The 225614-nt window shown below is 47.4% G+C and overlaps 13 protein-coding genes, 1 long non-coding RNA gene and 4 other non-coding genes across 49 annotated transcripts; 10 read left to right on the forward strand and 8 right to left on the reverse strand.

The window, feature by feature from the left end:
* Positions 1 to 2382: 2382 nt before the first annotated feature.
* On the reverse strand, positions 2383 to 5958 carry ALDOC (aldolase, fructose-bisphosphate C). Its single transcript, XM_055395997.2, has 9 exons — positions 5823 to 5958; positions 4679 to 4800; positions 4378 to 4589; positions 4210 to 4264; positions 3955 to 4115; positions 3750 to 3833; positions 3342 to 3516; positions 3010 to 3209; positions 2383 to 2880 (listed from the first exon to the last, which is right to left on the reverse strand). The coding sequence occupies exons 2-9, from the start codon at positions 4788 to 4790 to the stop codon at positions 2785 to 2787; spliced, it is 1095 nt and encodes a 364-aa protein (XP_055251972.1). The 5' UTR covers positions 4791 to 4800; positions 5823 to 5958; the 3' UTR covers positions 2383 to 2784.
* Positions 5959 to 6587: 629 nt separating this feature from the next.
* SPAG5 (sperm associated antigen 5) lies at positions 6588 to 24721 on the reverse strand. Its single transcript, XM_055401965.2, has 24 exons — positions 24601 to 24721; positions 24238 to 24357; positions 19917 to 21007; positions 19640 to 19814; positions 15001 to 15075; positions 14522 to 14614; positions 14292 to 14426; positions 13963 to 14082; positions 13757 to 13849; positions 13541 to 13654; positions 13129 to 13222; positions 12831 to 12978; positions 12649 to 12751; positions 12317 to 12450; positions 11765 to 11903; positions 9023 to 9134; positions 8769 to 8855; positions 8385 to 8505; positions 8154 to 8265; positions 7683 to 7763; positions 7367 to 7522; positions 7212 to 7286; positions 7001 to 7081; positions 6588 to 6777 (listed from the first exon to the last, which is right to left on the reverse strand). Exons 1-24 carry the CDS (start codon positions 24643 to 24645, stop codon positions 6706 to 6708), a joined length of 3576 nt encoding a protein of 1191 aa, XP_055257940.2. The 5' UTR covers positions 24646 to 24721; the 3' UTR covers positions 6588 to 6705.
* A 113-nt stretch (positions 24722 to 24834) lies between these two features.
* LOC129540707 (uncharacterized) lies at positions 24835 to 28934 on the forward strand. The gene is made up of 3 exons (XR_008682701.2): positions 24835 to 25124; positions 25453 to 25557; positions 28802 to 28934. It is a non-coding gene; the product is annotated as an uncharacterized LOC129540707 (long non-coding RNA).
* Positions 26510 to 59634, reverse strand: BLTP2 (bridge-like lipid transfer protein family member 2). 12 transcript variants are annotated; one of them, XM_088828710.1, is made up of 48 exons: positions 59462 to 59634; positions 58464 to 58587; positions 57889 to 57938; positions 57449 to 57593; positions 57147 to 57265; positions 56848 to 56908; positions 56474 to 56663; positions 55374 to 55497; positions 55087 to 55211; positions 54799 to 54866; positions 54551 to 54696; positions 53750 to 53868; positions 53478 to 53641; positions 53084 to 53342; positions 52342 to 52547; positions 49652 to 50744; positions 49028 to 49219; positions 48684 to 48886; positions 48419 to 48537; positions 48091 to 48311; positions 46928 to 47118; positions 46704 to 46803; positions 46368 to 46570; positions 44975 to 45269; positions 41892 to 42049; positions 41394 to 41600; positions 38362 to 38461; positions 37701 to 37883; positions 37094 to 37215; positions 36478 to 36633; positions 36269 to 36390; positions 35523 to 35703; positions 34691 to 34777; positions 34380 to 34490; positions 34110 to 34245; positions 33876 to 34006; positions 33590 to 33691; positions 33170 to 33304; positions 30652 to 31077; positions 30461 to 30529; positions 30039 to 30108; positions 29699 to 29926; positions 29493 to 29533; positions 29222 to 29249; positions 29025 to 29114; positions 28849 to 28937; positions 28612 to 28722; positions 26510 to 28172 (listed from the first exon to the last, which is right to left on the reverse strand). In XM_088828710.1, exons 1-48 carry the CDS (start codon positions 59527 to 59529, stop codon positions 27948 to 27950), a joined length of 7893 nt encoding a protein of 2630 aa, XP_088684836.1. In that variant the 5' UTR covers positions 59530 to 59634; the 3' UTR covers positions 26510 to 27947. The 12 variants fall into 12 exon arrangements, 11 of the variants coding, with proteins under 11 accessions (XP_088684836.1, XP_088684838.1, XP_088684835.1 ...); XM_088828712.1 differs by lacking the exon at positions 59462 to 59634 and having other exon boundaries at positions 29699 to 29803; positions 30652 to 30735; positions 30829 to 31077; positions 58464 to 59274; XM_088828709.1 differs by lacking the exon at positions 59462 to 59634 and having other exon boundaries at positions 30652 to 30735; positions 30829 to 31077; positions 58464 to 59274.
* Positions 59635 to 62027: 2393 nt separating this feature from the next.
* SDF2 (stromal cell derived factor 2) lies at positions 62028 to 69846 on the reverse strand. The gene is made up of 3 exons (XM_055402091.2): positions 69504 to 69846; positions 65498 to 65694; positions 62028 to 62706 (listed from the first exon to the last, which is right to left on the reverse strand). Exons 1-3 carry the CDS (start codon positions 69652 to 69654, stop codon positions 62419 to 62421), a joined length of 636 nt encoding a protein of 211 aa, XP_055258066.2. The 5' UTR covers positions 69655 to 69846; the 3' UTR covers positions 62028 to 62418.
* Positions 69847 to 69957: 111 nt separating this feature from the next.
* On the forward strand, positions 69958 to 100785 carry SUPT6H (SPT6 homolog, histone chaperone and transcription elongation factor). 2 transcript variants are annotated; one of them, XM_055402042.2, is made up of 37 exons: positions 69958 to 70124; positions 78370 to 78511; positions 79291 to 79449; positions 79545 to 79621; positions 79947 to 80139; positions 80357 to 80441; positions 81069 to 81342; positions 81812 to 81913; positions 82148 to 82264; positions 82589 to 82678; positions 82885 to 83027; positions 83693 to 83841; positions 83918 to 84016; positions 84434 to 84563; positions 84649 to 84799; positions 84965 to 85119; positions 85310 to 85505; positions 86210 to 86349; positions 86472 to 86589; positions 87379 to 87455; positions 87673 to 87808; positions 88099 to 88236; positions 88315 to 88482; positions 89106 to 89233; positions 90359 to 90566; positions 91359 to 91506; positions 91942 to 92084; positions 92995 to 93135; positions 94408 to 94603; positions 95001 to 95239; positions 96176 to 96289; positions 96464 to 96588; positions 98249 to 98361; positions 98789 to 98866; positions 98958 to 99124; positions 99574 to 99761; positions 100010 to 100785. In XM_055402042.2, the coding sequence occupies exons 2-37, from the start codon at positions 78403 to 78405 to the stop codon at positions 100194 to 100196; spliced, it is 5181 nt and encodes a 1726-aa protein (XP_055258017.1). In that variant the 5' UTR covers positions 69958 to 70124; positions 78370 to 78402; the 3' UTR covers positions 100197 to 100785. The 2 variants fall into 2 exon arrangements, with proteins under 2 accessions (XP_055258017.1, XP_055258025.1); XM_055402050.2 differs by having other exon boundaries at positions 69958 to 70120.
* A 1109-nt stretch (positions 100786 to 101894) lies between these two features.
* On the reverse strand, positions 101895 to 109734 carry PROCA1 (protein interacting with cyclin A1). 3 transcript variants are annotated; one of them, XM_055402073.2, is made up of 6 exons: positions 109278 to 109733; positions 108606 to 108707; positions 105527 to 105613; positions 103417 to 103552; positions 102993 to 103148; positions 101895 to 102914 (listed from the first exon to the last, which is right to left on the reverse strand). In XM_055402073.2, exons 2-6 carry the CDS (start codon positions 108616 to 108618, stop codon positions 102242 to 102244), a joined length of 1065 nt encoding a protein of 354 aa, XP_055258048.2. In that variant the 5' UTR covers positions 108619 to 108707; positions 109278 to 109733; the 3' UTR covers positions 101895 to 102241. The 3 variants fall into 3 exon arrangements, with proteins under 3 accessions (XP_055258048.2, XP_055258040.2, XP_055258055.2); XM_055402065.2 differs by lacking the exon at positions 108606 to 108707; XM_055402080.2 differs by lacking the exons at positions 105527 to 105613; positions 108606 to 108707 and having other exon boundaries at positions 109278 to 109734.
* Positions 109735 to 111449: 1715 nt separating this feature from the next.
* On the reverse strand, positions 111450 to 115652 carry RAB34 (RAB34, member RAS oncogene family). 8 transcript variants are annotated; one of them, XM_088828723.1, is made up of 11 exons: positions 115417 to 115652; positions 114616 to 114688; positions 114306 to 114397; positions 113180 to 113248; positions 112991 to 113092; positions 112809 to 112873; positions 112630 to 112681; positions 112370 to 112451; positions 112195 to 112285; positions 111962 to 112069; positions 111450 to 111880 (listed from the first exon to the last, which is right to left on the reverse strand). In XM_088828723.1, exons 1-11 carry the CDS (start codon positions 115635 to 115637, stop codon positions 111813 to 111815), a joined length of 1023 nt encoding a protein of 340 aa, XP_088684849.1. In that variant the 5' UTR covers positions 115638 to 115652; the 3' UTR covers positions 111450 to 111812. The 8 variants fall into 8 exon arrangements, with proteins under 8 accessions (XP_088684849.1, XP_088684848.1, XP_088684847.1 ...); XM_088828722.1 differs by having other exon boundaries at positions 113180 to 113245; positions 115405 to 115652; XM_088828721.1 differs by having other exon boundaries at positions 115405 to 115652.
* Positions 115653 to 116984: 1332 nt separating this feature from the next.
* On the forward strand, positions 116985 to 120006 carry RPL23A (ribosomal protein L23a). Its single transcript, XM_055402219.2, has 5 exons — positions 116985 to 117120; positions 117687 to 117870; positions 119032 to 119208; positions 119620 to 119689; positions 119888 to 120006. The coding sequence occupies exons 1-5, from the start codon at positions 117090 to 117092 to the stop codon at positions 119900 to 119902; spliced, it is 477 nt and encodes a 158-aa protein (XP_055258194.1). The 5' UTR covers positions 116985 to 117089; the 3' UTR covers positions 119903 to 120006.
* Positions 117538 to 117604, forward strand: LOC129544814 (small nucleolar RNA SNORD42). The gene has a single exon (XR_008683561.1). It is a non-coding gene; the product is annotated as a small nucleolar RNA SNORD42 (small nucleolar RNA).
* Positions 118876 to 118945, forward strand: LOC129544825 (small nucleolar RNA Z17). The gene has a single exon (XR_008683569.1). It is a non-coding gene; the product is annotated as a small nucleolar RNA Z17 (small nucleolar RNA).
* On the reverse strand, positions 119123 to 122223 carry TLCD1 (TLC domain containing 1). Its single transcript, XM_055402208.2, has 4 exons — positions 121853 to 122223; positions 121459 to 121541; positions 121282 to 121364; positions 119123 to 120920 (listed from the first exon to the last, which is right to left on the reverse strand). Exons 1-4 carry the CDS (start codon positions 122044 to 122046, stop codon positions 120537 to 120539), a joined length of 744 nt encoding a protein of 247 aa, XP_055258183.1. The 5' UTR covers positions 122047 to 122223; the 3' UTR covers positions 119123 to 120536.
* LOC129544815 (small nucleolar RNA SNORD42) lies at positions 119463 to 119538 on the forward strand. The gene has a single exon (XR_008683562.2). It is a non-coding gene; the product is annotated as a small nucleolar RNA SNORD42 (small nucleolar RNA).
* LOC129544826 (small nucleolar RNA Z17) lies at positions 119734 to 119804 on the forward strand. Its single transcript, XR_008683570.1, has one exon. It is a non-coding gene; the product is annotated as a small nucleolar RNA Z17 (small nucleolar RNA).
* Positions 122224 to 124371: 2148 nt separating the features above from the next.
* Positions 124372 to 133399, forward strand: NEK8 (NIMA related kinase 8). Of its 4 annotated transcripts, none has more exons than XM_055402117.2 (15): positions 124372 to 124501; positions 126585 to 126790; positions 127037 to 127269; positions 127506 to 127637; positions 128092 to 128300; positions 128463 to 128542; positions 128636 to 128817; positions 128913 to 129063; positions 129455 to 129531; positions 129869 to 129986; positions 130653 to 130803; positions 131099 to 131262; positions 131352 to 131510; positions 131695 to 131853; positions 132097 to 133399. In XM_055402117.2, exons 1-15 carry the CDS (start codon positions 124455 to 124457, stop codon positions 132276 to 132278), a joined length of 2250 nt encoding a protein of 749 aa, XP_055258092.2. In that variant the 5' UTR covers positions 124372 to 124454; the 3' UTR covers positions 132279 to 133399. The 4 variants fall into 4 exon arrangements, with proteins under 4 accessions (XP_055258092.2, XP_055258117.2, XP_055258108.2 ...); XM_055402142.2 differs by having other exon boundaries at positions 132250 to 133395; XM_055402133.2 differs by having other exon boundaries at positions 124406 to 124501; positions 126610 to 126790.
* Positions 133400 to 133768: 369 nt separating this feature from the next.
* TRAF4 (TNF receptor associated factor 4) lies at positions 133769 to 139802 on the forward strand. The gene is made up of 7 exons (XM_055402153.2): positions 133769 to 134056; positions 136954 to 137005; positions 137590 to 137694; positions 137776 to 137937; positions 138022 to 138183; positions 138275 to 138430; positions 138676 to 139802. Exons 1-7 carry the CDS (start codon positions 133914 to 133916, stop codon positions 139306 to 139308), a joined length of 1413 nt encoding a protein of 470 aa, XP_055258128.2. The 5' UTR covers positions 133769 to 133913; the 3' UTR covers positions 139309 to 139802.
* A 2541-nt stretch (positions 139803 to 142343) lies between these two features.
* Positions 142344 to 203751, reverse strand: FAM222B (family with sequence similarity 222 member B). Of its 5 annotated transcripts, XR_008682716.2 has the most exons (4): positions 202695 to 203750; positions 152760 to 152881; positions 143410 to 146267; positions 142344 to 143000 (listed from the first exon to the last, which is right to left on the reverse strand). XR_008682716.2 is itself a non-coding variant. In XM_055402166.2 (3 exons), exons 2-3 carry the CDS (start codon positions 152839 to 152841, stop codon positions 144658 to 144660), a joined length of 1692 nt encoding a protein of 563 aa, XP_055258141.2. In that variant the 5' UTR covers positions 152842 to 152881; positions 202695 to 203750; the 3' UTR covers positions 142344 to 144657. The 5 variants fall into 5 exon arrangements, 4 of the variants coding, with proteins under 4 accessions (XP_055258141.2, XP_088684846.1, XP_055258153.2 ...); XM_055402166.2 differs by having other exon boundaries at positions 142344 to 146267; XM_088828720.1 differs by having other exon boundaries at positions 142344 to 146155; positions 202695 to 202712.
* A 4257-nt stretch (positions 203752 to 208008) lies between these two features.
* On the forward strand, positions 208009 to 212923 carry ERAL1 (Era like 12S mitochondrial rRNA chaperone 1). 4 transcript variants are annotated; one of them, XM_055402230.2, is made up of 11 exons: positions 208009 to 208307; positions 210146 to 210273; positions 210392 to 210469; positions 210887 to 210933; positions 211077 to 211138; positions 211307 to 211419; positions 211505 to 211753; positions 211873 to 212022; positions 212132 to 212212; positions 212319 to 212369; positions 212466 to 212923. In XM_055402230.2, exons 1-11 carry the CDS (start codon positions 208025 to 208027, stop codon positions 212862 to 212864), a joined length of 1641 nt encoding a protein of 546 aa, XP_055258205.1. In that variant the 5' UTR covers positions 208009 to 208024; the 3' UTR covers positions 212865 to 212923. The 4 variants fall into 4 exon arrangements, with proteins under 4 accessions (XP_055258205.1, XP_088684855.1, XP_055258213.1 ...); XM_088828729.1 differs by having other exon boundaries at positions 212322 to 212369; XM_055402238.2 differs by lacking the exon at positions 211505 to 211753.
* Positions 212924 to 225614: the final 12691 nt, after the last annotated feature.

The following is a 225614-nucleotide window of genomic DNA, read 5'->3' on the forward strand; positions in this document are numbered from 1 at the left end:
AGGGGTCCGCAAAGAACCTCTCCTGGAATTTGAAAGGTGGCTGCCCCGGCGTCAACGGGTGGTTGAGAAACTGTGCGGGTTTCGGTTTTGCTGGAAGACACCCTCCGATTCCATGTGGAACCTACTCCTAGCCCCAGGGATTAAGAGCGTAAACTCTGCAGTCGTTAAATACTAGCTGGGCGACCACGGGAAGCTCTAAGTCTCAGTTTTCTCGACTGAAAAATGGAGATACTGACTAAAATGAGGTCATTTATAAAGAGCACACGGAAAGTCACCTATCACGGTCATTGTTTATCATCCTTATTATAGAGCTCCTCTTCCTGAGTAGTTCTTGTTTTAGCATATTCAGCTCATTTAATAGTTTTAAAATTCATTTGGATTCGTTCCTAACTTGTTAAAGTCTGAATACTTCACTAAAATTCTTACAAATACATGAGCACAGACTCTGGATCTTTCTTGTTCAAATTCGGTTCAAATCTCAGTTTCACCACTTCACCTGAGCGATCTTGAGAAGCGATCTTGTTTCTTCATATTAAAATAGGGATAGGAGGGAATTCCCTGGTGGTCCAGTGGTTAAGAATTTGCAGGAGCATGGATTCGATCCCTGGTTAGGGAACTAAGATCCTGCAGGCATGTAGCTCAGCCAAAAGGAATAAAATTGTTTTTTAAAATAAATAGGAATTGCAATAGTATCTACTTTATATAGAATTGTTGTAGTACGTGAGTTAATAACTGTAAAGGCCTGGCAGGAGACTGCTATATAAGTGTTGCTGCTGCTGCTGCTAAGTCACTTCAGTCGTGTCCGACTCTGTGTGACCCCATAGACGGAAGCCCACCAGGCTCCCCCGTCCCTGGGATTCTCCAGGCAAGAACACTGGAGTGGGTTGCCATTTCCTTCTCCAATGTGTGGAAGTGAAAAGTGAAAGTAAAGTCGCTCAGTTGTGTCCGACCCTTAGCGACCCCACGGACTGCAGCCTACCAGGCTGCTCCATCCACGGGATTTTCTAGGCAAGAGTACTGGAGTGGCTTGCCATTGCCTTCTCCGATAGCTATTTTTATTTATATAAGATCAGGCCACAATATTCCCATATTGCAATAATTAAGTTGGGAGAAGCATTGGCTGTGAACGTTATATAGAGCAAGGCCTCTGCAGTTTACACAGAACACACCCAGCAGGCTCTCTCGTCTTTTCATCTGCTCAGATAGACCCAGAGTCTCAACCTATTCCCAACGCCCAGGCCAAGAAGTCAAAGTTCAGCATGAGACCTCACCAGGTCACTCTTGCCCAGACCCTAAAACTGGCTCCCTCTGTGCCCCTATCTGTCTTAGATAGGAATGAGCAACAGCCCTTGGCAACCTCAGATAATGTGCTGGGTCTGGCAGTGCTTCAGTTCAGTTCAGTCGCTCAGTCGTGTCCCACTCTCCGCGACCCCATGAATCACAGCACGCCAGGCCTCCCTGTCCATCACCAACTCCCGGAGTACACTCAAACTCATGTCCACAGAGTCGGTGATGCCATCCAGCCATCTCATTCTCCGTCGTCCCCTTCTCCTCCCGCCCCCAACCTTTCCCAGCATCAGAGTCTTTTCCAGTGAGTCAACTCGTCGCATGAGGTGGCCAAAGTATTGGAGTTTCAGCTTTAGCATCAGTCCCTCCAATGAACATCCAGGATTGATCTCCTTTTAGAATGGACTGGTTGGATCTCCTTGCAGTGCTTAGGTTGGGGATTTTCCTGTTGGGCAAGAACCCAGGTGCTGCTCCTGTAGTGGCTCCCCCTGGTGGAATGTATCAACACAGCTGAAAGGTGAGAGACCCATTGCCTCTTTGCCCAGTCTGGGGCCATGCACAAAAGCTGCCGTCAGAAGTTGCTTGGATCTAGCCTCACTCTGGGCCTCCCTAGTGGCTCAGATGGTAAAGAATCCACCCACAATGCAGGAGACCTGGGTTTGATCCCTGGATTAGGAAGATCCCCTGGAGGAGGCATGGCAAACCTACTCCAGTATTCTTGCCTGGAGAATCCCCATGGACAACAGAGGAGCCTGGCAGGGTACATTCCATGGGGGTTGCCAAGAGTTGGACACGACTGAGTGACTAAGCACAGCACAGCCTCACTCCATCCTTCTGCAGCTGCAGTCAAGCACCTCTGAAGTGGCAATTCCTGAAAGACTCACAGCCCTCCATACCTCCTCGCTCCAGCCTCAGACATCAACAAGAGCCTGAGCAGAGAATGGTGACTAGATGTGCCCCTCCCCCTAAACTTAATGCCCAGTAAAACAAAATCGACCCTTTCCACCTCCACAGTCCAAGATGGCTCAGAGACACTACAGAGATCAGAAACTGGGAGGTGAAATTATATATGTAAAAAATGCAGACAAAGTAGCATGTTTTGCTACCATTTATTTGCTATGTGGTATGTACACAAAGCATGAGTCAGCTCTGCCGCCCTACCCTCTGACCCCAGGAAAGAGGGCGGGCAAGGAGAGCCTAAGGAGAAGCAATCCCATCATGGGAAAATTGTGGGGGGTTGCAGAGGCTGGGGGGAGACCCAGGCATCCTGCTCTGACTTCTAGCAAGTTCTCCTACCCTCAGTCATGAGGGCTCCCTATCCTCCCATCCAATGGTCCCAGGTGCAGCAATCTGAGAGGGGAGGGGAGAAGAACAAAGGAAGACAACTCAGTGCTGGATGGAGGCATCTCTGCTCTGCATGGCTACTTGGCCCTGGCCATAACTACAGGCAAAATTGGGTCAGGTGGTTGGGCCAAGGGCTGTGGTGTGGAGGGGTACTCAGTAGGCGTGGTTGGCAATGTAGAGGGACTGCACTGCCGCTCCACCATCTTCTCCGCTGCCTTCATACTTGCCCTGGGCTGCAAGCCCGTTCACCTGCAAAAGGAGGGAAGTAAGCAGGCTGACCCAGTCCACAGGTTCCTGACCCAGTCCAGGCTAGAGCCTCGGGGCTGCCGCCTGCCTAGCTACACCCCACCTCGCCACCCACCACCTTTAGCTCCCAACCTCAGCCCGCTTGATGAACTCCTCAGTGGCGGCCCCAGCATTGTCCTGTTGCCCTCGCCAGGCATTGAGTGCAGAGGCCTGCAGGGCACGCCCATAGGAGAAGGTGAGGGCCCACGGCCGGGGAAGGGGGCATCGGTTGATAGCATTGAGGTTGAGAGATGCCTCTTCTTCACTCTGACCCCCAGACAGGAAGGTCACTCCTAGGACAGAGAAGCGGAGACAAACCGATTGATTGCTCCTTATTTTTCCAGGGTAAGGAACTTCTGGAGGCCACAAGAAGAACCTGAGAATGGGTCTTAGGGATAGGAACAGCTTTGGAATCAGGGTGGTACCTGGTACAGCCGGGGGCACAGTGCGACGCAGGGCAGTGACAGTTGCCATGGCGATCTCCTCTGGGCTATACTTAATGGGGCAGGCATGGCCAGGGGTCACCATGTTGGGCTTGAGCAGGGTGCCCTCCAGGTACACGTGATGGTCACTCAGGGCCTTGTACACAGCAGCCAGGACCTGGGATCAGAGGAGGTTGACTAAGGTTCTGGGCCCCTGCCATTATGTTCCCTGCCTAGGGGTAAGTGGGTATGACTATGAGACTGGATACAGGTCAGACTCACAGGTATGTTCTGGGGTCAAGTAAAAATGTGCTTGAGGAAAGTGCCCGCATCTGAGCCAGGGATTGTGGAGCACAGGGTCCCTGTCAGGTTCTCCCTGTGGTGTATGTCTGTGCCCAGGTGCGGACTCACCTTCTCTGTAACGTACTGGCAACGTTTGAGGTCATGGTCTCCATCAGGCAGAATCTCAGGTTCCACAATAGGCACAATCCCATTCTGCAGGTAAGAGCAGAGTAGCTGAGGAGGGGCAGGAGGTAGGATGAAAGAAAGCCATGTAACCCTCTCGCCACCAGGCACAGAACACCCATCTGACCACCTCACACACACATAGGCACACCTGCTGGCAGATGCTGGCATAGCGGGCCAGCACATTGGCATTCTCCAGAATGGCAAGTGCTGAGGGTGTGCGCTCACTGATTTTCAGCACGCAGCGCCACTTGGCGAAGTCAGCGCCATCCTTCTTGTACTGGGCACAGCGCTCCGAGAGCCCATCCAGCCCTGTAGGTAGAGTGCCAACCTCATTATTCTGTTCCTCTTTGCCAGCAGCAGCCACCCAACAACTCTGTGGTCCTGAAGCCTACCCCTCCTATACCTTGAGTGGTGGTTTCTCCATCAGTTCCAGCTAGAGGCACCACACCCTTGTCAACCTGAAGGGGAAAAACAGGCACAGAACTGAACCCAGGCAGGACCCTGTTTGTCACCCCGCACACGCACACACCTATTTCCATGTTCAGCCCCCATCTAGGGCCAGTGGCTGCACCTTGATGCCCACGACAATCCCCTTATCCTGGATGGTGCGGACAAAGGGGACACCATTATCATCTTTCTGATAGAGTGTCTCATGGAAGAAGATGACACCGCCGATGCACTTCTTCACACGGTCATCGGCACTGAACAGAACCTGGCGGTACAGCCGGCGGTTCTCCTCAGTGTTCTCCACCCCGATTTGGCTCAGTCGCTTGGCCATGCTGCCTGGGGAGGGGCAAACAAAGTAGGGTGGCAAGGTCATCCCCAAGCTCCTTGGCCACCTCTTCCCCACCTGACCGCAGGGCCCCACCTACCTACAGACTCATCTGCGGCCAGAATGCCTTTGCCTGGGGCCACAATCCGCAGGGCAATATCAGACAACTCCTTTTTCTGCTCAGCAGAAAGGGCTGGGTACGAATGGGGCATGGTGACAGTTCTGTGGAATGGAGACAGGTATAAATGCTAGAGCCCACCCATCCTACCTCCTCTGCTTCCTCTCCTGTCCATGTGGGTCAAATGGCCTTTTCCTTCCACCCCAACAAGCAACGGTTGGGAACAGAGCGGCAGTCCTTGGCGCAAGTCCTGGACATCAACATGGCACCAGTCTCTCGGGCAGCTAACAGGCTCGGGGGCCCCAGTTCCCACATCTCCTTTTGTCCCTGACGGGCACCCTTCCCAGCCCCAGGGTGGGGGTGGGGAGGTGAACAGCCCCAAAGCTACAGGTCTTCTTATGAAACTACTGCCTCAATAAAGATGCCAGTCTTTCTTTCACTGAATTTGGCCCCTTCTTCAGGTAGGCAAAAGCCCTGGTCATTCCAATTTCCCTTCTCTCATCCTCACTCAGCAGGGCCCCGAGGGAAGGGGCACTTACTTCCGAGGCTTCAGAATGAGGCAAAAGTACCCATCATCCCTCTTCCCTCAGCTTCTGGAGGAAAAGGGTGGGGGTAGGGAGTAGCAGTGGTTAAAAAAAACAAAACAAAAAACGACGGGCACAGGCTTCCATAACCTCTTCTCCATTCCTTAACGGGAATGGGAGCAGAGGCTCTGGATTGAAAGGGAGGAAGAGATACAGGATAAAGAGGGAGGAGACCTATGTGGAGATGATGGTGAGACAGGCTAACTAGTCAGGGAGACTAGCTCAGGGGGACCGTGAAGGCAGGAGAACTGGAGAGGGAACTCAGCCTAGGAGAGGAAGCAGGCTGAGGTTAAAACGGTTTGGGTGGAAGAGGTTAACACCAAGGAAAAGTCCAAGGAAAGCCGGCAGAGGAAGATTTGGAATCGGAAAAGCTGCATCAGAGTTAAAAGGAAGGGGTGCTGTGGGAGAAGCTGAGCCGTGGAGTGGACAGAAAGGAGAGAGTCGAGAACGCAAATCCAGTGCCCCGCAGGAGCAGGGCAAGGATGGCAGAGGGAAGAGTCAGGGAGAGGAAGCGGAGATGCTGAGCAACTCCCGGGGCTCACCTGTCCGCAGCGAGGTAGCTGCGCAGCCACAGGAACAGCTCGCGTTCAGATCCGCGACAGCTGCGGCTCCAGCCCCGGCTTCTGTAAATGAGGCTGCGGCTGCCGCAGAGCTACGTGACTCCCCCCGGAGGGCGGGGCCTCCCCCTCCCCGCCCTGGCCACGCCCCTCCCCCGGAATGGAGTGCGCGGCGAGGCCACGCCCACTGAGGCGGGGCGATGAGGTGGAGTGACTGACTGACGGGATCTCGGAAGTGGTTGTAGACTGTCCTCGCGGACAGAGCCCAGACAACAGGGGAAAGGCCACCTTGGCAGGAAATGGCCTTGTTCTGATTCCTACCACGGTGGCCTTGTGCAGAGGACTGTGCTGGCTGTTGGGGATGAATCCTGGTCTGGTGAAGGAGAGTCACCGTAAACAATTACCATAGATAGGGTAGGTGGAACACAGGCAGCAACAGTGTGCGAGTCCAGGGCAGAGGGTTCTGTCCTCACCCCCTTATTTACCACGGCTACCCCAGAGGGGGATGGAGAAGGTAAGAGAATGAAGCCTTGTCTGTTTCCCACCAGGCAGTGAGCCAGGGAACAAGTAGTCCAGTGCCCAGAGTATTTGAGGAAGCAAGAAAAGGAGTCAGGAGCTGGCTGTGGCTCTGGATGCATTGGGAGGGGTGTGTGGAGGCAGGGAGCCCAGGCAAAAGGACCAAGCTGCCTCCCCCTGAGCTCATCTACCCACCTCCCACCCAAGAAATAAGATTCAGTGAGCCTGAAGAAATACATTAAATATACTTTATTTTATAAACAGAGCTGGCTCTAAGCCAATTGGTCCTGATGTTGGGGTAAGGGAGTGTTGCAGGTAAAAAGGGGTGAAACAGACTCCAGCTTTCAGTTTCTTAGCTCAGAAATTGCAGCAATCCCTGTAGCTCCTTGCAACCCTTCACGACATCTGGGATGGACAGCAGAGTCTGGGAAGAGATTCAGAAAAGGCAGTTCAGGGTCACAGGCCAGGAAGCACCAGGCCTAAGAAGCACCCTCTTAGAGGGGAGAAAATGGAAGCCACAGAGAAGCCCACAACAGTGAATCAGGGCCCAGCTCTCAGCACAGACTGGGAACCAGAGCTAGGCTCATCAGTACCCCCAGCCAGGCCTTATGCCAAGTACCTAAGTTGCATCAATGCCCTCCCTCTACCTCGTAAATATGCTGAACAGTGTCATCTAGTTTCTTTAACTCCTCATCAGAGCGCCGCAGATTCTCTTCCAGGATGTTTCTCTAAAAAGCAAATAGACTGCATAAGTTCTATCCTTAAAAGAATGACATAGCTTGTGGTGAAAGGTAAACATGGCAGGGAACTTGCTAGGGGAGATGGGAAACAGCCCTGGAATGGCATGGCAATCCTTACGTGGCTCTGGAACTTGACTGTGAGTTTTGCCTTCTCATTTTTCATCTCCAGGAACATCACCCTCAGTTTGTCCACCTATAGATAGGTACAGATGAGTAGGGGCACAGCCTAAGGTTCCCACCAGTTGCTCAGCTCTTTGATTAACTCTGAGTCACCTCCTGGGAGAGCCACACTTTCTCCTGGATCCAGTTCGTGTCCATGGGCTGACAGTCGGGGTTCTGCTGGCCTGCCAGGGTCTCTTGGAGCACTTTAGTCTCTGTCTCTGCACGCCGAAGGGAGCGGGTAAGTTGGGTCACCTCCTCTCTCAGCCTCTGGGGATGAGAATGGAGAGGTATCTAGTAGTGCTCAAAGGTCCTCTCCATCCTTAGCCAATGTGGTGAGCAAGGGTAGACCAGGGGACCCAATTCCCACATCTGGGACCCTAGCTACAGTGACACAGAAGGCAGAGGCCAGGCATCATGACGAACGTACTATGAGCTCGCCGCTCTTGTCTATCTGCTCCAGGATCTTCTCATTCTGCTGCTGTATCACTTCCTGGAGTTCCTTTTCATTCTGTGAGAGAAAAGGAGGTGAGAAGGCAGTGGGAGAGCAGGGTTCTTTGCAGCCCTTGCCAAGAGATAAGATTTCATGCCTGACTCATGCTCAGTCCAGGTGATACCAATTACCAACACTCCAATTCCTCCTCTAGGGCTAGGTCAGGCCAGGCACATTTCCCTGTAGAGAGAGCTCTGCTGGAGTTCCTGACTTCTAGGTCAGCCTGGAAGATGGGTCAGCCTATAGCTGGTTCCCAAATATGTGAATTGTCTGACCCCAGGAAAGGCAAAACTAGGGCAATGATTGGAAAATCCCCACCACCCAGATTCCTGGAGAGACAGCAGCTCCCAGTGGGCCCGCACAGCTGTCCCAGTTCTTCATGGCTTCACTTCCAGGCCCCTCCTCCACCTTGTAGCGCAAGCACAAGGTCTGGTTCAGCTTCTCTATGTCTGCTTCCTTTGCCTTCTGGGCTTCCTGATGCTGTTCTTCCTGGGCCTGCAGCTGAGCCTGCAAGTCACATCTAAGGGAGGGAAGAATTCAGTATTATTCTTGCCCCCCATCAGGGGCTGGCTGGGCCCTTGACATTAAGGGGCTGCTCACATGACCTGCCCTCTCTCACTAAGACTGCACTCCACTTACATCTTTCGCTGCAGAGTCCTGACAGCCTCTTCTTTAGACTCCTGCAGCAGGGAACACAGGCTCTGAAGTTCCAGAGTCTTAGTACCCATTTCTGTCAGGCTCTTCTCGATGCCTGGGGTTTCTGAAAGAGAAAGTACTAGATAAGAGGCAAAGCCCTTTAGCTCTGGAAGGAAGGAGTACATAGCCATCACTTCTTCCACTCTTATCCATGTTCCCCACCCATAGGATTTGAATATCCGGAACATTACCGATCCCCCAAAGGCAGAACTGAAATAAGCCCAAATAGAATTGAGGTTTTTAGAGCAAAGCACTTCTCACTGCTTTAGTCTTTATCATCACAACCAGATCTAGAAATGAGGCAGGATCCCTGGAGCCCATCCTAACCTGTAGGCTGAAGGGAAACTGTTGATGCTACTCTGGTGAAAGCACTCTTGTCACTTCCAAGCAAGGGCACAGGAGTGAATTCTGGGTCTGAAACAAAAACCAACCACGGCAGAGGGCCCCTCTGGTGACCCCGTCAAGGATCTGCCACCACAGAAACCAGGGAGAGACAGGGTCTGTTGGCAGCATCTTCAACAGCTGAAGATAACAGGAGCAGGGTCCCAACTTTCCCACCCTTCAATTCCAGGGCCTTTAACCTTCATCTGCCTCTGCCGTCTGGGTACTTCCCAAGAAGGTGCTGTCACTGGGCTGAGGGTGTTCCTGGGAAAGAGCACTGGCTGTGCTTATCGGGAGGGTCTCTGGTTCAGCCTGAGGGCAAAGGAGAAAATACGTCAGCTGCTTTTCGGGATTAATGAGTTCCCTGAACTTACAGGTGCTCACTAGCCATCTCCGTGGGAATGCTGTTCTATCACCTCTCTTCTCTATCTTCAACTTTTCCATTAGTTCCTCTCCCTGAACTTCTCTCACTAGAACAAGAATGTTTTTTAAAAAGCCTTCTTTTTACCTTAAGTACCCTTTTAGCTACTGCCTTTTCTCCTTCCCTTCAATTTAAAAAAAAGAAAGAAAAGCCTACATTTCTTGTCTAAAATTCTCACCATCTATGGAATCCCTGGCCCACTACACACAGGATTCTGCCCCACCATGCCACCGTTACTGTAACACCAATGGCAACCTCATTATTTCATGTTCCAAGGGCATCCGTACTTTCAAATGCAGTGGACTCCTTTCAGATCTTATTTTACCTGACCTATGTAATAACCAATGACCATGTTCTATTAGAAATTTCATTTTCTTAGCTTTTGTGACGTGACTCTGCTTCACAGGTAGGACTCATACCTTTCTGGTTATTTCTTCTCTCTGTGAGGAGGTCTGTCTTTAACTGTGGGCTCCTTTTGGTTCATACTTGATCCCCTTTACACTCTAATCCATTCCCCACATGGCTTCACCTCAGAAGCTCCACAGAAACATCCACTTCTACATTGATGACCCTTCAATCTGTCTCTCTCAATTGGACTTTTTCCCAATCTCCTGGTCCAAAGGCTCAACTGCCTGTGAAAAATCTACCAGATTGCTCCACGGTTCACCTGAAATTTACTATGTATAAAGCTGAGCTAACCATTTTTCCTGTCCAACCCCACCAAAAATCTGTTCCTCCACTTGTAATTTAAGATCCCAGAACAGGGGGGCAGCAAATTACAGCCTGCGGTTTAAATCTGGCCTGCCACCTGTCTTTGTAAATAAAGTTTTATTGAAACATTGCCACATCCATTTATTTACATACTCTCTATGGCTGCTTCTGAGCTACAAAGGCAAAGTTGAGTAGTTGAGACAGAGATCACATACCTCACAAAGCTGAAAATATTTATCATATTGCACATTACAGGAAAAGTCTGCCAACCTCAGTTCTAGAGAGTGTTGCCATCTTTCCAGCAAAAAAGATCATCATTCACTCTTTCACCTTACTCCTATATCAAACTGGTCACCATATTCTATTACCTTCTGTTGTTATGTAATTGCTAAGTCATGTCCGATTCTTTTATGACCCCATAGACTGTTGCCCTCCAGGCTCCACTGTCTATGGGATTTCTCAGGTAATAATACAGGAGTGGATTGCCTATTTCCTTCTCCAGGGGATCTTCCCAACCCAAGGATCTAAACCACGTCTCCTGCATTGCAGGCAGATTCTTTACTGCTGAGCCACCAGAGAAGTCCTCTATTACCTTTACTTCCTAAATATGTACTGAATTCATTCAATCCATCCCCTCCTCCATATCCCATCTATAATCGCCATTAGTTCAAGCCTTCAAAAATCTGGCCTCCTGCCTACTTCTCCAGCCTCTTCCCCTTGTCATCCCTGCCCCGCATAGCTTCTATAATCCACTCATAAAGGACTACTTCCCAGGCCCCAAACTCACCACATTCCATATGAGCAGAGCCTTGGCCTTATTCACCTGGTTAATCCCAGCACCTAACCCAGGTCTTGTCACAGAGTAGACACTACAAAAAGTACCCCTAATGCCTCTATGACTTTCATATGCTGTTCCCTCTGCCTGGTGGGCCTTCCTGTATATCCACCCCTGTTCTACAAACTTCTAACCTACCTTCTATCACAATCACAAGTCAAAATGATAAATTTACATCTGTCTGTCTTCCCAAGACTAGATTTCTGTGCTTATCACACGCTGGGGAATGGGGTCAGCTCATAAGCAATTTGATTTCAGGATTCTGGCTCTGCCCTTAACTGTTGAAGAAGCTAATTAACTCTGCAGTCTGAAAGATATCCACCATTTACTCTGCGGTGTGCACTGTGGGGAAGCCAAAGAAGCAATGCTAAACTTCTGCTTGCTATAAACACAGTCTAGCTGAAGAGACCAAACATCCAAGGAAAATTAATACAAGTGCAAAAGGAGAGTAAGCTCATGAGAAATATAGCAGGAGATCACTGAGTCCACTGATGTTTGGGAACATTTAAAAGAAGGTGAACCAGGGAGGATTTTAATAGGAAGGAAAAGACATTTCCAGTTTGAAGATCTCTAGCGAATGAACATGGTAACAGCCTGCATCCTGGTAAGAATGGAAATGAGATGTGTGTGTAGTGTGTAAAGTCTAGTGGGAGTAGAGTTCCTAATAGAAAAGAAGGAGACAGACGACAGGCTGAAGATATCCTGTAGGCAACTGAAAGTCACTGAAGGTCACAGAGATGGAACAGTAGTTTAGGAAGACCATTCTATACAATAAAGATACAACTGGAAAAACCCTCAGTAAACCAGGATTAGAGGGGAACTTCCTCAACGTGCATCTTTTCAGCATTGTAGGGGAAGTTCTAGCTAATGCAGTAAGAAAGGGAATAGAAGGTTTACAGACAGGGAAGGAAGAAATAAAACTGTCTTTATTTGAAGATATGATTGTAAGGAAGAGAAGGAAACCCCATATCCTACCTTCTCCTTTAGTTTCGTCTGTAGGAAGAGGGTCAGGCTATGGAGTTGCTCCGTCAGCACCCCCAGCTCTTGGGAATACTGGCGCATCTTCTCTAGGTCTTGCTGCTGTGTTTCTGCTACGATGCTGGCTAGTTTAACCCTGAAATAAGGAAGTACATAAGGAAGTTTAGCCTTGAATAAGGAAGGGCTTCCCATAAAGCTCCATGGTAAAGAATCCTCCTGCAATGCAGGAGAGGCAGGTTCAATCCCTGGGTCGGGAAATCCCCTGGACAGAGGAGCCTAGCGGACTACCATCCATGGGGTCAAAAAGAATCAGACACAACTTAGCAACTAAACAACAATAAGAAAGGAACAGAGAAAATAGCCAAACACCTTCAGATGGTAACCTTCTCTGCCAACACCTCCCCAAACGCCCCCACAGAGCTGCATTCAAAGCGAGAAACAAGAGGCTCTCAGACCCTGGTACAATTCCCTTCTTGGAGACTTCCACTTCCAGAAGTGGGCCTGGGAAAGAAGTCCTCAGGGGGAAGCACAGAGAGGTAGAGATCTTACTTCAGGTTCTCCACGGTGTCCTTGAGGCCCTCACACTGCATGCTGCGCTCCCGGAGCACTTCCAGCGTGGTTTTCAACTGATACTCAACCTGTCCCAGCTCCAGGTGAGCAACCTGATTCTCCTGTTCAGCAAACTGGGGAGACAAGAGAAAGAAGGAAGGCAAGGAGTGGGGGCGGGGGGTGCAGGGTGGGGAAATGCATCCAAGTGGGACACTTTACAGAGTCCTGGGATCAGAGGCTTCTTCCAGTCCACAGTCTCAAACCTCACATTGGTACCATCAGGGAAGAGTCACACTCCTGCCAGCCCCCCTGCCCCAGGCTACCTTTCTTACCTCCAGGGTCTCCTTCAGGTCCTGCACCTCCTTGGAGAGGACCGCCTGTTGCTGCTGCAGCTTTGCCTGCACGTGTTTTAGCGCCATTTCTTCCTTTTGCCATCTGCCAGAGACCTTATGTGAGATTCCACTGGTCCCCTGTTCTGGGTGCTTACCGCCACCACAGCCCAAGAGGAACTCACTGAGCAGCCTGCTCCTCGCTGCTCTGGGTGAGCTGGCAGAGCAACTCATCCTTCGTGGCCAGGTCCTGGGTACAGTGGGCATGCTGACTCTGTAGCACTTTTAACTGACTCTCTGTGCTGGCCAGAATCTGCAGCTGAGCCCGGAGATCTAGGCCAAAAGGATCCTAATGACGACATGTGGTCAGCAGGCCCAAACCTCCCCACACCTCTGCTCCAAAACAAGTGCTCTAGAGCAGCTGGTTGCTCCGCTGCCACACCCCAAGCCTTAGCAGGGTACAACTGCTTGACCCAGGCACACCTGCTGCCAGGCGACTGTTTTCCAACTCTAGTCGTTCTAACTGGCTTTTGCAGTCCTCTAAATGGGAAGAGACTTGTTCCAGCTCCCTGGAAACCTAGGAGAAAAAGATAGTTTTCTTCCCACAGTTCCTCCTGGATCAGGAATCCCAAGACTTAGTCCAGTTTTTCTTTCCAGGCAGGACAGCCAATCTCCTTGTTCACTGCAGCAAATAAGTCTAATCCTCAGGAAAAAGCAGAAACAGGAGAAAAGCTGATGAAGAAGGCATGGAAGGCCATCTAACAGCAAAGGGACTGGCTGGTCTCCAAACCCACAGATGGAAAGAAGACAGGTCAAGGGGAAGAGGCTCATTAGAAAGGCCTTCTGTGGAGAAGGAGGAGGAAACCAGGCCTAAGCAGTTCCCTCTCCTGTGTACCTGCTGCTTTTCCTCAATTGCAGCATCACGTTCCTGCAGGGTCTGCCGGCTCTTGGCTGTAAATTTCTCCGTGAGTTGTCGAAACCGGCTCAGCAGAGCTGTCCATGTTACATACTACCGGGGAAGGCAAATAGGTCAAGAGAGCACGCTTGAAAAAAGACTTCTAACAGGGCTGGCTGTGAGCAGAGGAGCAGTATAATGCCCGCCGATACTCACATCCAGTTGCATGGCTATCCAGTCCTGTTGCAAGGCTGAAGTAAGACTCGCTGTCTGCTGAGCCAACTCTTCTTGCTCAGTGTGAAGCCCTACCTACATGAGAAGGATTGCCAATGGAGGTGCCCCTTCCCATTGGATACAGGGAAGCACGACCCCCCTCCCAGTGTGTCAACATGGATCCCAAGAAAGAAGATGCCCTCAATTACCAGTTGGGTCTGGGTCTCCTTCAAAAGGCCTCTGAATTCCGCCATGGATGCCAGGTCCCATTGCAGTTGGCTGATGCGCTGGCTGGCGTGTGCACAGAAGACCTCTAGCACTGTCTCTGCCTGTTTAAATAAGAGGCTGTGAGGACATCGTGCACAGAAGGAAACAGCACAAAAAACCGTAACTACTCATCACACCAGTAGCTGAGTTCATTACTCCCCAGGGAAGGCAGTTCTCAGGCCACCCATCTGTGACTCTAGTCAATTTGTATTCCTGCAGGAACCTTAGGAAGAGACCTCTCTCATCCAGGAACCAAAGCCTGACACCTTACCGCATCCTTGCCTTTGAGGGCCAGTTCCTCTCTGTGCTTTGCCTCCTCCCTTTCTGCTTTGAGGCTCTGAAGCCTGGCCTTCAATTTCTTCAACACATCAAAACAGCAGGACACCAAGGTTTCCGCACGCCGAGTCTACAAGATAAGAATCAGATACTGTGTCTGGTTTCTTTCTTTGGCTGAATTTCAGTCCCACCACAGGCCTCTGCCTCCATCTTCATGCTGCTTACCTCCTGACTCAGAGCAGTCTTATCTTCATCTAAGTGCAGCAGAGACAGGTGAAGCAAGGATATCAGCTCTCTAGAGAGGAGCACCCATGATTGCTGTAGAGGGAGAGGAGGTTGAAGTGAAGTGAAGTGAAGTCGCTCAGTTGTGTCCGACTCTTTGCGACCCCATGGACTATAGCCTACCAGGCTCCCCTGCCCATGGGGATTCTCCAGGCAAGAATACTGGAGTGGGTTGCCATTTCCTTCTCCAGGAGAGGGAGAGGAGGTTAGGCTAGATCAAATAAAGTCATTAAGCAGGGAGTAAGCAGGGACACCGGAGGAAAGCCACTGGCCCCAATTTCAAGCTCCCAATCAGGAAGAGATGTCCTTAACAAAAGGAAACCTCCCTTCACTTCCACGTTTGAGTATTATCATCTGCTTACCAGTCCATTCTTGATCTTCACAGGAGACCCAGCAATGGTCTAAGGTCAGTCAACACTTACCATGACATTCCTGGCCTGCTGCAGAGCCTGTCCAACCTCCTGGTTCTCCTGAAGATGCTGAGGTTTCTTACCCATCTAGCCAGAGAAACAGGGTTGTTCCTTTTGCAGAAATGATATGCACTGCCAGCACCTTGTTCGCCCTCCCACCCACTGATATACAGGAGCCCTTCCCATTAAAAGCAGGAGCAAAGCTCACAGCTTGATGAAGCCAAACTAGAAAAAAATCCAGGGGTAGGTTAAAAACAAAATTACTTTTTTAATTAAAAGTAATCTAAAAATTACTTTAAAAAATATTTTTGGGAGCTTCCCTGGTGGCTCAGTGGTAATGAATCCACCTGCCAATGCAGGAGACATGGGTTTGATCCCTAATCCGGGAAGATACCACTTGTCACAGAGCAACAAAGCTCCTGTGCCACAACTATTGAACCTGTGCTCTGGAGTCTAGGGGCTGAAACTACTGAGCCCATGCATCACAACTACTGAAGCCCTCATGCCTAGAGCCTGTGCTCTGTAACAAGAGAAGCCACCGCAGTGAAAAGCCCATGCACCACAACTTGAGAGCAGCCCCTACTTGCTGCAACTAGAGAAAGCCCGTGTAGTAACGAAGACTCAGTCCAGCCAAAACTGAACAAATAAGTAAAATTTAAAATAACTTTCTCCTGATTATGTGTTAACTATAAAATTTTATAAATGGACAAGTGAACAGAATGGAAAAAGATTCATTATTAGTTTCACCACTGAGAGCCGGGATTCTCAACCAACAGTACAGCATTCACCACATGAGATTTCAACATACTTCCACACCAGATTTCCTTGCTGTAGGGATTAGCTGTAACTGATGAGTCTATTACCTCCCTCAGGTGTCAGGGTGAAAAAAGTTGTAGACTATGGATTTAGAAGGAAATTACCGTATTCAGTAAATTCTAAGATGACTGTCTTTTTACATTTTAACACCAATGACATTGGTATGCTTTTAAAATTGATAGTGTCTTAGATTTGATGAAAGACAGTAATGCTTAAGAAAAAACACAATTGGTTTTGAGATTGAGATATATAAATAAAATTGGGGTCCTGCTTTTCTTACTTAATTTTATTCACTAATGTCATTTAGCTCTGAGTTTATGTTCACTCTCCTCATTGAGAGCCTGAGACTAGGAAGTACTTCAGGAAGACCTATCAAAGTGGAGTATCACTCATTTTTAACTTCTGCTGATATTTTACTTCACCCCAAAACCTCTGAGAGGTGAACCATGATTTCCTTTTACCATGAACTTACATTAAACTTATTTTTCCATGCTATTAAAAACTCTTCAGGGCACCTCCCTGGCAGTCCAGTGGCTAGGACTCTGTGTTTTCACTGCAGGGAGTACAGTTTGATCCCTGGTCAGGGAACTAACATCTTGCATGCAGCAAGGCATGGCAAAAAACAAACAAAAACAAAAAAACTCCTCATGAACATATTTTTAAATAACTGTAGAATATCTACATCTTATGGATGTGCCATTATTTTCTTTTTCATGTTTTTAAAGTTATCATCTGTATGTGGAGTTTTTTCCCCCTTAGGATATACACATAGAAGTGGAGTTATTGGGTCAAAAAGTGTGAACTGCTTTAAGCAGCTTAAACTGCCCTTAGAAAGGCTGAACCCATTTAAAGGCATAATGTTCAAACAAGAGAAAAAAAAAATGCTTAAGTAATAATAATGTTAAGTATAACTTATAAAGCATTAAAAAAATGATTTAACGAATTTATGTCTTACTGATAATGGGACAATATTTATCAGCACTATCTATTTGCTATTTCGTCAGAAGAAAATAGCATTTCATGTGTAATTTGCATTTATCTGATTATCAAAAATAGTAACCTCAAATATTTATTTACCAGTCATCTTAATTTTCCTAATCTCTAAGGTCTGTGCACTATCTTAGAGCAGACGAAAATCTTGGTGTGCTATGTGAAGTAGATAACTGTAATCTCAAAGGCAGCAAAGCCACAGAGAAACTTCAAAGTTCCAAGAGAAAAGTGGGAAGCCTTCATTACCACTGCAAGACATACATCGCCTAGGGAAAAGCCTAGTGCTGGAGCAGCAGTGCTGAGTCACGACACTGCAGCAGTCTGGATATAAGGAAGCAGATCTCCTGGAGTCCATCACTCCCGGCCCCAGCAAAGCAGGCCTCCCTCCTACTGTGTTTTACGGTAAGGACATGGAGTGCCCCACTGAGCCCTGGAACAGGGCACGCATACTGCTTAGGGCTGGGCAGTCAGGCCAGTGATGAGATTAGCGTCAATGAGGCAGCCAAGCGGCAAAGACATGAAACTGTGATGGAGAATGGCTGAAGGTACTGTCATTTCCTCTCTTTGGTTCTGCTTCAGTGGTCTCTCAAAGGATTTGGCAAGCTTCAAGGTACAGACAGTCAACTTGGGGCAGGGGAGAACAAGGTCAAGGACCAGAGGAAAGGATACAAAAATAAGAAAACACAGGAGAGAAACTGAGCAGCTAGAAGAATGATGAGCCTGTGGTTTCCAGGATTTCAGCAAAAGGTAAAGTCATTATTTGAGGATATTTTAAACCCAAAGAAGACTTTTGTTTGTTTGTTTTTTGCCAAGCTGAGTGGCTTGTGGGATCTCAGTTCCCCAACCAGGGACTGAAGCCCAGCCTTCAGCAGTGAGAGCACAGAGTCCTAACCACTGGACTGCCAGGGAATTTCTGAGACCATCTCTTCTTAGCAGCAGCCCCTATTATCTCAACAGCCATAATACGGAGGGTCTCAGTTCCTTCCCTGACACATTACCTTACATCCTCAACCTATGCTGTCACAGCAAGAATCCTCAAGGACGATGGTCTTTAACTGTTATCCTCTGATATCTCCTACAATAATTTTGAAAGATGGAGTACTCTGATGTTTAAATTGTTCAAAGGCTATAATTTCTATCACCTTATAAATGCTGACAGTTTGAAATAAAACTGTTACATCACCCTCAAATATACCCAATGGTATAAATATTACAAATACCATGATTTGATATCTGTTTGATATTTTTAAAAAATACACACACAAGCACTTTAACAGTCAGAAATTTTATATCATCCTTTTTTCTCCTTGAACCTCAATTTTTACTCCTCTCAGAATTTTATCCTAATATTTTTACACTTTAAATCAAGATCTCTGCAACAACAACAAAAGTTCACCTAAATTGAGATAAATTTAAAACATTTTCTAATTCCTCTGACTGTAAGACTTTACATGAAAAAACTCTTGGATGGACAAATATTTTCATCAGTTGTATATGAATCACTATTATAATTAAAATCATAAACATACCTAGTAAAATTTTACTGGAGATCATTCACTGATACTAATGAAATGGATAAACCAGCCCACCCCAGTTTGTGTCTGTGGATTACTATAATTTCTACTGTAAGACATAGTTCAACAACAATTCTATGCTTGATGAAAGTGAAAGAGGAGAGTGAAAAAGTTGCCGTAAACCTCAACATTCAGAAAACTAAGATCATGGCATCTGGTCCCATCACTTCATGGCAAATAGATGGGGAAACAATGGAAACAGTGACAGACTTTATTTTGGGGGGTTCCAAAGTCACTGAAGACGGTGACTGCAGTCATGAAATTAAAAGATGTTACTCCTTGGAAGGAAAGTTATGACCAACCTAGACAGCATATTGAAAAGCAGAAACATTACTTTACCAACAAAGGTCTGTCTAGTCAAGGCTATGGTTTTTCCAGTGGTCATGTATGGATGTGAGAGTTGAGAAAAGAAAGCTGAGCACAGAAGAATTGATGCTTTTGAACTGTGTTGTTGGAGAGGACTCTTGAGAGTCCCTTGGACTGCAAGGAGATCCAACCAGCCCATCCTAAAGGAGACCAGTCCTGGGTGCTCACTGGAAGGACTGATGTTGAAGCTGAAACTCCAATACTTTGGCCACCTGATGTGAAGAGTTGACTCATTTGAAAAGTGATGCTGGGAAAGATTGAAGGCAGGAGGAGAAGGGGACGACAGAGGATGAGATGGTTGGATGGCATCGACTCAATGGACATGAGTTTGGGTAAACTCCGGGAGTTGGTAACGGACAGGGCGGCCTGGCGTGCTGAAGTCCATGGGGTCACAAAGAAAAGGACACAGCTGAGCAACTGAACTGAACCGAACTGAAGCCTATTTTCCATTCTTATAGGTACAAGATTTATGTGAGGGAATTCCCTGGCGTTCCAGTGGTTACGACTCCAGGCTCCCAGTGCAGGGGGTATGGGTTCAAACCCTGGTCAGGGGAATAAGATTCCTCAAGATGCATGGCATGGCCAAAAAAAAAAAAAACCTGGCAACAGTGCATTTGGAAGATGAAGATCTAGAAAACAATTCCTTTAAAACTTCCCTTGCTGTTGATGTATGGCAGAAACCAAAGCAATATTGTAAAGCAATTAAAATAGATGATTAAAAATTTTTTCAATTAAAAAAAAAAACCACCTTCCTTGCTTACCTTCCCTTGGAAAATCTTGATGTATCCCAGGGGTATAGTGTGTACCCACAGCTCTAAGGGATCTTCTAGACCCTCAGCTTTCATACTTACTTTAGGGAAGAGGGCCCACTGAGATCCTCCACACTTCGCGAGGAACTATCTTACCTCACTGGGAAAGGTGTCAGTCTGTGTGCTGCTGTCCCGAACTTCGGGGTGAGGGCCGCTCTGCTGACTCTTCCAGTCCCGCAGCTGGCGGGAGAGAACCTCCAGGATGACGAGAGAATTCACCAGGTTATCTTCTAGGTCATGTCGAGACAAGGCAGTCAGATCTGGAGAACGGCTGTGGTGGGAAGAGAAGAACATGGGAAGAAGAGAGGGAGAGGGATGGGAGTGATGGATCCAGCAGATGAAGCCCCGGAGCACAGAGATCCAGGACGCTTACCCCCACAGGAGGCGCTCTGTCTCAGAGGCGCTGTCCTTGGTGCCCACCAGGCCTGTCTGGGATGTGTTTGTACTTCTTTCCTGTTGTGCTGGGGGAGTAAACCAAGTCCCCACCGAGCAAGTGGAGAAAGGGGTAGTGCCGATTGCAGCATTCTGAAATGCAGAGGGAAGGGATAAGCTCTGGCGGAGATTTTCTAGCATGACTGAGGTATTGACACCTTTTTCCAGCCAGGCCAGTGGTGACATCCAAGGCCCTACACCACAGCCAGGAATGCCACTGGAATCTTTTCCTGCTGACCCAGGAGCCACCTGTGATTCCATTTCTCCAGGATTTGGGCTTGGGCATGTGGATGGAATATCGTCTGTATTTGACACAAGTGCTTGATGTCCCAATTCAGCCTCCTCGGGGAGTGTAGGAAAGCGCATTTCCCTCTCCTCTGTAGCTCTGTGCTCTAAAATATCCCTTTCTGGGTCCACATGACTGACAGGACAATCTGCCGCTAAGGCAGTTGAAGGGGAAAGCCAGAGCAGGGAGGAAGACAACAAGGCGTTACTTTCAGAAGGAACCAAGTCCTCAGGCTCAGCCTCAGTGCTCCTGTCCTTCAGGCTTTTCTTGGAGCAGTGTAGCTGCTGCTCAGAACAGGGATTTGGTGGGGACTCCAAGAGCTGGGATAGAGGACCCTGAAATGTAGGTATCTCAGGCATACCAGGAACAGTTTCTGAAAAGCTGTCTTCCGTACAGAAGGCCACCCCCTTTCTCAGCAGATCTCCTGGCCTCAGAGGCTCATCTAGAGAGAAGCTGTTTCCCTCTGCCATGGTATCTAGACGGTCCGCAAGTGTAATGTCTTGCTGCTGCCTCCCTGGAGAAGGTACAAAGACCATGGTTTTAACCACATTGTTGTCCAGTGGGTCTACTCCTTTCTCACAGGTTTTGGGAGTAGAGTTGGTTTGGGGAATCAGATTTAGGGGCTGCTCATCTGATTCGTGTTGATAAGCTTCTAGCCCCTTTGAGGGATGGCCGAACTGTTCTGAAGGGGAGTCTGTCTTCTTAGCATTGACAAAATCTGGTGAAGATGAGTTGTTGCTGCCTTCCTGCCAAAGAAAACAAAAGCAGTTGACTAAGACAGTCAATTCTAGTTCTCAATATACAATTATGGGCTCGGGATACTGTCTGAACTCAGAAAAGGAAGAGTTCTCATTACCTTGGCCTAGGTAAGAACTTGGCTAAGCCTTGCTGCTTACTAAACAGACCCAGTAGAAAAGTTGGGAAGACATTCTGGGTCCTTCCAAGTGAACCAGGTTACAGTATAAACAAAGTTAAGATATTCTGTCCATGTCATGTGGAGATGGTAGCTTGAAAATGACCCTCCTCTTCTCCAATCCTAACTCCAACCTAATTCTAGGGCAGGAGGGATCCCTGGCTCAAGTTCTAGAGTTGGTATAAGATTTTCTTCTTTTTGGAACAGATGAGAAATTGGGGACTAGAATTAGAGAGCACTTGGCCCACAGAGATCCATGTATCCTTGGGAGAAAAGGCAACATTAACCTATGCTAGTGACTTAGTCTCCCTGGGTGCAAGCGCTGAGGTTATCCTGAACACATGAGTTGAAGCCATTCAGGGATTTGGTGGGGACTCCAAGAGCTCTGAAGAGCTCTAGACTTTGTAGCAGAGGAGAATGAAGGGCAGAAAGACTTCTTCCTGGTGCACCGATAAGGGACTGACAACCTCTCAGTTGGCGGTTCACACGGATAGAGACCACTGCACTTTCTACCACTTGCAGGACTGCTGGGTTTGAGATTCAATGAACAACAAAAGGAAAATATAAATATACTTACGTGGATCTAGTAGCCAGAAAAAGGACAAACTCTGAGATAGTTAAGAAAGGTAGACCCTACCAAAACACAGCTGATGGAAGAAAGAAATGACAATTTGCACCAAAAAAAATTTATGAATATATAAGAAAATCTGAGTACAACTCACACACACAAAGACACTACATAAATATTACTTGTATTTATTTATATTTAAATTATTTTCTTTGTTTTGTTTTGGCTGCATGGCAAGTGAGATATTAGTTCCCTTAACAAGGATCAAACTTGTACCCCTGCAGTGGAAGTGCAGCGTCCTAGACACTGGATCACCAGGGAATTCCCATGGAAATAATAAATATTACTTTTAAAGGAAAAATTTCAGTAATATGAATTGAAAGACGATGATCAGGCTTAAGACAGGAATTGCCGGCCCGAACAATCAAGTGGAAGAAAAACCTTTAAAGATACAAAGAAATGTAAATCTGAGGGAAAAGCTAAGAGAATTGGAAGATAAATCTAGTAAACCTAAAATGTGAATAAAAGAATCTCCAGGAGAAAAGAGAACACCCATTGGTGTGGCACTGATTAAGAAGTATTAGAAGAAAATTTCTCTGAGGTAAAGAAAGATTTGCGTTTGCAAATTAAAATAGCTCACCAAGCTCTAAGCAGAATTGATAGGAAATGAAAAAATTTCTAAACTACCAGAACAACAAGATATTTTAGAAGCTTTAGATATAAAGACTAATTTTGTATTTACAAAAAAGAGAAAAAAGAAAAAGAGTTAGACTCATATGAAATTTCTCATTTACAGCAGTGGATGACTCATAAGAATGACCTAAAAAAAAGGCTTCTGATATTCTAGCAGTGTCCTTGGGTATTGGTTACAATGATGTGTGCTTTACACAAACTTGTTGGGCTCCATGTTTTATGTACTTTCAAGTATTTTATTTCAAAATTCTAAGTTTTTATTTCAAAGTGCTTAAGAAAAAGTAGAAAATAAAGGGATGGCAAAGAGATATCAGGCAAAAACAAAGCGAGCAGAGGCAGCAATGATCAGTATCAGACAAGGTAGAATGTAAAGTTACAGCACTACTGTGACAAGACAAAATTAAAGCTATATGACAAAAAAGAAAATCAGTCTGCACTACATAGCCCAAAAGCTAAATACAAACCAAACACTTTTAGAAATGTAAAAATGCACCTTCAAGCTTTTGCTATGTTTATTAAGTTCCTATTTATTCCTTAAGGAGTAGACATTTGCAAATCATATATCTGAAAAGGGGTTAATATCCAGAATATATAAAGGACTCCTACAACTCAACAACAACAAAAATAATCCAATTTAAAAATGGGTAAAGGACTTAAATAGATATTTCTCCAAAGAAAATATATGAATGACAACTAAGCATATGAAAGTGTTAGTCACTCAGTTGTGTCCTACTCTTTAAGACCCCATAGACTGCAGTCTGCCAGGCTCCTCTGTCCATGGGATTCTCCAGGCAACAATACTGGAATGGGTTGCCATTTCCTTCTCCAAGCATATGAAGAGATGCTCAAAAACTTCCAGAAATGTCCAGGACCAGATCATTTCACAGGTTGAATTTTACCAATCATTCAAAGAAGACGTAATAACCATTTGTCTCAAGCTCCTCCAAAAAATTTAAAAGAACACTTCCTAACCCATTTTACAAGGCCAAAATTACACTGATACCAAATTTGAACAAGGACAACACAAAACTCAACAGATCTGGCAGACTGAAAAACCAGCAAGGACAGGGTAATTAACTATCTGCTTATGGATATAACAGAATGCGACATTCTTTGAATAGTAAATATGCTTTTTTTCATATGTTCATGGAACACTAAGAAAAAATTCACTCTATATTTGCCTAAAAAGACAACAGATTACAGTCTGATCATATGTAAGAAAATAAATTTAAAAGGTGACACAAAATGGCTTGTAAGCACTTGGAAATCAAGAATCCCTCCTAGATAACCCCAGGATTAAAGGTAAAAATCAAAAGAAAGTTATAAACTAGCTAAAAAGCATGACAAAGTATGACTGTAATATAAGAACACTTAGAAAATAATGAAAAAGAGATAACAACCCAATAGAAAAATAAGCAAATAATATAAATAAGCGTTTGACTACCTCTCCGAACGGATGGATATTGGCTCGTTATTGCAGCTGACTGATTTCTCCATAAGTGAGCCCTTATTAAGAGGAGACCACTAATCAAAGTGATAGTATTTCTGAGACGTTTGGATAAGACTGAACGGGGGAGGAGGTGATAAAAACTAACACCTAAATAGAGATGTGGGCTCTCAGTGGATTTCCTTTAACGACCCCAGGGCACCTCTCTGTTGGCCTCAATAGATGTAAATGGATGTCGCCTAGGTAGAAAACTTCATTATCGTTATTAATTACGTCCCAGCCCTGGCCCTCTGCTCCTCTGAGCTCTCGGCCTCGGCAAAGAGCCCAGTCGAGAGACTGGCCAGGCGAATCTCACCTGCAGCCCCAGTTTACACTGTGATGGGGTCGGCGAGTGTGGGGGCCCTTTTCCAGAGTTGGTGGGGGCGTCGGGCTGCAAGGCAAGTTCTCGAAGAGGCGTTCTCATAGCTGCTATTCCCTAAGAAAGACGAGACCATGAAAGTAAGCCTTGGCTCTGCCAACCCGCTCTCCTCCCTTCCTCACAAGCTCACGAGCAATAAACAAGAGTAGGCTCCAACCCCAGTGCTCCGAACATCAGGACCGGAAAACTCCACACGCCCCCCGCCTCAGGCTCGGCTCTGCTTTCCAAGACTGTCGGCACAGCCAGCGACCCCCGAAACCCCGGTCTAGGTCTCTCGCTCCATGAGGCCTTTCGGCTCACCTGCTGGGGCGAAGGCGACAGGCTGAGTTTTTTCACCCGCCACATCTTCAACACAGAACGCGGGGTAAACCCCTCCCACACGTAAGAGACGACGCCATGTCTACCCGCCGTCTTTATTTGAACCTGCTGCGCGCTTCCCGATTGGCTGCGACGCCTCGGTGCGTCAGGCAGGCGCGTCCGCTCCGGACTCGGGCCCGGCGGGCAGGGGCGGGGCTTGCGTCGGCCCCGCCCGGCCGTGCCCACGGTGGGCGCGCGCGCGTGTGCCCTGCGGTCTGGTACCCAGCATCAACCCTCGATGCGGGCGGCGGGCTCAACGCCCAAGGCCAGTCTTTCGGCCTCATCTCCGAGAGCGTAACGGGTAGCTGGACGGTCGAGGAATCCATCCCTCTAGCTTCGAGAAGGCCACTCTCACTCCCAGTCAAAAAAGTTGTCCCCGTGGCCTGGCCTGAGAAGTCTCTCCCCCAGGTTTCCCAGTTATTTTAGCCGTGACCGACAGGAGATGGCCGAGGGGTCTAGAAGGGAAGGTGAGTGGAGTGGTTTTTTTACTTAGGTTGCTCGGTCCGCGAACAGGTCCTGCGTCCGTGATGGCCTCAAACAGCCTGCGCCGTCATTTAACCTCTCCAGAATTTCTGGTGTTTTCTTGGGATTTACCTCAGAGCCCGCAACAAGTTTACTGGAATAGTCATAGTTCACAAGTATTTGGACATTTATTAGGCACCTGGTACTCTTCCAGATGCCTTTTATATCTCCTTTAATTCTGAAAACAGCTATGAAATAGGTGCTGTAAATATCCCCGTTTTACAGACATAGGAACTGAGTCACACGGAATGTCTTTTGTCCAATGCCCCGCAGGTACAGATTGCCACCCACACTACCAACTATATTCTACTGTCGCTTGAGACCCGTGTGGGAAACTAGCTACTGGAAGTGGGATTGATTTTGGAAAACAGCCTAAAGGTAAGTATTTGGAGTTACAGTTTATTATAAAGTATGTTCGGTTGAACACTCACAGGCATTTTATTGACACTTCGAAGTCATAATCAATTTGAAAAGGCAGTAACCCAGGGAGGAAGAACCATAATGTTAAGAACTTTAGGGTTCTCAGGGGATGGACTCTTCTGTATTATCCAGTAGCAGAGCCACTAGCCACATGTGGCTACTGAGCACTTCAGATGTGGCGAGTCCAAACTGAGACTGTAGGAGTAAAACACAAACTGAATTTTGAGGACTTTGTATGGAAAAAAAGAATACCACCTTATTTTAAAATGTTGATTACATGTTGTAAAAGTCGCTCAGTTGTGTCCAACTCTTTGTGACCCCCATGGACTATATAGTCCATGGAATTCTCCAGGGCAGAACACTGGAGTGGGTAGCCTTTCCCTTCTCAGGGATTGAACTCAGGTCTTCTGCATTGCAGGCAGATTCTTTACCAGCTGAGCCACAAGGGAAGCCCAAGAATACTGGAGTGGGTAGCCTATCCCTTCTCCAGCAGATCTTCCCAACCTAGGAATTGAACCGGGAGGACTGCAGGTGGATTCTTTATCAACTGAGCTATGTTGAGATATTTTTAGATATATTGGGTTAAATAAAATGCAGTACCACAGATAGGATGGCTTAAACCACAGAAATTTATTTTTTCACAATACTGGAGCCAGCCTAGAAGTCGGATCAAGGTGTCAGCAGGGTTGGCTTCTTCTGAGGCCTCTTACACTGAGATGTTTGTTGGTAGATCAAGTCACCAGGTCTCCTAAATTCCAGTCTAGTACTCTTTACTATTTTAGAAGCCATTAGTTTCTATTTCTAGTATTGGTTTTTTATGCAATGTGAAATTCTGGTCATGACAACTTTAGAAATATGTAATAAAGCTTAAAAAGTCTCTAAAGAGAAACAAATGAGATAGTCAAAAGGCTTACGGATACATTATTTATTTATATCTCAACCTAATTCTAAAAGGCTTACAAAGATGGAGATAATCTACTAAGATTTTTAAAAAACGATTAAAACAGAAAAATGAAAATAAGAAAAGTAAAGGCAGAAAAGGAGGCTGGAACCAGCGCATGGCTAGCATACAAAACATAAGATGAGGTCCTAAACACTTCCTGGAAGTGGACCACAAACTGGGCTCTCAGTGGTCTAGCATCATATGAAAAGAAAAATAGACTCAGTTGAATATAAATTGTTTTTAAGGTAAAAACCAACCAGCAATTGAAGAAAAGCACAATTGGGTTCAGAGAAAATTTTCTCACATACATCCTTATATAGAACATTATGATCTATAAACACCCTTTACAGTATCCACAGCAATTAAATTTCATAGGGATTTTCATATGGATTGTCAAAGTATAATTCAGAAAAAGCAGTTCTGCAGAGGTCAATAAAATGCCAGCTATGTACACGGAAAATCTGGCTTAAACCAGGGACAAAATTAATAAATAGTACTCAGAGTACTTCCCAGACTCTCTTTACATATGACTGAAGAATAATGAAAGTGAAGCTTTTAGAAAGTTAGAGAAAAATGAAAAGAAGTCATGAAGGCCAGAAATGTATACAAATTTAAGGTTCAGATGATTGTCCTGAAGGAAAAGGTTCTTGAGTTACATCTCTTATCTTAAATCTCAAAGTTGATGTCATGCCTCTTAATCCATTGGTTTGCCCATCACAAACTTAAACCCTTGGCCATCTAGGGAAGAGATCAGTTTAAGAATACTTATGTCTTTCAAAGAGGTTTTGTTTTGGAAAAAATGTGGATAGTTATTCCAGTTACCCCTAAAGAAGACATGTAACCCACCCATGTTTCATTTCTTATTCTCTTCCTCACAGTATGCTATTAGATTAACTTTTTACATTTTTAAAAAACAGACTGACTCTGGGCCCTAAATCATGTGTTTTACCTGTATATTTAGGGGTTGAAATAAATGCTAGCTTTTGAGACCTCTGAAAAACATTCATACTGCTTCTGACAAGCCTGTTAAACACATAAATAGCACCTTGGGAACCCATGAAATGTTATTGCTCATGAAAGGAAACATGGCACAGAAACAAGGAGGAAAAGCGGAATAAACTTCTGGCTAAAAACTGCAGGGTATAAGCACCGGAGAACTGAAATAAAGGTAAAGGTCCACACTCTGATCTGAGACTGAGAGATAGGTTGTATGAGGAGGCAAGGACGAGGGCATCGTGGCTGCCAACAGCAGAACACCCAGTCTGAACTCTGGTTCAACACCTAGAGGAACAGATGATAAAGAGGCTACAAAGTGAAAACAAACTGATCATCAGGTGGTCACAGTGAGCAGGCAGTGGAGGAAGTCCTCAGGTTCTCGGATGGGCCCCAACTCCAGTAGAGGAGCTCAAGCCAGCCTCGGGTGGAACAGGAAGGACTCCAAATTACAGTCAAAGTCCTTGAAGAACATGGACTCCGATGATGGACTAGACTGGGTAGCTTGTGTCTCCAAGACAAAGTTCACTGGATGCTTCTGTAGGAGCTCTGGGTCAAAGGCCACACCCCGGAAGAAAGGGTGGACCTGGAAGTGATGCAAATAACGGAGACGGTGAAGGGGATTCTGGTGTAAGAGCTGAAGGAAAACAGAGCATGAAGGATGAGATACTAGGATATGAAAGGGACGGAACAGAAAAGCTGGAAAAGGAGAAAGAAGTTCATGGATCTGTGGAGGGCAGGGAGAAGAACCCAAAAGAACAGAGGATATATAAAAGTGGGAGAAATAGGCTAATTTGGGGGCAGCAGTAGGAATAAAGGAGCTGTATTGATAAGAGAGCAACACTCCCTCAGAAGTGACCTGCTATGGATGGGGACGAGCTTTGGAGGATCAGGAACTCAGGTATAAAGTCTGAAGTGCTAGTTAGAAGGCAAGTAGTGAGGTAATTCTTGATCAAGTTGGAACAGGCCCCATACCTGCCCACCACCAATAACTAATCAGAGGAATGGGGACATATCACTTCAGTGATAGGGAAAGAAGTGAAAGGTTTTTGTAGTTAAGTCGTGCTCGCTCTTACCTCTTGGAGCAGGAGTGAGAGCCCCTGGTTAAGAGAAGATGGGATCTCAAAGTCATAGTGGGTCACACTTGCCAACATGTCCACATGATCTCTCTCTGCTGGCACCGGGAACTGAGTTAAGGGGTGGGAAGGTGTCATTGCTTAGTAAGAATAAGGGAAGTTTTCTTAACATCTTCTTTCTTCCCACCAGAAAGCAACTCCTCTCTTCTTTGCCCAACATCACTACCATTCTCTCACCTTTCCAGTCGACAGAGAGAAAAGCAAGACACCCACGGACCACCAGTCAGCAGCATGGTTGTAAGGCCCTCCACTCAGGACCTCGGGCGCTACAGATTTGAAAGATACTTGTCACTGACATCTGTTGGCTTTCCTCCTGCCTACTGCTTACCCATCAGCTTTAGCCTCTCCCTCACCCATGTACTGAAGAGTGCCACAGATAGTATAGGCTCGGGCTCCTTGGGGCAGGTGGCGGGACAAACCAAAGTCTGTCAGTTTCAGATGGCCTGTGAAAAACAAGGCATCAGCACAACTCTGTTCCAACCCTCATCAGTCATGACTTGTTTCCAAACTGGTGCCTCTTATTCTGGAACTAAAAAAAAAAATGACTTACCTCGTTCATCCAGAAGGATATTCTCCATCTGAAAAACCACAGGTGAGACGTTATTATTCATTCTCTTCCTTTCACCCCTTTTTCATCATGTGTATCCTCAGCTGAAGACCTTGCTCAGCAGCCAAGTCTGTACTTGGAAGGCCCTTGCCCAAATCCGTAACACCCACGCAGGTCCCAAGGTCAACTGTTCTCAGCAGCTCCTCCCACCTTCTTGGACCTATTGGAACGTCTTACTGAAGTCCCTCCTGACAAAAACAAAACATTTAATTACCTTCACATCTCGATGGATGATGCCCAAGTCATGGAGATAGCCTGTGGATGACAGCAAGCATGAGGGTTACTGAAGCTCTTTGTCTATTCCAATTTCCCTGATAGCTCCCACCCCATTTCTACTCCTGTTGACTTCAGTTCTCTCCTGCCTCCTCCCTCCCTCCTTAATTCCTTCCTCATTTCCATTACCACTCCTGTTTCACTTACACAGCACCAGGATCAGCTCAGCAGCAAAGAGGCGGATGGAAGCCTCAGTCAAGCGGCCAACAGCAGACCACAGGGAGTACAGATCTGTGCTGCAGTAGCTGCACACTGCAAAGCACCAGAAGTCTGGGCAATATTTGGGGCCTACTATGCCTGGGCGCAAGGCATTGTATGCCTCCTGCCCAAACCGATGCCACCTGCTGTCCCCTCTGCCTCTGGGAGAGAGTAGTACTACAAGAAGGGGAACAGAGAAAAGGCAGAACAAGCCAAAGGGATGGGTAATCTCAGATGGGGAGTACAGCAAAAGTACCCTTGGGAATGAGGAGAGAAGCCAGTTACTCACTAATGAAGAGGTGTCGTTTTCCCTGCCAGCTGTCCCCCATACTGTGTACAAAAGGATGGTTGATCTGTCGCTATGGACGAAGAAGACAGGAAGTGAGGAACATTGAGGGTCATTGAGGATCAAGGGAGCCAGAAATCAGGCTTTACCTAGTTGTGCAGAAAGGAAGCTGCTGCCCCACCTCTCAGTTCAGGCTGCCTGCCTGGTACCCCACTACTAAGGAACACACTGGATGTGCCAGAGAGTTTTCCCTCAGGACCTAGAATCATTCTACTGATAGCTACATTTCCTGAGATCTTCTGGTTACAGCAGAGGGAGGGGTCAGAGTCAGGAAAAGCAAGCTAGTTGGACAAAAAAGGTGCTTTCTCCACCTGTAGTTTGGTTCTTCCGAGGAGCCTTTCCAGAGCTGTGTGTATACTGCATACCTGGATGCTGACCTCCTCTTTGCACTGCCTCAGGATGTCCCTCTGTAGGACCTTTGCCTTGGGTACCACCTATAAAAGGAGAGGAGTGATGCTAGAGGGGAACAGTGTTATTATAGTTTATTCCTCCCAACCTCTCTGGAATCAAGGCTGGAGGCAGGGACTAGAGAATGTGGGAGTATCTAGGTCCCTACCTTCACTGCAAATACTGCTTTCTGGCCACAATCTAGCACCTTGAGGACTGTTCCAAAGGAGCCTTTAGCCACAAGGCCTAAAATCTGTACAGAGAAGTGGAGAACAGGGCAGTTGAGACTCTGTTTCTTGATTTCTCCCTGTGACTGAGACCCTTTCCAGGGATTCCACTGACCTACCTTTAGCTGCTGATGTCCCCTACGGGGCCTAATAGGAAACTCCGGCAGAAAGAGGTTGATGAGCTGAGGCACTGGCCATTCAGGCAGCGGCTTCTCTACTAGCAGTGGGGCTGGCTCCAGGGGCTCCCGGTGCAGGGACTGATGCCCCCGTAGTCCCCACAGTTCTTTCACACCTGACCTTGTGGTCCCCACACCTGACCAGAGGCTCTTCCAGCCTTGGACCCAGGGGCCCCGGATGTTGCCACCCTGCTGAGAACCAAAGGAGCCACTAAACCTTCTGTCCCTGAGGCATTACAGGTTCTGCCCATCTTAGCAGGCACTCCCTCAAATCTCAACCCTAAAGACAGATTTGGCCCAGGCAAGACGGCCACTGCCCTTGCATCAAGCCAAGGTCTGGATTTCCTGGACACAGTTAAAATCCTCTAGGAAAGCAATATTTGGACATTTCCCCCATATGGCATCAGAAATTCAGCCTACACCTCTCAGTATGGGGCTGGGATAGCTACTCTGATAGTAAAGCCTCCCTGCCCCACCCCCACAGTGGACAATACTGTCACCACCAGTCAATGCCCAGGCCTCAAGCCCATGCCTCTTTCACCTCCCCTAAAGAAGCTGCCAGAGGCCCCACACCCTACCTTATGAGAAGCAGCCATCTGGGCATGGTGCCCCTGCCGGCAGCTCACTGCTCCCATCCCCAGCTTCTGCTTCCTCTCTCCTGCTAAATCTGCTGCCCCAGTTACATAAGCAGTTCCTCCCCCAGTGCTGTTACACACAAGCCCCGCCTCTTTTCCTTGCTGTTCAAGACTAGAGATGCAAATGATGCAGTCAAACCTCACCCTTATCCCCAAATCCTATCGCCCTGGAGAAGAATAGCTTAGAGCCAGGACTAAACTATGCACAGATCTGTCAGCATGGGGCCCATGTCATATAAGAGCTGGGAAATATCTGTGATACAGCTGCAGGCAGGAGGGAAGAAGCCACCCTCAGAGTGGCAGCTAGGATTGATAGTTTCTTGGATTGATGGAGAGAAAAGGATACAGGCTGAAACCATACACTCAATACAATTAGAAAAAAAAACCAGCATCAAATTTAAAATATATTTTTTCTCTTTAAATCACTTTTTTTTTTTTTTACCATTCTTCAGGGGATACCCCAGGGAGAGAGATCCATGGCCAGCCCTGTCTCCTACTGCCATTCTCCAAAGTGAGCTTGGCACAGTTTGGGGAGGGGCTGATCCCCCCAGAACACTAATACCTCTTTCATACAGGGTGGTGGGATGAGGGACAGATGATCAGCCCCTCCCCTCCACTTTCTGGCACATAGGGAGACCAGTTACACTTACAAATATATATATATATATGTATTTTTTATATATTCCTATTTATAAAAATTTATCACACTTGATCAGAACTGTCCCCCCTGCCCACCCTTTCAGTTGATCCCAAGGGAACCAGATTCTGGCCTTGGAGCCGTTCCCTGGGTCTTGCTCTCTTGATGCCTCTCTGGCCCTGGACCTGCTGATCAGTGTGAGGTAGAACTCAGCATTATCCATCATGGTCTGCAAGGAACCAGCCAGCTGTTAAAGGGCAGAGCCTCTCTCCACAGCACCCTATGGGCTCCTGACCCCCACAAATCCTAAAGGATGAAGGGAAACACCTCCCACCCCACATGTCCCTGGGGCCTGAGTCAGAGTCAGATCCTGTACTGCAGCCTCTCTTGGATTGCCGGATCACTTGCGCCTGCCAAAGATGGACTTCTTCCCAGGATTCTTGTTGCCCACACTTAAACCGATAAGGAGCCGGGCCTTCTCCTCCTCTTCCTGCTGTTGCATGTTGAGGTCTGATTTAGTTTCTAGTTTTCCCCGGACCTCAGACCCTGTTGCAGGCTTCAGCCTTAGCTTCTCTTTGATTACCTGATAGGTTAGAGAGGAGTAAAAGGGAAGGTAAATATTAATGGGACAGGCAGAGTAAGTTAAGTGGACCAAGTCAATATTTATTAAACTTACATGGACACATAATGGAGGCAATTCAGATTATTAAACGATCTCTGCTCTCAAGAAGCTTACAGTGTAGTAGAACCCATTCTAAACATGAACTTATGTCAGTCCTCACTTCCCTAAAAATCAACAGTAGTTAACATATATGAAACACTCAGTAGACAATTTAATTCAATTTAACCACCTGAGCAAAGTCATGGAGAGGATAGGAATAAAAATCACTCTATTCACCTGCCCTCTTCCCATGGCTGCCTGCTAACACATACATGTTATAACAAAATGCCCCTGAGCAGAGGATCTGCTTGCCAGCCTCTGCTAACCAAACAGCCATGTTTGCCGGGATACCTGGGCAACCAGGGCTTTGCGGCTGTCCCTCTTGACAGCCATGGCAAAGTCTAGCCACGTCCATGTGTTGTTGTGGTATTCCAGACAGGGCAGCACCAGGTTAAGGTCACCCCAGTCCACGCTGTTCTTCTCACCCTGCAAGAGAAAGAGTGGGAGGGAAGAAAAGAGAAAAAAAATATATCAGCTGCCATTTTTAGTCCAAGCCAGTACTTGAGTCCACATCTGGTATCTTTCTGCAGCAGCAACCTACAGATACTGATACTGATTTCTCCCTATCTCAGTCTGGTACTGATTCCTAAAAGAATCCAGAGGGAACAGCACATTACCCCCAGACCACCTTCACTATCTCTGTTTTTAATCTCTGATCTTATCTGGTACCCTTCCCATACTGTTCTAAGAAAGCTCTGGGAAAGAGCAGACCTTGTAGCTGACGCACAGTGGAACCTGTGGGATCTTTATATAGATGAAGGAGTTGTTCATGGCAGCTCGCTCTTTCATCTTGTCAATATCATCGACAGGGTGCTAGGAAAGGAAGGAAAGAAGTATGTACCCCTCACGCCATCACAAGAAATTCAGGACCCCAAACATCTCCAACTCCTTTCATCCCTGGAGTAGGCTCAAAAAGAAACACAGAAATCCCCAGCCAGGCCAAACAGAGTACCCCAGGACGCTCCCATTTTCCTATTATCAGGGGCATGTCTGGTACCTCAGGTGCTTTGCGAAATGACCTTCTGACCCCTGAACTCCGATTCAAGCCCTGTGCCACACCCTTCCCAGGGCCCAGTGGTGCTGTATCATCTGTTGCAATCAGCTGCCGAGGCTTCACCACTGGTATTCCTACGAAAAAGCAAGTACATTAGCTGTTGTCCTCCTTTGGAAGCTTCAGCCATCTCTGGGGCTGTGACCCCAGTCCTCTGGAGCTCCCCGTTAAAGTTCTCACCAGTAGTCACCAGTTTGGACTTATCTTCTTCATCACCAACCTCATCATCTTCCACACTTCGGCCAGGAAAGAAAAAACCCATTATTCTATGGAAGAACTGGTGTGTCAGCTGGATGGTGAGAGGCACCACATTTACCTAAAGAGGAAAAAGGCTGAAGAAGCAATTAAGCTCAGACATCATCCCTCAGTTTACCTACCCCTAATGTATCAACGCACAGTTAGGTTTTAACTGCCTTTTGTTCCTGGGTCCCCAAAGGAGTGTTTACTAACCTCAAAGTGCTCCTTAACAGAAATACCCCCAACTGGGGGCCGGACTTTGCTAAAGAGGCGAAGGGCCAGTTGTCGCCCAGACTGGCAGGAACTCTGGGGCCGCAGGACTACCTGTAGGATAGACAGTGATAAATCAATCCACAAATCCTCTGCAGACTGAGAGAAGCAGCAATGGTCTTGCTAAGCAAGGCAAGTTTCCATCTCACATCACCACATTGTTTCCCATAGTTGGGTTTATGTGGAAGTGTCATTGCAAATGCCCAGTGTTAGGAAGCCTGTAAATGGGCTAGGAATAGGGAATTAACACTTACCTTATAGACAGCATTAGGGAGGAGATTGTTCATAGTGAACCAGCCCAACTCCAGAAGATGTTCTGCTGTGTCATCAGATTTATTCACCTATAAAGACAGATCCCAACCCCCCAATACACTATAATAAGCCTTTCTCAGGAGCTTGTGAGAGGACTGCTACATGTATCATTTGTTTTCAGGTTCTACATATGCTTTTGCTATGTCTTTCAATCTTTTAATGCACCCTTTAATCCAGTATTTCTAATGGGCACTGATGGCCAGGGCACTAAGTGCCAGCAATACTTTCCAGTTCCTATGACATTAAAAAATGGTCTCAACACGTTTCCAAACACCTCTAGGGGAGATGGAAGAATAATGAAGAACGTCCTGTCCTCCATGCCATGGGTAACTGCTGCTGTTGCTGCTGCTAAGTCACTTCAGTCGTGTCCGACTCTGTGTGACCCCATAGACGGCAGCCCACCAGGCTCCCCCGTCCCTGGGATTCTCCAGGCAAGAACACTGGAGTGGGTTGCCATTTCCAAAGATGTATGCCAGTATAGAATTAATGATTCTATTCTAAGCTGGACTTAGAAGACTACTTTCCTCTGGCCATATAGAATAATTATCTTCTTCAATGAGGGAAGCATTCGATCAAGCTCATCTGTATCTCTACAATTTACTATCACAAATAAATGTGTATGAGGGGTACTCTCTCTGCTCATGTTTCTATCATTATTAATAACCCCTCATACCACCATTAACAATCAAATAATAGTCTCTGTGAGTCAGACTCCTGAGAAAGGTCAATGCCTCTCAATACAGCTGTCTTTGTGTGACTGTATATACTGGATACCTTGCTGTAGAGGAACCGCTGCAGCTCCAGTTCAGCAATTCCTAGCTGTCCATCTTCCTCGGTCAAGCGCCATCGTGCCTGAGCAAAGTAGAATTCGGTGCGGCGGACCACACTCACATCCTCTTGCTGCTTTCGCAGCTCCATCTTGTTGGCCTGCTGTAACTGGAAATCCTTAAAACACCTATAAAAGGATAGGAAGGTCAAAGCCAATACAGACAACAGCATTTGGGTTAGAGATGGGGTGGAATGCCCTAGAATGATGCAGGAGGTAAACCCAGAAATGGATCTATTCTAGAACAACTATTCCCTAAGTATTTTCATTGGATTCATTGTTTCTCACACGTTGCCATGTGAGCACAAATGCCATCTTCAGTTCTACAGCTTCTTGAAGTAAGCTGTTCCTACTAATAACCCCTTCGATTGTATCTGCAATTGTTTTCCCTACTGATCAACTTCATTTTATTTTTAGTTCAGTTATACAGCATCATGGCCACAAAAATTATCTTTCTGAACTACTTGTTTTTCTCCTTTTCCCTGAGGTACTCTAGTAAGGATCCTAAAATAGGGCTCTCCTGTTCTCAACCTGTTGGCCAAGTCTAACAAGGCTCATTCAGGAAAAGGTGCCTGAATCTACTACATCAGCCTTTGATAACATACGCTAGACCTAAAGACTATCAGAATGCAGGCAAAAGAAACTGACTTTATCTTGGGCACTGGAAAAGGGCATGGGGAGAATGCTGTGGCACCTGATGAGGATATTAAGCTCTTCACTTTCCAGCTGTAGGTTGGCCTTCTCTTGGTTTAGTTGCAGCTGAAGCTTTAGGTTCAGGTCAAGCAGGTTCTCATTCTTGCTATCATCCTGCAAAGACTAGGGAGCCAAAACAGGAGAAACTGAGAGATTTCCTATGTCTTAGGAGACCTCCCTACCCTCAGACTCCCTACCCCAGGAGACTACCTTCATGATAGAATACATCTGCTTTTCCAGCTGCCGTATCTGCGCCACATGCTGCCGCACTGCCTCCTGCAGATGTAATATGCTACTGCGCTGCTCCTCAGGATTGCTAGAGATCTCGAGCTGGAACCTGACCCGCTGCTTCTTCTCACTGTGCTCCTAAAGGAACAGAAAAGGAAATGAACAAGAGACAAGCCTTGCAGTAAAGTAAAATATAGAGAGGAACAAGAAATGATGACCTCTTCCAAAATGTTTACCTTCATCTGTCACCGTTAGTAGCAAGAGTAAGGAGTAGGCCAATGCAGAATATTTGGCAATGTGGATTTCACAATAAGCCAGTTCCACAGGGGAGGGACAGAGGTGGAAGTGGGGAGCAATTTGGTGTTTTTCGAGGTAAGTGACTGAGTAAAGAAAAGATTGACTAAGAAATACAAGGGACATTCAGACCTTTCCTAGATAACTAAAATTTCAACTGCTGCTGTAACTAAAAGAGGATGTATCATCCACCAGGCCCTTTTTCAGTCTGAAGCATGGCTTTTCTTACTGGACCCCAAATAAAACCACAAGGTCTGGGGGTTCCTCTGAGGCTAACTGGCATTCTATAACAGATCCTACTCACCTTCCGCTTGGGTTCTACATGGAGCAGCAGGTTATTGACGATGTCCAGGATCATAGCATATTGAGCTGGGTTGGTGGAGATTTCCAGCTCATGATGGATGAGGGTAAAGGTATCCACAGCCCCTAAATAATTGTTTGCAGCTGAATAAGAGACTCAGTTTCTCCCTAAATTTCTATCCCATCTCCTAATCCATATCTTAAACCACGTCTGTTAATTAACCCCATAAAAGGGCTTGGTGAGATATGTTCATGGGTAGAAACACTGGATTATTTCAGAATCAAACAGTATGCATTTATTCCAGTTAATTTGTATTTTTTTTGGCTGAGAATCCCTGCATGTGGGATCTTAGTGCCCCACGCAGGGATCGAACGTGTGCCCCCTGCAGTGGAAGTGCAAAGTCTTAACTATGGGAGCACCAGACAGGTCCCCCATTTATTCCAATTCTGTTCTTTCCTAGCAGAACTTAAAAAATAAAAAGCAAAGTGAAATGCTAATGCCCTGTGCACAGTGGGACTCTTAATAACACTACTGCCTCAAAAACACCAAGGAAATAACTACTTTCACAAGGTTCCTAATGCCCCCCAAAAGCCTTTCAAACACTGAATACCTTCTTGCTTCTTCAGGAGATCTTCCTTTTCCTGGTTCTCAGGAACCTCAGGTGGCTTAATCTGTGTTGCCAGCTCAGGATCAATGTCATGGCTGTAACTAATATAGTACATTCTGCAGTTGCAGCGTGAAATGATCCTCTGGATTTGCTGGGCTTGCTGTGCCTCGGCTGGCTGGTTCCAATCTGGCAAGAAGTAGGAAAGAGATAAGAGGAAGACATTCTCAAAAGAGGTATTGTAAGAGCCTCCCACTATGTGTGATGTCTAGGTAACTCCAGACACATGCTTTCAATATAGCCTAACACAAAAATGGTCCTAATCTACATATATTAATCTTGCGTGTCTGCATGCATGCATACTCAGTCGCTCAGTCACATCTGACTCTCTTGTGACCCCACAGACTGTAGCCCACCAGACTCCTCTGTCCATGGGATTTTCCAGGCAAGAATACTAGAGCAAGTTGCCATTTCCTGCTACAGGGGAATCTTTCTGACCCAGGAATTGAACCCATGTCTCCTGCACCTCCTACACTGGCAGGCCGACTCTTTACCACTGAATCACCTGGGAAGCCCATATTAATCTTAAGAATAAGTAGAGAAATGAGACCCCTTCAGGATGCATGTCTGCTCCTCACCACATGATGGGGAAGAGGTGAGAACTGACCTGTGGTGGTGGTAACCATGCCTCCCACTGCCTGCCCACTCTCCATCAGCTCCTGCACAGAGTCCAGACTACGCTGCCGGTGCTCCTCAATATTCTTTACCTGAAGACAGAGATATAGGCATCTTTAACTCCTGGGGGACCAGTAGCTTGTCCTGCCCAACTGGGTCATATATCTCCATAATGCAAGTGTAACACTACTGAGACTTTCACTGCCTAGAACTGATGAATCTCCCAAGGTAAAGGACAAATGTCCCTCTCTCCTGGCTCAAACTACCCAATCTCTCCAAACCCAACTTGAGTTACATTCACGTTTTGCCAGGATTCAGGCCAGAAAAATACGAGCTAGGTAAAAACCGAATCATGTCCAATCTCACACCCATAAGGATGGCTACCATAAAAAAATGAGAAAATAAGGCAAGGATGTGCAAAAACTGGAACTCTGTGTACTGTTCATGGGAAATAAAATGTTACGGCCAGTATGGAAAACAGTATGGCAGTTCTGCAAAAAATGAAAAACAAGGTCTTCTCTGGTGGTCCAGTGGTTAAGACTCCCTGTTTCCAATGCAGGAGGCATGGGTTCAATCCCTGGTTAGGGAACTAGATCCCACATGCCACACAGTGCAGCCAAAAATTAAAAACAAACAAACAAAATTAACAGAATTACTCTATAATCCAGCAATTCTACTTCTGAATATATACCCAAAAGAATTAAAGGCAAGGTCTTGAAGAGAAATGTGTACTCCCATATTCTTAATAGTGTTATTCACAATAGCTAAAATATGGACGTCACCCAAGTGTTCATCAATGGATGAATGGAGAAGCAAAATGTGGTATATACATACAATAGAATTCAGGTTTAAAAGGAGGGAGAGTCTAACACATGCTACAATATGGATGAACCTTGAAGACAATATAGTAAGTGAAATAAGTCAGTTGGTCACAAAAAGACAAATATATATGATTCCACTTACATGACATACCTAAAACATTATATATACATATATATAAGAGATATTTAAGAGCAATCAAAATCATAGAGATAGAAAAGAGAATGGTGGGTGCCAGGACCTGGGGTAAGCGAAATGGGGAGTTACTGTTTAATGGGTATAGTTTCAGTTTTACAAAATGCAAAGAGTTTGGGACATGGATGGTGGTGATGGTTGTAAAATGTTATGAATGTACTTAATACAATTAAACTATACATTTAAAATCGTTATGATGATAAATTTTATATAATGTTATCAATTTTTTTTGGCCATGATACACTGCATGGAGCTCTTTGAACCTGCACCCCTGCAGTGGTTTGCAGAGTCTTAACCACTGGACTGTCAGGGAAGTCCTTTTTATCTTTTTTATGTTTATAAGTTTTACATTATGTATATTTTAATCACAATTTTTAAAAATGGAAAAAAATTCACGTCATGGGCAAAACAAATTCATCAAAACAAATGACTTCCCACCCATTTTGGGATTCGTGTGCTTGTGTTCTTGCTGTTTTCTTTCTTCAGACTGTTCTGACACTGTTGCCATGGGGGAAGGGAACTGAATTCTTTGGACTGTCTCTGCCAAGCTGAAGTCAAAGTGAATAGAATGAGTGATACAAGAAGAACACAGACAACCTGCCAAGTCACAAAAAAATTCGTATAGGAATGGCAATATCAAAGTCCTTCCCACCTCAGCCAAGGACATTCTACTCTAAAGCTAATACCACAGTCTGAGAAAAAAGAATTCCCTTGCAAAAGAAGGCATGCCTAAAAGAACCAGAGGTCCAGAAAATGCCAGAAAGGGAGATCTTGCATAGTTCATCCTGCCTACCTCTGCATGAGTAGTTTTTCTCTGCCTGTCTCCTGAGACTACTGGTAAACAGTACTGCTTGCCTGAACTACAGCTGTAATATATCAGCATGACCTTTCACATTATCATCAACCTGACCCTGATTCAATGCTTATTACCTCTTATATAATTTATACTTGGGGTTGAGCCTTAAGATCATTGGAGTAATAAGTACCAGTCAGGGAAGAGGGAAGAGGGGTTAGCTTTGTCTCCAATGAGTAGAATGAAAAATGAAATCATCAAATTGGCCCCAATCAGATGTAGCTGGATCCAATAACTCATCTGAATGGACTATACCCAGCACAATGTGGACATTTAAAACCTGTTAAGTAATCACAATGCAGAACAGTGGCTAGGTACATCTCATAACCATTAGAGCTCCCAATAAATTTGATGATAGTATATCCTAGAAATTACAGTGCAAACTTAGTTTTACCAACATGCTGAAAATTTATAGCTTAGTCCCTGCCAGCTGCTCACAATCTCACCTAACAAAAAAAATTATCTTAATATACAACTAAGACCTCCCCAAACATACTAACTTAAATAAGACTTTACTTCCATCTGAATGAAGCTTTGTATTTTTCAAAGTACTTTCTATTTGATCCTTTCAACAACCTTGTGTGAGTGAAATATTAATTCAGTTTCACAAATAAAGGTGCCTTGCCCAAGGGCTCATGGCTACTAAAATGGCAAAACTGAAATCGTATCTCACATAATAACCTGCCTCCCAGACAAGAAGTCTTTCTATTCAACCTTACCGATTTTCTGAAACAACTAATCAACCATCTTCATGAGAGATCAGAGAAAGGGCAGCTAGAGAGCTTATTGAAAATTCCCAGACTTACTGCCTGGTTTTTTTGGCTGCCTGCTGATAAGTATGATCTTATTAACAGTGGTCAGCAATCTCAAGTTAAAAAGTTGCAATTCATTTTACTCTCATGTTGGGAAATGAGAATTTCTCTTGCAATGAAATAGAATAAATAGTATGAGATCTAAAAAAAAGAAAAAGCACTGTGTGTTCCCAGATCACAGGCCAGAGACTGCATGGAGTTTCTATATTCAAGTGTTACGAGCCTCATTATTCTATAACCTGCTAGCAAAAGGTATTATCAAGGACCTTGCAAGCCATTTTGGTGGAAGTTGCCAACTATGGAGAACTGGAGAGATATCAGGCCTTCCCAGTCCTGCCGACTAACCTCTAACCAGAGCTGTCGGCCATCCTGCTCAGTGGGGCTGCTTTCAGTGGTGGCAAAGTACTGCATGCCATCTAGGATGCAGGTCCAGGAGGTCTTTTGCTTCAGTGTGTCACCATACCAGGCTGGATGGTGTTGGCACTGCAGCAACTGGGCTTTGGCAGCTGACACAATGACACAGCCTTCTGTCTCTGCTCCACGAAGAACCATCTATGCCAGAAACAGAAGCAGAGTCACAGCACAAGGGCCGCGAAGAAGATGGAAGGTTAGTGAAAGGACTGTACCAGTGACTGCAGGTGGGTCTAATTCTGGCTTACTGAGTGAGCTCTGCTGGCTTCTACTAATGGAAGCAATTATCCAAGATACCTGTTATTAATAAAAAGGATAGTGTTTTGGAGCTCTACCCACCTATTCTTATGTAGAGGTGGCGGGGGTGGGGGGAGGTAAACACACGATTATCATCTAGCCCTATCTTGGGGTACTCTAGTACAGAGAAGGTACCTGGCAGTTGACCAGTTCAATAAGGCAGTTTCGGTTATATATGTCATCAGTCTGGCAGGCAGCAATGCCACACAACTGGTCACTCACACCTGACTCTTCTTCTGTGAACACTACAAACCTATCTGTCTCTTCAATCAGCTTCTTCAACATGTAGGCACCTGGCAGAGAAATAAGAAGTGGGGGACAAGCCACAGAGTCAAAGGAAAAAGAACATATCCAGGGCCAAACTCACCTTCTCTCAATTTCTCTAGAACATATTCTCCCCATCCTCCAACTCCAGCTCAGCCCTCTCCACCCCTTTTGGTAACAGTTGTCATTTCATTTTCCTTCAATTTTAATAAAAGTAACAGATTCCCAAGAGAAACTTAGAAACGCTATGTAAACACTAGCATTTCTTTATCTTAGGCATATCCACCTCTGAGTTACTCTAGGATCTTTTTCCCTTCCATCGTGTTCCTTCTATTTTTCATTTTATATATTTTTTAAATTTTTAATTTATTTTTTAAATTGAAGGATAATTGCTCTACAGAATTGTGCTAGTTTTTGTCAAACATCAACATGAATCAGCCACAGGTATACGTATGTCCCCTCCCTCTCGACTTCAAATGTTTTAAATGCTGTTTGTTGACCACTCGTTTCCACATAAATCATTCCCTTGCCATCAGTGTCACTGTGTTCTAGCTCTGCTGCTTTCTCTGAGTATTCCTTTAGATCCTCCACCTTCTCCTAGGTCTTAGAGATAATCTATCTCTTAAGGTTTCTCTTTCTTCTAGAGTTTGTCCAACAATGGCAGGTTGAGAGCACTGTCTCCAGAATTAGACTAGCATGCCTATGTTCAAGATCCTATCTCTGCCAATTACTTTGATGGTAACCTTTGACAGCTTCAACCTGTTTCCTTGTGTATAAAATAACAGTAACTATCTAATATGGTTTTTGAGAGAATTAAATGGAATAATATATAAAGTATTTCACAGGATACCTGCCACACAATTAAGCATTATCTCCTAGGCATTAACTCTTAGCTCTATGCTAAAACCCCCAATCTCTAACTCTAAGCCCTAAGCTTTTAGATCCTCATTTCTACCTGTTTTTTAGACATTATCTAGATGTACTACTTGCACGACAAACTCAGCATGTCCAATTTGAACTCAACAATCCTACACCTCCACAAACCTGTTTAGCCTCTGGCTCTCCTATTTCTGATATTATTGTTACTAACAAGTCATTAGGCTCAAAGCGTCAGTCAATTGTTATCTCTTTCTCCATGTTCTAACTCCCTCTTCCAACCAGCTGCTAAATCTTACATATGTACATAACATTTCTGTTCATCCCCTCATCTCCATTCCCACTGCCTCTGCCTAGCTCAGGCACTGCTGGCCTCTTGTTAAAACACCAGAATAGTTTCCTCATTTGTCTCCTCCGCCTCTAGTTACTTTCTCTCCAGTCCTCCCCCAACACCACCACAAGATTTACCTTCCTGAAAGTAAAATTCTAATGATGACACACCCCTATTCAAATCCTTCAGCAGTTCACCACTGTTTACTGAATAAGGAACAAAAACTCCCTAGCCTTGTATGAAAGACCTTTGATGGTCTACCTGCAGCTTTCCTTTCCAGCATCTTCACCCTCAGCTATACCTTGTGCCAACCCAGACTGTTCAGTCTCCTCTGAACATACTGAGCTTGACCAGCTCCACTCCTGTTCAAGATACTCCCTTTGCTTTCAATGCCCTTTCTCCTCATTTCCACATGCTTAAACCATACTAAACCTTTAAAGTCCAGCTCAAATGCTACTTCCTCAATAAACCCTTCCCTGACCATAGGACCTCCTTCACTACAGTCAAGAACTCACTAGAATTTCTCCCCAGTGGCACTCAGCATTTTTCACCTTGTCTTTAAACTCACCATGAACCTGCACTCCTCTGTACTTGTTATTCCCTCTCCCTAAAATGCCCTCTTTTCTTTCTTTGCCTGTTAAACCTCTCAAGTCATGTCCGACTCTTCTGCAACCCCATGGGCTGCAGCCCAACAGGCTCCCCTGTCCATGGGATTTCCCAGGCAAGAATACTGGAATGGGTTGCTATTTCCTTTTCCAGGGGATCTTCCTGATCCAGGAATCGAACCTGCCATCTTCTGCACTGCAGGTGCATTCTTTATCACTGAGTCACTGGGGAAGCCCCTTATCAGTCTTACTCTCTTTTAAGACCCATCTCAATTATATTAAGAAGCCTTTCTAGACTTCCCTATGCTCACTTAAATACTTTCTTCTTAAACATTCCTACAAAGCATTTTCATGACTTATTTTTTTGGCTGCACTGCACTGCACGCAGGATTTCAATTCCTTGACCTGTCAAATCCACGCCTCCTGCAGTGGAAGCATGGAGTCTTAACCACTGGACCCCCGGGGAAGTTCCTCACGACTCTCAGTTTCAGAGCGTCCCCTCATCTTTACAATTCTAATGTCTAGGGTCACATGTCTAGTACATTATAACCCCTCAGTAAAGCCAAAAAGTGAATCAGTGAATGAATGAGTGACTGATTCAGTGAGTGAATGAACTAATCTTAGCTCAAAGATAAGAAACTTGTTGAGGCAAGTAGAATGTCATATATATCTCTCACTAAATCCAGTACACTGCTTTGTGCCTATGAGGTATTCAAAAAATATTTATTGACTGAACAAATTCATCAAAACACAAAATAATTCTCTAATTCTTTGTTTCTTCTCCTTAGTCATTCTGACTAAGTCATCACTCCTTCCTGAGCCTCTTCTCCCAGCCAAAGGACCAGACCCTTTTTTCTTTTTTGCCAGAATCTTAAGTTTCCTGACCAGGGATCGAACCCATGCCCCCTGCAATGGAAGCATGGAGTCTTAACCACTGGACCACCAGGGAAGTCCCATAAACCAGACCCTTTAATGGTCACCTGGCACTGCTATGTAAGACTTAGGTGGCCTAATATGGAAAAATAACAGTTTCATCTCTACACACAGAGTGAACCACCCAGAATTAGTCCTTCTCAAACTCCCATTCAAGCCCACATACATATTCTAAACCTAATCCTTCAGAGTCTTCTCCCCCAGCTTACCTCCTGAAGACCCCTTATCAGGCTGTCCACTGAAGCTGGGAGTGCTGACAGGAGGTGGGGCTGGGGCACTGGAAGGAACACTCTGCTTTGGCTTTTTGGCTGGCAGGTGGGGATCAATCTTTAACCCCTTCAGCGCCTCAGTAGAGAGGTTACGTTTGAGCACAGCCGCCTTTTTGTAGCCATCATATAAACCAAAGGCAATGTCCCGATTGGTGGTTGTCCAGGAAGCCCGTAAATCTACCAAGTGCAACTGATGCGTGTGAAAGGCAGAATCCCCAACTCGAGTAGTGGGCTCCTAGGAAACAGGGAAAGGACCTCAGACTTGCATGGAAATTCCCACCATTCCTCCTGGACCACAAATGCAAAGATAACAAACATGCTTGCTGAATAACAGACCTCTTCTGAGGGACACAAGACGACTAAGTGAAAGAAAAACTACGTGGGCTTAGTGTGTGTACTATATTACACTCTGACTATATCCACTGTATTTTAAACACAGTTTTTGTTTGTTTTTAGTCACTAAGTTGTGTCCAACTCTTTTTAGACCCCCATGTGCTATATAGCCCACCAGGCTCCGCTATCCACGGGATTTCCCAAGCAAGAATACTGGAATGGGTTTCCATTTCCTTCTTCAGGGGATCTTCCCGACCTAGGGATTGAACCTGCGTCTCCTGCACTGCAGGCAGATTCTCTGCCACTGAGCCACTGGGGAAGCTCTATCCACTGTATTTTAAATGACTCAAAAGAATTTCATCTTAAAATCCTTCCTTAATTGGGGGCAGGGGAGGGACCACCAAAGAAAGCACTAGGAAAAAAAAGTTTACTCTATTGCCTGAAAAGCAAGAGACTATCTTTAGAAAGAGGGGAAAAAAGAAACTTTCAGAAAGAGGGATGCACATACTAGTGAATATATCATAAACTAACAACATATATAATTAGAATATCGTTAGGAACATTACCCGGGACTTAACCTAAAGCCTACCGCTATGAACTGAATTGTATTCTCACACCAAATTTGTATGTTAAGGCCATAATCCCCAATGTAATGTAATGGGACTTACAAAGATGGGGCCTTTAGGAGGTAATTAGGTTTAGATGGGGTCCTAATTAGGGTGGGGCCCTCATGACAGGATTAGTGTCATCACAAGAAGAGCCATCAGAGAGCTTCCTTCTTTTCCTGCCAGGTAAGGTTACAGTGAGAAGGCAGCCATTTGCAAGCCAGTAAGACAGCCCTCACCAGAACCTGACCATGCTGCCCAGCCTCCAGCAGTGAGACAAATTTCTGCTGTTTAAATAAGCCCCTCTGCTTACAGTATTCTGTTATGGCAGCCTGAGCAGACTTTGACACCTACTGATACAAGCAAGGCAGTAGAGTGAACGTGTCAGGTGGTACCTCCTCAGCTGTGCGATTGCTGTGCCGTTGGTAGGTAAGGGAGGACAGGCTCAGTAGGTGGGTCTTTGTTACCAAGGGATCAAGGCAGTGGTCAGCATTCTCTTCAGTGGGCGAAGCCATCAGGTGAACAGTCACCTGACTTAAGTCACTAACCATCTGGGTCACACTCCAGTCAGAGATGAGGCGCCGCATCACTGTGCCCGCTGAGGAGAGGAGGCATACAGGGCCCATGCAAACCAGTACAGACCAATGTGGGACAGAAAGAGAGGCTGGGGAGGGAACTGAGAAACAGGACGAGAAACAGGCGTGGAGAAACAAAGGCGCCTCTGATCTTACCTTGAGGTATAAGTCGCTGAGTTCCCCGAGTGAAGACGTGGCCCTGACTGCACTCAATTTGAATGCCACGCTGCTGGGCGAATGAGGCCCAGTAATGCACCTGGCAACAAGAGAACATAACACTGAACCAAGGACAGCATCAGGGAGGTGACTCAGAGACCCAGTGAGGGAAAACAAGAAAACGAGAAAAGTGGACAGATGTCAGCAGCGCCATCAGAGCTGACCTGCAGCTGGGGAAAGAGCGCAGTATAGGAAAGTTGCTTGTAGTGCTGGCCGAGTTTCTTCTTGCTGGGTTTCAGGTTGTTGAAGAGCTTTCCCCTACAAATAGGCCTCGTGATACTAGTCCAAGTTGCCCAGAAGTTCTGCATCCAGCGCAGGGTGCTACTATACAGCAGAATCCGGGGCTGGGATATCGCTGCAAAAGAAACGATAGACATTTCCCAGCTGTGGTTAAAACAGATGAAAGGACTACCCTGGTGGTCCAGTGGCTAAGACTGCGCTTCCAATGCAGGGGGTCTTGGATCAATCTCTGGTCAGGGAACTAGATCCCATATGCTGCAACTAAGAGTTTGCATGCCGCAGGCCTCAGCTAAAAAATTTCACAGGCCATAATGAAGATTCTACGTGCCAACTAAGACCTGGCACAACCAAATAAATTAAAAAAATAAAAAATAAAAAAAACACAGATGAAGCTAAATCCTTTCCTAGCTTCATGGTTTTGCTTTTAACTCACTTGTTGAAGGGCTTCCTAGGTGGCACTAGTAGTAAAGACCCTGACTGCCAATGCAGCAAACTTGAGAGATGTGGGTTCAATCCCTGGGTTGAGAAGAGTCCCTGGAGAAGGAAATGGGAACCCACTCCAGTATTCTTGCCTGGGAAATTCCATGGATAGAGGGGCCGAGCAGGCTGTATTCCTTGGGGTGGCAAAGAGTGGGACACGACTGAGCACACCACACACTGTCGAAGCACTAGCTCCCAAGACTTTATTTCTTTTTTCATTTTGGCTATGATGGGCCTTCATTGCAGCACAGGGGCTTCACTGCCCCGGCATGTGGGATCTTAGTCCCCTGGTTAGGGATCACACCCATGTCCCCTGTATTGGAAGGCAGATTGACAACCACTGCACCACCAGGGAAGGCCCCCCAAGCTTCAGATTTTAGAGGTTTAAAAACCCCAATGGCACTCAAGCCTCACACTCTCCAACACTCTCTCCTTTTCAAAGACCCAAGAACTCTTCCTTTACCAATCCTGTTCCAAAAAAGATCCTAACCCCAAAGCTCCCTTGCTCTTTTCTGATCCCCTCTCCAGAGGGTCAAGCTGAAGTCCTCGGTGTCTAAGCTCATCCTCCCAAGCCCTTCCTCCCTGCTGCCCCAGACCCAAGCCTCACTTCCACTGTGCTGAGTCAAATCCATCTTGATGGAGAGATTGAGGTTCTCGGAGCGAAAGGCCCGGTAGGAGTCATGGAACTGGCCCAAGGGCACCTCAGGCAGGAACTCTGGGGCCCGCAAAGTGACACCATGGTGATCGTGGGGGTTTCCGTGGCATAGCCACTGCAGGTCCAGGGTCATGCAGAGGTCAGGCAGGTGAAGGAAGCAGCAGTCGTCATACCTGGCTCACAACATAGCCCTGGTCACCAGCAGCCCCTTGGCTCTCCCCATCTCCCCCAACCCTGAGTCCCACACCCTGCCTGAGGCTCCATCCATTACTCCACTCACTTAGAGGCTGTTCTCACGTTGATATCCAAGTCACCCTTGAACACAAACTGACCAGGTTTCCAGTGAAAAGACAGGTGGTTCCATTCCCAGTGCATATTTTCAGTTGTGTTGTATGGATCCTATAACCACCCCAAAACTTGGTGAGATATAACTAAGCGTTATCACCTTCTCCTCCCAAGTCAGTGCCTTTCTCTCTTCCCCCATATGCTGTACAAGCCCCAGCCACACCATCCTCAGAAGAAAACAGCTCCTCTGGACCCCTCACCTCAGTGGCCAGCTGGTGCAGGTTGGCCTGTTCAATGTCCATGTGCCAGTCCCCATGGAACAGAAGACGGCTCTTGTCCCACCAGGGCAGGGGTGGACTGGGGTCAGCTGAGGGCTTGGTCAAGAGGTCCACACACTGGCCAATCAGTGTCCATGCTGGATCCCAGCACGGGCCCCATACCACAGTGTACTGGAAGATTTCCGCTGGGGCAGAGGAGCACAGGATGCAGCCTGTTACACACCTTCACCCTTCTCTTTGGCCTTTACTCCAGAAAGGCCTCGGCTCATCTCCCACCCCAGCCATCACCACCATCTCAGTCAAATCATCTGCCCTCCCCTACTCACAGTGGAAGTCATGATAGAACTTGAGTGGGGGCATGTTCCTCTCGACAGCCACATTACCCCAAGGAAGCCCCAATGGCAGGATCTGACGCCGACGAGAGCAGGGCTGACCGCTCTGCTCAGTGCCCACCAGTCGACCCATCAGTCTCCAGTCACGGATCTCAAACAAGTACCGGGGATAGTCTCTTATCCGCACTGTTAACACAGGGAGGACACACAGTGGCTACCCAGGAAACTGAGCACTTGCTGGCCCTTCTTCCCCCTGCCACTATTTTACATCTATTTCACAAGGTCAACTGAGAGAATAAGAGCTGGCAGTTGGCAGCAAAGCCAAAAAAAGGGCACGGAGACCTTGAGCAGAAGAGTGAGGGGGATAACGCTGAGATCCAAGAGCCGCACTAACCCTGAAGATGACTGTGTTAGCTGTGCCCTTGTGTTCAGCCAAGTAGTTTCAGGGTGAAATTCAGGAACAGAGAAAAGGAAGAGGAGTCCACCCATCCCACTCCACCCACGCCCAAAACAGCCACATTTCCCAATATAACTGAGCTCCTCTGTAATTGCTCAAAGAGCTCCCTGGAGCTCCAAGGGCAAAACCCTGGGCTCTGCAAATAAAAAAGTGTTACTTACCCAGAAATGTCTTGATGCTGCACTTGAGCATCCTACACCACTGAATGACAAGATCTATTCCCTCAACAGGGAAAGGGCTGCCTGGATCAAGCTCTCGAACCTGCTCTAGTACACGCTCAGGCCCATGGAAGGAGGCGTCTGCCAGAGCCACCAGTTCGAGCCCTGCCAGGCTCCAAGTGAGCAGTGCCCGGCGCATGGGTGTGTTGCCATAGAGACGACGGGAGCGCTGGATGTAGATTTCAATGTTTTTATGTTCCAAAGAGGCATACAGCTCCTCGATTTTGCGGGCAGGCAGTAACTCCCCATGCTGCTTCCGCAGGGCAGCCACTTTGGCATCCAGCAACTGCAGTCTTTTGGCACTCTCCTTACTTTCATCCTTCATCAGCTCATAGTTATCACGAAGCTTCACCTCAAAAATGTCATCCAGGAAAACCCATGAGAAGTGTTGGACCTTCAGGAGTATATCAGGTGGGAGCGGGGCAGAGCTGGGAGAAGCCTGAGAGCGAGACCCTCCGTGCAGGCCCTTCAGCCACTTCTGAACTCCCACGGCCTCGTCCAGAGTCCGTGAGAAATCATACTGATAAGGAAACTCCACGGAGACTGAACCCAGGGAGAGGAGCCACACGCGGTTCCGAAGCGTCTGCAGTCCAGGGAAGGGGTTCCGGTGAAGGATCATCTCCTCCAGCTCGGGGAGCAGCTGCACCTCCACCTCCTTGAAGCTGAAGATACTGTTGCCATCGAAGCCTGCGGCCAGCTCTGGGCAGTAAGCCTGCAGTGAACCCCCGTGCCGGCTCAGGGACACACTCTCGGCAGCCAGGGTAATGAACTTGTCCTCAGCTACAAAAGCCGTCAGCTTGGCTGTGCTCACTTCCAGCGTCAGGTTCAGCAGCCGCTTTGGCGGGGACGACTCGGGGGGACAGGCTTCTGGCTCAGAGGGGGTCGCTGGAGTCTCTAGCTCAACAAGGGGAACAGTCTCAGGAAAAAGAGTGGTTCTTAGTAGGTCTCGGCACTGCAGGGTGGCCAGCACATGCTGGTACAGGTACATGTGATCTGGGGGGCTCCAGAGTAAGGTCAGCCCTGCGCCACACTGAACCTTTACAGAATAAGAGGAAAGGATTGATCAATTACCATATCCTAGAACATGAGAGATGCAGGAACTATTATACATGCACAAGAACCATCTCCGCTCAGAAGTCTGTCCTGAGCAACCATATTAATGACCCCCTTGCTTTGCTCCTCTTTGCACTAGCATGCTAACAGTCCCTACTTATAAGCACTTACTCTTTTTTAAGTTCTCCTCAACCAGATTCTAAATTGTCTGAGAGTAAAAGCCATTTAATTCTCTGGTATCTACCAGAGAATATCCAGTATTTAGATGTACTCGATAAGTCATTTGGCTTTTACGTTTCTGCTCATGAGTTACCTTTCATAACGAACACCTTCTGTATAATAACCACTGCAAGAATCAATTGGAAAATGTTTCATGCACTGATTGTACCTTGATTTAATTCTTAAAAAGCACTGGTCACAAGTTCATGTAGCAACTGACTTATGGGAAAGTATGCCTCAAAGAAGGGATTAGAGGAACTCTGTTAGCCAGAAAAACAAAGTCAATTCTCCAAACAAAGTTAAGGAGACAGAGGAAATTTAAATTCCAAGATCAAAAAACTCCTCTGAGTTCCAATCTCTGTAAAGGAAACTCTTTGGTTTCCAAAGGAAGCTGAAGTCTGATGAACAGGGAAATATCTCACTCTCCTCCCAAGAGGACCCCATGTCCAACCGAAATGATACCCTGAGAAGAAAGGTACTGGGAAGCCTCTCAAAACTTTCCAGTGCCTCCATCTTCAGGTCTCTTCTAGCCTGTTTATGAGCTGAGTGCTTCAGTAAAATGCCACCAGATCATGACCTTTAAGAGCCCTTTACTTATATATAATGTGTTCAGTTCAGTTCAGTTCAGTTCAGTCGCTCGTCGTGTCCGACTCTCCGCGACCCCATGAATCACAGCATGCCAGGCCTCCCTGTCCATCACCAACTCCCGGAGTTCACTCAAACTCATGTCCACAGAGTCGGTGATGCCATCCAGCCATCTCATTCTCGGTCGTCCCCTTCTCCTCCCGCCCCCAACCCCTCCCAGCATCAGAGTCTTTTCTAGTGAGTCAACTCGTCGCATGACGTGGCCAAAGTATTGCAGTTTCAGCTTTAGCATCAGTCCTTCCAATGAACACCCAGGATCGATCTCCCTCAGAATGGACTGGTTGGATCTCCTTGCAGTACAAGGGACTCTCAAGAGTCTTCTCCAACACCACAGTTCAAAAGCATATATCCGTATATCAGATACACGCACTGAAATCTTTACAGTTGAAATTATATGTCTGATATCTGCTTCAAAATAATCCCATAGTAGAAGGCAGGCGTGACTGCTCACAGTTAAGCTAAATGAGGTTGGTCCTAAGTTGGTAATTATTGAGGTCAGGTATGGTTGCATGAAAGTTCATATACTCTCTGGTTTTATATGTATTTTAAGTTCCACATTAAAAGATAAAAATGTACAAAACAAGCCAGGGCAAAAAGACCAACCACTAGGTGTTGTTTCTCACAGGTGAGTTTCACAACATGACTCAGACTGGAAAATGCTCTAAGCCAAGGAAAAACCAACCCAACCCCACCTCTAGAGGTAATGGAAACATTACCTCTAGAGAGCGGATGCTGCTGTGATAGGTGATGGAGAGCATGGAGAAGCTGAGCACTGGAGTGGGGATGTCAGGAGCCTTACAACAGGGCTGCATCTTCTCTGTGACCGACTTCACCAGCGCAAGCACAAGTCCTTGAACACCCACAGTGGAGGTCTCAGCACTTCCCAGGACAGTCAGGGTGTCCAGCCGGATCTCAGAAGCACCTAACATCCAGAAACCATGTCAGGGTTGGTGCTTGGCTCTCACACGCCAACTTCAGTCCTCGCTCTCCTTCCTTCCTTATTCCCTTCACTCTGGCTATCCTTATTCCCCACACTTTCCTAACCTAATTCCTCATGTTTTAGGGAAGTTTTTCCTTTCCCATTTTAACCTAACTACAAGCTGGCAGGGCCAAAGAAGTACCCAAACTCCCACCATTTTCCCAGAAATACATCAGTTTCTCTCTAGAACTAAATACACAAAGAAAACAGAAAACTAACTGCATCTCCTTCTCCTGATCAGATATCAAAGCTGTTTGTTCTTATACACTTTGCTATCTGTAAGCCTTTAAGAAATATCAAGAAGCCCAACAGTTACCCAAGACCTTTTAACATTTCCTGCCTGACTTAGAAAATTTTCAAATAACTGATTTTATTACATGAGGAGCAGCAGCATAATCTGCTTAGGTTACAAACTACCCACTTCAGTACAGTACACTGTATACTATACTATATAACGATCCACTTCCTGTCCCACTTACCAACCAGGGCAGAAAGGGTGAATAAGTTCATGTCCTCCACCTTCAAGTCCACCTTCCACAGTAATGACACAGATTCCCCAAATGAGGATTCCCTAGAGACAGCTGACTTTCCAGACTGTGGACCCATTAAGGAGAAGATCCGAGAAAGACACTGAGCACAGGTATCTGATGCCTCCACCTGCAGTCCTCGGATGGTACAATCAAGAAAGAGGGTATCTGACTGAGTGCTGGACAGGCCCAGAGGCTGGTTATAGCTACCCTAAAAAAGAAACAAAGGGACTTCATCAGAAGCATGCCAACACACAGTTCTGTAAATGCACTGGTGCTCAGTGCTCCAGAGCATGGCAGGATGAGCAAACTCTATAGGCTGCTGTTCACCAAAGTCCCCACCTACCTGTAGTGTGAAGGAGTCCAGGACAAGCGCCTCACCCCAAACGTGCATATTGGGTGGGTGGGGTGCTCTCTGAATATGGGAGTCACTGCCCACCCGCCAGCAGAGGTGGTCCACACTTAGGACACCCCGCTGATGGATACTCTGTGGTCTCAAGTGCTGGTAATCTAAACACAGAAGGTGGGAGAGAGGACTTCTTTGGAGCCACAGTGGCCATCACCTGGGCCCAGCTCCACTAATGAATAAATTGTTCCTTTTCCATCGCAGAGCCTTACCCAGAGAGATGGAATTGAACCCCAAGGCAAAGGGCGGTGTATCTCCCAGCTGAATGGAAACATTGACGTTGGAGATGGAGGTGCTAAAGATGATAGGTGCCAGGATTTGAGGAAAGGCTCTGTACGGGGACAAGACTTCATTGTTTGACAAGGAAAGAACTGCAACTTCCTATCATGTTACAGATTTCAGAAGCTCTCAAAAGGCAGGATGAGTTTTGTTGTGATTCTTAGGAAAGGATGCAACTAGAAAAAGATTGAACTCATCAGCTTCCTCCTACTCCCAGTGATAATCCATAGAGACTTATGAGGTTGAACCAGATGAAATTGCTATTTTCATGTATCAAATAATATATATCAAAAATGGTCAATATCAGTATATCTTATGATTCAACTTAATACCACCAAGAAGCATCACTTACAAACCACTGACCTCCTCTATGGGACAAAATGCAAGTACCACACACAGAGACATGGCACTACTGACATGGCAAGTACCTTATAATCTAAGGCAGACGAGATATTGATTATTTAAGTTCAGTTCAAGAAATGTTCATTTTATATAATAAGGAATTGTGCTAAGCACTGAGGACAAAAAAACAAAGAAATTTTTCATTCATTCTACTGCCAGAGTCTCATCTAACAGAAAATATAAAGCATGTTTGCTGTTAAGACTAGGCTGTTAAAACTGAGATTTAAAAAAGATCAAACAACCAAATACATGTTTAACACAAGATGCCACTTTAGACCAAAAAATCCAAGGATCCATCTGATAAGAAGGTGGCTGAAAAAGATGACACTGACCTGTTCTTCCTCTGCTGAGGAAGAGATGAACTGGACTCTTGGGTTTCCAGTGCTAGCATGTGTAGCCAGTGAGAGAACTCCTGGTGCCGGTAATGAATAATACAAGTGTTCAGAACCAGGGAGGCTGAGAGGTCAATGGTGGTCACCTGGAAACGAGGACCCCAGAACTGTGGGTTCAGGTTTTATTTGCTCACGACTCAATGGCATAGGGGGAGAGCAGAAAAAGGAATGATTCTTGGTCAACAGACCTGCACGTTAGCCTTGAGGGAGTTGAGGCAGACAATGCGCTGGCGGCTCTGGGACAGCAACAACCCATCTGTAAGGGCAAAGGGCAGATGAGAGGAAAGACTAGAAGAGGGTCAGGGGCGGGCGAGGAGATGAAAAGAATGTCACCAACACTCGTTAGTTTCAGTATGTTCCCAACTCCCCCTCCTCTGCTTTACTGATATTGAGTTAAGAAGACCAAGTAAGGCACTGAGGAAGTGTGAGACTGGTCCTCCTGTTCTCTCTCAGTACCACTGACCCCACCCATGAACCTTTCAGAAGGAGTTCGGTGCTCATCTGTGCCACATCAGAATTCGCCGTGAAGCTTCGCAGGGGCAGCTGATCCTCATCACGGTGGTACAGGAAATGCAGCAGCTTCAATGTCCAATTCAGGTGCCTGGACCAGAGACAGAGTCTGGCTTAGAAATATGTGGGATGCTAGTCTTACTCCCTTTCCCCCTTCACACAAGCTCAGTGCAGCTACTGGGCTGCTTATGGAGACCCCAGCACACAGCTCCAACTATCACTCTCCACACTTCTGTGTCAGGAGAAACCTCACCTCTTTTGACTATTCATGGACAACACCACACTTGTGATCTCCATCTTCACCTTGACCTGGTCCGGCAGCTGCTGAAGGAGGTATAGGCCAGGCAGAGTTGGTTCAGCCAAGTCCTCTGTCACCTCTGAAAACACCAATAAATAATACAAAAACCATCAACTCTTAACACTCAAGTCTCTCAATATGCCATGCCCTCTTCAGCCAAACGTTCCCACATAAAGTAGGCTAGGCAAACGTCCAAACTTAGGCAATAAGGCCAAGATCCCAGGGATCCAGGCACCTACTGTACTTCCTTCCTCAGGGTCTAAAAAACAGTCTGGAGGACTACCCTGGTGGTGCAATGGATAAGAATCTGCCTGCCAATGCAGGGGCACAGGTTCAACCCCTGGTCCAAGAAGATCCCACATGCCACAGAGCAACTAAGCCTGTGAGCCACAACTATTGATCCTGTACTATAGAGCCTGTGAGCCGCAACTAATGAGCCTGTGTGATACAACAAGTGAAGTCCAAGTGCCTAGAGCCTGTGCTCAACAACAAGAAAGGCCACCACAATGAGAAGCCTGTGCACTGTAATAAGAGAGTAGACGCAGCTCTCTGCAACTAGATAGCTGGCACGTAGCAACAAAGACCAGCGTGGATAGAAATAAAATAAGTAAATGTAACAGTGTATACATGTCAAAATAAACAACTGAAAAATAGTATGGAGAGCAGGTTATTATAATGAAAAGAATACGGACTTTCGGGCCAAATAATTCAAACCCCATTTTTACCACTGACTACCCATGTGATCTCAGTCAAGTTACCTAATCTTACCAGGCACTTTAGTGTCCTCATTTGTGAAACGCTAAGGATTTAGTAAGGGAATATGTACAAAACACGAAGTTCAGGCCTCATTTATGATAATCACCCACTAAATGTTCTTTCATGTACCACAAGCAAATGCCCTCTTTCAAAGGCATTTAATCCTCAAAGACCAGGATTAAAGACCATGGCAAATAACAAATCACACCTAAATGAGCGGTGAGACCACTATTTTTTTTTCCTACTTCCAAAAGAATGCCCAACAGAGAAGCTAAGAAGCTCACTGACTGGGACTTTACCTGAACAGGGAAGAGACTTGGGGGCCAGGCCGGCGCCCTGGCGCAGCAGCTGACTGTGAAAGAGGCCCTCATGCAGTTCAGCATGGAGTGTCCACACATCCACCGTGATCGCCTTCAGCTGCCCGCCACTGATGCCCACCTCAAGACACAGCTTTAGGGCAAGTGAGAGCTCCGCTAGACAGGTGTCCTCCTACAGGGAAGATAAGCCTCTAAGGTGTGACTGTGTCGGGAGCTTGCGGTCAAAATGCTGTGGTCTGGAACACATGCCTGAGGGAACCCCATACCACACATAAATCTAGAGTGTAAGCCCCGAGCACCTTCGTATTTTATGCCCAGAAGAAAAACAAGGCATCGAATGACTGTGACATACTCACCAACTGGCCACTCTTTAGAACTTTGCTGTTGATCTGACTTAGGCTCACCTCACATTTCAGCCTGGGAAAGGAAAAAAAAAAAAGAGCACCTGGCCCCTTTCCTCATTATTTGTAATTCAATCAAGCTTTGTTGGCTGGAAGGCACAAGGCAAGCAGAAGTCCTTAATCTTACTCTCTTCTCAAATTACACAGAATGAGAGAACTTGACACCTTGATAAGAAAGCCCTGATATCCACCCAGCCTGAAACAACTGTAAGGCAACAACACAGTTACCAAACCTTCTTCTACCCAGTGCTTACCTCTTCCCATCACCATCCAAAAGAAAACTGCTTTCTCTGATCTGAATATGCCACAAGGACTCAGAAGTAGCCACCTTGAGGACCATAATGTTTATAGAATCTACATGAATTGAAAACAGCTAAAAGGAAAATACAAAGATGAATGATAATTAATATCAAGGCAGTGTTGTTCCTTTAAATTAAATGCCAATGGAAAAATAATGAGGCACCTCTTAGCATTATGCCTTAAGTACATTAGAAAAAGCCACCATGACTTCAAAGCCAGCCATTCCTACTTCAGGGAAGTGGAAAAGAAGCCTCACCTGGCAGATTTTCAGTAAGGATGGGCTGAAGGCCAGCTCCTTTTGGTGCGCCCCAGTACTCTGGGAGAACGGGGCAAACAGGCTAGAAACCTTCTGGAGGTCAGTTCTGATACGTACTTCTCCAAAGCACAAGGCCACATAGTGTCTGTCCAGGAGAAAAATCTCAGTGCCATCAGGTCCAAACCCCTTCCATACCAGTCTTTTTCCCTCCCTCATACCCATTTTCCCATCCTCCCTAAAAACATAGCTTCAATCATGGAAGAGTCTCAGAGTACTTATCAATATCTGTCTCACAAAACAACAGCTTCTAGGCTAACCCAGAGACACCACCAAGAACCCGCTTCCCTCCTTGGACTGTGGGGCCTCTGTAAACAAATCTCAATCTGCAAACCACAATCCCAAAATATTCCCCAAGAGGAAAGTGAAGAGAGGGTACTCACGGCAGATCATGGCTAAGGAGTTTGCTGGAAATCCATAGGCTATCGATTTCCTAAAACAGTGTGGGAGGAAGCTTTGTACACTAGCTGTTAGGTAAGCCCAGAGCAGTTTGACAGGACAAGAAAGGGTATAAGAAGAGGAGGAAGTGCGAGAGCCCTTCCACTATTCTCCATTCCATTTCCCCCAGCCTTTCTCCTCAGCACTATATCTTGTTCATCTCAGTGACATTGGTTAGACTTTAATATTTCTCTTTCATGGATTTTTGCCATTTCCCCTCTTACATTAGAATGGTAGTCTTCGTTATCTTTGTTCTCTGCGTTACTTCTGTATTTTTGTTCTGTACTTTACTTCCCTATCCTTTTTACATGCCTTGGACACCCTGCGCCTCAAAAGCATTTTAAAAAGAATAACTTGCATCAGTTCCAGTATTCCCAAATAGGCTCTAAAATCATCTTGGTTGGGATGGCAAGGCTGGGTTAACTAGGAAAGCCACCAGGAGTTTTTAAAAAGGAAATTAAAAGTTGAAATTCAGCTAGATCAACCCACATACATTCCCCAGAAGTTTCCTAGGACTCACCACTGTTTGCTGGTGCTGCTGAAACTTAAGACTGACATTCTGAATCCAAAAAAAGGAGCCAATCTTTAATTCCGCTTGCAGCTTCTGCTGACACCACTTGGTGGCCAACCGGACCACAAGCCACCTGCAGAAAAATCCTTGTAGGTTCACAGGACCCTCTCCCAAAGGGTGGCCACCCTCACCCTCTGCAGGTCTCAGAAAGCCTGGCAAAGGATCATGAACTAGAGGTGGATCTTCTGGGCAATTCTCCTGTCTCCCCCACCTGCCATATACATTCTGCCATATACACCACTCTTCCATATACATTCAGCCACGCTGATCAGGACCCTAGTCCCAGAGTGTCCCCTCCACCCAAATGAAATCAGACGAACTAAGCGCCACCGTTTAAGTTGAAGACAAAGAAAGCAATCCCTCAAATCCTTAGGAACCTCAGAGGCAGAGAGAAGAGGTCCCAACAGGAGCTGAAGTCCAGGCATCCGTGTCAGGTGTGCCATCACACAACCCCCTAAAGGTCTCCTTCTCCGCCCTCCAGACAGGTGTCTGCGAGAAGGCAGTGTGGGGTCACATCCGGCCGGCTCCAAAGCCGCTCTCCCTGGGCAGCCAGACCTGTTCCGGCTTTCCAGGGCGAGGCTGCAGGTGCCCTTCGCACCCGGGGAAGGGGACATTCACGGGCATGCGGATGGGGAAAGAAAAACCACTATGCCGGGCCCCCTCCTCATTCACACCCCTATCCACCACCCAGTCTCAGCATCTTCTCAGGCCTCGGCCGCTCGCTCTATCTCCCGGCTCTCGCGGTTCCCACCAGCCAGCTCCACTCTTACGCCCCCGCTCGACCCCTCCCCTCGTCGCGCGCCTCCTCCCCGGCCCCTCCCCCTCCGCCGCCCGCGCAACTCCCCCAACCCCCTCCCGCGCGCCTCTTTCCAGTGCGCCCCCTCCTCAGTCTCTCTTCCTTCCCTTCCCACCCTCTCCACCACCCGCCGTGGCCGGGATCCCCTCACCGGCCTAGGAAGAGGGCGCCGAGCCCTAACAAAAGCAAGGCCAACAGCGCGGAGAAGAACAGGGGCATTCCGGCCCCGGCCCGGCCTGGCTCCGGCCCCCGCCCTGCCGGGGTGCCACCACCCCCCCGCGCCCGCCCCGCCGGCTCCGAGCTGCGCCGCCGCGGGCCGACAAGCTGCACGCGCAGGGACGACGCTGGGCGAGGAAGCGTTGGCGCGCCTGCGCTCCGCCCCCCGCAGCCAGCCAGCCAGCCAGCCAGCCAGCCGTCTCCCTGCCCTGCCCCGCCCGGCGCCCGCGATCCAGCGGGGCCGACTGGCTGCTTGCGCGAAGTGAAGGCGTGGCTTCGGAAGGAGAGCGCAAGGTAGCGGCCCACGACTGACACACAAGCCCCGCCCCCGGGCGCACCGTTCTGAACCCGGAAAAGCGGAGCCGGGGGTTTGCCACCGGCCTGCGGCTCTCCTTGCTGGCTGGCAATGGTCTTCATGGGTAGTTTCGGCCGCGGAGAGTTCCACTTTCAAAGCAGTTTCCCTGAGTAGTTGTAGTCTGCTTGGCTACTTAGGGCTCGTACTGAGGCTACCGCGGAAGTTATACTTCTGAGTCACACAAACTAGTTGTCTTAACTCATTCTTGTCTGAACATCAGTAAGGACGAAACCAAAGGTAATTAAAAGGCCTCAAAAATCCCACCTCATTCCATCCACAAAGGAATGAGTTGCACCATTCTGGACTCTTCACTGCAATTTTCAGTTACTACTGAGAATAGCACCATTTAGGCACTGGGCTAGGAGGAGGATATTACTGAAGTAGAGAATATTATTCTTGCATTTTAGCAACAATTTACCTGGGGAGCAAGCATAATTACATGAAATAGATAATTCAGAGTCAACTTTGCCTGTTTCCTTCTCTGTAAAATGAAGGCGCTGGACAGTTTCTGTCCAACTCTAGTACAGTGATATCAATACAAGCTAAAGAAATTTAGCTTTAGCTTCTTTGACATACTTATTTCAAAATAAGTACTTCATATCCCTTTGCTCTGACATCCTAACCTCCTAAACATCTTCCAGGCTTTCTCTTGGAGACTTTTTTCACTCCTACAGATAAATTACCATTTCAGCTTTCACCTAGGTTTTCACCCAGAGGTGCTTTTACCCCTCCAATTGGTTTTCCTTCACATCTAGTCCTCTTATCGGTCATTTCACATCTCCCCAAGGCTCCAGCACTTTTTTTTTTCTAAGTTCATACTTATTTCCAGTGCTAGAGGTCCTCCATCCACCTTGTAACCTGCAGCCCCAAAGTATATTCTTTCTTTCCTGACTTTCAGGAAGGGCCCAACCACTGAGTAAAAACACTGACCAAGCCACGGAGAGATACTTGCAACACAACTCCCTACTCTTACATTATGAAGTTACTCTTTACTCAACTGTTTCCTATCACTTCTTTTCTCCCCAGACTGTTAACCACTCTACTCCCAACCATCTCAATAGCATGAAATGTTGATTTTGTCATTTGTCTACTTCTTTTTGGAAAGATTTCAAGCAAGCAATGCAAATAAAATGGAAAAAGAGGAGAGAAGGCAGAGATGGAGTTCCTCAAGTAGTTCCTGGCCTCATCTTACTGAGACAAGTCCTTGTAAAAGAGATCAATCCTTTTAATGTTATGGGCCACATCTGGCACAGATCTGGTATCCCCAAATGTTCAACATTAACTCCCTAAAGCAAGTAAGGAAAAAATCCAGGTTTCTAAAAATAAAAAGGGCCTGCTAAGTCACGACATTCCAGCAGATGGCAGTCACTTCTGTTTATCGTTAACTTCCTTGAAGGACAGAGGAGCAAACTTCCTGAATCTACCCAGAAGAGAAAAGAAATGAGGTAAACAGAGGACAAAAGATCTCTAACCCCTTTTCAAAGAGAGATATTTATATTTGTCCAAAAAGTATAGCTATCTCCCGAGAGCTAAATACAGTTGTACTGCAGTAAAAAGAATATATGGCAGACACAGTTGGATTCCTATATTCAAATTAATTACTAGCTTTAAGAATTCAGGCAATAACTATTTGTTCCGCATTGGTAAAATTGTAGTATCTACCTGGTAATGTATTTGTGAGGATTAAATGAGGTGAGATCTATAATATGGTGCCTAGTATTTAGCAAACAGTAAATAAATGTTGGTCCCACTTTCTACCTCTACCCCTTTTGCTCAAGTGCAGTAACATATCCAAAGTAAAACATTTTACTGGCTATTTATTATGGGTCTTTAACCATAGTTAGTCAAAAATCTAATAAAGATGAGGTGCTGAGGGAAAAGAGAAAGACAAAAAAGTCGGATGCAAGTAAGGCTCTCAAAAGGGTCCACACCATACATGTATATGCATGGCTGAATCTCTCCGCTGTTCACCTGAAACTATCACAACATTGTTAACTGGCTATACACCAATACCAAATAAAGTTTTTTTTAAAACAAGGATCTACATCAAAGGTTCCCATCATCTCAAACCTTAGCAATGACTTTTAGGACTCAAGGATTAATAAGATTGTGAAATAGCACACCTAATAAATGACAACACAGTGACTAAGAATGAAATTCTTTTATCGTTTTAAAGAAAGTGGAAGACAAATCACACACATTAATAATCCATGATGCCAAATTTCTGAGGAATAAAAATCTCCTAGCTAGGAGGGATGCCTCCTTCAGTTTTTGTCCTATTACTATGAATAAAAAGCTTCTGCTCCTTCACCAACCAGTCTTGTACTCAGAAAGAACTGACCCAAGTCTGGGAGAGCCACCCACTCGAGTGTGAAGGGCTGAAGCTTCCAAACACAGCCACGGCTTCCTGTCATGCATCTTCACCGCAGTGGTGACACAGTCGACGCCCAGGGAACCCGTGGCAGGGATCCCAAGGGTGAGGGAGCAGCGGACGTCTAAGAACACTGTGTGGTGACAGTGGCTCACAGCCTCCAGACTCATAGCTCTGTGTGGTGGCTGTCTGCCTTCAGCATCTCACTGGGCTTCATGAAGATGCCTTCCATGGCTTTCCAGTAGTTGTTCTGGCTTGGCTGGGCCATGCCATGTACCTCTTTTTGCCCACTGATGGGTCGACCATATTGTTCTCCTGTGACAGAGAGCAGAACCTCGGTGGAAGAATGCTTGAACCGCACCTCACCGTCCCTCACCCAGTAGGGCCCATTACAGAGCACTGTCCAGTCATCCAGATAATCGCCTTCACCTTCCTCACCAAAAGCACTCACTTCCTGGAAGACACAGATAGGTAGCAATATTAGAATAGCTGACACACAGGCTTGAAAAGGGGAGGGAGGCAATGGGAAGAAAATGAGGTTATTCAAGAGTGAAAAATAAAAGGCTCTCCAGTGTTGTTTAAAAATAAATTACTTTGCAAATAATCCTCTACTTATATTTTCTATTATAGTCTGAAAACACTTTACCTCTTATTATTTGACTTTAAATATTCCTACCTCATTCCCTTAACTAGATATTAAGTGACCTGATGAGAAACACAAGTTAGAAATGGGATGGGCTCTGGAGACAGGCAAAACTTGAATGTCAGCTTTGTCCCTTCCTGTGTAACTCCTCTGCGCTTTCATTTTCTCTTCTATAAAGTGATGATGATAATACCTTACAAAATAATTGTGAGAATTAAATAATAAATATTAATTGAGCAAAGTATAGCAAATTCTATCTCCCACTTGTATTCTAATCCCATTCCCCACAAGGTCAAAAATTCAGAGTTTCTATAACTGTTTTAAAAGTTGCTGATATTTCACATATATATAATTTTTTTTAATTGAAGTATAACTGACCTACAACACTATGTTACTTCCAGGTACACAACATACTGACTCAATATTTCCGTACATTACAAAATGATCACTACCAAACACATGTAACTTAAATATACACTTACAGCTATAAAATTTTAGATGATAAAAAAATCAGTCAATTGGAAATAAAGACTAAAGGCAAAAGAAACTACATGTAATTAATAATCCTACTACTATACTTGTATACTGGAACTGAACAAGTAAGTAAATGGATGACATTGTTGGGAGCCAGATGTCTCACTGTTAAGAGTGGGAATTCACAAATAAGCAGAGAAGAGGCTAAAATGATCTATATGGCAATGCATTAGAGTTGGAGATATTAATAAGAACTCATGTTTAACTTATAGATACAGACAATTACATATATGATCACTCAGAGACATGTATATGTACACATACAGGCATGTTATTTCTTTGCTCTGGCAGGTGAGAGGGTCTCAAAGAAACAAAACCCCAGTAGCAGTGAGTTCATGCAAGGCCTAGATCTTGGTTTCTAAGAATACTCTTCTCCAATAAACGGAAGCAGGACTCCGTAGGGAAATAGCTGAATCTAGGACTAGGGAAAGAAATAGACAAGATAAGCCCATAATAATTTAGTGCCATAAAGTAAAGAAGTGTTAAAAACACAGCCACACTCAAACACAATGATGAGAGCATGTCAAATGGATACAGGAGGCAACTGAAACAGTTCCCAACAGCCAAAGTTGGAATAATGTGAGCAACGTAATAAAGATAGTGGTATTGGATAATAATTCAAAGTACATATTAAAAAAAAAATCCAGGAATCCATATCAAGAAGTCCATATCAATGAAAATAAATGATTGAATAAATACAGAGAAAACAAATCTCCCATGCAGAAGAATTTCAAATAAATTATGTAACTATTCCACCCTAGAGGAAGAGGGCTGTGCGCAGTGACACACGAGTCAGAGTTCTTTGTCCGAAGAGTACAGTATGTAAAGGCAAAAGATGACAAGAATAACTTTACCAAACAAACCTGAAAAATGCTACTTCAGCCAGGTCATCGATATCAACAATCATAAGATACTATGTAGCCTTGAAAGAGACGAAAATGGTACTTTACCTCTGTGGTCTACCTCCCAAAAACCTTCATAAATCTGGTCTAATCATAAGAAAAAGATCAGACAAATTCCAACAGAGGAGCACCCTATCGTACACCTGATTGGCACTTCTCAAAACTGCCAAGGTCAACAAAAACAAGGAGGATCTAAGAAACTGTCACAGCCAAGAGTAGCATAAGGGACAACTAAATGTAATGTGGATGGGATCCTGGAACAGAAAAAGAACATCAGGTAAAAACTAAGGAAATCAGAAGGAGCTACAGACTTTAGCTGATAACGATGTATCAGCACTGTTTTGTTATCTGTAACAAATTTACCATACTAATGTTAAAAATGTTAACAGGGTAAACTATGTACAGAGTGGAGGTGAGAAGAAAGCACTTATTAAGGATCAGTCAGTTCAGTTCAGTTCAGTCGCTCAGTCGTGTCCGACTCTCCACGACCCCATCAATCACAGCATGCCAGGCCTCCCTGTCCATCACCAACTCCCAGAGTTCACTCAAACTCACGTCCACAGTCGGTGATGCCATCCAGCCATCTCATTCTCTGTCGTCCCCTTCTCCTCCCGCCCCCAACCTTTCCCAGCATCAGAGTCTTTTCCAGTGAGTCAACTCGTCGCATGAGGTGGCCAAAGTATTGCAGTTTCAGTTTTAGCATCAGTCCTTCTTTCTTTTTAAAGCCTTGAACTTTTAAGGATACGCATCCTCAAAAGTTCAAGGCTTCAAAAAAAAAGGGAGCACAATTACTGCATAGAGTCGGACATGACTGAGCGACGGAACGGAACGGAACGGAATGTGGTTAGTTGGTATCATTAGAAAATAATAATACTTTTTATCCCAAGTTTGGAAAACAATGGGTTTCTTTACTGCAAGATTTACCAGGATAACTTATGATACACTAACATATACCTAGCCTCTCTTTCTGCCTCATCTCTTGATCAAGATGTAATCTCTATTTTGACCAGAAACAATTTCCTTCTCCTTATGAGATAGGCAGTTCTTCAGGTCTGCACAGAAGAGATTTGTACCTGGAAGAGAAAGGGCGAAGAACCAAGATATCAAACAACTCAACTGAGTAAATCCTCTGTTGAGCAGCAGTGACCCGTAGAACGCCACCTCACCTGGTTTCCAGAAAGAGGTGAGGTGAAGTGGTGACTATGGAGGTTCCGGCCGGTGTTGACGTGGGTCAGCCGGATAGGCTGGCCACATCTGATGGGAGTTCCCCTCTCACACACTGTGGCTGTCTTTCCTCGTATCCTCCAGTAACTGTTGCTGTCATCCACAGAGGTTACACCTGTCACCGACTGCTGCCCACTCCCTGCAGTCAAAAAAATACATAAAGGACCAGTCAGAATGACCATCATCAAAAACTCTACAAATAATATATGCCAGAGAGGATGCAGAGAAAAGGGAACCCTCTTGCACTGTTGGTGGGAATGTAAATTGATACAGCCACTATGGAAGATAGTATGGAGATTTCTTAAAAAACTAGGAATAAAACTATCACATGACCCAACAATCCCACTACTGGGCATACAGCCTGAGAAAACTGTAACTGAAAAGGACACATGTACCACAGTTTTCATTGCAGCACTATTTACAATAGATAGGACATGGAAGCAACCTAGATGTTCACTGACAGATGAATGGATACAGAAGCTGTGGTACATATATACAATGAAATATTACTCAGTCATAGAAAGGAACACATTTGAGTCAGTGCTAATGAAGGAGATGAACCTAGAGCCTATTATACAGAGTAAAATCAGAAAGAGAAAAACAAGCATCACATACTAATGCATACACATGGAATCCAGAAAGATGGTACCGATAACCTATTTGCAGGGCAGCAATGGAGACACAGACATAGACAATAGACTTATGGGCCCGGAGCCGGGGGCAGCGGAGGGCGGTTGGAGGGATGGAAGGAGCGGGTGGGATCAATGGAGAGAGTAGCGTGGGAAAATGTACCATATGTAAAATGGATAGCCTGTGGGAATTTGCTGTGTGACTTGGGAATTTAAACGGGCTCTGTTTCAACCTAAAGGAGTAGGATGTGGTGGGTGGTAGGAGGCAGGTTCAAGAGGGAAGGGATGTGTATACTTATTACTGATTCATGTTGGTGTATGGCAGAAACCAGCACAATACTATAAAGCAATTACCCTTCAATTAAAAATAACTACATTTTTAAAAAATTTATTAAGTTACAGATTCTTCTCTTCTAAACTTTATCAATAAAGGGTTTCTATATACAAGGGAAAAAAAAAGGAAAAGAGGGTGAGTTCAACCTGACTCCTCTCTTTCCTATGGCTAATAATGTGCCCTGTGTCACTGAAAAGGTTTGGAGGAGTGGGAAGGAAACCCTATGTTTCATAATATTTTTTTCTTCTACAACATTAAAACATGTATGAGAAACACAACGTATTTATATAGTATTAGTTACTGTATAATGAACTATATTTAAGGGTGTACCGTGTCAGAATAGTCCAAAAATGTACATCAAAGGGCACTAAATAAATGAACATATGTGGTTTTCTTGAAGCACAGGCAGTGTTTAACCTGTATACAGTAGCCTGGATATCCCCCAGTATATGTCAGTTATCTAATCATATTTTTAATTGTTTGTAACATCATTCAGTGTTCACTATGTATTACAATCTACTACCTGCAGTCAAAAAAAAATCCAAAATTTTTATTACAATCCAAAATTTTTTTATCATATTTCACAATGAAAATGAGACCAGTCTTTGCTGTCAACTTAATTCAACAAGCCATTACAGTTATCCAATTCCTGTAAGTAAAGTATCAACATGTTACAAAAGTATTCTTAAGTCATTTAAATTTAGTTCATAATGATTACAGATGGTGTGACTTTGCAGGTTAAAAGGTTATCTTACCTCTAAAAAGGTTAACCTTTACCATCTGAGCCACCAGGGAAGTCCATTTGAGCACTTACCAGGTGTCAGATACCAACTCAAGCCTTTTACTTGAATATTCTTATTTGATACACTTGTCTACCTAACCTAATGATAGGTTTTACTATCATTGCCCCCCATTTTATACTGGAGTGTTAAAAAAGATGAATAATATGTCCAAGATTACACAATCCCAAGAGACAGTGCAGGGCTTGAACCTAGCTGGCCCGACTCTACAACTCTTAACCACTTGACCACTTGGCTTCCCACAAAGCTTTATTTACTGTCAAGCTCTCCCAAACAGCCCACTCATATAAACTCCAGGGACAGTCTCTTCTCTAGGCCTCATTCAGTACTCAATTCTTTGAAGGTACTACATATTTCCTAGATGCTCTCCTCAGTCACTCTTGCCTGTTCCTCCTAGCTTTCCCTGCAGTCCCCTAGCCCTGTCAGACAATAACCTTTCAATGACACTTTTTGTTTACCACTTAACACACAGTGTTGATAGACCACAGTTATCTGGGTGAATGTTTATGACTAAACTACCACTTTCTCTCTAGTTTCTTCTACTCAAGCCGATGATTTTGTACAGTTTTTTAAGGGTAAACCAACTCTCCCTCCTTAATTCCGGTTACTGCCGTAACAGTTCTCTTGGTCCTCATTGCTATACTTCACTAAATCGCAGTCCTCACTTTTTGTCTCTTACTTTTTCACTTTCTGTTCAACCCTCCACTTCCTCTCCCATTCTTAAATTTAGGGATTACCCAGAGTTCCATCCCTGGCCTTAGACATTTTAAATAATGGTTGGGGATCAGGACAAAAGCATTTACATGTGCTTCAGTGAGCTTTTCAAATGATTCAAACTGACACCAGATTGCAAACCACAGTTCATCCTGGGCAATTTTATTTACTCTTCCCACATCTTCAGTCACCAAGACAATGATGTTGTACTTAACTCTCTCAACTTTACTCAGCACAAATCTCTCTTCTTAGCTCCAGACTTGAACCTGGTTCTCAAATCTGGCTACCCATCAGGAGCATGTGAAGAGCTTCCTAAACCTATAGATTCCTACTGGCAGGCCTCTCTCCACCCACATTCTGACTCGATTTAGTAGATCCAAAGTAGAAAACCAGATCAAATTAAAATACAATAAACCTGACATATAGTAGGTATTCACTTAATAATCACTAAGATTATTAAGACATCCCAACAATGACAATTCAATTCCTCTTCTAGTCTTAACTGGTCAGACAGGTTTTGGGTATCATGAACCACAGACCCATCATTACAGACCTATATCCATCTATGAGAACTCTTTCCTCTCTCAGCTAATAGCATCATCAGTTATCAAAGACAGAAATCTAGCAGTCATCTTAGACACCTCTCACATCTCACTAGCTGAACTTTTTTCTCTTCTTTCTGTTTTTGTTTTCCTGTAACATGCTGACTACCACACTACTGTATTTCCTGTATCTACAACCACCTTAGGCACATAATAGTTGCTCACTAAATCTACACTGAATGACTGAACCCACAAATAACTGCTGACTTATAGATGAACCCACAAGCTAAGCATTTTAATTTCATACGTTAAAAAGCCCTCTAAACAGTTTCCTCTTCAATTCCAGTTGAGTCCTTTAGTTTTTCTTTACAAGAAGGGCAAGGTTTGAGTGAAAAGAGGCCAAAGGAAGAGTTGAAGAGCAAGTGTAAGATGGAAAAGAGCTAAACAGGGGGTTATATCTTTAAAGAGTGAGGTCTTGGAAGACTTCAGCCATGTAACAGCACTTACTGTAATTTTCTATATGTCTGTCCCTCCTGCACTGACTACTGCCAGCCTGCAGGAGCTGAAAGCAGGCTTTGAACCCCGTCACTGTCATTCACTAGCTGCCAAGGCCTTGAGTATGCGATTTATTTGAGTCTGTTTCCTCATCTGTAAAATGAGGATAATAATAGTCTATACCTCGCAGTAACGTTGTAGTCTTTAAAAGTAACTATGTAACATGCCTGGCACGAAGTGCACCAGATAGAAACTAGGATTACGATGAAGATGCCTGAAGACCACTTAATTTTCGGACTCGGCCTCCAGACCTCAGAAACCTCCCCCGGGTTCCCCTAACCTTCCGAGACCACACCCCTCAGAGTTTCTCCAGGCCCCGCCCCCTCCGGAGCCTACCAGGCCTTCCCAGCCCACCCGAACCCCGGTGGCCGTACCTGACCCGTAGCGCACGTCGTGTGAGTGCAGTCGCACGTTGTGGCGCGTATTGAGCAGCTTCACCACAGAACCGCACGTAACGACAGCCAGATTGGACGATCCCACAGCACTCCACAAGCCCCCGAACAACAGCAGCGACACCACAGCCATCCTGGCTGTAGCGCGGAACCCCTAATCTCCGAAGAAACTCCGCCCCTGCCCGGAAGCGGAAGCTGCAGGCGGAACCACAGAGAAGAGAAAAGGGAGAAGCCCTAGCCTGGTCTTTATGGTTCCTTGCTAGAGCGGCCTGAGGGACAAGCTAGGCCTGGTTGCTTCCGACCCGCTTAGTTGTTTCCCGGAGCCCTGTGACAACTGCCTTCCTGAACCGCTTCAGCCAGACAACCCGCTCGTCCTCTGACGAACCCCAAAAAGCCAAGCGGGAGAAGAGAGCACAAACTGGCCCGCCCACTCCCAGTGACAGGGCGCCGGAAGTGACGTAGCACGTTGACGCAGCAGCGGCGGCGGTGGCGGCGGAGGGGCCGTGCGGTGGGTCCGTACTATCCTTTCCCAGTCTCGGTTCGACGACTCCATTTTCCTCGGTGGGGGCTTATAGCAACAGAGAAGCGGCGGGCCTCAGGCAGGTAAAGTTTGGACCAGAAAGCGTGTCCCTCGAATGAGTCAGGTAGGGAGCCAGGCTCCTAGGGCCTGGTCCCGTAAGGGACGAGGCACTGGGGAGCCGTATGAGGGAAGAAGGGGGGCCTCCGGCCTTCCCGACCCTGTAAGGGAGGACGAAAAGGATAGCGGGGTAGTTGCTCAGAGTCTCAAGGTTCTTCCCAACCCTGTGCCACCCAGAACCCATGAATTGGGTGGCCTGTTGTGTCAACAGACTTCCTGGGATGCCGTCCTTCTCTCGCAGCTTCTGAAAACTGGGCCACGCTTTAGGGCTGGGAATGGAAGGGACCTGGGGCTTCCGAATCAGGATCAGGTGATCGAATTGTTTGTCCTGGGGATGTGAAACCTACGGAGGTTTCAGCAACTCGGTCATCAGGCTAGAGGGCGATGCCAAATTCCGTGTTTTTTCATGTTGTTGAATAATACAGTTAGAACTTTTTGTAGATGGCTACATTCCCTGTGGTTCAGCGGTAAAGAATCCGCCAGCATTGCAGGAGGCACAGGAGATGCGGGTTCGATCCCTGAGTCAGGAAGACCCTCCTGGAGGAGGAAATGGCAACTCACTCCAGTATTGCCGAAAATCCCAGGGACAGAAGAGAAGAGCCTGGCAGGCTACAGGCCATGAGGTCGGAAAGAGTCAGACACGACTAAGCGACACACAGGCACACACATCTATCCATCCTTCAAACCCCTTCATACACATCAGATTGGACTGTTAAGTCAAAAGTTTATTTTCTTCCAGTTTCTGCCTTTCTCATCAAGGACTCCCTTGAACCAGCCGGAGCAGTTCATTTCCCTTATTTGTTGCAAGTACTGATGCTTATTTTTCTGTTATCTCTCCAGAAATAACTTCTGTAGAAATTCACTGTAATATCAGAAATAACAAGGGAGTATTAGGTTACAGTGCTGCTATTAATGAACATGAAGAGTGTAAAGAATTTTGAATTTGATTTCTTTGGAGGAAAAAATTTCAATATGATCTTTTTAAGTTCAACTGTTTATCTGAAAATTGCTGATTTTTGTCTTCTGTGTATTGATTACAAAAGTATGATTGCTCCCTCATCAGTTGTGAATTTAGAGCTCTTTTATATGACTTGCCCTCCAGCCAGTAGAAGTCTGAAACATTTGAAAGCTTGTTTAGTTGGTTTGGGTGGCTGCTAGATCAGATTAGCATGGTATTGCTACCATGATTTAAAGAGGTTTAAATCTCATCCCAGGACTAATCACATCAGGAAGTGGTACAGTCACATTTTGCAGTTGAATTTCCTTCAGAGTTTGATGCTGAGTTTTCTGCATGCTTCCTTCAGATGATCCAGTCCTGTGGCTTTAAGTACCATCTGAAAGCAGGCCTCTCCCATGTTTAATCTCTAGCCCTGCCTTCTCTCCTCTGTGTATAAGAATCACACAAGATACCTGTTTAACAGCTTCATCTGAAAGTTTCTTAAACATCCCAAACCTGGCGTAAGAAAAAGAAACTTTTTTTTTTCTCCATCATTCCAAACCTGGTCTTCCCTACCTCACTGAGTGGTACGTGGATGAGAGTACCGAAGCCAGACCTCTTTCTAACTAACGACTTAGGTCTTTCATTAAGTCTTGTCACTTCTACCTTCAAAATGTATTTCAAACCTCTCTTCTCCGTTTCCTCCTGTTCCAAGCCACCATCATCTTTTGCCCAAGCTCCCACGATAGTATCTTCAGTTTCCTCTCCTTCCACCTAGAACCTCCCCCAGTCCATAGCAGGATCAGATCAGATCATGTCATTTCCCTTTCCAGTGGCTCTCTGTAGCCTTCACAGCCCAGCTTGAGCAGGTCCCTTCTCCCTCTCACATTCTTCTGCCTTCACCATTCTTTGGTCACATGACCTTGGGATATGGCCTGTTATGTTCCAAGTTCTTGCCCACCTTTTCTGCCAGAAACCCCTACTTCTGGCTCTGCACACCGCAGCCTACCCATGCTTCACGTCTCAGTCTAAACTAAGACTCTCGGAGGTGAGAGTGTTTATATCCTTCCTATCATTTATAGCCAGCTTTATTTTGTTTGTGGTCTGTCTCCTGGACCAGAATATAGTTATCCTAGGGGCAGGGATTTTGCCTTGTATGTGCCTGGCGTGTAGTAGGCACTCATTAAATAAGTACTTACTGAATTAGCAAGTAAACTACTAAGTCAGTTCTTGGTTTAAAATCCTGTAGGACCGTCTCAGCACCTTTCAGTTAGAATCCAAAATCCTTAAGAAGATCCTTGTGACCTCACCTCTGACTCATTATGGACTCTCTCCAGTCAAACCAGCCCTCACTGTTCCCACCTCAGCATGTTCTGAGCCTTGTGCCAGAGCTCTTTTCTCCAATAGTGCCACTCCTTGAACCACCTCCAAAGAAGTCAGCTCCTCTACTTAGTTAATTCCATTTTCCTTAAAAAAAAAAAAATTCCACCTTACTCTTAAGGTCTTTCAAGCCACTTGTTCAAAATCAGGTTAGAATTGTCTATTACAGGCTCCCATGGTACCTTTACCATCATTTCTTTAAGGATCTTCCATACTTGTAGATTAGGGGTTACCAAACTGCTGCTGCTGCTGCTGCTAAGTCACTTCAGTCGTGTCCGACTCTGTGTGACCCCACAGACGGAAGCCCACCAGGCTCCCCCGTCCCTGGGATTCTCCAGGCAAGAACACTGGAGTGGGTTGCCATTTCCTTCTCCAATGTGTGAAAGTGGAAAGTGAAGGCTCCAAAATAAATGGGGCAAATTAGGCCACTCCCATTCATTTACATACTGTGTCTGCTCTTGTACTGCAAGGGCAGATCTACCCCTTGGTGTTAGAACAGGAACTATCTGCTCCCAACCCCCTCTCCATGTTGCACAGGATTCAGTAACTTGGAGGGATTCTGAATCTGGTTACATATTGTTGTTTCTGCTCCTCTTTTATTTTTTCCTTGTCCCCAAAAGAAACATGAAAAGAAAAAAATTAATTAGTTATTATGTTAACCATTATTAACAGTAGTGGCATTGAAAAGATTCTAATACGGTTATTTCTTATAAATAATGGTGTGCATGTTAAAATGATTATAGGTAAAATTCTAGTGACTTGATATGATTAAGATTTTTCATGGCATAGTTCTGAATCCCAAATTTAATAAAAGAACTTGACTTAAGTGGATTCTGAATACTTTTGTCTATTAAGCTCTTAGGTGTTTGGATTCCAAATTGGGTAGTCATTTGTGAGCATCATTGGAATAGTCCTAGGCTCTTGCTCATCAAATGCAGAATGTCTTATAGTTTCAACTCCACACCAGACTTCTGGGGCTATTCTTCAGACCACTGGGCCCTTGCAGACCTTTTGCTCATAAGGTTTTGCTCATGCTGCTTTTTTCTGACTCTTCTTAACTCCTCTCAACTCAGGCATCACCTTTTGTGAGGCGTTCTCTGACGACCTCTGTCTTCATATTGCTTTCATAGTTCTCGAATGTAACTGCTGTAAAACATTTATTATGCTTTGTCATAACTTCATTTACAAGTTTTTTGTGAGGTGAATGTGAACACGAGGGTCAAAAGCATATTTTACTTATGTTTATATACCCAAGGCCCAGCACAGAGCTGTACCCTAATAAAACAAAACTGTAAATGTTAATTGAAGCTGCCAGTGGAGGGAATTAACAGACATCTTTTTGCTCTGGCCTCCTTTTAATTGCCTCCCTCACCATCTTGTTCAAAGGGAGGGACTGCAGAGGGCCTCCCCTGTGGCAATCTGATCCCAGCTCCATTCCTCTTCCAGAGAATGTCATGGTAACCGACAGCCTCTCCCTTTGAGCCACATCTTCTACTGCAGCTGTGCTTCCGCCTGGAGAAACCTCCTTTCACTACCCCACTGCCATTCTGGATCTGTTTCAGTAGTGAGTTTAAGTTTAGAGTCTGAATATGGGAAAAATTCAAGAGCCTCAGTCCTAAATACAAACTCCAGACAACCTCAGAGTCTTCTCAGATGGCATTTATTAATGATAATCGTAGACTAATCAGCGGTGTTTTTGTCCTGGAATAGTTGCTGCTTGCCAACCTCAGCCTGCAGTGCTGCTGCAGCGCCCTCAGCACATCCTGCTCCCCCAGGTTGCAGCAAATCAGGATTGCTTCTGGCACAACCTTTTTTAACTAGAAGTCTTGGCAGTGAGCTAGATTGGGGGCCTTCCCCAGCTATATAGCACAGCATGTACTTCATTGTTAACCTAGGGGATGGGAGGAAAGCTGCATGCAGCACAGAGCACCAGCTGCCCCCAGAACAGAGGAAAGCTCTTGCTTTCATTAGGTAGACTGACTGTTTCTCTCTGCTAAGTAGGCTGTAGGGCATCTGGTCTGGAGGAGCTAGCATCTAGTGTGAAGATGTTGAGGCCTTAGAAGACTGAATTTGTGGATCTGATAGCCTAGTTAAAGCAAGTGGTGTGTGGGGGCTGCTGTACCCAAATCTATTTTTAATGACTCAGCTTAGGGTGAGGGGGAGCCATGTTAAAATTAGAGCACCACATTTAATTGGCAGAAGTTTTAAATACTCAATTCTCACTTTTGGCTGTACTCAGGATAATGACCTTAAGGAAACAGATCTCGGGGGGGTGGGGGGCATCAATCTAACCAAGGCTTCCAATATCACCATCCTGTGGGACCTAAACGTGGTTTAGTATAGGGGCTCCCATACTTTTTGATCTCAAGACCGCTTTATACTCTTAAAGGTAATATAAGGTTACAAAGACATTTTATGTGCGTTACATCTATGGATGTTTATGAGATTTATACGTATAAGTATTTACCAGATTTAGAAGTTAAAACTAGTAGATAAATGTTAATGGATTTTAACCTAATAATAAGCCTGTTTGCAATATACGAGTATATCAAATCAACACATTATGTACCTAACTTTTTACAGCATTATGTGTTAATTATAGTTGACACGTGGACAACAGGGAGCTGAGTTGCTGACACCCCCATACACACACAATGTGCATACTGCTATCTCTGCCTCAACAACAGAGGAATTGATGAATGCCTCACCCAAGGGCAGGAAGCTGAAACATTTTGAATGGAATCAAAACTCAAACCTGGATTCTTTTGATTCCACATATTGATGATCTCTAACAGAACACAAACTTTCTCCCACACTTAATTTTAAGATATGTACAATGAAAATACAGATATTACTCTATTTACTGGGGGGAAAAAATCCACATACAAGTGAACCCACACACTTCAAACCCATGTTGTTCAAGGGCCAATTGTTTGTCAGTAAAACTGAGAAAGGTTGGGGGTGGGAGGAGAAGGGGACGACAGAGAATGAGATGGCTGGATGGCATTACCGACTCTGTGGACATGAGTTTGAGTGAATTCTGGGAGTTGGTGATGGACAGGAAGGCCTGGCGTGCTGTGATTCATGGGGTCGCGCAGAGTCGGACACGACTGAGCGACTGAACTGAACTGAACTGAAAACTGAGAAAATAAGCCTTCTGCATTTTAACATTTTATGGAAAACAAGTATAATCTTCAAAATAAAATGTAGTAAGAAGAGTAGCATCATTTTGTTTGTTTGGAGGTTTGTGAGGTGGTTGTTGGGTTGTTTGTTGTTGCATTTTTGGCAAATTTTTTTTAATGTTTATTTCATTTATTCATCTTGGCTGCCTCAGGGGTTAGTTGTGGCACATGGGCTTAGTTGCTCTGCAGCATGTGGGATCTTCGTTCCCAGACCAGGGATTGAACCTGCATCCCCTGCATTGCAAGACAGATTCTTAACCACTGGACCACCAGGGAAGTCCCATTGGCAAATCTTTTTAATGTGTGCTTTAATACAGTAATGTGGATTCTCACACCTGCTTCTGCATTCAGCCCATTGTGATACTATGTATTGTATAACCTCTGGAAGACTTCACTCTACACATGAAAGAAAAGAGAGGGTTATCCCTGGACCACACTTTGAGAGCTTCTGATATGATAGAAACAACTGTTCCTTTGGAGTCAGACAGACCTTAACTCTCAGGTCTTACAGCTGAAAGTTGTATCACCTTGAACGAGTGACTTCATCTCTGAGTATATTTTTTCCTCTGTTGAAAGGACAGAGAAATGTGCTATAACTCATAGGACAATGTTGGGCTTAATAGGTTATTTATTAAGTGTCTGGAACTTGTTAAGTGTGCAGTAGACCAGGGAAGGCCTCCATTTGTTTTATTTACTTATTTTTGGCTATGCTGGGTCTTTGTCGCTGTGCGTGAGCATTCTCTAATTGCCGCACATGGGGGATACTCTTTGTTGTGGTGTGTGGGCTTCTCATTGCGGTGGCTTCTCTTGTTACAGAGCAGGGGCTCTAGGACGGGGAGCTTCAGTAGTTGTAGCACAGAAGCTCAGTAGTTGCAGCATGTGGACTTAGTTGAGCCGCAGCATGTGGAATCTTCCCAGACCAGTGCTCAAACTCGTGTCCCTTGCACTGGCAGGCAGATTCTTAACCGCTGGACCACCAAGGAAGTCCCTTGATGGTCCTTTTTTGGCCCTCTACTAGAAGTCAGCTTCTTGGAAACATGCAATCCTATTTCTCTTCAAATTCCCACCTCCTAGCAGAGTGTTTGTACTTGGTAGACATTCAGTACAGTTTAAAAAGAATGGCATCTGAAACTTCAGTCTAAAATTGAACATAAGACCTTTTTCAATGATTCTCCCTTTCCACCAGAATTTGTACCTTCAGTTTGGTTTTCTTGAGTTCAGTTCATCTTTACTTGGTTATCAGTTGATATCAGTAAGGGTAATTTTCAGGAGAATTAGAGCCACAGCGCTTAAGGCTCCTTCTAGAGCTTAGACCACTTGAGATAGCCATTAGCCACCCTCCTCCCTCTCCAGGCCCACTGCCATCTTTAACTGGGAAGACATGAATTAGTAATCTGTTTAACAGATACTTAGCAGTTTCTGTTCTGTATAGAGCACCTAGTGGATACAGCTTATCCGCGACAATAAAAATGCAGTGTAGTGCCTCCTTATATTGCTGTTTATGTCTTTGTGATTTTTTTTTCAGTCCTTTAATTGGATATTGTCTCTGACTTCCAGAAGCTTGTAGTCTAAGTGGAAAAAATGGACATAGACAGTGGACCATAATTCAGGACAGCATGAGGAGTGGTGCTGAGTGGAAAAGCAGCCAGCTTCAGGATTCCAGAATGGAATTTTGATGCTCTGATTTGTGTGATGTATGCTGCATTTTAAAGCCCAGGAAAGTCCATGTCATGGTTCTGTGGTTCTCCACTGCCATTTCTAGGTTTTGGATGCATCTAACAGCAGGGAGGTAGAAGACAAAAGTTGAGATTGATTGGTACTGAATTATAGAATGCTGGAAATTAGACCTAGGATTCAGTTAACATTTTTTTAAATAGTAAACTAGACTCTTCCCCCTATTATCATGTTATATTCACAACTACCCTGCATGGTAGGTAGTGCTGTTGCCTTTTTTCAAATGAAGACGTTGATATTCAAGCACATTCAGTAATATGCTTACCTTTAAGACCTAGTAGACGATGGGACCAGGATTTGATTTCTACTCTTAAACCCAGCAGTGTTTGTATTTAACCATGTTGCATGTAATTTGTAGGCCATGGAAGTCTCTTTCAAAGTGTTTTTTGGTTTGTTTGTTTTGCTTGAGGAGGTAAATGCTCACAATAGAGTTGTGGTCCTAATGTTTCTGAAGAGGCCCCCTTTCTACCCAAATGCTCCCAACCAGTACTCACACAAGTGGACTCAGGTTCATGAAATGATGTTTAATCTGTTGAAAAAGATTTTCTTTTTGACTCTGCCAATAGCTCAGCTACAGTTCCTATCATTAAGTTGGCATTTAATTGGTGTTTCCCAGACTTACGAGTGAGTCATATAATCTCACTACTGCTGTATCCCTACCTATGTAATTATTCCTGCATTAATTTCTTTCTTCATCTGCCCATTTCTATCCCCAAATGGTAAGTGAGATACACCTCTTTGGACAAGCCATGTGGCTTTTACAGAGATGTCCAGTGTAGTTGCTTTTTAAAGGCACACATGAGAGGGGCATTGGTGGGAGGAGTGGATGACAGAAGAAACGGAGCCTTCTTATTCTTACTCTCTCCTCCCAGATGGCAGTGACTGGACAGAGCAGTGGCACACAGCTGAAGGCTGTTTGTGGAAATGTGTAAGAGTCCTCTCTCTCATTTTTGATCCCCATCTCCCTTTCTTCCCTAGTCTTCTTCAGGCAGGCCGTGAGAAGCTGCACCAATGTCTGATTTTGTGGAAAGCGAGGCCGAGGAGTCCGAGGAAGAGTACAATGATGAAGGCGAGGTGGTGCCCCGGGTCAACAAGAAATTTGTAGAAGAGGAGGATGACGGTGAGGAAGCCCCAGCCTCAAGCTTCTCCCCACTATTACTAAGCTTTGGATAGTTGGATTCTTGCTGATGAGAGGCTCAGGGTGAGCACAGAAGTTATCACACATGAGAGGTACCAACTTGAGTAATTTTCAGTCATTCATAGAAAATATTTACTAAGTATCTGTCTGCTATATGCCAGGTACTGTACCTAGAACTAGGAATACAAAATAAAGACCTGTCTCCCATGGAGCTCACATTAGTGGGATGAGACAGCCAGTAAACTGAGAAATCCATAGGGGATGTTTCTCTCTTAGAGACCTAGCAGTGTTGGTATTTATGCACCCAGTTTCCAGTTTTTCTGTCCAAACCCAACCATTAGGATCATTAGCAGAATAGAACCATGAAAACAACTTTAGAGACAGTAAGGAAAATGGAATTTTTATCAAAAGCTTTACAGATGAAAGAAGGAATATAGCTACCGAGTTTATAAAGTGAGGAGAAACCAAAGTTATTGGTGGCTGTAAAACCTCTAGTCAAGAATTTGACCATCCAGGGTAATTAGGAAGCTCATCTTGCCGAAAGACAGATAGAGAATGTAGACAAGAGTTTCCTTTCCAGAGGCTACTGCTCTGAGTCAGTGGTCATGTTTTTCGTCTTTGGATTGGATGAGGCAGAAGAGTTCACATGGCATCCAGGTCTTTTGGTTCAGAGCAGATAAGAAATTAAATTAAGCAGGTGGTCCTACCCCAGTGCCAGCCCCTTTCCCAAACTGCATGCCTCAAACATGCATGTTTTCCAGATGAGGAGGAGGAGGAGGAGAACCTGGATGATCAGGATGAACAAGGAAACCTGAAAGGCTTCATCAATGATGATGACGATGAAGAGGAAGGGGAGGAGGATGAGGGTAGTGACTCCGGAGATTCAGAAGATGAAGTCAGCCACAAGAAGAGAAAACGCAGTGAGTAGTCCCTCCCCGGGTCAGGTGAGGCTGGGGTGGGAGCCAGTGGACGAGGGGCCTCCCGGTCACAACCAGCAACACTCTGTCTCCTCTAGCATCTTTTGACGACCGCCTGGAGGACGATGATTTTGATCTCATTGAGGAGAATTTGGGTGTCAAAGTCAAAAGAGGAGTAAGTGCCTTTTTTGTCTCTGTCCTTGAGCATGAAGGAAGAAGCCCTTGGAGTTCAGTGGCTCTGGGAGGTGGTGGGGAGGCACATCCAGAACCGTCTGGGGAACTTCAGCAAGGAGAAGGTGGCTCAGTATCGTTGTACTGTGGAGCCCAGATCTGGGTGCCTGTCAGAGTTTCAGGAGTGGGCCTTGGGGCGTCACTTGATGTGCTCTTTCCCATCTCCCTCATCAGTGTAACTGTGGTGGGAAAATAGAAGTGAGATTGGAGGACAGGCATCCTTATGCCAGTTCCCTCAGACCCTGACTAGGCAGGCTTTCCACCTCTAGCAAAAATACCGACGTGTCAAAAAAGTCTCAGACGATGAGGACGACGAGGAGGAGGAATATGGCAAGGAGGAACATGAAAAAGAAGCTATCGCAGAGGAGATCTTTCAGGATGGGGAAGGGGAAGAAGGGCAGGAGGCCGTGGAGGCCCACATGGCTCCTCCAGAAGAGGAGGAGGAAGATGATGAAGAGTCAGGTATGTAGCACCAGGCAGGGAAGCCAGTTTGGGGCAGGGGATTGGGATTTCCTGCCTCAAGAAATGGGATGGGAAATCGTTTTTCAGCTACTGGCCTCCAGCATTTGATAGGAGTTCCTTTCCAAAGGCTCTCTTCTCTTCACTGGCCACTCATACAGTAGGAACTAAAGCCATTCAGTCCTGTCTCTGGGCACTAACCCCTCCCTTCCCTACCTAGACATTGACGACTTTATCGTGGATGATGATGGACAACCTCTGAAAAAACCTAAGTGGCGGAAAAAGCTTCCTGGATACACTGATGCGTGAGTGGAGTCTGGGACAAGGTGGTCATAAGGGCATCTGAGTGGACCCAGGCAGGAAGGAAGAGGTCAGAGGCCTTGGCTAAAGATGGAATAGTCAGCTCTCAGCCACTTTGCCTCCCTGCCTCTGATAACCTTCACCAGGCAGTGATGTCAGACTTGAAGCCCTGAAAGCTCTCTCTGCATCCTAACGCCAGGGTGGGATGAAGGGGGAGGCACATGTCAGCAGAGACCTAGCCTTTCTCTAATATCTGCAGCTCTGTATTCACTTGTTCATGCATCAGTCTTCTAAATATAATTTTGTCAGAGGAAATTGTTTGCTCTGAGAGAATACTGTAACATCTTAGCAAAGGATGGATCCACTGAACATGATTTGAACCCATCTGTCCTGTTACTTTTTGATCCTGGTCACGGACATGTGCCAAAGATGGGTTTTCATCTCAGTAAATGAGTTTCCCCAGAAATAGCCACCAGCTAAGCCTTTATTCCACGGTGAATATGCTTTTTTTTTTGTTCAGATTTCCCTCAGCCTTTCTAGTTCCCTCGGGGCAGGTAAAAGATCTCTGCAGGGGCCGCATCTGTCTCCTCTCACCGGAACCTGGGCCACCTGCCTTTCGCTCTCACCTGCAGGGCTCTGCAGGAAGCCCAGGAGATTTTTGGTGTGGACTTTGACTACGATGAATTTGAGAAATACAATGAGTACGATGAAGAACTGGAGGAAGAGTATGAGTACGAGGATGATGAGGCTGAGGGCGAGATCCGAGTGCGCCCCAAGAAGACCACCAAGAAACGTGTGAGCCGCAGGAGCATCTTCGAGATGTATGAGCCCAGTGAGCTGGAAAGCAGCCACCTCACTGATCAGGACAATGAAATCCGAGCCACTGACTTGCCTGAGAGGTTCCAGGTAAGGAAGCACCAGCCTCTGTCCTTCTGCTGAACTGTCATGAACTGCCCTGAGCCACCTTGGTACAAGGGTTATAGCAGAGATCAATCTAATAGTAGTTTATAGGGGGACTTCCCTGGCAGTCCAATGGCGAAGACTCCATACTTCCACTGCAGAGGGCACGGGTTCAATCCCTAGTCAGGGTGGCGCAACCAAAAACAAAAATAATATATAGGAACTTGAATCCTAATCTGACCAGGGGTATAGGAAGTCTAGCTCAACATAGACTCTCGTGTGTCTTATGGTTCTTGAAACGGCTCTCTTTCTTTAGCAAATATACGACATGCCTACTTCTTGCCAGACAATACTTTTCCAGGTATTGAAAACATGTACCTCTGAAGCACGTATTTTTGTCCAGAAGAAGTGTGTGTTCTTGCTGCATGAGATACAAGATAAAATCAGTCTAATGCTGCTGTGTTATCCCCTGCAGCTCCGTTCCATCCCCGTCAAGGGGGCTGAAGATGATGAACTGGAAGAAGAGGCGGACTGGATCTACAGGAATGCCTTTGCCACACCAACCATTTCTCTGCAGGTACCCCCACAAAAAAGAGCCTATGTTTTGACACGAACCAGAAGTCACCTCATCAGGATGAGTAGCTGCTTCTCCTTTGCCCCAAACATCTGTGGGCGTGTGTGTACGGGTGTATGAGGAGATTTTTCTAGAATTCCTCTGAGAAGGTCGTCCTGTGACAAGAAGCAGTTTTGTATGTGGCGAGACAAAGCAAGTAATGGTGTTGTTGCTCTTTCTTTTTTCTTCCTACCTTAGGAAAGCTGTGATTACCTAGACCGAGGGCAGCCAACCAGCAGCTTCAGTCGAAAAGGGCCCAGCACAATTCAGAAGATTAAAGAGGCCCTGGGCTTCATGCGAAATCAGCATTTTGAGGTAGCATCTCAGGCTCTAGTGGTCCAGTGGTTAGAACGTCAACTAGGGGTGAGGGAAAAGTTGGCCACCTAGGTTAGGTAGGAACCCCCCCATCTCCTGTCCTCAGCAGTGGTCCCTTGACCAAGAAATGTGAGGACTTAAGTGATCAAAAGAAACCACTACCCCTTCTGCAGCATTATGTTCCCCTATGGCGGGGCAAGCATGTGCCCTGGATGGGCCAGGGTTCCCAGTGCTGAACTTGATGAATCTGTTTATCCCTCTAGCAGAGGGGTTCCTTGCAGATCTTTCCTTTCTGGCTGACTTTCCATCTCTTTGCCACCCTAGGTGCCTTTCATTGCTTTCTACCGGAAGGAGTATGTGGAGCCTGAATTGCATATCAACGACCTGTGGAGGGTGTGGCAGTGGGATGAAAAGGTAACAAAGGGATCTGTGTCCCTCAGAGCTGAGGGCTGCACTGGGTACTGCTACTACTGGGGCCCAGGTTTTCCTGCGCATCCCAGGAGAAGGCCCAAACCCCCAGGCCTGTCAGGCTTCCCCCAGGGACTCTTGGTAAGGAACTGCCTGGCCTTGGGTCTCCAAGGCTAAATACCAGCCCTTACCCCTGCCCTGCCTTGTCCTAGTGGACCCAGCTGAGGATTCGTAAGGAGAACCTAACACGGCTGTTTGAGAAGATGCAGGCTTATCAGTACGAGCAAATCTCTGCTGATCCTGACAAGCCCCTTGCTGATGGCATCCGGGCTCTGGACACCACGGACATGGAGAGGTAGCATATGCGGGTTTCATTCCTTTAGAGGGAGCCCTCACGCCAATGGCAGGTGCACCCCACCCCTGCCCCACCCACCCACCCTCCAGAGCAGCATAATCTTGTGAAATTCGCAGCAAGGCACCTATCCCTTAGAAAGCCAACTTACCAACACACCAGAAGTGCTCTTTTTGACAGGCAAATTCCTGTTACTTACCCATATTGGTATAAAATGTTAAGAGGATCAGATCATCATGTTTGTTTATTTATGTTACCTGTATGAAAAGCCACATGGGAAACCAAACTACAGCCAGAAAGTGGCTTGGTGAGCCTGAAATTAGAGGGTTATGGGAGAGAAGCAGGTGATGTTAATGGCCAGTGGCACAAACCTGGAAAGGAAGGACAAAGACTGTCTCAAGGACTCTGAACTGGAGACATGCTTCCTCATCTGTCTCTTTCTTTTTGTTGCCATATGTAACAACCACCGATTGACACATTCCTTCTTGAAAGTAGCTTGATTGCAATTAAGTCATGGTTTAGGGCCATTGTGTGTCCCTGATAATTGGAGAACACAGGCATCCATCCTAGTTGGGATCTTGCCACATGGAAATTATACCTCTTGTAGCAAACCCGGGGTATACCCTTCCTCCATGACAAATTTGAGGTCTTATGTCCCTTCCCTCCAGGCTCAAGGATGTTCAATCAATGGATGAACTGAAAGATGTCTACAATCATTTCCTGCTCTATTACGGTCGTGACATCCCTAAGATGCAGAATGCTGCCAAGGCCAGCCGCAAGAAGCTAAAGCGTGTAAGGGAAGAGGGAGATGAGGAAGGTGAGTTTTGGAATCCATGTGTCAGGTCCTTGGAAGTGACTGGAAGCCAGAAGACTAACTCATGTTTTCTTGCCAGGTGATGGTGAGGAGGCAGAAGATGAAGAGCAGAGAGGGCCAGAGCTCAAACAGGCTTCTCGCCGAGACATGTACACCATCTGCCAGAGCGCCGGGCTAGGTAAAAGCTAATTGTATAAGTTCCCCGATAGTCACTGGGAGGTAGGATGAGGACTTAAAGGACAGCTGAGTGAATCACCAGTCCACTTCTAACACTTGCTCCCATGACCCAAACCCATGCCACAGGAATGGTCCGGCTTTCCCTGTAATTCCTGAAGGAGTGGGAAACACATGATCAGAGTTCATCCTATCTTTGGGAAGTTCTTTTGCTGAACTGTAACTTCCACAGAAAATTTCTATTTTTTCTGCTTCTGTTTAAAGCCAGCATTTTCATTGTTCATTGTGAGGCATCCTGCTCCTGCTCATTGGTGATCCTTTATAAATTTACTGCCCAGAATTTTCAGTTTTAGACTGAAAACCAAGAAGTTATTCAGTCCTGTGCTGTTGTCTTAGCTTTATCTCTCCTGATTTGCTTTAGATGGCCTGGCCAAAAAGTTTGGGCTTACTCCTGAGCAATTTGGGGAAAACCTTCGGGACAGCTACCAGCGGCATGAGACAGAGCAGTTTCCAGCAGAGCCCTTGGAGCTGGCGAAGGATTATGTTTGCAGGTGGGCATGTAGTAGCTGGCTGGTGAGAGGAGGAACCTATGGGCAAAGGTGTCCTCATCCTGCAGCTCCTCCATTTTCCCTGCAGCCAGTTCCCTACCCCGGAAGCCGTGCTGGAAGGTGCCCGCTACATGGTAGCCCTACAGATTGCCCGAGAGCCCCTGGTCCGGCAGGTGCTGAGACAGACCTTCCAGGAAAGGGCCAAGCTCAATATAAGCCCCACTAAGAAAGGTAGAAAGGTAAGCCAGTTGAAGGGCTTTGATCCAGCTTATGGTCCAGCTCTGTTTGAACTGAGTTTCATGCCTTCACGCTTAGCTGAGCTGTCTGCCTGAGTGCAGAGGCGGGCCTTTCCCAGGGTCCAGCCCAGTCTTTCTGTCGACTCATGGTTCCCTCTTGTTGTGCAGGATGTGGATGAGGCCCACTATGCTTACTCCTTCAAGTACTTGAAGAACAAGCCTGTTAAGGAACTGAGAGATGACCAGTTCCTCAAGATCTGCCTGGCTGAAGATGAAGGGCTGCTCACCATTGATATCAGCATCGATATGAAGGGAGTGGAAGGGTAAGCAGAGCTCTGGCCTGGGGTTATTTTGGGAAAGCCTGATCGGGAATCTGTTGGGGGGAGGGGTCCCTCAGGAATGTGATCCACACTTTCAGAACTGAGCAAGCCAGTGTCTCTGGCTCACTCTGTTTGTAGGCATTCAGGCACCACCTCTTCTCTGTCCTTGATACCAAATGTTATATCCCCTCAGCTATGGCAGTGACCAGACGTATTTTGAAGAAATCAAACAATTTTACTACCGAGATGAGTTCAGCCATCAGGTGCAGGAGTGGAACCGGCAGCGCACCATGGCCATCGAACGAGCTTTACAGCAATTTCTGTATGTGCAGATGGCCAAAGAGCTCAAGAACAAGCTGCTGGCCGAAGCCAAAGAGTATGTCATAAAGGTGAGGACAGGGACTCGACCTTTCAGTTGAGTTCAGTCGCTGAGTGGTGTCCAACTCTTTACGACCCCATGGACAGCAGCACAACGTTCAGTCATGTGATTTCCCCAGGCTAGAGCTGAAAATGAAGGCACCCCTTAATAGCTGTCCAATGGCAAGCCACTCCAGTACTCTTGCCTAGAAAATCCCATGGACGGAGGATCCTGGTAGGCTGCAGTCCGTGGGGTCGCTACGAGTCAGACATGACTGAGCGACTTCACTTTCACACATTGGAGAATGAAATGGCAACCCACTCCAGTGTTCTTACCTGGAGAATCCCAGGGACGGGGGAGCCTGGTGGGCTTCCGTCTACGGGGTCACACAGAGTCGGACACGACTGAAGTGACTTAGCAGCAGCAGCAGCAGCTAATGGAAACTCCCGGGCATAACCTGAGAGGGAGTGCGCACAAGGTCATGGGTCACTCTAAGCCCTCCCCTTGAAAAGCCTCTTCCCTCCCTCCCCCACCCTGTACACATATTCTTCATATATGTGACTGGCCTCTGTACTCTGCTGTTGTTAAGAATAAGGTGTGCCTTCAGGTTGTAAGCCTGCCAAGGGCTAGAAACATGTGCACATATAAATATGATCTTTGCAAATATGTGTCTGCCCGTTTCTCTAACACTTGGCAAGCCTGATGACCATAGTGACTGGTGTGTCTCCTCCCCAGACCTGTAGTCGAAAGCTCTACAACTGGTTGAGGGTGGCGCCCTACCGGCCAGATCAACAAGTAGAAGAAGACGATGACTTTATGGATGAGAATCAAGGGAAGGGCATCCGGGTCCTAGGCATTGCTTTCTCCTCTGCCAGGTAACTTCCTGTTCCTGCGTGCCTGGCATCACCCCTTACCTGTCTCCCTAATCTTGTTCTTCTCTCACTCATATTGTTATAGTCCTGATTATCACATGGTTCTTTTTCTGTCGGGCTGGCAGAGATCACCCTGTATTCTGCGCTTTGGTCAATGGTGAAGGAGAAGTGACAGACTTCCTCCGGCTGCCTCATTTTACCAAACGGCGAACTGCATGGAGAGAGGAAGAGCGGGAGAAGAAGGCAAGTGGCTGGGGCTGTTTATCAAGTGTACATCTTCAACATGTCTTATCGTTCAGTGGGGAGTATGCATTCATGGTCTAAGCAATATCCCATGCAAGATCTCTGACCTGTTCACTAACCTCTTAAGTCCTGGGATAAGTGTCACTTTCATAGGCAGTAGATGGCACTCAAGATCTGGAACAGAATTTGCTTCTTGACTTGAAGCCAGTTCCTAGGCCTTGTGCTTCTGGGAGCTGCCATTACTGCCTCTGTTCTTACCGCATCTGGGTCAGCTTGTTCCAGGAGCTGAAAGCCACTGAGGCATTAAGCCAACCTTTTCCCTGCTTCCAGCATTTGTGTTTCTCCCATGGAAGGAGAAATTTGAATTCATCTCGTGTGTATCCTTCTGATTTTTTCTTTAACGTAACAGTATCTTTCAATTTTATTGACAAGAGTTCCATTCTAAAACAATTTTCAGCAAACAACTCTTTTAAAAAAGAAAGAAAAAACTTAAAGTGGAGATCAGAATAGTCTTGACTGCCAGGCAGTGGTTCGTGTTAAAGGAAAGACCTGAGTGTGTTAACCACAGCTCACTTGTAAGCCAGATATGCAGTAATCGTAGGAAAGATTAACAGATGTTTAATTTTCAACTAGAGCTCCTAGTCACCTTGTTTTGTGTTCCAGTTAGACAACACAAGATGCATCATTCTTCTCTGTTCTTGTAAGGTCTCAGGCTACTTAAGGAGAGAAAAGCGCTAGAAAGCTCCCCTGTCCTCAGAGCCATTTAGCTCCAATTTTCTTTCACTCCAGGCTCAAGACATTGAAACTCTGAAGAAATTCCTTCTGAACAAAAAGCCTCACGTGGTGACAGTTGCAGGAGAGAACAGGTAGGGAGGGACAACAGGCGATTGGGCCAGGCCTAGCTAAAGTCACTCATCCTATATTATTGAAAACACATGATACCCTCCACTTCCAGGGGGTATCCCTGGAATATTGTACCCCTTTGTTTTCAAAGCTCCCTCCTCCCCGCTCCCAGCCCTGAGATAGTTCATCCCCGAGAAACTATCCAGAAATATCCCTGACCAGCACCCCTCCTTCTTCCAGGGATGCCCAGATGTTGATTGAGGATGTGAAGCGCATTGTGCATGAGCTGGACCAGGGTCAGCAGCTGTCCTCTATTGGGGTGGAGCTGATTGACAACGAGTTGGCCATCCTCTATATGAACAGCAAGAAATCGGAGGTAAGGCAGGAGCCCACCCTTAGGCTTCACACGGGCAAGAGCTATCAGCCCCAGGGAGATAAGGAGGCAAAGATTGTCAGGAGCACAGGATTGCACCTGTTCTCTTACCTGTGCATAAAATCTCCCATCATGCCAATCATAGTTCAGGTTGGGAGCCCCAGAGATTAAATTGGTCCCAAGAAAAATGGTCCCAGAATTGGTCCCTGACATCAAGCCAGGCAGTTTGGATTTCCTCTGACTGTTAGAGCTGAGGGGACTTTGTGGCACTTCTGAGCCTCATCTGACCTTAGGCAGAGTTCCGGGATTACCCTCCTGTGCTGAGACAGGCCGTCTCCCTGGCCCGGCGCATCCAGGACCCTCTGATTGAGTTTGCCCAGGTGTGCAGCTCGGATGAAGACATCCTGTGCCTCAAGTTTCACCCGTTGCAGGTGAGTAGGATTTGACAAGTAGGCCAAGGTGGACAGAGTGGCACAGTAACCTTATTCCTGCCTACTGTGTGTTGACAGGAGCATGTAGTGAAAGAAGAGCTGCTCAACGCCCTGTACTGTGAATTCATCAACCGAGTCAATGAGGTTGGAGTTGATGTCAACCGTGCCATTGCCCACCCCTACAGCCAGGCCTTGATTCAGTATGTCTGTGGCCTGGGACCTCGAAAAGGGACTCATCTCCTGAAGGTAGGATTGGGTTGAATCAGGAAAAAAAAGGAAAGTTCTTATTTCATTGAACCTTTACTTTCCCAGCATGGTTTGACAAGGGCAAGGTCAGAGAGGTAAAGACACTCACCTAGAGTCATGCAGCTGGTGAGAGTTGGGGCCAGACTTCGGCCTAGGTGGCCACAGTCCTGATCGTCACTGCTGCATTCTGGTGGCTCATGGAGAAGATAGCCTAAGCCATGATTTAGAGGAAGGTGAGAGTACGCTAGACACAGACCTCAGGATAGTGCGTTTTCTTCCCCCAGAGGAAAGAAAGGATTTCAATACAGAGAGGGGCATGTAGCAACCTTCTAGAGTATTTGTGGTAATTTTTTTCATAATGTAAGATGGGTACTTAAGTGTATATTTTACATCAACTTTGAAGCTGTACATTAGCTGTGTGTTGTCTTTGCTCGGCACAGTGTAGTTCTTTAGAATTAATTTTTTTAGTAGCAGTTAGTATGTTGTGCTAACTGCTCAGTGCTCAGTTAGCTCTCGGGGTGCTGGGGCAGCATCCCATTGTGGAAGGTTTCCCAGAGACCTGGAAACAGACCAGGAGGTGGGGCCTGTCTGCTGCTCCTGCTCACTCCAGGCTTCTCTTTCAGATTCTAAAACAGAACAACACCAGGCTCGAGAGCCGGACTCAGCTGGTCACCATGTGCCACATGGGTCCCAAAGTCTTCATGAATTGTGCTGGCTTCCTCAAGATTGACACCGCCTCCCTGGGGGACAGGTGATGCCCTCTGCCTGGGTGGGCCAAGAGGAGTTCTCTTGGGCTTTGCTTTGGGGTTTCGGGGATTAGGGCTATCAAAGGGCCACAGACTATTTAAATTAGGAAACGTTTTAAAGCCAAGAGTCTTTATTTAGTCAAGAGCCTCTGACCTATGGAAAAGATCAGTTCAATTATGTGAAGCTTTTCTGTGAGAGAAACATCAAAAGAACCAACTTAGTTTATCAACTGAGGACAGAAAACATAAGATTTGGTTCAGTAAACACAAACTTGTTCTGTTGTTATGATTTTTTGTGGCTCGATAAGGGTGGGAATAGTTGGGACAATGGAAGAGGAGTGTGGGGGTCTGAGGAGATAAGGAAGGGGGAGAGAGATTTGGTATGTTCTGAGATGATGTTATTGAGAGAAAGTTCTCTATTCACTTGGACTTTGGACTTCACTATTGACCTCTTCCTCTCCAGAAGTTATCAACTCAGTCTTTGGAGGATCTTTTCCACGGGCACATAGCTCCTCATTCAGTAATGGAAATCAGTGGGGAAATAGGCTTCAAGTTCTAAAACTTCATTTTCCACCCAGCTTTGCTGTAACACTCCACGAATAACATAGGTCCATGTGAGTGCACGGGCAAGACCAGCCTGGGAAGGCTTTATGGGGGAAAGTAGCTGTCAGCAAATTCTCAAAGGTCATCTTCCCCCTTCTTGTTTTATTTATAAGACTTGTATATATAATTTCATCATATAAAATTCAATAACATATAGAAATATTATGCAGAAAGTGGAAGTCCCCCATAATCCCACCCCCCAGAGATAACTGCCATAACAAGTTGATGTATACTACAACTTTTCTAAATTTTATTTTTGCTATGCATTTACTAATTACCCATTTACTACAAAAATGGGATCATATGGTTCATAGTGTTTTGCAGTGCATTTTTCACGTTATCAATATATCGTGGCCATCTTTCATGTCAGCACACACAGATCTACCTCATTCTTTGTAATGGATGTATAGTATTCCATTGTATGGAGGTACCCTAATTTATTTAACCAGTTCCCCATTGGTGGACATCTGGGTTGTTACTAGAAGCTTTTTGTTATATATCCTGCTCCTCTTCTGCCTCTCCTTCAGCACTGACTCATATATTGAAGTCCTTGATGGTTCCCGAGTTCACCCTGAGACTTATGAGTGGGCCAGGAAGATGGCAGTGGATGCTCTGGAATATGATGAATCAGCTGAGGATGCCAACCCTGCGGGAGCCCTTGAAGAAATCTTGGAAAACCCAGAGCGACTCAAGGACCTAGACCTTGATGCCTTTGCAGAAGAACTGGAGAGGCAGGTGGGTGACAGAGTGGAAGGCCTGGCCTAGATGAGAAGAGACTCAGGAAGCACATCCTCAGAGAAGCCCCAATACTATTAGTGTAAGAGACTTGATCCTCTCCCTCCCCATGCAGTACTGGGTTTACTCAAAAAAGTTTTCAGTCTGCTTATTAAGGAGCCAAGGACGTCTCAGAGACTGCTGTAGTCATTGTGGGGGGCATGTTTTGGGGGAGCTGGGAGTGAGGGGGTAGTAGTTTGCTTCTGGGGCCTCTTTCCTCCTTTCCAACTGTGCAGTTTTGCATTTGTTTCACACATTGTGATTCCATGAGGGTTTTTTTTTTTTTTTTGGCTGCACTTTGAGTCTTCATTGCTGTGCTCAGGCTTTCTTGAGTTGGGACGAGTTATGGCAAGTGGGGGCAGCTCTCGCGCCGACGCCCAGGCTTCTCATTGTGGTGACCTCTCTTGTTGCAGAGCATAGACTCTAGGGCCTCCAGGCACAGTAGTTGTGGTGCAAGGGCTCAGTTGCCCTACAGCAAGTGGGATCTTCCCAGACCAGGAATCAAACCTGTGTCCCCCACTTTGGCAGGCAGGTTCTTAACCCCTGGACCATCAGGGAGGTCCCCGTGAAGCATTTTTATTGTAGAACAGTGTTCCATGGCTAAGGAAAAGTTTGAAAAGCTGCTTTAGTAAATGTTGAGGGGAAAGAAAAGAAACCCTGACAGGAGCCAACTGGCTACTCCTTTCGTTGAAACCCCTGGTAGCTCAGGTTGGGGAGCAGTTGCAAGACTCTTAATGGGGGCTTCTTCCCCAGGGCTATGGTGACAAACACATCACGCTGTATGATATCCGAGCAGAGCTGAGCTGTCGGTATAAGGACCTCCGGACAGCCTACCGCTCTCCCAACACAGAGGAAATCTTCAATATGTTAACCAAAGAGACACCGGAGACCTTCTACATTGGTAAATCCTGGGTCTGTTTTCTTTAGTTGGAGGAGGATAAAAAGGGGTTGATGGGATAGTGTTTACTGTGTATGTTCAAGTCAGACTATAATTCCAACAGAATAAGGCCAGTTTGTACTGTGAGTGGGAAAGACCAGGGAAGCTTTTAAGAAGATTATAGAGCCCTAAACTGGAAGTCAAATTAGAGTTCAAGGTCAGATCATGCTTTTTAACCTGCTTTTGTGAGGTGTTCATGGGTCAGTCTTGTGGCTTCATTTTCCTGTCATCAAATGAAGGGAAGATCTCCCTCTTCGAGGATATGAAGGAAATCAAGGGAGATACTCGAGGACAGATGTTCTGTCACTAAACAGTTGGCGGGGAGGAGTTACCTCTCCAGTTCTCTCAGCCTTCTCCCCGTTCTCTTCCCTTCCTTCTCCTCCTCTCCCCTTCCTGCAGGAAAGCTCATTATCTGCAACGTCACCGGCATCGCCCATAGACGTCCACAGGGCGAGAGCTACGACCAGGCAATCCGCAATGATGAGACGGGGCTGTGGCAGTGCCCTTTCTGTCAACAAGACAATTTCCCGGAATTAAGCGAGGTATGTGCTACAGTGTTGTTGTGGTCCCTGAATGTTTGTGATTGCGTGATCTCAGTGCTCTAGAAAGGCGGTGAGAATGGGAGTAGTTTAGGTGACACTTTACCGTGGCAACACACAAAAAGGGAAGAGATCTGGAATGGACACAGGCCTAACTTAAAGTCCCTCCATGGCTGCTAGTCAGAAATCCATGTGCTCTTATTCTGTTCTCTACTCAGCCCTTAATCCTTGTTTCCCGTTGTCTGAGGATCGTGCTCAACCAGTTAAAGACGTGAGGAAGTGTAAGCATTTCTTACATACAGGGTGGGCACGGTGTGCCTATGCTTGTTAGAAGGTATCTGTAGACTCCCTTCAGTGTTTTCATCCTCCATACACATCTTAGTTTTTCCCACAGTCTTCTCGACATCATCTGCTCTTTTCATGGTTAGAGCTCATAAAAGCCATCCTGAAGCTTTTTTTGGATCTTCATATGTTACTTAGGCAGATAGTAAAATAGACCATTTCTCAACTTTACCCAGTAAAAGAAACTGGTGAGATTTGTTAAGGATGTAAAAGAGCCATGATGTGCTGGTTCACTGAAATGAGTTGTTCTTAGGTAACAAACAGATATTTCTTAAGCTCACAAGGTCAGGACAGAATGGGAGAGAGGGGTTTCAGTTGAAGCTGGAGGGACATATACAGTAAATTAACATAAAAGATTGATCTGCTGGCCAGTGGTGCCAAACATGAGTTACACATCAGGGAACCTAGGGGATATTCAAATTCTGTGTTGCTGGGTGGCTGAGTCATCATGTTCTCACATCGTGATGCCAGTGTCAGTGGTAAGATGGATTACAGCATTCCTGCCAGCTCTTTCCTGACTTTGGTCTCCAGAATCGTAATGATCAAGCTCTTCTCCTGATGCCGTCTTTAGGTCTGGAACCATTTTGACAGCGGTTCATGCCCAGGCCAGGCCATCGGTGTCAAAACACGGCTAGACAATGGTGTCACTGGCTTCATCCCCACCAAATTCCTCAGTGACAAAGTGGTAAAGCGGCCAGAGGAACGAGTGAAGGTAGGTGAATGACAGGGCTAAGGCATCTGGCGCTGTTTTCAGCAGCCCAAATCAGGCTGGCTTTGGGCTGTGCCCACCAGGAGTTAGGCTCTGTTCCCAGGGGCTCCTGGTGGGGAACATTTCGGAAGGATTTATAACCAGTTGAGTGAAGTCAGGGTAAGAAACATCTACCCAAATGAGGAGCAGTTTTTGTTCACTGCCTTTGTGAAACTTCATCAAGTTGCCAGCCCTTCCTGTGTGGGAAGCCGTGGTTTAGTCTGGCGGGCAGGAAGCAAGGCCCGGCATTCCATGCTGTGACGCAGAAAGGCTGAGCTCCCCTTCTGTTCTAATTTCTCTTGTCAGAACTGCTGTTTATTATGCACACACTGGATTCCAGCCCTTGATATTTACATATGTTGTCTCAAATCTGCTAGTCCAATGGAGAAGGGAATATTTATCTCCTGGTCTCAGAGAAGTTTTGAGTGCCATTTCCAGGATCATCCAGTTAGTGACATCTGCTAGTGGTACCAGATCTGCCAGATCTCTGGTTCTAAGTGTTGTTAACCCCTGAGAACCATGGACTTAGAAAGGCTGGGGAAAGACATTCCTAACACAGGCATCCCTCGTTCTATTGCACTTTACAGATACTATAATCTTTTAAAGATATTTAGCTTTTTTAAAGCATAACAGTGTTTAAAAAAAAAAGTGTTGCACACTTAATAGACTATAGTGTGACCATAACTCTTACATGTCCTAGGAAACTAAAAAACTCTAGTGACTCACTTTATTATGATGTTTGCTTTATTGGGGTGGTCTGGAACTGAACTTGAAATGTCTCCGAGGTATACCTGTAAATGGAGCTAGGGCAGTTTCCAAGAGAGCTGTGCAAATTGACTGGGTTTTGTCACTCTTTAAACAGAAGGGCTCAAATCAGGTTGAAAGTATAGAAAAACTGTTACTTTGCTTTTCCTCCTTAAAGGGCAGCCAGACTTGGCACACACCCTAGGAACAGTAGTTGGGCAGCTTTATGGGGAAAGAGAATAGTGCTGGTGACAAATCTCAGGAGACTCCTGTTGGTATTTCTGCCTAGAGCAGGAGGCATCAGTACTTGGCACAAACTAGTCTGCAGACCGAACTCAGCCCGGAACTCCTGCTATCCTGACACTCAGTGGCCGGCTGGCTCTGGACAGTCTGTCCACCTTTCTGCCTGTACTTTGCTGTCCTCACATGTAAAACGGGGCATCGGGCTAGACCGTCTCTGTCCCTTCCAGCTCAAATGTTCTGTGGATCTAGGTGGGAATGACTGTTCACTGCCGCATCATGAAGATTGACATCGAGAAGTTTAGTGCAGACCTGACCTGCCGCACCTCAGACCTCATGGACAGGAACAACGAGTGGAAACTGCCCAAGGACACCTACTATGACTTTGACGCCGAAGCAGCAGACCACAAGCAGGAGGAAGACATGAAGCGGAAGCAGCAACGGACCAGTGAGTACTCCCAGCCATGCCTATGCACCTCGAGTCCTGGCAGCCCTCCCTCCCCAGTATGTGTGTGCTGACTGCTCAGCTTCCCAGTGGGAGTGAGTGCTCAGCTCTGAGGCACTGAGGCCCAGAGGCAGCAGGAAAGGGAATCATAGGCCGGCCTGGGTGCCGGGGTCTTCTTGGGTCACATTTTCTTTGCTAATGCACTGGAACTACTAAAGTTTCATTCTCCCAGCACCCTAGGAGCCCAGGTTAACACATCCCTCACATCTGAGAATCCAGGCCCAGAGAGAGTGAAAGTCTCAGAATTTAGTATTGGATCAGAAATTTAGCCATGGCTTGTCTCATTGGGCTGGCTCCCCATCCCATCTCCTGACCTATGCTTCTTTCCTGCCCTCTTCAGCGTATATCAAGCGAGTGATTGCGCACCCATCCTTCCATAATATAAATTTTAAGCAAGCAGAAAAAATGATGGAAACCATGGACCAGGGTGACGTGATCATCCGACCGAGCAGCAAGGGCGAGAATCACCTGACAGTGACCTGGAAGGTCAGTGACGGCATCTATCAGCACGTGGATGTGCGGGAAGAAGGCAAGGAAAATGCCTTCAGCCTGGGAGCCACCCTATGGATCAACAGTGAGGTAAGAGGCAGCCCCTTCACATGCTAGCATCCCCACTCCTGCTTCCAGAAGCAAGCCCCTTCCACTGTAGTCACTTGTGTGCATTGTATGTATTCTAGCTACTCAGGACAGCAAAACTCAGGGCCCTTATGAAATGAGTAATTTGACAGCAATTTTGTATATATCGTGTTTCTTTCTCTGTCCTCCAAATTCTAAAATAGACTATCTAGAGAACCACTGGAGGAAGAGGAGAAATGCACATGCAAGTGCTTGTGTCCTCAAGCAGACACAGGCCAAATTTCTCTGTTCAGTGGAGAGAAATTTTATGAAAGCCCTTACTGTTCCCAAGCACTAAGGGAGAACTAAAGTTATGATTTAAGGGCTTTTGTGGACTTCCCTGGTGGCTCAGCAGGTAAAGGATCCACCTGCAATGCTGGAGACCTGGGTTGGGAAGATCCGCTGGAGAAGGGAACGACTACCCACCTCCAGTATTCTGGCCTGGAGAATTCCATGGACTGTATGGTCCATGTGGTCACAAAGAGTCAAACATAACTGAGAGACTTTCACGTCACTGGTGGCCCAGTGGTTAAGAATCTGCCTTACAATGCGGGGATATGATTTCGATCCCTGGTTGAAGAATTAAGATCCTATACGCCTCAGAGCAACTAAACCTGCCCACAGCAACTACTGAGCAGGTGCACTTGTGCCTCAATAACAAAGACCCAATGCAGCCAAATAAATTTTTTAACAATGTAAGGGATTTTGTGTCTTGAAAGCTAATAAAATTAGACCCAACTCACACTGGTGGGTAAGTTGAAGGGACTTTGCAGCAGAATGAGGCTACAGCAGGAGGGCTGGGGGAGTTCCTCCCCTCCCCTTGTTCTCTTCCAAGTGGACTTGAAAGGCTGGATCTCAGTTCAGAATGTGACACTCGGGGCTTTCACCTTCTTCCCACAGGAGTTTGAAGACTTGGATGAGATTGTTGCCCGCTATGTTCAGCCTATGGCATCCTTTGCCCGGGACCTTCTAAACCACAAGTATTATCAGGACTGCAGCGGTGGGGACCGTAAGGTGAGCCCAGGGCCCTGCGAGGGATGACCCCTCCCAGTCACTTAAGGATGTCTGGTTTCCCTTCAGTGTAGGGGATTGCTGCACTGGTGAAGGAGGTGTACATGGTGTGTGAGGCCAGACACTGTGTACCAAGCATGCTGCTATCCCAACCTCTCCCCCTCATTCTACCCCCAGAAATTAGAGGAGCTGCTCATCAAAACTAAGAAGGAGAAGCCCACCTTCATTCCCTATTTCATCTGTGCCTGCAAGGAACTGCCCGGCAAGTTCCTACTGGGATACCAGCCCCGGGGTAAACCCAGGTGAGCACTGGTGCTGAGAAGGTGCTGCCGCTGGGGTCCACAGACAGGCTCACAGGCCCCAAACAGTACTCTCTCTGGTTCTGCTTGACTGCCTTTCCCCTCTTACCTGTTTCGAGTGGAGGTTGGAGGTGGGGACAGAGGGTGATGATTTAGAGGCAAAAGGCAAAGACTGAATAAGAAAGGCGCTTTAATCAACCGGGTGAAAAAGGAGGTCCCTTCACCTCTTCTCCCTCCCAGGGAGTGATGGAAGCCACCAGACACTCTCTCCACCTGACTGGCAGAGATGGGGGCCAGCACGCTGATCTGTCCTCCGCTTCACCCTCACCAGGGCCTTTACCCTCACGCACTGGCTCCCTGCTGCTGTTGTGAACGTGTGCTAAAGGTGGAGTAGGTCTGGAGAGCATCTCTTCTTCCAGTCGCCAGCCTGCTCTGCTCCCTTCTGTGTGTGACAGCCAGGCTGGCCTCCCTCAGTATTCCGATATCTACATCTCTCCAGCACTCACACTGCACCAGACCAAGTCCTGTCTCCCTTAACCTCCTTTCTTGTGTCTGTTACTCAGACTGATGGCCAGACTTGCCTTCTCCACTCCCGCGTCCTCCTGCGATCCTTAGCCTCAGTCTGTGCCTCTCTGCTCTTAGTCCTGTACCACGTGCTTGCACATGGTGGGCTCCGTTAGGAGGTGCTCAGAGTACCAGCAGCTGTGGACCCTGCACCCTCGTGGGCACTTCTGGAATATCGTGATTGTTTCTGATTCACCAGCATGCTTCCGGAAGATGGCAGCCAGGACCACGTGGGGGTTGGAAACTGTTCCATGAGGAGCAGTTGAACAAACAGGGGACTGTAACCAGGAACAGAGGCCACGTGATAGCTTCCCATGGAAAGGGGCACAGACTCCATATGGTGCAAGAAGCAGTGTTGATCATACTCTGAGAACATTGACATGCTTAGCACTGGCTGTTGACAGCTGTGCTTTATTGAGCACAGTCCATTTTCGGTATTGTGATGAGTGCTTTAGACACTCTGTCCTGTTTATTCCTTGTAGGTTAAATGCTATGATTTCAGTGCTATCATCCTCTTCACAAATGAGGCTGAGATTCACCTTCAGTAACTTGGTACAAAAGTAACTTGGTATCGAGTAACTTGGTACAAAACCATATAGGTAGTGAGTTGGCAGAGCCAAAACTGGAACTGGATCTGAACCCAGAGCCTCTTATCCACTCTCTGCTCTGGGAAAGTGTTAAATGAGGACAGACCAGCCGCCTTCAAGAGGCACTTCAGATTTGGCTCATGGAGCACTGTGCTTTGCTGCCTGGGGAGGCCCCCCCAACCCCAACACTGTGATCTCTGTATCCCCCTCGACGGCTGTGTGGTGCCATCACATGGCAGCCCAGAATGGTGACCCAGCCCCCAGCAAGCCTTCTGGTGGCCTGTAGAGAGCACATCTAGGGCTGCTGACTCCAGGCCTTGTCTGGGCTTCTCTGTGCCCTCCTCACCTCACCAGAGTGCAGCCTCCTTTTCCAGGGTCAGGGACTGGCTCTTTTATCTCTCCTCCCCCTAGCACCCAGTGTGGCTACTTCACATGGTGGAGATCTGCTCTGGCCACTCGCTCACAACTGGCCACAAGTGGGATCTGATGCATATTTCCTTCCAAAATCCCAGGATAGAATATGTAACTGTGACTCCAGAAGGATTCCGGTACCGGGGCCAAGTCTTCCCCACTGTGAATGGCCTTTTCAGATGGTTTAAGGATCACTATCAGGATCCTGTACCAGGTGAGCTCTACTCTCTATGACTTCCAGAGTGTAGTTGAAGGGACACTTGAGCACAGAGTGAAGACAGACACTAACTCTTTATAGCAGAGGCTGAGACCTAGGCTGTCACTGTAGCTCTCAGTTCTATTCCCTTCTCCTAACATCAGGAAGGTCCTCCATCCTCTTTGCCTATGCAGCTTCCCTTTTTTTTTTTTTCAACTTATGTATTTATTTGGCCACACTGTGCAGCTGTGGGATCTTAGTTCCCTGATCAGAGATTGAACCCAGGCTCTCAGCAGTGAAAAGGCAGAGTTCTAACCACGGGACTGCCCGGGAATTCCCCCAGCTGCCCTTATTTCTACCCACCTCGGTACCTCTCCCAGCTCCCTGAGTTGTAAAAGTGGAAGTAGGTTTCTGGAGAGCTTCTCACTCGGGCTGTCTCTTATAGGCATCACCCCCAGTAGCAGCAGCAGGACCCGAACACCTGCTTCTATCAATGCCACCCCAGCCAACATCAACCTTGCAGGTGAGGAGCCCATGCCAGGCCTGGGGGTGAGAGGGATGGAGCTGGAAGGGCCGTTCCCTAATGTGCCCATCTCCACCTCTTGTGCTTACAGATCTGACGCGGGCTGTGAACGCCCTGCCCCAGAACATGACCTCACAGATGTTCAATGCCATTGCTGCCGTGACGGGCCAGGGCCAGAACCCTAATGCCACCCCAGCGCAGTGGGCCTCCAGCCAGTATGGCTACGGCGGCAGCGGAGGGGGCAGCAGCGCTTACCACGTACGTGGCCTGGGGAGGAAAGGCCCTGCAGAAGGTGGGGAAGGGTGAAAGGGGACAGTTATCCTTTACCAGCCTGTCCATAGACTGGACTCTGCAGGGCCCACCACGAGGGCCGCCTCAGGCAGGTGGGACTGCCACAGCATTAGGAGATGTCTCCAACAGATGTTCCTTGTTCTCAAGCCAACTGAGGGAAAGGGGAGTAAGAGTTCTGCCATTCCACAGAGTCTTTTGGGATCTTTGGAACCCAAACCCTCAAGCCTCTAGACTCAAGTGGTCAAGTGGTGGGCCCTGCTGTTGGCCTGCTTCTGCTGCTCAGAATCACACCCTGCTTAGGGGAGGGTCAGCTGGAAGGCTTTGTGCAGAGCCCAGATTGTCAGCTTGTCAGAAATTTACCAGAAGAGCAAATAAGCACAAAGCCCAGCCTAAACTCAACTGTCACCCTTCTCCAGGTATTCCCAACACCAGCCCAGCAGCCAGTGGCCACACCACTAATGACCCCCAGCTACTCCTACACAACGCCCAGCCAACCCATCACCACGCCACAGTACCACCAGCTGCAGGCCAGCACCACCCCACAGTCTGCCCAGGCCCAGCCCCAGCCCTCCTCCAGCTCCCGGCAACGGCAGCAGCAGCCAAAGTGAGTACACTGACAGTAGACAGGTCGTTAGTTGAGGTGGGTGCTCTGGATCTCCTGACAGCCATAAACCAGGTGGTGTTCCCTGGAGGACTGGTCTCTGGGAGAAGCCAGAATAATACTGCTGTCCATAGATGCGAGATCCATCTCTGCGAGAATGGAGGCCCCCAGGGTCTGCGGGGTGGGCTTTCTTCTGGCGAGCCGCAGGCTGAGTCGAGTCCTTGTATCACACACCCTGGTTCTCCCTCCAGGTCCAACAGCCATGCAGCCATCGACTGGGGCAAGATGGCAGAGCAGTGGCTGCAGGAGAAGGAGGCGGAGCGGCGGAAACAGAAGCAGCGGCTGACCCCTCGGCCCTCCCCCAGCCCTATGATCGAAAGCACCCCCATGTCTATTGCTGGCGATGCCACCCCACTCCTGGATGAGATGGATCGGTAGGGCACCTGCTCCTAGGACTCTGGTTACCTCTGAGGCTGGGAGAGACCTGGCTGCCCACTGCCTCACTCCCTGCCCCTCCTATTCTGTCCATAAAGTGGCGTGAATTGACGTTCTCTTTGGTGGTCAGCCTGGATGGGTGGCAGCCTGGATGGCCTTGCGAACTTGAGCTCAGTGTGCGTTAGGCAACAATCCTCCCCTCCAGGCCCTCACTGACCACCTGTCCTGGGACCAGGCTGGGAGCGGCATGTGGCAGGGAGGAAGAAGAGGAAGAAGGTGAGAGTGGAGTTTTGTGCTCTGCTCCCTACAAGCCATTTTGAGCTTCTGCCCTCCCTTGACTCTGGGCTGTGGCGGGGCCAAGTTCAGCACGCGAGTCTCCCCCACACTTGTCGGGGGAGGGATGCTATTTATTCAGTTTGGGACAGGAGAGTGAGTACTTCCACCCCGGTGCCAACAGCGGGGTGGCTGTCGAAGCAGGATGACGAGGGATGTAGGGGAGCAGTGCTGACCTGCCCAGCCCCCACCTGGCTGCCCTCACCCCTTGCTGCCACCGCTTCCTGCCTGTCATTTGAATAAACAGTGTTTCTACAGAGCACCTGACAAAGCCTCTCTCTCCCAAGTCTCCGGCTCTTGAGGGGGAGCTTTCAAAGCCATGTTGGGAGCTCTGCAGGCTCCCCTGACCCCAGACCTTCAGAGAGGCAGTGACTCACAGAGAAGCAGGTGGCTTCTGCATCAGACCCCCTAGGGTCACAGCGCTGTGACCTTGAGCAAGCTTTCTTGTCTGTAACACAGGATACCCACCTCAGCAGGCCAGCTGTGAGGACTGAGATAAAAGGTGTGATGGGTCAGTCCAGGGGCTGGGACCTCATCACACCTCAGTAAACGTTTGCACAGCTGTTGCTGCTCACACACGGCCACCCCATCCACTACCTTCTGGTCTTCTCTGCCATGCCAGGAAAAGGCCAAAAGTCAACCTGGGTTTCTCCACTTGAGCCTTGCACCTCTCCCCACTTTTAGCTGACTGGGCCTTGGGAGCTGACCTCTACATGAGTTGCCCCAGGACAGGCCCTACACTCACCCGGTCCCGCCCACGCAGCCCTGGCAAGGGTCCCTTCGTCTAGCTCGCTGCCTCTTTAGTTCTGAATTGATCTTCCTGTATTCCTTCGCGTTTTGTCTCACAGCCCTGAGAAAGCAAGGCTTTCCCCTCCCTTTTCTCTGTCTGAGGACTACTGCCCATACTTGGTGGGCTTCCCACCTGACATCTTCATTCAAGATCCCTTTGAAAAAAAAAAAGATCCCTTGGGCTGTTTCTTGGCAGGAGTTGGGTGGAGGGGCTTGCCTTTTGACAGGAATTCAGTTCCTTTCCTTTCAGCACAAAAGGTTTCTAGAAGGGGGACTTGCCTGATGCCTGCCGATGCGGGGGACACGGGTTCGATCCCTGGTCTGGCAAGATCCCACTGAGCCCATGCTCCGCAACCAGAGAAGCCACCACAATGAGAAGCCCAAGCACAGCACCAAAGAGCCAGTGCAGCCAAAAAAAAAATTATATAACTCTTTTAAAGAAGGGGGGTGGGGACAGTTTAGAAGGGCTGAGCGGGACCAGGGCCAACCAGCTGGGAAGATCGTGTTCCCTTTGATGCCACCAGCACCTTCCCCGGGGCCACTTAAGAGTAGGGAAAGGCCAGGCACGGTGGCACAGAGTTGGTTAAAAGGTTCAATTTATTACGGGTATCACTGCACACAGTACTGCCCATCACCAGATGGGTTTCACACAGACCTGTCTCCTGGTCGACAGGAAGTCGCCTTCCCACCCAGTTGTGCCTGGACCTAGGATGTTACAGAGAAATGGGCCTTCCCTGCCCACCCACCTACCTTCTCTGGACTTATCTTGAAAGACGGACTGCCCTTCAGAAACCCCCACAGCCCCTTAGCCCTTTGGCTCCGGCCATGCCCAGAGCCCACCGCCTGCCCCCACAAGTAGGTTGGAGGGAGAGAGAAGCAGGGGTCAGCTACAGGCTTGATCTCATTTATTCTTCACCTTGGTCGCCTCAACTGAGATTGGGGTTTGATGCTGGGGGAGATCTCCTCTTGTTGACCTTCTTGACTGGCGAGGTCTTCAAGCCGGGCTTCTTGACCTGGACCCCGTTCTTCTCTCTCTTCCTGGGTGATGAAGACTCCACAATATCCTCGCTGGAGGGTTCCTCCCGCCCAGGGCCGTTGTAACTGTCCTCACTCTCCAGATCCTGCCGGCTGTCTGGGCTGGACTCTGACATCCTGGCCAACTCTCTTGGGCTTAACGATCTGCTTAAGTCCGGAGGTGATTCCGATTTAACTGGGCTTTTCTTCTTCGTCAACTTGCCCTTCTTGACTTTTTTCTTCACCTTTGCCTTTTCCTTTTCATCCGTCTCCTCCTCCTTGTCTTTCTCTTTTTTTTTCTTTATCTTCTTGATCACCCTGTTGCCCTGGGACTTCCCAGTGGGGCTTTCAGAACGCCAGATGGTGATGGGAGCTGCTGAGTCAGGGGCACCCGTGATCATGCTCATGCCTGTGTCGGTGGGGGTGGGGGTGGGCCCCACCTGGGTCGGGATGGGAGGCTTGCTTTCCTCCTCCTCCTCCTCCTCCTCTTCCTCCTCCTCCTCCTGGTTTAGGTCATCTGCCCCACACTCATGGTGGATGGGATGGTGGATCACTGCCACGGAGACAGGCCTGTAGCTCTTGCACCTGTGAGGGAGGAGGGCAGGGCAAGATGACTGACAGAATGTGGGGGCCAGTGCCCCCTTTCCACCTGCCAGAACTCACCAGCCGTACCAGAACCGCTCCACACATTCTTCCTCTGGGATGAGCTCAAAGCATGGGGACTGGATAATGTCAAAACAGGTTGAGTCCACGTCTCGGGAGCAGGTTGGGCCCACATCTCCAGAGCTGCTATTCGTCTTCTCTGAGCAGTCCTTCAGCCTGCCACACAGGGGACTCAGCCTGGCTCCCATGCCTCCATGGCTCCCCAAGGGCCCAGAGTGAGAAGCCTAAGGGACAGCGGGCTTCCACTGTGCTCAGCCCAGGCTGCCAGAAGACCACCCGCCCCACAGCCCCTGGAGCAGAGCCGGGCTTACAAAGCTGGGGCCTGGAGGGCAGCGCTGGCGTGGGGAGCCACAATGGACATTTTGGACCTGGGTCTGTCCAGGAGTCTGCCCTGGGCTGCGGGTCCCCCGAGGAGCGGCCTTACCTCGAGTCGCAGTCACAGTGGCTGAGAGAGTGCAGGTGCACGTCGTGGTGGACACAGTCAGAGGAGAAGGGGTGGGCGATGTGCCCGGCACACTTGCTGTGTTTCCAGCAGCACCTGTCAGTGTTCTTGAATTCACCTGGTGGGTAAGAGCCTGGGTCACACAGCGGCCACGGCGGCACACCTGGCTCTCCCCTCCCACAGCTCAACCTAAAGGTTTCATCTGCCACCACCTTCCCTCCCCCACAGTTGTGTTTTGTTTTTGGCCTCACTGTGCAGCTTGTGGGATCTTAGTTCCCCTGACGAGGGATTGAACCTGAGGGCTCCAGCATTGAAAGCACTGAATCCTAACCCTTCTGGACTGCCAGGGACATCCACGCGCACACAGCTGTCTTTACTGCTTGGTAGTAGTCGCTCGGCCCAACAGTACCTAGGTCTCAGCCTCTCCTCTCCCCAGCCCATTTCATGTGAATCTGCCTGCCCCTCGCAGACTACCAGGACAGTGTCTCACCAAGGTCCCCACCAGTCCCATGCTGTCTGGTAACACCTGCCTCTTCCCCTCCCCTGCCTTCTATGGGAGCCCCACCTGCCCAGGGCCCTCCACTGACTCCCACCTGCCCCTCATCCATTGCTCAGAGCTGTCAGCTGACCCCATGCGCAGAGTAACTCAGGGAGGAGAGGGTCAAGAGGAGCCAGTTCCGATTAGTACAGACCAGAGGGGAGACCGGTGTCCCACCCCTCCCAGCCTTTGAAGCGGCTCTAGCTCCAGGTCCCGCTATAGCAGGACGGCTCAAGCCAGGGAGGAGCCTGCCTGAGTGCCAACCCCCCCACCCCCGCATCATGCCCCTGGGCTTGTCTCTTCTCCTTCCTCCTCTCTTCTCTAAGCCTCTTCTCCCTCTGATGCCTGTCTCACCCTCACTTGTCTCCCCTTTCCCTGCTCCCTCCTTATCAAGTTCCCATTCCCCATCCATTCTCTCCCCAGTCCTTAGAGCCACAAACTTGAACAACCCACCCTTGTAGATGGCACAGGGGAGAAGCTGCCAAGAGATGACTGGAAATAGGGGAGGCCCCCGAGGAAAGATGCCTACCTCTTTAGCTAGGATGCATCAAGCCTGTATGCACACTGGTCTCGCCCAGCCTCCACTCCCACTGCCTCACCTCTGACCCCGCCTAAGGCCCCGGTGACTTTCCCCTTGGGTCACCATCTACAACATAAGCCCTTGAAGGGACAGGGCACCTTCCTGCAGGTTCCCCCTGAACCTCGGCTCCAGGTGCTCATGAGTTCCAGTTCCATATGGCTTGGGGTGCTGTGGCTGGCTGACTCCCTCAGAACAGGCCAGGAGGACTGTGCCTTTATCCAGCCCCTACACGGGGTGGAACTGGAGCAAGACTTCACACTGGCCTCCAGCCAGCAGTTAACTCAGGCTGGCCTTAAAGTTACTCCAGATGACCTTAAAGGACTTAAGAGGTGAGACAGAAGCTTGGTCTGAGCCTTCCTCACCTTCCTCATCCCTTCCCTTCCCCCCACCAGGCTGTGGGGGGCCTGGGTCCCCCATACACCCCGATCCATTTAGTGGCCTCCCTTTGTGCTTCCTTTCCTCCCACACCCCTTCTCCAACTGTGGGGGAATAAGAGTCGTGCATGGGAAGGCAGGACCTTGGAACACCATCACCACTGCCTCAGGGTTTCTCCAGCACTGCTCTGCTGCAGCAAAGGGCAGCAGAGTGGCAACTGCCCCGAACTTGTAGTCAGGCCTGAGTCCAAGTTGAGTTGGGTGACCTAGGGGCAAGTTACTTTACTTCTCTGAGCCTTCATTTCCTTACTCACAAAACAGGAATGATGGTAATACCTCTTTGCAGTGTTGTTGAGAGGCCTCAGTTCACACATGTCAAAGATATTTGTGCGCCATAAAGGGCCGTACAAAGGAAGGAGGTGACTGCGGCCTCCAAGAAGGGGTGGCCCTCTCTGCGGGGCACGAGAAGGGGCTGGGGTAGGGCAGCTCGGTGACCCTTTCAGGACCAAACACCTCCCTCCCTCCTGCCTACCACCAGGTGAGGGGACCCCTGGGGCCAGAGATTTCCACACACCCCGCCCCCCTTGGAGGAGGACCCACCTTCAGAGGATAAAGTAGAAGCATCTGTGCTGGACGCCACACTAGCCAGCAGATGTCCTCTCCCCCAGCTGGGCAACCTGTTTATATCTGAGAGAGTACACAGAGGTAGCAGCAGCCGCCCCTCCCCACGCCATTCACTCAGAAAACAGTTCCTAAGAAGCTCCAGGGACAGCCCCCAGGAGATGCAGAGATTAAAAGACAATAGTCCCTGCTCTCAACAGGGGCTGGGGGACAACAGGGGCTGGGGAGGGGGTGAGGAGACACAGTCTGTGTGACAGTACGGGACAGTGGTGTGAGGCAGGCCCTGATAGGGACAGGGTGGGGAGGAAGGCCTGTGGGAGCAAGGACACCCACTGAAATGGGGGCACGAGGCTTCTTGGAAGAAGCATAATAGAAGTATAATCTTGAGGGAAGAATAGGGTGAGCCAGAGTCTAGGTAAGAGGGGACAGTTTCAGGGAAGAGATCGTCCCAGGGTGTCCCCAAACAAAACTCCAAATGACAGCAGCTCCATCAGCAACCACAGAGTAGAGTCTGCACTTCCTTTTCCTTCCTACAGTTAGTTTTGTCCTTTGAGGGTACTGGACTTAGTTCTGCTTAAGAAAAGGAGATGACTGCTTTGGGACTTCAGCTGGGCCTTCAGTGATACTTGGTCATCATCCTATAGGTCTCTGGTCAGCTCTGTCTGTTTTCCATACACAGGAAGTACTCAAGTGAATGAAACTCTGAACGCTTCCCTGGAAATTTGTACCCCGCGACTGTTGCTCTCAACGCATCATTTTGTGGGCTTCATCTGTGGCTGCTCCTACCCCCATCGACTTCTAGCCTCCTTCCTCCTTGTCCAAGCACCTGAACTCTAGGTCCCAGACAGAATTCTCACCTGCCTCTTTCATGTTTGTTTTTCTTCTTACAGGCTATGAACATCTTTAAACAAAACATTCTGTGAACCCTATTTCTCCTTATGTCACTGCATAGCCACCCTTCTTCCTTTTCAATCCAGGTTTATTCACTCCCTCATTTAACAGATGTATTGAACAGCTTCACTGCTGCTGCTGCTGCTGCTGCTGCTAAGTCGCTTTAGTCGTGTCCGACTCTGTGCAACCCCATAGACGGCAGCCGACCAGGCTCCGCCGTCCCTGGGATTCTCCAGGCAAGAACACTGGAGTGGGTTGCCATTTCCTTCTCCAATGTATGAAAGTGAAAAGTGAAAGTGAAGTCGCTCAGTCGTGTCCGACTAGTAGCGACCCCATGGACTGCAGCCCACCAGGCTCCTCTGTCCATGCGATTTTCTAGGCAAGAGTACTGGAGTGGCTTGCCATTGCCTTCTCCGGAACAGCTTCACTAGGTACCAGCAAAGGAGGCCCAGTCCCTACCTTCAGTGAGCCAAGTCTTGACCTTTGTCTTCTCCAGCCACCTATAGCATGGCAGCCATCCCTGCCCTTCTATCAGAAGAGCCCAAGCAAAGGCCACCAGTGATCTAATAGCCAAACCCAGTGACCTTCTTGACTCATCTCACTGACCCTGTTGATCAATCAACCTCTTTCTTCTGCAGACTCTTCCTTTGGCTCTCATGACACACCTCTCTCATCTCTTTCTTCCTTCCTAGCTTTTAATTCTTTCCTAACTTCTTTTCTGGCCTGTACTCCTTAAATTGGTGATGACCAGGGTTCTTTTGCTGGCCTCCTTCTCAGAAGACTCTACAGACTTGTCTTGGATAATGTTATCCATTTCCATGGTTTCAACATCCACTAATAAAATGACACAAATCTCAATCTCCAATGCATACTGCTTTCCTGAGCACATAGCCTATGTCATCTAGAACATTCTCAAAACATCAGACCAGCACATGTCATATGAACCCACCATCTTCCCCTACCCTTCATTGAAACACTGTCTCTTGTAACTTCCATTTCAGAGAGCAACAGACACCTCAGCTAGAAATCTAGAGATCATCCTTTGCCTCACTTCTCACCAACTCAATGACCAAGTCTTGCCATGCCTACTTGTCCCTACATCTGACTCTGATTCACACCTATCAATTATCTCTGACACAGACAGCTGGAGTAGTCTCCCACATGGCCTCCCTAACTTCTGTCTTACTCCTTACATCCACTCCTCACAATGCAGCCAAACTGGTTCACCACGTTCCTCCTCTTTAACAGCACTGCACTACCTTCAGGATGAGGTGCAAACTCTTCATCATGACATAACTGGTCCCCCAACTGATTGACATGAGCAGAAGAGAATAAAGCCCTATTGGTGCCACAAGAAGCTGTGGCATTGGAGATTCTGTTCAGGGTTCAAATCTGGGGACTTTTCTGGGGAAAGAAAATTGACCTTCAATGAGCATTTTCCCAGGGTCAGGCAATGTGCTGGGCTTTTATAATATGCCATTGATTCTAAATCCTCACCAAAGCACATTTTACGGATGGGGACACAGAGACTTACAATAAATAACTTGTCCAAAGAAGCAAGTTAATTGATGACAGAGGTAGGATTCAAATCCAAATATTCTTGGCTCCACAGTCTAAGCCCTTTCAGTCTGTCTACTTGTGGTTCCTTTTCAAAACCTGTCCTGCCAGCTATCACTTCTCACTACAACTGCTTTTCACCTCTAACACAGCCAATTCCTCACCCTCTGGTTTTACTCAATCCTGACTCCACAACCTCCTTTATCCATCCTGGACCCTAAAGGTCAGGCCAGAGGGACCTGAGCCAGGATCAGGATTCAAACTCTGCTTGGTCTCTCCAGAGTCACCATGGAAGAGGCTTATATGCAGGGTCCACTGACTAACCGCCCCTCCCCCCATATCCCCAAGAAGCCTTGACGGTCATAACTATAATGCCAAGGGGAGGGATTTAATAACTCTTCTCAGATCTGAGGAAGACAACCTGCTCTAGTTTCCAGCTGAAGCAGCAATCTGAAGCTCCTGCAGCAGAAGTGATTGAAGATGGCCATAGGGGAGACCCCATAATGAATGAGTGACACTGAATGAGAGAGCTTAAAAGGAAGAGGGACACTTGAGGTCTCTTTCTCAGTAGGACGTTAATCGAGGTTCAGGGACCTAACTCAAAACTCACAGGTGATGCTCATTTGTACAGTCCTCCCAGTCTTGCGAGCTGAGGAGCTGCCCCTGCCCTTGCGGCACAAGGGTTAGGGTTCCAGGTCGGGCGCCCGAGCAGCTGAACGGGGGAGGGAGGTAGGGAGGGGGGAAGGAGGAAGGAAGGGAGGGAAAAACCAAGGAAGGGAAGGAGGGAAGAGGAGGGAGCTAGGCAGGGCAGCTCCGGTTTCCTTGGAAATGCCGCCCCGGCCCCGCCCACCTCTGGAGACGATTGTGATGTCACGCGTGGAACTTCCAGCTTTTTTCCTGCCCTAAAGTCAATGGAACCGCCGGCCCCAACCCCAGCGACTGGACCATGGGTTCCAGCCAAACACCTCACTTCCTGCCTAGCGGCTGAGGCACAGCAATGCCTTCCAACCCGACAACCAGAGATCGTAGCTCTGGCTCCAACCAGACGACCCCCGTCCAACCCGCAAGCGGTTCTCCAGCTCTCCTGTCCCTATTGCTCGATCATTGGTCCAAGGCTCGAGTGAGCCCGCCCCCAGGCCCTAACTCCGCCCCAGTCAGCCTTTGGCCCCGCCTCCTTCGTCGGGCTCTCGGGTTCCACCCCCTCCTCGGATTCTCAGGCCAGTCCCCCGTGCCACGCCCCAAGCTGGAAGCCCACCCCTAATCTGCCACGCCCCCTCTTTACCGGTGCTGCTCTCGTCCCACGAGCTGGCATCGTCCTCAGTTTTTTCCTTAGTCCACCTTTCAATCCTCAGTGTCGTCCTGACCCACATATCTCTCCGTCTAGTTCTTCGTCTCTACAAGACTCTCCCACGCAGAAGTCCAACCCTGAACCTCAGCTTGGCCGAGCCCACTGTAAACCCCAGTCTCAGCTTCGCCCCAGGCCAGGTCTTAACTCCGCCGCATGCTTGCCCAGTCTCCCGTCTCCCTCTGCTCTAGGTTGCGTTGTCTTAGCCCAAGTCTGAGCTTCAGCGGCGCTCTTCATCCGGGGCCTCCTAGCTCCTTCCGGGCCCCTCCCTCTTTGCTCCACTGTAACCTTAGCACCTCCCCCGTATCTCAGGCCTAAACTTTAGCTCGGCCGCTCAGGCCCTGCCCTCAGTCCCATCCCTAGTTCCTCTCCAGATCTGCTCCCGGCTTAGTCCTACCCCCAGAACCTAGCCCCGCCCCGACTCCGTTCTTAGCCCCGCCCCAGCCATTCTCTCAATCTCCCGGCCCCTCCCAATCCTTCCGAACCCAACCGCAGCCCTTAGCCCCGCCCCCAATCTACGCTCGGGGCCTTGCGCGTCCGCCTGGGGAGCTGCTCCCACCAATCTCCAACCCTCCATCCAGGATTTCAGGGCCTCTCCTTCCCTGGCGGAAGGACGGGCTCGCTCTTTCTCTTCCCCAGCAGGGCCCTCCACCGGAGCCCAGCGAAAGAAGACGTTATACCGGATCCCAGCCCCGCGACGGCCCCCACCCCAAGCTACCCCTCCTACTTCTATGGGACTCCCTGTCCCAGTGACAATACTGCCCAATATAGATGTCAACATGGAGTCGGAGGAGCGGGGAAGGGGAAGGGCGAGTGTGCAGAAAAGCCAACTCTTCCAGAATAGCGTAGCAGGTAAGAACGGTAGCAAAGGACAGAGGGGTTGCTTACTGGGAACTAGGATTGAGGTTCCTGTCTTGGCCTCTTAGGATGATGACACCAGGCCACAGGTGTCCTTCCTTTCGTGGCCCGAATATCTGAGACACTTCCAGCTAATCTCTGGCTCTGGGTCAGATGTCAATGGGGAGCTCTTCACCCAAATTGTTATTTTAATAGTTAAGGTTTTTAAGCTCTTCCTATGTATGTATTGGAGCGTCCCAGTTGGCACAAGTAGTAAAGAACCTGTCCCTGGGTTGGGAAGATCCCCTGGAGGAGAGCATGGCAATCCACTCCAGTCTTCTTGCTTGGAGAATCCTATGGACAGAGGAAGCTGGCAGGCTACAGTCCACGGGGTCGCTAAGCGTCAGACACGACTGAGGCGACTTAGCATGCATACATGCATGTATGTATTAGTGCTTTATCTTATTTCATCCATGAAATGAATGATGAACGTGCTCCTCCTTTACAGAGGAGGCAACTGGGAGTTCCCTGGTTGCCTAGTTAGGATTCCAGTCTTTCACTGCCATGGCCTGGATTCAATCTCTGGTCAGGGAACTGAGATTTCATAAACTCAGCACACATTCCCCCCAAAAGAAAATAATAACAATAGAGATGAAGAAACTAAGGCACAGAGGAGAAGTGACTTGTCTGAGTGTCCCAAGATGTACAGCAAGGTTTCAAATGCAGATACTCCTGCTTAGAGCACATTTTTTTTTTTTTGAAAGTGGGAAAAATGTCTTATTTTTAATCCAATTTAGTTTTTAACTGTTTTAAAATATAAAAATGTGCTACTCATAATTTTATGTTTATATCACTAATATAGTTAGATGTTATCAGCACATCTAAGAGCCCTGCCTTTACCTTCCTGGGCCTTCTGGTCAACCCAACAAGCACCCAAAACTCACTTCTGTGTTCCATACTATAAAAAATACTTCTTTTTTTTTAAAGGCAGGAAGAAGGTGAAAAAAATATTATCCAATGGTGGACTTACATATAAGCACCAAGTGGCAGGAGACATTTGGGGGGAAGGGACCAAAGGAAAGGAGCTCTTAAAGATCTCAAAGGTTGCTCAGATGTCATCCAGTGAGGGCCAAGTGCATCCCTCTACATGTGGTCCCTGAGTTCCCAGCCTGCCTGAGCCATGCCCAGAGGAATGGCCAGAATGGCAGCAGAAGGCTCCAGTCCTAAGATCACCATATAGCTCTGCCCATTCCACATCCCTGATCTCGCCACAAAGGACTCCAGACCCTAACCTGCTAATAACAGAAATTTTAATGCATAAGGCATAGTGTGAGACAAGGACCATTAAGCATCCTGAAACCTAGAGGGCCCAGCAGCTGAGTAACAGCAGCAGGGCCCTCTTACCTCCCCCTACTGGGCACCTTGGAGAGAGAGGGGCATCCAGGTTTTGACATAGTGCCTGGGGGCAGGAAGTGACTAGCATGGTCCCAAGTACCCCTTCATGGATACTGCCACCGAGAGGCAGCTCTTTGGTCTGGAAAAACAGTCAGTGCAAATGTCCTGGGTTTGAGTTCTGGGGGAGTCAAGGTGGCGCAGTGCCCCAGGGCAGGCAGTCTCTGGACAGTCCCCTACCCATCATGGGCAACACGTGGGCTTCTTCTTGCTGGCAGTTAGGTAGAGGTTGCTGTCATCACTGTTGATGCCTGAAGAAGGGTGAGAAATAAGTGAGGCAAGGATGGAGGGTCCCTGTGCTCTCTGCCACCCTTGTCCAGGCGGGCACTCACGGACAACATCCCCTATGCGCCGGGATCCCGATTTCTCCAGTTCAGCCAGCACGTTAACCTCAAAGGTCAGCGCCGCCACACGAAAGAAGAACTCCCGGACATTTTCACCTGACACAGGGAGCAGACAGGAGCTCAGGGGTGATTCCAGGCCAACGGGCACAGCTGGAGGTGTAGGAATGAGAGGCAAGGCAGGCAGGAAGGCCAGAGCAGAAGGCCAGGTGCCTCTGACTCACCAGTGAGAGATGAGACTGCCCAATACTCAGCCTTCATCTCTTGGGCCACCTTGAGTGCATCTTTCTCTATCAGTATATACTGAGCAGGAGTCTGAGGGAAAGTCAGAGTCAGACGCTGGGCATGGGGTTTCCCTCGTCGAGATGGGAAGTCCTCCCCCCTCACTGGCCCACTCACACTCAGGTCCTTCTTGGAACCCACGAGGAAGAGAAGGACGCTGGAAGGGTCGTTCTCCTTGAGCGCATCAGCTAGCCACTGCCTGCCATAGACAGTGGACAGCAAGGGATGAGGGAGCCAGACAGGTTCCCCCCACTCCTGTGCCCAGTGACCCTCCCTCTGGTCCTGGATGCACTCTTCTCCTTCCCTTCCGTACTCCTGACCCGCCTCTTTTTGAACCTTCTCTTCTCAGAGCCCCCATTATAGTTCAGCATGCTTACTTAGTATGCTCCAAGGAGGCCACATCATTCAGGTTGAAGACAATGATGATGGCTGGAAGAGTGGCAGAAAACGGCTGCAGATTGTTGGGGAATATGCTACTGGCTCATTTCCACAATCCCACCAGCCCTAGGCTAGAGGCCAGGTGTACCCGCCTACCTCACTTCACCCTGGTGCTTACCTTGAGCTCCTCGGTAGTAGGTTGATGCGATGCACTTGAACCTCTCCTGTCCAGCGGTGTCCCAGCTGGGAGGAAGGTGGGGGGAACACAGGTATGTGCAGGGCAGGGTGGTGCTGGGAGCCAAGGTGGGGAACAGGTGCTGGGAGAAGCAAGGGTGGGAAGGAGTGGGGGAAAGAACTCACAGCTGCAGACTGAATGGGACGCCCAACACCTCAAATCGTTCCATCTCAAAGTCCACTCCGATGGTGGCCTTGTAGTTTTTGTCAAAGGTGTCTTTGCAGAACCTGAAGGGGCACCAGATGCTCTGGTCCTGAGCCCAATCTGCCTGGCTAGGCTTGGGCCCACCCCCCTCAGCTCCAGCACCCTCTTACCTATTAATGAGACAAGTCTTCCCCACTGACAGGTCTCCCACCACAATGACCTTGGAGATCTTAAATCTGCTGGACACAAGAGTGGGTGGGAAGAGTGAGCTCTAGCTGCTTCGCTCAGAGGAGTCCCAGTGCTCCCGGGCAGGTCCACAAAGGGAGCTGCACCTGGGCTGAGGTTACCATAGACACCAGACCTGAACAGATGTGCTAGGGAGGAGTGTTTCTGCTTCAGTGTCAGAGAGACTTGATTTTGCATCCCAGCTCTCACTTACTAGCTGTGTAACTCAGGACAAGTTTCTTAGCTTCTCTAAGCCTGTTTCAACATCTGTTAAGTGGGGATTTAACACACATTTTATTGGGTTGTTGTGAAGGTTAAAATGAAATAAATGTCCTATATTCTGGACTGGTTAAGTGGCTCAGTGCCAAAGAATCTGCCTGCCAAGCAGGAGACCCAGGTTTGATCCCTGGGTCGAGAAGATCCTCTGGAGAAGGATATGGCAGCCCACTCCAGTATTCTTGCCTGGGAAATCCCAGGGACAGAGGAACCATGGGGTCACAAAGAGTTGGACACCACCAAGCAACTAAACAACAACCCAACAACCCCCTCCCCCTCAACACACACACACATCTCTCCCCCCTCCCCCAGGATACAACTTAAAAGTGGTATTTTCCATTTAATAAAAGACAATAATTATATCCAACACACTGCCTGGTACACAGTACATGCTCAATTAATGGTGGCAACTGTTAATAGTATTATCTCTTTTTTTTTTTTTTAACCCACAACGGGACTTTTCTCTCTAGGACAGCTCACTGTCCTGGAGGTCAAATAGATGGAGTGTGGGAAGCTAAGCTGGTGACCACAGCCTTAAGTTGGACCCCTTCCCTGTGTCAGGAATTAAACTGCCACATTCCTATCCCAATTGGCAGATAGGAACTGCCAAGTTCCTATCTCTTAGGACTTCCCATACCCCAGCTGGAAGGAAGGTGAGCACAGGGGCACGCTAAGGGGAAACAACAGTGTGGCTGGTAGGGACCGAAATGGAGCCTGCCGCTCTTAGCTTTGCACCCTTGCTTTGACTGCAGGTTTCCTGGGACTCTTTCTTCCTTCCGGGTGTCTCTAACTCACCCCACGGTGCCTGTCCTGTGCTCCTGGCAGGCGCAGGTGACGCGGGGCTGGAAGTCTTTGTGCACGTGCAAAGCGGCCTCCTTCCTCAGGCACTGGGTGGAGTGGAAGAGAATGGGACTCACCCATTCCTGGCCCTCTGCCCGCCACCAAGCAGCCCCGGGCAGGGCGGGAGGGTGGGGGTGGGGAGCGGACCACCCAGAAGCAGCTGGCCTAGCTGGGCCGCAGGCTTGGGCCCAAGCCCGGTCCGGTGCCGCCTCCTCCCGGCCCACACCCACCGCCGCCCGAAGCCCGACGTGGCCCTGGCGCCTACCTGGGGCAGCTCCGTCAGGACGCGGTCCCTCCGCACCGGCGCCAGAATGTTCATCTCGTCCTTGCGGGGCGCCCTGAGAAGGCGCGGAGGCCTGATGCGCCCCGGCGACCCGGGCCCGTGGAGACCCGACAATCACCCGCGACCGAGGGGTCCCGACTATAACTCGGGGCCACGGGGAGCCTACGGGAGCCCGTGGCCTCCGGGACGCTACGACCACCGCGGGCCACGGGGATGAGACAATCACCGGGGGCCGGGGCGAACCCACAATCACCCGGGCCCGGGGCGTCCCTAGGACGACTCGGGGCCTGGGAGACCCCTCGGCCTCCAAGTGAGGGCGGGGAGTCCCGTCTGGGGGGACCCGAGTCCGCGCAGACCCTACAATAACTCGGGGTCGGATAGTTCCTACGATAACTCGAGGCCGTGGAGACCCGACGACAACTCGGGGTTGAGGCGGCCCTACCATAACAGAGCAGCCGGAGGGGCGCTGAGCGGCCCCGCCACACGGGGTCAGTGTGTGCAGGCACCCCACTGTGCGGCCGGGGGACTGCTGCAGGAGGGGGCGAGGAGCCCAGTCCGCCGAAGGGCCTCGCGTCCCACTCGGCTCTCCCTCCGCCAGCGCTGTAACTTGATCCCCGGAAATTCCTGGAAAAGGGCCTCCCCCCGCCCCTCTCCCGGCAACTCCCGGCCTCGCTTTCCGCCCCGGCCTCCCCCTCTTCTCTTCCCCGAGTGTTGCCCCAGGTCAGGCTCCCCTGCCAGACTGACTCGCCAGGGCTCCGCGCCCGCCCTCACCCAGGTTGCAACCTGCCGAGAGCGGGATCCCCCGAGTCTCTCTCCCAGCATCTCCTGTGCGGGGAGGAGCCTCCAAGGGGACCCTTACCCCGCCGAACTGGTGAAGGGGAATCGGCGATCGCTGCGCAGCATCTGGCTGCGCCAGGAACCAGAGGGAGGAGAAAGGGGGAGAGAAGGGGCCCTAGGAGAGGCGGCGCTTCCCTCATCAACTGCAGGCCCAGGACATGACTCATAGGGTCTGCTCCCGCTCGCCCTTCTGCCCTGGGAGGTGGCGATGCCAGGGTAGGAACGAGGTACCCACCGAGGACAGAGGTGTCCGAATCTGGTGCCTATTCCTCCAACGCTGCCGTGTAGATTGGAGGCCTGGGGGCTGAATATCAAGCTACCTCCCTTGATGGAGGATAAAGGAGGTCTAGGGGATCGAGAATTTCCTCCTCTGGGGTGGGGGGGGTCACCGATCTGGGACATGGGGGCTCTCCTTTGGCACGGGCCTTCTTCGCTCCGATCCCAATGGAATCTACCCCCGCTCCCCCAGGACTTCTTTTTGCAGTCTGCAGGCTAGAAGAGGGGGTAGCACACGGTAACTCTCACCTTCAAAGGGACTCTCTGATTCCGAGAGAGGTGCGAGAGGGCATAAAGGCGATGTGATGGGGCGGGTAAGCAGTCCCTCAATGAAGCTAAAACCTGAGCGTTTACTAAACCTTGCCAAGTGTCAGGAACTTAATTTGGAGATGCAAAGATAAGCAAGGAAAGGAAAACTATTTAAAGGGAGGGGACTGTGAATGAGATCATTCCCAAGAAGAACGAGCGTATCCTGGAGAAATCTGAGCGCTGAGTGTTTGGAATATTGGTAGAGTGTCTTCGAAAAGATTCCCGGGAAGACACATGAAGGCTGTCACAGGTAAAGAGGGAAAATGTGACCACCTCCTCTGACACTTTGCTCCTCCCTTCTGCCTGGCTCAACCAAGTGATCACCCTGTTATAAATAAGTCCTCTCCCCTCTCTCGACCTCAATTTCCACTGATGTTATCTAACAAAGTTGGACTGGACAAATCCTGCTCTAACATTCTAGAATTTTGCTTCACTCTACTGAGTCAGTCTAACTACAGTATTAATTCCAGTTTGCAGTAGAACTGCAATCCTTCATTCTAGGTGGCGCTAGTGGTAAAGAACCCTCCTGCCGATGCAGGCAAACCTAAGAGACTCAGGTTCGATCCCTGGGTCGGGACGATCTCCTGGAGGAGGGCATGGCAACCCACTCCAGTATTTTTGCCTGGAGAATCCCGTGAACAGAGGAGCCTGACGGGCTACAATCCAAGCGGTCGCCAAGAGTCGGACACGACTGAAGCGACTTAATCGCTTCAGGCACACAGGCACACAATCCTCCTCCCTAAAGTTGCTCACTGCGAAGCGCTCAGATCAGCGCAGCCGCAGGTTATACCACTGAAAATAAACGCGTGTCTCCAAAAAACTACAACCCCCATGAAGCTTTAGGGTCTGACAAGCGGCGGGGTGGCGTTAGCTTAGTCTCTCTCGCGAGGAAATTTAAAAAAAAAATCTAACTACCATTCCCGGCGGGCGCAGCGCTGCAGATTGTCCAATCAGCTTTAAGTAGAAAGTATCGCGAGTCTTCGGTGAGAGTTGGCTCTATAAGCCCGTGGTAACAAGTCTCGGAGACCCTTTTCATGAAGATGGCGCCGAAGGCGAAGAAGGAAGGTGTGTGCTGGGGCTGGGGATCAACAGCTGACTGGCCGAGGGTCCCGGCAGAGTGAATGAACCGGGAGGACGATGGCTGGGCCAACCCTTGCGGTGTCTGCTCCGGAGCAGCTTCTCGCGTTTCGGCAACGCTAAGGAGCGCGTACGCCTAGCCGCATGGTTGGGGCTCTAGTGAAGGGGGTTGGGCAGGCAAGCCTGGCCTGTACCGCCTGCCAGGAACAGCCGGGTCGTCGGCTCTGGGAAGCCCCATGTTTCCTAGACCTGTAAGGAATCAATACTCTCAACTGTTTGACCCCACGTTAAGTGGGTAGCTGTGCGATGGTATATATAAAACTACTAGTTCATATTCTAGCAAGTGCCAAGCGTTCGTTCATTGCTAGTTTCTTCCTCATCTTATCCCAAGTTCGTCCTAGAATCGTGCATATGATGGAAAAATTTTAATCTCCTGAGACTTGTGATGTCTTCAAAGGAACCACTGATGCACGTGTGGCCTGGGACGCCCACTACCGGTCTTGAGGCCGGAAGTGATTTCTAAATTCCTCACCCTCGTTTTCTTTCCTTTTCAGCCCCTGCCCCTCCTAAAGCTGAAGCCAAAGCAAAGGCTTTGAAGGCCAAGAAAGCAGTGTTGAAAGGTGTCCACAGCCACAAGAAAAAGAAGATCCGGACGTCACCCACCTTCCGGCGGCCCAAAACACTGCGGCTCAGGAGGCAGCCCAAATATCCTCGGAAGAGCGCCCCTAGGAGAAACAAGTCAGTACTGCCCCTTGTTCATGAAAAGATCCTCCATTGGTAATTGAGGAATTTACCAAACCGGAGTATGGCTTCCCAAAATCATGTTGGTACCTAGTGTGCTTGTCTAACGGGAGTGTGAGATTAATGCCATATTTAAAATAACCCAGAGTCATTGTCAAGGTTAGTCAGTTGTTAGATTGTTTCATATGTGGTTTACTTTCTGGTGAGTATAAAGTGGGACTGGAAAAGTTCCAAGTTTGGGATCTATATTGGACAGTGAAGGCCTGCAGCAGTACGTAGCAGCTTCTTTTCGTTTACTTTCCCAAATGTTTACACTGAAGTAATGATTAGGGGGAGTGGGCAAAAGGTTAGGGTATGTGAATGTTTTGGTGTCACACTACTGGTGACAACCTTAAGGAGCACAGTTGAGAGTAGAGCCATGGTCGTGGTTACCACCAAAGGTAATTTAACCATTGTTTCCTACGAAAAAGGCAGGAGTGTAGATTGTGTCCACAGAGAAAAGGACTTTTACCCCCATTTGGACCTAGAATTTAGTGTGATGAGAGGTTGAGACCTGATCTCTATCTTCAAAAGAGAACAGTATACCCAGGCAAACAAAGCTTTGCTTCTCTAAATTTCAGAGGGAAAGCTGTGTCCTGAGGGGCTATTGTAACTTTAAACTAAGGTATAAATAAAAAGTTGCTCTCAAGAATTGATGGCTTGTCAGCCAGTTTTCAGTAACTGAAACAGGGAAAAACAGTCAGTTCAGCCTCATAGTGAAGCAGCAACATTCTTTGGAACCCTAGCCTGGATTTCGAGATTTCATAGTCTTAACTTTGCTCTTGGGTTTGGTTTTCTAACCTCTTGAGTCTCAAGTTTCTTTTAGAAATTTGCTCCTTAGGAATGTTGAGTTCAGGTAAAGAATGAAGAGGGTTGGAACTCAAAGATGATTGTTTAATCTCTTAAAAGGATGAAAGCCCTTGAAATGTCACTAAGCCAAGGCTCCAGGTCCCCAAGTTTCAGGGTGCGTGTGATGACACTGTTCAGCGACCAAAGTCTGACAGAAATGATTGCTCTCATTGTCTGATGCACCTGGGCTCTTTGGGCCTTGGGCTCCAATAAAGGGCCCATCCTTTTACTGGACCCATGCCAGGTGACCTCATTTTACCTTTCTCCCAGACTTGACCACTATGCCATCATCAAATTCCCCCTCACCACCGAGTCAGCCATGAAGAAGATAGAAGACAACAACACACTGGTGTTCATCGTGGATGTTAAGGCCAACAAGCACCAAATTAAACAGGCTGTGAAGAAGCTCTATGACATTGACGTGGCTAAGGTCAATACTCTGATCAGGTAGGTGAGTGGGACCCTGTGGGATGGGAAGGAGGCCAGGGCCTCTGTCACCTAAATGGCATGAAATTCCTTGATGCTGCTTTTGGGGTCCGAAGTAGGCTTCCCAGAACGTCCGCTGTCCTGTCTCTAGGACTTAGGGGTTAGTGCTCATTTTCCTGATCCCTGTCTCAGGGCAAAAGCAGGCCCTAGAGTAAGGTACAGTTAATGTCAGGATACCTGTGGTTTGTGGCTTAGCGGCTTCCCTGACTCCCTCTGTGCAAATGATAGAAAAAAAAAATCACTGTTTGTAAGGGGAAAAAAATGACATGAACAAAGGAACCACTGATGCACCAGAAGTCTGGGTGGAAGAGAGGGTAGGGTACGGGGGCACTGAGGGGGCAGCAAGGATTAAGGCTTCCTTTACCACCCTAGGCCTGATGGAGAGAAGAAGGCATATGTTCGACTGGCTCCTGACTATGATGCTTTAGATGTTGCCAACAAAGTAAGCTTCCTTTGCTACAAACTCCTTAACATTCTCCCTTCCTGGGTGCAAATGATGTGTCTGTTAGTGACCAAAGCCTGACTTTGGTGATTAGTCTTAACTGGCTGAGTGCACCTCTGTCTTTTAAAAATACTGTGACATTCCCTCTCAATCTTCACATTTTAAATCCCAGTAACAAAGTTCCCTTTTGTTTTTCAGATTGGAATCATCTAAACTGAGTCCAGCTGGCTAATTCCAAATATAAAAGTTTTCACTATGTATATGCTTGTCTTTATGTTGATTTTTTGGGTGAGGGGCCATACTGTGGTACATACACACTTAAGTAACCAGACTTGGTTGGGCAAGATTTTTGGTCTACTTACCCTGTTGGAACACTCAGCCATATCACTTCACCATACTTGCAGCAGAGATTTATGACCCAGATTAGACTTGGTTGTCCTAGGACAACTACAACTTGACCTCCATCCTGGAGGTAAGAGACCAAGCAAGAAGCTTTACAAGAACGCCTTCCTTTATCTGGAAGAGGCTTGGTATGAGACCAATATCCAGAGGTTCCATTAGTATCCATTTCAGGGCTGTGTGGCTTGGCTGGCTTTGCAGTAGCACCTTACCCCACACCCATCTACTGCGTCCAACCGGTCTGTCTGCTTCCCTCACCCCTTGCCCAAGAAAGGACAAGGACTTCAGAGGCATTCTTTCATTAGTGTTTTAAATAGTAGGAGCAGGCTTGGTGGAGAGGCTGGCCCCAAGGGAACACCTCAGGCGAGGGGCTAAGTCTCTTCTCCATTCCTGTGAGGCTGTTCTTGGCGGTATTTGCTGTCCATGCCACAAATCCCTAACTGCTTTTTCACTCAGTCAAGAATTTGTCTTTGTGTTGGTGGCTGGGGACTCGCTGGGGGCAGAAGTCGGAGCGGAGGAGGCGGGAAAAGTAGACAAGGATCATTACATCCAGCATGAGCAGGATGGCCAGCAAAAAGGTTCCCAGGGTCCTCTGGTCAGCGTAACCCAGGAAGAGATGGGTGAGGTAGGCCTGAGGGGCCAGGCGGAAGAGGAAGTACATGACCAAGTTGATATATTTGTTGACCTGATAGAGGAGGAGATGCTGGGCATTATTGATCTTCATCATCATGCGTATCGTGAGGAAGATGTTGCTGACCTCCACCAGCAGTGTTAGGACACCTCCACCAACAAATCTGCTCCAAAAGATGCCTGAAAAGAAGGCACCCATAGCCTACAAGGCAAGGGAGAGAATGAGTTAGGGCCTGGATACCATGGTTTTCTTGGAAGTTAGTGGGAATATCCAGGGTATCAGAAGGAGGGATAAGAAATCCTTTAAGAGCTTCACTCTGAAACAAAGCTTACAGTGGATTCAACAGTAGTAAATCTTGATCTCTGCCCACACTCTGGCTGGAAGGCCATTGCTGGCCTTAAGTAGTGAACCAAGGGCTTGTTCTGCTAGCCCTCAGCACTGTAGCATGAGATGGGGGAGACGGTGGGGATGGGATTTAGAAAAGATGGTCTTTACCTTCCAGGTTCAGGCACTTCCAGGTATAGGCACCAGGCCTATATCACACCCCCAGCTTCTCACTTACCATGACGTGGTGGACGAGGTATTCCCAAGAAGCTCTTGACTGATGGCTAATCACGATATCCACCGTGTCGTGGATGAAATACCCTAGTGGAAGGATGAGGGAGAGGTTGTAAAGGGTACCGAATTAGAAGTTTATCCCTGTCTCCCCACCCATTTAATGCCTCCCGATAAGGTCTACCTGCGGAGAAGCAAACAAGCAGGTAGCCAGAAAGCGACCATGCTTTCTCAATCTCCACCAGCATCTCAGGGGTCTGCCATATACTGAAAGAGAGGGAAGAAAGCAAGCTCATCATTTCAGTATCCCAAAGGTCCCACAAATCCCCCTATTACCCTAGCCAGTCCGCTATTGGCTGAAGGGGGATCGAGGAGGGGCTTGGCTGAAACCCAGGTGTGTCCCGTTTCCCAGGTGAGAAAACCCCCCCACCCCTACCCCCGCCTCCTGGGGCTGCCGCTGCTCCTGGTTGGACAGCACTCCAAGCCGAGAATCAGGTGAGACTCTGGGCCATAGCCCGCCGGTGAGTGATGGAAAGAGGAATCCCCAGCCACCTTCACTCCCCCAGTCCTTAACTCACCACAGCAGTGCCCAGATCCCTGACACAATGGAATGCGCGAAGGAGACAAGCAGGTTGTGCCAGCGCCAAGTCCGCAGGGGGTCGGCCCGCACGTGCGCGGGCAGGGGCAGGCGACAGAGCGCGTGCCGGATTGCCCGGAAGGTCAGCGTGGCGCCCAGGAGAAGCGGCAGGGCGGGGACCAGCATTGGGGGCATGCTGGCCCTCCCTGCCTCTGTCCGCCCTCTAGGTGGCTTCCTCCGGCTGTTTGGGGACGGGGCTCCCTCGCGGACCAGTCCACCCTGGATCCCTGTCCTGCCAGCCGCCGACTTCACACACAGGGTTTCGGCAGAGCCCTGTAGGCCCCTTCGCTCCTCCCGTCCCCTCCCCGCCGGCCTCTGCCCCCGCCCCCAGCCGCCCGCGCCCCCGCCCCGCCCCGCCCCGCCCTTCCCGCCTGTCCCCGCCCCTCCGGCGCCTCTGCGGCGCAGAGGGCACTAGCCCCATTTCCCCAGGGCCCCCCGGGTCCGCCAGGCTTCCGCGGACTTCGGTCAAAAGGAGCTGTCCTGGGGGCGCCGCCGCCGAGCCACCCCTAGCTGGCGCCTCCCGACGGCCGACGGAGTCCCACTTCGCTCGCTTGACCTCGTTAACCAGCAGCCACCCTTTCCCCAGGCGTTCCGGCTCTCCAGCCTAGGCGCTTACTGAGAGAACTTTCTCTCCGCCTTCAACTCTTTGGTGGGCAGAGTGGAGCGGAGCGAGACCCGTCACAATCCACGTTCTTAATCCTTGGTCCCAGGGACCAGTCGGTACCCAGCTTCGGACGGTGATCTCCGCCCGGACTTTGTTCCACTGGATCACTAGTTTCTCGGGGCCCAAGACGTACACGTTTACCTGCCTCTACCTCGTCCCGCACCGAATCGGTGCTTAGAAACTGTCGACTAACCCGTCAGCACCCCTCCTCCCAGCCGGCTCTTGGGCTCCTGGGGCTGCGCGGCACTCACAGTCCTCCCTCACAGTCCCAGCTCGCTTCTCCCCGCTCCCTAGAGGCTGGGGCGGGGAAGACGGCCGATTTGCCCAGGCCGCTGGGGTGACTCTGCAGGCCAGTGGACTGGAGCCGATGCAGCTCGCGACCACAAGGTGTCAGCCTATCCTCACCATGGCTCGGGATCCCCTCCCACCGCCAAAGAAAAGAGGTGATTGTTTTGGGTGGAGAGTTAGCCAGACTCCGCAAACAGAAGGGCGGTGGAGAGCTGGGGGTGGGGCGGAGGGGGCGGAGGTGCTGTGAGTGGGAAGAAATATCAGAAGCCTTGAGGCGCCAAGAGGTTTGGGTGTTTGCTCTGCTTCCCCTGCTGACTCCAAGGTTACACATTAACCCCTCTGGGGCTCCTTGGTCAACCCAGGCCTGATCGGTTTCTAGGTGAGAGCACGGAGTGTCCCGGCTGAGCGGTTTTCCCCCTTGCGCTCCACTTTGCTCTCAGGGCAGCTTTGTCCGCCAGCCACACCAGCCTGAGCCAAACGGGGATTGGGGCGGGGGAAGGGGGCGGGGTGCCTCATGAGGGGCCCTTCTAGTGGTCATCCCGCGTGGATAAGTTTGGGCACCCTTTCAAGGAGCAGAGTAGGAGCTGAAGATAAACACCCCTTTTCTCACATTCCTCGCCCACTCAGAAATACAGACGCTGTCCCTTAGCTCATCACCATCCTTCCTGCTTCCTTAACTGAGCTTTTATGGAGCTATGGAGCTCGTGAAGAGCAGGAGGCCCCATGGAGAGACCTGAAATTAAACACACTTCTGATCAAGACCTTAAACAATTGTACTAACCAGCCTCCTACCTCTGGGCAGAACCCTTGAACTCATATCAGCCGAACAACTATCTTTCTCCCTCTTCCCGATTCTTTCAGGTAGCAGTCCACTTCCCTCCCATCTTCTCCCAAGGAGGTCCTCTTTAGTTGAGTGTTGAAGTCAGATTACTCTGCTGCAGCGGCAAGGGTTGTATGTGTGCTCTGGGGAATTGAGAGTGTTGACGATCGCAGAGCTCACCAGTCGGGACAGCCCAGAAACCGTGTCGAGTCCTCCATAGGTGAATCAACTTACACAGCTCAGGGTTTCCCCGGTCCGTCCCTAGGCAAACACGAAACTAGCCTTGCACCCTGCCCACAGACCGAGAGCGCTGACGGTTCAGTTTTGGTAGTTGATCGTTTGCGTGGTAATGAGAATCTGCCCTGTACTTCGAAAACAGCGTGATTAGTCGGCAAAGAGTGGAGCAAAGAGAGATCCGTCTTTTCTTCCCACCCTCTCTTGGCCTGCCCGTGGAACCCCCCCGGTCTAAGGAAGAACTGCAAGGGCCGGATGCGGCCACGTGTATAGGCAATGGCTGGTACAGTGCTGACCTTTGTGGGGCGTGCCAAGAAGTGGCATATGGCCCTATCCCTTGGACCCTAGAAGGCCGACTGCGGACCTGGACTGCAGAAAGTGGACAAATCAGCGGAGACGAATAAGAGGCTGAACCAACACCTAGCTCCGCCCCGTAATTATCTTGAACGGCAGTGGGCGTGGTTCTAGAGAGGGCGGGTCCGCGCACGCGCCGCCTTTGGGTTTGGGGGTTCCGGAATTGTGACTCTGAGAAATGAGATGGAGAAGTACGAGCGGATCCGAGTGGTGGGCAGAGGTGCCTTCGGGTGAGCCAGGGCTCTGGGGGAGGAAAGCGCTTGGGGAGAGGGAAAATCAGCCCCCCAATTCTGACCTCAAAATACCCGCCCGTGTAGCCCCGCCCCGAGGCGTGAGTGCCCACTCCGGGAAGCCCCTCCCAGGCTTCCGGTTCTAGTCCTGTTTGGGAAACTCCGCCTCCAAGGAGGTCACGCCCCCGGCCGGCCTTCGCGGCCCCAGCAGAGTTTGTTCTTTAATCCTGACTCATTCATTCAACAAATGCTGAGCGGCTGCTATAGTCGTCAGGCTTTCGGTGCTGGGTATACAGTTAAGACCAAAACAGGCGTGGTCTTCTCCCTCTTGGAGCTTACATACTACCGGAAAATTATACTATAAACAGGACATTGTTAAAGCAGTGATTAACAAACTGGGAGAATAGAGTACAACACGAGGGAGCGTTCATTTGGGATGGTTAAGTAAAAGTTCTCTGAGAGGTGAAATTTAAAATCAAAACTTGAGGAATGAGGACCGATACGTAGTGGAAAAAAAGCAAAGCTTCTCAGGCGAAGGAAACAACTTTTGCTAACGTCCTCCTGTGGGAAAGAATTCAGAGTATTCAAAGAACTGAGAAGAAGACTAATGTCATTGGAATGTAATGGGCAAGGTAAAGAATGGAATAAAATGTGATTGTCACAGAGGGCGGGAACCAGATTATGGCCTTGTGTGTTTGTGCATGCCAAGTCACTTTAGTTGTGTTCCACCCTGTGCGATTCCATGGACTGTGGCCCACCAGGCTCCTCTGTTCATGGATTCTCCAAGCAAGAATACTGGAGTGGGTTGCCATGCCCTCCTTCAGGGTATCTTCCAGACCCAGGGATCCCACCCGCAGCTAAATCCTGCATCTCCTGCATTGCAGGCAGATTCTTTACTGCTGAGCCACCTGGGAAGCCCCTATGGCCTTGTAGGCAGAGGTAAAGAAGTTGAATTTATTTACTTAGGGTGTCAAGGAAAAGAGAGTTAAGCAAAGGAATGGTCTTGATTTGATTTGCATTTTTACAATGTCACTGACTCTGCCAGTGGAATTTAGATTTGAAGTGACAACCGTGGAAAGGACCATTTGAAGTCTAGTGTAGTATTTTAGGCAGGAAATGATGATTTGGTCAAGGGTTATAGCAGAAGACACAGAAGAATGGATGGGTTCACAATATTTTGGAGGTAGTAGAAACAGGGTTTACAGATATGTCAGTGTGAAATAGAAGAAAAATTCTGGCATGATTTTTGGGTGTCTGACTTTAATAACTAGTGGATGGTGGTATTTACTGAGACAGGAGGAACTGAGGAAGGAAATGTTTTGAGGTCAGCAATCAAGAGTTTTGTATTTGTTACATTTTAGAATGCTTGTGGGCCATTCAGGTAGAGATACAAAACAGGTAGTTGAATATGTAAGTCTGAGGCTCAGAGGAGAGGTCTGAGCTGGAGACAGACATTTGATACTTAGATAATCCATCATTCAGCAGAAACTTGTAGAGCTCTTACTAAGTGCTGGGGTATGCACTAGGCTATGCACTGGGGCTATAGTGGTGAAGAAGAAAGAACAAAACCCTGCTTTTATGAACACTGACTACAGAGTTGGAAGAAAATAGTATAATGAATGGCTCCTGCTCATTGAGTATTTTTGATGTGCCAGGCAGTGTGCTAAATGCAGAACTTGCATTTTCTCATTTGATCCTCTCAACTACCTTGTGAGATCAACCCTATTTTTCCAGAACCTGATGTCACATAATTTAAGACCAGATAATTTGTAAGAGGAGGAGCCAAGATTTGAACGCAGGCAGTTAACTCCAGAGTCTGTGGACTTACTGAGACCAAGACTAACTCTACTTCATTGAGCCTATGGTGAAACTGAGTCCCAGATAAGTTAAAAGACTTGCCAAAGGCCTCGCACAGTTTGTGGTTTGTTCTCCCTACTCCTCACTCATGCTCTGTGCACTTACTTAGATGCCCTGTTAGTGTAGGTGCTTACTCCCCCGTCCTAAGAAACATCCAGTCACCAGTCTGACCTGCTTGATATGTGGCTGGAGGCTCAGTCCCTACTCCTGTACTCCGTGTCCTCAGGATTGTTCATCTGTGCTTGCGCAAGGCTGACCAGAAGCTGGTGATCATCAAGCAGATCCCCGTGGAGCAGATGACCAAGGAAGAGCGGCAGGCAGCCCAGAACGAGTGCCAGGTCCTCAAGCTGCTCAACCATCCCAACGTCATTGAGTACTACGAGAACTTCCTGGAGGACAAGGCTCTCATGATCGCCATGGAGTATGCACCAGGTGGGACAACCTTCTTGCATTGGCCTGAGGGCCTCTTGCCACTGGGACAACCCCGATTCCCTCTTTGGAATGGGCCTGGCTGAGGGTCCGAAGTATATACAGTTCTGACCCCAGGGGTGTGACACCCCAGGGGTGTGACACCAGCAGACCTTCCTTGCCCTGTCTGGGCCTTTAGTTTCATAAAAGGAAAGACTCAGGCACGGAGAAGGAGAAGCCTGGGTGTTGACGAGTTCCCTGTGGCTGCAGGGGGCACCCTGGCAGAGTTCATCCAGAAGCGCTGTAACTCCCTGCTGGAGGAGGAGACCATCCTGCACTTCTTCGTGCAGATCCTGCTGGCTCTGCATCACGTCCACAGCCACCTCATCCTGCACCGGGACCTCAAAACCCAAAACATCCTTCTCGATAAACACCGCATGGTCGTCAAGATTGGTGACTTCGGCATCTCCAAGATCCTTAGCAGCAAGAGCAAGGCCTACACGGTGCCTGGCGCGGAGGGGCCCTCAAGGGTGCTGGAGGTTTTGGGGGGCCAGGTCTACTTGGCATCTCTGTCTCCATCCCTGCACCCCTAAGACCTCGGCCCCTGGGTCCCTGGCTGGGTGGTCCCGCGGGAGGAAACACTTTGGCCTGCTTTGGAGGGACGCTGTCTCTAAGTGGGCTTTGGGGCCAGAGCCTTGGTCCTCCCACCCTGGCTGTTATAGCAGCTCCCCTCCTGCAGGTGGTGGGTACTCCCTGCTACATTTCCCCTGAACTGTGTGAGGGCAAGCCCTACAACCAGAAGAGTGACATCTGGGCCCTGGGCTGTGTCCTTTATGAGCTGGCCAGCCTCAAAAGGGCCTTCGAGGCTGCGGTGAGTAAGTCCCCCGAAGGGGAACAGCTGGGAAATCCCTTCCTCTGTCTCCTGAAGTCCCTGGCCCCAGGCACCATTATGTCTCTCTCTTCAAGCTGGTTGATTACTCCAGGCCAGGGCTGCGCCTCCCCTCACACTGTGGGTTCCTGAGGGTAGGGCATGTGTCCTCCCTTAAACTGGAGACTCCTGAGGGTGGGACTCTCCCATCAGATTAGGGACTCTCCTAAGGGCAGGACTTGAGTTTTCCCCAACAGGCAGCCAGCGGACAGGGCTGCAGCTCCCCATCAGAGGTTCTTGAAAGCTGGGTTTGGTTCCCCTATCCTCTTAGGAGTCCCCTTATGGCACCCAAGGCTTCCAAGTGAGTGCAGGGCTGCGACCACCCCACCAGGCTAGGGGCTGGAGCTGGGGGTGCTGCTGTTTTAAGAGCCTGGCTGAGGCTCCGCTGCCTTCACAGAACCTGCCAGCGCTGGTACTAAAGATCATGAGCGGTACCTTCGCGCCCATCTCTGACCGGTACAGCCCGGAGCTGCGCCAGCTGGTTCTGAGTCTGCTCAGCCTGGAGCCCGCCCAGCGGCCGCCGCTCAGCCACATCATGGCGCAGCCCCTCTGCATTCGGGCGCTCCTCAACCTTCACACGGACCTGGGCAGTGTCCGCATGCGGAGGCCGGTGCAGCGACGGGGCGGGAGGGGGCCCTGGGAAGCAGGGGTTGGGGGGCACCCAGGAGAGGTCTGGGCAGTGGGGTGCTCTGGGCCAGTCCTCTCTGCCTTAGTCTGGGATTGTCAGGGAGGGTCCTTGTCCTGACGCCCCCCGCATCTGTCCCGCAGGGCAGAGAAGCCCTTGGCCACTGGGCCACCCATGGCCCCGGGCAGCACAGGAAGCAGGACCACCAGCGCCCGGTGCAGAGGTAAGTCGGGCGGGCGGGCGGGGCGACCGCCGGGTTGCCTGCGGTCTACGTAAAGGGCACCTATGTAACGGGCCTGATGAGCTTCCCCCGCAGGCGTCCCCCGGGGACCTGCACGGCCGGCCATCCCGCCACCGCTGTCGTCGGTGTACACGTGGGGCGGCGGGCTCAGCGCGCCGCTCAGGCTGCCCATGCTCAACACGGAGGTGGTCCAGGTGGCAGCCGGGCGCACGCAGAAGGCCGGCGTCACTCGCTCTGGACGCCTCATCCTTTGGGAGGTGAGCAGCCGGCAGGGGTGGGTCAGAACCGAGGGGCCGCGGGGGCCGCAGCTGAGCGCTCAGGCCCCGCCCACGCCGTCCCCGCCCCCTCGCAGGCCCCGCCCCTTGGCGCCGGAGGAGGGTCCCTCCTGCCCGGAGCGGTGGAGCAGCAGCAGCCCCAGTTCATCTCCCGTTTCCTGGAGGGTCAGTCGGGCGTGACTATCAAGCACGTGGCTTGCGGGGACCTCTTCACCGCCTGCCTGACTGGTGAGCTGGTCAGAGCCCTCCCCTGTGGGGACTCGGCTTTAAGAAGGCCCCCAGAGCAATTTCCATCAATTGCTTCTCATTTGCTAATCACGCTTTAATCTTCCAGGAGGTGCTTTACTTACAGATCTCCCTTAACCTTCCTAGTGGACCTGGCAAGGCAGTTAGACTCCCATTTGACAGATCTGGGAACTAAGGCTCAGCAGCTGTCACTTACCCAGCGTCACACACTTGGGGGAGAAAGAACCCTATCCTTGTCTCCCCTCACCCAGTTCTTCCAGCCCTAGCTGCCAACTAACTTTTTCTCGCTCCTCTGATCCAAGGTTGCACTGGTCTGTCTGGAAGAACAGCTTAAACAGTCTCCTTTTCCTTCCCTCACTGCCCCCTTCCCCAGACCGAGGCATCATCATGACCTTTGGCAGTGGTAGCAACGGGTGCCTAGGCCATGGGGGCCTCAATGACATCAGCCAGGTGGGTTCTGCCTGCACCCTGGGGAGGAGGAAGTGGGGAGATGGCAAGGAGCCCACATCTGAGAGCTGACGCCCAGGTTGGGGGCAGGGGAATCCCCAGCAACCACGGTCCCAGTAGCTTCCAGGCTGCACCTGTTCTGGGCAACGTCGGGGAAGTACAGAAAGACCAGGCTTCCCCAGTGGGTGTAGTACATGTGGGGGGTAGTTAAAGAGACAGCCACCTCACGAGAACTTGCAGCCTCCACCTTCATCCTTACAGGAGATGCTGAGGCCTGGTGGCTAACCAGGCCCCTTGCCCAGTCTGCCCTTGCTTCCTCTCTCTCTCTCTGTCTCTCTAGCCCACCATCGTGGAGGCCCTGCTGGGCTATGAGATGGTGCAGGTGGCTTGTGGGGCCTCTCATGTGCTGGCCTTGTCCACTGAGCGAGAACTATTTGCTTGGGGCCGCGGAGATGGTGGTAAGCTTTCACTCTGTTCCAGCCTTTGGAACCCCCCCAGCCATGGTTTCATAGCCATGAACGCCCTTCATAGCCATCTTCTATCCCATGGGCTGTTCTCTTGCCCTTCTTTTCTCTCCGATTCATTTGCTCACTCCACAAACCTTCATTGTGCACCCACTATGCACCCACCTTGTCCGGACTGCTGGACAAGACGACAAGTAAGATGTCGATTCCTTCGGGTGCTCATGATGTCACGAGAGAGAGTTCATTTCTCTAGCCATATTTGTTGTGGTCCTCTCTGGGTCAGGCATCAGGCTAGGCATTGAAACTAGAGACAGACGGGGTCCCTGTCCTCCTAGGGGACTCAGTCTAAGTGGAGGAGGGATCACAGAGAATATATTTCCAGCATGATAGAGGACAGACAGCTGCAGGGCTCCCCCCAAGGTCCAGAGGTGTGGGAACCCAAGGAATGGCAAGAGGCTCCACTTGGAGAAGACAGATATGGCATCTGAACAGGGCCTTAAAGAGGAATAGGATTTTGACCCACAAAGGGACCAAGGATGGGCATTTCAGTCTGGGGAACAGCCTTTATTCATGCCATCACCTCCTCTCCATGGGTCCTCTTTATCCTAGTATCATCAGTCCCAAAGCTCAGACAAGCCCCGTCCTGGTTTCTCCTTATAGGTCGGCTGGGACTAGGCACCAGGGAGTCCCACAGCTGCCCCCAGCAGGTACCCATGCCCCCAGGACAGGAAGCCCAGAGGGTTATATGTGGCATTGACTCCTCCATGATCCTCACGGTGCCTGGCCAAGCCCTGGCCTGTGGGAGCAACAGGTAAGGGAGAGCAGCAGGTAATTAGGTGCACTACGATGACTAGCCTGCCCCCCACGCCTCCCACCCCACCTTAGCTGCCAGGGTTCCATCTGTCACTGCCTACCTCCCACCAAGGATTAGAAGTGAGGAGGGCTTGAGTTCAATCCAGGGTGGGACCTGTTCAACTCAACCTGCTATGAGTTCAGCCCAGGGTGGGGCCTGTCCCCTGATGCACCAGCTCCTGCCCAGAGAGGTGAGGGGGAGGACAGTCTATATAAAGTGTGTCAGTTGAACTGGCTCCTGGCTCTGTCCTCAGGTTCAACAAGCTGGGCCTGGACCACCTCTCCCTAGGGGAGGAGCCTGCCCCACACCAGCAAGTGGAGGATGCCCTGAACTTCACTCCATTAGGTTCTGCACCCCTGGACCGGGAGCCCCTGCTGAGTGTGGACTTGGGCACTGCTCATTCAGCTGCTGTAACTGGTAAGCAAGACCTGGACACAGGGGGCTGAAGGCGGACTCTCTTGGCTTCCTTGGGCCCTTTTCTTCCTTACCTCTCTCTTCCCCTACAGCCTCTGGTGACTGCTACACTTTTGGCAGCAATCAACATGGGCAGCTGGGTACCAGTGCCCGCCGGGTCAGCCGGGCACCCTGTCAAGTCCAGGGCCTCCAGGGCATGAAGATAGCAATGGTGGCCTGTGGGGATGCCTTTACTGTCGCCATTGGGGCAGGTGATCAGTGGACATTATGGGGACACATGAGGGTGTGGGCAGACCCTTGGGCAGTGGGGGGCTTATGCTTAGGGCTGCTGAATTCAGCAACCCCATGTGGGGGCCGGTAGGGCAATCTAGGAGGCTAGCTGCTTGCTAAACTCTGTCCTTGTCCCATTGCTTTCCTTGGGATTCTCTTTGGCAGAAGGTGAAGTGTACTCCTGGGGTAAAGGGGCCCGAGGTCGCCTGGGAAGGAGAGATGAGGACGCTGCACTCCCTCGGCCAGTGCAGCTGGATGAGACCCTCCCCTACACGGTGACCTCTGTGTCCTGTTGCCATGGCAACACTCTCCTGGCTATCCGCCGTGAGTTATAACTTCACCCTCACCCACACAAGGGTTAACCCAGCTGGCTCCAGCCCATACTGGCATCCCCAGCGGTCACACCCCAAAATTGCTAAAAGCATCTTTAGCTCCCAGATAAATGAAAGCAGAAGCTGCAGGGCCAAAGTGAGCTCCCAGGGTGGGCAAGGGTAGGCACTTCTTGGGCCTCACTGAAGGGCTGCCCCCTCTGCTCCCTGGGGACCAAATGCATTCTTTCTCCTCCAGCCCTCAAGTCCAGTTTCCGTTTGAACCTCTGTTTCTGGGCCTGGCAGGGTCCAGAGTCCAGAGCCCCGTGTGGGAGAGAGTGGAGGGAGCTGAGGCTTGCTGGAGGCACCGCTCTCTGGGAGGCTGCAGGGATTTCTCTTTTGTGCTCCCCAGCGGTCACGGATGAGCCAGTCCCCCCTTGACACACCTGGATACACTGCTGGGCTACCCTGATATTGCTTCTCCTGTGAATGTTCTTGAAAAGTGCAGGCGCCACACTGGATTGTATCATCAATGGGGCATAAGGACCAGTAAAACCCCTGCTCTGCTTTTGGCTCTGGATATGGGCCTTCCCTGGTGGCTTGGTTCGATCCCTGGGTCGGGGAGGTCTCCTGAGTAGGAAATGGCAACCCACTCCAGTATTTTTGCCAGGAAAATCCCCTGGACAGGAGCCTGGCGAGCTCCTACAGGGCTACAGTCCATGGGATCACAAAGAATTGGGACACAACTTAGTGACTGCTGCTGCTAAGTCACTTCAGTCGTGTCCAACTCTGTGTGACCCCAGAGACGGCAGCCACTAGACAACAACAAATGTAAAACTCAACCCACCCAATTCCCCCAAAATCCTAGTTTCCCCTCCCCACTCCTTCTTATCTTTAGTTAATGTCCCCAGGGTTCAGCCTGGCTAGAGTTGGAGGCCAGAATAACTTTTGGAAGCAGGGTGGTCTCTGGAGCCTCTGCAGAAAAAGGCTGGAGGTGGCTGTGTGGCTCTACCCAGATTCTGCCCCTTCCCCCATTTAGAAAATAAGTCTCTGGTGTCTACTGGGAGAGCAGTGCGGTGCTTTGGAGTAGGACAAGCTGGGGCCTGCCTGGACTGGCCATTCCAGCGACCTAGCCCCTGCATCGCCCGGGGCAGGGAGGTCCCAGGAGTGCTGCCTCCCGCCCCCACTCCTATATCCAGAGGCAGGGGTGTACATAGTTTTTGAGTGCCTCCCTTCCCCTGCGGGAGTGCATGGGCTCCAGTACACTCAGAAGGTGGCCTCTCACTCCATGCCATTCCCCCAAAGCAGGTTGGGAGAAGGGGTAGCTGGCTGGACCAGACTAGTTTCCCAGATGACTGGGAGGTAGCGCCAATTAAAAAAAAAAAAAAACAGCTGCCTGCCTAGAGTGTGGTCTCTTTAGGGGTGGGGGCGGCCACCCCAGGGCTGGGCTGGGCTGGGCTGGGCTCGATCTGGGCAGCAGAGCCGCGGTCCAGGGAGGAATGTGGGCGCAGCCTGAGGCTGGGGCCGAGGTTCTTCTGGCCCTGGGCCCAGCCCGGCCTCCCTGCCCAGCTGGACTCCCCGGATCTGGTTGCTATGCTTCAGCTGCCAAGCACCTGGAGGCTGGAGCCCCGGGCCCCTGGGCGACACGTGGCCCCGGAGACCGAGCTGTTGACTCCGGAGAAACGAGTCTTTGTGGCGCAGCCGGGCCGGTCCCTCGAGGCCCTCCGCCCCATCCAGCATCCGAGCTCCTTCCGACCTCCCCAGCCCTGGAGAGAAGCGGGGCATCGGTTTTTCTTCCCGAGGGGAAGGGGGAACCCCTGCTCCTCGGAGGTGGCGAGTCTGGCAGAGCGCCGACCCCGCAGCCGCCGGCCGGCCGGGAGGGTGGGGAGCGCGGCGGCGTGGGCGCTAGGACCGCGCGGGCGCGGCCCCGCCCCCTCTTCCGGCGGGCGGGCTCAGGGGCCGCGAGCGGGCCCCGGCCGCCAGTCGGCGCCGCCCGGAGCCGGGAGCGCGGCCGGAGCGAGGCACGGGCTGTGGGGCCTCCGCGCACCCGGCCCCCCTCGCCCGTGCCCGCCCGTCATGCCCGGCTTCGACTACAAGTTCCTGGAGAAGCCCAAGCGGCGGCTGCTCTGCCCGCTGTGCGGGAAGCCCATGCGCGAGCCCGTGCAGGTTTCCACCTGCGGCCACCGCTTCTGCGACACCTGCCTGCAGGAGTTCCTCAGGTGCGGCCCGGGGCGCGGGAAGCGGGGACGGCCGGCCGGGGGGGTCGGAAGACGCGGCCCCGGGAGGGCCGGGGCCGGGAGCACGCCGGCTCTTTGTCTGTGCCGCGGCCCGGTGACCTCAGGGGTGCCTGCCGTGACGTCACGGGGCTGCGGTGACGTCACGCCGGAGGGCAGGCCACCCCCACGCACGAATCCGTAGGGTCCCGCGTGGCACGCGCCGGGGGGACGAGTCCCGTGCCTTCCCGCGGGGTGGAGGTGGGAAAGGACGCCCTTCCTGACCTGCGGCCGGCCCTTCCCCCTCACCTGAGAGCCAGCGCGGCCTCGGCCTTGAACTTTGAGCCCTTCTGGGAAGAGGAGGACTAAACCCTCTGTCCCGCGCGGCGCCTTCAGCCTCCCGAGTTTTCACCCATCTAAGCCCTTCTCATCTTAACGATGTTCCCAGAATGGCAGCTATTGTTCTCCCATTTCACAGATTCAAAGAAAGACTGCGACTTGCCCACGGGTCGCGCAACTACCTACAGGCGCACAACTACCTAACTAGGCGGGGTGTCAGCGCGGGCGGTTTGTGCTCTGAACGATAGGGGGAGGACTGACGCCCCGATCTTCAGTGAAGCAGGAGCCCGTTGTTGGGTGCCCCTCCCCGCCTCTGGGGGTCTTGGGTACCGCGGGTGGTCTAGATCGTTAGGGAGGGGCCCGCACCCCGCCATCTCCCGCCCCTGCTCATCAGTCCCTCGGCTCTTGAGCCCTCATCGAGTTCTGGGCGCCCTGAGCTGTCCTGAGTCTCCAGCCCGCGCTGGGAACCGCACTGTCCGGGGCGTGGGGAGGCCGAAAGAGGGAGCCCCGGAGAGCCCCGGGGAAGGTGGGCCAGCCGCTGCCGTGTGTCAGGAGGCTGTGTGCTGAGGGTTCGCGGGGCCCAGGCTGCGAGAGCACCTCCGGGGCTCGTGCCTGCCTCCGTCCTCCGCGGCCCGTAGCCCTGCGATCTCCGCAGGCCCCTTTGTTTTTGTTGTGTTCCCCGCAGCCTGGACCGGTCCTGCCCTCACATATGCTCCTGCTCGAGCCGCGGTGCGGGCCCCTCCTCCTTTTCCGTCCCCTCCTCCCTCCTCCAGTTCGTGTACACACGCTCTCCTACCGACACACAGCCCCATTGTCTTCTCCCGTGCCCTTCCCCGGCCCTCTGGTTTCCAGATGAGGCCAGCTGAGCCTTCCCCCCTCCTCAGCTGACCCACCCTGCCTGCCTCGGGGGAAGATCGGGGGAGGGGGCTGTCAGGCTGGTTTCCCTCCCTTCTGCCCCTTTCGGCGGCTTCTGCCCCTCCCCCTCCCGGAAATCCCCTCTTCCTCTCCCCCAGCCCCCTCCCCCCATCCTGTCTTCTCCCCTGGGCTTGGGCCTCCCCTGCACAGCCTGGAGCGCTCGCCCTGGCCTGCCCCCACTCTGAGGCTCGGGGAGGGAAGGGATGGTGGGACGGGCGCTGCCCCGCCCACCCTAACAGCTAGGGTGTCCGCCGTCCTGGGGGAACCTTTGTTCTGGCTGGGCCCCAAGCTGCCCAGGCTAATCTTCTGCCTGAAGCCTGGGGACTTGCCTCAGCCCCCGTCTCTGACTCCAGAACCACGAAGTCAGCACATTCCCGAAGCAGCCAAGCAGATCCCCCCTCCCAGGCCCACCCCTCCTCCCCTGCTCTTGCCAGGGCTATTACTCAGGTTGGTCCAGGAAGGCTGGTTGCCCCGTGGGCACGGGCACACCTCCTCAGTGCTTGGGCATGTATTCGTCTGGGCGTTGGCAGCATGGCCAGTAGTAGTCGTGGGGTCGGGGGAGGAGATGGGTGCTGGAAATCCCTTGACCACAGGGAGTAGGGACTGCCTGTGGCCTGCAAAGTGCCATCCTGGACAGGGGCCCCGTTTGGCCTCTGCTTCCACCTTCGTCCTGGCCTGCCTTCCACCAACCTGCCTGACTCAGACTTGCCAGAAATGCCAGGCCTGAGGGCTTTCAGTCCTGCTGGGTGAGCCTTTGCCCTGCCTAGGCTGCGTCAGGCAGCAGTGACTGGTCCTGGCTGGGGTCAGCAAGGCCATGCTGGCAGGAGGAGGCATGCCACAGGTTCCTGGAGTGCTGACAACCTGGTGTGGGGTTGATGAAGGACCAGAGGGCAGTGGACAGGGTCAGCGGGCTTCGGATGCCGGCTGTGCAGTGAACAGAGTCTTGGCTGTGCCTGTCTGGCCAGTTTCTCTGGGACTAGCCTCTCTTCTGTGCACAAGGCAGTAGAAACTGAGTTGTGGAATCAGGCAGGTGTGTCCGGTTCACCTGGGAGCCCCAGTTCTTTCATCTGCCAAATGAGGACACTGAGCCCCTTAGGCAGGTGGTGAGAACGGGGTGGGAGTGTAAACACAGGACCTTGGAGCAGCCCCCTTCTCTGTGCTTTAGAAGACTCACCCACCGAGGGGGAGGGGGGGTAAGGTGGCCCCAAGCTGACCTTTGCCCTGGGTTATTGGCTGGGCACCCTCATGGGGACTGGGCAACCCTGGCACTTAATCTCAGTCCATCTCACCCTCCTCTGTGAGCTTCCAGCCCAGCCAGTGAACACCAACCTGGGGGACTGGGTGGCTGGGCAGCCTGTTCCTTTCCCAGTCCCCCTTCCTGGGGGAGGGGTGCCAGCTGCCACCTGTTGGCCAAATGCTGCTTGAGGCAGCTGCCTCTGCCTCCGCTGGGCCCAGATCCCCCCTCCCTGGGACAGAAGCTGGGCTCTTCCGGGGTTCTTGGAGAAGTGGGTACCCTCAGGCCTCTACTTGCCCTCTCAGGTGAGGCTGCCTGGGAACCCATCTGGTGACACAGAGGCTGTTCTGGCTGGGGGGGCGGGGCCCGGGGTCTCCCCTCCAGGTCTGTGACCCTGTCCCCTCCCCTTTCGCAGTGAAGGAGTCTTCAAGTGTCCGGAGGACCAGCTTCCTCTGGACTATGCCAAGGTGAGTCCACCATGCCAGGTACAGGCTCTTGCCACCCTTGGTGGAGGCCGGAGCTGCTGCTGCAGCCAGTGGGCTCAGGGCCAATGTCAACCCAGTGCTGTGCACCCCCACAAAGGTGGCCTGTTCCCTCCTACCAGGCCAGTTTGCAAATGAGGCCCGTGTTTGCCCTGGAGGGCGGGCACAATGCCCAGCCTGTGGGGGTGCACAGAGCTTCTCTGTGCCCACCAGAAGTGTTCCCCTCCCCTTTGGGTGGCTGGCTAGACCTGTGGCTGAGGGCCAGGACCCCTCTACCAGGGGGAAGGAAGCAGACTGTGTGGGGGCCGCCAGGGGCTGGGCAGGCTGATTGGCTGTCACCCCAGAGGGAGCGCCCTGCGTCAGCGAATTGGGGAACCCAGAATCGGGTTGGAGCAGATGCCACCTGCTGCGCTCTGTATGCTCTGTATGCCTGGGCTCGAGGGGAGTTTAGAGGGAGGGAGGCTATTCCTGGCTCTGAGGAAGCTAGCGAGCCTATGGGGGGGTGGCGGGGGCGGGAACTGGGGACTGTTGCAGGCGCTGTCCCTAATCACTGCTCCTCGTGACCCCAGATCTACCCGGACCCAGAACTGGAGGTGCAGGTATTGGGCCTGTCCATCCGCTGCATCCATAGCGAGGAGGGCTGCCGCTGGAATGGCCCCCTTCGGCACCTACAGGTGAGCCTCTGCCCCAGGTGGCAGGACATACCCCCACCGCCCCCCGCCCCAGGCAGGCACTAACTCAGCCCCTCCCACCAGGGCCACCTGAATACCTGCAGCTTCAACGTGGTGCCCTGCCCCAACCGCTGCCCCGCCAAGCTGAGCCGCCGCGACCTCCCTGCGCACCTGCAGCACGACTGCCCCAAGCGGCGGCTCAAGTGCGAGTTCTGCGGCTGCGACTTCAGCGGGGAGGCCTTCGAGGTGGGTGGGGCCTCGGGGGGGGGAGGGGCGCCCGGGTTGGAGGAGCCCTGAAGACTCAGCACCCCCACCCCCGCGCTTCCACAGAGCCACGAGGGCGTGTGCCCGCAGGAGAGCGTGTACTGTGAGAACAAGTGTGGTGCCCGCATGATGCGGCGACTGCTGGCCCAGCATGCCACCTCCGAGTGCCCCAAGCGCACCCAGCCTTGCACCTACTGCACCAAGGAGTTCGTCTTCGACACCATCCAGGTGAGGCCCTTTCTGAGCCCGGGTGGGGGCCGCGGGGCCGGGAACAGGGAGTTGGGCCGCTGACTGCTCCGCTCTGCCTCTGCGGCCCTAGAGTCACCAGTACCAGTGCCCGAGGCTGCCTGTGCCGTGCCCCAACCAGTGTGGCGTGGGCACCGTGGCTCGGGAGGACCTGCCAGGCCACCTGAAGGACAGCTGTAGCACCGCCCTGGTGCTGTGCCCGTTCAAAGACTCTGGCTGCAAGCACAGGGTGAGATGCCTTTTTCCCTTCCTGTCAGCTCCCTTCTTGATGCTTGTTGGCCATGAGTGGTCCCTGCTGTGCTGCCCGGAAGGCCCAGTCCTTCCTCTGAAGGCCAGCTCCAGCCTTATCCTAGTGCCTTGTCTTCGCCATTCAGGGCTCGGTGCCTACCACCCTGTATCCACTCCTCCCCTCTCTCCTGACCTCGCCCCTACTCACTCTCCTCTTTTCCCCATGGCCTGGGGTTTTGCCAACAGTGCCCTAAACTGGCGATGGCACGGCACGTGGAGGAGAGCGTGAAGCCGCATCTGGCCATGATGTGTGCCCTGGTGAGCCGGCAGCGGCAGGAGCTGCAGGAGCTGCGAAGAGAGCTGGAGGAGCTGTCGGTGGGCAGTGATGGCGTGCTCATCTGGAAGATTGGCAGTTACGGGCGTCGGCTCCAGGAGGCCAAAGCCAAGCCCAACCTCGAGTGCTTCAGCCCTGCCTTCTACACGCACAAGTACGGCTACAAGCTGCAGGTGTCTGCGTTCCTCAATGGCAATGGCAGTGGTGAGGGCACCCACCTCTCGCTCTACATTCGTGTGCTGCCGGGTGCCTTTGACAATCTCCTCGAGTGGCCCTTCGCCCGCCGCGTGACCTTCTCCCTGCTGGATCAGAGTGACCCTGGGCTGGCTAAGCCACAGCATGTCACTGAGACCTTTCACCCTGACCCAAACTGGAAGAATTTCCAAAAACCAGGCACTTGGCGGGGCTCCCTGGATGAGAGTTCTCTGGGCTTTGGTTATCCCAAGTTCATCTCCCACCAGGATATCCGCAAGCGAAACTATGTGCGGGATGATGCGGTCTTCATCCGTGCCTCTGTTGAATTGCCCCGAAAGATCCTCAGCTGAGAGCAGACCAAGCGGCAGGAGAAAGGGGGAGGGCAGTGACCTCCATCGGGCACGGCTGAGCCTGGAGAGGGGGCCGGACCCCCTTAAAGTTGCTTCTGCTGCCGAGGCTCTGGTACCCTGTTCCCCCTTCCTCCTTCCCCACCACCCTCAGGTGCCTCCTATTGGTGCTTCATCCCTGACCTCTGGGAAGAGCAGGTCTTAGGGTCATCAAGGGCTTGGAAACCAGCGAGCCCCGGACCTGTCTCCTGGGCAGGGCAGACACGCCTTGGTGCCGGCTACACTCTTCCCGGGACCTAGGTGCCTGCTGGTGCTATGTCCCAAGAGCCATAGGGGGGAGGGGGAGTTGGGAGACTGAGGGGGTAGTTCAAAGAATCTTGTCATGCGACTTTCTCTTATGCTTTCCCCAGCTGTGTCCCCTCTGGTTATTTATTTACTTAGTGCCAGGAGGGCACAGTGGGGAGCCTTGATTTTTAATAAATCCTGAATTGTATTTATTAACTTAGTTTCAGCCTGACTCATCTGGGTTGCTTAGGGTCCTGGAAGGCTGGGCCGAAGGGTGAAGTCAAGGGATGTGGTGGGGGAGCGACGGAGGGAGGGAACCCGCAACGGTTCTGGCCCGAGTCCAGTGGTGCTCATGGGTCGCCCTCTGGTGGAGAACAGAGGGACTGCAAAGGGCTTTGTGTGGAAGAGTTGCCTGCTGCTTCCCTCTGGTGGTTCGATGAGGGAGGTGCAGGCTCAACACTATTAAGGGCTATAGTCCCGAATTCATACCCCACCAAAGACTAGTGCCTGTCCTTTGGCAGGTGTTTCTTGGTCTAATGATAGTAGCTACCGTTCATTGAGTAGCTACTACTCAATGGCAGACACTGCTAAGCATTTTATATGCATTCTTACACTTAAGTGCAATAGTTAATAAAAGGACCTTAGTGAGCTGTGATGAAGACAGTGCAAGTTCCCACCTAGTACAAGATAACGGTCGGTCCTTTCTGGGTTCCACATCCTTGAATTCAATCAATAAAGAGTAAACTGGAAATATTTGTGGAAAGTTACAAACAGCAAAACTTATTGGCCACTTATGGGCAAATTTACATGGTGTTACACTGTATTAGATATTATAATCTATAGATTACTTAAAGCATATTGGAAAATGTGTGTAGGTTATATGTAAATATTATGCTATTTTCTATCAAGGACTTGAACACCTGTGGACTCCAGTAAAACCAATTCCCTGTGGATAATGAGGGATAACTCTGAGCACTTGGTGAATGTTAGCCTAACTCCAAAGCCTTTGAGGTATTCAAAGCACTTGGGTTTCCCCATCCATACTTATTTTTTATTCAGGCCTCAAAGGGGGTGCCTGTGATTATCCATATTTGAACTGACTTCAGTGATCTTCCAGCTATTTTGGGTCAGGGCCTGGATTTTTCTTCCCCTTATCACTGGATTCTGTTTTAAGCTCCAGCAATCCCTAGAATAGCTTCCTTTAATTTTAGCAATAGATTTGGTTTTGGATCTTTGCTATGTTTGCTTTTTGGCAAGTTACTTAGCTACATGACATCCTTACTCTCACTGGTAAAATCAGAGTAATCCTGCTAGATTTGCGAAGATTAACTCATCAGCATACTCTTGCCTGGCCCTAAGACCTGTGTATGGAAAATACTGTTCAGGCTCAGAGTATGAGGAGAGGTTCAAAGACTGTAGCTTGCCTTCTCCGCTTTCTCAGCCAGAGATTCAGGTGAAGAGCCCTTATCAGAAGTGACAGGAAAGGTTTATGCCTGAGACAGCAAGCCTGAGGAACTAACCAACCTAGCCTTCAAAAGGTCAAATTCACTCTAGGGAGAGACGAAGCCCTGGCTGCTTTGCTGAGAAACATGGCTCTTTGATGAGCTAAACCATCTTGGTATAGTGAGGCCTGGAAGCTGGTAAAAGACCATGGGCTCTAGCAGAGGAAATGCCTTCACTTGAGCACAGACCTGGGTTTCCAGCACCAACGGGTGGAACCTCTTCTGCAATAACCTTTCAGCAGAAGCCAGACCCCACCTCCCCAGATCAAGTCCTCCCTCTGCTGGCAGCACTGTGCCACTGCACCATTCCAGGCGGTAGGTTCACATAGGTTGGTGCCTCCTCTGGTTGACCCCATACCCATACTACTCAATCCGTGCCTCTGCAGGTGGTCATAATTGCTTATGGAACTCAAGCCAGGTTTTGCATCACAGTATGAGTGGGGCTCAACTGTCTACTCTGTTTAGCCTTGTTACTCTAGGCTGACTGTAGGTGTCTAATGAGTTTTCTTTCACACAGGATGGGATAAGGAGTAAAGGCAAAAACAAGGGCATGCTCAGGGTGCCTTCCACTCCATCAGTTTTGAGAACCACCTATTAACCATCTGATTCTACCCTCACTGAGTTCCACAACCTGTGGGATCTTTCCTTCCCTCCATCACATCTTAGCCCCGACCCAAACTCAGCAGAAAGGGGAGACCTAAAGAGTTGTTCTGGATATTTTCCCCCCTCTGGAGACAAAAAAAAAAAATCTCCAATCAGTACTCAACCTTTTAAGACAAATTGCCAAGAGGGCCACTTTTCATGTTGCAAATTATTACAACACTTATTATCACTTGTCAAAGGTCCTCAGAAATGCCAAGATTTTCAAGGGGGAGGAGAGGGACATTCAGTCTTAAGTCTGTTTATTCACAGACCAGATCCCCATTTTTCAATGACTGATGGTCCTTGGAGTGAACACGGCAGTACACTGAACTGGGCCTCCAGTGAAGGGTGGCAAACATATTTAACCATCAAGTCCCACCAAGCCCCCCGCAGCTCTGCCCAGGGGAGACGGCCAGTCAGGCTGGTGCCCCCCCTTCCAGGGGCTGACTCAGCACACCTGCCCCGGGGTGATGGGTTGGGAGGGCTTCTGACTGGGACAAATACTCTAGAAGGCCCTTTAGAAATGAGAAATTATTTCTAGAAAGTATTAAAAACCATTCAGAAAGATCATCTCAAACAAACATTAACGAATAGGACAAGATCAAAAGGTGAGTTTTCTCTTTTTACTGGTTTATAATAATCTTAAAAACCCCATCACACCCATAAACCACCACAGGTGAGAGGATGAGGGAGATGGAGAATGAATGCTACAGTGTGTGGACAGCAGGAGACCCAGATTATTTTCTAGGAGCAGTGTGGAATGGAGGCGGGGGTGTGGGCAGGAGGCCCTGGCGTGGACCCTTATTGCTGGTTGGGGGTTGGCTGGCAGAGGGGAAGAGGGGCTCAGGGTGAACTAGGAAACATCTCCCACCAAAGGTGAGGGTAGTGGGGGTCGGGGGGTCACAGTACATTTTCCATGCAGACTAGGGGTGGGAGTGAGAGCTTCAGATGCACCCCTACACAGGAAGAGATGGGTCTGAGGTTTGATTTTTAAGCCCCCAAGTTGGTGTCTGGTCCAATTTCCTAAAATGGCAGCTCACCTTTTGGGGAGAGAGGCATTGGAAGAAAATTACAGCAAAAATATCTGGTTTGGAGATCAAGCAGGGGATAAGCTGAGACAGTGGTGTCCTTTCAGAGAATTTAACTCAAGAGAAGCGAGAACTGGAAGGGGCCCCTGGGTGAGATGGTGGCCAACACACTGGGAGAAGGCATCGCACCAGAAGCTGCTGGCGCTCCTGGGGGCTCAGGACAGGAAGGTACCAGTGTCTACAGACGGCAGCAAAACAACAGGGAACAATAAATTAGGACTTCATGTTGCTATCATTTGGCATAACACAATCAGGCATTATTTTTCCTTGTTTTTTCTCTTTTTAAATATAAGGCAACTTGCCAACACATAATTTAAAAACTGGTCTTCAGTCACATTGCTTCAGATCACTAGAGAATTTCTGGCTAAAGAACAGTGGATAGTATAGTAAACAAAACCAAGAATCTTAAATAACATCAGCTCACATTCCCCAGAGACAAGAGGAAAGGGTAGGGCTTATTTGGTTAAAAGGAAAAAAAGAAAACAAAACAGCCCAACTATGTATTTTTAACAAAAGGGTGCAAAACATTACAACAAAACATAATCTAGGTTACAGAAAAGTTTAAAATTTCTAGCCAACTGACTCACCTGGGAATGAGACACTGCACATGGAGTGGATGAGGGGAGGGCGGGGGCAGGAGGAGGGGCTGTTTCCAGTAGAGGCCCATCTCCAGCTGTTAGAACCACGCTCATTTGGTAAAGGAGAATTCAAAGAGCTTAAGGCTTTGTGTTTTTTCTTCATTAAACTGAGGGGCTGCGAAAGGTGACTAGACAGTGAATGCACCTGTGGGGCCGCTCACACACATTGCTACTCAAACCCACGCTACATTCATACAGAAACAGGACGTTTAAAACTTACAGTGTAGAGCAATATTCTTAGCCAGTGTAGAGAACCAAATGTAGTTTAACTTTTTTTTTTTTCAGTGTTTTTAATTCCAAACTCCAATGTGATCATCCGATACCTACTACCTAATTCCTCAAGTAAGACTGGCTTTTTGTTTGTTTTGTGAGAGGGAGTGGGGCATGAGGGCAGCAGGTGACTCAGGAGAAAGAGAACAGTGAGGAAGGTCTCGGATATGCCAGGCAACCCTGGAATTTCTCCAGGGTTGGAAAGGGAGTTAGGAACCAAAGTATCCATACAAAGACAGGTACCCGCCCCCCTGCCCCGCAACGTTTCAGGCCACGGCTGCGTGCTTGCAGGATACCCTTGAGGAGCGTGGCAAGGACAAGAGCAGTGGCTCTGGGCTCACTGCAGGTGGAAAGATAAAGCCTTGAGGAAGGACTGGAGGAGATGCAGACCGCGCCAGTTTTGATTTGAGGTCTTTGGGTAAAAAAGAAATCGGCTCCCAGAGCACTTGGGAAATCTGGCTTCTTAGTCCCAGAGACAGACAGACAGACAGGGAGAGGCCTAGTTTAGGCAGCTGGATGCTGACTACTACCTCGCCTAGGGGACCCTTCCCTTAGCCCATACCTCGGTCCTAAGGGCAACAGTGAGAGGTGCAGGCAAAGATGAAGGAGGCTGGTGGGAAATGGTGGGCAGGAGGTGGCGGAGAGACGGGGCAGGAACTGGACTGACAGGCAGGCAATGGAGAGTCAGGCCGGGGTTTGAGATTAGGTCTCAACATAAACCCAAAAGTTGCTGGGGCTGGTACAGGGGAAGATGAGGGCTAAGAGGAGCCCCTCTGTCCTCAGATCCCACTAAATTCCCTTTCTTAGACATCTAAGAATGATCACGTTGGAGCAGTGAAACTTTGAAACTATCCAATTACTCAAAAGTAAGACTAAACCTAGGAGGGTGATGTATGACGTGGAACTGGTGGAGGGCACCAGGGCTCCCTATCTATACCCTGGGTGCTGAATATGAAGACTTCGACTATCTGTGGGGTCAGGGGCTCGGTTGCCAGGGGCTCGGTGGGCCTTGCTCAGCATGGCCAGGCTCTGTTCTCGGAAGCAGGCCTGCTGGAAATCCCCACTTAGGTAATCCACCGTTTGTATCAAGCTGTTCTGGCTTGCCACTGGACCGCCCCCGGTCCCTGCCCGGAAGTGGGCCCCAGCAGCCACCGCCGCACAGTCGAGGGGTGCGCCTGCGGGCTGCCCACCATGGAACGGCACGGCGAGGTCCTGAGACCCCGAGCTGTCGCTATTGGGAGTGGGCAGAATGTTGTTCCACAGGGGTTGGAAGTAGTGACCATTGGGGTAGGCCAGTGGGGCAGCCAGGCCGTTGATGGGTGGGGACGGGGTTGGCTTCTCCAGGGGTGGCTTCAGATGGAAAGACTGTGCCAGGCAGAGTTCCTGCGGGTAGGCAGGGGCCTTGCCCACCAAGCCAGGCCCTGCCAACTCGCGTCCTGCCGCATGCTTGCCCGTCAGGCCAGGGGCCGGTGTCCCACCGGCCTCACCGCACATCTGCTGCAGGTGGGCCAGCTGGTGCTGGTTCCAGGCGACTGGCTTGAGGTCGCTAGGGTAGCCAGTGGGGGCGCGTGAGAGGCCCACGGGCAGGTTGATGGGGCCCGCAGTGGGCAGCGCGGCACTGGCCGCATGGGTGTGCTCCATGGGATTGACCACACATGAAGGCATTGGTGTGGGGACGCTGTGGGTCGACGCCCGAGTGCTTGCACTGATGAGCAGACTGCGACTAATGGGGCTGGGGTTGGCGACCTGGCCCTCACACACTGAGGTAGTGCTGACGCCCGCCCGCGCCTGGCAAAACTGGTTGATCTGGTGCACGATGCTGCTCAGGTCCGGGGGCTGGCTGTGCTGCAGGGTGGCCGCCATTGAAAGGGGGATGGTTGAGGTAGACACGGTCACATTCGGGGGGGCATCTGAGTCTGGCATCTTCCGGCCTCCATGCAGCAAGGGAGTGGGAGGGTGCTGGAGACCCTGGTGAGACAGGGCCTGAGGGTGGACCAAGCCCTGGGTCTGGGCCATGGGCTGAGGGTGACCCAGGCCCTGAGGCTGTTGGAGGCTCTGGGGGTGGGACAGCGCCTGGGGTGGCGGGATACCCTGAGGGTGCTGCAGCGTCTGGGGAGGGGCGTGAGCCAGGGTCTGTGCGTGCTGCAGGGCCTGCTGGCGGGCCAGAGCCTGGGCCTGGGGGTGGGCTAAAGTGCTGGGTGCCACAGTAGCATAGGGCGCTACTGGGGGGTTCATGATGGCCTCGGGGAGCAACCGGGCTCGGGTGCCGTCAAAGTCCTTGAGTATGCTTTTGGCTGGCACTTTGACAATGGCCAGCAGGCCTGCCCTGGTGGCAGCCTGAGTCGGGTAGGGGCTGTAGCGCTGGGCCGATGTGTCCAGGCCGTTCACAGTACGACGAACGTGTTTCCGCTGGGGAACCTTCACACTGTTGGGGAAGATTTTTATAGTCAGTGGGTTGTTTGCGACCTTCTTAGCATACGCGTCCAATTCGGCTGGGGTGGGGTAGTGAGCAGTTCTCATTTTCTGTGTAGTGTCCCCTAGAGAGAGAGAAGGGGAAGGAGAGCAGAGAAGGAGAGGGAGCTCGTCAGTGCCAAGCCAACCAGCCCTCCTAGACTTCCCACCTGCGGCCTGCAGGGCAGGGTGCACGGGGTGTCAGGCCGAGTCTCCAGTTTGGAGCCAGCCTCAGCCCCGACAGAAACAAGCCTGGCTAACATGCAGTGGGCACGTCTCATGGGCCAGGGCTCGTGCTGAATGCCAGGCTGTCTCCATGAATCCCTGCTACTGTGTTAGGAGGCAGGTACTATCGAGATGGTCCCACTGCACAAATGAAGTCACTAAAGATCAGAAGAGCAGAGCAACTTTCCGAAGCCTCGCATCTTAGAGAGCCGGAACTGGGCCAATTCTCACACAGAAGTCTCTCCAAGTTCCTACAGGCCCCTGCTCGCCTGGGGTTTGGAGGTTCTAAGCAGGGCTGCTTGTCAGGGCCACTGAGTCCCTGCTGGCTGACACCCTGGGGAAGAGGGCACCAGAATGGCTCCTCTCCGGTCTGCGGTGGCCAGTGAGGCGTCAGCTCTCTCGGCAGTGGCAGCTGGGGCACTGTGCCCACGGGGTGGGCATCCTGGCACAGGAGACAGGATGCTGCTTTTTTCAGGGGCAGAGGAGCGAGCTGCCAACATCCCTCTCCCACCCCCATGTCACAAGTTCACTTTTGTTTACAGCTTACTCTCAGCCTGACTGGGTGAAGATCAAAAGGCTTTATTTATTTCCTTGTGGGGGGTGACAATAATGACAGGACTGCAGGGAGGGAACTGAGGAGAAAGGATTCAGAGCATCTTTAAGTTCTGAGAGGCAAAAATAGTCTGTATTCGGCCCCTGTCAGCTGTCACTTTCTGAAATGAAAGAGGAAAAACCTGCCCTCCTTTGGAGACTGCGGAAACACCGCTCAATGGGCCTCATTAATGCTAACAGTCTCTTTGTTCCCATCTCCAGTCGCCTCCCATCAGGGGGCTCCAGCGGATGTCGCGCTTGCAGTCAAAAAGGAAAAGGTTCTGAGAACAAGAGCTCTTTAAGCTTGCCAGACTCCTGGCAAGGGGTCTCAGCTCCATTTTCCCTCTCTCCAAGGGAGGGTCTCCCCTGAGTATACACAGAAGGTGCTTAATAAAGGCTTGCTGAGTAAGTACACAGACTCCCCGAAGCAGAAAAAAAAAAAAAAGAGGGGTGTGCTTGGCTGGGAGCCTGGGTTCAGCTATCTGACTCCCTCCCTACTTCCTCCCTGTGCCGGAGGCGGCCAGGGCAGACCAAGGACTACGCTGACCAAATGCCTGGCTTGTGGCCTCAGCGGGCCTGGCCCAAAGGAGACCCCATTCAAAGCCATGTCGCTGGGCATCACTGGACAGAAGTCGTCTAGTGAGTGCCAGCAGGGAGAGGGCACAGCTGCGCGCATCAGGTGGCACTGCTGGTTGGCTGGCAGCAACTGCTTAAAACTGCTGCTCTCCTCAGAAGCAAGAAAAGAAAGCTCCAGTTCAGGAGGGGCAGAGAGATCCGGACTCATGCTCAAAGAGGCAGGACTCAGCAAAAAAGGGTACAGAAAGGAAAAGGTTTGTGTTTTCAAACGCTGGCACAGTGCCTTGAACTTGGTAGGCATTCTAACGTATTCAAGGCTCTACTTTATTTACTGAGGGCTGAATACCTGCTCCATCCATAATCGCAATGTTTATAAGATGACTGATCTGCAGAAGGCCTTAGAAGGACGAATGTGACAGTGACAATTGAAGGTAGGAAGCAGAAGGAGGCAGAGGCCTGGAAGTCTCCCACCCACTAGGCAGCACTAGATGGCAAGAAGGGTCAAAGCCTGGAGAACAGATTTCTGCTGCTGCTTGTAAGCCTCTGACCCTTAACGAGCTTCAGGATCCATAAAGTGGGGGCCATTTTCGGACCTGTCTTACACTTTCTTGCACAGAGAACACCAAAAAAGTCTGGGATTACTGAAGAACGTCCCTAAACTCAAGGCACCAGAACTCCATGAGAAGGTGCCCTGGTCAGCCACTGCACTTTCATGTGACCGATGAGAAGTGTGTGACACTCCTGGCTTGGCACCTTCCTTACCCGGAGCAGACTTGAAGTAAGTACCTATAAGTATACTGTCTGGCTGAACAGCTGGGATTCAGCTGAACAGGAGGAGTCTGAAGCTGCTGCGTTTCCATTCACACAGGAAATGAAGGTCTATCCCTCCATGTAGGAAGAGTCTTGCTCCATGTTAACAAGCTTCTCTCCTTGAAGGCCAACAAGAAAGGCTGGTACAGTGGCTTGCTGAATAACAGAGCTCCTTTGCTCCAAGTCAATACCAACTCTCAAGCTAGTTTCTTCTAGCAGAGGCATAAGGTGTGCTGGCCTCAAACAGGAGGACGGGACAGGATGCTACACCGACTATTTCCCTCTGTCCTGGCTCCACTGATGTTGACAATGGTGATGAGATGAGGCGCAGGGAGGCTGGACACAGGCTATAGCACGTTAAGGAAGACTCTCAAGAATGACAGATGAGCATACTGGACAAGAAAGAGGTCACATTCTGGGGCTCTGACACCACCCACTTCACATACCAGACTTCAGCCCAACCCCTCTGTTTTTCTCAGCACTTCATCTCAGCCCCCACACAGGCACCCTGGAGCCTTTCTTTCTTCTGCATCATCTTCCTCTAAGTGCACAGCTGACACAGGCACTACAGCTTTGCAAGCAACTTATTTAACTCTGGTACCAACGGTGTCATTAATCAAGGCATAAAGCAGTGGAGAACAGAGACTCTGTGGTTAGAAAAAAGAGACTGGATTCAAGCACTGGCTTTATTATCTGACTACTCAGAGTGTCTGTCGCTCAGTCATTCCTCATGTATAAACAGCAAGGATACCTGCTGTCCTACCTCACAGAATTACTAAGATCAAAAAATCCGATGGACAGGAAATGCTCTGTGAACAGGACCTCTAACTGTCAATGGTAATTATTCAAGGATAGCAGGTTTTGCTGAGTTTGCCCACAGATGGGACAAAGTAACCTCACCATGAAAGCCCTAAATGCAGGATCTCCCAGACTTGAGTCTGAGCATTAAATGTAGTAGAGAAAGTTTCAAGGACTAGGGACTGGGGGGTGGGGGCATCTCCCTGAATCGAAGCTTCCCTACAAGGACCTCCCCGTTTATCTTTCTGTTTTGAAGATCAGAAGACACAGTGGCTTATGTAGCAGGAACGTCTAACCTGTGGAGACACAGGCTCTGTGCATCAAATACAGGCTTTGGAGTATGACCTAAGAGTGAATTCTAGCCTAGTCACTGATTAGTAATGTGACATTGACAAGTGACAAACACTCTCATGCTTAAAAGAAAGATAAGTGAGTCTCCCATATGGAACTATTGAAGAATGAATGGGAACGTACATAAAAATACGCAAGATAGTGCCTGGCATATGGTAAGCACTCAACAAATGTTAGCTAATATTTCTGATGTTTCTGCGTTTATCCAGTCACTGGGCCAATTTGCCATTTCCAGATCTTTCCACTAGGGGGCAGATAAGCATACGAGAGTACAGTAAAAGATTAATTTTGATTATTTGTTCTAGGTCCCAAGACTCTACAATGAAAGAGGTCACAGTCGCTGTCTGAAAGACAATCTGAAGACCAGGGACCTTTGGTCATTTCAACCACTCTACCCAGAAATCTTTATCAAGCCACCCTATATATACACCTGACTGTGAGCTGGAGAAACAGGAGCAGAGGCCTGGGGTTAATGAAGGAAAAAAAAAGTTCAAAAGCAACAGTTTCTGGGGAATTGGGAGACGATGGCTTAGAGAAAAACAAATTTTTCAAGTACAAAGTTCCAAAATGGCTGAGGTCTCCCGAACCATGTGATGTTACAGAATAACAATCCAGGAAAGTTCTGGGAGGGCAGCCACTAACCACAATTGTGGTCTTCTAGCCTGTGCAGGATGTCCCTTAATCCAGTCTGCACTAAGGCAAGTCATACTTTTGGTGGGAAAATACATCACACCCTCCTATACATGTAGAAGAGGATGGGGAGAAGAGAAAACACTGGTGTCTGAAGGGACTGATATGATTCTGTACATACAGCAGCTCAAGCCGGGGGCAGACTGATCAGCCAGGTGACTGACAGTGCTGGGCCAAAAAGCCACATATCCCCTCTCCTGAGCCCTGACCCATCTCCCCTGCCTTAAGCTGACTATTACAATATAAAATATACTAAGCTATTAAGACTGATGCTGGGAAAGACTGAGGGCTGAAAAAGAGGGCGTCAGAGGATGAGATGGCTGGATGGTATCACCAATACAATTAACATGAACTTGGGCAAACTCCAAGAGATGGTGAGGGACAGGGAGGCCTGGCGTGCTGCAGTCCATAGGGTCGCAAAGAGTTGGACACTACTGGGCGACTGAATGACAACAAAGCTATAAATATCTGAACCCCATGGAGTTTCCTAGGTAGCACCAGTGGTAAAGAACCCGCCTGCAGTGCAGGACACATAGAGACATTAGTTCAATCCCTGGGTTGGGAAGATCCCCTGGAGGAGGGCATGGCAACCCACTCCAGTATTCTGCCTGGAGAACTGCCATGGACAGAGGAATCTGGTGGGTCACAAAAAGTCAGACATGACTGAAGCAACTTAGCATGCACACACTCCATGCCCACCTCACTAGACATTGCGTTCTGTGTTCTGAGCAACTTTTAAGACCCTCCTTAGGATGCGAGCAGGGAAAGGCTGAACAGCAGTCACAGGTCTTGACAGCTGGTAGACGTGGGCTCTGAGCAGCACCTTAGCTTCTGGTTTCTGAAGTAGACAGTTTACTCTGTCCCATCTTAATGGTAAATGCTTAATGCTAAGAGCTGTACACCACTGGGTTTTCTTCTCTGCAAAAGTTTAGGTGTAGTTAAGGAGAGTCACAAGAGAGTTGAAGGGATTCAAATACACTGTCCCCCAAATGGATAGGTAAGCCTGAAATCAGAGAAAAAGGACACCTCAATTCTTGAACACAGATCTGGGACAGAGGTTTTGGCAGAGGTGACTCAGGGGCTGCTTTGGGGAGAAGGGAGATAAAGATAAAGCTGCCAATCTGCCTTTCCTCCTAGATGGTTCAGCCCTTGACAGTACATCTCTGGGTGAAGCTGTCAGAGTGTATAAAGGACCCAGAAGAAAGACAGTGAGCGGCTCTGTCATCTTAGTGCATGCTTCTGAGCACACTCCCTCCCCAGCTGTGTGCCTGGAAGCCTGCACCGAGTCACAGTGTGTGAGCATGTGGCTCTGGGTGGCCAGAGAGTCCAGACAACACCCTCACCCGATCAGCACTCAGAGGGAGAAAGAAAGGCTGGGGAAAAGCTGGGACAGGAGCTTGCCTACTGTGTCAGGTAGCTGCAAAAGACTGACACCCTCAGCTCTCATGGAGCAGGGAGCAGCAAACTACAGCCTGAAAGCCAGCGCCGGGCTGCTGGGCTTCTGTAGACGGTTGTGCTGGAGCACAGCCGCACTCACTTGTTTACATACTCCTACAGCCGCCTGTGCCCCGTGAGAGCAGAGGTGAGAACACACAACAGACCACGTGGTATGATCCATTTGACCCTTGTCAGAAAAAGCTTGCCAACCTCTGTCATAAAGGAGTCAGGTAACCTGTTGAGGCTCTTTTTCTGTTAAAGGGTAAGCTGAGATGCCTCGTTGATGTTCCCTTTTTGCTCTGAAAGGAAACTCTATTCCAAATTTAGGGTCATCTACTCGAAGACGCCGTGCATGGTGATAAGCCAGGAATAGAATCTTCCTTTGCACATTCACGTAGTACAGGGATAGAAGGTAGGAATCTGGGAAAATACAAAGTCTGAAGCCCCAGTGCCAGCCAATGTAATACAGGAAGCTAGCAGTTCTCCAAAATCCCGTCTTGGGGGAAGAATATTAACAGGAAGATGCCCAGAGAGGCTGAGAAAGCTAGATTGTTCCATATCCCTTTTGGAGGTGAGAGTTTGTTTGCTGTGAGTTGCGGGCACTGGATCAGAAGGGAAACAGCAAGGCCAAGGGGGAATGGCCTGTCTCTGTGGCAGAGGGCACTCAGAGAGCTCCAAACAACACAACAGTGCAAACAGTTTGTTTCAGGGATACAGTAAGTAATCTGGACTGTGCGTTTTCATTCCATTCTTCCCAGGGTTCAAACTGAAACACTTCCTTGAAGGGTGATATATAAATATATGATATATGTTAACACTGGGCTGTAAACTCCATATAGCCCTACTGCTCAACAGACATCTATCAGCAACAATTAAAATTAAGATGACACACACTGGGGAATCTAGTATTTAAGAGGCTCTCTCTGATCAGAGAAGCGTCTCACATTGCCGACAAGTTCTGCAGCTGTTTTCTTGCTGTCTGTGCTGAAGAACATCTTGGAGGTACCAAAGCCAGGGGACCCCAAAGTTGTCTCTGGGAGAACCTGAATGGAGGGGAAAAATAAAGGACCGCATGTTTCCCTGGGATCCAGATTACTTACATTTCTGAAGTCCAGTGTTCATCTGCGTGTGAGAAAGAAGCTGAAAGGACAGGTCACCTGGCCCTGGCAGACAGGCTAGCATGGCAGACCGGCATCAACACGACATGAGGCAGTCACTCACACTGGAACCACAAAAAAACAAGGTCATGGAACACAAAGCAACTCACTCCAGGAAGATACCAGGGACATCGGATATCAGCAGCAGAGGCCCAAGTTTAGATAGATAAGCAATTTAATTAGCAGCATGTAGGATGAAAATATATCTATGTCTTTATCTGTAGAAACAATTTGCTTTCTACTTATTGCTATGGCTCAAATATTTCAGTCAGCACAGATGCCTGGATGCAGAAAATAAAAACTACAAAATACCGATCCACACAAACAACTGAAGGTCTTTATATTCACAAGCTACGGACGCACTCGCTTGGCGCTTTTTCCCACAGGCTGCCTCTCCTTACAGCTTTTGAGTAAGCCCACATGGCAGCCACATAAATGGTATGCTGGCTCTCCTCCGTGCCCCAGCTAAGGCAGGCACAGAAAGGCTAGGGCACAGTCCAACTAAGGTGAAGGAAAAGATGATTTCTCCCTCAAAACAGAACAGCATTCCTGAAGACAGCTCAACCCAGAGGCCTGGCTCAGTCTATTCACAGCCCTGACTGGGGGCCGGGGGAGCCAGACACTTCCAGAGACAGTACAGTATATGAGATGCAGACACCAAAATCCAACTTGTGACCCTAGTAATCTGAGCTGACTTTTGTTTTTTTGGCCATACCACTCAGCTTGCAGGATCTTAATTTTGCCAACCAGGGACTGAATTTTGGCCCTCAGAGATGAAAGGGCAGAGTCCTGACCACTGGACCACCAGGGAATTCGCCTGAACTTACTTTTAAAAAGAAGGAATAAGAGCATCCTAGGAGACAAGGCTAACTACTATTAAAGCAAATTCTGTCTGCAAGTTTCTGGGGATTCACCTTCCTATGGCCTTTCACACAATTAGACCTCCAGAGCCACTCCCCCCCCCAAAAAAAGGAGAAAGAAACAGCTTTGCTCCCAGGGTAAATCAAGGAAGTGGTAGGCTGCCAGCAGTCCTCTTTGGGCAGGTGATTCTGATGTTGTAACAAGATGGCATGGTTACATCAGTGACGTCTTCCAACAAGACACACACAGCCCAAGCAAGCAAACACTGATGTAGCCTTCTGGAGGGAAGGAAGCTTTGTCAACAATTCAAGCTCCCCATGTACCAAGGACCATGCTTCTCTCCCATCCAAGTACTAACCAGGACTGACCCTGCTTAACTTCAAGATCAGGCGCGTTCAGGGTGGTATAGTCGTGGAGTACGCGTTTCCCAAACAACTGTAATATACTAAATCATACTGAATTCCTTTCCCACACTGCAAACCCCAGAAATCAGGGTGGCTTGGTATTAAGGCTTTCAGATCACAACAAAAGAGGAACGGTGTGGGCTGGGGGGTGGGGAGGGGTGAAGGGGAAGCTCAATTGTTAAACAAAGACCACAAAACCTCCTTCTTTCCCTTAAAGGGTCCTCTCAGGTATGTGAAAACTACCTTGTTACGATGAGTATCAGAGAGCTCCAGCTTGCAAGGGCAGGTAGCTGAAAAGAGACTTTGTGAAAGAGGCTGCTCAGACTGTGTCTAAGATAGCAACTGCAGACAGAACTGAAGAGTGAAAGCCTCAATGAGAACAGAACTGCCCTGGAGTTCTGGCACAGATTCGGTCTTTTCAGGTCTCTGGTGGGTGGGATGACAGAATCAACACAGTGTGCCAACTGCAGTGCCTTGAGAAATAAAAAGTCTTCTGTTAGGGTCAAACGACTGAGGTACTGCTTACAACCCTTCCCTTGTGAACGCTGATCTCTGTTTAATAACCTCTCCCCTATGGTCCTAATACAGCTGAGGGCAAACTCCAAGGAAAGGAAGAGAATTAACAAACACTGGAGCCTAGTATCGTGCAAAGGGTTGTATGAGGGGCTTTAGTGATGTTTTCCTTCTGAGATCTCCCAACCTTTCTTGGAGGTAGGCAATAATTTCACTTGCTGTCTCATCATCTCTAGCCTGGATCACGACAACAGCCTTCCAAATGACCTCTCTGTTCCACCCTTGCTCCTATCAACCCATCTATTCTCCACACTGCAGCCAGAGTAATTTATTTTTTTAATTGGAAACCGTATCAGCTCAAAAATCTCCAACAACTTCCCCTCTCACTTAGAATAAAATACCAAATCCTAACATGACCCACAAGGCCTTCTATGATGTTACTATCATGTATCTGACCTCATCTTCTAACCTCCCCTGACCCTTTTGCTGACTCTACTTCCAGCCACAGTGGTCTCCTTGGAACTCTTGCAACGAGCCAAGCACACTCCCATCTCCAGGCCTTGTACTTCACCTGGAAAGCCAAGAGACTGTGATGATGCAGGTACAAAAAACACATTCATTCAGCTCTTTTGCAGATACACTCTCTCCCTGTACTTTTTAGAAGGAACCAATCTGCAAATGATCACTGTCATCTCTGATAGACCTAGCAAATCCTGAAGCCTGCAACCACGAGACAAGTGGGGGTTGTGGATCCTAAAGAGCTGACCATAACATACTGCCCTTCAAGCCACAACTCTGGATTCCAACAGGAAGAACAGGAGAGAATTAAGCCAGCAGAACTGTGGCAAAAGGCATTAGTGATTTACTGACAGCAAACAAAGGAACAAAAATAAGAGGTGAGTTCTGTAAAGACTCCAGAAAGTCAGTTTTTAGTCTGAGCAGGAAGCAGTCCCGGAGTTTGGGACCTCGGATGATTATGTTCCCAACCAGAACCCCCCAGCAAGTCTATCTCCTGAGCCCTCACTGGCACTACCTGGGCTGCCAAGAGCACAGTCCCTCATCTGTGCACACTTCCTTTGAGAGTTCAGGGACCTGCCATCCTTTCCAAAAGACTGCCTCTTGAACTAAGGAAATCTTCGAGCCCCCTGAGCAGTTTTACTGAAGTCAGGAATCAATTTCTGCCAGGGCAGGGAAGATAGAGAACGTGGCAAGGTCACGAGGGTTGTAAGGAAATAGGAAGGAAGCAACTTGCTTCCACAAGCCATTCGAAAGCAGGGATGCATTGTACAAAGCACTTCTCTGGAGGCTTGGCAGCTGAATACAAACCTTTTATTTAAAAACTTCAAGCCACCCACACATTTTGATTACCATCTGGCTTTTTCTTAAATGTATATTCCACTGTAAGTTACAGCTGATAACTTCCACAAGCACAATTAGACCCAGAAATCAACATTACCTCTACCTTGTCTGAAAGGGCTTCAAAATTTAAATCCTGACTTCTGAACAGCATCAAGTAGCAACCTGGTGCTCAGGCCAAATGAGCTGCAGACATCACAGAGAAAGAAAAAAGATCTCCTTGGCAGAGTTTCTCTGTGCGCTCTCAGCCAGCTTTCCTACCACCAGCTGGTCTGCTCCCTAAGCAGGGGGACGACAGTATCACAGTGAGCACAGAACTAAGGTGTTCAGACACTCCTGGAGCATTTGCACAAGTGCTGGCTTTTCCCAGACTACCTCTAATTAAGGAACAAAACTCTGACCCCACTGGGAAAATTCAAAAGGACTTTCAACCGTGCCCCCCACCCCTCCCCCGCCTCACTGAGGTTAACAGAGGTTTTATTAGAGCTGTGAGGTCACTCTCTCTGCTCTCCTGGGTAACATCTGATAAAGAGCCATCTCTGCCTTAGGACAGGTTTGTGCCGGTAGGAAAACCTCAGCTGTTTGTACTGTTTGTCCCTGTTTATGCTTAACGACCACTGGAGGGTAGAAAATGAGGAAAAGAAAGACTCCTCTTCTTTTTTTTTTTCCAGTGGGAAAAGGAGGGGAGAGAAAATACTAGCAAAGGTTTTTTTACTTGGGAGTCGGGGGTGAAGTGATGGAGAGTCATGACCTCCCAGCAGTCTCCCACCCACAGTCTCGTGCCTTCCCTTATTTCCAACAATCTCTCCTGCTTTCCTTTTCTTTCTCTGACTTCAACCCCACTTTCAAAAAGAATTACCACCTTCCCCAAAGTAAAAGTTGACAAACCCAATTTCTGATTCACGCTGTGGTTCAAAATTTTAAATCTGCCATTTATGGATTTTAATTAAAAAATAAAATTGAGAGCAGTGCCATCTCTGAAATCCCAAGTAAAAAAAAGAAAATGTTATGCCCCCTTGTTATCAGACTCCACTTTATAAAATACACCCAACGGTGAAAATCCTCAGTCCATGCATCTTAAGAGAGTATGATTAATCCTGGGAAACTGCATTCATTGAAAGAGTCATCACTGTCTTTGACTACTAAGTTTTCTCATCCATGAGGTAAAGGCTTATCTAAAAAGACTACCTTTCAGTAGTGGGGGCAGAATTCTCATCCTACTGCTCCCCATTCCTTTACTCCTGGGGTCCAAGAAATTAGGTTAAAAACCAAAGGGAATACTGCTCTGGGAAAAATAAACAGGGACAAGATGGTAAAATATTACATGTTCATCAAACCAGATTCTACAGAACCAGTCCTCTTTAAGGTCTGTGTCACTGAAATCATCTATTCAAACAAATAATTCTGTCAGTCCAGGTAACTGGCAACTTCCAACTACCTTGTACTTTTCACTACTAACCCAATCTCAATAACATTCAGTCACTCCTCAAGGGCATCTTTCTTCTCTATCTTTAACACAATAGGGGACTTATCACTACCAATTGAGACCTCACAACTCTAAGCTGGGAGAAAGAGCAGGTGAGAAAGATGGACATTCACTCTGGACTAACTGCTGTAAGCCCAGAACCACCCCTGCTGCAAACCACGTCCACAAAGCTGAACACATGAGGCTCAAGGGGTTTGGAAACATTATTTCTAACTACCTTTTAAGACCCATCACAAAAGGTCCTGTTCCTATCCTATGCCCTCCACCCCACCCCACCACAGTGTCACTCAAGGTGCTTTCTCTGCCAGTGCTTTCTTTAGCATAAGCTTTCTTTCCTGGATCCTCTCATTATTTATTTCATCTAAGGACCCAAGTGCTTGCTTTCTCCTGAATTTGTTATTCAGGTCCCAAGAAAGTATTTGCCCTGGACATTCTAACCTTTCAACTTGAGCTTCTGAAGACTATCTTTTATTTATCCTTCCCAGTTACAGGGTCAGGACCAAGATTATTCATGTAACAGATGTTTAATAAATACTGCTGGCTCACATTCCAAAAGAATAGCAGATACTTTAATCCCAGGGTCTGGAATTTATCTGAATTTAGGTCCTTGAAACACATGAATAACACAAGTGCCAAACATTGTCTGTGCCGGCGTGCACACAGGTGCCTTTACTCTGGGAATGAGAGAGCAGAAGAGACAAAAACTGCCTAGGTGCTTAAGAGTATCCGCCGGCTTCTGTACATTAATTACCATCAGGTAGAAATCAGTGTTCCTAAAAATGTGAAATGAAGGTTACAAGCTGCTAAATCACAATGTGTAGTTTGTTGTTACTGCATGTAATAGCCTTCAGTTTCCTAACAGGGCTGTATCACTATAACTTAAGCTGAACCATTTTAGAAAGACCGACAACCTTTGTACTTAACCACATTTATAATCACAAGCAGAGCTGTCAGGTTGATAGGATATTATTCATAAGTACCTGGCACTGTGCACAGCAAGACAAAGAGATTAATAAGAAATCAGAAGAAACCGTTTCCTTGAGATAATACACAAATATCGGATTTTTTCCTTTTACAATTTCTTGTAGATCCCTGTACCAAATCAGAAAGCTTTTGATTATTACTCAGATGAAATATAATTCAACAAATAACCTATAATTATGTGGCAATTTTTAATCTTCAAAGCCCTGCATCGCCCATGAGTTCATGAAAAGCTGCTAGAGAAGCACAGCTCTCACACTCAGACGGGGAAACTGAGGCAAAAAAAAGGAAATCTGTAGGAAAGATATCAAAGTTGGGTGCAATTTTAAGGCTCAGAGTCTCTAAAAAGTCTTCTAATAGGCACTGACTGAGCTCAAAACAAGTCACACCATAGACAGGCATTTATTCTGATAAAAATGAAATAAGTCAGGTCCTCAGTACAGCTTCTGTAATCTTATAGATCAAAGCCACAACATGGAAAAAGAATTTTAAGAATTTAGCAGGCTGTTTAAAAAGCTTGGCAAGCATGTGTTCAAAGAGCAGCTAAAGAAGCTGCTTGTGCAGGCCGTTCCTTCTCCCTCAACTGCACGCAGGCCACGTTCTCCAGGGACTCTCTGGCCCCAGAGAAGGCCTCAACCTCAGTCTAGAGTCTGGCTTTCAAGTTTGAAGGGTGGAAGAAATATAAGAGACTTAAGGTCATTTAGAAAGCCTGCCACATTTTAAACAAATTTATTTTACTGAAATATAGTTAATTTAAATGTTAATTTCTGCTGTATACCAAAGTGATTCCGTTCTACATATATATACATTCTTTTTCATACTCTTTTTTTCATTAGGACCTTGCTGTGTATCCATTCTATATATAATAATAGTTAGCATCTGCTAATCCCAAACTCCCAATCCATCTCGCCCCCGCACCCCCCCTACCTTGGCAACTACAAGTCTGTTCTCTATGTCTGTAAGTCTGATGCTGTTTCATAAATAAAGTTCATTTGTGTCATATTTTAGATTCCACATATAAGTGACAGCATATGGTATTTTTCTTTTCTCTTTTGGCTGCGCCACATGGCTTACGGGACCCTCAGTTCCCCGGTCAGGAATCAAATCCTGGTCACGGTGGTGAAAGTCCAGAATCCTAACCACCAGGTCACCAGGGAACTCCCCTTCTCCTTCCCTTTCTGACTTATTTCACTTTGTACGATAATCTCTAGGTCTAACTATGTCGCTACAAATGGCATTATTTCATTCTTTTTTATAAGGCTCTCCATTTTGAGCACATAAACTACAAGGTATTATTCTAAAGCAAGTCTAAATGAAAGTGTTTGGGTCTGTGTGTGTTTCTTCACCCTGAGGCCCAGGTGTCTCCCTTTTCTGGGTCTAAACTGCATCACCCAAAGCTCACTGCTGTGTTTAGAAATTTTGAGAGAAATGTATCAGTTCAGTTCAGTCGCTCAGTCGTGTCTGACTCTTAGCGACCCCATGAACCACAGCATGCCAGGCCTCCCTGTCCATCACCAACTCCCGGAGTTCACTCAAACTCAGGTCCATCGAGTCGGTGATGCCATCCAACCATCTCATTGTCTGTCGTCCCCGTCTCCTCCCACCCTCAATCGCTCCCAGCATCAGAGTTTTTTCCAGTGAGTCAACTCGTCGCATGAGGTGGCCAAAGTATTGGAGTTTCAGCTTCAGCATAAGTCCTTCCAATGAACACCCAGGATTGATCTCGTTTAGAATGGACTGGTTGGATCTCCTTGCAGTCCAAGGGACTCTCAAGAGTCTTCTCCAGCACCACAGTTCAAAAGCATCAATTCTTTGGCGATCAGCTTTCTTCACAGTCCAACTCTCACATCCATACATGACCACGGGAAAAACCATAGCCTTGACCAGATGGACCTCGGCTGGCAAAGTAATGTCTCTGCTTTTTAATATGCTATCTATAACTTTCCTTCCAAGGAGTAAGCGTCTTTTAATTTCATGGCTGCAATCAGCATCTGCAGTGATTTTGGAGTCCAAAAAAATAAAGTCTGACACTGTTTCCACTGTTTCCCCATCTATTTCCCAAGAAGTGATGGGACCAGATGCCATGATCTTCGTTTTCTGAATGTTGAGCTTCAAGCCAACCTTTTCACTCTTCTCTTTCACTTTCATCAAGAGGCCTTTGAGTTCCTCTTCACTTTCTGCCATGAGGGTGGTGTCATCTGCATATCTGAGGTTATTGATATTTCTCCCAGCAATCTTGATTCCAGCTTGTGCTTCTTCCAGCCCAGCGTTTCTCATGATGTACTCTGCATATAAGTTAAATAAGCAGGGTGACAATATACAACCTTGACGTACTCCTTTTCCTATTTGGAACCAGTCTGTTGTTCCATGTCCAGTTCTAACTGTAGCTTCCTGACCTGCATACAGGTTTCTCAAGAGGCAGGTCAGGTGGTCTGGTATTCCCATCTCTTTCAGAATTTTCCACAGTTTATTGTGATCCACACAGTCAAAGGCCTTGGCATAGTCAATGAAGCAGAAATAGATGTTTTTCTGGAACTCTCTTGCTTTCTCCATAATCCAGCGGATGTTGGCAATTTGATCTCCAGTGCCTCTGCCTTTTCTAAAACCTGCTTGAACATCAGGAAATGTATAAACCTGTATTTTTGCTATGTACTGAGTAACACTGATTTATACTAAGAAGGTAGTTTGTCAAAACTGCAGAGAACGTTTTAATGAAATTTTGAACAGGTGTTGAAGAGTTATGAACGGAAGCAGGGAAGGAGGCAGCAACAACATGTGAATGAATGCACGTCAGTGGAGTGAAGACACGAATCCCATCAAAGTTGTTGGAGAAATGTAAGCAACTCCAAACACACAAGGAAATTGTGCAACTATCTAACAATTAAAGAAATGTAAATTAAACAGATGACATTTTATTTTTGCTTAAAAATTGACAAACATGTTTGAAAAAAAGTCTAAAACACACCAAGTCAAGGATTCAGTGAAAAGTCACTAAAGGTAGATGCTAAATTGACACACTTTCTAAAAAAATACGAGCAGTTTTTAAAATACTCATACTCTTTTAATATAATAATTATACTTCTAAAGTCTAACTTAAGAAAATAATCAGAAATGTAAACAAAGATTTACACACAACTCTCTTCACTACAGTATGGTTCATAATTGTGTGAAAACTCCAACAATCTAAATGTCCAAAGGCAAGGAAATCATTATATAAATTATGGGATATTCATCTAATAAAATCAGTATAAGCCTCCCAAATTAAATATATATGTATATATATCATTAAAGAATATCTAAAGACAAATAATGGTTGTAAGTGCTGGGTTTAAAAAGTACATATAATACATAAGTATGGTATAATAATAATTTTGTAAAATTTATTATATATATATGGAAATTATGAAGTCATTTGTATTTGACCACTAAATGCATTACAGCACTCTGTGGGAATGAATTCTCACTCCTGGACTATGTAGTTTAGGATAACATTCTACTCAGCTTTCGTTTCTTGATTATAAAACCAAGAGAGCCAAAGAAGTCAACAGAATTTAGGGAAAAGCTGGGTGGCAAGGGCAGTCATTTTCTGGTAAGGTTTCAACAGTAGAAAACTCACAAACAGAAAAGCATCCAGTGCCGCTCAAATTACCTGAAGAAACCTGGATTAACAAGAGGCACAACATCGAAGTGGCTAAGAGACAAGCTGCTGCTGCTGCTAAGTCACTTCAGTCGTGTACGACTCTGTGTGACCCCATAGACGGCAGCCCACCAGGCTCCGCCGTCCCTGGGATTCTCCAGGCAAGAACACTGGAGGGGGTTGCCATTTCCTTCTCCAATGCATGAAAGTGAAAAGTAAAAGTGAAAGTGAAGTTGCTCAGTTGTGTCCGACTCTTCGTGCAAAGTGAAGTTGCTCAGTTGTGTCCGACTCTTCGTGACTGCATGGACTTCAGCCCACCAGGCTCCTCCATCCATGGGATTTTCCAGGCAAGAGACCTGGAGTGGGGTGCTATTGCCTTCTCCAAAGAGATAAGACTGGGTTTGAATTAAAACTGGACAACACTGAGATCTCTGCTCTCTACCAGTTGTGTGACCCTGGGGAAAAAACTTCATCTGTAAAATGTTACCTACTTCATGGTATCATTTTAAGGATTAAATGAGTTTAATATACTTAAGTGTTTAGGACACCAGTGTGAACACTGTTCAGATGTTGGCTAATCTATCCTATAATCTATCAAAATCCAGGTCACTTTTTATTTTGCCACCAGAACTAAACCACCCTCTTAGACTCTATAGTTCTTTACACTTTGAAACATGTTTGCATACATTATTTCACTTGAAATTGAAAGCAAGCTTTTAATCCAGATGGAGTAAGTGTCATTCCCTTTCCACAGATTAGGAAACCCAGGTCTAGAAAGGTTAGGTAACTCGTCCAGTGACACACAGCTGGGATGGTAAACCTCAATGACAGTCTCTGTCTCAACTCCCAGACCTGTAGCTCATTCCGTCAGACAAATATTTTCTAATCCACAGGCTTTAAAAAACCACAAAGTAACAGTTAAGAATGCTTCTTGTTTCATGACTCTGTCCCAGCTATTTAAATTATGAGCATATTTACTGGGATGCAGCCTTCATTGTGGGCACAAAGACGTTCAGAAAACGCTGCACCATACCACAGCTGCCTCTCAAGCCAATATTTATTGAGCACCTATCATAGCCCTCTTCCTACACTATTATATACAACAAAAACATACAATTCTAGGCCATGGCATTGTCTTTTAAGTGTAAATGTAATTACTGACTCTCCTATGGATTTGGGGAACTACCTGCCGCAGATCAGCTCTTCACTCTGTAACTCTATTATACTTTGGATAGTCTAACACTTCGGAAATGGCTTTCAGTGAAAATTCCTTTCAAAAAACAAGGAGCGGGGGAACAACTATAGGCAGAGTAAGAACGCACCGGGAAAGTAACTGCATAAAGGCAAAGGGGAGCTTTAGGTCTGAGTGGCCGGACTTCTTCCCGGAGAAAGCTTTATCATCCACACTGAGGGAAGTGCACCAGAGAATACGACAAGCAAGGTCAACAGCTGCCTCTCGTTCTCAAGCTGCCCTTGTTCAGGAACCTCTTCCCCTCCTATTCTCAGGCTCTTTCCTGAATGGGAGAAGTCAGCCCTGACTAACTGAACACACTCTCAACTCATACCTTTTCTAAGTTGGTTTCCACTTTGGACACTCACATTATGATGGAAGCTGGGCATCACAGAGCCGACCACGGTCTCTGACAGGAAGCATCTCTCTGCTCTTTAAGGTGTTCTGAGTTCGACGGTGAAAAGGAGCTCACGCTTTTCCACGGCTATGAATCTACTCTATCTACTGTGTATTCATTTGGTCTGTTACTTTCTTAGAACCAGTTCTCTGTACACAATGCCTTGAGCTTATGTGCCTTAGGTTTCCAGTGTATTCAGTAAGGCCAGTAAATTCAGGGCAGGCAGGGAATGTTAATGATTACAGTAAACATACTGCCCTTCACTGTATCTCTAGTCTGCTGCCATCCAGGGTTAGTGTGGCAATAGGCATATTTTAAGGTTACAGAAAAAAAGCATGACTGACATACTACTTCGTTCTGTTCATTTAGGCCCTTCCTTCTGCCCCTACTCCTGTATTCTGGCCTGGAGAATTCCATACACTGTATAGTCCATGGGGTCCAAAAGAGTCAGACACGACTGAGCGACTTACACTTCTGCCCCAGTCTGAGTGGAAATTTGAGGAATTCTGATGTTACAGCCTTAGTGAAAATCAAAAGATCTTACCTTGCCATTTCACTGAGCCTCACTATCACCTGAAGCTTTATTCCACATACCCAAGGAATTACCACGCTTCTGAAGCTAAAGGTGTCTCTGAAAGCAGGAGAGGCTGTTAAACCTCCAAAGGACCTAGGAACTGACAGCTTACTGAGGAAGGAGAGCAACTCTTCCTCCCATGCCCTGCAAACCCCCACAACTAGCTAATAAAATTCAGAATACTGGCTACAGCCATAGGAAGAAGGAGAGACAGTCCCTACCTGTGCTGGAAGAATACTTTAATAGCTAGAGTAAACACCCACAAAAATAAGACTCTGAACTTAGCTTTAGGAGGCTTCCTCATTTCAAGAACTGCCTGGGAAGCAAAACTAACAGAACAGTTCTTTAAATTTTTCAAGGACACAAAGTACCACAACTCCTTCACAGATCAATCCATTAGCAGACTGGTCCTGAGAAACTCCATAATCATTCAGCACTGTTATTTGTCAGTGGGTGACTGGTTCTAACTGGTCAAATAAGTCTTATAGCAAATATTAAGTCCCACCAAACAGAACAATTTAACTCAAGATTACTTCAGCACTGAGTGAATCAGGAAAAATTATATAAATATATGGTTTATCTTACAGATATCCTAACGATCTGCCTTCCTTTATCTCAAAGATAGCTTCAAGTAACGGCTAACACTACCAAATGAACATCTTATTGACCGGCGCAGAAAACAAGTTCTCAACTCTTCTGTTCCTGGTACATGCCTCCTTCACTCGGTACACCCATTCCAGGTCCTAATTTCTACTCTATCAACTTCTCACTCTGAGGTCTCCCTCTCCAACTAAGTGTCCTAATCAACTTTCACCCAGTTCCCTCTATCAAGTCGTTTCAATTGGATAAGAAACAGAAGGTACCCAAACAGAGTGCAGAGTGAGAAAAGTATCCACAAAGTTGCAGGTGGTGAGCCCGGATGTGGGGAGCCAGAACCCAATGATGTGAGAGCACCCCCAGCAGGGGCAGATGCAGTGACTACTTCTCATTCAATAGCAATGAGCTTAAACAGGGTCTGCTCAGATCTTGGCTTCTAATTACTAAATTCTCCATTAACAGGAACAAAGGCCTTTGGAGAAATAGCTGAGACAGAGAAAATAATAGATGAGTCTGGAACATATTCCACCGCAGGAAAGGAAGTGCTCAGAGAGTAGCAGTGACATGTCAAAGAAGACAGAAGTGACAGGATGCTCAGCTGGTGAGGGAGACGCCAGAGAGCAGCTCACACAGCAGAAATCAGGGGGACACAGAATGGACACACTGAGTGGAGGAGGCACATGCTAGGAACAGTCATTAGAAACTTTGTTTTCTGCCACTGCTCATAAGATGTTGGTCTGGGTTAGTGCCAACCAACCCTTTGCAATAAAAAGACAGTAAATCACTTAGGCACCTTTCAGGTTAAACATATAGTTAAATATTTTTTCTTGATTTACTGGCAAAATCTGAGATAATCTGAATATCAAAACAAATAAAGATAGACTAAATTTAATAAAACGTAATCAAAGTGAAAGTCACTCAGTCGTGTCTAACTCTTTGTGACTCCATGGACTATACAGTCCATGGAATTCTCCAGGCCAGAATACTGGAGTGGGTAGTTGTTCCTTCTCCAGGGTATCTTCCCAAACCAGGGATTGAACCCAGGTCTCCTGCATTGCAGGCAGATTCTTCACCAGCTAAGCCACAAGGGAAGCCCAAGAATACTGCAGAGGGTAGCCTATCCCTTCCTCCAGCGGATCTTCCAGACCCAGGAATCAAACTGGGGTCTCCTGTGTTGCAGGCGGATTCTTTACCAACTGAGCTGTAATAAGTTGACTAAAATAGGAAATCATGAGCCCATACTAACGTAAATAAACTAGTAAACTGAAAGGCTTAAAAGGAAAATGATGTTTGCATAGTTTCAAATTGTCTCCTCCAAAAATATTAATTATGAAGTGAAGAGTAACTTTACACTGGAAATGCCTATAAGGAACCAGCTTAATCAAGTGATCAAACATTCTCAGTAATGAGACAAATAAAAACTCTGCATTTCTGAAAATTACGCAATGAAGAGCACAGCATCATTTCTGTGATATTCCTGTTGAAGATGTACAACCTAAATTAAACATGAGGAACAGTCCCAAACTGAGGACTTTCTACAAAACAGTCCTAAACTGAGGACTTTCTACAAAACAACTGCTGGTAGTTGTCCAGGTCATGAACGTCAAAGAAGGCCTGAAAAATTGTTCCAGATTGAAGGAGACCAAGACAGAAGAAATAAACTCAAGGTATAATCTTTTTTTGTAATAAAGAGCATTACTGGTACAATTAGTAACATTTGAGGGGGGTGCTGAGAATTATATGATGGTAATATTGTCACCATTAACTTCCTGATTTTGATGACTGCATTGTGATAATGTTGGAAAATATTCTTTGCAAAAACTAAAGTATTCAGGGATGATGGAGAATCAAGTGAGCAACTTACTCTCAAATGATTCAAGGAAGAAAAATACTCTGTACTGTACTTGCAACTTTTCTATAAATTTGAGATTGTTTCTGAATTTTTTAATTAAAATTGTTAAAACAAACAAACAAACCAAAAATAACCAAGATAGCAGTGCTGAAATCTGGAGAAGGGTAGGAGATCAAAAAGAAGAGTTGAAGAGAGTGGTCTGTTGGAAACCATTCTCATTGTGTTTTAATGCGGGTGACTCAACTCTGAATTGGTGAGTACTGACACTGGGGTTCTTGCCATCTGGAATAGGTTTCCTGTATGTAATCTTTCTGCCTCATCAACTTCTAATTTCTTTTCAATATTTATCTGAATAATATTTTCTCCTGTGTCTGCACTTACAACTCTCTCCCAGCCTCAACTCTGTTCTGGCAGTCCTTCCCCTAAGTGGATTTCATGCATCTCTCCTACCCTGAAGATCGAGAATTTCATCTTTAGAAAGATTCCCAAAGAAATATCTTATCCTGAAGGAGGTACTATTAATGATCCTCCTTTCTTCAGGCCTGGCATTCGCTAACATCCCCACCAAGTTCATGTTTTAATAAAAGTTTTTTCAGGGCCCTTCGTTCTAAACATATAACTCCCCTATGCTCCAAGGGAAAACCTTCTTAAACCTTGTAGAGTGGAACACGTTTTTTATACTCTTTCCTCCCACTATATAAAAAGTTTCAAATAACATCATAAGCTTTATCTCCAGACTTCCTGAAATGTAGCAACTATTACCAGCTTCTCCACTTTCACACCAATGGCAGCTGGCAGGCAGAGTCTTAGATATTCCACAGCAGAAAGGTTTTCAGTAACAATCAATGAAGAGCTTTGAAGCAGTACAAAGATGATGTTTATCACTCATCCTTTCTTCTTCTTTCTTATTTAGGGTGATTATGGAAGTTTTGGAAGAGGAACAACTATATCACAGCCTGTCTCCAATCAGCCATGAACTTTCCTCCCTTATTTTTTTTCTGGCCATGAGGCTTGTGGGATCTTAGTTCCCCATCAAGGGTTTAACCTAGACCCATGGCAGTGAAAGTGCAGAGTCCTACCACTGGGCTGCCAGGGAATTGCCCTTCCCTTACTTTAACAAAAGCAGACTCTTAAAATGCACTCCTTGGCAATTTATACTCAACAAAAATTCTATGCAGCCACATCCATGACTATATCTAAGGCGACTGACGGACGAGCCTAGCAACAAAGGACACTAAGGTGAACGACATCCAAAATGAAAGCCACAGCAAGTCACCTGGAGACCTAGGAACAACCTGAGCTGGAATCAGCTTCAGTCTTATGTTAAAGAGAAAATTTTGCTTACAAGCATATTCAGGGTAATCATCAAACAGCAATAGAGAAAAGGAAACAGCAAAGGAACTTCACCATCTTTAGAGAAAAACAAACTATTTTCTTTTGTTTCTTCCCTCTTTTTCTACATAGCAAGGATTGTTTCCAAATATATGATGCAACTTTCTATTAAAATCACAAACTGAAATTCCTATAGAGCTTATTAAGAAACGTATCCTCAGTGTCTTACTGATTTTAAAAGTGCTCAAAAGTTTTCTTTTGCACTCTGAAGAGAATGTCCAATGCAAGCAGAGGACTAAAATGCACCTTGCCAATTACAGTAATCTTACAACAAGTTCATACTGCTATGAATGACATTTAGTTCCATCTCAGTCTATTCTCCCAGGATAAGCAGCAATGAACTCAAGGGTATGATCTCAGAATATAAAAAGCCATTAAGGCTGTTCCTAATAGATTCTTTTAAAATATGATCCTACACAGCTCTTCAAAAGGACAGTATGCTTTAATTCTGAGATGGATTTTTACAATGCTTTGACCTCCTCTTTAAGAGAAGTCTGGAAAAAGAAGTAACTGCAGTGGCGGGGGTGGGGAACTAAATGTGTCACTCTGGTTATTAAAATCCATCAAATTCATACTTCAGCCTTAGGATAATTGCAGCCAAAAAACTGACTTGCAAGTAATTATCACCACTATCTGCAATAAAAGTTAATTGAACATAATTGAACTAACGCCCTAATCAGAGGGAAGCTGCAACTGGCGAAGGGCCCACTCCTCCTGCTCCTTCAATCTGCAAATGAAACTGCTAATGCTAATTTGTGGACAAACAAGAAATTGCTCTCATGGCTTCCCCACTGCAAATCACGAGGCAATTCCAGCTAATGCCCAGGCATGTTAGGCCAAGAGAAAAATCATTAACCAATGCTTCCTTTGATAAAGATGGATTTTAACAATAACCAAGCCCATTAGGCTGAGAGTTGCTAAGAATTGTTAAATTTCTCCCAGATGCCCTAAGTAAAGCACTGTGGCCTGATCCCTGCACCCCAGAACCATACACGAAACGCTCCCTGTACCACTAGCATGTGGCAGTAAGACGAAGAGACATTATGCAAGGCCAGGAGCTACTGTTACACAAATAATTTATCTTCTTGTAAGAGAATCCTTGGGTAATCTCATTTTTAGACAGGCAAATGGCATTGCGGATCTATTTCAACAGCAAAGATTAAATCGCTTCTGAATGAACTCTAGAATTGATAGATTCCTGCAGCCTGACTCTTCCTGCCTTCAATTCTGGACAAGGACTGTGCCCTTTCCCCTGGAATTAGTATCAGGCCTTCTGCCTTTCAATTCTGTCTACAGCCCAAGGGACTAAAACTCCGAGATGTATTATGCAGCCTTAGGTAGCCACTCATAACAGAAGGAGAATACTGTGGTCTTTATATCTACAATGACCTGTAAAGTGGGCAGAAGGCAGTAACCTATTGAGGTGACAGAAGGTAAAAGAGAAAAACAAGTACAAAGTGCTCTGTCTGCTTATTTTTTCTTAGGTGTCCGGGGCTCTATCCTGGCAAGAAGGTGGCTAGAGAAATTAATGCAATGAGAACGTTCCCTAAGGAAGCAGCTTGACCACCTGTCCCTTTGGTACACTTTTTAATAGAAGTTATTTTGGAAGGTTGCAGTTTACTTTCTCTAGTCATCAAAATACAACGTTTTCTGATGTGAAATATGAAAAGCCTAAGAACAGCTGGGCTAGGATGTAAGAGAGGGACCTAGAAACTGTAATATGGATAGTAAAGTGAAATAAGAGTTTAACCTGAACAAAAGAACACTTACTAGGAATGTCATTCATTCATTAATTTGTTCACCAGGCACCTATGATGCACCAAGTACTATGGCAGCAGCAGTACTATGTATTAGGAATACAAATACAGCAGACAAAATCCCTGATGAGATATGTGATTAATGTGATCATTTCACAATGTATACAAATATCAAATCATTATGTTGGGGGACTTTCCTAGATGTCCAATGGCTAGGATTCCTTGCTCCCAATGCAAGAGAGGGCCCAGGTGCTATCCTTGGCTAGAGAACGAGATCCCACGTGCCACAACTAAGACCCGGTGCAGCCAAATAAATATATATATTTTTAAAAAATCATTGTTGGACACCTGAAACTAACATAATATTGTATTAACAACTATACCTCAAGAAAGGAAGGAAGACAGGCAAGCAGGAATGAAGGGAGGAAGGAAACCTGAGTTGTTTCAAAACGAAAATAATGAAACAAAATACCTCCAGTAAACAATTATAAAGATGGGAGAAGACAATATGGGTCATTGAAGGCTGAGCAAGAATTTACTGGATTGAGACAGGCTACTCTAGACAGAGAAAACCAGCATAACAAAAGGCATGCAGTTGTAAAACTAAACAACTTCTTTGGGGAACCACAAGTAGCCTGGGATGAGGAGGAGAGTGTTGTTGGGTGTATGGGCTAAACTTGGAGATGAGTCTGATGTGTTAAATTATGAAGAACCTTATATTTCATACTAGGGGGAGAGAAGAGCAGATTAAAAGTAAATTAGCAGAAAAGCAGCCCTGACATCATACAGAGTAACTATAATGATTAAATGAGATCATATTTAGAAAATGCTCAGTACAGTGTCTATGCTCCATGATGGTAGTTGTAACTATTATTAGCTAATGTCAGACTTTATCCTGAAACCATGGGAGATAGGAAGAGGTTTTAAAGAGAGTAACATGATCAGATGTCTATTTTAAATAAATCTGCTGCAAGTGTGAAAGACAAATGGGAGATGGCACAAGTCAGTTAAGTGGCTACAGTGATTTCGAAGTGAGAAATGATTAAGATTTCAAATAAAGGTGTCACAGGAGGGCTGTCATACAAATGAGGGAGCAGCTTTATCTCTGAGCTCCAAAGATCAAAAATATGTTAATAAATTAAAGTCTGAAGATAGGCAATTTTAGATGAACATAAACAATAACCTGAGCTTGTTCAACAGTGGCACAGCACTAGAAATGCTAAAGCAAAAGCAATGACCCATTCATTAAGAGCGACGGAAAAAAAGTTATTTTCAGTAGCTAAAAATCTGAACTAGATGACCACTAAATCCAACTTTCAGATTCCAAGAATCTAAATCACAGGGATGATTTTGTAAAATCATTAACAATTGCTTACATTTGTAGAGAGGTATACAGTTTTCCAAGTGCTTTCATACTGATTCTCTCCCTTGAGTTGCTCAAATGCCCATGAGATCAACTGGGCAGGAATCATTAGTGCCATTTTCGCAGATAAACTAGGAAAAGCTAGTAAGAGTAGCCTGGACTACAGCCAGATTTTCTCACTCCTGGCTCTGTGCTCTTTTCCAGTTTCACCATTGCCTCCAATATGGTAGCAGTGCTGAAAAATCCATTCTGAGAAACCACCCTTCTTTGGTTACCTATTCCAATGTTTATTCTTAGAATCAGTAAATTCTTCCGCATGTTTTATTTTAGTTGTTCAGAAGTTTCAGCCTATTTCTCTGCTCTCTTCAAGATGAATAAGAGTTAAGTCATCTATCTCCATTCAATGTTCCTTCATATTTACATACTATAAAATGTCTATCATTTCTCTAATCTAGGATAACTAACCCTAATTATTAAAACTCAATTAATCCCAATTATTAAAACTCAATCCTTAAGTTTTTTCACAAATGTTATTTCCCTTAAAGTAGTTAAGTAATCCGATCCCTAATATTAGCTCCAGGAACATAATATTCTCTTCCCATCATTCCAATTCTAATCCCTAGATATCTAGTCTATTAAAGATTACCGCCTCCAATTATTTCATACCAATATTTACTGAGTACCTACTATGTAGCAAGGCACTGCTCCAGAAGCTAGGGACTCAGCAACGGACAAAACAAACACAAACTCCTGTCTTCATGATGCTCCCCTTTATACATGAGGTCAAGGGGGAGGATCAGACAAACAATAAATAGGTAATGGACAAAGACTATTAGAAGGTGAGATGTGCTATGAAAGAAACAAATGAAGCAGTGTAAGGGGATGAGGGGGACTGGATGGGGCAGCAATTTTAAATAGCATACGCAGAGTGTGGTCCTCACTGAGGAAAGACAGTTTCTACCATGCTTTTTACCTGGCTAGTTTCAGCACAAGGCAGCAGTATGGCTTTTAATTACGTAAGAGGTTTTGGTTTTTTTTTTAGCAATTAAACTATAACTAAAATAGTGTTCCCCTCTCTCAAGTTTAACTCTTAGGCATTTGTACATTTAATAAAAAGCAATTTATCAACTTGTTTTGAAGAGTAAAATTTTATTTCTGTAATGCTGAAATCTTCAAGAAATAATGTAAAAAAGTAACAGGAGCCCAAAGGCCACCACCGTGCACACACATACAAAGACTATTGCTGGGTGCAATGACTTTAATAAAGATTAGCATGTCCCTGCATGAGCAATGGTAGCTACAGCGTTGGCCAAAAAGTTCATTTAGGTTTTCCATAACATCTTATAGAGAAATGAAATAACTTTCTGGCCAACTTGATACTTTTTAAACTAGTCGTGGGGAGCTGAAAGATGAGCAGGTATGGATACACAGGAGGATGGAGGGAGTTAGTACAAACAGAATTTTAAAGAGCTACAAAATTGGTGTGCAGCCTGGAGTGGCACCAGCCTCTCATTTCTAGGTGCACTAAGGAGACTCCCCAGAACATACTATGAATGGTAAGAACGACAGTTTTCAGTTAGGACATTTGTTCAGCTTGGAGAAGCAACCAAAATTAAAATACACAGCTTGCTGGAAAAGCAACTTGTTCCAACTTAATTTTCCCACAGACTATGGAAATAGGCAAAGCACTTCTCTTAAGAGAAAAGGGTCCTTTCATCTCTCTGGGGAAATATCCTAATACAGTATCACACTCCAATCATAATATACCTCACAAGGATTGAATGAAGCCTAAGTACTAAAACCCTCAGTAAGGACTTTAGTGAATGCACAGTAACACCTGCCAGGACAGGTCAAAACCAAGATATAGAGTCATCATTAATCCACCGGTCCCACTTTCTGTTGAATGCAAGAGGTTCTGGGAGCATAAGATAAGCAAAAGTCAAACCAGTGCCTTCACAGCTACAAAACTACTGTGGTTCATAATAGTAAAACTACTTTCAGCTGCATAGCTGGGTGATCCAGAAGATCCATTCAGGAACCCAGGAAATGCACCTTCTCCATTGATACACTGTGACCTGGGATGAGCTGCCTTCAACTTCTCATAGTCTTGATACCCTTTCCTTTTAAAACAGATTAAGTCCTACCCTTTACATTGTAATTGATAAACAAAATGCCAATGGCAGAAGTACTATAACTTTTGGAAGGAAAAAAAATTAAGTTGTGACTAATAATTGCTTATGATTCTCCTCTGAAGCAACACCGATGCTGAGTAAATCACTCCAATTCTGCAAGTGGCATAAAATCTAAGTTTCACTCAGATCAGCAACTGATCCTCAAAACCACTTTGCTGAGTGCCAAGAAGTAGCGATTGGTTATGAAACCTTGCCTAAATCTACTGAAATATTCAGTTGATCTTCAACAACAACAAAAGCAAGGGGGGTGGGGGGACATTTTCCAACCAAATAGCACTTAAAGAAAGCAATCCTCAGTTTTGAAGTTATAATTTATAGTACTTCTTTGATCAAAACCCAATGTGTGCATGGATTTCAGCCAACAGCTCTGATCAGGAGAATCCACAGAACCCAGTGTTAGAAGAGGGGTTTACTTTGGTAATAGTTCTTCTTTGGCTTGACTACCTACAGCCAGTCCATATAGGATGAACAATTTGCATATCTGTGGGACAAGAAGACACCAACAAAGGAAACATGCCAGTGTCGAGGGTTAATTTATCTACGATTTACCTGGAAAATCTCAATTCTCCATAAGACCTTGGTATAATTAGGTCCTATAATAAGGGTCAAGTCTTAAAATATTAAAACAAACCGTCTCAAGGATACAAAACTGAGCTAAACCAAGCTGGTGACAACCTCACCTACTTGGCTCTTGAATGATCAGACAAAGAAACATAATCAGTTTGTTCAGCTGGAAAACTGCAGTTAAAAAGAAGAGGAAGTTAAAGCTATTGCTTAAAAATACGGCCTACGAATATCTTTGGACTTGTCTATACTTTGCCTGTTTGCCTTTCTGCATGAATAATCAAGAACTGACTGTATTCTCAGATCAAGAATGAATCCTTAACTATTAGAGTTCTCCCTATATGTTGGTAAAGGTGCCTCCTGCCCTTTCCAGCTAGGCTTACATGAAACAAACTCAGTCTATGACTAAACTCGATCTAATCAGCCAGTGTAGCTATCCCCTCTCCCTCTCCCCTCTCCCCACCCATCCACCAGGGCAAAATATAATAAAACTTCAACTTGGCCTTTCCTTTATCTCTCTATCATTCTTCCAGCATCTCATCTTGAACGTTCCTCCTTCTCTTGACTGATAATGACATCTTGGGTCTTTGGATTCTCTTCACAAGTACAGAAATAAAAACAGCTTCTCAGGGCAGAGATAGGAAACTTTCAATCATTTCAAATAGGGACCCTGAAAGGAGTTCGTGAAGAAGAGAATCAAACATACTAGAAATTCAGAGAAGGGAAGAATTCAGAGACCTTGGCTCTGGGTCTGGCCTCACTACTAAATCACTTTCTAAGTTATTTGGACATTCTTGAGGCATTAGTTTTTCCAACCTCAGAGAAATGCTGATACCACTAAGAGACTGCTTATTTAATTCACTGGATGAAAACTAATCCAAAAGTAAAAATATTTATGTTAATACTGGAAACGATCCTTGGGCTGAAGGAACTCTTGTCTTAACGTTTTATGAGTTGTTATGTAATTATTTCCTACAACCCCACATTTAATTTCAAAGTATAATATGTACTCAAGGTACCAAATAATTCCTAATTCCTTTAAGCCAGGCTCAGCTTCTCTCTTCTATTACTATATATATTTACAGAGAATGAAATCGCTATTAAGCAAAATTCTAAGATATGGCCAAACAAAAGGATTGTCCATTATTCACAGAATTAACACAGAGGACAAAGTTGGGGGAGGGAACAAAGGCCTGGATTCTAAGAAAACAGATGAGCTATTTGGGTGTTTGGCTTAAAAAAACAAAGCAAAAACAAAAAGATGGATTAATAGTTTATATCTAAAAGGCAACTCTATTTTGAATGGCTCTAACAATCCCATAATAAGCACAGTATCAAACACAGTCAGGGTAATTAATTCAGTGGACTCTTCCCCTTTCACCGCCAGATTGAACAGCTCTGAGGATAATCTCCTTCATTCTCCCAGGGCTCAGTTGGAAGATTCATTATTTATGCCCTCAATTGTTTACTCTGTCCTATTTTTCCATCCATCCAGGCCCAAGGGCAGTGTTATCACTGGCCTGTTTCCAAAATGAATGTATTAGTTCCCTGCCTTACTAGTTACAAACCCAAAGACAATCAAACAGTGGTTATCTTAACACTGGAGAGCAACCCCACCCCACCACTTGATCCAGGAGAGAAGTTAATGACAATGCTGACCCAGGTTACCAAAAGCTGTTATTTTAGATGGATGAAATGAAACACATTAGTTTTTCTAGTCTTTTTGTTTTTCTACAACCACTGAGCAACATGTATGCACATCCAACAGGATTCTTAAAGGGCAGTACCATTAGAGACAGCACTGGCCCTCACCAAGAGCAGACCTGTAAACTAGGAAGGATTAAACTGATTGAGATGCACTTTGCCTAGCAACCATTCATTAGGAAGAGTTCAGACACTCATCAGCAATCAATTCCATGTCCTTATCTAAGCCATAAACAGATAACAGACTCCACCAAGTCCTCTACCCTCTGGATTCAGACAGCAAACAACTTCCTTAGAAGACTCAGCTTCCAAAAGTTGACCCTTGGGGGAGGGGGTTGTGCCTAAACACACACAAAATATTGTCTCAGACACCTGACTGACAAAGCTGAATAGCTAAAAACTACCACCAGTCACATCTCCATATGAATGCATTCATTGTCTCTAAATAAGTCTCCCACACAGCAGCATTCCTAGGTCTTTTTGCCTCTAATATTTTCTCACCTTGAGCAAGTCTTTCCCAGTTTCAAACCTGACAACACTCAAGCTGATTATCATGAGAATCAAACAACGCCAAGGGTCCAATCTTTTCCTTCACCTTCTCAAGGGGATCATTTTATACTTCAGAAGTGAATGGGGGATTGGGTTTGAGTCTCCCTTTAGAGAGAACACAGGGCCCTCTTTAAAAAAATAAAAACAAAACACACATCCTAAGCTGTGACTCACAGAAATAAACAGGATAAAAACATTGCTAAAGAAAAATCAGCAAACTGAACCTCAACAGCACCATGTCCCCTTAACTTGAGATTATGGGATATCTTGGCTTCATATAATTGTTTCCTCGCAAATGACCAAATCTGAATTTCCATCCTCCTTAAATGATACCTGGAGATCAGTATAGATATACACTTATCATTAGTTCTATACATAGCCTTTTGTCTCCTGGGGAAAATTCTTTGGGGAAATCACTGCACTTTGCAAAATAAAGATTACACAAATCTGTCAAGAAAATAGAACAATAAAAACATTAAATGAGCAAAGTATAATGTAACTTTATAAAGCTGTATTAGCTGCTCACTCATGAGTAGACAAAAAATAACACCTAGATATCAAATAGGAGGTTATTAGTAGAAGCAAGTTGAAGTGGTGGTATATGCTTTAACATGGCCTCCAAGTGGATTTTGTCACTTTCTCAGCTTACCATATAGTTTAGACATCAAAGTGCACTTTGTTTTATACAATAGTCAACTGCAAAAGCTTCCAAGTGATTTTTAACAGTTCATTCTCAGTAACAAGTTGGGTAAAACATCTGGGGTATTCTCTCTGCCTTTCAATTTAAATATGATTCACGGAGTCTTAAGGGATAAACTAAAAACCCAAAATCTAACAAAGGTTTACTATGAATCTACTTTTTCTGCACAACTCTGCATTAAGGCTGCTTCAGATTAAAAAAAAAACAACTATAAGTTTCCTGATCCCTAGTAAGTTTCCACAATTGAGCCAATTTCCTATCCCATCATCCCTATTCTTTATCATATTTGCTTTTACCCCAAACTGCTCCTTATTGATTAGAGATAAAAATAAACCAATGCAAAGAAGAAACATTAATCCATCTTAAAACTAAAAAAGCTCCAGCATATCAATTCTATCTTCAAAACTGAACTCCAGTTAGAACAATTTCTGGAAACTGAACCCGGCTTACAAGAATGAACTCTCACCATTTCAATTAATATTTACCAAAGTGCTGCCAAAAAATTGACATTCATCCCTTCTGGCATTCTAGCTCTTTTCTAATCAACATTAGGATAAATCTGGTCCAAATATTTTTGGTGAAAATGCCCAGTTAAAGCAAGTTTACCATGAACAATGCCACTGAAAACACACACACAGACACACACACCCACACACCCTTTTGTTGCTATCATAAATTTTGAGTTTTCCCTTTTCAACTGATATCTTTCCTCTATATTAAAAACTGGTAAAGAGGTTCCTGATTTTGGCCAAAGATGAACTGTCCTTCAGGAAGAAGGGATCCATAAGTTGTAGAAGCAAAGGAACTCAAAACATAAATATAAATTGTAATGATACAGTCGCCTGAATTCATGAGGGGGTGCTTTAAAAAAATTAACGACTTAAAATTCATCTGGGTTTGTTTAAAGTTTGGTTTTTGACGACAGAAACTAATCCCTCTGAGAGTCTGTGAATGAGAAATATACAGATGGAGAAAAATATGAGACTTTTAACTTTCAGTAACGGTAAGGGAAGTTTGCTTGCTCAAGCTAGTTTTCTCCAACAGGGCTGAGTCCTACACAAAGCCGGTGACACTGTACTCGGGAGAGAGACTTTAGAAGAGTTAATCGCTAACAACTATCAGGATTTCCTTTAACCACCATCTGACGGAGGCTGATCCCTCTTTCCACTAGCACCTCCTTCATTTTCAGACTGTTTTTGCTGATTAAGGCAGTCCCAAGTAGGAAAATGGTGAAGACAGCCTTAATGGACACGGATGCAGAACAGTTTCAAAACCCTACTCCTATCCTAGCCTGTCCTTTTTTTTTTCCGGCTTACTGCATCAGATGCCAAACAAGAAAGGGCTCCTCTTTTCTTCTCTGTTCATTTTACTACGCGACCGACATCTACACATCAGTAAAAAGAGAGGAGAATCCTGAATCTCCTTACCCAGCTGCAGGGGTGAGATGAAGGGAGGGAAAGAAGAATGAAGGGCAGAATTAGAAAATCAAAATAAACTGATAAGACGTGGAGCTCTTACTTCCCATTCCATTTCCCCTTTTCTCACAAGGTTAAGTCGGCTGAAGTCGGGGTCGGTTAGAAAAAGCACACACCTTGAGCCCTGGAAGGGAGGTGAGGTTCGCTCCGCAGCGCTCGGTGGGGCTCCGGGCTCCGCCCCGCCCGCCTGGGGCAGTTCAGCCTTCCTCGGCCCCAGACCCGGAGGACGGAAGAGAAGGGGTTTCTAGCGGTCCTGGCAGGGGGAGGGGGAGGCGGCTGCTCCGGGTGCCAGGCTCTCCGAGCTCAGCACTCCGCGGCGCGCCGACACCCCCTCCCCCAGCCGGCTGCCGCTCGCTCCCCTTCGCCGCCGGAAGCCAGCCCCGCCCCCTCAACTCCATCTCGGCCCTCCGCGAGCCCCCTCCAGTCCGCACAGCCAATGGCGAGCCAGGGAGCCAGCAGAGCGACTCACCCGACAGCCAACTGCGGAGGCCCACTGGGAGGTCAGCCGCCCGGGATAGGCCAGCCACCCGCCGCCCCGGCCCCGGCACGGCTCCTCTTTGTTAGAGCTGCCCCCTAGCTCCAGGCCCCCACCCCAAAGCCGGCAGCCCAGCAGCCCGCAGCTGGGCCAGGTGAAGCCAAGCCCGGTCCCCTGCACCCCCCGCCCCCGCCCTGCCTGGGTGTGAGGAGTGATCCCCATCCACGCAGTACCTCCCTCAGTGCCTCAGAGTTGCATAGCAAGAGCCATCCGGAGACCTTCGACAGCAAAAAGATGCTTCCCAGGCCTCTGCCTCGCCCTTCTTTTCTCAGACTAATCAACTGCACTCCCTCATAACCGTGCATAGATTCAGGTTTGCATATTAGATCAGCTGCACACATCAATCCACCCTGTCTGAAACTCCTGCTTCCCATGACGCAGAAATTAAGGGGGGAAGGGGACGCATATTGGGAATGTATGTATCTGGAAGTTGGTGCGCTGGAGAAGGGATACAGTAAATCACCTGCAACAAACACCATACACACACACACACACAGAGCTGGATCCAACCCGGCTCAGATGCAAGTCACCTACATCCAATTAAACCCAAACAAACCACTCCCTTAGCAGGTTTCAGTACAATTAGGAAACAAACATCTAAGTCCTGTTCAAGCCATACACCTAATATTAGAAAAAATTCTCAGCAACAGCCAGGCTTCCGCATAACTGGCAGATTGCATCAACACTTCAATCACTAATGTCAGAGTTAGAAAACTAACACTGCTGGGATGGAATATGCTAAAGATTGTAGAATATTTCCTTAGGTATAGTGGTGAAGCAGTAGAAGGGGTTCATTTAACAAAAATAAACCCGGAATGGGGAAGGCAAGTTATTACCTACACTGTCATTTTTGTCTACAAAGTTCTTGCAACTAATGTTAAGTGTCTACACCACATTCTACAAGCCCACTTAGTTCACAAGTGCTAATACAATTTAAAAAATTAAGTTAAGTAGCCTTTTCTTACATGGAGCTCAAAGCATTTCATATATATGTGAACCTCAGTGTTCTGGGAAGATGGAAAAGGAGCTGTGTGTCATGCCTATTTAAAAGCCAGTTTTGGACTTCCTTTGTGGCTCAGCTGCTAAAGAATCCGCCCGCAGTGCGGGATACCTGGGTTCAATCCCTGGGTTGGGAAGATCCCCTGGAGAAGGGAAAGGCTACCCACTGCAATATTCTGGCCTGGAGAATTCCATGGACTGCGTAGTCCATGGGGTTGCAAAGAGTCAGATATGACTGAGCAACTTTCACTCACTTACTCTTGGGACTTCCTTGGTGGTCCAGTGGCTAAGATTCAGCACTTCCAATGCAGGGGGCCCAGGTTCGATCCCTGGTCAGGGAACTAGATCCCACACTTCACAACCAAGAGTTCAGGTGCTGCAACTAAGCATCCTGCATGCTGCAACTAAAGACCTAGTGCAGCCAAATAAAAAATATTAAAAAAAAAAAAAAAAAGGCCAGCCCTTTTTTCTAACCCAAATTAAAAGGCTTGGGCTTAAATAGATTTCTGGAGAAACTTCATTAGTCTCAGAGACTAGGTTCCAGATAAAAAGAACTAAGCATGAAAATTTTTTTATTTTAAATACTGCCCACAAAAGTGTCCCAGATTAGCTAATCAGTCTATTCCCTCCCGAAATTCACCTGAACTAACCAAAAATCCTCAAAAGCACAAAAACAGTTACAACTCTCCGTAGTGTTAGTCACTCAGTTGTGTCTGACTCTTTGCAACCAACAGACTGTACCACTGGTCAGAATGGCCATTAAAAAGTCTACAAATAACAAATGCTGGACAGGATGTGGAGAAAAGGAAATCGTCCTACACTGTTGGTAAGAATGTAAACTGCTGAAGCCACTATGGAGGAAAGAAAGAGTATGGCGGTTCCTCAAAAAGCTGAAACTAAGAGTTGCTATATGATCCAGTAATTCCACTCTTGCACACACACCCAGACAAAACTTTCATTTGAAAAGATACATGCACTCGCCTCCATGTTCACAGCAGCACCATTTACAATAGCCAAGACACGGAAGCAGCCCAAATGACCATTAATAGATAAAGGGATAAAGATGTGGTATATATAAACAGTGGAATACTACTCGGCCAGAAAAAGAATGAAATAATGCCATTTGCAGCAACACAGATGGACCTAGACATTATCATACTAAGTGAAGTAAGTCAGAAAGAGACAAATAGCACATGACTTACATATGGGATCTAAAATATGCAAATGAATTTATTTACAAAACAGAAACAGACTCACCGACATAGAGAACAGACTTAAGGTTACCAAGGGGGAGGACAGAGGGGAGGGATGGACTGGGAATGTGGGATTCAGTTCAGTTCAGTCGCTTAGTCGTGTCCGACTCTTTGCGACCCCATGAACCACAGCACGCCAGGCCTCCCTGTCTATCACCAACTCCCGGAGTTCACTCAAACTCATGTCCATCGAGTCGGTGATGCCATCCAGCCATCTCATTCTCTGTCGTCCCCGTCTCCTCCTACACCCAATCCCTCCTAACATCAGACTCTTTTCCAGTGAGTCAGCTCGTCGCATGAGGTGGCCAAAGTATTGGAGTTTCAGCTTTAGCATCAGTCCTTCCACTGAACACCCAGAATTGATCTCCTTTAGAATGGACTGGTTGGATCTCCTTGCAGTCCAAGGGACTCTCAAGAGTCTTCTCCAGCACCACAGTTCAAAAGCATCAATTCTTCGGCGATCAGCTTTCTTCACAGTCCAACTCTCACATCCATACATGACCACGGGAAAAACCATAGCCTTGACTAGACGGACCTTGGTTGGCAAAGTAATGTCTCTGCTTTTTAATATGCTATCTAGGCTGGTCATAACTTTCCTTCCAAGGAGTAAGCGTCTTTTAATTTCATGGCTGCAATCAGCATCTGCAGTGATTTTGGAGCCCCAAAATATAAAGTCTGACACTGTTTCCACTGTTTCCCCATCTATTTCCCAAGAAGTGATGGGACCAGATGCCATGATCTTTGTTTTCTGAATGTTGAGCTTCAAGCCAATCTTTTCACTCTCCTCTTTCACTTTCATCAAGAGGCCTTTGAGTTCCTCTTCACTTTCTGCCATACGGGTGGTGTCATCTGCATATTTGAGGTTATTGATATCTCTCCTGGCAATCCTGATTCCAGCTTGTGCTTCTTCCAGCCAAGCGTTCCTCATGATGTACTCTGCATATAAGTTAAATAAGCAGGGTGACAATATACAACCTTGACATACTCCTTTTCGTATTTGGAACCAGTCTGTTGTTCCATGTCCAGTTCTAACTGTTGCTTCCTGACCTGCATACAGGTTTCTCAACAGGCAGGTCAGGTGGTCTGGGATTCCCATCTCTTTCAGTGTGATCCACACAGTCAAAGGCTTTGGCATAGTCAATGAAGCAGAAATAGATGTTTTTCTGGAACTCTCTTGCTTTCTCCATGATCCAGCGGATGTTGGCAATTTGATCTCCGGTGCCTCTGCCTTTTCTAAAACCTGCTTGACCATCTGGAAGTTTACGGTTCACATATTGCTGAAGCCTGGCTTGGAGAATTTTGAGCACGACTTTACTAGTGTGTGAGATGAGTGCAATTGTGTGGTAGTTTGAGCATTCTTTGGCATTCCCTTTCTTTGGGATTGGAATGAAGACTGACCTTTTCCAGTCCTGTGGCCATTGCTGAGTTTTCCAAATTTGCTGGCATATTGAGTGCAGCACTTTCACAGCATCATCTTTCAGGATTTGAAATAGTTCAATTGGAATTCCATCACCTCCACTAGCTTTGTTCGTCGTGATGCTCTCTAAGGCCCATTTGACTTCACATTCCAAGATGTCTGGTTCCAGGTGAGTGATCACGCCATCGTGATTATCTTCGTCATGAAGATCTTTTTTGTACAGTTCTTCTGTGTATTCTTGCAACCTCTTTTTAATATCTTCTGCTTCTGTTAGGTCCATACCATTTCTGTCCTTTATCTGTCCATCTTTGCATGAAATGTTCCCTTGATATCTCTAATTTTCTTGAAAAGATCTCTTGTTTTTCCTATTCTGTTGTTTTCCTCTATTTCTTTGCATTGATCACTGAGGACGGCTTTCTTGTCTCTCCTTGCTATTCTTTGGAACTCTGCATTCAGATGCTTATAGCTTTCCTTTCCTCCTTTGCTTTTCGCTTCTCTTCTTTTCACAGCTATTTGTAAGGCCTCCTCAGACAGCCATTTTGCTTTTTTGCATTTCTTTTCCATGGGGATGGTCTTGGTCCCTGTCTCCTGTACAATGTCATGAACCTCCGTCCAGAGTTTATCAGACACTCTATCAGATCTAGACACTTAAATCTATTTCTTACTTTCACTGTATAATCATAAGGGAGTTGATTTAGGTCATATCTGAATGGTCTAATGGTTTTCCCTACTTTCTTCAATTTAGGTCTGACTTTGGCAATAAGGAGTTCATGATCTGAGCCACAGCCAGCTCCTGGTCTTGTTTTTGCTAGCTGTATAGAGCTTCTCCATCTTTGGCTGCAAAGAATATAATCAATCTGATTTCAGTGTTGACCGTCTGGTGATGTCCATGTGTAGAGTCTTCTCTTGTGTTGTTGGAAGAGGGTGTTTGCTATGACCATGTGTGGGATTAGGAGATGCAAACAATTATATGTAGAATGAATACACAACAAGGTCACACTGTATGCAGCACAGGGAACTATATCCAATATCCTGTAATAACCATAATGGCAAAGGAAAAAAATCTTTCTTGTTAAAAAATAAATAAGCAAATAATTTAAATGGCATTTTTCGCCATAAAGACCTGCCAGTGCCATTTTATAAAATTCAAACACCCAAGAGACAGAACACAGACTTTGATAAGAAAACTTATTACTTACTAGACGTAAAGAGAACAGATCTGAAAAAACAAGTGTGAAAGCTATCTGGGGAGGGGAAAAAAGACAATGCCTTGACTATTATTTCAATGTAGCAAGGTATTAACATTTTTAACTGGCTGCACTTTCTATTCCAGACACTAGAGGGAAGTATAAACTCTATTCACTGTATTTGGGAATTCAATTTATTCATTTATTCACTCACTCCAGTTTCCCTGGTGGCTCAGACAGTAAAGGATCCGCCTGCAATGCAGGAGATCTGGGTTCGATCCCTGGGTTGGGAAGATCCCCTGGAGGAGGGCATGGCAACTCACTCCAGTATTCTTGCCTGGAGAATCACCATAGATAGAGGAGTCCGGCCGGCTACACTCCATGGGGTCTCAAAGCTTCAGAGGCAACTAAGCACACGTTCATTCACACATTCACCACCTATTTATTGCATTCTTTGTTGTTGTAGTTCAGCTGCTAAGTCATGTCCAGCTCTTTGCAACCCCATGGACTTCAGCATGCCAGGCTCCTCTGTCCCCCACTATCTCCCTGAGTTTGTTTAAATTCATGTTGATTGAGTCGGTGATGCTATCTAACCACTACTGCATTCCTACATACCAGGAACATTATAGACCCCAAACACAAAAAAATGAATAAGCTACAATCCCTGTCTTCATGGTGCTTACTCGAGTGAAGGAAGACACCAGTTTAACGAAAAAAAAAAAAAGGCCACCATGATAAAGAATGCACATGAGAACCAAACCCCAACTTTTGCAAGACTGTGGGTTTGGGAAAGACAGCTCGGCAGAGGGAGGGAAAAAACATGTATCCATATAATCATTCATACCAGACAAAAAAGATTACTCAAACTGTCTTATTCTCGTATTAACTATATTCCCATCTTAATCTAAATGGAAATACCTACACTTAGAAAGTATCTTTAAACTGTTATCTGTAGAAAGTAGGAGAATGAGGCATTAACATGTGTGGAAGATTTGCAAAAATATCTAGTTGGCTAGGTTTCAAAATCAATTGTACCCAGTTTAAAAGCATTAAGGTAACAGATACAGTTTTAGTTAAGACTGCTTGCTGCTGCTGCTGCTGCTGCTGCTGCTGCTAAGTCACTTCAGTCGTGTCCGACTCTGTGTGACCCCATAGACGGAAGCCCACCAGGCTCCCCCGTCCCTGGGATTCTCTAGGCAAGAACACTGGAGTGGGTTGCCATTTCCTTCTCCAATGTATGAAAGTGAAAAGTGAAAGTGAAGTCGCTCAGTCGTGTCCGACTAGTAGCGACCCCACGGACTGCAGCCTACCAGGCTCCTCCATCCATGGGATTTTCTAGGCAATAGTACTGGAGTGGCTTGCCATTGCCTTCTCCGTAAGACTGCTTACAGGATTATAAAAATTCTTATTTGAAATCAGGATAAATTACACTACACCCCCCTGAAAAGAGTATGTCAAGGATAAATAAGTACAAGTTTCCTAAATGTGTTCTGTCTTCATAAATTAAGTTTCCCAAATTAGGAAACAGAATACTCTGAAAATTAGCTTCCACCAATGCCTGTGGAAAGCCTCTGTAGAGCAACATCTTGGTTGGCAAATCATTTCCCCATCTAAATAATTCAAGCCTACATAGGAAAGACAAAAACTTTAGCTGATAAAGCAGAATTAAAACTCAAAGTCACCAAAAGGGCAATGAAAACTTTTGTGTGGTGTATTTTTCCCTAATCCTCAAAATGACTGCTGCATCTTTTGGTATGGTTTGGGATGTTTGGATTGTGTATATTGGGGGTGGAGAGTGGAGAGAAGGAACAAGTTGTTGATTTCTCATACTGATGGAGCACAGCACATGGTCGAAAAAGTAAAAGCCAACATCCTGAAAAAAGTTTCACACACATACACAAAATGAGACAGCAAACTTGTGAATCAAGCATGATTTGGCATCTTTAAATGCACAGCCAATTCTTCTCTAGTGCCAAAGCCAATGGCTTCTCCTGTAGATAAAATGGCACAGTTCCTGAAAAAGCCCTGGACGCTGTTTCCCCACAATCCTATAATCTGTCAGAAGACAGAAAACAAAAAGAAGGCTCTGCCAGCCAGAAAAAGCAAATTATAACCAACACAGAGCCAACACTTTACTTCAGACAGAAGGAGCTTTTCTATGCGTCTTTGGAAGGAGAGAGACAAAAGAAGCTTACCATTGCTCAAATAACCAAGGCAAACATTTGAACCAAATATCATCTGGGATAAGCATTTGATGCAATAGCCTGCTTTCTTACTTCTTATATACAGTCTTAAAGAATATCTGCAGCATTTACAATAAAGAATTGGCCACAAAATACAAAGAACTTATACAAGTCAATAAGAAACAAAAACAACCAAAAGGGAAAATAGAAGCTGTGTGAAATACATACTCTGGGAAAGAAACAGTTAAGTAGAATGGATACCTGTAGGTCAACCACAAATCAAATTTGAAGGAACTAAATAAGAATTTAAGATGAACCTTTACCTATGAATCTGAAGCCAATCCCTGAGTTTACAATGTGCAAAGCAAATGATGGAAGCAAGTAGCAGAAAGCCTAAATACAACCTCGTAAGTAAATCTTCTCCAAGAAAGAAAGCTTACTCAAATGTCTTTGCTGGGGAAGCAGACCATTCAGGGAGCCCCTTTCCAAACACCAAATGCAGAAATAAAGCAAATAATGTCTGGGTGCGGCAAAACAAGTACACAAGTACAGGCTTCCCATCAAAGAGGAACAGAAACCTAAACCTTTTACTTGTCCTTGATACAAAGAGGTAATGGATTGTGGAACTGAAATTCCAAAAAAAAGATTCAATTCCAACCTACATAAAGCTAAGAACTTCACGCCACTTTGTTTTCAAATTGGCAATACACAGGTCCCCACTGGAAAAAAAAAAAAAGGTGGGGGGGCTTCCCTGGCGGCTCAGTTGGTGAAGAATCTGCCTGCAACAGGTTCAGTCCTTGGGTGGGGAAGATTCCCTGGAGAAGGGAATGGCAACCCACTCCAGTATTCTTGCCTGGGAAATCCCACGGAAGAGCCTGGTGGGCTATAGTCCATGGGATCAAAAGAGTCAGACATGACTTAGCAACTAAACTACCACCACTGAAAAAAAATACACAGGATCCCAACTGAGCTGTCAGCAGGGTAAAGTTCTGAGCAGACTATTGCTTAACCATTTCCCTTATTATTTTAAACATCAAAAGAACCACATCCCAGTTTTCCTCCATTGTTAATGCCACTTTAGAGGCTGAGAAAAATTTAGTTCATCAGATTCAAATTTCAGGCATTTTCTAAGTACATTACAGGTAATGATGCCACTGATTCTATATTTAGACGCAGGTGTGGAACAAGGAGTGCCAGTTTTGCCTGAAACGGCACCGTGTCCCTCTTTAAATTCTAACTGCAGCCATCACCTAAGCCTGCATTAAAATATCTATATGGTGTCGCCTAAAATAAATTAAAATGCTTTTTCAATGCTTTTTTTTGAGTGGTTCTATTGATTGACTGTGACATTTTAAATATAGATAATAAATCACTCCCACCAGTCCTTTAAACAGTCAGCATTTTAACTGCTGTAGGGTGGCCGTCACAGCCTCACTTGAATCAAAAAGCCAAGACGGTAAAAACTCTTGTCATATGAATCCTCTAAAATGGTAACATAATAAACTTTGGGCAATAATCTCTTTAATAAAAACTTGTGTCATCATGGTTCCATTACTGTTACATTTCAGAAATTAGGATAGCAGCCTTTTCCCAAATCCTGAGCTATTTTCTCTGCAAATAGTATTTATAAAAATATATCACCTTTCTCAAAAGAAACTTAAGGGCTCTAACAGACAGTATGTTGCTAATTTTCACAACATCCCAATAAAGAACTATTATTTAGCATTTATATCACACTTGAACTTGCAAAAGTGTTTTACAATTATTTTCATTAGTAGTCATGCCTCACAACCGCCCACTGAGCTAAACTGGTCCCATTATCCTCATTTGACAGCTGAGAAAACTGATGTATCGTAAGGCCAAGGTCAAGTCAGTCTGCTTTTCCAAGATCAGGAACCTGATCCTTAAAGGCAGTCTCATTCATTCAGCAGTGTATGTGTATTGCTTGTAATGCTCATTAAACTAGGTTTTTAGAAAACAGAAATCTACCTAAAATGATGGTTCAAAAACACTAAAATTGTAATGCTTTGATGAAAATATATAACCACATTGGAATACAAACAGGGAAGGATTTAGTAACATGGGCACAGGAAGTTTTTAGAAACATCCTCCCAAAACCTCGATGTCATCATACAAAACAAATGCTTTTCATCTCATTTGCTCCCTCCATCCACTACAATCAGACATCTGTCTCCACCATTCCAATGAGTAGTTCTACTCAAGATTACCAATAATCTCTAGGTTGCCAAATACCCGACAGGTACGCCTCTGCTCTTATCTGAGAAAGCATTTGGTATCCTATCGTGTTCTCCTCCCTTCTTTACATATTCTTTACCTGGCTTCCATAACATCATTCTTTCAGGTTTTCCTACCACCTTACTGGCTGTTCCTCTGTCAGACCTCTCTTCTCTAGACACAAACCAATCTAAGTGACCGCCTGATTGAATTCCATGACTTCAACTTCTATCTACATGTTGATGATCTCTGACTCTACAATTCCAGCTCAGACTTCTCCCTGGAACGCCAGGCTTTTCTACCCAACTATAGCTCCAGGTGGCTGTCTAACAAACAGCTCAAACTTGACATGACCAAAACAGAATTCCTGACAAATATATTTTGCCACAGTCTTACCCATCTCAATAATCACCATTTACCTATCTAGTTCTCCAGCCAATAAATGTAGAACCTATGCATAATTCCTCACTCTGCCTCACTCCCTCTGGCTACTGACAATCCCTGAGCAAGCCCTGTCAACTTCACTTCCAAAAGATATCACATATCCTTCAACCTTTCTATAGCTCTTCAGCCATTTCCCCAGTCATAGTCACCATCAACTCATCTGATTTAGTACAACAGCCTTGTAAGCTAGTCTCCTTGCCTCCACTCTCGATGCTTCTACAATCCAGTTTCACACAGTAACCAAAGTAACAACTTTTTAAAATTACAAATCAACTCACATCATATCCCTACTTAAAAGTGTCCAAAGGAAGCAGACCACTCGAGCTGTCAATGTCATCTCCTTCTGGCCTCTTCTTGCACCATCTCCCTCTCACTCAACATATTCAAAGCCCCACATTGGCCTTATTTCTGCTCCTCTAACATATGAAACACTACCGTGGGCAAGAATCCCTTAGAAGAAACGGAGTAGCCATCACAGTCAACAAGAGTCCGAAATGCAGTACTTGGATGCATTCTCAAAAAACAACAGAATGATCTCTGTTCGTTTCCAAAGCAAACCATTCAATAGCACAGTAATCCAAGTCTATGCCCCGACCAATAATGCTGAAAAAGCTGAAGTTGAACGGTTCTATGAAGACCTACAAGACCTTCTAGAACTAACACCCAAAAAAGATCCTTTTCAGTACAGGGGACTGGAATGAAAAAGTAGGAAGTCAAGAATTATCTGGAGTAACGAGCAAATTTGGCCTTGGAGTACAAAATGAAGCAGGGCGAAGGCTAACAGAGTTTTGCCAAGAGAAAGTACTGGTCATAGCAAACACCCTCTTCCAACAACACAAGAGAAGACTCTACACATGGACATCACCAGATGGTCAATACCAAAATCAGACTGATTATATTCTTTGCAGCCAAAGATGGAGAAGCTCTATACAGTCAGCAAAAACAAGACCAGGAGCTGACTGTGGCTCAGATCATGAACTCCTTATTGCCGAAGTCAGACTTAAATTGAAGAAAGTAGGGAAAACCACAAGACCTTCAGCTATGACCTAAATCAAATCCCTTACGATTATACAGTGGAAGTGACAAATAGATTCTAAGGATTAGATCTGATAGAGTGCCTGAAGAACAATGAACGGAGGTTCGTGACATTGTACAGGAGGCAGTGATCAAGACCATCCCCAAGAAAAAGAAATGCAAAAAGGCAAGATGGTTGTCTGAGGAGGCCTTACAAACAGTATGAAAAGTAGAGAAGCTATGAAAAGCAGAGAAGCAGACAAAGGAGAAAAGGAAAGGTATACCCATTTGAATGCAGAGGTCCAAAGAATAGAAAGGAGAGATAAGAAAGCCTTCCTCGGCGATCAATGCAAAGAAATAGAGGAAAACAACAGAATGGGAAAAACTAGAGATCTCTTCAAGAAAATTAGAGATACTAAGGGAAATTTTCATGCAAAGATGAGCACAATAAAGGACAGAAATGGTATGGACCTAACAGAAGCAGATGATTTTAAGAAGAGGGAGCGAGAATACACAGAAGAACTATACAAAAAATATCTTCATGACCCAGATAACCACAATGGTGTGATCACTCATCTAGAGCCAGACATCCTGGAATGCAAAGTCAGGTGGGCCTTAGGAAGCATCATTACGAACAAAGCTAGTGGAGGTGATGGAATTCCAGTTGAGCTATTTCAATCCTAAAAGATGATGCTGTGAAAGTGCTGCATTTAATATGCCAACAAATTTGGAAAACTCAGCAGTGGCCATAGGACTGGAAAAGGTCAGTTTTCATTCCAATCCCAAAGAAAGGCAATGCCAAAGAATGCTTGAACTACCGCACAATTGCACTTATCTCACACGCCATCAAAGTAACACTCAAAAGTCTCCAAGCCAGGCTTCAACAGTACGTGAACCGTGAACTTCCAGATGTTCAAGCTGCATTTAGAAAAGGCAGAGGAAAAAAAAAAAAAAAGAAAAGGCAGAGGAACCAGAGATCAAATTGCCAATATCAGTTGGATCGTTGAAAAAGCAAGAGAGTTCCAGAAAAACATCTACTTCTGCTTTATTGACTATGCCAAAGCCTTTGACTGTGTGGATCACAACAAACCGTGGAAAATTCTTCAAGAGATGGGAATACCAGACCACCTGACCTGCCTCCTGAGAAAATGCAGGTCAAGAAGCAACAGTTAGAACTGGACATGGAACAACAGACTGGTTCCAAATTGGGAAAAGAGTACGTCAAGGCTGTATATTGTCACCCTGTTTATTTAACTTATATGGAGAGTACATCATGAGAAACGCTGGACTGGATGAAGCACAAGCTGGAGTCAAGATTGCTGGGAGAAACAGCAATAACCTCAGATACGCAGATGACACCATCCTATGGCAGAAAGCAAAGAAGAACTAAAGAGCTACTTGATGAAAGTGAAAGAGAAGAGTGAAAAAGTTGCCATAAACCTCAACATTCAGAAAACGAAGATCATGGCATCTGGTCCCATCACTTCATGGCAAATAGATGGGGAAACAATGGAAACAGTGACAAAATTTATTTTTTGGGGCTCCCAAATCACTGCAGATGGTGATTGCAGCCATGAAATTAAAAGACGCTTGCTCCTTGGAAGAAAAGTTATTACCAACCTAGACAGCATATTAAAAAGCAGAGACATTACTTTGCCAACAAAGGTCCGTCTAGTCAAAACTATGGTTTTCCCAGTAGTCATGAACGGATGTGAGAGTTGGACCATAAAGAAAGCTGAACACAGAAGAACTGATGCTTCTGAACTGTGGTGTTGGAGAAGACTCTTTTTTTTTTTTTTTAAGTCTTTATTGCATTTGCTACAATATTGGTTCTGTTTTACGTTTTCTTTTTTTGGTCACAAGCTGTGTGGGATCTTAGTTCCCCAACCAGGGATCGAACCTGCACCCCCTGTAGTGGAAGACTAAGTCTTAACCACTGGACCACCAGGGAAGTCCCTGGAGAAGACTCTTGAGAGTCCCTTGGACAGCAAGGAGATCCAACCAGTCCATCCTAAAGGAAATCAGTCCTGAACATTCACTGCAAGGACAAATGCTGAAGCTGAAACTCCAATACTCTGGCCACCTGATGCGAAGAACTGACTCATTTGAAAAGACCCTGAGGCTGGGAAAGATTGAAGGCGGGAGAAGGGAACAACAGAGGATGAGATGGTTGGATGGCATCACCGACTCAATGGACATTAGTTTGAGTAAACTCTGGGAGACGGTGATGGACAGGGAGGCCTTGCGTGCTTCAGTCCATGGGGTTGAAAAGAGTCAAACACAACTGAGCGACTGAAATGAACTGAATATATGGAATTAATTCCTCCTTAGCTTTGTACTGGAATGTTTGATCTGCTAATCTTGGTATCCTCCTGTATTTTAAATGCCATACCTTCAGAGAGGCATTCCATATTCCCTATTCTCCCAATCTTAAGTAGCTATCCATTCATCCTCTAATATATCACTCTATTTTAATGCTCTGCAACTGATTTCTTTTTTAAGTTGTTGGTTGTCTGTTTACCCTCCTAGAATATCAGCTCCATAAGAGCAGTGTATGCCTTTGTTCACCAGTGTATGGTTAGTGCCCAACACATTCTAGAAACTCAACAAGTTTGGCAAGCTTACTTGTCAGGAGAGGGTAAAAAAGACATAACCTGGGACCTTCCCTGGACCTAACCTAGGTCCAGTAGCTTAACACTCATGGTCCTAAGAGAGGGGGCCTGGGTTCAATCTCTGGTTAGGGATCTAGATCCCACATGCTGCAACTAAAGATTCTGCATGCCACAATGAAGAGCAAAGATCCTGCATGCCATAACTAAGACCAGGTGCAGCCAAATACATTAAATAAAAAAAGACATAACCCATATCTGCAAAGAGCTCACAATCCAACTGAGGAAACAAAACATTTAAATAATAAGTGTAATGCTAACAGGGTACTAAAATATCAGAGCAGCCCAGAAGCAGGAATGACTAATTCTGCTTTGGAAACTAGGAAGACTTCACAGAAGAAATGAACTATGAGCTAAATCCTAAAGATTAATTAGGAGATTCACTAGATTATTGGTTATGTCTGTCTGCTTGTTTTAGAATTGTCCTTGGAGCAAAAATAGGATGAAGAAAGGAGGAAGGAAAATGAAATCAAGCATCTGCTATGTATTAGGCACTGTGGGTAGTGAAGGGTCTTAAAGGGAAAGGGAATAAGTAGTCTCAGAACTTAGGAAGATCACTCTTGTGACCGGGTGGTGGACTGACAGAAGGGTGATTAAACCTGACACATACAGACCAGTTAAAAGGTCACTGCAACTGTCCAAGTGAGAAATGAAAATGGTCTAATCCAAGACTTTGGCAACAGGTGTGGAAACAAAAAGGTAGATTTAGGAGACCTCAAAGGTTAAAATCAGACCTAGGTATCAACCAGATACGAATGATAAAGGAAAAGAACTAATGTCAAGTCCAGAGTTTTTTATTTAGGCAACTGTGTGGCTATTCAGTTCAGTTCAGTCGCTCAGTCGTGTCCGACTCTTTGCAACCCCATGAATCACAGCACACTGGGCTTCCCTGTCTATCACCAACTCCTGGACTTTACCCAAACTCATGTCCATCCAGTTGGTGATGCCATCCAGCCATCTCATCCTCTGTGGTTCCCTTCTCCTTCTGCCCCCAATCCCTCCCAGCATCAGAGTCTTTTCCAATGAGTCAACTCTTCGCATGAGGTGGCCAAAGTATTGGAGTTTCAGCTTCAGCATTAGTCCTTCCAATGAATACCCAGGACCGATCTCCTTTTGGATGGACTGGTAGGATCTCCGGTAGTCCAAGGAACTCTCAAGAGTCTCCTCCAACACCACAGTTCAAAAGCATCAATTCTTCAGCACTCACCTTTCTTCACAGTCCAACTCTCAAATCCACACATAACCACTGGAAAAACCATAGCCTTGACTAGACAGACCTTTGTGGGCAAAGCAATGTCTCTGTTTTTAATATGCTATCTAGGTTGGTCATAACTTTCCTTCCAAGGAGTAAGTGACTTTTAATTTCATGGCTGCAATCACCATCTGCAGTGATTTTGGAGTCCAAAAAAATAAAAAGTCTGACACTGTTTCCACTGTTTCCCCATCTATTTCCCATGAAGTGATGGGACCAGATGCCATGAACCTAGTTTTCCGAATGTTGAGCTTTAGGCCAACTTTTTCACTCTCCTCTTTCACTTTCATCAAGAGGCTTTTAATATCATTCAACTAGGCAGGAAATCTAGAATGTTTAGATTTCATGGAGAAGATAATTAATTCTGTGGTGCCTATGGGATGTCTAGGTGGGTTTTGGAAATATAGGCCTCGATTCTAGGAGGGAAGGGACAAGGGAGAGGGAAAGACAGAGAAAGAGATTTGAGTTAAATCTAGAGATTTAGGTGATTTGCCTGTGTGTGTAGTGAATTACATTACCTGTGAAAAGAAAAAATAAAGACAGAAAGACTAAAGATTAGATGAAAGAGAAACAGTGATGCAGCAAGGTCACAGAGAATTAACAGTATAGTGAAAAACGGAAAGGCCAACATGAATATAGTAAACTCTGTAGGTGTGAAAGAAAGAAAGAAAATTTCCACATGATAGCCTTTGAAAGGTAGGGGAAAGAATAACATTACAGGACTAGAGATAACTGGATTATTGATTTACCAAGAACAGGCAATTATTTAGGTGAGATAGGGAAGCCTAATTAGACACCCAACAATCCCCTACTAAGAGGAATGATCTTATTTTATCTAAATAGAAGTCCTACTTAGAAATTTGAGATCTGGTAGAAAACCAGAGTAGTTGTGGAGGGAAAAAAAGGTTAGAGTAGAGACATGATCCATACACACTAGCAAATATCTAAAACCATCTCTCACCAAAAAAGCAGCAGCAAAGGGAAGAGGATGGATGCCCAGCAGAGGGGTGCAATACTGTTAATCAATATTGGACCTGGTCCAGCTGCCTAAAAATCACAGCCAATTTCCTCAATGTGTTCCCAAATCAGAAAATCCACTCTCACCTGGAAGCTATAATACACAACTTCCAAGAATATCATGGATGTCTCCTGCCACAATATTCTAAGTATCCAAGCTTCAGTCCATTAAGTCATCCCTAGTAAAACAGACAGCTTAGCCAGATTTTGGATGAGATTCACATATCCCTCAGTTAATGTGAGATATCTCACTGGTGAATATTTTTTCATGCACCAAGTACAGAAAATATCTTTAAGTGACACAGCAGTGTCCTAGGAGAGGAAGAATACAATGGAGAAGGAAATCTAGTAGCATAGTGCTTGGCAATAAGCAAACTTACATAACACAGAAAATAACTGGTAATGTATTCCTGATGTGTTAAAATCAGAATACACGATTGCATTTTAAAATAAAATAAACTAAAAGGATCTAAAATTTCCACTATGTATCTTTTATTTTAAATATATTCATAAAAGAAATAAAATTAAGTTAAAAATTCCAATACATTTAAGAAGTCATATTTATGGAATTCTTGAATGTCTTTAAAGATTTCTTTAAAGTCTTCTACCCTCAGATTTCCTTTTTAAAAAAATTTTACACAGTAAAATTAGTGTTCAGTTCTAAGAGTTCTCACAAATGCATAGTCATATAACTATAACCATAATCAAGATACAGAACAGTTTCATCACCTTCCGAAAATACTCTCATGCTACCCTTCTGGAGTCAAACACTTCACATACCTTTAACCCAATCTGATCTGTTCTCCACTGTCCCTACAGTTTTGAGTTTTCCAGAATGTCATATAAATCCAATCATGTGGTGGATAGTCTTTTTTTTTTTAACTGATGTATATCTGATTTACAAAGTTGTGTTAGTTTCAGGTGTACAACAAAGTGATTCAATTATACACACACACATATATATATATACCTCCAACAGATTAGAAGGTGATAGCAGCTTTTAAATAGGAAAGATTTCAATGAATACATGAAGAGACAGAGAGCAAAGCTATAAATTAAATGATAAATAGTAGATATATGAAAATCATTCTGTACGAACCTATCTGGATACTGTTCCAAACAGTTGAAAAATTACTGAGATAACTGGGGAAATGTGAAAACTGACTGGATAACTGATGCTATTAAGAAATGAGTGCTAATTTTTGGTGGAATTTCTTTTTAGTCCTTATCTTTTAGAGCTACATACTGAAATATTTATTCATGAGATTATGATATTCTGGATTTTAAAAAGATAATGTAGGTGGGTTAGAGGGTACAGGCTATACAGATGGAGCCAGATGGGCATGAGCTGACACTTACTGTAGCTGTAGCAGGGTGACAGGGGCTTCTTATGCTGTTCTGTCTACTCTTGCACTTATTTAAATTTTTCCATAATAAAGAGGTAAAAAAGAAAAAATGTTACCATTTTTTTCCACTAAGATGAGAGGTTTTGTGTTTTATTCTTTGCAACCTAAAAGCTGATAATTTAAGCCAAGTGTATAACGCATTAAAAAATGTAAAGCTAAGTATGGACTACTATTGAGAAAGTACTGAGTGCCACATCCTCATTTAGCCGATCTCTCTAGACAATGTGAATGATCAGCACATTAAGCTACTGGACCTTAGACTCACAGGGTCATTACACTGGCTTTAACTATGACTTACACCCTAATGATTTCTTGGTCTGCATCTCCATTCTATGGAGATTCTAACGCTTTCTACTGAACTCGAGATCCAAATATCCAAAGCCTGTTAGACATTTGCTCCTGGATTTCCCAGACACCTCAAATCTGACATACCAAAATCGATCTCATTTTCCCTCAAATGGAACACCCTCTTACTCCTCTATTCCCTACCTTAGTTAATGACATCACCATCCACTTAGTAGCCCAAGCAAGTAATTTTAAATCCATCTTGGACAACTTCTCCCTGACACCTTCCTCAACATAAAGTCAGTAAGACCCTTCTAGTCAGTCTCCTAAAAAGCTGTTTAATCTGTCTACAATTCCACTACCTGAGGTCTTCAATATCTCTCAAACGACCATCATACCAGTCTCATAACCAACTGTCTCCCTGCAGCCAATTTCTCCTTTTAAAAATCTAACTTCCACACCTTTCTTTTTATTTTACTGAAGTATAGTTGATTTACAATGTTGTGTTAATTTCTGCTATACACCAAAGTGATTCAGTTACCTAGAGAGAGAGAGAAATATAGAGATATCCTTTTTCATATTCTTTACCATTCTGGTTTGTCACAGGATATTGAATATAGTTTCCTGTGCTATACAGTAGCAACCGATTGTTTATCCATCAGTGTCACTTTTCCTAAACAGTGATCTAAACTCTCCCATGACTGCCGAGCACCTACAAAATAAAATTCAGATCCCTCGATAAGATCATCCACAATCAGACTCCAACCCATCTTTCACCTCACTTCCTTCCACTCCTACCTCGTACCCCTTGACCTACGCACATTAAGCCACTGGCCTTCCCAGTATAGACTCATAGCTTTGTGCAAGTTGTTCTCTAAGCTTGAAATACTATCTTCTCCAATCCTTTTCTGTTGAAGCAGCCAAACAGCATTCATTCCTCAAGACCTGATCGCTTCTTCGTCCAGGAAGCCTTCTCCAACCTTCCTTTCCCACCATCAGGCAGAACCAGAGCTCCTATAACTCTTAGTAGAGATCTCTATGACAGCACTTACTATACTGGTAACTATGTATTTGTCAGCCTCCAAATAAAATGTGAGCACCTTAAAAACACAGATCATGTCATTCACATTTTAATTCCCAGTGTCTACCACAATGCCTAACACACAGTAGGCACTTCAGTGTTTGCTGAATCTGATTGCTGAGGATTACCATCAACATTTTTCAATGAGACTAGAATCCAAAAACTTAAAGACTTGTTTTGGCTTACTGGTGGGAAAAAAAAAAGACACTACAGAAATTCATACTTTATGATATTTTTAGTTTTATATATTTTTCCCAAATTGCTTCAGGGTTAGTCACTAGAAAATTAATACCAAAGTCTTTTCTTCTGGGTCTTTTACTATTATTATTTTGGCTATGCTGCATGGCATTTGGGATTTTAGTTCCCTGACCAGGGATCAAACCTGTGTCCCCTGCAATCCTGCAGTGGATGTGCAGAGTCCTAAATACTGGACCACCTGGAAATTCCCTTAAGTCTTTTTTTTTTTAATCACCAACCCTTGAGTAAGTATTAAATCACTCCTTAAATGACCTATATTTTCCCATGAAACAGTTACTCCAGTGATGAACCAAATCATCATTTTGCAACTGAACTATCAAATCTAGTAATTTATTATTCTCCTTGTATTAAATCTATCTTTAATAAAATTTAGCATTTCTCCTCTCAAGTTGTATTCACTCTTTTCACTCTTGAGTTGCACAGCTCTAAAATGGACACAATCAAGACCTTGACAGGCAGTGAAAAGACAGAAATAGATATTAAACACTTCTCTGCCAAGAAAGCGTTCACCTCACACCAAGAGTACAGCAACTTCACACTTATCCCCACTCTCGTCAGCTGTAAAGCTTCAGCCCTTCCCCTGGCCATTTCACTTCTCACACATACTCTCACTTCTCAGTTTATTGTATCAGAACCATCTATCTAGAGTTGTGATAATATTTTAGGAGTTTAGATCCCAGAATTAGGCTTATGACACTTCTGAAAATGTTCCAAGCTTCCTGTCCTGCTCTGCTGCATTAGACAATGTTGCTCTGCCAAAATCTTAGCTCATTTCCTCCTGCTGCTTGTCCTGATATGGTGGCACACATCAATAATGCCCTTCCCTTTCCCATTTTCAGACCTCACTGTCTGCTTGGAATGTCCTATCTTCCATGTCCATCTGTGAGGGCCTATCAAACAAGTTCGATGTAGAGGCCTTTACTAACAATACCTGAATCCAGCCCTTCCATCAACTCTTACTCCATCATTTTTTGGGGGGTGTGCAGCATGCGAGATCTTAGTTCCCTGATCAGGAATCATACCAATGATTCCACTGCCCCTGCAGTGGAAGTTCACAGTCTTAACTACTGGACCACAAGGGAAGTCCTTCCATCAATTCTAAGATAGGCTTTTTTCCACCACATTTCTCCGAAAAACAGGATGCAACCAACAGCATGCCAGTCTCATTAGTAGCATTTCTTCTTCCTTCAGTTCAGTTCAGTTTCCTTAGTGGTATGCAAAATAACTGTGAGACTTACAATCACTGGCACCATAGATTTGATGAAATAAGGAATTGAATTCCATTATAATTACTTTGTATAGCTCTGTTTTCTTCACTAGACTGTGAACTAGCAGAGGGCAGGAGCTAAGTCATCATCAACTCTGACCTGTGATTTGGGCACAAAGAGAGTGAGTATCCAACGAACACTAGTAATAATTAACATTCATTTAGCATTTACTAAGGACTTCCCTGGTGGCTCAGACAGTAAAGCGTCTGCCTACAATGCGGGAGACTCGGGTTCAATCACTGGGTCGGGAAGATCTCCTGGAGAAGGAAATGGCAACCCACTCCAGTATTCTTGCCTGGAAAATCCCATGGGCGGAGGAGCCTGGAAGACTACAGTCCATGGAGTAGCAAAGAGTCAGACACGACTGAGTGACTTCACTTTCACTTTCGCATTTACTAAGTGTCAGGTACCATTCTAAACACTTTATATGCATTAACACACTTAACCTTCACAACAACCTCATGAAGTAAGTACAATTATCATCTTTGGTTTATAGATGAGAAAACAGGCAAAGATACGTGAGTAAGCTTATTCAAAGATACACAAAGTTGCAGAAGATTTGAACCCAAGTTTTCTGATTACATACTGCTATTATTTTCCCTTTGGCAAATATTAACGAGCAGGTATTCTAAGCCAACAACTGTGCTAAATAAATAAACACTGGTTAGCAAACCCTGCTCTTCAAGAGGTCCTCTGAACCACAGGTCCATTCTTGAATCCTTTACCCTCAAAACATCACAATCAACTTACAGATTCACTAAGTTAAACCCACTCTTCTCACAACATTGCAAATCAACTCTACTTCAATTTAAAAACTGAGTAAATAAAAAATAAACAAATCCACTCTCCTCTTTACTTTCCCTTTTAAACATTTTCTCATATAATATTCCTTTAAAGTTGTTAGCACTCTATCAAGAACCAAAACAAATGACAAAAAAAAATCCTTCTGCTCTTATTATTAATTGCTGCTACTGCTGCTAAGTCACTTCAGTCGTGTCCGACTCTGTGTGACCCCATAGACGGCAGCCCATCAGGCTCCCCCGTCCCTGGGATTCTCCAGGCAAGAACACTGGAGTGGGTTGCCATTTCCTTCTCCAATGCATGAAAGTGAAAAGGGAAAGTGAAGTCGCTCAGTCACGTCTGACTCGTAGCGACCCCATGGACTGCAGCCTACCAGGCTCCTCCGTCCATGGGATTTTCTAGGCAAGAGTACTGGAGTGGCTTGCCATTGCCTTCTCCGTATTATTAATTAGCGATTATAAAAATATCACAAAAGAGACCAGTTAAGGAATGGGTGGCAAGATCAGAAAGGATCTGAAGAAACAAAGGTTCTGTTTGCAAGCAAATATTTTCAGTAAAAGAAAAAGAGAGGGAGGTAAAAACACCATAATTTTGTTTTTAAATAGACTGCTTTAAAAAGGGTTCCCCCGAGGCATGAGATGCTTGCTTTTTTTTTAAGAAAAATGATTCATTTTATCAGAATGAACATGAGCTGGTAAACCTTATTCCTTTTATTTTAGCTCTTGCAACAGGCAATCAAGGCACTGACCATCCCCTTTCTCTCCCTCAGGGGAAGACTCCCTGTTCTGTAACAGTAATCTACTACATAAAAGGAACCACAACAGGAAAGAGAAAAGAAGGAGAGGACAGGAAATTCTCATCACAGCTGAACAAACCTCTATCATTTTAACGTAATAGGGATGGCATTTATGGACTTGTCTGAACTGATGGAAATTTCCAATAGAGGAGAAAATGCATCATCACAATTAAAAATAAATGTACAACTACTCAAAATAAGATGGTTAGGTTAGTTCTAACATTTTTACACCTCTACTTCATCGTCCATGTGGTAGACAAAGACAGAATAAATTCGAATCCTGTAAATGACCTATGACAACAGTAACAAACTCTTTTTTAAACTATCTTCTAAATAAGAAAAAGAAACTATCCTCTGTTATGGATGAAGAATTTATTGGAAAAGCCAAGCAACTAGAGCAGAAAGTTTAAAATGATCTATTACTGTGTATTTCCAAGAAAGAGAAGTAAAACACATTTGACCAGACAGAGAAGTTAAAGGCAATGAGGGTTCATTTCCCCATTCCTATAAAATAATTCATTCCCCTTATCTGTGAACCTTCAAGGATCTAATACAGCTAGCTACTCCCTACCTTTGGTCAGATGAAAGATAAATCTCACTAATTTCCAAAAGACCTTGCCATTTCAAGCTCTCCATCCTCAGAGCTGGCAGAGCTGAAGCATCATCTCTTTCCATCCTTTTGAAAGGAGTTTCACCTCTCTTTCAAAAGCTGTGACTAGAAAGCCATTTTTTCTCTCTCTCCAAGTACACAGTTTAACTCTGTCCTCTGCTTTGTCTATCCTAAACAAGGAGAACAACGACAGAGCCTCAGGAATGCTCCTTCGGCCCCTTAGAAACAAACCAGTCACCTCTCAGGCTTCTGCACAGCTGCTTCTGTCTTTCTCTGAGAGACACTCCACCCTGGATGTTTCCACAAGCAGGGTAACAAAAAGTGGAGCCTAAAAAGCAGCTATATGCTATCTGACCTCCAAAACAGACACAGGGCCCTGGGGCAACCAGAGACTCTTGCAAAGAAAAACATTTTTACAATTAAAAAAATAACAAACTACAAAAACAAAACAAAACTGTACTTGCACATCCCTCACTGTGCACCCCTCCCAGTTTGTCTCAAACTAGTTTTTTTTTTTTTTTTCAATTCAGAATAAAGCAGGTTAGTACCACTATGCTACAAGGGAACCGAACAGGCTGTGTTCACAAAGCATTTAACAGATTGGCCTTCCAGTCTCTATTGCCTCCCTCTTGGGTGAGGAGCTATATACCATTTGTAAAAAAAAAAAAAAAAAAATGCCTGAGAGTATGGCATTTTTCCTACACAAGTCTGTCTGATGGCTAATGTGTCACATCAGAGAACAAACTGGTATTTCTGCACAGGATCTGCTGAGCCGATAAAGAAACACGTCTGTGCCGATCGCTTTTACAAACAACATGCTTCGCCTTGACAAAGAAATCAGTCATTCCGTTAATAACGGTAAATTCTAAAATCCAGTGATACTGCTGGTGACACAGCAACCTCGACACAGTACTCACAATTTACAGTTTTTATAAACGAACTCAATCACATACGTGATGCTTGCAAGAGCCCGTTGAAACACATTACATCTTCCCGAGGTTCAGAAAGGTTAAGTGGGACCTGCCCAAGGTTATCTATCAGCTTTAACCAGCGATGGACGTGGATTCGAACCAGTCGGACGCTAAGCTCCTAGCTCTTTTCCCTAGACCCCTCCCAGCTTTAAAGGACCCCCACCCTCTACCCAGAGTAGCCTATTACTCCGGGCGACCGGCTCTTCCCCGCCTGGACCAGAGTTGTCTTCTTCAGCTCCTGCAGGGCTTTCATCCTCCACTACCCTCCCCCCTACCACCCCGAGATCATTCTCTGAAAGAAGCGGAAAGGGAGAGGCGACCGAAAGCTCCTGGGGGAAGGGACGATGACACACGGCGGAGCGCCGGACACTGCCCCTGCGGTGGACTCCTTCACTCTGCAGCGCGCACCCCCTGACCTCCCCGAAGCCGTCCAGCCCTGGCGCTGGCGAGCTGCCCACCGTGCCCCGAATCCTCCCACCATCACCTCAAACTGTCCCTCCCCCACGCCCCTTCGCCTCCGACAGGCAGAGCCCACTCCCCGCAAGTCGAAGTATCCCTCCACCAGGTTACCCTCTCCCTCCTGTCGCCCACCCTGCGCCCACCACCACTCACTGTCGGTGACTGGGCCCGGCCCTCATGGCTGCTCCGTTGCCGCCCGCCGCCGCCACCGCTGCTACACGCCCCGGCCCCTCAGTCACCGCCGCCGCCGTCGGGACTCGCCGGGACCCGCTCCTGCGCCTGCGCAGCCTGGAGCGCCGGGGCCCTCTCGGGTCGTCCGCGCCTGCGCAGCCCGCACTGGGGGCGTCTGCTTCAGTGCCTGATGCCCTGGACCCCTGGGTCTCAGGTAGACATGGCCGCTGGCTTAGAGGACTTAGTAAGCTTAGAGGCTCTGGTGGCTGCCCCAGCGTCTCAGGCAGCGTCTCAGGCTTCTGGAAGGTAGCGTGGGTTACTAAACGCGGTGCCCATAGGGGCCGTAGACTTAATCGTACTTCCAGGATTCTGGATCCCGCTTGCACTTAAAGGATTGAATGCTCTGAGATGACCGTTTAGGTTTCTTTCAAGAATACGATCACATCTAAAATGCATTGAGGGGTAACTGTGTAACTTTGACATCCCTGAATACACTCAGAAGCCCTGGGGACTTTCTCAGGGAGCTGACTACACCTAGAATGCACAGGGACACGGCTAAGGTCAGTCTGTTTATCAAGCACATACAGTTTATGGGATGAAAACGCTCCGGGGATCTCATATGTGCCATCAAGGGGCTTATCAGGTTAATAGTTCCCTACTTTCCAACTCTTATTGTGAGCCTGACTCTTGCAAATTGGTAAAAACTAGGCCTTTAGCCCCGCAGAAGGCAATAGCACCCCACTCCAGTACTCTTGCCTGGAAAATCCCATGGACCGAGGAGCCCGGTGGGCTGCAGTCCATGGGGTTGCTGAGGGTCGGACACGACTGAGCTACTTCACTTTCACTTTTCACTTTCATGCATTGGAGAAGGAAATGGCAACCCACTCCATTGTTCTTGCCCGGAGAACCCCAGGGACGGGGCAGCCTGATGGGCTGCCGTCTGTGGGGTCCCACAGAGTCAGACACGACTGAAGTGACTTAGCAGCAGCAGCAGCAGGCCTTTAGCCCAAGGAAAACCAGCTATCAGCCCCTAGACCACCACCTAGACCTTTGCCTTAGCATAACCCAACAAGAGACTAGGCTCAGTTCAGTCCCAGGAATTCAACAATGCAAACTTTTTTTTTTTTTGGCCATATCTCATGGCTTGTGGAATCTTACTTCCCCAACCAAGGATGGCACCTGGATCCTGGTCAGTAAAAGTGAGGAGTCCTAACCACTGGGGATCCAGGGAATTCCCCTCAACAATACAAACTTGAAAGCTGCAGCCAATGCACTGCAGTCAGAGGGAAGAGGAGATACAAAACTAAACTCTCCTTATTACCATGACTCTTCCTTCCTCCTCTAGCCCAGTCTCCTCTCTACAATTCAGAGTCTGGAGGGATAGAAACCAAGAGTTATTATTTGCAAAAGTATTATCCTTTGGAATGAGAGCACATTTGGCACCAGAGGGGAATTGCAGAGCCAGAAAGGAAGAAGAATTAATATCGACACTATGTCCTGATGAATGGATGACTAAAAAGAAAGCCATAGCTGACCCTGAAACTTCTGGGAACTGTGCCTTCTTAACTCCCCCACCACATGCAGTCCCAGGGAAGGCCTGCTGCAGTCTATATGGAGATGACATATCTTCTAATATTTGAACTCTAAGGATCTCTGGAACCATTTCCCTATTTAAATTTCTTACCCAGGGCAGAATTGTGATTTGTTTTTTGTCTACCAAGCGTTCACTCACTATATCTCATGATAATCATTCAAAAAATCACCCCTACTCCATTTTCAGACCATGTGGATGAGCACATAAGCTCGATCCCAAGTCATTCAGCTCATAACATTCCTTAAGTTAGAATGGTTGTTTCATGGATGGGCATGTTACCCAGTCAGAGTCAAAAATCCAGAGTTCCTCTGGGAAAGTCTGTTGCCCTTTCCCACTAACACTGGATATAAGAAGATGTATAATAATATCTCATACTGCTGAAACTGTGTTGACACCACCAAGGGAGCACCAATCCAAAGAAAGATATAATTTATTCACTCACTGAACAATGTGCCAGACACTGTTCTAGGTGCAGGAGACACAGTAGTGACATATATATATATATACACACACACACACAAATTATATATATTCTTTGTTCTCATAGAACTTATAGCCTAGTAGAGGACATATAATAATAGGAGCAGGCACACAGCATTTACAATGTGCCTAGCACTGTTCTAAGTAAACACTTTACACATATGTGTGTGTGTGTGAAAGTTGCTCAGTCGTGTCTGACTCTTTGCAACCCCATGGACTGTAGCCCGTCAGGCTCCTCTGTCCATGGAATTCTTCAGGCAAGAATATTGGAATAGGGAGCCATTCCCTCCTCCAGGAGATCTTCCTGACCTAGGGATCAAACTCAGGTCGTTTTCATTGCAGGCAGATTCTTTACCATCTGAGGCACGGGAAAAGCCCACTTTACACATATAAGTACTCTTAATTGTAACAACCCTCTTTTATAACATAACAGTAATCATTATGCCTGTTTTATAGATGAGGAAACTGCAGTAAAGAGAAGTTACTTGCCCTGGGCCACACCGTAAATAATGGGGCTGAGAACCAGAGCCAGGCTGTCTGGCTCAATTATCTGTGTGCTCAATCAGTGTATTGTTAACTGCTTTGTCATAGGAGGATAAAGGATCCTATAAGAAAATGTAACCTATCATGGAAGGAACAGCCTATGGAAAGACCTGGAAACGAGAGAGAATACCATGCAATTGGGGGACTAAAAAAAAATTCAGTCAAGCTCAAAAAGAAGAGTAAAAGAGATGAGACTGGCAAAGTAAGCTGGAGCCACATTAACTGGTTTACACTTTATCATGAAGGGACTGAAGCAAGGAAGTTACTTGGTTAGATTGGGGCCATCAAGAGATAGGTAAGACCCTGAAGGGCCCTGAGCAGTCTTATAGCATTCCAGACACTGCAACAGAATCACTGCAGGAGTGGTAAATGCTGTGAAGAATAGCCTGTCTGAGAAAGTGACATCTTAGCTGAGACCTGAATGGGAAGCAGAAGCCATGTCTAAAACATTGGAGGCAGGAGCAGCAGGTATAAAGGCCCTGAGGCAGAAATGAGCTTGGTATAATCAAGAGATGGAAAGAAAACTAGTTTGCCTGATGCCTTGGGAGTAGAAGTAAGCAGAGCTAGATGCATGCAAGGATTTGGACTTATCTGGCTGTAATTGGAGTTCCTTTGAAGGTTTTAAGTTCCATCTCCTTCAAATTCTATGTGCTTAGATCTCTGGAATCCATCTGCTTCTCTCCACCATCTTCACTGCACTATTTTAGTGAGAAGGATAAAATGACACCTATTAGAAAAGGATTTGGAGGGTCAGGGAAGGTGCTTATTTTTTTAAAACTCATTTCCCCTAACTTTTTATGTTATTCCTGAGATTCTTCCAGTGTTATCTGTTGCCATCACTGTGGTACTTCGTATGTGTTCCTTGGGTGATTTTACATTTACATAGCTAAGTTCTTCAACTACTGTTTAACCTGAAATTCCCCTTCATTTTAATTGCAGTTGAAACGGTATTTCACCTAACTGTTCATGAAAGATTATTTCTATTTTTCTGATTGTTGGCTGTGTCGTATTTAGTAGCATCTTGTTTTTTGGACACCCATATGCCCAAAGAACATCTGAAATATCATGTTCCAAAAAGTCCATTTCTTCTACAAACAGAGAAGGCAGCCTGAAAGCTGGAGCCTGACACCATTTGCAAATCATCAGTGCATTTGGCTGCTCAAGGCCATGTCAGTCTGTGTCACTTAGAGCTTGTCGAACACTCAGCCTTCATTCCCACAACAGCAGTCTGGCCAGTTGGTTCTTACCAACAATTCTCCCCTCTCTGTCCTATATCATTAATTTCTTCCTCTTTACTAGGTCGCTACCATAAGCAAACAAAAACCTCCCATCTTAAGAAAAAGAAAAAAGTAAATCCTCTCTTAACTCCACTCCTCTTTCCCTCTCTTCTATTACCACTCTCTCTTGCTCTGCTCCTCGGGGAAGTTTCCCCTGTGCTAAATCGCTTCAGTTGTGTCCGACTCTTTGCGACCCCATGGACTGTAGCCTGCCAGGCTCCTCTGTTCATGGGATTCTCCAGACAAGAATACTGGGGTAGGTTATCATGCCCTCTGCCTGGGGATCTTCCGGACCCAGGGATTGAACCCAAGTCTCCTATGTCTTCTGCATTGGCAGGCAAGTTCTTTACTACTAGCACCACCTGGGAAGGTCCGGCTACCCTCAATTCCTCTCCCCCCACTCTCTCTTAAACCCACTGGGTTTAGGCTTTCAAGCAAACCATCCCACTGAAACTGGCCCTGTCAGGTCACAGGTCGGGTATCTCTCTATCTCTCTTTGTCTCTCTCTCTCTCACACACACACGAAGCCCCCAGGATACAAGTCCCATGCTGGAGATTTTTGTCCGTTTTGTTCTTTGTTGTATCCTCAACACCTCCAATCCTCGCGACGTTTCTCTCAATTCCAAAAGTCTGACTGAGGTGTCAAAGGATGAAGAGAGGGCTTAGGGCCACAAATCAGCCAAGGTACATCAGGATCCTCAGGCAGCTAACACAATCCCGGAGATCCTAGGTGACTAAGCAGCTTCTTCTCCCTTTGCAGACCCTCTGGTTTTTCTCCAGAAAGGATGGCCTCAGAGAGGAGGTAGGAGCCGAGGTTTATAGGAAGGAAATCCGGGTTGCTGCTCATCGGGACAACAGACCTACGGACCACTCCTTACAGGAGGCTCCTATAAAGCTAAGGCACAGATTGCCAGAGGCCGCTGCCGACGCTAGGTCAAACCAGAGGGCCACTGGGAGGGGATCCTGCAAGCCTCAGTCAGGAGAGGACTAAAAAGAACCTCAGCGGGAGCGGTACAAGGTCCCACGCCCCCGGATCATTCCTCCTACGCTACGCGAGTTTCTCCTGCTGACAGAAGTCGGACGCTAAGAGAAAGATTTTGCCACTCGGCCTCGTGGGAGATGTAGTCTTTCATGAGGCAGGGCTAGAAAGGCCTTTTACAAAGCTTTGGCAGGAGAAGAATAAAACACGATGCGTCCAAAACGATTGTGATGCTCACACAAACTCTGAATACACTTTCCCCGGTTTTCTTAGCCCCGGGCCGTCTCCAGAGAGGATCCAACCCCAGCCCACCTCCAACGTCCCATGCTCCTCCGCTCTGTTTGGGCCGATCTAGCTCTCTCCCGCTCGCTCGCCTCTGCGCCGCGCTGTCCAATCGCAGGTGCGTTCCCAGCAGCACCCGGAGTGCCTTGCGTCTGCCATGGCTGCCTCCAGCTGGCGCGGGGCTGTGCTCCTTCGAACCGTGTCGGGGCTCTGGCAGCCAGGTCCTGATGCCGCGAGGGAATGGATGATCCGGCTCCCATCTCTCTTGGCTTGTCAGCGGAGGTGCGTTTCCTGTGTAGCGGGCCCGGCCTTCTGTGGTCCCCGCCTGGCTTCGGCTTCACGCCCTAATAGCCAGAACTCAGCCCTGGATTGCTTCCTCGGACTCTCTCAGCCAGACAACTCTTTGCCTTTTCGCGTCCCCGCGGTGTCCGCGCACAGAGGTAAAGAACGCAGATAAATTTGTCCGCGACTGTCACGGCTTTAGCACTGCAAGTCCCGTGTTAGGGAAACCCCTCAGTCTCTGGGGCTGTCATCTTTGGCTCTGTATTGTAGAAAACGATCTTGAGAACCCGAGAGATAGAGGCGAGCAGTGAAGCTCTCACAGGAAAGAGATACTAGGTTCTAAGAGTTTTCGAGCTAGAAGGAACCGATCTAGTCCCAACCAACGACGCCCACAAAGAGCAGGAAATTGAAGGGCCACAGGCATGGCAGAGTTGTGGCTCTCTCTCCCAACATGGGGCGCAAAGTCGACCCAAAAGTGTCCCATCTACTTATCAAGACACGGAGTTACAGTTGGTCCTTGAACAACTGGGGGCAGAGATATTAAAGATGCTGAACCCTCACAATCGAAAGTCCTTGTATAATGTGTTGTTGGCCCTCCATATATGCAGTTCCTTCAGTTCAGTCGCTCAGTCGTGTCCCACTCTTTGCGACCCCATGAATCACAGCACGCCAGGCCTCCCTGTCCATCACCAACTCCCGGAGTTCACTCAGACTCATGTCCATCGAGTCAGTGATGCCATCCAGCCATCTCATTTTCTGTCATCCCCTTCTCCTCCTGCCCCCAATCCCTCCCAGCATCAGAGTCTTTTCCAGTGAGTCAACTCTTCGCATTAGATGGCCAAATTATTGGAGTTTCAGCTTTAGCATCAGTCCTTCCAATGAACATCCAGGACTGATCTCCTTTAGAATGGACTGGTTGGATTTCCTTGCAGTCCAAGGGGCTCTCAAGAGTCTTCTCCAGCACCACAGTTCAAAAACATCAATTCTTCGGAGAGTGAAAAAGTTGGCTTAAAGTTCAACATTCAGAAAACTAAGATCATGGCATCTGGTCCGATCACTTCATGGCAAATAGATGGGGAAACAGTGGAAAGAGTGTCAGACTTTGTTCTTTTGGGCTCCAAAATCACTGCGGATGCTGATTGCAGCCATGAAATTAAAAGACACTTACTCCAACCTAGATAGCATATTAAAAAGCAGAGATATTACTTTGCCAACAAAGGTCTGTCTAGTCAAGGCTATGGTTTTTCCAGTGGTCATGTATGGATGTGAGAGTTGAACTGTGAAGAAAGCTGAGCGCCAAAGAATTAATGCTTTTGAACTGTGGTGTTGACCCACAATTCCAGATCCAAGGATTCAACCAGATACAGAAAGCAACATTTAATGGCGGGGCGGGGGTGGGGGCGGGGGCGGAATCCTGTGTGTAAGGGACCAGCCCAGTTCAAACCCATGTTGTTTAAGGGTCAACTATAAATAGCGCTCTCTGTTCTTCAAGTAGCATAGACTAGAGGCTGAACACAAAAACTGGTCATTGTGTTGCGGTCTCATAGGAGCAAATACCGAAAGACTTGCAGAGCCTTCATAGTACCCTTAGTAGGGTGAGACAGCTGAGGGAATTTCTGGCTTTATCTGGTATGGTGATGCTTTCACACATGTGCATACAGTTACTGGGCACAACTACACAGTATGATTCCACAAGGTTATTGAATGCCAGGCATTGTAATGAGATGTTTTACACAACTGTCAGTTGTCAAAAGAAGGTTATACAGTAATTAAGTACCATTGATATCATTTCTGTTTTACATATGACAAAACGAGAAAACTTGATAAAGGCATATAAACAAACTAATGGGCAAACAAAATCTCAAAGCCAGGTCTCTGCTTCAGCCTGGTGCACCAATCTCTTTTCCATACTCTTTTTGTGGACAGGTAGGGCCATGTACCTGAAAAGGGATCCAGATTGCACTGCCTCTCACTCCCCTCCTGTCTCCTCCTGCAGATGAGCAAGATCTCCTCTTGGTTCATCGCCCTGACATGCCTGAGAACCCCCGAGTCCTACGAGTGGTCCTCCTGGGTGCCCCAAATGCAGGGAAGTCTACACTCTCCAACCAGCTGCTGGGCCGAAAAGTACGCTGCATCCTTGACCCTTCCCCCTGCCCTTTTCATTTCTCACTTCTTACTGTGCCTTCATGGATTGTTCCAGAGGGATCCAGGACCTCACTTGGGATTTCTTTCTTCCTGGCAGGTGTTCCCTGTCTCAAGGAAAGTGCACACCACTCGCAGTCAAGCTCTGGGGGTCATCACCGAGAAAGAAACCCAGGTGGTGGGTACTTGCAATGAATGTCCAGCAGATAGGACAGAGGGTGAAGCTCAGACAGTCTCCCTGAACGACTGGACCCTTCAAAAATGATGTTTAGATTCACTTTTCTTAGGGAAGGGGGCGCTTCTTCCTTTAGACCTGGAGCATTTCTCTCTCTTGCCTTACCCCTCTGGTATCTAGTCACAGAGGTCTTATTGCCTCTTTACTGCTTCCTAATATTCCATATATTCACAGTTGTCCTCCTCCTCCTGGATCCTGTGTATTGACAGAAGTAAAACAGCTGGAGGATAAAAATCTAAAGTCAGCTCAGCCAAGAAGTGGGGGCAGGCTCCTGACATCAAGGGTGGGTGGCTTTTCACTCCCCAGTCATAATCTTTCCTTCTGGGGTTGGGGACCTGGGCATCTCTTTCCTGATTTTAGATCCTACTTGACACACCTGGCCTCATCAGCCCTGCTAAACAGAAAAGGTAACAGCTGGGGGGAAAGATGTTGAAGAAAGAGTGGGGAGATTCCATCCTAGGGACTGGAAAACCCCCTGTCACACCCCACCCCTCCTCAGGAACGCATCACTCAACAGACCCTTCCTGACCTATGTGTGTCCGCCCCTTAGGCACCATCTGGAGCTCTCTTTGTTGGAAGATCCGTGGAAGAGCATGGAATCTGCTGACCTGGGTTAGGCTCAGGCTGGGAATCTGAGGCCCAGTTTACATGGTCATGGCCTGTCATTCCTGGTAGTTTGGGGGGTTGGCGGTTGGCCAGATCCCATACCCTGTTTTTTTTGGGGGGTGGGGGAAAGAGTGATCATAACCTTGTCCTCCTCCATACACTGCCGACTTCCAGTTGTGGTACTTGTGGATGTCTCAGACAAGTGGACTCGGAACCAGCTCAGTCCCCAGGTGCTCCAGTGCTTGACCCAGTTTTCCCAGGTCCCCAGCGTCCTTGTCATGAACAAGGTGAGCCCCACCTACCTGAGGAAGGGGTCTGCTTCAGGGCCCCCATCTGACTGACCACAGTCTTCTGCCCATCGCCCACCCCCAGGTTGATTGCCTGAAGCAGAAGTCCGTTCTCTTAGAGCTCACAGCCGCCCTCACTGAAGGTGTAGTCAATGGCAAGAAGCTCAAAACGAGGCAGGCCTTGCGCCCACAGCCAAGCACACACTGCCCTAGCCCAGCAGCTCAGGGCCCAAATTCACAGCCTGTGAGAGACCCTCAGCGGATGGGCTGGCCCCACTTCCAGGAGATCTTCATGTTGTCAGCCCTAAGCCAGGAGGATGTAAAAACACTGAAGGTCAGTTAGCCTGGCTCTTAGTGTCCACGAGGTGAAGACAAGCCTCAGAGTTCCTCCTGGAAATGAGAGTGAGAGGGAAGTCCCGCTGGGGACTGATGTGCTTCCCTCTCTGCCCGTAGCAATACCTCCTGGCACAGGCCCGGCCAGGGCCCTGGGAGTTCCACAGTGAGGTCCTCACCAGCCAGATGCCTGAGGAAATCTGTGCCAACATGATCCGAGAGAAGCTCCTGGAGTACCTGCCCGAGGAGGTGCCCTACAACGTACAGCAGGTGTGGGCACAGTGAGGGGTCCAGGGGCTCCACCTGGAGCAAGACAGCCGGGTCCCCAAGAGCAGGGCTAGGGGACCTGCCTGACCAGTCATGATGTCTCCCTGTGCAGAAAACGGTGGTCTGGGATGAAGGGCCAAGCGGGGAGCTGGTGATTGAGCAGAAGCTTCTGGTGCCCAAAGAATCTCACGTGGTGAGCAGGGCTGGGCTTGGAGGAGGGACCAGGACTCTGTTAGGCAGGGGTTCTTCCCAACTGCCTGATAGCCAGCTCACGGCCCTCTCTTTTACCCCACCCTCAGAAGATCCTAATCGGTCCAAAGGGGTACCTGATCGCTCAGATCGCACAGGAGGTGGGCCACGACCTCATGAACATTTTCCTCTGTGAAGTTCAGCTCCGCCTGTCTGTGAAACTCCTCAAGTGACCACCCTCCACTGTCTTTTCCAAGGCGTCCCCGCCCGAGCTGCTGGTGGGAGCCACTAACCAGAACTGCCTGCAGGGCCTGGGGCCAGGCATGGACACCGATAGGCAGACTGACTGCTGGCTGGCCTGGCCGAGTCTGCATCACATCTGCCGAGTCATGCCTTCCTACTGGAGGAAGGAACCTGCCTTAGCTGGGTTCCCAGGTGGTTCCTCTGCCTGGGGCTATAGCTACTTGGGTCTTAGAAGCTGGCCCTTTGGTGCAGAGCACTGCTTCCCACTGGCTTTGGGCCCAGAGTCTCTGAGTTGCCATTTGTCAGCAAAGAGGAGACCTTTCCCCTCTCCACTCAGTTCGTCCACCTGGCAGCTGTGTAAGGACCCATGTGTCCTGAGTGAGATAGTACCCCCCATTTCCTCCAGTCCTTGATCCCACCCTACTCCACCCCATCTCCAGTCTCAAATGAGAATAAAGTTCAAAGACAAACATTCTGGTTCTCACCTTTATTTTTTTAGAACAGGAAAGAGAAAACTCACCCATTCCCTCACCCACACCCCGTGGTCTGAGCTGGAGCCTCCCTCCCTTTGGTAGTCTGCTCCAGGGATCCGAGCAATCTTCTTGGCACGTTTTCTGGGTGCAGCAAGAGAACCGTTACCATTACTAAACTCAGTAATGGTAACGGTTTCCTCGCCACCCCAAGTGCCCTGGCGGTCGGCAGGCTGTGATAGGCTGAGCAGTGAGCGAGCGTGGTGGGCTTACAGCAACCCCTGGCCTCCTCCGCTGGCTCCAGAGCTGGGAGCACCCGGACTAGTACATCATCTATACTGTAGTGTCTCATTGCAAACTTACAGTATATGATGATATCCCAGTCAGGGCCCTGCGGGAGGCGCAGGAAGCATGGCTCAGAGAACACGGCGGGCAGAGAGAGCCAGGCACTAGGGGCGGAGCAGGACAGGGCCAGGCTGGACACACAGAGCTCCCCACTCCCTGGGAGACACCTTCACTCTGTGGTCAAGGACACCCTGAAGGGGACTGATCCAAAGAGCCTTTCAGAACTAGGGTCTGTTGAGAACTCCTTAGGGACCCAGCGCTGGTGTGAAACAAGCCAGAGATTCCCTCTGATCAGACCCACAAGCAGACAGAGCCAGAGAAGGAACACTTACCTGGAACTGAAACTGCAGACCAAGGAGCCCTTTAGAAGTAGGGAGGCCCTGTCCCTGCCTCTCCACACACGCTGCTCCCTTTTTAATGCACCCGCTGGCCCCTCCCCTTGGGTGGGGTACTTTTCCCGGGCTCTGGAAGGCTCTATCTCTTAACTCTTTCCTTGCTAGTCTCCTTGGACTGAGGATCACTGGCCCTTCTTCCCTGTTAGGCCCTTTGTCACATGTTCTTTTATGGAACTTGTTAAGCTTAGGAGCCACTCTCCACTCTCATTGCCATGAAACTGGTCACTCATCTGCTGGGAGGAGAAAAAAAAATAACCTCACCCCAGCCATCCTTTAGGGCTTAATTACTGATCAGAGCCCTGGGAAGGTAGTGGTGGTGGGTTCCGCTGTTAGGAATGTAAAGAATCCTCCTGCCAATGCAGAAGACTTAAGAGACATGGGTTCGATCCCTGGGTTGGGAAGATCCCCTGGAGAAAGGAATGGCAACCCACTGCAGTATTCTTGCCTGGAGAATTTCATGGACAGAGGAGCCTGGCAGGCTATAGTCCACGGGGTCACAAAGAATTGGACACAACTGAAGCAACTAAGCATGCATGTTAGTTTGAATCTTGGAGAAGGAAACAGTAACCCACTCCAGTATTCTTGCCTGGAGAATGCCATGGACGGAGAAGCCTAGTAGGCTACAGTCCAGGGGGTCGCAAAGAGTCGGACACGACTGAGCGACGGAACGGAACGGGAGGCAGGGAGAGTCCTGACAGCTGGATTTTGGGGCAAGCTCTGACCTAAATTCCAGTCCCCAGGCCCCTTCTATGTTTCTGCTGAGCCTAAGAAGGCCAGAGCCCTTGCCAACCTCTGCCATGACAAGGTCCTGTAAGTGGAAGTGTCCTCTGCTGGAAGATGTGAGGGCAACTGAATCCCAAGCTCATGTGGGAGCCAGCCTAGGAATGGGTAGGGGCCTGTTCTTCAAAGCTCACGGCCCCTAGGGTGAGAGCCTGGCTGTATTGGTTCTCTGCCTCTGGGAAAGGTGAGACTCTTGGGGTAGCAACATCTCAAAGCGGGGCCTCTGTAACTTGGACTCCCATTCTGGGGAACACGTGGGCCTCTCTGCTTCCTCTCCTTCCTCCCTGCTAGACCACCTGGTATATGTGCCGGGAGGCAGTTACACCCCTCTGCGGGGGGCAGATGAGGCCAAGATGGGGAATGAGAGGGAGAGACTCAACCTTCTTTTGGTTTCTTGGAGGTATTTTACAGAACCTTGGCACATGCTCTTCCCTGTTTGGCTCAATCTTCCCTCCTTTCTTGTCTCCTTAACTCCTGTTCTCTTTAGATCTTGAAGTGGTATCTCTTCAGGGAAGTCTTCCCTGGCTAAATTCCCCTGTTGCGGGCTCACCTATTTGTGTGGCTATTCACATTAAGCAAATTTTCACAAGGGCCTGCTTTATTCACTGATGTCTCTACCGCAATGAAAGTGAAAGTGTTAGTCACTCCAGTTGTGTCTGACTCTGCAACCCCATGGACAGAGGACCCCAAGGGCAGTCTGTAGCCCTCTGTCCATGGGATTCTCCAGGCAAGATTACTGGAATGGGTTGCCATTCCCTCCTCCATGGATCTTCCCAACTGAGGGATCGAAACTGGGTCTCCCGCACTGCAAGTGGATTCTCTGCTGTATGAGCCACCAGGGAAGCCCCTCTGCCACAGAGCAGTGACTAAATAAATGTTCATGTCGAATGACTGATGTCATGTGGGGGAGAAGAGAGACTTTGACCTGAGGAGGCAGACAAAACTGTGGCTGTCTCAGGAAAGTGGACAGTCCCCATTCCCATTTGTAAAAGGGAAAAAAATAGCAGTCCCTAGTTTGCAGAGTCGTGAAAGGTAAGTGATGAGCTACTGGTCAAGCACTTAGCACTGTGCTAGTCCTGGACCACAGGGGCTTTGTTGTTATTTAGTTGCTAAGTCGTGTCAAACTCTTTTTGACCTCATGGACTGTAGCCCTCCATGCTCCTCTGTCCATGAAATTCTCCAGGCAATACTGGAGTGGGTTGCCATTTCCTTCTCCAGGAGATCTTCCCAATCCAGGGATCAAACCCCAGTCTCCTGCATTGCAGTTGGATTCTTTACTGCAGAACCACCAGGGAAGCCTTTAAACAAATTCATTTCCACCTCACGCCCTGCCCCCAGGGGCTCACTGAAGACCACAGGTGAGTCCTGTTATTGAACATCTGAAAACTCATCAAATACCCTTGAAAGCAGCTGGAGGCCATTGAGGACAGCCAGGTTTAGAGATAACAGGCCTCAGGTGACAGCCCCGATTCCATTGTTCCAGCTCCGTAACTCTGGATCCAGTGCTCCCCTCTTCAGTTTCTCAGTACGTAAGATGGGCGCTTCCCACACTGACCTCACATGGCGGTTACAAGGATTACGTGAGCACTCATGTCAAACGGAGAAGCCTGGTGGGCTGCAGTCCGTGGGGTCGCAAAGAGTTGGATATGACTAAGCGACTTCACTTTCACTTTTTGCTTTCATGCATTGGAGAAGGAAATGGCAACCCACTCCATTATTCTTGCCTGGAGAATCCCAGGGACGGGGGAGCCTGGTGGGCTGCCGTCTCTGGGGTCACACAGAGTTGGACACGACTGAAGCGACTTAGCAGCAGCAGCATGTCAAACTGCACATGGAACAACACACTGGTTCCAAATTGGGAAAGGAGTACGTCAAGGCTGTATACTGTCACCCTGCTTATTTAACTTATATGCAGAGTACATCACGAGAAATGCTGGGCTGGATGAAGCACAAGCTGGAATCAAGATTGCTAGGAGAAATATCAATAACCTCAGATATGCAGATGGCACCACCCTTATGGCAGAAAGCAAAGAAGAACTAAAGAACCTCTTGATTAAAGTGAAAGAGGAGAGTGAAAAAGTTGGCTTAAAGCTCAACATTCAGAAAACGAACATCATGGCATCTGGTCCCATTACTTCATGGCAAATAGATGGGTAAACAATGGAAACAGTGTCAGACTTTATTTTTTTGGGCTCCCAAATCACTGCACATGGTGACTGCAGCCATGAAATTAAAAGAAGCTTGCTCCTTGAAAGAAAAGCTGTGACCAAACTAGACAGCATATTAAAAAGCAGAGACATTATTTTCTCAACAAAAGTCTGTCTAGTCAAAGCTCTGGTTTTTCCAGTAGTCGTGGATGGATGTGAGAGTTGGACCCAAGAAAGCTGAACACAGAAGAATTAATGTTTTTGAACTGTGGTGTTAGAGAAGACTCTTGTGACAAGTCTCTTGGACTGCAAGGAGATCCAACCAGTCAGTCCTAAAAGAAATAAGTACTGAATATTCATTGGAAGGACTGATGCTGACACTGAAACTCCAACACTTTGGCCACCTGATGTGAATAACTGACTCACAGGAAAAGACTCTGATGCTGGGAGAGATTGAAGGCGGGAGGAGAAGGGGACGACAGAGGATGAGATGGTTGGATGGCATCACTGACTCGATGGACATGAGTTTGAGTAAACTCCGGGAGTTGGTAATGGACAGGGAAGTCTGGCGTGCTGCGGTCCATGGGGTCGCAAAGAGTCGGACATGACTGACTGAACTGAACATGTCAAACACCCAGATCGGAGCCCAGCACCCATGAGCCCCTGTCAACTTTCTTCCCTCCTTCCCCATCTCACTCGCTTGTGGGACTGCAGGCTAAGTGCCACATTCCTGAGCTTTGGCGGGCATGTACATCTTGCCAAGTTGCAAGAATTAGGTGAGAAGCATTCACAGACCCAGGTGCTTTTCCTAGTGAGGAATTCCCCTTGTCTACTCCTGCCCTTCTGGACCCTCACTTCCTGGTCCTGTGACCCTAAAGATAGTCCAGGCTCCCCTCCCAGAGTCAAGTCTTCAGGCACTAGGGCCAAATTCAGGCCACTCACTGCCTAGGTTTCTACTTAGACCCTGGGGGCCAAGTCCAAGGGTAAGCATGGACAGAACTCAGGGATCCTGGAGGTAGTGGAAAGAGATATCTCCACCAGCCAGAGACCTTGTGACTGTGGCCCCGAGCCCGGGTGGAGGGTGCTGCCCTCAGGGTGTGGGCTGGCGGAGAATTGGAGCCTGGGTGGGGTAGTTTGATTAGCAGACTCGGGGCTATCGGGGTGGGGGGCCTTTCTTCTTATCAGGAGCTTACAGGGGCCACAGTAGAAGCTGAGGACACTGTTCTGAGGGCTGTCTCCTGGATGGCTGCTTTTCCATCCCTCTGCCTCCATACAGCCTTGAGGGGAGTTAGAGCGGGGTCCTTCTCCCTTTCTGCAGGTCACAGAAACCCCTGGTGACCAGCATGCTGTTGCTTCTGCTGCTGCTAAGTCGCTTCAATTGTGTCCGACTCTGTGTGACCCCATAGACAGCAGCCCACCAGGCTCCCCCGTCCCTGGGATTCTCCAGGCAAGAACACTGGAGTGGGTTGCCATTTCCTTCTCCAATGCATGAAAGGGAAAAGTGAAAGTGAAGTTGCTCAGTCATGTATGACTCTTAGCAACTCAATGGACTGCAGCCCACCAGGCTTCTCTATCCATGGGATTTTCCAGGCAAGAGTACTGGAGTGGGTTGCCATTGCCTTCTCCGGGTGACCAGCATAGGGTTGGGGAATTCATTTCCGGTCCTTGGGCCAAGGCTTGTACATTAACCTATTTTGCTTCAAACTGTGAGCTTCAGGGCTCTCCTGAGACCGAGATGGGCTGGTCTGGGACCTTCTAAAGTCTGGTTCCAATTCCCACTACTGTAGCTTTTAACCTTTGACTCTTATTTTGGCCTTCTTTGGATGAAATTCTGAAATCATATGCTGAGTGATGAAATTAAGGATGGTCAGATCAGCAAGAGTGCTTCAGAATCACGGGTTCAAGTCCCTCTTTTCTACAGAAGAGGAAACTCAAGCCCAGAGGAGGGGTGGGTACCACCCAAAGCCTCAGGGTCCCCTCCACCTCACAGCATCAGGGGACCCAGAACCGTATGAGAAATAGGCAGGCAGGAGCCGGTACCCACAGACACAGACATACACACAGTCTCACACACAGACGTACACGGCACACAGGTATGATGCCTACACAGACACACAACACACAGAGATACACATTTTTAAAAAATGGACTCAGCTAGTAAAATTACTCTTAATTTCCTCTTGGTTGTTTTACTAAGTTTCGTAAAATTGGCAGTTTTGTACAAAGATACAAGAAGCTCAAAATATGTCATTCAATGTTTCACAGCACAGAGAGTTAGCATCAAAGCTCATCTTAGAACCAAGGACTTTGAGAAGTTCTGGGAAATTCTGGCTCTCCTGTATTGGTTTAGAAACAGGAGGCCCAAAGCAAAAGCCTGGTGTGGTTCTAGGAGTTTCACAGAAGTGACAAGAAAAGCTAGAAAACTGAGCAAATCCTTGCTTTCCCGGTTGGGCTTGCAACCTGGGGCTTTGCTGGAGATTACTGCCGGTGATTGCCTTTTATTCCAGCTTGGTTTCATCTTAAAAGACTGGCCTGTTGAAGCTTCCGCTAACCCTCCCTGATGATTGCCCCTGTGCCCAGGCTTGACCTGCTCTGTTTTCGTCCTCACACTGTGAGAATTCATCTGATCCCTTATTTGTCCCATAATGACTCTGCAAGTGGGCACCTTGTCTGATTCTTCTCTGTGGCCTTCATGGGCCTTATCCTGAGAGGTGCTCAGAGAAACCCTGACACTGAAGAGATGCCCCGCAGATGAGCAATGTGTGCTTATGTTCTCAACACGTTCCCTTACACACTGTAAGCCTGTTGGCCCCATGAGCAAGCACACGAGCTGAGCAACGAACTCAGGTGTGGCGGGTCCTAGCAATGGCTTCCCTGGGGGCTTTGCCACCATCCATCAGTCTCCAAAAGATGACTGCCTGCCAATGTTATAACAGAGAAACTGAAGCTCCAGGAGGAAACTCAGGGCCCTGGGTCACACAGTAGTCAGGAAAAGAAGCAGGTCAGCAACCCCACTCTCCAAACTCTAGATCCCTGACTCCAGGCCCAAAGCTGCTATGAATGAGGTTGATTTCATGTGTGCGTCTGTGGGGCCTTTCAGAGTCTCAGACGCAATGGAATCAGACCTGAGCTTTGCCACTTACCTACTAAGCACATGGCTTTCTTCTCTCGGGATGAGCTTCAGCCTCCTCGTCTCTAAACTGGGGTTGACCTTGGGAAGACTCAGTGCAAGAGTGTGTGGGAAGCTCCCAGCGAAGCCAGGATTCCCTCCCGGCTTCGGCTTCCTCAGATCCTCCCACCCTTCCCACCCCTTGTTTAGCCTCTTCCACACCTGCTCTTGGTCACCTCCAACCCAGCAACATTCCCCTCTCCTTTCTCTGACCTCCTGTGGTTCCTGAAGTGGGCCCTCGCATGGAGCTCACTGCCCTGGACTCACAGTCCAGGCCATCTGCCGCTTGAACCAGAGCTCAGCCTGTACGGTTCAGGGGTCATACCTCAGAGGTCTTAACTTTTCTTCCTGACCACCGGCCCAGGACTGATGCAGAGCCAGAGGGAAAAGCATGGCACTGGATCCGTCAGAGCCCAGGCTCCATCTTAACCTACCAGGTGGGCCTGGGCCCTGCCCAACTCATGAAAACTTGCCTTCCTTAGTAAAATGGGCTTAAAATGGCCTCTTTTTAATGCCTGTAATGCAGGTGAAATGAGACAGTAGAGGTGAAAATTTGTAACCTAGAGCCTGGCTCATCTGTAACAGGAGATCAGCGAACGCTAGTCTCCTTCCCTTCAGGCTTTGCACGGCTTTTCCTGCTCGTCCTCCCCAGGGGGGCGTGTTTAGCTGAGGCTGGCACGCTCACTCACATACCTGCCAGGTATGCATGGGAGCTCACACCTGCCCAGGCTCACATTGAGGCAGAAATAGAAACTTTCTAGCCCATGCCTCCCTAGCTCATTAGCTCCCAGTTCTCTTGGTCAGTGGGAGGCCCCATGTGCAGACTCAGGCCATGCCCACTTCTGTCTCCTGGCACTGTCCTGAAGGAGGCTGTTAGGTGGGGAAGGATCTCCAGGGAGCCTGGGTGTTCCTCCCTCTTCAAATCCTTCCCGCCATCAGCCTGGCCCCTGCCTTCCTCCCTCCCTGCCAGGACAACCTCTCTGCTTCACAGCTGCTGTGAAGGAGATAGGCAGCCTGGATTATCAGGCCGGAGGAGGCTCTGCATGGCAGCCCCCATCTCCACCCTGGCAAAGGTTCCAGGGCTTAACCCCCTCTGTGCTGGGCCCTCAACCCGACTGAGTCTGGTTCCAGGCTCTGGGGACGAGGCCTGGTTCCCCTCACTCTGGCAGGCGTGATGACTTACCCTTCCTCCCTCCCCCCAATCATTGCCCCTTTCATGCCTCCAGCATCCTTCAAGCCTCTTTCGGCAAGACCCCTGCCTTTCCCCAGGCCCCTCTGGTCATCTCCTCTGGCTAGCCACCGTCTCTGACACGAAGGCTACACAGGCCCATCTCCTGGTTAGGGGCCGGTGCAGCTCACCCAGGCCTCCCTTTCCTGAAAGTCAACAGGAAGTAGTGAAAAGAGAACAGGAGCCTCAGAGTCTGGGAGTCTGGCTTCCAGTTCTGGTGCTAGCTCAGACCCTGTGTGACCTCAGGCAAGTTTCTCCACATCCATGCCCCTTGGTGATTTCATAAAACGGAGGGCGGTATCTCTTTTCACATGGTTGACTCAGGGATTACATGAGAAAGACACACATATCACTTTAGTAATCAGTTGGAAAACAAAATTAAAATCTGAAGAAAGAAAGAAATGCCTGCAAGAGGGCTTTATAAGCCAGCTACCAAGCAAAGGATACCAGCTCCTACACGCTAAGTATTCATGAAGTGCCATTCTTGATGCGAACGTGAACTCTATCATTTGGTCTTTATAACATCCTTACGACAGATGGCCCCAGGGCTTCCGAGGTGCCTCAGTAGTAAAGAATCCATCTGCCAATGCAGGAGATGGAAGAGGCACAGGAGATTCCTGTTCCTGGGTCAAGAAGAGCCCATGGAATAGGAAATGGCAACCCACTCCAGTATTCTCGCCTGGAAAATCCTAAGAACAGAGGAGCCTGGTGGGGCTACAGTTCATGGGGTCACAAAGAGTCCGACATGACTCAGCACATATGCATAGGTGGCCTCAGGCTCAATTTCGAACCTCTTCTCTTTACACCTACACTCATTCCTTCCTTGAGTTCATCTTGTCTCACAGCTTTGAATACTGTCTACACACCGACTCCCTCAGTCCTGTGTCCAAGCCAAGCCTCTCCCAGACACTAATGCATAAGGTAAATCTCCTAGTTGGCAAATTTCTCTAGTAGTACCTCAGACTTAACACGTTCAAAATCGAGGTCCTGATCCCACTTCAATTCTGCTCCTTCAACTAGTGTGATTAAAAATGCACACTGGTGCATTTCCTGTTGGTCTAGCAGTTGAGACTCTGACTTCCACTGCAGGGAACACAGGTTTAATCCCTCATCAGGGATCTAAGACCCCACATGCCATGCTGGCCAGCCAAAAAAAAAAGCACAATTTGATAAGTTTGGACATATGTATATACCCACTGAGACAATTTATTCTTGAATTAACTTTTTATTGAAGTACAATATATATTTTTAAAAATGTACAACTCATAAGTGAATTATCACAAAGCGAACACACCCATGCAACAAGCATCCAAGTCAAGAAACAGGACGTTGCCAGGGGCCTCCCGTGTCCTCTCTCTGTTATTCCCCTCTTTCTCTCCAAAGGTAACTTCTATCCTGACTTCTAATGCTATAGATTAGCTTTGCCTGCTTTTTTGGATGTTGTATAATGGGATGAATCCTAATCACTAGCCCACTAGGGAATTCCCAGTATTCTTGTACATATATGTGTGTGTATATCTGCTGGGGGTGGAATGGTTGGGTCAAAGGGCATGCTTATGCTTATGTTCAGGGTGTGTGTGTGTGTGTGTGTGTGTGTGTGTGTGCTCTCGCTCAGTTATGTTCAACTCTGTGATCCCATGGACTGCAGCCTGCCAGGCTCCTCTGCCCATGGAATTTTCCAGGCAAGTGTAGGTACTATGGCGGCTCAGTGGTAAAAAATCTGCCTGCCCATGCAGGAGATGCAGGAGACTTGGATCCCTGAGTCAGGAATGTCCCCTGGAGAAAGCACATGGCAACCCACTCCAGTATTCTTGCCTGGAGAGTCCTATGGACAGAGGAGCCTGGCGAGCTGCAGTCCACGGGGTTGCAAGGAGTCGGACACAACTGAGCTCACGCACATGCACCTATCTTCTGTCAAAGAGGTTTACACAGTGGTTGTATTGTCGTACACTTCTTCAGGATGTGTGTGAAACTTCCAATTGCTCCGTACCCTGCCCTACCCTTGGTATTGTTGCTTTTTCTATTTTAGGCATTCTGGTGGATGTGAAGTGGCATCTGTTATGGTTTGAATTTACACTTCCTTGATGACTAATAAAGCTATGCGTGCTTGTCCCACTATTCATCACTGTGTAACAAGTTATCCCCAAATTTGGAAGCTTAAATAATATGGTTTGGACTTCTCTGGTGGGTCCATGGTTAAGACTCCATGCTTCTACCGGAAGAGCCCTTGGAGGAGGGCATGGCAACCCACTCCAGTATTCTTGCCTGGAGAATCCCATGGACAGAGGAGCCTGGCAGGCTACAGTCCATGGCGTCGCAGAGAATCGGACACAACTTAGCACATAGCATGCTTCCACTGTGGGGGGCTATGGGTTGGATCCCTGGTCAGGAAACTAAGATCCTATATGCCTCTCAGCCTAAATAAATACATAAATAAAAGATAAAAGCTCTTAAAAGAAGAAAAACAAACAAAAACCAACGATCCTTTTCCTACCTTGCATAGTTGCAGAGGTCAGGATTTCAGAAGGTCTGCTGGGAAGAACTAGCTTGGGGTTTCTCTGGCAGATGAGGTCAGTGGGGACTGGAGGAGCTGGGGGCTGATGGAATAGCCCTATCTCTTCATGTAGCTCAGGGCATATCCATGAAGTCTGCCTGCTGAAGCTTCCTCACAGCACAGACTGCTTACAGAGTGGCTGAAGGCTTAAAGATAGAATATTCCATCAAATAAAGTGGAAGATACACAGTCTTTTATGAGCTAGTCTTGGAAATTCCATAGGATCACTTCTGCCTTATTCTATTGACCTAAATAGTCACAAAAGGCCACTCAGTTTCCAGGGAAGGGATCATAGGCTTCACCTCTGATTGGAAGGACTGTCAAAATTACACTGTAAGAAGCGTAGAATGGAAAATATTGTTGCCTCTCAGGTGTTTTCAAGCGTCTATTGGCCATTCCATGTAGTGCTTGAGCCATCATTTCTCTTTTTTCTGAGGGGTTGTCTTTTTCTTTCTTTGTATGCAAAATAGATTCTGGGTGTTAGTTTTTCCCCCAGGTATATGTGTTATAAATATCTTTTCCCCCTTATTCTGAGGCTTGCCTTCTCATGCTCTCAATGGGTCCTTGTGTGTGCGTATGTGTGTGTGCCTGTGTATTTATAAATTGAAATTTTTATGAGACAATTGTAGATTCATATGCAGTTGTAAGAAATAATAGAGAGATCCCTTTCACAATTTACCCAGTTTCTCCACTGGTGATGTCTTGCAAAACTGCAGAATAATATCATAACCACAGCCAAGTATCACAGGATGTTGACCTTGATATAATTCACCCGTTTTATTCAGATTTCCTGTTTTGCTTGTGCTCACTTACATGTGTGTATTAAGTTCTACATAATTTTATCACCTGTGTGTACATGTAGCCACCACGATAAAGCTACTGAACAGTTTTAGTACAAGAATCCCTAATGTTTATAATCACACCAACCCCTGTCCCTACCACTGGCAGCCACTAATCCATTTCTAAAATTTTGCCATTTCAAAAATGCTGTATATACCTTACACACATTAGGATGGCTACTAACAAAAAAAAAAAAAAGAAGAAAGAAAAGAACAAATGGTGGTGAGAATGGGTAGAAATTGGAACACTTGTGCACTTTAGTAGGTGATGGGTATGTAAAAAGAGGCAAATGCTGTGGAAGAGTACACTGCCTCAAAAAATTACAAATAGAGAATTCCTTGGCAGTCCGGTGGTTAAGACTCAGCGCTTTTACTGCAGAGGCCATGGATTCAATTCCTGGTCAGGGGAAAAAAACAAAACCCCAAACAATAGCTAAAACAGGGAAACAATCCAAGTGCTTATCGACAGACAAATGCATAAGCAAAATGTGGTGTATACATACAATGGGATGTTGTTCAGCCTTGAGAATATTATGCTAAGTAAAAGAAGCCAGTCACAAAAGGGCAACTATTGCAAGATCTCACTTCTGTGAGATATGTAGTCAAATTCATAGAGACAGAAAGTAGGTTGATGTTTGCCAGGGGTGGGGGACAGAGAGGGAGGGGGAGTTAATGTTGAACAGGGATAGAGGTTCAGTTTTACAAAATGCAAAATGTTCTGGAAGATGGATGGCAGTGATGGTTACATAATAATGTAAATATACTTAATACCACTGAAATGAAGGCTTAAAATTGGTTAAGATGATAAATTTTGTTATGTGTACTTTACCACAATTAAAAATAAAGGCTTTATATTAATAGTTGGAATCACGTATGTAGTACATATGGACCTCCCTGGTGACTCAGACAGTAAAGAATCTGCCTGCAATGGAGGAAACCCCAGGTTTGATCCCTGGGTCAGGAAGAATCCCTAGAGAAGGGAATGGCTGCCCACTCCAGTATTCTTGCCTGGATGATTCTCTGGACAGAGGAACTTGGCAGGTTATAGTCTATGGGGTCACAAAGAGTCAGACACAACTTAATGACTAACACTTTTACTTCCACATGTAGTACATAATATATATATATATATTTTTTGCTATGCATAATTCCTTGGAGATTAGTATGTCTTTTAACAAACAGATATTCTTGATTGTTTTTATTTTTGGCTGCACCCTATGACTTGTAGGATCTTAG

This window comes from Moschus berezovskii, chromosome 20 (assembly GCF_049115385.1).
Source record: "Moschus berezovskii isolate FMDL1 chromosome 20, NW_MosBer_1.0, whole genome shotgun sequence".
Taxonomy (NCBI): domain Eukaryota; kingdom Metazoa; phylum Chordata; class Mammalia; order Artiodactyla; family Moschidae; genus Moschus; species Moschus berezovskii.

Excerpts from the sequence above, each read along its gene's own strand:
- ALDOC (XM_055395997.2), bottom strand. The coding sequence starts at position 4,790 with ATGCCCCATTCGTACCCAGCCCTTTCTGCTGAGCAGAAAAAGGAGTTG. Across the intron at positions 4,116-4,209 it reads TGGAGAAACCACCACTCAAG|GGCTGGATGGGCTCTCGGAG; the intron begins GTATAGGAGGGG and ends CTCTACCTACAG. Across the intron at positions 3,210-3,341 it reads TGTGCCCCCGGCTGTACCAG|GAGTGACCTTCCTGTCTGGG; the intron begins GTACCACCCTGA and ends TCTCTGTCCTAG.
- SPAG5 (XM_055401965.2), bottom strand. The coding sequence starts at position 24,645 with ATGTGGCGGGTGAAAAAACTCAGCCTGTCGCCTTCGCCCCAGCAG. Across the intron at positions 14,427-14,521 it reads AGACTGCTCTGAGTCAGGAG|ACTCGGCGTGCGGAAACCTT; the intron begins GTAAGCAGCATG and ends CTTATCTTGTAG. Across the intron at positions 12,979-13,128 it reads AAACAGTCGCCTGGCAGCAG|ATCTCCGGGCTCAGCTGCAG; the intron begins GTGTGCCTGGGT and ends CTTTTGGCCTAG.
- BLTP2 (XM_088828709.1), bottom strand. The coding sequence starts at position 58,769 with ATGTATATGGAAGAGTGGTGTATATGGCAGAATGTATATGGCAGGTGG. Across the intron at positions 38,462-41,393 it reads GCCGACAGCTCTGGTTAGAG|GTAAAGAATATTGAGGAGCA; the intron begins GTTAGTCGGCAG and ends CTCTGTCTTCAG. Across the intron at positions 34,778-35,522 it reads AGCGGTTCCTCTACAGCAAG|GTGAATAAATCTGATGACAC; the intron begins GTATCCAGTATA and ends CTGTCTTTATAG.
- SDF2 (XM_055402091.2), bottom strand. The coding sequence starts at position 69,654 with ATGGCTGTGGTGTCGCTGCTGTTGTTCGGGGGCTTGTGGAGTGCTGTG. Across the intron at positions 65,695-69,503 it reads CGACGTGCGCTACGGGTCAG|GGAGTGGGCAGCAGTCGGTG; the intron begins GTACGGCCACCG and ends TTTTGACTGCAG. Across the intron at positions 62,707-65,497 it reads CACCTCTTTCTGGAAACCAG|GAAGTGAGTGCTTTTGGTGA; the intron begins GTGAGGTGGCGT and ends TGTGTCTTCCAG.
- SUPT6H (XM_055402042.2), top strand. The coding sequence starts at position 78,403 with ATGTCTGATTTTGTGGAAAGCGAGGCCGAGGAGTCCGAGGAAGAGTAC. Across the intron at positions 79,450-79,544 it reads CCACAAGAAGAGAAAACGCA|CATCTTTTGACGACCGCCTG; the intron begins GTGAGTAGTCCC and ends TGTCTCCTCTAG. Across the intron at positions 82,679-82,884 it reads TGTGGCAGTGGGATGAAAAG|TGGACCCAGCTGAGGATTCG; the intron begins GTAACAAAGGGA and ends GCCTTGTCCTAG.
- PROCA1 (XM_055402065.2), bottom strand. The coding sequence starts at position 109,365 with ATGTGGGTCAGGACGACACTGAGGATTGAAAGGTGGACTAAGGAAAAA. Across the intron at positions 103,553-105,526 it reads TTCTACTTTATCCTCTGAAG|GTGAATTCAAGAACACTGAC; the intron begins GTGGGTCCTCCT and ends CTTACCCACCAG. Across the intron at positions 103,149-103,416 it reads CACTGTGACTGCGACTCGAG|GCTGAAGGACTGCTCAGAGA; the intron begins GTAAGGCCGCTC and ends CCTGTGTGGCAG.
- RAB34 (XM_088828721.1), bottom strand. The coding sequence starts at position 115,637 with ATGAGTCATGTCCTGGGCCTGCAGTTGATGAGGGAAGCGCCGCCTCTC. Across the intron at positions 114,398-114,615 it reads TCCTGACGGAGCTGCCCCAG|TGCCTGAGGAAGGAGGCCGC; the intron begins GTAGGCGCCAGG and ends CACTCCACCCAG. Across the intron at positions 112,070-112,194 it reads GGCAGTCTCATCTCTCACTG|GTGAAAATGTCCGGGAGTTC; the intron begins GTGAGTCAGAGG and ends TCCCTGTGTCAG.
- RPL23A (XM_055402219.2), top strand. The coding sequence starts at position 117,090 with ATGAAGATGGCGCCGAAGGCGAAGAAGGAAG. Across the intron at positions 117,121-117,686 it reads GCCGAAGGCGAAGAAGGAAG|CCCCTGCCCCTCCTAAAGCT; the intron begins GTGTGTGCTGGG and ends TTTCCTTTTCAG. Across the intron at positions 117,871-119,031 it reads AGCGCCCCTAGGAGAAACAA|ACTTGACCACTATGCCATCA; the intron begins GTCAGTACTGCC and ends CCTTTCTCCCAG.
- TLCD1 (XM_055402208.2), bottom strand. The coding sequence starts at position 122,046 with ATGCCCCCAATGCTGGTCCCCGCCCTGCCGCTTCTCCTGGGCGCCACG. Across the intron at positions 121,365-121,458 it reads GCTTGTTTGCTTCTCCGCAG|GGTATTTCATCCACGACACG; the intron begins GTAGACCTTATC and ends TCCTTCCACTAG. Across the intron at positions 120,921-121,281 it reads ACCTCGTCCACCACGTCATG|GCTATGGGTGCCTTCTTTTC; the intron begins GTAAGTGAGAAG and ends CTTGCCTTGTAG.
- NEK8 (XM_055402117.2), top strand. The coding sequence starts at position 124,455 with ATGGAGAAGTACGAGCGGATCCGAGTGGTGGGCAGAGGTGCCTTCGG. Across the intron at positions 127,638-128,091 it reads AAAGGGCCTTCGAGGCTGCG|AACCTGCCAGCGCTGGTACT; the intron begins GTGAGTAAGTCC and ends CTGCCTTCACAG. Across the intron at positions 129,532-129,868 it reads GCCTCAATGACATCAGCCAG|CCCACCATCGTGGAGGCCCT; the intron begins GTGGGTTCTGCC and ends CTGTCTCTCTAG.
- TRAF4 (XM_055402153.2), top strand. The coding sequence starts at position 133,914 with ATGCCCGGCTTCGACTACAAGTTCCTGGAGAAGCCCAAGCGGCGGCTG. Across the intron at positions 137,006-137,589 it reads TTCCTCTGGACTATGCCAAG|ATCTACCCGGACCCAGAACT; the intron begins GTGAGTCCACCA and ends TCGTGACCCCAG. Across the intron at positions 138,431-138,675 it reads ACTCTGGCTGCAAGCACAGG|TGCCCTAAACTGGCGATGGC; the intron begins GTGAGATGCCTT and ends TTTTGCCAACAG.
- FAM222B (XM_055402166.2), bottom strand. The coding sequence starts at position 152,841 with ATGCTAGCCTGTCTGCCAGGGCCAGGTGACCTGTCCTTTCAGCTTCTT. Across the intron at positions 146,268-152,759 it reads GAACACTGGACTTCAGAAAT|GGGACACTACACAGAAAATG; the intron begins GTAAGTAATCTG and ends CTCTCTCTCTAG.
- ERAL1 (XM_055402230.2), top strand. The coding sequence starts at position 208,025 with ATGGCTGCCTCCAGCTGGCGCGGGGCTGTGCTCCTTCGAACCGTGTCG. Across the intron at positions 210,934-211,076 it reads AGCCCTGCTAAACAGAAAAG|GCACCATCTGGAGCTCTCTT; the intron begins GTAACAGCTGGG and ends TCCGCCCCTTAG. Across the intron at positions 211,754-211,872 it reads AGGATGTAAAAACACTGAAG|CAATACCTCCTGGCACAGGC; the intron begins GTCAGTTAGCCT and ends CTCTGCCCGTAG.